At 35.7% G+C, this 279,719-nt stretch overlaps 14 protein-coding genes and 8 long non-coding RNA genes across 40 annotated transcripts; 10 read left to right on the top strand and 12 right to left on the bottom strand.

The window, feature by feature from the left end:
* The first annotated feature begins 13,117 nt into the window (after window positions 1-13,117).
* Window positions 13,118-14,777, top strand: LOC138131775 (uncharacterized). Its single transcript, XR_011159896.1, has 2 exons — window positions 13,118-14,184; window positions 14,237-14,777. It is a non-coding gene; the product is annotated as an uncharacterized lncRNA (long non-coding RNA).
* Window positions 14,778-18,338: 3,561 nt separating this feature from the next.
* On the bottom strand, window positions 18,339-19,715 carry LOC138131099 (uncharacterized). Its single transcript, XM_069047871.1, has 6 exons — window positions 19,561-19,715; window positions 19,285-19,510; window positions 19,016-19,134; window positions 18,707-18,964; window positions 18,614-18,652; window positions 18,339-18,559 (listed from the first exon to the last, which is right to left on the bottom strand). Exons 1-6 carry the CDS (start codon window positions 19,610-19,612, stop codon window positions 18,414-18,416), a joined length of 840 nt encoding a protein of 279 aa, XP_068903972.1. The 5' UTR covers window positions 19,613-19,715; the 3' UTR covers window positions 18,339-18,413.
* Window positions 19,716-21,163: 1,448 nt separating this feature from the next.
* On the bottom strand, window positions 21,164-25,690 carry nan (transient receptor potential cation channel subfamily V member nanchung). 2 transcript variants are annotated; one of them, XM_069048991.1, is made up of 15 exons: window positions 25,096-25,690; window positions 24,360-24,442; window positions 24,209-24,304; window positions 24,072-24,159; window positions 23,848-24,024; window positions 23,611-23,800; window positions 23,403-23,556; window positions 23,039-23,189; window positions 22,887-22,990; window positions 22,333-22,836; window positions 22,021-22,282; window positions 21,792-21,973; window positions 21,628-21,744; window positions 21,449-21,574; window positions 21,164-21,395 (listed from the first exon to the last, which is right to left on the bottom strand). In XM_069048991.1, the coding sequence occupies exons 1-15, from the start codon at window positions 25,184-25,186 to the stop codon at window positions 21,288-21,290; spliced, it is 2,433 nt and encodes an 810-aa protein (XP_068905092.1). In that variant the 5' UTR covers window positions 25,187-25,690; the 3' UTR covers window positions 21,164-21,287. The 2 variants fall into 2 exon arrangements, with proteins under 2 accessions (XP_068905092.1, XP_068905090.1); XM_069048989.1 differs by having other exon boundaries at window positions 22,887-23,189.
* Window positions 25,691-30,798: 5,108 nt separating this feature from the next.
* LOC138131426 (uncharacterized) lies at window positions 30,799-31,802 on the bottom strand. The gene is made up of 2 exons (XR_011159811.1): window positions 31,175-31,802; window positions 30,799-31,116 (listed from the first exon to the last, which is right to left on the bottom strand). It is a non-coding gene; the product is annotated as an uncharacterized lncRNA (long non-coding RNA).
* Window positions 31,803-36,848: 5,046 nt separating this feature from the next.
* On the bottom strand, window positions 36,849-37,365 carry LOC138132268 (uncharacterized). The gene is made up of 2 exons (XR_011160041.1): window positions 37,000-37,365; window positions 36,849-36,941 (listed from the first exon to the last, which is right to left on the bottom strand). It is a non-coding gene; the product is annotated as an uncharacterized lncRNA (long non-coding RNA).
* A 25,782-nt stretch (window positions 37,366-63,147) lies between these two features.
* LOC138131049 (uncharacterized) lies at window positions 63,148-65,393 on the top strand. The gene is made up of 2 exons (XR_011159703.1): window positions 63,148-63,383; window positions 63,530-65,393. It is a non-coding gene; the product is annotated as an uncharacterized lncRNA (long non-coding RNA).
* A 3,372-nt stretch (window positions 65,394-68,765) lies between these two features.
* On the bottom strand, window positions 68,766-73,155 carry Gnf1 (germ line transcription factor 1). The gene is made up of 11 exons (XM_069049134.1): window positions 73,017-73,155; window positions 72,343-72,964; window positions 72,135-72,289; window positions 71,957-72,080; window positions 70,992-71,825; window positions 70,274-70,497; window positions 69,875-70,221; window positions 69,567-69,821; window positions 69,299-69,512; window positions 69,067-69,246; window positions 68,766-69,016 (listed from the first exon to the last, which is right to left on the bottom strand). The coding sequence occupies exons 1-11, from the start codon at window positions 73,023-73,025 to the stop codon at window positions 68,915-68,917; spliced, it is 3,066 nt and encodes a 1,021-aa protein (XP_068905235.1). The 5' UTR covers window positions 73,026-73,155; the 3' UTR covers window positions 68,766-68,914.
* A 78-nt stretch (window positions 73,156-73,233) lies between these two features.
* mRF1 (mitochondrial translation release factor 1) lies at window positions 73,234-74,622 on the top strand. Its single transcript, XM_069049162.1, has 2 exons — window positions 73,234-73,891; window positions 73,945-74,622. Exons 1-2 carry the CDS (start codon window positions 73,363-73,365, stop codon window positions 74,616-74,618), a joined length of 1,203 nt encoding a protein of 400 aa, XP_068905263.1. The 5' UTR covers window positions 73,234-73,362; the 3' UTR covers window positions 74,619-74,622.
* A 92-nt stretch (window positions 74,623-74,714) lies between these two features.
* Window positions 74,715-128,446, top strand: cnn (centrosomin). Of its 5 annotated transcripts, none has more exons than XM_069049131.1 (10): window positions 74,715-74,858; window positions 105,866-105,921; window positions 115,704-115,894; window positions 115,957-116,127; window positions 121,136-121,282; window positions 121,406-122,251; window positions 125,002-125,079; window positions 125,135-127,282; window positions 127,334-127,841; window positions 127,896-128,446. In XM_069049131.1, the coding sequence occupies exons 1-10, from the start codon at window positions 74,806-74,808 to the stop codon at window positions 128,135-128,137; spliced, it is 4,440 nt and encodes a 1,479-aa protein (XP_068905232.1). In that variant the 5' UTR covers window positions 74,715-74,805; the 3' UTR covers window positions 128,138-128,446. The 5 variants fall into 5 exon arrangements, with proteins under 5 accessions (XP_068905232.1, XP_068905229.1, XP_068905233.1 ...); XM_069049128.1 differs by lacking the exon at window positions 74,715-74,858 and adding an exon at window positions 80,336-80,654; XM_069049132.1 differs by lacking the exons at window positions 74,715-74,858; window positions 121,136-121,282 and adding an exon at window positions 80,336-80,654.
* LOC138131898 (uncharacterized) lies at window positions 80,663-82,613 on the top strand. Its single transcript, XR_011159940.1, has 2 exons — window positions 80,663-81,762; window positions 81,828-82,613. It is a non-coding gene; the product is annotated as an uncharacterized lncRNA (long non-coding RNA).
* Window positions 123,336-129,258, bottom strand: LOC138131893 (microtubule nucleation factor SSNA1-like). 2 transcript variants are annotated; one of them, XM_069049166.1, is made up of 3 exons: window positions 129,086-129,258; window positions 128,807-129,006; window positions 123,336-123,581 (listed from the first exon to the last, which is right to left on the bottom strand). In XM_069049166.1, the coding sequence occupies exons 1-3, from the start codon at window positions 129,147-129,149 to the stop codon at window positions 123,573-123,575; spliced, it is 273 nt and encodes a 90-aa protein (XP_068905267.1). In that variant the 5' UTR covers window positions 129,150-129,258; the 3' UTR covers window positions 123,336-123,572. The 2 variants fall into 2 exon arrangements, with proteins under 2 accessions (XP_068905267.1, XP_068905266.1); XM_069049165.1 differs by lacking the exon at window positions 123,336-123,581 and adding an exon at window positions 128,506-128,753.
* A 5-nt stretch (window positions 129,259-129,263) lies between these two features.
* LOC138131891 (uncharacterized) lies at window positions 129,264-130,732 on the top strand. The gene is made up of 3 exons (XM_069049163.1): window positions 129,264-129,796; window positions 129,846-130,055; window positions 130,112-130,732. Exons 1-3 carry the CDS (start codon window positions 129,520-129,522, stop codon window positions 130,606-130,608), a joined length of 984 nt encoding a protein of 327 aa, XP_068905264.1. The 5' UTR covers window positions 129,264-129,519; the 3' UTR covers window positions 130,609-130,732.
* A 24-nt stretch (window positions 130,733-130,756) lies between these two features.
* On the bottom strand, window positions 130,757-136,081 carry LOC138131887 (folate transporter 1-like). Its single transcript, XM_069049158.1, has 3 exons — window positions 135,491-136,081; window positions 135,186-135,390; window positions 130,757-131,521 (listed from the first exon to the last, which is right to left on the bottom strand). The coding sequence occupies exons 1-3, from the start codon at window positions 135,818-135,820 to the stop codon at window positions 130,809-130,811; spliced, it is 1,248 nt and encodes a 415-aa protein (XP_068905259.1). The 5' UTR covers window positions 135,821-136,081; the 3' UTR covers window positions 130,757-130,808.
* Window positions 136,082-140,945: 4,864 nt separating this feature from the next.
* On the top strand, window positions 140,946-142,392 carry LOC138131889 (folate-like transporter 3). The gene is made up of 3 exons (XM_069049161.1): window positions 140,946-141,330; window positions 141,381-141,588; window positions 141,647-142,392. The coding sequence occupies exons 1-3, from the start codon at window positions 141,007-141,009 to the stop codon at window positions 142,327-142,329; spliced, it is 1,215 nt and encodes a 404-aa protein (XP_068905262.1). The 5' UTR covers window positions 140,946-141,006; the 3' UTR covers window positions 142,330-142,392.
* A 3,503-nt stretch (window positions 142,393-145,895) lies between these two features.
* Window positions 145,896-151,323, bottom strand: LOC138131899 (uncharacterized). Of its 2 annotated transcripts, XR_011159942.1 has the most exons (4): window positions 151,178-151,323; window positions 150,269-151,126; window positions 147,236-150,216; window positions 145,896-147,184 (listed from the first exon to the last, which is right to left on the bottom strand). It is a non-coding gene; the product is annotated as an uncharacterized lncRNA (long non-coding RNA). The 2 variants fall into 2 exon arrangements; XR_011159941.1 differs by having other exon boundaries at window positions 145,896-150,216; window positions 151,178-151,320.
* Window positions 151,324-154,182: 2,859 nt separating this feature from the next.
* LOC138131881 (vesicular glutamate transporter 2-like) lies at window positions 154,183-156,479 on the bottom strand. Its single transcript, XM_069049150.1, has 4 exons — window positions 156,009-156,479; window positions 155,835-155,954; window positions 154,926-155,783; window positions 154,183-154,874 (listed from the first exon to the last, which is right to left on the bottom strand). The coding sequence occupies exons 2-4, from the start codon at window positions 155,920-155,922 to the stop codon at window positions 154,369-154,371; spliced, it is 1,452 nt and encodes a 483-aa protein (XP_068905251.1). The 5' UTR covers window positions 155,923-155,954; window positions 156,009-156,479; the 3' UTR covers window positions 154,183-154,368.
* Window positions 156,480-157,422: 943 nt separating this feature from the next.
* Window positions 157,423-158,939, top strand: LOC138131888 (folate transporter 1-like). Its single transcript, XM_069049159.1, has 3 exons — window positions 157,423-157,845; window positions 157,891-158,095; window positions 158,143-158,939. The coding sequence occupies exons 1-3, from the start codon at window positions 157,546-157,548 to the stop codon at window positions 158,883-158,885; spliced, it is 1,248 nt and encodes a 415-aa protein (XP_068905260.1). The 5' UTR covers window positions 157,423-157,545; the 3' UTR covers window positions 158,886-158,939.
* Window positions 158,940-159,103: 164 nt separating this feature from the next.
* LOC138131884 (sialin-like) lies at window positions 159,104-162,248 on the bottom strand. 2 transcript variants are annotated; one of them, XM_069049154.1, is made up of 3 exons: window positions 161,031-162,248; window positions 160,124-160,975; window positions 159,104-160,077 (listed from the first exon to the last, which is right to left on the bottom strand). In XM_069049154.1, the coding sequence occupies exons 2-3, from the start codon at window positions 160,941-160,943 to the stop codon at window positions 159,569-159,571; spliced, it is 1,329 nt and encodes a 442-aa protein (XP_068905255.1). In that variant the 5' UTR covers window positions 160,944-160,975; window positions 161,031-162,248; the 3' UTR covers window positions 159,104-159,568. The 2 variants fall into 2 exon arrangements, with proteins under 2 accessions (XP_068905255.1, XP_068905254.1); XM_069049153.1 differs by having other exon boundaries at window positions 160,124-162,248.
* Window positions 162,249-162,507: 259 nt separating this feature from the next.
* On the bottom strand, window positions 162,508-270,222 carry LOC138131878 (zinc finger protein 43-like). 9 transcript variants are annotated; one of them, XR_011159931.1, is made up of 3 exons: window positions 267,805-268,693; window positions 245,865-246,199; window positions 244,599-245,804 (listed from the first exon to the last, which is right to left on the bottom strand). XR_011159931.1 is itself a non-coding variant. In XM_069049142.1 (2 exons), exons 1-2 carry the CDS (start codon window positions 210,615-210,617, stop codon window positions 165,048-165,050), a joined length of 1,242 nt encoding a protein of 413 aa, XP_068905243.1. In that variant the 5' UTR covers window positions 210,618-210,813; the 3' UTR covers window positions 162,508-165,047. The 9 variants fall into 9 exon arrangements, 6 of the variants coding, with proteins under 6 accessions (XP_068905243.1, XP_068905238.1, XP_068905237.1 ...); XR_011159932.1 differs by lacking the exons at window positions 244,599-245,804; window positions 245,865-246,199 and adding exons at window positions 253,389-253,733; window positions 253,789-258,127 and having other exon boundaries at window positions 267,805-270,222; XM_069049142.1 differs by lacking the exons at window positions 244,599-245,804; window positions 245,865-246,199; window positions 267,805-268,693 and adding exons at window positions 162,508-166,286; window positions 210,615-210,813.
* On the top strand, window positions 171,899-174,305 carry LOC138131901 (uncharacterized). The gene is made up of 3 exons (XR_011159944.1): window positions 171,899-172,086; window positions 172,138-172,206; window positions 172,258-174,305. It is a non-coding gene; the product is annotated as an uncharacterized lncRNA (long non-coding RNA).
* On the bottom strand, window positions 211,169-225,765 carry LOC138131876 (zinc finger protein 43-like). Of its 3 annotated transcripts, XR_011159929.1 has the most exons (4): window positions 225,461-225,765; window positions 212,413-218,994; window positions 212,259-212,356; window positions 211,169-212,212 (listed from the first exon to the last, which is right to left on the bottom strand). XR_011159929.1 is itself a non-coding variant. In XM_069049135.1 (2 exons), the coding sequence occupies exons 1-2, from the start codon at window positions 225,555-225,557 to the stop codon at window positions 217,352-217,354; spliced, it is 1,740 nt and encodes a 579-aa protein (XP_068905236.1). In that variant the 5' UTR covers window positions 225,558-225,765; the 3' UTR covers window positions 211,169-217,351. The 3 variants fall into 3 exon arrangements, 1 of the variants encoding a protein (XP_068905236.1); XR_011159928.1 differs by having other exon boundaries at window positions 211,169-212,356; XM_069049135.1 differs by having other exon boundaries at window positions 211,169-218,994.
* LOC138131900 (uncharacterized) lies at window positions 227,609-230,628 on the top strand. The gene is made up of 2 exons (XR_011159943.1): window positions 227,609-229,716; window positions 229,782-230,628. It is a non-coding gene; the product is annotated as an uncharacterized lncRNA (long non-coding RNA).
* Window positions 270,223-279,719: the final 9,497 nt, after the last annotated feature.

Genomic DNA, 279,719 nt, shown 5'->3' with positions numbered 1-279,719 from the left:
CTAACCAAAAATTTTACTGTTTTTATTAAATTCTGGAGGTTTAATTCGTTTTTCGGTGAAGCCTTTACTGTGACGTCACGATCAAAAACAATTGCTGCCTTAAGGCTTTGTGTTCTAGATGGCAATGCTATAGCATAGGCTCCAAAGCAAACTCGATTTATTTTTTAAATGATCGCTCGGTATAATAGCGCATTATACAACGTTGTTGTTCTTGTACCTGACAAGCATTCAGTTAATTCTGGTATATTAAAGTCAACGACTGTAATGTTCTTTAATTATCATTTGAGGTCCAGGTCTGATGAATAAGTTAAGACAGGTTCTGGTCGTGAACGATTTATTACTAAGAACTTTACTCAGTCGAGTCGAACCTATAACTGGCGTCCGCCTCTAACAGGCCCTTACAAGAAGGGTCGTCGTTACTTAAAACTACCCACTCTACATCTTCCCCCTTTAAATAAAATAACAAATGATGACTACATTATGTGTATAATATTTTAATACTATCCCACCTCCACCCGGCGGCACGGCAATTTTGCCGGAGTACATACACTATTACGGATATTACTATCAAGTAATAGTGCAGTGCTTATCAACATAATTACCGGCGTCTCGCCTCCGCATTTTGACTTTGTTGTGTATTATGTTCTGTGTCAATGTTAAGGAACTTCCTCACGATGTGACATGAGTATAATAATATACCTTTTTGAATTTCAACTACCAATGTGTTATCTAAATCCAGAACTTTTAAATTTTTAAAAAGAGATTGCGGTACTATTCCTGTTGCTGAAATTACAAGTGGTAAAATCGAAATTTCTCATAGCAACGGAGAGCTCTAAATATTTATTAATTTTTGTATTATATGTCTGTATTATATTGTGTGAATTTGGAACAGCTATATCTAAAAGATATGCTTGCTTTTGTTGTTTATTTAAAATAATAATGTCTGGTCTGTTATGCTGAATGTGAATGTCAGTTAAAACTGTCCGATCAAAATATAATTTGTAATTGTCATTTTCTAAACAACTTTCTGGTTTATAAATGTAATGTGGTTGTGTATCCTTTAATAAATTGAATTTAACTGCTAAATTCATGTGTATAATTTTTGCGAATATATCGTGACGTTTTTTATATTCGCTTTGAGCCAAAACGGTGCAAGAAGAAATGATATGTTCAATGGTTTCCCCTTCAGTTCCGCAAATCCTACATTTATCAATGATCGATTGTAAACCGCATATGTGTTTTTTTATAATTTCTTGTATTTATAACACGATCTTGTATTGCAAATATAAAACCCTCAGTCTCAGGATGAATATTTGATTTCTTAAGCCATGCATGAGAAGCTTGAATATTAATTTCTGGCTGTTCTAGCTCTTTAAAATATCTCCCATGTAAAGACTTTTGTTTTATATTTGCTATAGTGTCAGGTATATTTGGCTCAACAATATCTGAAATTATATTATCACTTAAATTTAAAGGTGTGTAACCTTTATCCGCTGAAACCAAAGCATTAAAAAAAGTGTTATCACGAGCTCTATTGAGAAAATAATTTTTTAGTGAAGCAATTTGATTATGTTGTAGAATTTCTAGATTTGAAAAACCCCTACCACCATTTTCGCGTGGTAAATTAAATCTTTCAATAGCAGATTTGGGGTGATGTTTACAAAATTTTGTAAAGAGAACTCTAGTTTGAATGTTTATATTCTGTAAATTAGTTTTGGACCATTTTATAATACCAAAAGAATAGGTCAACAATGGAACAGCATATGTATTAACTGCTTTAATTAAATTATTACCGTTTAATTTTTATTCTAAAATAGATTTAATTCTTAAATAAAATTGTTTTTCTAAATTTTCTTTTATAATTGAATGTTGAATATGATTTGATTGATTAATACCTAAATATTTATAAAATTCTCCTTTATTTAAATTTTTAATGATTTCTCCTTCTTTAGTTATATATTCTAAATTTTCGTAATGACCGCGATATATTGATTGCGTTTTACACTTATCAATACCAAAACTCATGTCAATATCATTTGAGAAATTTTCAGTTATTGTTAAGGGGAAGAATACGCCAGTGGTGAGAGCCAAATTCTAATTTTCACATTTAGCGCTCTTCACGAAATGCTGTGTTCGGTATAAAATTTTTCTACGTCGTGTTGGCTTCGCTGGTACCTTCTCATAATTGGTTTACAACAGGGCAACGACAGTTTTGTCACCAGTAAATTTACGACACTTGAAAGGACAAGTGGTGCCCAACTGCCAGACAACTTATTCTATTTTTGCGGATATATGGCATAATAATAAGTAATAGTGTAACGTTTTCACACTCCGTGGATCGACGATTTAAAAAAACACAATTCACTTATTTAATGGTTTATTTTAACACCTCTAATTTACATTAGTTCGCTCTGGATCTCAAGTGTCGCTGTTCAATTACCTTTTAAAAAATTCTGAAAATATTTTTCAATAATTAAAATAAATTAGGTCAAAACTATAACCTTTCAGCCTGTATGACTTGAAATTAAAAATTCAAATTTTTGAAGGAACTCTGAAGTTTCAATGCAGTGACCATGTTGCTACGTAACTAATAAAAAACAGTGCGTGAAATGAAAAACAGAAATAGTCGTATGCGTGAAATTGCATTTCACACACTGTTTTGTATGGTTTCTATGGTTTCGATCTTACTAACAATGTAAAAAAAAAGACACGTAAGAAAATGACCCACTTCATGCACAGATAACTATGCGTGAATTTCAATTTTTTGAATCAATTATAGAAAAAAGTTATTTGGTAAAATTTTAAATAAGCATAAATATAATTTTTTTATCACTGTTCAATCTTTACCTCTCTCTACCCCAACTTAGTGGTGCCGGACCCCTCAGGCTACTCCGGCTACCTGTAACTATATACGAGCCCCGTACGGCTAATTGTTTTTAAAAATACATTCACCTTTGTCTAATTCATATTTTCTATTTTCACTTACAATACCCCGAGTGTGTTGATTGTTTCCGGAAATTTTGTTCTCGTGAAATTACCGGAAATTTTCGATCTCATTATACGAATATTTGTTTCGACGACAAATTGTCTAAGAAACAAATACGAGTAAAATGTGGAGAAAAATTTCCCGCAATGTCGTACCATCGAGTTGTATTCGGCATGACAATTCCACGAAAGAAAATTTCATTTTCAACTTTTACACAATTTTTTTAATTTATACGTAGTCTATGATTCTCAAAGCGTTAGTTAATTTAGTTGAAAACAACAAAAATTTTACTGTGGATCAAAAATGAGTTTAGCAAAATTCGAGGAAGGAGGAGAAAATGACAGTGATAATTCAAGGAAAAATTTCTGAAGTGTTATTATTACGCTTTATTACGAATATCAACTGTTCAGTCAATGTTCTATCAAATCAAGCTAAAAGTAAATGCAGAACGTAGATGCAGAAACTTTCTTTTTGTAAATTTCATTACGGTCCTAGTTTTACTACTCTACCTGAACGCAAATTCCAGGATGCAATAAACATTCGAGTGCAACCCCGTCCAACACAGTCGAAGTCGAGGCGCCAGGCCTTCGACGGAGACAACACACGAAGGATAGAATGCTGATAGCTGCATTTTCACTCCGTTGTACAATCAAATTTTGTCAAGGAGTTACAACGATTGTAATTACTCAACAAATTTGAAATTTCACAAACACTTCAACAACACATCAATCGATAGATCTTGATTATTCTTGTTCTCATCTGAATAAAGTCCTGTTCAGAAAAATATTCTAAAGTAAGGCAAATTATTAGGCGTTTTCTTATTTTTTTTTGGGAAAACTAAGGCCGTCTTGAACATTTTGAATATCAAGAGCCTTCAATCTACACTAGTTTTATGGCATATATTTTTTTCAGGAAAATTTATTGATTAGTTTGGCCACAATTTATCGACAAAAATCGCCTTAATTTGGCTCTCACCACTGGCGTATTCTTCCCCTTAATAAAGATAAAATGTGATTCTTTTTAGATGCATAAAGTTTTATGTCATCCATATAAAGAAGGTGATTTAATTTTGATAGTGTGGTATTATTATGTCTAATATTAAAACCGTATCCAGTGCTATTTAATAGATTTGTCAAAGGATTAATGGCTAGACAAAACCATAAAGGACTTAAAGAATCTCCTTGATAAATTCCCCGTTTAATTTGAATAGGCTCCAATTTTAATTTAGTATTGTTTATTGATAAATTTAAAGTTAGTTCTCCAAAATGTCATTACATGTGATAAAAAGTTAATCAAATCCAAATTAATTTTATAAATTTTAAGAATTTTAATTAACCATGAATGTGGTACTGAATCATAGGCTTTTTTGTAGTCTATGAATGCGGTATAAATATTTCTATTATTTTTTCTAGCTTGTTCCATTATTACCGTATCTATTGTAAGTTGTTCTTTACAACCAAAACACTCCTTAACACAACCTTTTTGTTCTTCATTAAGTATATTTAATTTTTGACAATAGTCGTAAATTATTACTTTAATGCAAGATGTCATAATTTTATAAATTGTAGGCAGACATGTGATTGGCCTATATTTTGATGGATTTTTAGTATCGGAATCTTTTGGTTTCAGATATGTTATACCATGGGCCAAAAACTCTGGAAATGTGTTAGGTTCCCTAATAAATCCGTTAAAGTGATCAAGTAAGCATTTATGAATACAAGTAAATTTTTTTAACCAAAAGTTATGAATTTGGTCACCTCCAGGGGATTTCCAATTATGTGAACTATTAATATTTTTAACTAAAATTTCAAGGCTAATTTGAATATGATGTGGATTATTACTATCTGGTATCTCATTTTCTAAATTAGGAATCCATTCTGCCTGATTATTAAATTGAACTTCATTTGACCATATGTTTGACCAGAATTCTTTAATTTCATTTATATTTGGTATACCATTATTATTTTGAATTTTATTATCTGCTAAATTTTTGTAAAACAACTTCTCATTATTTCTAAATAGTTTGTTTTCAAATTTCCGTTGTTTATTATTTTTATATCTTTTGAGTCGTTTATTAGAATAAATATTCAATTTTTGTAATAAAGTGTCTTTAATTTCTATTAATGTTTCATTATATTCGTTATATTTTAAACAATGTATTCTGTTTTTATTTAAAATCGATTGAATACATTATTAACCTATTCGTATCTAGTGGGCTTGCGCCCCGCTACGAGTTTGTGCCGTGTTGTTTTCACGCACTGGTCCCGCCACTGACACTTTTGTCTTTGGTTCTTCTGTCACTTGTCGAGCACTATCTTCTGTGAGACTGTTCTTCACAACACTTTTTCCTACACTATTATTACAATTAGTTTTATTACAAATTATTGTTAATCCTAAGGGGGAAAAACATTCTGGATCTAAACTAGCACTAATTGTAGGTATATTCATCTCCTTTTCCTCCCCTCCGAGAACCAAATACAAACAAACAAGTTTACCGACAGTTTTCAAAAACTCACAATCATTTAATTGAACATAGTGACAGTGACAAGGTGACAAGTAAAAAAAACACAACCTATCTTTTTGTAAATCAATTGTCAAGTCAAATCAAGTTGTAATCTGAGACACATACTATCGAATTCATGAAAAACTAGGACAGCAAAACGTCGTAGTTATGTCAAAAATGCTGTAGTGTAACATTTCTACGTACTTTATTTTAACTGGTTAGTATGTTACTAATGTCCAACATGTCAAGTAGATAACCTAAATACGTTTGACGTTGGAATTGAGCATTGCTAAATTCGAACTGTCATAATGAGAGATGTTGATATTTGACATTTTCATGTAGCCCAGTTTATTCCAACAAAATTTTGCTGTACTAGTTTTTCATGAATTCGATAGTACTATGGCGGACAATAAATTTAGGCCGGCCTGTCATTGGCTTGACATCAAAATGTGAAGCTGGCATTATGTTCAACTAACCCCATTTTCGATTTTTGTCATTCTTGTCATCGTGACAGCGATAATCAAAATTACAATTGGGAAAAGAAGCGTGCTCCAGAGAGAAGTGTTACTACAAAACAGTTATGCTAGTGCGTCATGATCTGTAAGTTACGAAAGGGGCGAAGGAAACGCCAAACAGCTTGAAAACCTTCAGTTTGACAAACTGACACATCAGTCATAATGACAATAAATGGTCGCTTGCATTGACTTTTTTGAAATGTCAGAAATTTGCCGGCCTAAATTTATTGTCCGCCATAGTACGTCCCAGTTACGCTAGACAAATGTTTGAATTGTGAAACTGTCTAAGGTAAGGTAACACTTCGTCCTATTTTATTTTGATCAACGATTGTACTATCGGTGGACATTAAAAACTGGAACATCCAAAATTTACTCATCGTGTATCAGACTTTTGAATTGTCACTCAAAATAAAAATTGTCAATTTTTAAAATGAACTCTTTGAACTTAAGAGATGCTAGATCAGTTGTGTGATATACAAAATCCTTGTAAATGTAAACAACATTAAAGAACCCAACTTTAATTTGATGTTTCTGATAATATGTTATTAGCATGTCATAATTTTGATTTTTGACTTTATACCTATAATTGTGACGTTTGTCCCAGTTTTTTATGTCCACCAATAGTACATATGAGTTACAAAATTGGCTTAAGTATCTAGTTGTTTAGTAAAAGTGTGATTAAAAATGTTTTATCTGTTTGAACATCACGCAAAAACACGAATAGTATACCGGGACATTTTTTTAACATTGAACATAGCCCATACTTATTCCCTATGTTCAGTTTTAAAAAACACACGTCAATGCATGTATGTAATCACGTAACCAAGGTAACGAAAATAAGTAGGTATTTGACAGTTTAACAAAATGGTCAAGTTGTTTGAAGAAGAAATACACATAATGCAGTTATTCTATGCCAACCAGAGCATTAGAATGTGCGTGACATTTTCAATGCAACACATGATAAACCAATTCCATCAATCGGAACAATTTTTAACATTATTTCAAAATCTCTGGTGTTCGGTATAGTTGGTTGCATAGCAACTCATAATGTATTGATGTGTGTTTTTTAAAATTGAACATAGGGAATAAGTATGGACTATGTTCAGAGTTAAAAAAATGTCCCGGTATGAAATAGTAGGATCGAGTGTTTTTTTTTATTTCACGAGAGTCGATTGTGAACGCACTAAGGATCACAGATCAACTGAAATTGGATAGCTTCGCCGCTTCGCCACTGCTGTAAGTCGATCCTCAGATATTGTATTTCTCAAATAAGACTTAATAATCTTCAATGTTGAGAAACACCTTTCTGCTTCAGACGTGATAATGGGAGTAGTAGGGTGGTACTATGGCGGACAATAAATTTAGGCCGGCCTGTCATTGGTTTGACATCAAAATGTGAAGCTGGCATTATGTTCAACTAACCCCATTTTCGATTTTTGTCATTCTTGTCATCGTGACAGCGATAATCAAAATTAAAATTGGGAAAAGAAGCGTGCACCAGATGATCGCTTGCATTGACTTTTTTGAAACGTCAGAAATTTGCCGGCCTAAATTTATTGTCCGCCATAGTAGTAGGTAACTAAAATCGATTCAGAATGCCTCTGTTACCACAAATTTCCTGAGCGGTGTTTTGAACGTAATGAGGCGGAGGTAAAACATAGGGACCTAACTTACGAGGTGATTTTCAACAATCTCAACCCACATGATGATTAAAATGACTGCTGGAAGTGACGCTCTTAGATTTAATGAGGAATGTCTTCTTCTGTAAATAATGTGACCTTCTCGTTGGCGGCCAAGATCATGCTCATTCAATTCGAAACGTCCGAAATCGCGAAGATGCTGAACAACGTTTACAAAGGTTCGTGCATTGGGAAATATCCGTTTGAGGCAACTTTTCACCGTAGATTTACCGTGCTAGCTTTGAATGTTCACGAGCTTCGCCATAAATCAAAAACCATATCGGTTTTCTTCAGGTTGGTAAAAGACATTTGTGATTTAAATTGAGGTTAAGATGGATGTTCTTGTCAAAGCGGCTTAATTTTGAATTAAATGACAACAAAAAAAGTCTATTATGATGTTTTTTGACCCATTTTTTCATAAATTCAGTGGCTCCTAAACATTTTGTGTATTCAAATCTTTCGCGAAACTGGATCGGTTGATCGGAAAAAGGGTAGTGATCGCTCTACAAAACGAACAAAGGAAGCAATTGCGAATGTGAGACAAGTTATGGAAGAAGTCCTACGAACTTCTGTCCGTCGGCTCTCACAACAAGTTCAATTGTCAACCAGCACTTGTCACAACATTTTGAAAAAGGATATCCACTTGTACCCCTATCGTCTGCAGGCGGTACAGCAACTTCTTGAAGTTGATTATCCTGTACGTGTGGAATACTGCCATTGGTTTGTTAACACTATGAACGAGAATTTGCTGAACTGGAGTTTCTTCTTGGACGAATGTTCTACTTGGACGGTTATGTCAACTCACAAAACATGCGATGGTGGAGTTCAGAAAAACCTAATTTCTTTGAAGAGGTTCCTTTACACCCCCAAAAGGTGCGAGTCTGGGCGGCTATTTCACGACGCAGGACTATTGGACCAATTTTTTGACGGTACAAATGCCATAAAAATGTTCTTCTCAAAAAAGTTGACGAAACCAATTTTTTTAGGAACCTTGACGGCTGTAAGGTATCGGGAAATCATACAGCAATTTCTTGAACAGCTTCATGATGATGAAATTGTAAACCGGTATTTCCAACAAAACGGGGCCCCTGGACACACAACATTCGAGACCTTGAATATGATACAAGAATTTTTTGATCGACGAGTCATCAGCCTAAATACAGCCATAACTTAGCCTTCAAGATCCTGCGACCTCACTGTGTGTGACTTCTTTTTGTGGCCCTATTTAAAGAACTCGGTTTTCCAGCATCGGTTAAATAACCTCGATGAGTTACGTGAGGTAATAGTTGCGAAAATTGATAAGATTAATAATAATCCTCACCGGAATTGTTCGAAGAGTTCGTAAATGCCTTGAAGTTGCTGGAGCACATTTTGATTATTTATTGTAAACGTCATTTCCTCATTAAAGTTTATTTTTTCGTTCGTTATAACAGTCAACTGCTTTTTATTATACCTGAATCATAATCCCTGTTTTTGACACTAAAATGCGTGTCAAAAAAAAAGTAGGATATTAAAGAACGAGTTTTATAAGGGTTGATTTGCGGCACGAGTCCCAGGTGTAGAAAACGAACCGTAGGGAAGTTTTCTATGGGACGAGTGCGCCAATGCCCTTATAAAACGAGTTTTTTATGTTATTTTTTAGAATTTGCACCCTTGTTTAATTATTGCATAACATTTTTAATTTACAATACGAAAATTTCCGATAATAATGCGGAATTTGGAAAAGTGCCCCGAATGCTTGCAGCGTTTCCGCGTTGGATGGCAAGGGAAATCCTCTCAAAAAGGAATTTCTTAGATTTTGAATCCCCTGATTCTGCGATAAGTCGGTCTCCGATGACATTAATGAAATCTATTGTTTCTTTGTTTTAATTTTTAAATAAAAAAATTAAATTTTCAAATTTTAGGGAATTTTATATTAATTGGTAATTCAAGGTAACGGATGCAACTACATCTGCAACATATGTTAAAAAGTAGAGTTTGAACGTTAATATTGGAAGTTTTTTTGTGTAAATGACAATAATACACTCAAATATTTTTTTAGAGATTTATAGACCTTTACAAATAAGGATCTTCTTTGTCGCACAGTAACGTCACTGTGAGACAGGCCCGGACTGGGACCTGAAACCGGCCCGGGTATTTTATAGACGGTCGGCCCTCTGAATCTCCATAAGAAAGTAACAAAGGAACTACAAAAAATTTTGTATCATATTTACTGTCATTTTTAACAATTCAAGTTAGTTAGTCAACGACTTCTGAAGAAGTTCACTGCTTTCAGCTACTTTATCAATAATTTCGTCGCAATCTAAATTCATCAACAGATCCTTTTCTACCGCCATTAACATGAAAGAATTTAAGTAATCGGAAGATAAGGTGCTTCTCATGCGATTTTTTATATTTTTTAGGGTAGAAAAGGATCTTTCACAAGCAACTTGACTCAACTCAATGATAACGTAAGCAGAAATTTGAATGCTAGTCCGATTAAAGTGTAGGCATTGGTCAATAAAATTTTCATTTTACCTTCAATCAGAACGGTGCAGAGGACTCTGGGAGATATCAACATAAAAGCAGGCATACATCACTATAATGTCAAAAATGACGTTTGAAACAAATCCATTAAGAAAATATTGCAATTTAGTTTTCGATGAAATGGCAATTAAACCACATTTGGATATGACGACAACCAAAGATGAGATCAAAATAATTGGATTAGAACAATTTGAAAATGTTAACCCATATATTGCCGACAGGGCATTTGTATTTATGCTCACAGGCATAAACTGTTTTTGGTCTCAACCAATTGCCTGTTTTTTTCCAAATCGGGAGTTAAAACTCATCAGTTGGCAGACTTAAGGGCCGATTTCATAAATTTGATGCAAATGGAACATTAGTTAATGTCGACATTAATTTAATGGGAGCATTAAAACTTTCTTTAAAACAAAATGATTTCATAATGCAGTTTTTAACGTACAGTTGCGGCCGTTGAAAACTCAGACAGGAAAGATTTAAACACTCCGTATAAATTCCGAAATTTGATTAGCGTAAACAGGATTTTCATCAAGGATTATAAAGTCAGTGTCAGTATTTGACATTTTAGGTCAGAATCGCGCGTAGCTTTTGAAATGCCACAATTATCTGATTTGCAAAAATGTGTTTGACTAAAGGACGGTGTGAGTATAAGAGCCATTGCGAGAGAAATTAATGTGGATAATGTTTGAGAAACGTCACTTTCAATACCATTTACAAAGCTAAAAGTTTGGCGTTGTCAAAGTGTCTGAGTTTTCAACGGCCGCAACTGTACATACATTAACTAATGGACAATTAGATGAAAATAATGCTAGGTTGGGTATTCCTAGTTTTGACGTCTCGTACATTTGACATTCAAAAAGTAAAGTATTGGAGCGTATACAGGGTATTTCGCGAGTGGTAATGAGCCTGACGGAATTAAAAATGCAACCCACATTACATTACCGAAAAAGCTGGGTACTGAAATTAAAAATGTCCGGCATTTTTGTATTTTTTATTTTAACAGGCTCACTCGTAAAATACCCTGTCTATTCAATAAAATGGAGGACAAAAGTAAGAAAACAAAACGTAGCCGTGGAAATAATTTCTGGAAAGACGAAGAACTGTTGCTTCTGTCTGAGATAGAAGATTTTTATTATAGATTTATATTTTTTTCAGTAAAGTACAATCTATTGCACACGTGCACACGTGGAACTCTTGCTATTTGGTACATCTTTTCCTTTTCAGCACTTCTGTGCATTTCTTCAATATTCTCATACATGTTAACGTAATTTGGACGTAGAGAAGCAATAGCTTCAGATACTGTTTTAATTATCCGACATGCAGAAGATGTTGAGACACCGGCAAAATCGGAAACCGATCATTGCATACATCCACTTGCATAAAATCTAAGGGCCAAGAGCAATTGAGGTAACTGATTTTTGGCTTCCTCCTCTATAATACGTATAGGTACTCGTATAAAGTAAAACTTAGTTTCTCTGAACAAAAATAAACAGGATCTGTAATTTACCTATTTGTAGCAGGTCTAATTCGATCCTGAATCTGCCCAAGTAGAATATAAAAAGTATCTTTATTAATTCGAAACCGTTGAAAAAAAAATTAATTCGTCGAAAATTTCTAGGTATGTAGTTTTTTCTAGTGTTGTGAGGTCCGGTAATTGACTTAGTCAATGACCCATTTGACCGGTCAATAATTGTCAATGACTTGACGTATTTGACCAGTCATTTTTAAAATTTAAATTTCCCGCTTATAATGTTGAAGATTATATGATATGACGACTGTTTGACTGATGAGATGAGGTTATGTTGGGTTGTCTAATTTCATTTACGTAGCTGCTGACAATGAAGAAATCGATTATGACAATAAATAAGTAAATTATGACAATGAAACATCTAAAACTTTAATAAACATTAAGCGATTTATCTATTAGGAAGAATTGGTTTTTGTTTTTCAATCGTTTTTGTGTCTTCTTAACATGGCATACAACATATTTTTACTTTCATAAAATACTTATTATACCTACTTTTTTAAATTCTAAACGAATGTTGAAGTAAGTATTTTAAAAGAAACTAAAAACACATACACACTACACAGTTGTGTTGAACGTTTTAAAGTGTTTTAAATTAACAAAAAGTTCAAATTCAAGCAAATACAGGGTGTTTCTGAAATACGTGTGTTTAACCAGTGAAATAACTCGCCAATTTATGAAACTTTTCTCTATAACATTTTGTAAAATTCGTAAAAGCATTCCAAGATTTTTTGCCCCACAATTTTTACCAAACGAGTCGTTTTGTCTGATTAACTATTCTATTTTTTGTAACCATGAGAATCTAAATTTTGATTATTTATTTTTTGCTGTAACAATGGAAGTTTTTAACAAAGCTCTGTTTCTATCACAACAGAAAATTTTCGCTCTTACCCATAGGCGGGTATACACTTTGATGGTTAATTTATTCCAAATTTTAAATCAATTTGTATTGCTTTTTCGTAAAAATGTTATAGAGAAAAGTTCCATGATTTGGCGCGTTCTTCCCCTGGTTAAAATTAACACACGTATTTCAGAAACACCCTGCTGTATGTTAAAGAAAAAACAAATATAACTTCTATAACTTCAAACAATTCAAACTTAACCTCACTTACACAATTTTAAAACAATAATTTATCGATCAATAAATCTTATAAAAAATGGAATTAAGAACCATTATTTGGTATTAAAATAATTTGTAATTGTCATTTTCCAAACAACTTTCTGGTTTATAACTAAAGAGCGATCAAATTAATTCGTAATCGAATTATCCATGAATCCGAAATCATATGTCGTTACTTGAACTCCACCATCCAATTAACACAGCTTCAGTGGCGGCTGGTCAGGGGCGGCAGTGCCGACCCAGAAATTTATTCAAAAAGTTCATTTATACTTTTTTTTTTTTTTAAACAAGTTTCCTCATTTACATCTCTCTAATATGCATATATTTTTCTAATTTTATGACATTAGCCATTACTGGAGATTCAAAGTTCCATTAATTCGTAGTCCAAGTATCCCGTAAAAGTGAACGCATTTCAATATATCGTGCCTTCAAAAATAACTATATTTAGAGTAGGCGTTGACAACGTTTTAATTTTGGGAACAGTGTAGATAATTTCGTAGACAACCAATTATTCTCCGGAGTTACACAGATTACATAGTAAGTTTTGTCCCAATTTCATATTAAAATTTTGACATTTGACATTCGTTCTCTTTCCCGTTTTCAGATTGAGCTGTTTGTGATTTTACTCGTTTTATTCCTCGTCTTGCGTACAAAAAATCAGTTCTTGTCGGAACTAAAACGAAATCTGCGTCAGTGTTTTACTGTTTTCCGACATTTTTGTGAACAATGGCACAACATGAAGTCTTCATGTTAATGTCTTATTTCGAAATTGTGTGAAAATCGATGGAGTTTGGCAGTATTCCCTTGCGTTATGTATGGAAGAGTTTGGAGAATTCCCAGACATTGCAGTGGAATATACGCAGTTTCGACAAACTTTAAACATTTCCTTAAAGAATTTCCAAGAAAATGGATCTGTGGGACGAAAACCTGGAAGCGAGACAAGCAATGGAAGAAGCCCCAGGCACTTCAATTGAACATTTATCACAACAATTTGGTGTGTCTGTTGGTATCTGTCATTCAATTGTGAAAAATGATCTTCACCTATTTCCATACCGTCTCACATCTGTTCAAGAATTACATCCAGCTGATCTCCCCTAAAGATTAGAATATTGTCAATGGTTTCTGAATACTTTAGATGTTCATCTTGATAAAACCTTTTACACTGATGAAGCCTACTTCCATCTTAGTGGATATGTCAACTCTCAAAAAACAAGAATGTGGAGTTCAGAAAATCCACATTTTTTCATTGAAACACCCCAGTACCCCCAGAAAGTAAGCGTTTGGGCTGCTATTAGCCAACACAGAATTATTGGTCCAAACTTTCTTGAAGGTAACAATTGTAATAATGTTTTAGTAATTAAATAATAATCAATGTTTTTTAGGAAATATCAATGCTGCAAGATACAGAAATGAAATTTTGACTCCATTTTGAAATCAGCTACATGATGATTAGTTAGTTTATGGCTACTTTCAGCAGGATGGTGCCACAATAGATTTTTTGGTCGAATTTTACGACAATAGAATTATAAGCCGTAATACACCAAACAACTGGCCTCCTAGATCATGTGATCTCACTCCTTGTGATTTCTTCTTGTGGCCACACAACAAAAATTCAATTTACACAACACCCATAAATGATTTGGCAGAACTACGAAATAGAATAACACAGAAAATTAATGAATTTAATAATAATCCTATTGTTTTAGAAAATGTAACTAATGCAATTAGATGAAGGACTAGGTTGTGTTTACAAGAACAGGGTGCACATTTTCAACACTTACTCTAAATTATTTATAAAATTGTTATCTCCTATTGTGTGAGGTTATGTGCAATACTTAATTTACAATTCTTATTAGTGTTCACAAGCAATGTTAATGTTATGTTCTCTTTTATGGTTTAAAGAAATAAATGAATTGATACGACTATTTGTCAATTTCCTTGAAGTGGGTACTTTCAGACTGTCTGTTTGGTTCCATGTTCAGTTTCAGTTTTCATTCAATATAAATACTGAAACCGAATGGAGAATATGAACTAACCGTGTAACATCCCATTTACTTGTTCTCTTTATGTTAACAGTTACTTGACTCTAGAGCTTTTGAAATTTTGCGATCTTATTCGACTTTCCATCCGAATTTGGGGTGTTTTTCTTCCGAAGATTAATTAAAATTTGCGGCAATGCCTCACAAAGATTTCGAAAGCTGAAACATCATCTTCCGTATATTGGTGAAAAGCCATTAGTTAGCAAATAATTTGTGATTGGAATAATGTTTGGATTATTTATTAATGTGAATTTCAATAATCTGAGATGAATGCACTACAAAAATTAAAAATATTTTCTAACCTAATTTTATTTCGTTAAATGTCAGACCAGACGATTCTTGTGTCATTTTCTACGCTGTAAAAATGTTGCAAACAATTGAACTTCCATAGGTTGCTCTAAATATAAATTTATTTGAAGGCACGTTACGTTTATACGCATGAGCATGTCCGATGAGTTGCACGCTGTTTGGGTTTTTGGGAGTTTGGATCGGCAAATCCAAATAGTACAGTTGTGTTAAATGCACCGATGCTTGTATTTACAATCTCCTCTTAGCCAATAAGCTTGTACAGAGTTGCCAGATGCGCAGAACGTCGAGATTATTGCATCGCTGTACGCTGTTCCCCAGTTGGCACCTACTGCATGCCGTACCTCACCGCTTTTCAGTCTTTAAGTAGCTTCGAATGTTTTTTTTTAACGAATCACTTAATTGTCATTGACCTTATTAATTAAAAAGTAACATTTTTAGTTGTTAATAAAATAATAGAAATTTATATTTATTGAGAGAACAGCTTTGGGTTTTTGTGAACATTTTCAATAAAGCACTGATTAATACCTCTCCTAGGTCCTATTTTTTTTATACATTTAAATATCAATTTAGTATTTACAAACCATAAGAAGCTTTAATATTATGTTGAAGTTTTATTTGAAATATATATACATGCATATAATGCATATAACTTCACTAACTTCGATGAAGAAGAAATATGTATTTAATATTATTAAATTTTACACTTAGAAATAATTAAAAAAAACAGAATGTGTCGTAAAGACGCACGATAGAAGTGAAACTTTTGTATTACAGGGAAACATTGAAATTCAAAAAGGTATACATATTATTATACTCATGTGTCATGTCATATCGTGAGGAAGTTCCTTAACATTGACACAGAACATAATAAAACACAACAAAGTCAAAATGTGGAGGCGAGACGCTGGTAATTATGTTGATAGGCACTGCACTATTACTTGATAGTAATATCCGTAATAGTGTACGTACTCCGGCAAAATTGCCGTGCCGCCGGGTGGTGCAGGGTTAACTTACGTAGGTTAAATAAGGACAAACTTGTTTGAAACCACAGCTAGTTTCGAATGTGCCATTTTATAATAGTATATTAAAAGACAAGTTTCATAAGACCAGTCTTGAAGCACGAATTCAAGATTAAAAAACGAGTGGCATAGCCACGAGTTATTTTAAAGAATGAGTGCTTCAAGGTCTTATGAAACGAGTTTTTTATACTATTTTTTGTAATTTGCCCTTTTTAAGCCGTTTTTAAACAAAAATGTTTACTTTCCTCGATTTAGGGATTTTTGTGGCGGTTGGTAATGTCTAGGGCCCGGATTTTAGGCAAAATGGACTATTTTTATTTTTTAAGGCACGTGTATGAAACTTGTCTATAAATGATTTCTGGCTTAATTTGAGTAATTAGAGCTATATTTGATTCTGCCTATTCGGCCTAAAATGCCCTTTAAATACCTATTTTACTTTATAACTGCCTGAACATGCCTAAAATGACCAAAAATAAATTTCATTTTCGCGATTTTTTCTCAATATTCGAATTCTGGGAAGTTTACGGTATTAAAAATGTAAAAGTGGTACCTCAATAAAATTTACAATTCTTTATGATTTTGAAATTTAAGGAGATGTAATTATTGAAATGTACAAAGTGCAGTACAATAGAGGAATTACTTTTTCGCTTTTACGGTTGGGACCATGGTGTCAGCGGTAAATACTCCGACAATACCTAAGTACCAGGAACCATTAGACTGGTCTGGCATAAATTTCAGAGTTTATCTGTTTGCCTCTGTTCGAAGGGGTGCAGGTATACACAGTCTAATGGTTTGTGACACTTAGGTATTGTTAGAAACTTTAACGTTTATACAATGGTCCCTACTATAAAAACGAAGTTTCTCAAAATATAAGTCCACTTTGGTGGATAACAGACAATGTTTTAAAATAGAAAATTCAGAGCAATATATTGTATGCCATGTAAATACGAGTATATAACTAACAAACTTGTAGGTAGATATATTAATTAAATTACTCGTAATAAAGAATAATTGGTAATTGTTCACTTTAACTACTTCGCGTTTTTTCTGTCTAGACAGCCTCAGGACGTCCTCCTACATCGTTTCCCACCAGTCAAACCTTGTGCAAATGAAAATTTTCCTTACACTTTAGTTATACTAAGACTTGGCGCGACCTTGACACGACCTTGACACACAACAAGAGAGAAAAAAAAGGCATTTGCACAAGGTTTGAATGGTAGGACACGATCTAGGAGGACGCCCTGAGGCTCTCTAGCCAGAAAAAAGGCGAAAATTCCCCAGAAGTAGTTAAAGTAAACAATTACCCAATAATTAGTAAATATCTTGTTGGGTATACTTAAAACTTTAAAAACCCATTTTTAAATTTAATTAACCACAATTTTAAGGACCTATTGTGGCTTATTTTCAGTTTTTAAGGGACTATTTGCAGTAATTTAAGGGACTATTTTAGGCACCTATTTCCGACTTTTTAATTGCCTAAAATCCGAGCCCTAGTAATGTCTTAATTTTAAAAGTGAAAATTTGCTCAAGTCTTCAAAGTCGCCTTTTGTTTTATCCAAATTCTGTCACAAAACACGAATATGGAAGATGATCTTTCATGTACGCCCGCTGAAATACGTGAAACTCCCAAAAATACGGTCGCGAATTTGTTGCCTGATAAATCCTGATAAATAATTCTTTGCACATTTTGTAATTTAAACTGACACGCATGACGGATCAAGCTTTGCCAACCTAAAAATTTTCGTAAAATGTTCCGTGAAATAATGGTTATAAGGACATCCCAGATGATGACGTCGCGTTCGTTAATATGTCTATTAGAGAATCAAAATGGAGGCAAATTACAAAAACATCTGTTAGAATATTCAAATAATTTTTAATCCAATGAACATTTAGAACAGAATCACCAAAAAAGAGTAGGGGTAGCTATTGAAAATAAATCTTTTGAAAACGTGAGGCGTAGCTTCATTGGTTTCAATCATACTAACAGCAATGATAAAGAAAAGTTATGCTGAAACTAACAAAGTTGTATATGGTAAGCCCGTTCACTATTTTCTTCGTTCCCATTTCGAAAATAGGATTCTGTTGTAAATGTTTTCTTTTCTTAAGTGAAAACCACGTTTTAAATAAAATTCATATTTTTATTTAACCATATTTTGTACCTATCCACTAAGATCTACCAACTTTTAACATGTTTACCCTTTGGTACACTTCATCAAAGGTGGAATTACGCATTCACATTTCACCTTCGCAATTTTCCTGCCATAATCGTATGTAAAATCATACTTTTCAAATGCTTCACCCACTTTAAATGTCTTCTCGCCAAATTTGCAAGTCTCTTCTAAAAAACAATTTTTAAATTAACTTGCCGCACTAGTTCTGCCATTATGTTTACCTGATTTAGCTTTACCTTTACCGCTTTCACTCCCATCGGCTAAAATAACAAATTAACTGAATTCACGATTTGGACCAAATTCAAAATTCTTACAACAAATCCAAGTGTCGGGACAACAAAGAACGGGACTCTCTAAATCTACTTCATAGAACGGTGCACAGTGTTTTTGAATTTTTTCTCCATCACGGAGTTGGCCCCCGCATTTTCTTCTCCTACAAAACGGTTCTTCAAATTTACCCTTGAATCCTTTCTGGCAAACACAGTCCAAGCAAGAATTTTCAAAGGAGAATTTTTCACCTTCTTGGTACTCTGTCCCATCCACCACACATTTTTCGATCCCATCGAAAGGATCTAAAATACATTATTTGTTATGTTGAAATTGGCAGTTTTCTTAATCATTACAGCATATTTGTCCAAGGGAACAACACTCTCCTAGACTGTACTTTCTGTAACAACGGTCTTGTAGTGGTTCTAGCAACCAGTCCGAACAGCCCAAATTTACACAATTAAATCCTGTGTTACTAAAATTTGTTGTTGCTATTGCCGTTAATTATTAATGGTGGTTTCATGTGACTCTGACGTTTCGATTTAAAAAATTTGAAATTTTATTTTTTATAGTGTTACAGCTCGAGCCGTCAGAGTCAAATGAGAATCCTGTAGCTAGGACATACTTTCCGTCTACTCTACAATGACATCCAGCATTACAAGAAAGACTCGCCAAGCTGCTGTCGACGGCTTCGTTATGTTTGTACGCTTTACCTCGAAAGTAACAGTTTGTACTGGATGGTTCTAGTCCCTCACAGGAATATTTGCTTGGACAGTCTTTACCATCTTCGTAGTGAGGAGTACATCCAAAATCTTCGTATATCAAAATACCATTCTTGTAGCATCCTTTACCTAAAATATTGTTCTCAATTACGTAATTGGCGGTAATTAAATGGTTTTACCTAAAATTGATGTAATCACTGTTACGAAAATAAGACACTCCAAGTGTAACATCTTGACACGTCAACGATTGAATACACAACAAACAATGATTCGAGATTACCAGTTTGTTATATTAATACCGGTTCTATCAATAACAGTGGAAGATAAAGAAAAGTTCTTTCTAAAAGGTCGGTCATTCGCTGTACTCTGTAATTGTATTGACAAAACCATAAACAAATAGATTGAAGATCTATTTTTAAACCAACAGCTTTAAATAATTTTTGGATAATTTACCGAGTGTATCAAATTTTCATTTCTAAATCAAGTGATGCATCTAGAACGTTAAACCTTAATCCTGAGAGGACAAATGGTAACATTTTTGCTAGTCTTTTTCCAAATACCATGGACTTGAAATCAAATATGCAATTAAGAGAATCCACATTCTAATAAATTAGTAATAAACTGGTCCCATATTACACGTTACTCTAATTCAATTCAAATTTAAAAACAAAATCGTATTGAATTAAATTTCTACTGATGAATTTTAAATTTTGTGTCCTAGATTTTTTCATCGTGACAGTTAAAACAAAATTTTGTTTTACTCCTCCTTTAAGAAATATCTTTTAATGCATTTTTAACATATACAGGATCATTATAAATGAGAAATGACTGTCCCATCGCAGTTGGCGTTGAAAACCCACACAAATTTTGGATGTGCCGCCAGTCTCGCAACGTTAAGCAAACTATAGGGCATTCATTTTAAACGTTGGGTAAAGTTGTAAACTGAAAACACCATAAATTACGAAAGCGGCAAATTTTCATTGTATCGGTACGGTAAAGTAGGAATCCCTCTGTTCATATAAAACTGGTACCACGTCGTACTTTCACCATCTTATCGACGAGCAAAAGAAAGAGACGTTAAAATATCCACAAGTAAAAAAAATTAAAACACATTTTGTGATCAGTGACCAAAAAAATGTAAACAGATTGTTGATTTTAAATAATGTATTTGACAAATAAGATTACTTAATAAAGAAATAACAGTAATTAGTAAAGTATCCATTACATGTATCTTTTACAGCAAGTAAAAAATAAATACGTAAACAGATAAAAAATTAATCGTCATCTGAATCAAATTCACTAGATGATTCACCAGTATTGGCAACAAATGTTAATGGTTTCACTTAGTCTTCTAAAAGTTGATCTCGAACCCACCATTCTTTAATTTTGGACCCGAATATATTGAACACAGTTTTAGATTCACTGAGTTTCGGACAAGTGTCAAAGCAGGCAAGTTTTATTACAAAACCCAACATTTAAAATGAATGCTCTATAGTAGACAGATTTCCACTACCGCCAGTAGCGCCACCTATCGGCGATACTAGTCTCACTCATGTTATGACACTTGCGGCACATTCGACTACGTCACCAACGCCTACTGCGATGGGACAATCATTTATAATGACTCTGTACTTGAAGGACTAGTTTACTTTCGGAACCAAAAAAAAAAATCGAACCCATTTGGGAATGTTCAAAATCTTTCAGAAGAATATGAAATCTTCAATTTTCAGTTTTTGACATGTTGTTATCAGGACTTATCAGGACAAAAGACTAAGATAGAAAGTGGTTTCTTACATATTCAATTTATTTGAGAAAATTTATCCACAGCACAATTCTAATCTATCACAAACAAAACGTTTTTAAATTAAATATTCTACAAGTAGATAAGACAGCATACGTGACCCAATCAATTTGGTTTGGAGGTTTCTTTCAATTTTTCCTTTCTCTTTTTAATATGCCTCTCGTGTCTTCGTCTCATTTCTAATATTTCTTTCATTTCTTCTTTGTCTTCATCCTGAAATACAAATTATGTTACCATCACATTTTCAATGCCTCGACATCCATTACAGATTGATTCAGTCTCAAAACTAGTGCTCTTCGCCCATCAGACATAGGTTGAGAATACACCATCAGTTGCTTCCAGCGCTCAGCAGGACTGACTCCTCTTTCAACCACCAAAACAATTCGAGCCCACTAGAATGTTAGTACGTTTAGCTTTCACCGTAACAACAACAATCCAGATTTACTTGTCTTTGCCATTCATTTCTGGTCTCGGCAATTTTTTGATAAGTGTTACCCATCATGGCAATCAACATGTTGATGAGCAATATAGAGACGATCACCATGAAAACAACAAACAAGATCTAAACAACTATTGTGTATTAAGTGTTAATAATGTGAAGAAAGGTACCTTGGCTTCGTACTCGTGATCTGTGCGCTCAAAGGCTGTGTAATAGTCTCCAAAATTAGTCATTGACATTAAGAACATCGCCATAATAGATTCGATGGGAGTCGATATGGGGTTAGTCGCAGAATCATCAACATCTTCGGGTGTCAGAGGATTGTCAAATGACAAGAATATAATATAGAAAGCTGCAAGTGGGATTTAGTTTCATGTTGAAACATTTTCCAGAAGTTACCTTGAGAAAATCCCATGACGAAGACAAGGTAAATTGATGCAAATCTGATCAAGTCTCCCATCACCATTCTGTAGATCATCACTACGAAAGGACCGACAGTTTTGAAGCCTCTACAGAAGAACAAGAAGTATGGTGCAGTGGTCAACATTATCGCCACGGCAACTGTGTCTTCAATCTCGTCAAAACAACCCAGCCTCAAGCACGGTACTGTTAACATCAATATGCACGAAAACAAGAACATGACTCTTGACGGTGCGGTCATCTGAAAATTATTCGTTGGCAATAGTTCGAGTTTTGAAAAGTAGTAAATACGAGATTTTCGAAAAACATGCGACCTCCTAGAAAGCGAGCTTCACGGACGGCTGCTGCCAAATAGATGAAAGCTCCGATCACCATCAGTACTTCAGCAGTGAAACGAATCTTAGCTTCGGCCGAGTCGAGTTGCATCAATCTGCACTCTTCTTGTAAGTTGTCCCACCATTCTTCGACGTCATTGTCGTCGTCGTCCCCCTGACCTTTCATGAGAGGAATGGCTGTGATATTTTCCCATTTGACACTGACGTTGAGCAGTGCAGTAGCATTTTCTATTTCTGTGGAGTTGTGCGGGTGTGGAATAGTAGCGTTGGTGACGTTTGACGGTTTCACATCTTTGTGTGGAGGTCCTGGACGTAAAGTAAAACCCACTAACGATATTAAGAAGTAAAACGTGAAAGTAAAGAATTGTTTGTAAAATTTGAACTTGACGAAAGTATTCCATTTTGCGTTAAGGAGATCTATAAGAAGTCCGTCCATCAGTTCTAAATGTTCGTCTTTATCCTAAAACAAAATGTTTACGAAGAAATTGCAATTGTCGATTTTTTATTTACCCCAAATACAACCAGGTTGAGGGCTGAAGTTTTGCTGATTTGACCAGTTTCAATATCTATTGTGTCAATTTGGGATAAAGGATAAGCTGCGCATGTGATGCTTCCTAGAATTGAAGAACTGAAGAAAAAGAATGACTCACTGTTGAAATTACCTATTTGCCAATATATCTCTCGTTCTAGGTTTAAGATATGGAAGAACATGTCAACTCTGGCGAGTTTGGCAGCCAGTGTTAATGGAGTTAGATGCAAAACGTTCCTGATGGCCAATCTGGCCCCGACTTCATAGGCCATATCAAAAGCTTCCTGTTGAAAAGTTCAATCAATTATCATCCTTTCACTGCTAAATGACTGCCATCATATGGTTTAGGAATTGCTAAAGAAGGCTTAATTTACTTGCAAAAGTTTTAAAAAATTCACAAGTTAAATTTTCCAAATTGTTTGATACATTCCAAAGAGAAAGAATGGTGGAGGCGCCGGGACAATTTTGATACTTATTTTTAAAAATAATGTAATTACCAGTTTTTCCAGAATTACAAGTAAATGCAAAACGGTATTTCCATTGGTGTCTTGAGCATCAGGATCTGCGCCTCTAACCAACATCAATCGAAAACTCTCCTCTTGTCCTAGACATGCAGCAAATGTAAGAGGGTACTCCCCCCAGTACACATAGCTGTAATAACAATCGTTTTAGATTAAAAGTAGGTACCTACAAAAAGTTACAAACCCTTGGTAATTAGTTTCTGCACAGACGTTGACCCATTCGTGGTCAAGCGAATCCGAACGCGACGATTTCTGATCCTCTGGACACATGAAATTGCCAAAACAGCGCTCTTGAATGTTAACTCCTGAATCCAAAAGAAACTTTACCATGGAAGGGTCCTCATTCACTATAGCTATGTGCAACACATTTTCGCCTAGAACAAGTCGATATAAGAGCGGAACGAGAATGAATAATTTGTACCATAATATTCGTCCGACATGTAAATGTCATTGATGAGTTTCGGATAGAATCGTAAAAGTCTTTTTGCGATATCGGCATGCAGAGACGTGGCGTTTAAGAGACACAGGTGCATTATGCTTTCTCCGACGGCGCCTCTTTCTTTGATTTTCCAACACACGTGGCGGTACAAATGAGGATCTGGAATGAGTGGTAAGTTTATGTTGTTGGTGGTTTGTAACCTTTACTTCTCTGATATTCTTCTTCTGTGATTTCAGGTCCTTCGTCGTCGATTTCGAATTCGTCTGGATTTTCCATTGCTCTTAAAGGTGGTAACTAAAAATTTACAATACAGCATCCGTAATTAATAAATTGTTTTACCAACCAATTTGTGGCGAGCTCTCTCTTTGTTTCTTAGCAAAACTAGATCCGATATGGCAAAATATCTTCCTGCTCCTTTGTTGTACAAGAAATGTTCTACCTGATGGTTCGCGATTAAGACACATTTTATTTTTACTTATGTAATAGTCAAATACCTTAGTTTTAATTGCGTGGTCAAGTTCTGCATATTGCTTGTTTTGTGTTGCTCGTTTCATTAATTCTACAAGTAAGCCTCCCCCTGCAGAAAATATCGTGATTACTTTTTCAAGAAAACGTGGAAAGAGAAGGAATGAAGGAAGTTACAAATTATATTGAAACCCTGTGCTTCACCAAACTTTTTAAAAGATTTATGCTAACCGAAGGAGATGACAGTGCTTTGAAAAATGTTAACTGCTTAGAAATATGTCTAGAAGAAAATACTTCAGAAGTTTGTTTCAAACTAAGCAAAATCACAAACTTTTTTTGACAATCTACTACAAATCAAAATATTTTTTTTTTTCTTCCTGGAAGAAAAATCTCTACCACGAACACTTCCTTATTACGAACAAAGCCTCCTACGTCCATAACATTAGGTAAGAGGTGTTGGATTCTCTCATGGGCTGTGACCTCGAAAATATCTGCGCGAAGGCGGAGCGATAAACCAGTAAAATCTGTAGGTATATGAAAACTGAAAACGTCGACTACTTTACATGCAAATAGATGAGAGAGATTTGTAGCGCCCACATGAGACTGATATTCGTCGTCTGCGCAGATATGACTCATAGCCCATGAGAAAATCCAACTCCTCTAATACAATATTCTTTTGTTTAAGTATAAATATCAGCAACGACTCTGAGAGTTCACCAGTCTTAACTAGTCTAAGAGAAACAAGATATTACTGTAGAATCTTACCTTTTAAGTCACATAGCTTATAAATCGGTTGCACAGAAGCTCCAGCTTGCTTCTTGACACCGCTAGTGACGTTGCTCTCAGTATTACCCATATTTTACGTCCTCCTGAGTTTGCTTCCAACTTATAAACGATAAGTGGTATTACTTTTGTTTGGTTTTAACATTTTGTAGATCGTTTTTTTAACAAGTTTTTTCCACACAAATATCACTTTTTGATAAAAGATCATTTTGTTATTTGACGATTAAACTGCACAACTCATCATTTCATGAACACTTAGTTAAGGTTTGAAGGAGTCGAATGGTATTGATCAAACAATTTCTATAGGTAGCTATAAATATCCTTATTTTTATCATTTCTGTTATAAAATTGTTGGCACTTGTACGGCTGAATAGACTTTTCGTAAACATTTACAATAGTTTAGGTAGTTAAATTTAAAAACATCGAACATTGAAGTGTAAATTAAAATCAAAGTTGAAATTATGTCGAAGGTGGTAGGATATTTAAATGAGTGAAATTAACTAATCAGCTGAAGCTTTCTTCAGCCTTTCCGAATGCATATTAACTAATCCGACTAGTTGCTAGGAAAGAAATTATATTTACATTTTTCAAAATTCTTATAAATTTAGCTTAACAGAAATCTGTTAAGTGTCAATGTGATATTATTGAAACAGCAAAACCTGCGGTTATGCAAGTTACTTTAGGATGAATTCGGTAAATGTTGAGCTGACAAATCTTCGGAAAAAAATCAAAGAAACAATTGAGAATCACAAAGTAGACCCAGTTCATGTCTAACTGGAATAAGACATGAGAAACTTCATTTTCGCAATATAACTTTATTTGTTATTTTTTTCTTTTATTTTACCTCAACATAAGCTAGATTTTAAACAGCGTAAAACTAAAAAACAATGTTATTTTGCTTTCTCAAAAAAAATCAATACACAAAAAAACTGCTCAAAATGATTTCAGTACAAAGGCGAGCTCGTCTTATTAAACTTGCTTCGGCGCAAATCCCACAAAAAGTACCTAGTCTAAAGGTGTGAGGTTGGGTGATCTCGCTGGCCAGTTTATTGATCCATCACGTGCTATCGAATCTTTCGTCGAGTACTTGTTGTAATGGTATTGTTTTTTCTACATCATCTAGAAGATCAGACAAATCTTCGTTAAGAAACTGCGCATAAATTTCGTGGAGGAGACTCAAAGAGGGAAAAAATTAGAGATATATGTAGCTTTTCTTCTTCCCAAACATGATAATTATGGATGTTTAATATTCCTTGTCTCGAGAACAAACAATCATCCGTAAATAAAATACATCTTATAAAATTAGGATTTGCTTCATGTTACAATTATTACCGTTCACAAAACTGCAATGCAGGAGGAAGGTCTTCAGGCAAGAGATTTTGTACATGTGTATAAAGACAAGCATGCCTTGGATTATTTCATATAATTCGCTGTGTTGTGCTTTTTGAAATATTAAGGCCCGGTTGGATAAAGCTTAGTTAACATCGTGTCAGCTAAAAACGCGTCAAGTCGGAAATCCGCCCATTTGATTGGCTGATTCAAATAAAATGTTAAATATCCTCCAATCAGATCGCTTGACATTATGTTAACTTTAACAACGACTTGACATCGCTTGATGCAACCGGGCCTAAACATATTAGTGATGTCTCTAATGCTTAACGTTCCGTCTTCCTCAAAAGACTGCAGAACAGCCACTTCATTTTATGCAATGAGAGTCTTTCGTGGAACAGCAGCAACTCCTATAGTGTCGGGAATTAAATTTCTAACCCGATGCGGCAAACGTAAAATAGTATATTATATCATTAATAGTAGAAGTGTCTCTTTTTGTGCTGAGCCCAGAGATTGAAGATCGAAACTTAGTTGAAGTCGACAACTGGGCGAAGCACAAAAAACCTTCTACTCTGAATGATATATAGTACTAAGTACAGTGTGGAATAAAATGATTTACATCTAGTTACCTTTGGAATTTTTGCACATGTAAATTTTCCTGTACCGCTCTACTTTTTTTTTGAAGTGCCGAACTATTAGTTCTGTCAATAAATGTCATCAATCGAATTGACAATTGTTACAATTTACTAAATTGAATTAACAAACGTTGGTGGCCACTTTCAACACTAGCTGTGACTTGCTTTTGTTAGCTCCTTTTTAATTTCAATCTCTGCATTCATATCATCCTTTCGCAATAAATCACATTTGGAATTTTGGAATATTTTGAGGTTAGGCTTTCTTTTTTTTGTAGAGCGGCATTTCGTATTTTTACAAGGGTAATGCAAAGGTAACTAGAAGTAAATCATTTTATTCCACACTGTATTTTATCTTCAAGCGGATCACAAAAAAAATCGAACATGAACTCACTTATTTATTTTTCTTTTCCTGCAGTTACAATCTTCAAATTTTAAGACACTATAGTAATTTCTACTGCCCTTGTTATTGGTACTTGAAGTTTCAATAATAGTAGTAAAGTCTACAATGCTATCCAATCCGATGTACTTTCTGCAAATTTCCACCTAAAACTTTCCCAAACGGTGAATCATCACGATTTCTAATTTTTAGTATCCTGAACTTTTACTACGATAGCAGAGCCCAAATCTTCGACATCTCTCATTGTCAAATTGGTGAATTCATCGCATCACAAGCGCCGGTCAGACATAAGCTACAATAATAATTTGTAATTCTTCCTTTAGGAAACAATCGACTCTTCAACGCCTACTTCGAGGTGAAATTTAAAAAAACACCCGATACACAAATAATGGAAAAATGGAGGGAAATGTATGCTTTTGTTTCAGCAGGTGCCCAATTCTTGAATCGATGGAATTAATTCTCATTGGAAAAATAGTCAGATTTTCTCATGAGAAATGCAAAAGTGTATTCTGGACTTATGTCAGACGGATTGTTCCACTAGTAATCCGGAGAATTATTTCACCTAGTGTTTATCATGGAAAAATATTTTTTTCGCGAGAAATTCGACTGTCAAATGTGACACTTTTGTTAATACATAATTGTGTTTGTAAAAGAATTCATTGCAATCCAAATAATGGTTGCCCAAGCACAAAGACTTTATCCGAAATTAGACCCGTTTGATCCAAATTGTCAACATATTGCATTTTTAAATTCTCATGTGAAATCATTTTCCAAACAGTTCAAGAATACAGATATGAGAACATTTTAAATTCCACTGGGGATTCATTTATATACAGGGTGGTCCCGATATAACCTGCCAAAAAAATTCTGGGTCATTAGAAGGATCTAACAAGTCCAAAAAACCCCTTTTCATTAGGTCCAAAATAATGGGGATAAATTAACCCCTATCCACACCCATTCGACGCTTCTGACTACAAAAATACGTACCTACTCAGGAATTAATTGTTGGTGTTTGTAAGGATGACAGTATCTAAGCAACATAGGTGCCTGAATCGTTTATGACAAATCTCAAATCTGACAAACTAACTCAAATTAATGACATTTATTGAAAACGCTGTACACCGTGTGCGTTAATTCACCAGCTTATTTAGGTACAAAAGCTGATTTTGTAGACTGAGATGAATGAGTAATAAATAAAGTGGTGTTCTTCAATGTGTAAATAAATGTAGAGGTAGTGTGTGCAAAATTGTGGAAGAACTGTGTAATAAGAGTATCGTCTTAATTGTGGTTAAATAGCCAAAACAATGTATTGAATAAATTTATGTACACTTTACATATTCGTACTTTCAACTCTTAATTAAGAATATCTACTAACTAATGAAAGGTAAACTAGACTAGAAAAATTATTTTATAATAAATGTTCTATGTGCCTTCCATTGGCATTTAAGCACATTTGAGTACGCCGGTACCAATTTTCATAAACAGAATTCAGCATTTCTGGGTTTTTACGAATCTGGTTCGCAGCATCTGTTACGGGTTTCTGGAGTTGGCCTTTTGTATTTATTTCAACTTCGTATACCAAATCTTTCGTGTGGTTCCAAAAATTAAAATCCAGAGGGATTAAATGGAGAATCGGGGACGCCATCGTATTGGAATCAGTCAGAACCAACCTCACATAAATGCAGATGTAGCTCCACAAAAGTACAACGGGACGGAAGGACTCCTCCAGGAAAACGCTCGCCGTATGGTCGTCTTGCCGGTCTTGAATTACCACGTGTTTCGCTATAGAGTAAATGCAAATCGGCGTATTCTTGTTTTGTGAATTTCATAACTTTTTGAAGGATTCGCAAATTTAAAATTAAACTTGACAAATGTCATAGGTGTTACAGGTACCGTTGCTAAAGAAATTGCAGCCAAGTAACCAGAATTACCTTTTTAAAACCGATTAACTCATTAGCGTACAGCAAATTTTGACCAAATTTTCAATTATTTTTATCTCGAAAACGAAAAGACTTTTATTAGAAACATTTTTTGTGTATGAGTTCTGCCCATCGTCACCTATTACTGGATTTCTTCTGGCAGGTTATATCGGGACCACCCTGTATATTCTCAAACGAATATTTTCCAGTGATTTCAAGAATTGGGCTCCTGGGGACGGCGGGCGGTGGGTTGTTTAAAAATAGAGATTTTTTCTTTATACAGGACCTTTCACAACTCGCGCTCTAGGGAAAATAAGGAAACGCGAGAAGGCATTAGGATGAATAATATTAAAGAAAATAAAATTTAGCTTGAAAGGTATTGGAGAAAAGACAACTTAAAGTTAAGCAATCAGAAGCCCGCGCCCTCCAGGTGTGTGTGCCATATTTTTACTACCGGGTGATCAAAAAGGATTGTTTAAATTGGCAATACAATTAAGAGCATTTTGTTGTTCGGCTGTTTGCAATACTGCAACCGTCTTTCTGTCTTTCGACAGATATTTTACGTAAAATCAACAGCGACAATTAGAAAGGCAAATCTTTTTAAAAAATAGGTTGGCGGCCGGAGCTTTTGAAAAAATGTCAGTGTCAAATTAAATTTGACAAGTCAATGCGTAATTTGCCCATAATCATCATGGTATTCAGCCACTGATTATTTATGATTATAATTTTTGGGGAATGTGGATATAACGCCAGGAACGCAGCGAGGGTCTTTTCCGAACAGAAATCACCCTGATCACAAGGTATACCGGGTGATTCAGATTGGTATTCGCGCCCCTACATCTTTTTTGTTTAAAAAAAAAAGTATAGCAACCCATATACTTACAGGGTGTCCCAGAACTCGCGGATCAAATTTACAGTGCGTTTTCCTTGGTGATAACTGAAAGCAATAGCGTTTAAAAAAAAGGACAGGGTATAATCGATTTTTTGTCATAATTTATGGAGAGTGCCGGCGCAATGCACGTGAGGATGCAAGGGAATATACAATACGTTTTCCACGACGTTTGCCATATCCAAATTATAACGTATTTCTATGGTTGGTGTACCGTGCTCGAGACACTGGGTCCTTGGTGCCTACCTGACAAGAAATTGGTGGTCCACCGCGAGAAGTTAGAACGCCAGAGACTGAAGATGCTGTTCTTCAGTCCTTTGATGACGACGGTAGAAGAAGTATATTTGAAAAAACTATATTTACCGCGAACCTATCAATATTTTAGAAGAACTAAATAACCAAATTCACGAAACACTGGCTACTGTTATTCCTAATGTGCTTAGACTGGCAAGGGAAAATTTAATGAAACGAGCTCGCCTATTCCTTCAGATGAAAGGTGGTCAATTTGAACACATGTTATAAATTATTCTTTTTATTTTGCATGTTTCTTATTTCATTTGTTGCATTCTACATCGTTTAGTTATAAAATTTGATCTTAAATTTTTACTAATAATGATGCTAAAATAAATAGGTTAGTTCAATCCAGTTTTGTCTTCTTTCTTTCAGAACTGCCACTATGCTTGATTTGTTGCTCAAAACCTACGTGTAACTCCAGCTTTTTTAGCAATGTCAAGAATGTTCCTAAAAGTGTAGCTGCGCTAATACGTTGCAGATGCAGTGTGATGCACAGGAGTCAGGATAAATTTCTTGTGATTCCGATTCACTTCACAGGCCCTGCATATTTCACTTTTTACTAAGATTTTTAAGGTAGTACTTAATATGTATTACTCACTTGACGCTACGTCGCCATTTTACCTTCCATCAACAAAGGTTCAATTCATCAAATCCCTCCCGTCAATTTCCCATACCCCTCAAAGTTACAATTGCTCTGGAAATTTTCGCTCATAACAAACCATATTTCATTCGTTGTCGGAAGAAGAAACTTCTTGCGTTCCCTGATTTAGATTCTATACAATTATTCACCTGCCTTTGGCGCAATTATCCCATTTTTGGTTATTTCAAAAGTAGATGTCACTTTTGACGTCTGTTTCGACAAGTTGACCAGATAAATATTGAAAATAATTTTATTATTCATCGAATTATACGTTGCTTGGCAATTGAGGGAAGGTACTCAATTTTCTCATAAAGGGAAAATTAGATCGAGCTCTATTGGTCAATTTGATTAATTCATAACTAAAAAGCTGTTGCACCCTGAATATTTTTCTAAACGTTTTTTACCTTCATTACCATCAAGGAATATACAGTTTCAATTTGATCCGCGAGTTCTGGGACACCTGTATATTTGTAAATCGCCTGTGAAACTACAATAGATGATGTTGTCAAATCTTCTCTACGATGACATATGTCAAAGTTTAAGACAGTCAACTTTTTTTTTTAAATAGTATACTATACATTTCTTAGCCTATTCTTGTAAAACATTTTTTTTCTACATTTGAATGTGTAAAAAAAGTTGACACTTACATGGGAAAAAAAATAAAATATGATTTAATTTATTCGAAAGCGTTATATTCTAAAAAGAGCTAGTTAGCCAAACATTTGTAAATTCGCATTATGTTGGTTCCTTGAATGTCACTATTTAGTATTTACAAAACTACCACGTAGCTAAAAAATAAAATTATTTGACCTTGTTTGTTTTCAGCCTCGGGTGCGCCTCGGCCAGAAAACTGAGACTCGAACGAAATACCAAATCCATACTGAATTTACTATGCTAAATTCGCGTTGTGTTGGTTCCCTGCATCTCACTATTTTAAGAATTACATAGTTAAAAAATAAAATTATTTGACCGTGAAATACCCAATCCATCCTGAATTTATTTGATTCGAATATTAGAATTTACACTTATTTGAATTTTAATAGTCAGCTATTCAAATATTCGAATAATTCGAATACGATTCCCAAGACTCATCATGTCATTCATGCACTATCAAAATTCAACTACATATTTTCATCGTGTATGCATTCAAAGCGGTATAGTCAGGAAGCAGTTAGGTTTCGAAGCCAATGTTATCATCGTTATTTATTTAAATGTAGGTTATAACATAGCTATTTATTTAAATGTAGGTATGTACGGTCGGTGGACAAATAAAACTGGGACACTTAAAATTTAATCTATGTAAATCAAACCATTGAATTGTCAATATATTTTTCAGTGTCTATATAATATGTCAAGCCAAAGTTAACCTATTTTTGATAAAGCCGTAATTAAACGATGCAAATTTGTAAATTTTGACTTATGTGATTGTCATTTTTGTCCCAGTTTTATTTGTCCATCGACTGTACTTTAATAATTGACGCTATTAATGTCAAAATAATTCGAACATAGAGTGCCATGCGTCTGTCAACATCATTTGATAATTCTCTTGAAGAAAGTAATAGTTATCTTGAGTTTAAATATCCTCAAGACACAAGATTTCGTCTACGAACAACAGATTGGAAAATAAGTGATCAAGATTTAACTGATGCAGGTCCTTCGAACGCTAATCTTGAACATAAATTCGGAAACGTCAAAAAGTGTCATAAAATTTCTGGAGAAAAATTAGTTTTTCGATGTGAAGACTGACTGTAACAGAGATTTCAAAAAGGACAAGGGCCTTAAAATTCATAGATCAAGGATTCATGGACTAATGAGCCAATCGTTTTCGTCAAAATCATTTTCTTCAGAAATTAATAAAACAAGAAGGAAAACTGAAGAAATTAATAACACTTCATTTAATTGCACGGATTATGAGAAGCAATTCGGATCTCAAGATAATCATTCTAGTGGACAACAAAGATTAAATTGTAATTTGTGTCCTGGAAAATCTTTTAAGGATAATACCAGATTGAAAATTCACATAGATAAGTATCATACAAATAGTAACCTACCAACTCCTTCTAATTTCTCTTCAACGGTTTCTATCACAAAATTGCTTATTAATTTAAAACAGCAGCTACCAACTATTAGAAGATTGCCTAAAGCTTGTAGACATTTAGCTGCTGATAAATTAAGTTCAATTATTAATAATTGTCTTTCGACCAAATCAATCTCTTCATTTGAGGATCTTTTGCTATTCTCTTATAGAGCTTTTAATGTAGCCGAGAAATCTGATAAATCATTGAATAAGCATATAAAAGAAAATCTTTCTAATTTTGAAGTACCTCAAATACGAACATCTTCTAAGAGACGAACACATTTATCACTAGCTAAGAAAGTGGAAGCAAAAGTAGCCGATTTTGATATCAAAGGAGCTGTTAAATTATTGTCCTCGGATGACTCATTAGCTTCATTCAATGAAGATGTTGCTGAAGAATTAAAAAAAAAGCATCCTTCACCATCTCGCGAACTTTTTTTTTTCCAGACGCTTTCAAAACGGGAGACTTTTCTTTAATAGTTAATGAGCAAAACGTTCGAGAAGCTATCAATTCCTTTCCTGCCGGTTCTTCACCAGGTTTAGATGGCATGAGACCACAATATTTAGAAGATATTATATCTTTATCAGCGGGCGAAGCAGGTCAGCGGGCACTAAGAGCTTTAACAAAACTGTGCAATTTTTTATTGTCTGGTCAACTTCCTTCAGAAATTTGTCATTTATTATATGGTGCGTCTTTATGCGCCCTTCATAAGAAAGATGGAGGAATTAGACCGATCGCTATAGGAAACTGTTTACGAAGATTGACTTCAAAGCTTGCTTGTTTTCAAAGTCGTAATATTGTAAATTCGTATTTATCTCCACACCAACTTGGAGTGGCAACTAAGCTAGGATGTGAAGCAGCAATTCATACTACACGTACCTTTGTGAATAACGACCTAAACCGTAGCAAAGTTGTTCTTAAATTAGATTTCAAAAACGCATTTAACTCAGTCGAACGAGATTGTATTCTAAAAGAAGTCCAATGTCATACCCCACTTCTTTACCCTTATCTTTGTCAATGCTATAGGAATCCTTCAACTTTATTTTTTGGTGATCATTTAATTTCTTCTTCTGTTGGAGCTCAACAAGGAGATCCTTGTGGTCCTATGATTTTTAGTCTTGCCATTCAACCAATTATTTTATCTTTGAATTCTGAACTGAATATTTGGTATTTAGATGATGGAACCCTAGCTGATTACCCAGAAGTAGTTTTGTCCGACTTTAAGAAAGTTATCAATTTATCCAGAAAAATTGGTCTTGAATTAAACTTTAACAAATGCGAGATCTTTAGCTGTTCTGGAGACACAGATTTAAAAGTCATAAAGGAATTTCAAAATTTAGCACCAGGTATTAAAATTTGTGACCGAGGAAGTTTATCTCTTTTAGGCTCTCCAATCTTTGACCAAGGTTTCAAAAACACTGTCGAAAAAACTATTATTACAGTTGAAAATCTTTTAAATAAAGCTGAATTTCTTAGCAGACACGTGGCTTATACCTTAATCAAGAACTGTCTTTTCATACCAAAATTTAATTTTTTATAAGAACAACTCCTTTTTGGAAATTTTCTAATTACGTTAATTCCATTGATTCTTTTTTAAAGTCTTCTTTAGAAAAAATACTTAATTTAGGTTTAACTGATTTACAATGGTGTCAGTCCACTTTACCGATTAGATTTGGTGGACTGGGAATTCGCCGCATTTCCGATATTTGCCTCCCTGCTTTCCTATCTTCAGTTCATGGTGTTAAAAAGCTTGTTTCTCAATTACTAAATTCAAAAGATAATGAGCTTATTATTCACCATTATGATTGATGAAGCTTTAGCAGTCTGGGATGTAGAAAATGAGAACGAAAGACCAATAATTCCACAATTTCAGAAGAATTGGGATAATATCAATATCAAAAGAATAATTGACAATGACTTAATCTTTAATTCATCTAGGGACTTGGCTAGTTTTAAGGCTTTGCAGAGAATCAGGATCTTGGTTACATGCAATACCTTCTCCTAATATTGGTACTCTTTTAGATAACACTTCCTTCCAAGTTTGTATTGGTTTAAGATTGGGTTGTAATCTTTGTACACCTCATATTTGCAAATGCAATGCGAAAGTTGATGAAATTGGTATTCACGGTCTAAGTTGTTCCAAAAGCAGTGGTAGATTTTCAAGACACACTGAAATTAATTCTATTATCAACCGGTCTTTGACTTCTATTCATGTTAATTCAACTTTAGAACCAAACGGACTATCTCGTGATGACGGAAAACGCCCTGATGGGATGACTTTAGTACCGTGGAATAAAGGTCAACCTTTGGTTTGGGACGTTACTGTCGTAGATACACTTGCAGACAGTTACGTATTGAAAACATCTGAAGTCTCAGGTTTTGCCGCTGAAATGGCTTGCAAACGCAAAAATAACAAATATCGTTCAACTATTTCGTCAAACTACATATTTAAAGGTTTAGCCTTTGAAACCTTAGGCCCTTGGTGCAAAGAAACAATAGATTTCATTAATGTCATCGGAGACCGACTTATCGCGGAATCAGGGGATTCAAAATCTAAGAAATTCCTTTTTGAGAGGATTTCCCTTGTCATTCAACGTGGAAACGCTGCAAGCATTCGGGGCACTTTTCCAGATTCCGCATTATTATCGGAAATTTTCGCATTGTAAATTAAAAATGTTATTTTATGTTAAATTTTAATAAATAATTATTTTTATTAATTATTAAAAAAATAATTCGAATAAATTAAATCATATTTTATTTTTTTTCTCGATTTTTTTCTGATGTAAGTGTCAACTTTTTTTACACATTCAAATGTAGAAAAAATAGTATATTTCAAACCAAGGTAAGAAAGTGGTTTCTTGCAGACCGCAGGCAAAGATTATAAACCGAGTCGTAGACGAGGTTTGTAAGTGCCTAAGGTCTGCAAGGACACTTTCTTAACAAGGTTTGAATACAATTTTTTTCCCTACCGGCAAAACTTTGTTGAAAAAAGTCAAAAAAGATGGTTATATTCGTGATTAAAACGAAAATTTTGAGAATTGAATAGTAGGCTGTGTTATTTGTTTAATTAACTTGTCATCGCATTTGAAGATTGAGGTTTGTTCGAAAATTTGATATAAACAGGGTAAAGTAATCTACCTACCTAGCTTATCTGTTTATTTTCCAGATTATATGATTGACCTACCAACTTACTTCATTGAATTGGCTTTCATTTATCAATAACTTATTTCACTTTTGACACTTTTGACATTTGTATTTTGGTACAGTTTTACCATAAACATTTCATGATTAACTTTCTTACCTTAGCGAGAAAGTTGAATTTTCTCACCTCAAATGAGGTATCCACAGCCTACATTTCTAACCGGTAGGGAGAAAAAGCTTTTTTAGTATAGTGTGCTGGTAGTAGGTGTCTACCTGCTTGACGACGAGTCCGGTAGACACATGTTTATGGTCTAGTCCGTTTTACTTTCCACGGCGGCCGGTAGCAAATGTCAAATAATTTGTCAGATTTATTGGTTTTTATTTATATAAAAATTAAATGTACAATTACTTACATCATTGAGATGGTTTTCTAAAGCCAAGCATTACCCTTTGATCAATCCAAACAACTTTATTTCGTATTCTCCAATTGTAGAACAACTTGTACTCTGTGAAATATCTTCCCGATGATTTTTGGAGCAATAAGTTTGATCGCGCACTATCTACCTTCTCCAAAAGGTGGTCTGGGAAGAAAACTTGACTTCTGCTTCGGTTCGGTTGTGAGAATTTATTTTATTAAAGGAAGTTAGCGCAAATGAAAGAAATCACACGAAAAACTTCGACAGACTGAATTGTGATGAATCGTTTGTTATCATAGTAACAAGGCATAGCAATCTTTTTCAGAGCCAAATTTTTTTATTTAAATTTATTTTCTTTTAAATAATTGTCTCAGTATACTAAAAAATCTTGTACGTCACACGACCGGTAGACGCATTATGGCCTCGCTAGTTTACAAGTCTCGCCCTATCGGGCTCGACCTGTAATTCACTAGCTCGTCCATAAAAACGTTACTACCGGTCTTGTAACGTAAATAGCTATACAAGAATAGGCTAAGAAATGTATAGTGTCAAGGCGGTCTCTATTTTAACAGGCCAGGACACTGGCTGTGTTGCCAAATTTCTTAGTGGGCCATTCCATAGCATCCTGAGTTTCAAAAATATTGGCACTTCCATAGAAAGGCGGTTCATTCAAAAATCATTTTGACAAGACAATTAATTGTGCAATTAATTTCAGTTATTGAAAAATAAACATGCCACACTAATGTTGTGTTCTCGTAGATACCCAATTGCAAGTCAAATTATGCTTCAAGCAAGTCTTCCTACGTTAGCGTTTTCAAATTCCCATCGAAGAAGATTAGAATGCAAGAATGGATGCAGATTTTGGAACTAGAAAACTGGCGCGTGAGGTCTTTGTTGCTCGTTCCATTAGGTCTAAAATCCATTTTAAATTATAAACCTGTATTGATGGTAGGTCCATACACCCGAGTGGGTAGCTTTTGCAGTTCTTATTTATTTTCAACAATTCATACTGAGCCTTTATTGGTCTTTAATGGTCTCTGTGTACGACTTTAGAAAAAAATTCTTGTCCTGAGCTGTACACTGTACAGGTGGCATGTGTTGGAATTTGCACTCGAGCTAATGCAATCAAGGTGAACTAAAAAGACTTTTATCTTCATTTTGAATAGGATACTTGTTCAGAATACAGGACTATGAAATTTTACTAACAATAGCTATCTTATAAAACAGGATACACATAATTACCTTGACTTGGTCACCTGATATATTTTGACTGAAGTAAAGTTGCAATACGAGAATTAGAAAAATCTTTCAGTGATGATTAACTGACAGCTAACAATGACAAAATAGTGAGTGACAGTGAGTGATCACAAAACTTCAAAACTAGTAACTTTTTTTCACGGCCTCCTAGATTCATAAGAGACTCGTCTCTTATCCGGCCTGTCGCATTCGATAAATGTCTGTTTTTGAAAATTCCCCGTATAGTATGTCCATCTAGCGACTTTAATGTGATCCATATATTAGTATATGCAACTAAAAATACGTATGAATAATGATATTTTATATAATAAATTGTCAATTTGAAAAACTAAGTGCAGTTGAAACTTTAAAAAATGCCACAAACAAAGAAAAAATGTTGTATTAGTTCACGACACAAAGTTAACACTTCTTATCATAATCTACCCAATGATATCACTTTAAATGCGGCATGGAAGACACTCGAAGACAGGACTGAGAGATCAACAGGACTGAGAGATCATATCATGAGTGCCGCAGAATATGCAAGTAGTAAAATTTTACCAAGATTCCAAAATTTAAGGACCAATGTAAATATTTCAGTCACCTTGCAAGATAGTTCTCTGGAAAAACTAGAAAAATTGTGTTCTTTTAGTTATCTGCCAAGTACCAATTTTCAAATTGAGACGGCGGCAACAGCTTTTTTATGCGGCTACTTAATTATGAAAATAACGAAGGCAATCCATGGATGTGATTCTTGCTTGTCACATTTACAAGATTCAAATTCGAAAAAGAAAATCCCGTTACTGGAATTAATTTATTACTAAGATAGAGGAAGGCTAAGTTACCCCAATGATCAATTTGTGGGTCTAGTATAGTTTGGGAATGAGAAATTGGAATTTTAGTTTCTTCACTTGCATCTTGCAATGGGTTTTGGGTAGGTTAAACATTATAGATAATAATGAAGATTTACGACTATGAGCAGTTCATTTCAGGAGGGACAAACAATCTGCATTTTGCCGATATTCGGCATTCCTTTTTAGTAACTAGCAATATTATAATCTTTACAATCTACCCTAAACCCATTGCAAGTGAAGAAACTTAAATTCCAATTTCTCGTTCGCAAACTATACAATTTACAATAATTTCAATAATAGTAGAAATTCTACCAAGCATTCCAAAGGAAAATATAAATTTTGTTTTGAAGAATATCTTGGCCTCATATCTTTCGGGAAATCCACTAATTGTCCTGTTCATGGTAAAATGTGAGTGAGACACTTACACTTATTTAAAAATTAGAATTTCCTGTCATTGTAAATTTTTGTAACTTGCACTCACAGACAAATAACAAAAAATAATAAAAAAGAAATTTGTTGAAATTAAATTTACCGTTCATAAAAAATGTTTTTGATTTGAGATTTTGAAAAAATGTCAGATGTATGTGTGTGTTAAAACTGTTGAAAAATGTTGAAAACACCTCTATAAAACAATAATTTCCTGCAAGGCAGGCAACCACTACAACACATAAGCCCCGTATTGTGGCGCACCCTATAAAACAAAAATAATGCTTAGAACTACGAATGCGGCAGGCCGGATAAGAGACGAGTCTCTTATGAATCTAGGAGGCCGTGCTTTTTTTAAAGGTTGGCGAAGCAACGTTGTGAGACGTTAGTGGGCCATTTCACAGACCACTTTCTGAAGTCAGTGTCACGGCCTGTTAAAATAGAGACCGCCTTGATAGTGTACTATTTAGAAAAAAAAGTTGACTGTCTTAACTTTGACATATGTCATCGTAAAGAAGATTTGACAATGTCATCTATTGTAGTTTTATAAGCGATTTACAAATATATATGGTTTGCTATACTTTTTTCTTAAAATAAAAAAGATATAGGGGCGCGAATACCAATCTGAATCACCCGGTATAATACTGAGAGCGATGGCAAGGACGCAAGAGACAGGTAAGTTCTACCAAATCGAAAGGAGTGTAGTGAGTTCGGCGTCTTAGTTGTTTTGCTTGTCTTTATCAAAACTAAAACGTTTTTCCGCATAAGTGTGAACTGTGAATACTAAAAACAAGTTACGAAGTAGGAAAGTACGACATTTATTTTCGTACGTTTACAGTAAGTAATAAGCAATCTTTTCAGTAAACCACAATGGTTTTATCGCTAGAGCAAAACACCTTCATGTCGTATTACCGAAATGGTACTCTGCAGAATGGAGAGTGGGTTTATTCTAATAAACGCTTGCAAGGAAGAATTTTTACGGAAATTTTCCAAATAATAACATATGGAAGCAAATTTAATTCCACATGTTAGAAGGATTGTGGATAGATTTGTGGCAACTAGAAGTATTGAAAAAGGTAAAACTGTAGGAAGACCGCCAGTAAAAGACGAAATTGTTGAAGATTTACGCCAACGAATGGAACAAAACTAAAAAAAAAATCCCTTAGGAAGTTATCACTTCAGACTGATGTACCACTCTCCACTTGTTAGAAAATTGTTAGGAAAAAAACCCGACGGCATCCTATAAAGGTTGGAGTATGGATTGCTGCCTCACGAAGGAGTTTAATTGCTTTTATTGTAAAAATCAAAGAACCTGTCATTAATGAAGTTACATAACCTCTGTTTTTCTATTTGGTACCACAATATACGACAAAGCGGCAAAAATCAAATATATTCGAGTTCCACAGGACTCTTGATATACTCGTATGTTCTTTTATAGACATTCTGTACCATTAATTTTTACGTAACTTATGAGACGTGACCTCAGTGAACATTATTGTTGTGTACAAAAAGGCATGAAGAATCATATTCGAGGTATATGGACACATAAATTATTTTCCAATTGCCCAAATTTACAAATTATTCTTAGGTACCTCTTATGTATTTCTTATGTCTTATGTCCATTGTGAATAAGCACTAACTCAAGATGCAAATGGCGGACCTACAAGCTGGACAAACTTCGAAATAAAAATGCATAAGTCAGTGAGAGGACGCCTGTGGCTAGGGCCAGAGAGATAAATACAGGGTGATTCTGAAATAAGTTTGGAAAAAAAATCCGGTAATTGGTGATAATGAGAAGAAGTCATAGAGAAAAAAATTTTCTTATAAGTTTTTTCGTTTTCGAGATACAAAATTTGGTCAAAATTGCTCGTACGCTGCTGAGTTAAAGGTGATTACCTGATTATCTTGGTAGTTTAGCAACAATAATAATCAAAGTTGCTCGTCAGTCACAAACATTATTTCTTTCGATCATTTCCATAGAAACATTTACAAAGCAGTGTGCTCTCTATCAGAATTAGTAAAAAAAGTATGTGTCCGTATTTGAAAAAATTATTTTGACAGTTTAACCTTGAAGCACTTTGGGTTTTACGTAAATTTAGTACACCATTTTATAGCTTATTCACAACCATTTAATTTGGTGTATAGATAATTAAAATCCTCCGATAAATAAGGGAGCTATGGATTTGTCTCTTTTTTTGGGGACGCCCTGTATATTATACATAAATGTTATCTTTCTGCACTCCTTCTCCACATAAACTTTAACTATGCCAAATCTCACAACCCTCCGTGCGCGCAATTTGCTTAAAAAGGGGTACAAAGGTTTTTCTTCACGTATACAGATATAGATATACAGAGTGATCAACAAGAATCCAAATCAGAGCAAGCGTTGCAAATTATCGGTCACGTCGTAGCAAAATCATATGCACATAAGCGGTGAAAACATGGGCGTAGACAATTTATGGTCTCAAACGCTATTTAATAAAAAATGATACCTTATGAATTTTAGACGTTGGAATTATAATTGTGCATTTTATTATTATTATAAGATAAGGGAAACAATTTATAAGATTAACAAGGGCAACATTTTACATTTGTAAGAGTAAGTAAATGATCATCTTTATTGCCAAACGCGACGCCACTGGTACGGAGATGCTTCGTTGAAATGTCACATTTCAAAATCCAAGGTTGTTGTTGTTGACAATTTAAGTGATTTAACCTAGAAAACAAATCTTCGATTTCGGCAAAGTTTACAGACGTTTATTGAAGTTGTAAGCAATAATTATCCCAGAATAAGTTGTAAAATGGGTTTTACCATTAAAGAGAAGGCATTTTTATTAGATTATTTTCGAAAGAGGGTGAAACAAGAAAATGAAGACTGGCCTTACTTTGTACCCCCTTACACCGAAGAATTTCAAGCCAGATGTCCGAACCTGATGGTATTGGTTATCAACAAGTTTATCAATGTCTTAAAATTATAGTGCCTAATTTTAGCACATCATAATTCATCATTAAGAAGAAGTCAGGTCAGTCCTTAGTTCAAATTTTAGAAATGGTGCAAAATGTTCGACAAATTATCAAGGAACATCCCTCAACTTTCATAAGGCATTTAAGACAGCAAGTTAAATTGTGTTATGGCACTTATCAGAAAATTTTTAAGAAGGATATTAATTTGTTTCCCTTTGTGTGTTGCAAGAAATAAAACCCACACATTACCCTAAACAAATTGACAGATTCATAAGGGTTTTTGAAATTATGAGAGGCGAGTTTGATTCTGTCTGGACCACAATGGAGAACATTTTGAGCAGTTTTTGTGAAAACTTATTTTTTGACCTTAGAGTAATTTAAATGTTTTAAACATTGCTAGAAAAATACGAGTAAGTTCTCAATTACCCAAAAATGAGAGAATAATAACTTTTACACTTACAGAAAATAACAAAACAAAGAATTGTGAAAAATAATAATTTTTAAAATTTTGTAACTCAAGATTGTGCCTTATGAAGGAATTTTGTGTAACTGTATGTTTTTTCCCTAATCAATAATAAATAATAATTAATTATAACTTGCTTTTAAATTCATGAATTACAAAAAATGTATAAAGGCAATTAATAATAGATTTTTGAGAGGTAGGCAACCAACAAAACGAGTGTTTACAGCAAGTAAATAAAAGCGGCTGATCTATGATAGAAATACGTTTCGATAAAACAAAAGATGAGGTAGCACTCTTGATTTGGTTTCTTGTTGATCACTCTGTAGATATAATATAAGGAACTAACACCAATACAATTCACGACGCTGCGTCAACCGCTATTTACAGAAATCCAATTTGCTACTAATTTTAACAAAAATTTAAACAAAACCCCAACTGCTTATATAGAAACAGAGAATAAGTCTATTGGAACACAACACCTCATCTATACCACAGAACCAGGTTCAATCAGCAGTTCTTCAAGCTCAGAAGATTACTAGAAGATGATGATCCTGAATTGAGTTCATACGGCTCTAGTTCCAAAGAGAAAAGAACCGGCGAAAGAACTGGGAACTTTGAGCTCCTGTCAGGACATATGCTTAATTCACGCTTTAATAATGACGTAAAATGTCATGTAGAAATTCTCATATTGATTGAAAATAAGGCGCAGTGTAAGACCTTGGCCAAGCACTTGGGTCTTATTTTTTTCGAAGATCTGCTGGAAGGCGAAGCACAGATTGAACGCCGTTTGCTAAGAGCAGAAAATAAAATTTATAGACTCGCTCATACCGAAATAATAAAAAAAATGATGAAAAGGTATAGCAGTATTTACGTAACTGCTTTAGAATCTGTTTGGCGGTATTCTTCAGCAAATGTTAAAGGAGTTATTTACACAACAAATTCTAAATTTCATATTGAGAGTTTTGAGGAAGTAGTAAATTATTGTATCCTTGTGGAGAATGATATTCTGTGTTATATAGACGCTTTTAGTAAAATAATGCAAAAATATTTGTTATGCAATGTTTCGGTGGGGATAAAATATGAACTGCCTGAAAAACCTTGTACCAAAATTTACTTGCCCATCACTGTCTTTATACCCCTTTATATCGTAAAATATTTTTTGTGCTGCCGTAGTTGCAATTGGCATTTTAAGTGGACGATTAGCGTGCGGCAATGGAAATGAGAAAACTCTAGTGCTGCAAAATGGACAAACAAGAAATCTAAGGCAAGAAAAAATAAACTAATTGTGGCAAATCAAGTATTAGGTACTGAAAGACAATTATGTCTCTAATGTTATAAAACAAAAGGTGCTTCGTAAATATTTAAAAATTCCTAAAATGTGTTAATTTTAGATTTGAGGGTTTATTTATAAAAATGTCGGTTGATGACCTTGCAAGCTGTAAAGTTGCGTTTGAATTTGAAATTCGAGCACTGACAGATTGACATTTGACATATTTAGTGCTAAATTGATTACCAACATAATTTTATTTATTATGTTAATGATTCAAAAATATGTTTTATTACAAAAGGCAGCACAAAAAATATTGCATGGTACTCTTGTGAAAACTCCATTGCTTTACTCACTCACATACAACGCTCGACTGCGTCTCGCGCCATATTACCGTTCGTAAAACAATGGATAGTTTTCAACACTTGTAACATAAATAACTATTGCCCAGAGCTTCATTGTTACACGGAAACATTGTCAAAATTCTGAAGTTGTAGATATATTTCAGAGTACCTAAACCTGACCCAGTCGGTCCGCAATTCCATCCTCGATGGTTCATCTCATTTCACATACACTGTACACCCGTGCGAAGCCGGGGCGGGTGGCTAGTTAAATATAAACTACAACGAATTGAAATTTTTAGAACCTTGTCATTTATTAAGTAAGAATAATTCTTTATAGTGTAACAATTTAAGATTTTGGAACACTTTCAAGGCCCAATTCATTATTTTTCTAATGGTTTACAAAATTGTTACCTAGGATTTTTTATGTTTAGTTATGTAACCTTTGCTGAATAAAAATAATCGCCTAATAAAAATATAATCTGTTTCAGAATCAAAAATCCACCAACACTGCATTTTATCTCGAAAATACAACCGACAACGTCGCCAATTTTTGCTTTTACTCTCGTGTCAAAAATAAATCCCTAGGATTTAGGGATATTCGTTACTAGGTTGCCATAAATTTGGTTAGGTTGGAGGCTATGTGGTTTCTGGTGACAAACAAAAGATATCCCAAAAATGTAAGACAGCAAATTAATTGTAACAGTTGCAAATGACTAACTTCTCGTTAAGTGATAGATGATTTTTCGTTTCACAATCAATTTTGGTTACTGGCGGCATATTTATTTGGATTTAATCTCTCAATTCAAAGTAACCAACCTTAGGCATTCAAAATAACTTTTGAAAATTCTAGTTACACACAACATGAAAAACGTTATTTCCCTAAAAGTTATTCACCGTGTTTTTTTATTTTCATTTTATTATATCACTCAAAAGTTATGATATGGTAGCTACATAATAATTATTTTGTGTTACGTAAAAAACTCAACAGTTCAATGTCAAATTTTGGCGGGAGCTTGGGCCAACCCAAAAAAATTAAACTTATTCTAGCGATTTCTTTTTTTCTGCCAACTTAATTCAACAGGTGGTGGATTTTTGATTTTGAAACAGATTATATGTTTTTTTGTTCGACACTGTCAGAATTTGAGAATTTTCTCCTGTATGAACGGATGTTGATAAATGTCACATCTTGTCAAAACGAAACGTCAAGCTAATTTTAAAGATTTTAAGCGATTTGGAGCCTTTAAGGGGGTCGTCGGACAAAAAAACGTTGTATTCAACTCGTTCTTGTGTAAATTGGACTTTTTTTGCATGAGTGGGCCAGTTTAAAACGCGAGTGAAACGAGCGTTTTAAAGGTCCACGAGTCCACGAGGTCCACGAGCTCAATTTACACACGAACTCATTAAATAAATAACTTCTATTATTTTGAAATTTGTTCATATTAAGAACTATAATATCTTAATGAGGATGATTAATTATACAAAGTTTTAAAGTTACAAGATGAAAAAAACTGATGTAAAGGCAGACCCAAAATACATTAATAAACAAAGTTTTTATACATATTTACAGACTGTCACGTGAAATTGTTACAAGACAAGATTACGATAAAATGAAATGAAACCTAGAAATGTACAGTTCTTATCTAGCACAACTTAACGAAATGATACAATCTGCAAAAAAAAAGAAAACAAGAAAATTCCACGATCTGTAAAAAAGTAACCTGACACAATGCTGTCTAATTTTCTTCTACCTTACCCCGGACAAAATATAAAACTAATTATACCACGAGCTTCCCTGTCTGACGTGAACCCAACGAGCCAATCTTCCGACACCGTTGACAGCAAGTCGCGAAATTAGAGGGGGGAGGAAGGCCGACCCTTTTTCTGGAGCTAGAACGATTACACCGCCCTCCGGTGAGGGTAGGATTTCGAGCTCTTCCTCCTTCCCTTCAGCGAGCTCCGGATTTACTGCCGGTTGACAACTGGGGTCGTTGAACTTTATTAGCCCGATGAAGAAACGTCCCAAAAAATTTTGGTGCTCGCCGATAGCTCGATGCTGACGAGGTCACTCCCAGCTGATACGGTGAAGCCGTGTATAAAAAGTGTCCGTCCTTGACGAAAAATTAAAATTTGATTCAAAAATGGATTATATACAACTGCCAATGAGACAATGACGAAATGAGTCATTGAATATAAATGAAATGAAATGCAATAAAAAATGAGAGATGATAGAAAACGTGGAAAGATAATCTATCCTTTAAATAATGAATAAAATGTGGAAGCCACGGCCTGGAAGAAAAGGAGGTGTCACCACTGTTCCGGACTTCGCTGGTGGGTAGATCCAGGACCTTCCGGTGAGTCCGGGGACGACCTGGACTAGCAGGACCTGACGAGATCTTGATCCGCAAGGCGTTCGGTCCGGAGACCTTCCGTAGTGAAGTCCTTGATCCGCTTGGCGATTTGGGGCGGTGGTACTTGGACGAATCCTCTCCAACGACCCTCGTGAACTTCACTACGACGCGACGTCTCGTCAGCCCTGGAAATTCACTGGATCACTGTCCCCTTGATTCTCTTCAGGCACTAACAACACTGTGAACAGCCGTGAACTTCCTCTTTTTGTCCCTGGTTCCCAGCGCAGATTTTTCGGCGGAAGCCCGTGTACGTTTTTGTTCTAGAACAACGGTGACCAACCTTTTTGTTCTCGAGTGCCACTTTATTTGACTAAAAATATTTGACGTGCCCCTTTTTCATTTCTTTTTCATTCTTCTGAAAGATAATGCATATGTACCTGCCCTACTAGGTCATCTGAATCGAATAATAGGAAAAAAGTTTTTACTAATGACCGGGTGCCAATAGTGGCACGCGTGCCGCGGGTTCGCCACCGTTGTTCTAGAACATTCTAGAGAAATCGCGAAGATTTACAAGCGCGGGGCGATTTAAATCGTAACAGCACCTATATTTTATTAATCCAACTATGGTTTTAGCTGTAACCAATCCACTTGTTAGATATGTGTAGGGCACGTCAATAGTTAATCATAATTTCCTTGTTAATTGTTTGATGAGACAGTCGTATTGTATACGAAACAATAGTGGAAATATATTCACTTTGGTAAGATTTGAAAAGCGTTAGTCTAACTCGTACTGGTGTTAAGGACCGGACCAGTCCTGTTAATTCGCCAAAGGCTCATGAGTCGAAGACGAATTCCGGATTGATGGTCGTGCCGATGATTCTCCTCGATAGACACATACCTATAAACGGTACAAGCTGTCGTGAAAGAGGAGATGCTGTAAGAATAAATCGGATTGTAGGCGGAACGAAAACGGGGAACGTTTTGCACTTGGGTTGTTTTACTAGGTTTTTAAAGTGCCTAATTGTCCTGGTCTAGAACTAATATTTTGTCTTGAAAACTAATAGTAGATATTGGATCTTCTGATTTTGTAGCGGTTCCATCTGGAACCGATGAAATATTCAGTCGACAAGACACAATTTTTTTATTTTACCAATTATTAACCTAGTCCATCAATGAAAAGCCATTTTGGGGCAGGTATCGAAAAATGAGTAACCATTTTTTCAATAATTTTAATTACTTTTAGGCCTAATTTCCATGATTTCTTTGACTATTTCCTTCGAAAAATTTAAGCCAATCAAAAAGCTCGAATATTTGAATTTTAGCAAATAGCCATAATACTGCACTAGTGCAATTATTGATAATTTGCACTAGTGCAAATGTGATGACCGTCAACGACAACATAAAAATTTAAGGAATAACTAATTTTTAAACACAGAATTACGTTTATTTGTATTTACTTATCATGTAAATTTTTCTCAGGAAATAGTCTGCCAAAATATCCTCTCGTGCATGTCAAATTGTCGATAATTTGACATGCACTCGGGATATTACTAGTGGTAATTTAGCATGGTCCTAAAATTATCTAAAAATTATCATATATAATCTATTAAGAGCCGTTTTCCGATTTCCGGAAATTATTTCGACCTGTCGAGTTTTTTTTGCGTATTAATCACCACAAACGCCAGTGAGTGGTGATTACGCTAAAAGAACGAGACAGGGAGAAATAATAATTTCTGGAAATCAAAACGGCTCGAAATAGATTCAGCTAGAAAATAAAATTATTTATAAGTGTGTATTGATGAATGAATGGCCGCGTGATATGATTTTCGAAAATCTCTCTATAGTGTGTTTTTTTTAAGAACGAAGTAGTTGGCAGCACCATCGACCGCCCCATTTACACAATACAATTCTTAGAATTGTGTAAAATTGGTTGCCTATAGTAGAGGGGTAATTTTAAAAACGAAGAAAATTTCAATGTTATTTGTTTTTTGGCATTTTATTATAAATTATTGTCTACAAATTCAATTAAGAACAAGAACAACATTCGATAAATCTTACGTTTACTTGAAAATAAAACAAGAACATAAAAAAGGACTCTTAAATTTTCTTTTAGAATACAAACATAGTAAACTAAACAACAACCTAATCCTTTGTTACAAATGCAGTGAAAACTTGCATTCATTAGAAGTGGTCGAAGATAATAATCCACAACTTATTCAGTGGAAAAATACACCATCAAGTTGAATTACCTACGTAATCAGTAAGGACATCGTTCTCGGTCGAAACATCTCCTGTTTCTAATTCCCACTCAAGATCATCTGATTCGTCACTCGAGCCTGTGTTGACGGTGAATTCCAATTCCATTTCGCCTGCAATATTATCTAATTGATACATGTCCTCTTCTTGACGAAGTATCTATATGACCTATTATGACCTATGCAATTTTGCCACTTTTGGGCTGTTACCTACCTTTGCCAGACCTTCATCAAATAGTATATTAAGTATAAAGAACGGTAATGACAATGTACGGATCGAAGACAATTGTTTGGAGGAGGAGCTTGCGACGACTCCAATATTGTCTGAGATCCGTACATTGTCATTAACGTTCGTCATGCTTATGAGATTTTTTGCGCGATTGAATATTTATTACAAAACATTCCTAACTAGAATGCAATGCGATACGACGCCCTTCACATCGTGTTGCCACAATGTCCATTTTTGTATCGCGTTTCTAAGGCAATCTGCAAACAACTACCGCCATTGCAGTTTTTGTGCGCAAATATCGCAAGTTGTGTTGAAAAACAAGCAGTAAAATGAGTAATATTAGTGATTCCGAAAACCAAGTGGATATTGTAGAAGAAACTTTGAATGTGGGGTGCGTCACAAATAAAGAATTTTTGAAACTAACGACCTCAACGTGTAATTAAGAAGACAAGGAAAATTTGTGGTATGAAAATTTTGATAATACTAATGTCGCGGCAAGTTCGCTAATATTATTTCATTGCAGCGGCAAGGAATGCCGACCACAAGAGCCGTGTGAGTTTCCAGAAAGTGCTAACATCTTGTCTTCAACTTCTGTCTACATAAATCAAGAATTTTCGAAACCAGCGAACTCAATATGAATTCAAGAAGACAAGGAAAATCCGGGGTATGAACATTTTGACAATTCTAATGTCGCGGCAAGTCTGTTACTAAAATTGTTTCATTGCAGCGGCAAGGTAGGCCGACTACAAGAGCCGTGTGAGTTTCCAGAAAGTGCTAACATCTTGTCTTCAACTTCTGTCTACATAAATGAAGAATTATTTTCGAAACCAACAACCTCAATGTGTACCTAATCAAGAAGACAAGGAAAATGCGGGGTATGAAAATTTTGACAATGCCAATGTCGCGGCAAGTTTGCTAATGCTATTTTATTGCAGCGCCAAGGAAATCCGACTACAAGAGCTTTATGAGTTTCCAGAAAGTGCCCCCACATCTTGTCTTCAACTTCTGTCTACATAAAAATTATTATAATAATCGATTAATTTTGAATAAACTTTACTTACCGTTCTAGAACACCAAAAATTACTTACCATCGAGTTTATCGTTAGCAACGAGTAAACAGAGCTTACCATCTTGGAAACAGACGTGGTAAACAACCAAATAGAGTACAATCGCGCAAAAAAGTATTTTGCGATTCCTTTTCCTTGGTGGCGATTTCACTGCATGAGTTTCTTCCATTTCCTTAATGGTTTGCCAAACTAATGTCAGACCAATTGCCGCTGCTTCAGACACCCTTTTTACCATTTCTGTTTTGGAGAGCGCTTCATTCTGCTCTCTAAATTTCGCGTAGATATTATGTATCATTATTTTCTGACCACTACTAATTGGCTTTCCCCTCGATTTTTTTTACAACAGAACCAGGTTGTTGTTCTGCCATTATGCTACACCAAAATGCTGAAATCGTGCACCAACAAACGACACTTTAACTTTGTGCACGAGAATTTGACGGTGACGCAAAAATTATGACATATTTCAAAAATAATGTCAAAGATTAGATATTTTTTAAAATAATTTGATAATTATAGTTCAATGTAAATAAGGCTTGTCACGTGGTGCAAAATAGAGTAATCTGATTTGTCAATTTTAGTCCCTATCTCCCGCAACGCTTCGTTCTTAAAAAAAAATAAACTATAGAGTGATTTCCGGAAATCAGTGTGTTGTGTGATGTCCATGGTGATTTCCACTAAATCATCGTCTTATTGGTTGCTAAAGTAAAAATTACAAAATTTGATTGGTTATAATTTTATGCATGCGATTTTCGCTGTAATCATCTCCACCTTCCTAAAATTATCATTAGTAATACAACGAGAAGGTACGAAATTGCCGGAAATTTTCGATCTCATTATACGAGTATTTGTTTCGACGACAATTTCCACAAGTGAGCGTAGCGAACGAGTGGAAATTGTCTAAGAAACAAATACGAGTAAAATGAGGAGAAAAAATTCCCGCAATTTCGTACCATCGAGTTGTATTCGGCATGACAATTCCACGAAAGAAAATTTCATTTTCAAATTTTACACAATTTTTTTAATTTATACGTATTCTTATGACTCTCAAAGCGTTAGTTAACGTAGTTGAAAGCAACAGAAATTTTGCTGTGGACCAAAAATGAGTTTATCAAAATTCGCGCCATCGTGGCCGAAACCAGTTGTCGCGCCGGAAAATTCACCTCCCGTACTCTAATGTAAATCACTGTTGGTTATAGTAAAACAATCGTGAGCGGCTAATACTCTTCTGAATTTTGAAACAAAAGGTTTTAGGGAAAAAGGACTATAATGTAAATATTACAAACACAATAATTGTTTCGGTAGGTCTTGGGGAACGGCCGAGCGCAGGGAACCAAGCGGTGTGGGAGGGTGATCGTAGTTTACGTTTCTAATGGCTTAGAGATTTTGTTGGAACGTTAGTTTTTTAATCATAATGAGATACCCGCTTTTGAATTTAAACTAACCGCCAATAAAAGTTATAGAAGTACCGGTGTCGGTACCGTCGGCGACCGCTTGGGAGCGGGGGTGAAAAGTCGACAGGGGATGCACGGCCATGTTTTTTTTTTGAGACACTTTTGTCTGGACTGCAGAGGAGTGCAGAAGTACTGTGTATTTTTCTGTGTTCTAATTGTGCGATTTTAGTTGTTTTTTTACTGAACTGTGCTAAATGTTGCTGTCCAGCTTCTGTTTTTGAACTAGGTATGTGTTTGGGGTACTAAAATTATTTCTGGTTCGCGCGAAATGTAGTTTAACAATAATAAGAAACAAATGGATCGCACGTGGGTTTGTGATGTTTCCACCATGTTTTACAAAATCCACAATTATCTCGACCATCCCCATGTATTACGTTTTTAAGATTTATAAGATTATCAGCTTGCGAAGGAGCGTAAGGCAGCTTGGTTCTAGCTTTGCAAATTTTATAAAATCGTACGGATCACGGTTTTTTTTTTGTAAACTCAGGTGTAACAATTCACTAACGCTCCTAAAAGAAAAAGGGCACCAAGTTTTAGCGTAGGTCTGTGACTTTCACTTTTTATAAGCGCACTCCCTCATTTTTGATCCCCTTTTAATTATTCCGAGTGACGCTTTTGGTGTGATAAGTACCTACAGCGTGATCAACAATGACTAAGTCTGTTGGCAATGAAACAATTGAAAATACTAGTGATTTTTGTCTAGTAATTGGCACTGACCACGCACTGACCGGATTTTTTAACTTGAGATGACATTAAAAACATTCTTGGTTATGCAGGTTATGTTTATACTATTACAAAAATTAACCTTCGTTGGTAAATTTTAAATTTGCCAAATTTCATTGTTACCAACAGACTCAGTCATTCTTGATCACTCCGTATAAGGCATTCACGATCTTTTTGGGACCGAGTTGGCTATGACCATCTATCTAGTGATTTTGTTGGCAGTACCTCGGTGATAACTACATTCCCTAAAGGAAATTGACACTTTTTGTGTTAGGTTAGGTTGTTTTCAGTTTAGGGTTATATTTTCTGAATAGGTACATTGTTGCCGGATCTCTTAAATCTGGTCTGTCCTTTTTTAATTAAATTAAGGGCCAGTTTACAGAAGCGAAATTAAGTTAATCGTAATCAAATGCGAGATTAATTGAACACGTGATCAGATTGAACCAATTGAAGTTTCGGATTCATGGGTTAATCGCGCATTAAAATTAAATATTTAATTCTCTTTCTATAAACTGGCCCTTAATCTTTTAATAGAAATTTTTTATTGTAATAAAATTAATTTGGCAATTTTGTTGACTGTTCCTTTGACGGAAATTTAAATTATTTTTACACACTAATAGTTTTTTAGTTTCTTACGAATATTACAATAATAAATCTGGCAATGCGGTGGCAAGAAAATGTCGAACAGACACTGACAGGAAAAAAAGTTGTATCCGTTGCATCACTGAGTCAGTTAGTCCAACATGAAAAGAAAAAATCATAGCCAACTCGGTCCCAAAAAGATCGTGAATGCCTAATAGTTATTGTTCAACACTTTAATCAAAGTTTCCACTTTCCATCCCGGTAGCAACCAAATGTGTTTATATTTCAGGTGTCTCCGTGGGTTTTTCCTTAGCTAGGGATCTACTACATTTAGTTATTTCCACCGCTTAGTCCCGGGGCGCCCTCCATATTATTCAGGGCGCCCCCATTGTCGATGAACCGACTCTAATAAGCTAGGGTCGACCGGAATATGGTTTTAAATTTTTAATGTATGTGTTATTGGTTGTTACAACTTTTCCATCCCAATTTGAAAGTGTTCTTAGATAGCTCTGTCAACAAATATTTGTCGCGTTTCTTTTTTTTGTTTACTTTTTCCAGTTTGCTGTAAATGTAAATTCTTGACCTTACCGCGAGGGTCTCTCTATGTTTGAGACGAGCGTCTAGCTGCAGGGATAAACCCTCCAATAGAAACGTGGGATGGTTGGAGCATTTAAAATTTGCCGCCAATTGACTGTGATAGGGTGCGTTTGCAGTAGTGTGGTACAGATACAGGGTGTATGAAGAATTGAAGAGTGATGTAGGGTGAAGGCTGCATGCATTTCGGTAGCTGGTGGTAGGCCGCTTTCCCTCTTCCGTTGAGTTTGTGATATTTATTGCGTCTGTGAATACAGGGTGTTAGGTAAATGTCCGGCCAAACTTTAACCGCGAGCTACTGGCTTCATGTAGAACTCGGAAAAAATATTTAAAAAATTCTATGTGAAAAAATAAATTGACATTTAATTTTTGAGGTACAATTTTTTTTAACTGCTTTTAGTCTTCTACGTTGTCGCACAACCTCGTAGGCAAAATTTCGGCACATTTTTAAAATACACCTTGTATATCATATTTTATAAAACGTACACCAATGCGGTTTTCTTGTTTTAAAGCATATTTCCTAGAGGTTACTTCGCATTGGCGTACGTTTTATAAAATATGGTATACAGGTGTATTTTAAAAATATGCCTAAATTTTACCTACGAGGTTGTGGGACAACGTAGAAGACTAAAAGCAGTTAAAAAAAATTTACCTCAAAAATTAAATGTCAATTTATTTTTTGACATAGATTTTTTTAAATATTTTTTCCGAATTCTACATGAAGCCAGTAGCTCGCGGTTAAAGTTTGGCCGGACATTTACCTGACACCCTGTATAGTGCGGTACTGTTTAATGATTCTTAGCTCTGCTGCCTAAACGTAACAATACCAGCAGGGCAATACGTACAGGGTTATTTATTATTGTTATAAACGATTGTAATCCAAGTAGGCTTAAAAACTGGATAAAATTTATGGTTGCCGCTCCATATGTGTAAAAAACATCAAAATGATGTAAATATTTAAGTGAGTACACACCGTTCATACTCAGGAGTTAAATTAGGTGAAAAACAACTCAATATTTTTGGATTCAATCGGTAATTAAAAAAAAAATAAAATACACATCACCGTACTTTTCACCTAAAAATGACACTGACAGCGACAAAAATTGACAGTTCACATGAAAGCGGCAAAAATTTGATAACATGGGCATGGTCTGCTTCGACTACAATCATTTATAATAATTACTCACCCTGTAGAAACGTTGCTAAAACTTTGTTCATTGGAGTTGAAGTTAGTTATCCCGTAAAATTTGTACTCGCGCATGCGCATTTTGTTCTAGATTTTCATTGGAGGGTTTATCCCTGCAGCTCGTCTGTTTGAGGGGTTTTGTTTCCTCTAACCTCCAAGCGTTGAACACGACCTCGCGACCCTCATAAAATTTGCACCCCAAGGGAGACCCAAAAACCTAACGCTTGGCAGGACTTGTTGAATGCTCAGTTATACCCGAGCTCCATGGCACACCGGAAATGTGATCACCAGAGACCGGCGGAAAAAGGTTTTCGCCTCCCACCACTCTAGTGCAGTGGCTTGGTAGCTTTGAGTTCGCCAAATGAATTGTTTGCTTGTCAATTGCGAATTCGAAAATTATATCTCGGACGAGTAAAACCAATTTTTGATTTTGTCAACACAGAATTGAACAATGTTTCTTGTTTATATAAGAATGAGGATGACGAAGAAAGCATTTAAAATAGGTAAATTTTAGCAAAAATACAAAGTTCCGGGTTATTTCTGCTCGTCGAATAAAAAAATTATTTTCTCAAAAAGTACACGGGCTATCGACTTAATTCTTTTTTTAAAAACTTTTCCAATATCTTAGTTACATTTGACTCGCTGCATGTGTATGGAAATTTTCAATATTTCACATAGGTCCCAGCAGAGTGAAGTTTACGATGCGCTTTTTTGATTAATCGAAATTCATTAATTATTTTTTTCAAAACTATCGATATTTGCGAAATTTTCGATTCACTGTTGGAAGCGCTCTACTTTTTAGTATAAATATACAGAAAATCAAAATTATAGCTTCAGTAGTTGAATTAACACAGCGTTAAATGTTACGAGAAACGTAGTTTTTCGGACTACACCTCAACTACGTAGTTATAAAAGCCGTTTTCAAAGTTCGGTCCTGTTGCGTCTCGTCTTTCTCTCTGGACTCGTGTCAGGTGGTTCTGGAGAAGCTCAAAGGGGGTCGTCAGCAAACAAATACTGAAGTAATTGAATATGTGTATTTCACAATAAGGGTAGATAAAGATAACAGAAATCGAACTGGTCTCGTTGAGCGCTGCTTGAGGAAGAGGCCGCGGTCAGATCTTGCCCCGTCCAGCTGCGGTTCTCCCTCCTACAAGGGTAGGGGGTGGTTCGCCCTGTGCCGCAAACACATACCACCCGCAGTACTCCTACTAGCTAACAGAGTTGCCTAACCTACGTTCTTAAAGCTAACACTCGACCATCCTGATGACAAGATGCGTCCCGCATCGACAAACTCACATTTTCTCCTTAAACCTAGTTTCCTAACATTACATTTCTACATCTAAGTCCCTAACATATTAATTCACTAAACTGCTTTCCTAATCTAGTCGGTCACACAGTCAGATAACTTGGCCGGAGGTCTCCGGACGCGCTGAGGTCTTCCGGTGGCCTCTGGTGCTTGTGTGGGTACCGCATCACTCGCACTCGGGTACTCTGCTTTGTTCTGCACTCCCGCACTAGCACTGTCACTCTCTTCTTCTTCTGAACTGAGAACATCGTCCGCTTCTTCTGGCTCCGACTCCACGGGGTTGTAATAGCCCTTCATCTGAGAGACGTGAGCGGTGGTGGTTCGTCCCTGTTTTCCCGGTTGGGCTCCCAATTTCTCGATTCGATAGGTGTCCGCTGGAAGTCGTTCCACCACCACGTACGGCCCTTTGTACTTGAGTTGTAGTTTGGTACTTTGGCCCGTTGGTTCGACCGCCGCCTTCACCACGACCACTTCGCCCACCTCGTAGTGAACCCCTACGAACTTCTTTCTGTCATGCTGCGCCTTATACTTCTGTTGCTCCGTCAGTATCCTTGCTCGCACGGCAGGGTACCGTTCTTCAGGTGGCTGCCACTGGCTGGTGGTTACTGCGGCTGTCACCTGGGCGTGATCTAAACTGGGGTTGTACCCGTACAGTACTTCGAACGGGGTTTTCCGGGTGGTCTTGTTCAGGGAGGAATTCAGGTCATACTGCACCTTCTTCAAACACAGGTCCCACGTACTCTCTCTCCGTGTCTCCGCCTGGATGATCGGGATTATCGTGCGGTTGACTCTCTCCACCATACCGTTTCCTCGTGGGTGGCGAGGGGAGTTGAATGTTACCTTGATGCCTCTTGCCTGGCACTCGCCCTTGAACTTCCTAGACGTGAAGCATGTCCCTCTATCTGCAATTATCTGGTCCGGGACGCCAAAGTGTAAGATCACGTCTTGCAGGCATCGAACCATGGCATTGGCTTTGCAGCTTTTTATTGGGTATACGCTGACGTGTCTGGAGAACGAATCTATGAATAGGCATATGTGGGTATTACCTCTGGTCGTCTTCACAAATGGGCCCAGGTTATCAACGTGCAATCGCTGGAAGGGTCTTGTTGTAGGCGGAATGGGATGTAGCTCTCCGGGTTGTTTTCCTCCAGGTGTCTTCGTGTAGAGGCAAACGGGGCACCCAGCAATGTGTCGCCGAACATAGCGACGCATGCCCCTGAACCAGCACTGCCTCTTGATTCGGCCCACGGTACGGTCTACACTCCCATGTCCCACTAGGTCGTGGTTCTGCACCACCACACTCTTGCGCATTGAGTTTGGCACCACGTAGAGTTTTGCAATGTCACCATTCACTGTCTCGCTCACATACAGCTTGTTGTTGATGAGTTCGTAATTCTTGACTGACTCACGTTGGGTCTTGTTCAGTTCCGCTTTGGGTTGGCGCAGTAGGTCTATCATGGTACGGAGTCGTTCATCAGCCCACTGGACCATGGCCATATGGTCGCCCTCAAGCGACCGGATCATCAGCACTGAACATCTTCTGTCGAAGATGAAATCTTCCGCATCTTCGGCTTGCTCCACTGGTCCCCTGCTCAGCGAGTCGACATGAGCCATCCTATCTCCCTTTCGGTACTCCACTGTGTAGTCGTATTCCTGGAGTGTGGCAAACCATCGGGCCACTTGGGGGTTGATTGATCTCTTCCCATTCAGGTACACTATGGCCTGGCAATCCGTGACTACCTTGAATGGAATGCCGATGAGAAGACTCCGCAGTCTCTCCACGCTCCAGACGACAGCCAGAAGTTCCAGGCGTGCCGAGTGGTAACGGCTCTCCGCCTCAGTTGTTTTCTTTGACACGCAATACACCAGTCGCAGGTTATTGCCCTGATCTCGTTGTAGCAGGATCCCTGCAATCCCTACTGCACTAGCATCTGTGTGTAGCTCTGTCGGGGCAAGGGGGTTGAACAGTTGTAACACTGGTGCCTGCATTAGTGCCTCCTTGAGAGTGTTGAACGCTCTGACGCATTCGTCACAGAACACAAAGCGTCTATCCTTTTGCAGCGTATCTGATAGTGGCCGGGCTATAACTGCATAGTCTTTAATGAACCTCCGGAAGAAGCCCGTTAGTCCCAGAAATCTGCGTACCTCGGTGGGGTTTCTGGGCGCTGGAAATTGCTTGATCGCCTTCAGTTTCTCGGGTCCCGGCTTTAGTCCCTCAGATGTAATCTGTAGCCCGAGGTAGCACACTTGCGACACCCCAAATTGACATTTTTGGATGTTCAATGTTAGTTTTGCCCTCCTCAACGCCTCGAAAACTAAAACTAACCTAGCAATTAGCTCGTCGATGTCAGTCGCGGGGATTATGATGTCATCTAAGATGATGTCGTCGAGGTAGCAGCAACAAATTTGGTTCCGCAATGGTCCCAAAACAACGTTCATAAGACGCACAAATTCGAAGGGCGCTCCTGCCAACCCAAACACCATCCGGTTAAATTCCCCTGTCGTGTCTGGTGTGATGAACGCTGTCTTCGCCTTCGCCTTTGAGGTTAGGGGCACCTGCATGTAGCCGTTCGCCAAATCGAGGGTCGCGAACATCTTGGCACCGCACAAATGTTTGAATTGTTCATCCACTTCCGGCATTGGATAATTTATGTGGACCGTTTGTCGGTTTAGCTTGCGGTAGTCCACCACTAACCTCGGATCACCGTTCTTTTTCCGCACAAGAAGCACTGGCGACGCGTAAGGACTGTTCGTTTCCGACACTATACCGCATCTTTTTAGGTCCGCCACGATCTCTGCGATTGTCTGTCTATCCTTCGCCGAACACTTGTATGGTAACGATCTCACTGGTACATCATTGTCTGTTATGTCCATCTGCACCATGTCGGTACATCCCAGCTCTTCGAGACGTAACGCGAAACAGTCTCTAAAGGTGTCCACTAATTGGTATATCCTTGTTCGCTGCTCTGGGGGTATTTCCGACCCACACTGAATGGACATCTCTGGGATCTTGTCTACTGGTAGACAAAGCTCCTCCTTCGTCGTAGTTGCTTCCACGGGTTGGTCCGGTTCACAGGTGATCGGTTGGTTGCAAGCATTGTAGATTCGCATCACTTTATTCTGACCGTAGCTGGATGTTGTTATAGTTTCCACCACTGACAGCGGAGGCACTGTCACAGACTCCGTCATGCGTGCTCCACTGCTGCCTACGATCGCTTCAACATCCCAGTCACTGAATGGGGCTTCTCTGGCGTACCCAAACATCAGGTCACCTCCTTTCTTAATGTACGCTACTCGATCATCATCGCAAAAGGGACGTCCGATGATCAGTTCGGTGTCTTGTGCTTCATCCGGGACTGTGATCAATTCCAGGGGTCCCACTTTTACACCGTCTATGGCTATCGATGCCAGGACTTTGCTCTTGGCGTGCATCACCGGCTTAGTCGTGTCTCCGAACGCGTAGAGTGCTTGTGCTTCAGGCACCTCTTTCATCCGGAACTTCTTGACCGCGCTCTTCTGAATGCTGCAGATGGCGCTGCCCGTGTCGACGAATCCTTGCACCACGTACCTGCCGTCGAGTACGACGTCTTTGCAATATCTCTTGCCTGTCGCCTCTGCAACTATCACGTTCACTGTCGCTCCCGCTTGGTCTTCTCGGGGTCTTTTCTGTGTTGCGGTGTGCTCTCTCTGCTGTGGGGCTCCGCAGTGTCTCGCCACGTGTCCATATTCTTTGCACGAATAGCACAGGGGTCGACCTTGTTGGTCTCTCGATGGTAAACGCTTATTTTGGTCGCCTGAATCGGTACCCGGTTTGTCGTTGGCCTTGGTGGATCGGGTTTCTTGTGGGGACCTTGTTTGCTGGACAATCGCACGCTCGCCCTTGTGACGGTCTCTCCTCTCGGCCGTTATCCTCTCGAACGCCACGACGTCCCTAAAGAGGTCGTCCTCGTCATAGTGTCCCTTCGACATTAGCATTGCCGCCAGCTCTCGGGAGTGCATCCCGACAACAATCTGTTCCTTTTGCTCGTGGAAAGGCAGATGTAACTGCCGGCATAGCTTGGCTTTTTCCAGGAAATATGCGTGGACGGACTCCTTTGCGCCCTGTATTCGTGCAGTCATCGCCTTCCATCGCTGAGTGTGCGTGGTTTCATGCACGAATGTCCTTCGAAAAGCATCCTCGAAGTCCGCCCACGTTCGGATTGTGTCTATCCTGCCCTCGTACCATTCTCTGGCCGGTCCCCTCAGGCTGGTTCGGGCTGCTTCCAGTTTGTACTCGTCCGGCCAGTGGTGCAACGCGGCGGTCGCACTCAGTCCCTTCAGCCACGTTTGGCTGTCGCTTAGGTTTTCGCCGGAGAAAGCTCTGATGGACTTGGAGAAGTCCGGGACCACGTGGTAACTTCTGGTGGCCTCGGCCTCGGACTCTCGCGAGCTCTGACTCCGGGTGCTCCTCTCTGTCCTCTCCAACACGTCCAGGACGAGCCTTCTGGTTTGCTCGGCCTGTTCCTGGAGTATCCGTTCCCACTTGGTTCGGTCGTTACCATTACCGTCCACACCTAGTTCGCCGCTCGGCGTCCTCCGGGGGTTCTCACCTTCATCGCCTTCGCTCCGCTCGTCCCGGTTCATGGCGGCTGCGAACTCCTCAAACTTGTCGAGCGGTACTTGGGGCATCTCCACGTGCTCGGGTGTCCTTTCTGTTGTCTCGGGGATCTCGTGGTCTCGGGGGCCTCTGACGCTCAAACTCACGTGTTGGGGTCTCTTTTGCTGCTTCCTCGTTGTCGCAGCGCTCTTGTGGGTCTCGGGGATCTCGTGGTCTCGGGGTGGTCTCGTGGTCTCAGGGTGGTCTCTTGGTCTCTCGGCGTCCAAATCCCACTTCTGAGGTGTTGCGTCTCGTCTTTCTCTCTGGACTCGTGTCAGGTGGTTCTGGAGAAGCTCAAAGGGGGTCGTCAGCAAACAAATACTGAAGTAATTGAATATGTGTATTTCACAATAAGGGTAGATAAAGATAACAGAAATCGAACTGGTCTCGTTGAGCGCTGCTTGAGGAAGAGGCCGCGGTCAGATCTTGCCCCGTCCAGCTGCGGTTCTCCCTCCTACAAGGGTAGGGGGTGGTTCGCCCTGTGCCGCAAACACATACCACCCGCAGTACTCCTACTAGCTAACAGAGTTGCCTAACCTACGTTCTTAAAGCTAACAGTCCTATTAAAAAAAGTTGTAGATGACCATCCCTTATGCCCCAAAATGTCCTCTACAAGATAGGATATGTCTCATTTAGTTATACCTTTGAATCACTAATTCATAATTGCAGTCCGATTTTACTCCACTAATAGACCGCGCCGACACTGAGGGTATTGTGGTGGGAGTTATTCGCTAGCCTTTGACCATTTTTCGCCGGTCTCTGGACTCTGGTGATCAGTGATCACTGATCAGGTCTATTTTCCCTGAGTCTGTAGCCTGACAAGCGCGTTTTGTTTTTCTTTTGCTTTGGAAAAGTCATGTTCACTTCAACCGATGAACTTAGAGTACCTCAATTTGTTGACTTAACGTAAAGCAGTTAGGACCGAGGTTAGGACTTTTCCTTTAGCACTAAATCACGGGTAGGCGGGAAATGTTAAAGTCGTAAGGATAGGTGCCACAGACCACCGGACCACACAAAGCCACTCGCTCCTTCTATAGCGTATCTGCCGCCCATTGTAAATTACCTTGAAAAAAAAACATGCTAAAGTTCTCGCCTAGTGCCCGCTCCCGCTCGAACGGTCCGAAGTAACTGTTTTGTTTGTAATGTACATGACCCTTCTGTTTTTTTTTCTGAATTTTGAATTGTGTTGTTTATGAAATCAGGTTTGCTCAACTTACAATAACTGTCCCGTTCACCTGGTCACTTCGGATTTGTTCGTATTTTCAGGAGAGGTTTTTTAGCGGAGTCTCATTCGGTTGTCTAGGCTCTAGGGGAATGGCCAGAGCTCACCAATTTCCTAGAGTTCTAAATGAGTAGTCTTCTCACATTTGGGGAGACTTGGGTGCCCTCTCCCGAGACGTTTATTATTCATTAATCCCGGCGTTAACAAAAATCATAACTTTGAATAAATAGCTGGTCTTAATTATTGTGTTGTTTTATTTGCACTCTTCTGTGTGGTTCACAAACCCTGTTGGAACGAATCTGATAATGTTTAATTTGTATTAAAAAAAACACAACGTAGGGAAATTAACGAGGTACGATCACGCGCTCTTGGGCATTTTTGAATTTCGCGGGTTTTGTTTTCATTGCGTATGTTGGTAGAAAAAAAAAATGAGATGGCCGCTTGGTGGGAATTTTGAATTACCCACTTGGTTCATCACAATAACTTGATTAATATTCCCTCAAAATTATAATAATACACACCATCGTAATCAGAGAATATCTGTCTTTAGTTCTTAAAGAATACATTTTTTCGATTTGAGGCTTAGTTTTCGAGCAATGGAGTGACAAACGTAAAAACACGGCAAAATTAACGATTTTTTGGCGAGCGTCGAACAGAGATACAGGCATTTGAATTTTATTCTTTCCATAAGACCCAATACTTTTTTGAAAATTGTTTATTTTTTTACAAGCAAACAGCTACAGAAAATATTACAAAGTTTCTACCAAAAAAATACTTGAACACCGGCTATCCGATAAGCTACGTAACTCGAAACTTTTGAGTAACGCCCTTTTGCACACGACAATTTTTGAACTTTTTTTTTTGGAAGTTCACCAATACATAATCCATCGATTTAGCAAGGTGTCAGCTTTTGCCATTAACTGCCCACACGATGAACTTTTTAAGTCTCCGAAAAAAGCCCAAATTATACGATGTAAAAGAAGTGTACGTTTTTTATTGTCCGCAACTGTATAATCTGTTTCAAAATCAAAAATCCACCACCTGTTGAATTATGTTGGCAAAAAAAAAGAAATCCCTAGAAAAAGTTTAATTTTTTTGGGTTGGCTCAACCTCCCCGCCAAAATTTGACATTGAACTGTTGAGTTTATTTACGAAACAAAATAATGATTATGTACAAAAAGGTTTTAGCTACCATATCATACTTTTTGAGTGAAATAATAAAATGAGAATAAAAAACACAATGAACTACGACCAAAACGACTGCCCAACAGTTTTCTTTCATAACCCCACTTTTTTCTGACACTTGCAGATTGCAGACACACTAAAAACAAAAGTTGGCGACGTTGTCGGTTGTATTTTCGACGTAGAATGCACTGTTGGTGGGTTTTTGATTTTGAAACAGATTTATAGTACAGTAGATTGAACAAATCAAAATTTACAAGTAGAATAAGACAGGACTGGCATATTTTGCAATTATTTTGAGTAAGTAATTTTTTTTGTATTGACCTGAAATGAAAATTTTCAGATTATAACATCAAAATGCCAAATTTGGAATACAGCGAGAGTATGCCGAAAGGCTTCGGAAAGATTCACAATTGCAAGGTGAATCACGCCAAATGTCACCGGTTGCCACTCATCCAATCATCCAGATGCGAAAAAAACGATGTGGGAAAATACTACTGCAAGGACTGCAATTTTGAAACCGATCTTGTGGTAATTTTAAAGCAACATTTCAGGGAATATCACAGAAAGGACACTGATTGCGTGCAAGATCAACCAAAAAACGACACGGTAGTGAAAAGCTACATTTGTCAGAAGTGCTCGTTTGAAACATATTCGGTTTTACTGTGGATCAAACACTTGGAAAGTTCATGTTTTGACACAGAGGAAGAATGTGAGAACGTAAGTACAGTCTCTTGTAGTGATGAAGAGTGGTATCGATGCAAGTATTGTGCCTTTAAGACCAAGAAGGCAACAGTTTTGGAAAGACACCTTACCGTAAAGCTGTCACTTCACCAGAAGGAAAGATTTCATTGTTTTCATTGCAATTACAAAGGAAAAACCAAAAGTCATCTAAGGGAACACGTAAACTATAACCATGCCACTCTCGAAGCAGTTCACTGGTTTCATTGTAACGAATGTCAGTTTAAATCTAAAAGGTATTCTGATCTGGAAGTTCATAAGAAACTTCAACACTCCTCAGATGCCATTCAGTGGTATAATTGTGATAAATGCGTATATAAAACGAAATATAACCGCTGCCTTAAGCAACATAAGAAAATTCATGTCTCAGCAGATGCTGTGCAATGGTATAATTGTGATAAATGCCAATTTAAAACGAAATGGAATGGCTACCTAAAACAGCATAAGAAAATTCATCTGTCAGCAGATGCCATCAAGTGGTATAATTGCGATAAATGCGAATTTAAAACGAAATTGAACGAGACCCTAAAACGACATAAGAAAATTCATCTCTCAGCTGATGCAATCCAGTGGTATAATTGTGATAAATGCCAATTTAAAACGAAATGGAACGGCTACCTAAAACAGCATAAGAAAATTCATCTCTCAGCAGATGCCATCCAGTGGTATAATTGTGATAAATGCGAATACAAAACGAAATGGAACGACTCCCTAAGGCAACATACGAAAAAGCATCTCTCAGCAGACGCGCTCCAATGGTATAGCTGTGATAAATGCAAATACAAAACGAAATGGAACGGCACCCTAAAACGACATAAGGCAATTCATCACTCAGCAGATGCCATCCAGTGGTATAATTGTGATAAATGTAAATTTAAAACGAAACGGAACGACTCCGTAAAACGACATAAGAAAATGCATCTCTCAGCAGATGCTGTTCAGTGGTATAGCTGTGACAAATGCGAATACAAAACGAATTGTAACGGCCGCCTTAAAAAACATAAGAGAATTCATCTCTCAGCAGATGCCATGCAATGGTATAATTGTGATAAATGTGAATTTAAATCGAAATGGAACCACTGCCTAAAACGACATAAGAAAACTCATCTCTCAGCAGATGCTAAAATTCATCGCAGCAGATGCTAAAATTCATCTCAGCAGATGCTGTCCAGTGGTATAGCTATGTAAGACAACATACGAAAAGTCATTTGTCAGCATATCTTGTACAATAATAAAATGAAAAAATATTCAAACAATACAGACTCGTGTTCGGTGGTTTCAGTGTGAGAAATGTAATTTTAAAACATAATTTGGACGCAGCTTAAAAAGGCACAAGAAAACATTGTCACACGCTCAAGGTAAATCTGACGAAGAAATAGAATTATTTTACATTTTCAATTGTAATATAAATTGATGAAAAAATGGGATTTATAACGTGTTATCTAAATATACCTTTGCTGAACCTATACAGTAGTTTACTTTTGACCATAAATGTCATCACAAATCTAAAATCAAATACCAATTTAAAACCGACTGGAGGAAAACGTCACATGACAGAAACCAATGGAGACAAATCGTTAAGAGGAGTTGCAGAAGGGGACAGCGTTGTATAAAATATTGAGACTAAGTCATGGGCCTAAATGGCCTGTAGTGCTACATTATACAGGGTTGCGATTATGTATGGAACCGCACCCCTCCTGCTAAAATGGTTTAAGCTAGAACCCTGAAATTTTAAATAGACTTAGGACTCATTGAAAGCTACTTTTCAAATGTTTTAAAATATTTTTGTATCCATAAGTAAAAGCTTATTTTTTTTAGAATTAAATGATGTACAGTAGAGTCGCGATAAGGTGAACTAATTCAGGCAGGCCCTTTTCACCTTATCGAGTTTGTTCACCTTATCAAGGTCAAAAAAATAAGGCAAAATATGATCGTGTAACTCTTTATTTAACACTTTAGATTTATTGGTCTTCAAAGTAATGCGTTAATTTAGTTTTAGTTCGGGTAGACTGCAAATTTTTGCGACCATAGGTATAGACCAATTTTTTTTTGAAGTTGTGAAGCCATCCTTGGCTGTTATTAAAATTTCTGTTTTCCTTTAAAATACCATTGAAATATTTTGGCTTTTTTTTATCATTGCACCGGAACTGGCAAATGCCTACGTCGCATTTTCAAAAACCATGCCTATAATGCTGCCTCCATTTTCGAAAGTTCTTTTTTTACTCGTTTTTCATTATTTATACCCGAGAATTTATTTTTGAGAGCCACAAACTGTAGAATTAGTAACACCTTAATAGCGAAAAAGTGCAGTCACGCTAGACCCTTTATCAAATTTTAAAAACACTACAAGACTACGTCTAATGCCACAAAAATCTGAATTGAAATGAACATATGCAGACTTGCAGAAACGTAAAATCTAAGAAGGTGAGGCGCAGTAACTTAAAATTACAAAAAACGGTACAAGAAGCATTTGGAAAATATAAAAATACAATTGCATTATGTGTAATAAAAAAGTGTTTGTTTTGTTCACCTTATCGAGGTTTCAGTTGTTCACCTTATAGAATTCTCTGTAGAAAATTTTGAGTGTTCACCTTATAGGGTGTTCACATTATCGCGACTCTACTGTAATAGGTTTGGTGATTTCTTCGACAGATTCTTAGAAAATTTTTTTTTAACAAATGTGACATACCTATTGTTCAAATATTAATTGAAATATTTTATTAATTTTCGTTGCTTCGTTTAGTTTTGTTATTTTAGTTTCATTGAAAGCATTTATAGCAAGGTGTGTGAAACTATCAAATTTTAAGAGTACAAAACAATTACTGTATACCTAACTGAATGATAAAGTTTTAAATATCAAACTTATGTTAATATTCTCTATTGCCATAGGTTTGGTTTTCTCTAATTTTTGATTTACGTGTTTTCATTTTGTTTTAATTAAGTTTTAATTTTTTTCTCAGATTCTGTCGAACAAACCACAACCTATTTTACCATTTAATTCTAAAAAAAAGAGCTTTTTAATGATGCCCCATTTAACCTATGTTCCCATTTAAAAAAAAATCAAGTTGGCTTTCTATTTTGCAAACTTATGGATATATTTCTTTTATCGACTACCATAGCGAAAATACAATTTTGGCGTACTGATTCAATGAGAGAAAGTGTCACTTTGTCTGTCTAGGCAGGTAAAGTACTTTACCTGACTCTGACTAGGCCTACTTACAAATATTTTGAAGCGTACATAATAAATAATTAATCGTACGTGGAAGAGTCGGTTTTGAATAAAACAAAAATTGCAAAAACAATTCTTGGCGGTATTCACCAACAGCCAGCACAGTCAGAAACTTTCGCCGATATAGAAATTTTACAAAAATCTGAAATGGAGAAAAATCCAAATACTTGTTTAATTGGCGAAGATGTGGAAAAGAAAAGTAGTCATATTAACAACATAGTAACAAATACTTCCAAACCTTTTTCAATAGCTGCTCCTTCAACGTCTGGTATCAATTTTAATAATCCATCTGGTTGTACATTCACATTTAATATAATAATGTTCTAATATTGAAATAGTTATTTACTTTCTAAAATATAAATCTACAGTTGAAGTAAGCAAATAGATTGACTTCCGTAAGTAGCAGTGAGGTGGTAGTCGATAAAATCTTGTATGCAACACGGCAGTAAAGTGTCTTTATCGAACTTGTTTGCTTGCTCGACTCGGCTTCGCCTCGTCTCACAATCTGCAAACTCGTTCGATAAAGTGTCACTTTACTGCTTTGTTACATAAATAGCTATTAATTTGATAAGTAGCTGTTAATGAGTCCTAAGTGCATTTAAAATTGCAGGGTTCTAGCGTAAATCATTTTAGCAGGACGGAGCGGGTTCCATACATAATCGCAACCCTGTATAATTTAAAAGGAAAAAATCCAAAGAAGATGAATTGTGTATTGGTAATATCGAGATTCAATCTACTCTACTAGTGTTTACTACACTAAGTACAAATAAACTTTAAAATGTCACAAATTCTGTACACATACAGCATAAAAATTAAAATGGTTTTTGTAGTTTGTGATTATAGCACCAATTGACCAATAAAAAAAATGTTATTGTGATCTCAACTTATGAACATGACATTAGTACGGTAATTATCTCAAAATAATTGTGCTCAAGCAAATAGCGGTATTCGTATGAAATCATTCAGAATCACCATACCAGTTGTACATATTTGATTATGACCATCATCATCAAAATCAATTATGTATTGGAATAGGTAAGACTCAACACAACACCAACAGAAACGGGCAAAAGTGTCTAATATTTCGTTGTCACAATTGAGAAAGTAATTACAAAGTTTTTTCTCCAGAATTCGTCTTGTCATCAGAAAACGGTAATCTTGCATTTTAGGGACCTAAATGACTGCGCATCTGCCAAACTCGTGGCCCTCACTGTTCAAGCATATGAACATGTCTACTTTAAATCATGTTTAAATTTAATAAGGGTGTCGTGATACGGCCCAACGTATGTGAAGAATAAAAACAAGAGAAACGTCATAACAGTGTACCTATTTTGTGATTTTTGTGCTCGGTTCTCGCCCATGCGCAGTACGCACTTATTCAGGTCCCTAAAATGCAAGATTACCCAGAAAACATTTTCATTTTGAAATTTCAGTTATTCATCAGGAATAAAAAAAAAATACGTTGCGTTAAAAATGTTCTTTATGTTGAGTGGAGAAAATAAATACATACAATAAAAATGGAACCTAAGTAAACATTTTTTTTTGTTTTTGATTACATTAGAGAACTCAGTCGGGATGAAAAATGATTACATAAATAAAACATAGAATGTAAAATCTTGGATGTTTTGTCTTTAATGATTTTTATTATTAATGAGACAATTTCACTGAAAATAAAGATGATACAATGCTGATAAAAAATTCGGAAATTCTTGAAAGTGTAAAATAAAATAAAACTGTACAATGTTTAAAGCAATCCAATTATTTCTTTTTTCCTCCTCTTGGTTTTTTAGTCTGATTCTTTTTACTTGTACCAGCAGAATCTTCGGTCTTCTTCCCTTTACCGACTGGTTTCTTTTTAACCTGCGCAACATTACTAAAGTCGAACTATCACAAAACACCACCAAACCCACCTTAATCATCGCGTTATTGGTGACATCATCTTCGTCTTCATTATCCGATTCTACGACTTCCTCATTACCTAATACGTCGTTTTCTAAAGCGACAGCTCTTTTCTTTGATACCACAGACGCAGGGGCGTATGGTAATAAAGTAACCTGTTTGTTGTAAGCTCGAGTGAAAGCACTTTTCACCTATAACAACAATAAAATAATAACAACGAACGGATCTATTTGAAAAGCTCGCCTTAGTTTCTACGCTATTCATCGGATTTTCTCCACCGGTCCATTGACAAAGTTCTAATAAACTGTCAACATCTTCCCTCAGAAGATTGTAATTCTTCATTACGGCAACTGCTTGGTCTATACCCTCCAAACCTTGTTTCTTCAGTGGTGACAATATGGCATTCCTCAGAGGCACCAAGTAGTCTAATTTGACAGCCATTTTGCTAGCAGACGCGCTAAAATTTGCAAATAAATGCAAATAAAAATTTAGGATCGTCGTGAAACGGTACCTGGTGCGTGTGTGAGCTTGTAACTCGCTGATCAGTCTCTTGAATTTATTTTTCTTGGAATTTTTGCCGAGCCAGCCTGGGAAGTTGATCTGACCGACAAAATTACCCGACATGTAGTGTCCCGGTAGCACCGAAGAATAAAAAGCTTGGGACTCCAACAGCGACCAATTGTTAGTTCTACGAATCTTTGAATCGATAATGTCGCCCATGCTGATAGAGTCTGCACTGAACGCAGCCCTCAACAACACTTGCTTCCTGCAAGTGCACTTTGCAACAAGACTGTTGTTAAATTTTGTAGATTATATTACTTGTTTCCTTCAGGCTGAACTTTGAGGTAGTTTTCTTGAACGAAAAGCGGCCCCAAACTGTAATCAAAGAAGAACAATCTAGCTTTGTCGACGGTGCTCATGTCTTTGTGTTCGCTCTTGGTGAAAACGGTCCGGCAGACCTCCCAGGGACCCATGACGGAGTCCTTCTTCGAAGCCTTGGCCTCCTTTGCGGCGACTTCCTCTGTAATTTCCTCTTTCGTCGACGCCAAAATCGCCAGATGGTTGAGAGTCTGTCTGACGTCGCAGCCCGTTCCGGCAATGATTTCTGTCAGAGCTTTCGTCGAGATTTGAATGTTTTCTTTGCAGCAGATCGTCAGCATCGCCCCCTACAAAAGTCAGACAACAGGTTGGAAAAACATCTGTTATTGATGCGGCTACTCTGATCTGTTCCAGTCTGGGCTTGGTGAACTTCAGATCGAAGCAGTAATTGACGAGCGATCTCATTTTTTGGTGGTTCCTGTCATTGCACATGCACACGATTGGAATGCTGGAGTTTTTGATCAGCTGAATGAGCTCTTGGATGCCGCCTCGATCTTCGTTTCCTGCCATTCCGTCCACTTCGTCCATCAGCAGGACGCGATTTCTGCTCACGTTAGATTGGCCTATTCGGAAAAAAATCAAGAGTAAAAGTATTAAATTTGGTCATTACTTTTTTTTTGAAATGTGATTTGAGTCGATTTATCTATCAGTTTGTAGAAATAAACTTGCGTAGAACCGACAAAGAAAAATTTACTCGGATGATTCCACCACTCGCCTACGGCTCGTGTTGGAATTTTCATCCTCTTGAATAATAGCCACATTGAAGAATGTACTATTTTATTTTTAACATTATTTAGGCCCGGTTTCTGGAACGGTCCGATAACCTAACGGCCGGTTAAATCAAGCGTTACTATAGAAACGCTAGAAAGTGACCAATCACATTACATGATTTTTGTGTTTATCGGAGTTAACTAACTGGTCAAATAAAATGTTTCCAGAAACCGGACCTTAATGTCGTTCTCGCGTGTGTATTACTGGTTGCATATTCGAAGACGATTAATAAAAACTCTAATTCGCCAATAACATTATAATTTTCAAAAAATATTCATTTTCTTACCGGTGGCATACCCAGCAATGGTCTTGCTACTCAACAGCTGTGACACTTCTTCATGTAACAACTTCTTGCTTCTGGTATCAGAAGCATTGAATTCAACAATGTCCAATCCCAACTCCTTGGCCACAAGAGTCGCGGATGTCGTTTTTCCGACTCCTGGAGGTCCACTCAAGAGTGCGCATTTGAAGTATGCGCCGTCATCCTTCTTGGCCCAAGGACTGGGGCGAATTAGCGTTTTTTTCACTTTAGGATCTTGATTCTTTTGCCAATTTTCCAGCCAGAGCTTCAGTTTGTACAAATTACTCATCTCACCTTGCTGTCCTATGACAGCCCTGAGTGTCTGAGGCTTGTATTTTTCAGTAAGAGGCAACATTGAAGGATCAGGTACAGGTTTACAGTGTACAATAGATTTTTGAGGAACTGATTTAGTAGGAGTTTTAACAGCCTTGCTGGTACTTGGTTTACTAAGAACAGTATCAGGTGAACTCCCTTCACTCTTCTTACTAGACTCTCCTCCTTCTAATTTTACCTTAACTGGTTCTTTGACTTTCTTATCATTTTCTTCAACTTTCTTTGACTTCACTTCAGGTTGTTTATTTGTTTCCTTATCAACCATTTTTTCTTTTGCAGCTGGTTTAATTTCATTGTCATTCTCAAACCCTAGATCTTCACTGCTAGCAGAAGTATTTTTCTTACAGTATTTAGGTTCCATGCCAGACTTTTCTAAAATCAGGTCCAAGAGTTCATCTTCTGAAATACTGGGGATGTTGTAAGTTTCAGCCTTGGCCAATTTGGCTGGTCCTGGGTCTTCTCCAATGACAACATAATTCACTTTTTCTGAAACAAATTTAATACTGAGCACCAACCTACCATAAAATATTTTATATTTTCTATAAAAACATTAAAGTTAGTTTAAACTAAACACAAGCATAAGTTTTCCAAGCACAAGCTTACATAACAACACTTACTTGATATACCATGTACCACACGACCCCCATGTTGCTTTATTAAATTCTCAAATTCTTCAGATTCAAGAGAATCCAAGACTCCAGTTTTTAAAAAGCATAAATTATTCAGGCAATTTGGTTTTCCCTAACAAAACATAACTATTAAAATAATCACAAACTTTAATTGTACTGTCTTTACCTTAGGATATTCCTTCATTCCATGATTTTTAGGACCACTTCTGTTTAGGTATTTCTGATACAGCATTGCTGAGTACCTTTTCTTTTCATGAGCTTCTTGGCCAGGGTCAATTCCTGAGTCAAAATGTTCCAGCTTCTTCTTCTTTGGTGTGTGATCTACAATTAAATAAAATTATTATGAAATATTAAATTGCATCTCAAAACACAACTGTCACTTGATGAATCATTTCTAGACCTCTTCTTTACAGTTTTTTCTGGCTTGTTTTCTGTATCACTTACACTTTCTTTCTTCTCTTCCTCTAAATGAAGTAATGCTTCTGTCACAGTTTTATCCAACATATCTATGTTCTTTTCAAACACATCATCATCATCCAACTCATTAAGTGTTTTTTCAAAATGTTCATTGTTGTGGACAGTCTTTTCAGGATCATTACCTTTTTTCTTTCTTGACTTAGTTTTCTTTGATCCTTTTTCTTCAATTTTCACCTCACTTACTGGTTTAGGCTCGACCTTGCTCTGTTTTATGGGGGTGTTCTTAAATATATCTGCTACATTAACTGGTTTAAGATTTGATGTATTACTTGTTTCAGGTTTCTTAGGAGTCGTTTTCTTTGGTGATTCACTCTCTGAATCTGAACTTACAACTTCAATTTTTTGTTTCTTTTCTGGCTTCTTCGTTTTAGTCTTTTTTTGTTCAGGTGTACTCGATATAACATCCTCATCATCAGAATCAATTAATCGTTTAGGTTTTTTCTTACTGGAAGGTGGAACATTTTTTGGTGGCTCTCTACCGGGTTTTTTCGAAAGAACTGTAAAGAATGAACGAATATCCTACAAATTTGAGGTTAAATTCGCAACACGTAGAAACAACAAACAAACTTACTCTCGACATGATAATGTTTATTTCAATGTAAATTAGAAATTTTTAAGAAAAGTTCAAAACTTATTACGTAAATTAGAAACTTTTGACGCTTTTTATAAACAACAACTTAACTCAACATCAACAATCATGAATTTGTTAGTTATTTTCGCGCCATATCCCAGAATTTGACAGTTTGACGTTATACTGTGGTTTGACAGACTGACTCTACTGACAGCTAATTGTGCTCCTAGATATTGTGCTTCTGACAGCTGACAGCCTAACCCTGTGGCCTAACCTAACCTAAACGTGCCATGAATCAGATTTTATTTTGTAAATGTTTAAATAAAATTATAATAACATACCTAGAATGTGTTTGTTGCGTAGGCTACCTACAACGTGTATAAATAGAATTTTTTATAAAAAAAACATTTATAATCAGTTGCATAAAATTCCTTATTGTACTTCATCAAAATATGATCTAGATTTGACTATCAAAGGCGTTTCGCTTCGGAATTACGTTATGCACCTGCAGCAGGAATACAAAAATTTATCTCAGGAAAATAATTTATCTGCAAAGACCAGAATTCTTGAACTGCAACCTGTGACTGATTTTTTAAATGAAAGAAAGAGTGTTGTTGATAACATACAAAATCTAGCAGAGTTACTAAATGAAAAGGATGATGACATTAAGAAATTGGCAAAAGAAGAGAAAGAAACATTTGAAAATACAATTAAAACAATTGATCGAAATCTGTTGGAAGCACTCTTACCAACAGATGATGATGATGAATGTAATGCAATAGTTTTAGAGATAAATGCAGGGGTTGGAGGCCAAGAGGCAATGCTTTTTGCAAATGAATTGTTTGAAATGTATAGTCAGTTTGCAGAATATCAAGGTCTTGACATTTTGATGTTTTTATTATAGTCAGTTTCATTTGAGATTTTTCAGGTTGGGAGACTCAGGTGGCAGACTTTGCAACAACTGACATAGGAGGAATAAGACATGGAAGTCTCTTGGTTAATGGAAGTCAAGTTTTTCGGTATTTTAAACATGAAGCCGGAGTCCACAGAGTGCAGAGAATTCCAGCAACAGAAAAAGCTGGTCGCATCCATACTAGCACAGTTTCAGTTTTAGCACTGCCTCAACCCACTGAGATTCAGGTCAATATTGACAACAAAGATTTGAAAATAGAAACTAAGAGAGCAAGTGGGGCTGGTGGTCAGCATGTCAACACTACAGAGAGTGCTGTTAGAATAACACATTTGCCCACGGGTGTGAATGTAGAGTGTCAGGTAGACAGGTCCCAGATTAAAAACAAGCAAATTGCTATGACCAAGTTGCGAGCGCTGCTTTATCAGAAAGAGATTGATGATCAAATTCTGAAGAACCAGGCGACGAGGAAGAACCAAGTCAGGTCTAATTTTAGAAATGAGAAAATAAGGACTTATAATTTTCCACAAGACAGAATAACAGATCATAGGTTACAAAGTTGCAATGTACATAACCTCAAAGGGTTTCTTCAAGGAAATGCGGCTTTAGGAGAATTGATTAATAAATTGGATCAACAGTTAAGAATTGAATCGTTGTTAAATATTGTAAATGATTTGAATAAAAAAGTTTAACGAGTTGGTAACATGTTTGGGATTTTGTCGTATCGCGGTTGGTCTCGCTGCGGTGGCAGGGCAACCACCAATCAAAACAAATCAACTTGAAATAAAAATATTTAAATGTCAACATTAACGGTTTTACTTGTATGACTGTGAGGTGATTGTTGTTTTGTGTTTTTATAGCGTTAATTTAAGTGAAAAAATGGAAGTTACGGCCCCTGACAGTACGGATTATTCTTTGACTTTGGGCGACATGTAAGTAAAAGACTCAGAATGTTTTTATTTTTAACCTTTTTCTTCTGCGGTCAAGTCGTGGTTTTTCATTTTCTGCTTTTTGTATTGGCGCCTGGAAAAGATATTTTTAACGCGATAATTATGCAATTAGGGGCCCCATTCCTTATTTAGAACTGTGGTTTTAATTAATTCGACCGACGGACGAACATTTCTTGTTTCAGTTTTGGAAACTGTATAATTATTGTTGCTAATTTAGTAATTTTTCATTAATTGATATAAATGTGCAAAAATTCTGTCTATTATTTATCCACCAAATAATGAATAATCATACAACAGCACCGATTGTAAAATTTTTGTACCTAATTTCAAAAATAACTGTCATCAGTATTGGAAACGGTTGTTCTTACTATTTGCCATTTTTTATTCTTTTTTTACAAACAAGCTGCACAACAAAACTAAAAAAAAAAATCGTTTAAAAAATGCACTAAATGTGGCTTTGGATTATCTTACGACACAAAATAGAAAATACGTATGCAAGTGGACCAAAATGTCATTCTGTTTCCTGAATTGAGGTTAGATTAAGATAATTTTTTATCGCTTGTTTTGTCTTTTAACTCCCGGAAGTTTGGTCGAAATTTACGCGCGTGTGTCATCTCATCTGCTTTGGTTGAAAAGGAAATGAGGTCAATCAGAAAACACCAAAATATCCAAAAATTGGATGAAAACAATATACAATAAAGTCCATAAAATCACTATATTTCTGGTCTTACTTTAAATCCAGAGACAATTGCACATACAGGGTGAATCAAATTTATTTCGTCTTATTGTTGAAAACTACGGAGTCATTATAAATGATTGTAGTCGAAGCAAGCCATCCCCATGAAATTTTCGTCGGTTCCCACAAACATTTGTAGGGTGACATTTTTCATGTGAACTGTCAATTTTTGTCACTGTCACTGTCACTGTTATTTTTTTAGGTGAAAAGTGCGGTGCTGGGAATTTTGTTTTATTTATTTTTTTTTAAATTTACGATTGAATCTAAAAACATTGAGTTGTTTTGCAACCAATTTAACTCCTGTGCATGAACGATGTGTATTCACTTATTCACATCATTTTAGATTCCAGTCGCTTCATGAAGGGACATTAGGTAGGGATGTGCAGCAACGCTATGTTGCTCGACTGTTCTGTGATTCGACCAGGTCCATTTAAGTATTAATAAATAAGAATGGTTGCTATTGGTTGGATATTTGGACCGCGCAAGTTTCCCCCACCAAATGTCCCTTCAGCCGTGAACAGAACTTCTAATCATTTTTATATGGAGCGGCAACCATAAATTTTACGTTCATTTGGAATATGTACTATTCCGGACACCAAATCTTGGCCAACAATTTTTAGACATTTCTAAAAAAAATTATGTAACCCAAGCATTATTGTTATTAATAAATGACAATTATTAAAAATCACTTTGAAGTTTTTCTTGTGACATTAAAAAAGCAGGGAAATGGCACTATCGAGTCAAAAGTTGGGTTATATTCAATAAGGCTAGTTCACACCTATGTATTTGTCAGTTAAATATCATTTGTGGCCAAGATTCCGTGTCCGGAATAGTACAATCATTTAGAATGACCTGTAGAAAAAATGTATTTTACTAACAGAGTCGACCAGATTTATTTCATTGTATGTACTTATTTTAAAAGATTATAAAAAAAGGTTGTCAGAAGAGTAAAACGTGTTTATCATGTTTTTTTTTTCTTTTAATTTGTCCGTTAGTCAACGAACACGATGATGTTTTAACGTACCTACTCTGTAAAAGTAAAATTTCTGTTATAAATTAAAAAAAATGAGTTTCATTGTAGAATACATTTTTTTTTCAGCGAAGACTGTATAGATCAACGGTATTTATAACTTCAAAAGAAATTAAACAAATCGCAACGCAATACGATACCTTTGTGATATCTGTCACAATGATTTTTGGCGCTTTGACAGTAAGGAAGTTTCATAAATAGACAAAATGGTCAAAGTGATTCAACCGATCTGGTGGAGTCTGGGTCAGTGGCTTCTCATGTTTTTCAAAAAATTCTTGTCAAAAGCCAAATGTATCAACGCTTAAATAAATTTGTATCTGCATTTTTTTCGATATAATTTCATGTGATTTTTTCCAAGGTATTATTTTAAAAACTGAAAACGTTTTCGTTTATCAACATTCTTATGTTTAGTGACAATTTTTGAGAAATTTTGGTCCATTTTAGGTGCTAGTCTAATCAAATTTTTATTTTCATATTCTAAACCCACCAGTTATCTGTCCTTATAGGGTGATTACGAAAATTATTATCTCCATTTTTTGTAACTACAGTGCGTTCGTAAAGTTCGGAATAAATTCGATAAAATTGTAAGTACTATCGGTGGACATAAAAACCTGGGACAAACGTCACAATTGTATAAAGTCAAAAATCAGAAATATACATTGGGTAAATTTGGCTTTTTACAAACAAGGTTATAAAAATTATGACATATTGTCAGAAACACCAAGTTAAAGTTCAGTTCTTTAACGTTCTTTTCATTGACAATGATTTTATATAATAACACAATTGATCTAGCATCTCTTACGTTCAAAGAGTTAATTTTAAATACTGACAATTTTTATTTTGAGTGACAATTCAAAAGTCTGATATACAATGAGCAAATTTTGGATGTCCCAGGTTTTAATGTCCACCGATAGTACATACATAAAGTCTGTCTCAATTCTAAATTTCCACCAACACTGCATTCTACGTTGGAAATACAACCGGCAACACTGTTTGGTGAAAAATGCGTCAAATTATATTTGTTAGGTTATCTGTCAATCTCCGTTTTTACAACTCAAAATTTTAGAATAAAGGAAAAGAATGAAAACCTGTTTTTAAAATGCAGCAAGTAAGTAGGTATAAAATCAAATTCTAAAAGCAAAATAAACTTATGATCTAATTTTAATGTTTTTGAATCATGTTTATAAAATAATTATATTGCCAACTTTGGTTATCACTTATAAGAATCCTCAATTTAGAAATATTTTTATTTTGCCAACAGAATTCAACAGGTGGTGGAAATTTAGAATTGAGACAGACTATGTATATGCATTAATTTCTGAGAAAAATCCTCTCGAAGAGGTCAACTTTCAAAATTTATTGAAAATACTCTAAAAATAGACTGCAGCGGCAGAAATTTCAATATTGTTGAAAAAGAAAAAAATGTTGCCTATGGAGAGTGTCGTAAGAACTTCAATGACGCAGTTCGTTTTCTCGTGGAACACGTAGGCTTTACAAAATGTAAGGTTAAGAGAGTCGTCAATTTATTTGAAGACACAGGAAGCATACGTGAACTAAATTACCTTGCTAAAATATCACGATCGTGTTTTAGTCCTTTATGGAAGAATTAAAGCATCCAGTATAATAAATTACGTCCAAATGTTGTCTTTAACTTTGTAAGTGTTTGTAAGGTTAGCAAGATAAACGTCAAATATGTCACCTGCGCTTCTGCGAAAAGGGATGACCAAAATTCTGCAAAATTGCGCGTTTGTTTCATACGCGTCTACGTTTTTGCATTTGCAGCCACGTTTAACACAGTTTTTTACTTTTTTCTTGCAAACCAGACGTCTTTCAAGGACGAGTTTTTCCCTACAGCATTTTTTATTCACGATCAATTTTTTATGTAAATCTTAATTGATTCAACATTTTAAAAAGGCATGTAAAAATTACGTTTTTAAGACTTGGGTGATTGCATTAATGGGATTTTATTCTTCACCGCCTAAAATATCTGCAATTTCACAAAAATCTGCTGGAAAATAACTGAGTTATTAGGCTCGAAAGTCTTAGCTGAGACACCCTGTATTTATTTTTCATTAAATCCATGTCCGCCTAAGTTCTTTATTGAATTGTTTTTATTCTTCACAACGGACCAACTTGATTTTTCTGATCGATAAAAATATTAAATTTTTTAAATTTCAAACTCAAGTGTCAATTTTCCTTTGTAATCTTTTTGCATAGATATACTAAAACTATTGTTCTCTTCCACAATTTGTTATTGAAAGTGTAGGGTGTCACTTAATATTTAGAAGTGTAGGTGGTTGGAGGCAGAATGATGACATAACAACAATTACGTCCCTTTAAAAACATTCTTAAATTTCAAATTTGTAATGTGAAAGAAATAAACCCATCCGAATTTTGTGCGCGGACTTCAGGTATAAATGCAATCTGCTTAAATAATTCTCAAAAACCTAATTTACCTGATAGGATCTAGAATCAGTAGAATCTGATATTTATGTAAAATCTATAAAAATCTGTTTGTTCCCAATTTTTTAAGTTAAGTGATTTTTTAAATATGTAATTTCCCCGTTTAATTGTAAGATAGTCATAGTACCCATTAAGCGTTGTTTAGTAAATTTTGTGATTCATTAAGCGAATTTCTGCGTATAGATCGGAACCTGATTGTAAAAAAAATCAGTTTTAAGAAAAAGAAAAGTTTGCTGCTTCAAGGAAATTGCGGAAAAATCAGATGAAGTTAAATAAATTACAAATAACATGAAAACGATCTTTCTTTTGCGTTTTTTCTACTACATAGGTACCTGAAGTTGATCGCCTTTTCATATTTTTTAACGGGCTTTTTGAGTAACTTTGAATAAGGAATTATGCATGTATGCACCTACAAGGTTCGTGAAGTTGACATTTTTGATTATTTATTTCAGGTTGGTTATTTCTTTTCTTCAAATTAGTAGAAGTGGAAGTTAGTATCACCGTCTACAAAATGGTAATTGCCGTCAATAATTAAACGTGGAGAAATTTTAATAAACCAAAAAAAATACATATAACAAATTTGAGTCTTGGAATTCAGGTAAAACAGGCGTAATGGTCGATTTACGCTAACAAATGGCAGCAAACTGCATCGTTTACGTCTCGTAATGTCTGATCTTTATTATTATTAGACCAACGACTTCGTTATGTATTTATGGACGACAAATTTTAGATATATTACGCAACGATAAAAACCAGGAAAATCGTCAAAATATTAACAACCTGCGTCCCTAGTTCCCAATGAAATTTAATTCCAAGAAAAATATCCGTTTCCTGGAAGATAAATCTGGATCGCCGTGGACCGGTTCATAGAGGAACTATTCAATTTCGCTTTTGACGTCGCCGATTGATTAGCGTTAATTTTCTGTCATTCGCTAACAATTAACGTTCATTAAAACGCTTTTTTGGTTCCGTCCTACGTCCAAGAGTGACAGCTGAAATGCAACAAAGTGCAGATGGTTTTTTTTTTCACCCTTCGAATCGCCCACGTGTTCTCTCCACGAAATCGATACACACCGTAAACCACATCTTTAAAAAAGAAAAACACTCTTCCTCCGACCGTCCGTCCTTGTCTGGGGCGTCGGGAGAACGCTAAAGGTTGCTCTAGGTCTGTCGTGGATGAGCAGCGCACGCACGGTCCATCCACGACCTGAGGCTGCGTCGAGCCAATCCAAAACACTTTAGTAGAGAAGCGAATTGCAGCAGGAGAGGTGGCGAAGTGCTTTGGTCTGTTGTGACTACGAACGATTTTGAAAACGTGCTTCGCACGAGATTCGAACAATACATTTTTTTGTCTGTTGGTTGTGAAAAGGGGAAGATGCCCCCTTGAAAGAATGATGTTTTGTGGACGCTAATAGCAGTGGTATTTTTTTTTTGTCTGAGTAGTTTTTAATTGTGGTTGTAATTGAAGAATGTCGATATTTAATCTCGGTGGATTTAACAGCCCTCCGTCGAGGCCTTTGATCCTTCCGTCCCCCACGAGTCCTTTTTGGTGAGTTTTTTTAGGACACAATTTCTAGTTAGTCGGAAATGCCTGTTACGCAATTTACACCTTCTGAGGGGATGCCTTATTGGGCTTAGTCATCACGCTTGATGGTTGAAGGGCGAGGGGTTTCAGAGTACTTTTCCAGTCTCGACCCTGAGCCGAGTGGGAACGTTCAAAATTTTAAAACTCAAGCGAAGTTAAAAAAACTTCATATAATTAATTATGTGGTGAGACAGTAAAGCTGTCGTTACTTTTGCGAGCTTGACGAAAATGTCTTTTATGTTGTCGCATTTTTATTAAAAATTAATTTTGGCGGGATAAACGGAGGAAATATGTAAATCACTTGTGAAGTTTACCAATTTAGAATTTAATTTTACAACTTAATTTTTAAGCAAGTGTTGCCTAAACAACTGCACTTTCAATCCTATCTTTGAAGTAGATTTAGAAGTTGCAGGTTTATAATTATTTAACAGGATTTTTTTCAAAATTTGATTCTGGATGACATCTATTAAGCAAGTTTTTAGTTAGATTTTCTCTTACATACTAAACAAATATGGGAAAATAATTTTTTCGGCCTCCCAATCTGGGAAATATAGCGTTACCTTACACTTTAGGTCAAGGGAGGTGCGATTTCCCGTACAATGTCAAAAATTTCTAGTGGAATGTGGGAAAAATCTGGTGGAGTACGGGAAAAATGTGCGGACACCGTTGATTTATTCTTTTCACAGTTAATTTAAAATTAAAGTGTCCATACGTTACTTTAATTTGGTGTAAAAAAACACGTTTCCCTGAATAATTTTTCCGATAAATGTGTTTGTTTAATTTATATTGATCGAAAAAGAAAATAATCGTAACAGGGAAAATGCAACCTATTGGGTTGGCAGCTGTATATGTCAAAAAGTTTGACAATTGTCAGGTATTTCATAAATATCTGCAAAATAGCACAATAAAACAAAACCACAGAAGTTGATATATGGTTTTGTGTACCTACTTTATCCAGTACTAGCTGTTAGTGCTAAAGTGCAACTGGAAAATAAAAATTTACAAAACATTCTAACCCCAAAATCTTGTATTCACCTGAAGAAAGATGATTCGTTTTCACCAGGAAGTAGTGGTTAAGTACAAGACATTTTAATAATTTGCAACATTATTAACATAATTTATTTTGTAAAATTACAGTTGTAAACATTATTGTTACAATTCTCCCCTTTAGAGAACAATGCAGAAACAATTTGGTAACTGTCAGTTTTATTACTTCTGGGTTGAATGTCAATATGTTGTACTGGTGCTTCTCTTACGGTACTGGTGATGGAATTGTCTGCTGGTACATAGTTATATTGGAAGCGAGTGCTAAAAATTCAAGTAGATTAAAGCACTGTATCGAAGTTTCGTGACACAACTCACCATTGTTTGAGCTATAGCTGCAACACAGTACATTTTGTTTTTGATGTTGAAGGAAGGTCATCAGTCATCACGAATCATTTTAGGAACTTCAATCTTGTGTCCATAGGGCAATCAAGGTTCAAATATTTGTCAATTTTATTAATACCAATTTAACCTGACTTCCATATATTTCTTCACAGTTTCAACCCAGTTTGGATTGGTAATGGCAAATGATCTACAAATATTGGTTTTTGTGTCAGTTATCAATATAATATCTTCTCTTGACATTTTACATTTTCAGAGTATATAACTCCTTTCGGAGACAGGCACCACAAACACCTATTAAAGAATAGTTATTACATACTTTCGTGAGAAGAAATTGTCCTATGTAACGTTGTTTCGATTTTTGTGGTAATTCAGAATTTAGTCCTGCCACTAGTTGTACTGCCTCTGGTGTCACATTTAACTCACTCTATATTATATACTAGACATTTTTTTCACTCGATTAATACACCAAAATCAAATTTTGAAGCACGACCGTGAAAATTTAGCCGGCAAATAATTTGTTAGGAAAAAAACAAATGAGCGATCACGGTCGTCAAGGAATTGATTCCACAGCATTCGATTCTTTATTGACGATGTCAAATTCTACAATAAAATTAGTCTTGATTTTTAAAAGATTTAATATTTTGGTCAGCCGAAAAGTCTAATACAAATGTCGTACGGGACGTATTTTCCGGCCCTCCAACTAATCAGGCACTCGGCTGCGCCATCGTGCCCGAAACCAATTGTCGTGCCGGAAAATTCACATCCCGTACTCTAATGTAAATAACTATTCCCCCGATATTGGGGGCAGTTTCACATTTTGCTTAGCCAAATCCATTCGTAATCGACTAATTAAGTATGAAAACTCGTTGGTTGTTTTTACGTAAACCAAATTGTTTTGTTGTGTATGAAAGGATATATTTTACAATTCGTTTTGATTCCTTGTGTTTTAAAAATAATCGATGAAAAACAAACAGTACCGCGACAAAAGGAACATAGTTGCAGGTTAATTAGCATAATGAAAACACGATTGTGTGAATAATTTGCATAATTCCTCTTGAGATAGAATTTTTATGCAATTAGCTTTGCAAATATTGATCTTAGAACGAAGGTTTCAAAGGATAATTAAATGTACTGTTTTGGTTGCGTTGACATAATAAGTCAATGTAACGAAAAGATGCACTTTAGTCTCTTGTCATTATACAGTCAAACTTCGATAACTCGAACTGTCATCTGCCACTAAAAATAGTTCGAGATATCAAGAATTCGAGTTATCGAACTGACATAAAAAAAAAAATTATATTTTATTTATATAGAAATATTTTCTCTTAAACGACCCGCAAGTTCTAAAACGTTTTCGTTAATTAATGCTCTCGATACAAGTATGTTTTGGCTTCTTGTAGCTTTGAACCAGTCAACAACGACTCTATCCACGTTTTTAAATGTTCCTTTTTTCAGTCTTTTACAATTTTGGCTAACAGTACCCTCTTCGATTGCCTTAATAACTTTTTCTTTGTTCTTTAAAATCGTTGAAACCGTACTCTTTGGTATAGTGCTTGTAACTTCCTAAGGAATTCTGACTTAAACCCTAAATAAACCCAACAAAGACCCTACTTAAAGAAATTTATTGTCATATTGTGCCTGTCAATTACTAGACGGTCTCCGACAAATATTTTGAGTACTACCCCAGGTAGTTTTTTTCTCCGAGGCCGGCTAGTGATTGACAGGTACAATATCACAATAAATTTCTTTAAGTAGGGTCTTTGTTCGGTTTATTTATGACTTAAGCCAAAATTCCTTAGGAAGATAAAAATACTATACACCGTACTTTATTGCAATGTCCTTTTTCTTAAAACCACTGTCCACGTCTTTAATTAAATTGAATTTGTCCTGAATTGACAATGTTTTTATTACTCGCTCTTAGGAGGCATATCTTGCTGAATTGAAACACTAACCACACTAAACCAAGATTATTCAAATAATCTGTATGTATGTATTAGCACAGTTTTACTTGATATACACTTTTGACTTTTACTGATGTAAAATCAAATGCAAACTGCTCGTTCTTTGATACCTTTGTTTTGTCTTGGTGGCGCGAACCTAAACTGTAAAAAATTCTGCGAAATAAGACACAAATTTCCAGGAAAAGTTCGACTTATCGAGTAAGAAGTACGTCTTATGCTGTCGAGTTATCGAGAAATTCGAGTAATCGAAGTTCGAGTTATCGAGTTAAAATTACGTATAAAATACTGTCTTTCCGCTATTGCCAACAAATTTGTTCGAGTTATCGAAACATTCGAATTACCGAAGGTTCGAGTTATGGAAGTTCGACTGTAATATACTACATATTTCCACCCAAAGTAAATAATATACAGACTGTCTTAAAAAAGGGCCCACGCTCCAACTTTGCTATTGATGACCCAAATGAAAAAAATATGCAGGAAATTATTAAATTATTATAGCTTGGGCCGTTTTTTTCAAGACAGCCTGTATAATAAATAAGTATGTAAGAGATTTTTGCGGGAGTTGGTACTGCTAACATTTTGACACAATCGATTTAAAATTGTTAACTGTACCCAATACAAGGCAAGAATTAGTACATAAATAAAAAAGCTATTTGCGTAGAGGTGTCGTTTATTTTTATTTTTATTAAATTGAATTAAATGGATTATTATCATTATTAATAGTTATTTAATAAACTAGTTTGTTAATGAAGGCGATTAATAATCGAAACTGTTTAAAGCACGAACGAGTGTAGCGAGTGAGTGCCTTTAATAGTTGAGATTATTAATCGCCCATTAACAAATGAGGTGATTACAAAATTTTTTCGTTGACTGCAAACTTTTTTTGTGACAAAATTTCAAATTAAAGCCAAATCAAAACCAATTTCATCTTTTTCGATAAAGATGAGACCTTATAAAATACCTTCATCCTTTTTTTGTCCTCAGGGTAGGCCATTTTAAAATTTTTCAACACTTTCTATTCACTTTTCCACAAAGAATGTCAGAAGACGTCAACTCCATTTACATTCAATTTCACGTAAAAAATCACGGTTGCTAAGAAAACCTAGTTACCTTTGAAAAATATGACATGCGAATTATAACCAAAAAGGTCGGCTTTTGAAAAAGTGAATTCGTAATTGTGCAGTTATGGAGCTATAAAATATAGAAAACCCTGCTGCACTACCTCCTGCAGTGTTGGTAAGTGCAAACAATGCATGTTCGAGGTTGTTTATTCATCAAAATATCATCAAAACGTCAAAATCGCAAGAATCGTTGATTAATGAAAAATAGTGTATTAATGAGGTCCATTAATACACTATATTTTAGACAAAATAATTCATTAATATTGAAATTAACAAGCGGTTAACGGAAAATGTATTTATTACATTTCGTTTTAAGTGTTAAAATTTGAGGCTATGTTTGAATCTTTATGTTAGTTAATCTGACAATTCAAACCAATTGACAATCTTACACTGTCAAATGTTGCGTACCAAAAACAAAACCATTGTGAACGCAAAATTTAAAAAAAAATGAATTTTTATTGTGAAAATGAAGAAATTGTATATCGTAGAAAAAGTAACGTATTCTACTCGCGAGTAATGCCTGTCATCGCCATTATAGGTACGTTCGTTGAATAGTACATATATGTACTATTAGTTTGACTGGTACATATACATATGTAGTGGAATTTTTTTAATAAACAATTGTCAAAACGTTGTCTTGTTGGTATGAGCCAAACTGCGATTTTCATGATACATAATACGATTGGTCACATTGAGTGTCAACATTTTTTTATGTATCTGAGCCTGCGCCCTAACGAGCGAGAGTTTATTTCAAATTCGAAAAGATTTCTCCTGATTTCTCATTAAATTTGTTTTGAAAATGAATTCACGGAAGAAAGGTACGGGAAGTGAAGTGAACATAACCTTAACCATGATTTGGTGTCAAATTGTTGTACAGCTGGTCCATATGTCCAAATTTTAGGGTGGTACAGTATGGTTTTTTACTTCATTTTGACACTGACAATTGTTTATTAAAAAAATTTCACTAAGTATATGTATTTATTTAATTACGTACAGTCATGACAGATAAACCTAGGACGATTTTATTTTTCGAGGGTAATGTGGGCTGAACATTGAACAATATTTCCATGGATTTTTTTCTGCCTAAAAAAATAGCAGATTTCATTTATTTGTCAAAGTTGACATGTGATTATACATACTTTTCAATGCAATTTTACCGCAAAATGCCCAATGATAATAAAATAACAACCATTGAATTGTTAACTTTGGCCAAAACTTTTTTTTAATAAAATGTTAATTAATTAACTGCTTGAAGACACATTTAAAACCCAGATTTATATGAACAAGTGAAATTGAAAGTTATTACAAGAGTTGTTCCAGATTTATTTGAACATGACTGTAGATGTAATTATGTAGTTGTATAAGTGAAAAGTCTTGTCGTATAGGTTCAATTATGTAATATGTATGTGATCTTTAAATATTTTTTGATCATTCAGGATATATTTAGGTATGTTTTAAACAAATATTTTGGAATTATGTGTTTATAATCTCATTATCAAAAATATGATAATACATATTTGCAAGTCAAACAACAGGTAGCAAGTAAAGTTGTGAAATGGTCTTTGGTAATATGTAGTAACCTCACTTTTAACATTTGACACGCCTGTCAATACCTTTTGAAATACCCAGCATTTCCAAAGTAGGTCCATAAGAGTTACTATTTTGGAAAAGATTTATTATTTTAACTTGATTAAAGTTAAAATTGGAGGCGTTCTGACAATTTTGATAGATTAGAAAACAAGCTTCAAAATTCAACTCAAAACATCAGTCATGATGACAATAAAGCATGAATTACATCGTTTTTTCTTTGTGAAGTGACAGTAATTTGATGGCCGCATTGTACTTGTAGAGTGAGATTAAAATAATAAAAACAATTTTTTCGGTCTCTGTCTAGAAAAACTGATTTTCCATTCGTCTAAATTGTCTGGAAAAGATGGTTTCCCTACCTAGGCAAGAAAATCGAAACAGGAATTTTTAATGAAAGATTCTAGGTTGCCAGCACAAAATGTCAATGTCATGTGGGATTTTTGTACAATTTTTAAAGTGTGAAATATTGATGATGGGCAAATTTGTATCGTTCATCACAAGCTGTACATTGTGTATAGCAGTAGAAGCCGAGGGGGGTTATCAAGCTACAGTGAAAGTCGCTTATAACGACGACCAAGGGACCGGCTAATCCCGTCGTTATAAACGGACGTCGCTACATAGAACCAATATTTTTTAGTGAAAAAATTAAATATAAGTATGCGTCTTATTACAAGAAATATAATTACAAAAAAAGTATAAAAGCATATAAGTAAGCTTCAAATGTTGATAGTGGCTCAAATTCTATCCCACTCGAGTAAAAGAATATTGTTATTGTCGCATTTTTATATCCGTAATTTTGAGAATCACATAAATGACAATACGACGGACCAATTGGAACACGTCACACGCGACAGCATGATTTTTCTTATCCACACGTCGTTATATCCGGCCTGACCTAGAGCTCAGCAGGACGTTAAAAGCGACTTCGTCGTTATAGCCGACGTTCGACGGACGTTATACACGACTTTTAAAGCATTGTCGGACATAGGAATCCAACCAATTCTCTAAGATTCGGTCGTTATAAGCGACGTCGCTATAAACGACTTCGACTGTACCACTTAGGAATAACAGAGAGGACGACGACGGTTTTGAATATTTGAGGAATTGGTTAACTTTTGTCGTGACAATCGCTTCTTGAATCCTTTATGTTGCCTATTGAAGAAAGATAAATTCCCTATCTGGTAATTTTTTAACAAAAATTATTATATTTTGCTTTAAATAAATTGTCAGCCGAAACGCCTCGGCTAACGCCTCTGCCCCACAAATCGTGCTTGCACTTGCAAAATGGCATTTTCTAGCCATGTGATACAAATAACTATCAAATACTCATGCATGTTTTACTGGATTTTCTAATTTTAATAAGATTTAAAAAAATGTCATCAATATTACATACGAAAAACAAAACTAGCCTCTTAGCTTAATTCATGCAATTTTCATGTAAAAACCCGCTATTTGAAAAGTAGTCTCTCACAAAGTAGGATCCAGGATTAGTTTTTTTTATTGTTTAAGGTAAAAAACCATCTTGTGAAAATTTTATTTCTCGTAGGTAACTTGGCTTGGCTTTTTTCGTCATACACTGTCAGAATTTGAGAATTTTCTCCTGTGTGAACGGATTTTGATAAATGTCACAACTTGTCAAAACTAAACGTCAAGCTAATTTTAAATATTTTAAGCGATTTGGAGCCTTGTCGAACAAAAAAACCTTGTATTCAATTAAATAAACTACATACTATTATTTAATGAGTTCGTGTGTAAATTGGGCTCTTTACGGCATGAGTGGGCCAGTTTATAACGCGAATGAAACAAGCGTTTTAAACGTTCACGGGTGCCATAAAGAGTCCAATTTACACACGAACGAGTTGGTTGAATACAACGGTTTTTTGTTCGACCAGCCCCTTAAAGGCTCCAAATCGCTTAAAATTCTGACAGTGTCGAACACAAAAATTAAATACATATTTATCATTATATTGTGGTGCGGAAAATTTTGAAAATAATCGTCATTTTATAAAGTACAATTATTGCATAATAAATGAGGTGTGACATTTTTTTAAATATGGTTTTTCTGATAGTGTCACAGTGTTTTATGCGACAGTAAAATTAGTGAGTCAGCGCGAAATGTTAACGTTCTTATTTTCGTTCCTGCCAAACGTTTGCCGGTGTTCGTTGTGCACATTTCTGGCACGCCACGACCCAGCGATTGATTGATTATTCACGAACAGTTTTACCCTCATCTTGCACCGTTGACCCACAACGATAATGCTATCTGCCGACCGAATGTGCTTTTCCCTTTCGGGAGCAAAACTGATCGCCCACATGACGACCATCCCGACCTAGATTTAACAACGAGATTTGAAAAAGTGCGTCCCACATGTGGAAGTTTCCACCCCGTTTCGTACTCGACCCAGAAAAATTACGGTCAACTTTTTTCCGCCTCCTAATTATTAACGGAGTCAATGGAAATGCCCTTGCGTTCATTGTCGATCCTCGTGCATTCACGACCCGTACCACCAGGACATTCGCGGATTTCTTCGTTAGAAAAAGTTGACGTAATAACGAGGCCGTGGAGCAGATGGCACGTTTTTCTTGACGCAAAAAGGAATCGTTCGATGTGGAAGGAAATGCGACTTTTATCTGGAGCGATGAGATAATGTATGTGACTTGACTGTTCTTGGAAATTAAAAACGTCGACCATGACGCGATATGAGCCTTTTATTGGTGATTAAAGCGTTGTGTACATTTAGAACTGCACAGTTTGTATGAATGAAACTTGCCAGGATACCATATACGGCTGCTTTATCACTTTTTCTACCAAAGAGTTGATTAGTGGAAAAGGATGCAGACGTACAAGCAAACATTGCACAAGAAGATGATAATGGTAATCGAATACTTCACTGATTTATGTAGTGAAGATAACAAATGACTCATTCGGAATAAATAAATAAATTAAAAGAATAAAAGTTTACTTCGATTATGGATATACAGTCTGAAAGTTGAGTGAAGAAAAAAAAATAACTATTGAAAAATTAAATATTTAGAATATGACACTTGTCTATTTGTGGATCTACTTAATTAGCAAAGAAAAAAAAAATTAAATGGAATAACTGTGTAGATATATCGATTTTCCTGCCAAGTGAAAACATTTTCTATTAAACATTTTGTACTAGAAATTTTCTCTTGATAATTTTAGGTCATTATTTGCTTCATTATTGCACAAATATTCATTCAACCTTAAAATGATATGTATCTGTATTTTAACATATGAACAATTTTCAACAAAGTATATCTTGTTTATTTTGTTTTATAGAAAATTGTTTAATTATCGTAATTAACATTGTTCACAAGGTTTGACAAAAGAGGTTAATTCGAAGGATGGAAAAACTGAAAAAATCTACCGAAAAGTGTCATTAAAGAGAAGTATGTATCACAATTTCTTTGCTTTCGTGTGTGTTAACTTCCTACTTGTACAAAATTAAAGTTTATTCACATGTTGAATTACTAATTACATATTTTTAAAACACAACTCTATGTACATATTAATTTCCAGTTTTTTTTTTTACCTTTATTTTAGGACAAGTTTGAAAGAAATTATTTCGAAATAAATTCCCAAGAGAAATTAATAAAATACATTCACATTGTTTTGGCATAATGGGAGGCCATGGAAATTTTGCATTTTTGGTGGTAATGCTGTCTGTTGAAATAGGTTAGGTTTTTCTAAGTTTGAGGTTATAAATAGTGTCAATGTCCAGTGGATTGTTGTCAGTTTTGCTAGTTTGCAATAGAAGAATATGTACTCGGACATCGTGGGAAAATCAGCAACATGTTATGTTCATTTTGAAAGGTCCGCATGTCAGACAGTTTAGTAACGGAAATCAAGCAGTGTGTCCAACGTAAAAAAAATAAACCATGGCCTCTCATCATGCCAAAACAACGTGAACGGTGTTTAGATGGTGATTTGGTGATTACCTAAAGGTAGACGTCCACTAGCCAGTATTATACGCATCGGATTATTCCCTCTTTTTGTAACTTGTTCACAGCGTCCCCACCTACCCTTTATAGCCATATGGTTCGAAGTTATTCGAAAATCACAAGAAATAACGGAATCCAAAAAGAAAATGAATATAATGATCAATTAGTTTATTTTGCTTCTTGGTACAAGTACGAGATGTAAAAATGTAGTCCCAGACTTTTGTTGTGAAAACCCGACCCCCCAAATGCGCGTTCGAAGCTCTGGGGTCCTATTTATAGGAAGATTCATCCGTTATCCCTAGAAGTGCAGGTGCAAACATGCCACTATTATTTTAATTGGCGAGCGTTCGGAGTTCAATCGGGAGAAACTACAGAATGGAGCGAGCAGACGATCTGGCCAACTTCTCTCAACGACCAATTTAAATCATTCATGTGACATTTATTTCGAACGAGTGACAGCAAGTCGACCATTAACCGGTGATGTTAGTGTGTATTCAATACATTTTTGTCTTACTGACTTTTTCTGTCGGCACGTGTCAGTTCAGCTCGTCCGAGACTCGTTACTGTTACTTTTTTCTTCTGCTTGTTTTGAAGCATCACTATTATTAGGCTTCAGGTTTTTTTGTGCACGTTGGACAGGGAGGAAAATGAATTATGCTCCGTTGCATCAAGATAAAGACAGTGGAATGTGCAGCAGCAGCTGAGGTATGTTGCAGGGCAACTACTTCTAAAAGTATGAGGTTGGTTCTTCTAAAAGGAGTTTGAGAAAAATGTCGATTTATACAAGCATTCCATTTTTTTGAAGAAAAATAAAGTTTATTTTATTTCAGAATACAGAGCAGAATCGAGATGTTTTAAGATTATTTCACCACAAATTGATACTTCTTTAACCTTTTTCAATTTCGAATGAGACAGCGTAGTTAAAAGAAACTTGGAGTCATTAGTCAATGAAGTTTTGTTTCATTTTGTGAACTCGTAAAATTAATTATGTAGTTCAAGAATACAAAATTTTATGTGTTTCGACGAATATTTTTTAAATTTTTTTGAAGGATGTCAGTGCTCATTATTAAAGAAGCCTTTATTTCTTGCGCTTGCCAATTCAAAGGTTTTTAATTATTCGCTTCCACCGTATTAAAGAAATGATTGCTCCATTTAGAGTTTATATTTTGCAATGATTTGAGAGGACCGGAAATCTAGAATTTACAAGATATTATAAAACGCAGGTGCTATGCTAAGGACAACGTAACATTTTATCTGCCCCGCCCATTTCATTTTCTTAGTTACCAATCAAATAGGTTGTTAAGACGATCTGATTTACACCGTAAAAATTTCTGACATTCGAATTGTCTTAATGACATTTTATTTTTAGAACCTAAAACAATAATTGTGGACTTGACAGCAAAATTCTAACCTTAACTTTTTTACGTGGCAAATGTGATGAAAAGTTGTACAGATTGAATCTGGCTTTGATTCTGATTGGTCAATTTTAGTGGGCGGAGCAGATAAAAAGTTATAACGGCAATACTATAATTAGTTATGTTTTAATATTGTCGAATTAATTACTATGATTAATTTGATATGAAGTGTAATTAACTAATTAATTAGAAATAACTGTACAGTTGTACAGAAGTTCTTATATCTCCGGAAACTCTTCGAAAAAATTCTAGTAAATTGACGTACAGATTACTTTTTCTTATTACTGTTCCAGAAAGCGTTCAAGAGTTGCATCAAATAGATGTAATGGTGTGTCGAACATATTTAGGAAAATATGACTTTTGGAAGGTTCGTTCATTTTAAAGAATACCGCCCTGAAATTTTTATCCCCCTCAGTTTCACCCTGTTTCCGTTTGCAGTTGTGGTTCTTTGAAAAAAGCGGAAGTTAACGTCAAGAGTCGAATAACAGATGTTAGGGCTGAAATGTGCTTTTAGGAATATTTGTTGTTGTGATGTTGTTAGAAATAAATAATACTTGGAGTTAAATGTTTAAATAAATAATATTTGTCATAGTGTAGTCCAGCTCAACAGTCTTATGAAAAACTCGTAATGAACGTTTTTTTCCAAGAGAACAAGATCAGTTTTTAATTGGATCTGTAACTTTTTTCTTTTCATACTTACTTTTTAATGCCAATACTACTGATAATAAGTTTTCTTGGTAAACTTCGTCCAGCGAGAGATTGGGAGATTTTAAATTTTATTAAATTAACCCGACACTACAAAATGCATTAGAATGCATTAATTAGAGCATCATTTGAAGGCAAAAATGTTACTGTTGGAATGATATATTTCAAATTTTACATGCGTTAGGTACTATCGCGTCTTCAAATGAAATCCTGGGCTGGGAAGGCGTTGGAAACCGTCAATTATTGTGCTTTTTTTAAAGCGTAGATTAATTGGAGCATGTTGACAGCTAACCTAAAATTTAGAGCCAAAAATTTTTACTTTTTTCTTGCTTTGCAATGTTTTACATTAAAAATAGAATAACGTAACGATTCCTATTCTCGAACCAAATATCTAAGGGCACCCTTTGCTGAAAACAAACATGTTCAATTATGTCCCGATTAAACATGAACAAATATCATTCGTGTCAAACGGCGCGAAATTCAAACTTTACACTGTTCTAAACGGTTTAATTTTTCCAAAGCCTACTCAGCCCAGGATTTCATTTGATCGCCCGATACATTCTCTACGTAGAATTTAGTAATTTTTATGTTAACCAATCTCTCGCTGGACAAACTATATGTAATTGTATAATTAAAAATAAATTTTTCGTATGTCGGAGCTTAATTCATACTCAAAAGTTTAGACATTATGAAGATAACTTCAAGAAGAAATCTACCCAAAATTTTTGAAAGCGTGGCTTGACTTGAATAATCTTGTCATAAATGTCATTACATACTACGACAGTTGTCGTGAACGAAAATCGAACATGCTTTTAGTTCGATTCCTATATGAATGAGTCACCGTTATCACAACATTTGACCAAACTGCCCTCCCTTAGCTGCGATCCAATAGCACTGTAAATTCTCATATGGAAAGTTAGATCATGTGAGTTTTGGTCTGTGGTTATGGCAGCAATACCTATACTCGTACAGCTGCGCCACACGTTTTAGATAATAAAATTTGTAGGGCCAATTAAAAAATTCTTAAAGAGTCAAGGCGCAAGGTTGCTAAGGCCAAACTTTTGGTCAGTTTCTTGCAAAAGCAATTTTTGTCAACACACTTTTACTTTTGACTTTGAATTTGTCATTTAACAATTGCGCTTCAATCAAAGACACGAAAAATATTTCAATGACCTACTCTGACAACAAAAAAAGTTTTAAGGCCCACGTTATGTTATCCATTGAGTTGTTGAGGTCTCGATTTTTAGAAAAAAAAAATTCAAAATGCCTACACTTCTGATTCTTGTTTTTCTGCTGTCTACATCTGTTTTTGTAATATCCAGTTAATCGTTGTTATAGATTGATTTCTTGAGTCAGTATCTACCGTAAACATAATATTTATCTAGTGTTCTCTTATCGCCCATCCTTCCTCGTTCTGTTTGTGTTCCTGTATCACAGTTTATTACTCGCGACGCAAAAAACTTGTGACGTCATTCGGTCGCGTGCTTTCCCAAAAATTTCAACACTCGAAAAAATTCATTCATCTCTGGAAGCTAGACCCACGACATGCAAGCAAAAAACAAACACATTGCTTAACCAAATAGTGGGTTCGATGCTGCTTCAAGTTAAATATAATTTAATTTATCAATTTCGCCTCAGTCAACAGAGCCTTGTACACAACAGTAAATACAAGTAAATGTTTACGTTACAGGATAACGTAATCCAAACTGCCCCAAAGAGTGACGTTTGTTTGTGTGTAGTTTATTGTCTTCATTATCGTCTTCCTGTTGTGGAAAAGAGTTCTTCAAACGTGAGTGAAGACACTCGACCGGATATCACGAGTGTCCACTAGAAAATCGAGTGGTGTAATTACCGATCCTCCAGGAAATGACTGCTGCTCGCCGTAAAATATGACCTTGTGCCGAAAATTGAAAAACTAATTTACAAAATTTAATTATGGGAGTAATTAAACCATTAAAAGCGGTATAAATTTGGGTAATTGTTCACTTTAACTACTTCTGGAATTTTCGCGTTTTTTCTGGCTAGACAGCCTCAGGACGTCCTCCTACATCGTTTCCCACCAGTCAAACCTTGTGCAAATGAAAATTTTCCTTACCCTTTAGTTATACTAAGACTTGGCGCGACCTTGACGCGACCTTGAAACACAACAAGTCTTAGTATAACTAAAGGGTAAGGAAAATTTTCATTTGCACAAGGTTTGAATGGTGGGACACGATTTAGGAGGATGCCCTGAGGCTGTCTAGCCAGAAAAAACGCGAAAATTCCAGAAGTAGTTAAAGTGAACAATTACCTAAATTTGTACAAAATCACAAATATTGAACCAAGATAAGTTTAACTGTCGTTGGTGTATTGTGGAATCTGTAGTGGGAAAACTGCATTGGGCTGCACTTCCTCGAATCAATATTTCCTATCAAATTCAGAGTTCACTTTATTTATTTGTCAATTAATTTATTTTTGTGTTGCCATAGCAAACCTAAGAAAGACTCTAAGCATTGACATCTGCATTTAAAAATCTCATGAGGTTAGTACACTGGGCGACCTATAACCTGGCCCTCTCCGCTATTATCCGCACTCTGTCTGATGTTGCTAAATTAATTTATTTGTGTTGTGCAGGCGGTGGCCTTGTTAAATCACCCACATGTTCTTGAAAGGAATCCACAACTCCAGCTTGACATAATGGGATTGATGCTAATTGCATTTTTTTTTTCGGGATGTTCTCGAGGATATCGAAGAGTTCTCAGAATTGTTTTTTATCAAGCAACGTACAATTATTCTAATCGGCTTTGTTCGCTGTGTTCATTTTAATAGTGGTTTTTATCTGCATTTTAGGTCAAAGATTAATTGTGTAATTAGATGGTGGAGCAGCTTTGAACTTTTGTTTTTTTGTGTTAATTACTGTTAACAAAGTAGTAAATAATGATGCGTTTGTCAATTGTATAAAGCATCACTTCCGGTTTTGCTAATTTGACTAATGTGGTCTATGTTTCTCTGTATTTATCACTTGGTCTACTTACAGTTGTTTTTTCCGTTGCGATTTTTTTAATAAATTAATGCAATAGGTCGCAGTCTATTAATGTTTAATTTGGTGGATGTACTCGTACTGCGAAAATAATTACAGATTGATTGATTGGGTTTTTATCAGGTTGAACATTATGCAACGAATGCAGTGACCGATAATAACACAGTTCAAATGTTGTCAATGTCCTTGAATATGTTTCCACAATTTTTATGTTGACAGATTGCAAATGCAAATGTTTCTTAAAATATATTTCTTCTAAAAATTTAATGATTTTTGCTTTTCAAAACAAAAACATACTCGATTAAAACTGTTGGTACAGTAATGGGAAGATACCGCCGCCATGACAATTTCTTAATAAACGTGCTTTGTTTATACATTGTAAATATACCGGGTGGAGCATTGTATACGCGCACGCGAGAAATCGCGACTTCTAATTAAATAAAATTGTCGAAATTTTTCAGACTTACCTGGCTAGTGGTAAGGTACATTTCAAAATTTTTTGATAATTTTTCACTTACAAACAAAGCCTAAAAAAATTAAAATGTAAATTTCAACCAAAAAGTCAAGTTCTGATTTTTGTACTAACCTACACAGATTCACTTCCTATTATTATTTACGAAATCTACGGAAAAAAATACCAATTAGATTTTGAATTAAACGCAGTTTTACATTTCAAGTTTCAAAATCATTTTTATTTATGACCTGCTACTTGTGCTATTGTAAATTTAGGTGACAATGGAAACTGTCAATTTTATGGCAAAAAGGTTTAAAACGGTCGGCTATACTGTAGTTTCAATTTGGTTGTAGGTCGTAAAATTCTATGGTACTTTAAGTTAAAGATCTTGCGGGGCTTATAAATCCTAGTTTACCACTAGCAGGTAATATTTTAAGCAGGGTTGTATTGTACATTTGGTATATTTGCATTGTACGGCAAACGGCACGCGCCGCTTCCCAACCTTTTCAAACCCAACCATTGTGCCCGTTAATCGCTCATAATTTCCAATAATATTTTACGACCTACAACTAAATTGAAACTACAGTACCTTTGTTGGGAAATTATACCATTGTGCGGTAAATCACCCGTCTGGTTTACGTTTAAATAAAAAAGCGAATTATTTAGCTAACCAAGTCAAAATTTGTAATTGTGCCACCAGGGTTTGATGGGCTAGCAGATACAGATTCATTTAGTGTAAAAACTTTATAGGTAAATTAACAGTTAATTTCAGAAAACTAATAAAACTGTTACGGCCTTATTTATTAACAAAAAAAATTTTAAAAATTCTCAAATAAACCTTATCAATAATTAGTCAGGTATATAAAATTTGGCCAATTTTATTTAATTAGAAGTCGCGATTTCTCGCGTGCGCGTATACGATGCCCCACCCGGTATGTATGAAAGTAGGGCTCAAGAGAACGCGAGACAATATCTTCATTTGAGGTACATACTCGTATAATATGTATAAATATTGCATTCACTATAAATTAGTGAATGACAAAAAAAAAACGGTAATTGTTCACTTTAACTACTTCTGGAATTTTCGCGTTTTTTCTGGCTAGACAGCCTCAGGGTGTCCTCCTAGATCGCGTCCCACCATTCAAATCTTGTGCAAATGCCTTTTTTTCTCTCTGGTTGTGTTTCAAGGTCGCGTCAAGGTCGCGCCAAGTCTTAGTATAACTAAAGGGTAAGGAACATTTTCATTTGCACAAGGTTTGACTGGTGAGAAACGATGTAGGAGGACGTCCTGAGGCTGTCTAGCCAGAAAAAAACGCGAAAATTCCAGAAGTAGTTAAAGTGAACAATTACCAAAAAACCTTAAGTACATACTCGTAGTTAGAAGCAACATTTAGCAGCCAGAAACGTCAAGCAAGTAACAAAAATAGCCCTTTTAAATTATCATCCTGGAGCATATTTTTTTAAGAACCCATATTGTTAGATAGGTATTTTTTTAACGCAGATTTTTTCCGTTCCTAAAGTCCACCCATTTTCATTAAATTTTAAGCAAAATAGCTGCTTTTAGGGTTAATTTTTTTTTTCTGTGGAGGATTTTCAGCTTTCAAAAACAGGCGATTTCAAATTACATAATTTAAAAAATGTCCACGTCTCATGAGACTTATCAGCTATCTTAGTACATACATACTATGGCGGACAATAAATTTAGGCCGGCCTGACATTGGTTTGACATCAAAATGTGAAGCTGGCCTTATGTTCAACTAACCCCATTTTCGATTTTTGTCATTCTTGTCATCGTGACAGCGATAATCAAAATTAAAATTGGGAAAAGAAGCGTGCACAAAAGAGAAGTGCTACTACAAATCAGTTATGCTAGTGCATCATTATCTGTAAGTTACGAAAAAGGCGAAGGAAACGCCAAACAGCTTGAAAACCTTCAGTTTGACAAACTGACAAATCAGTCATAATGACAATAAATGGTCGCTTGCATTGACTTTTTTGAAATGTCAGAAATTTGCCGGCCTAAATTTATTGTCCGCCACAGTACCTACTTTTTTTACCGCACTAGTTCTCCAAAATGTCATTGTACCACACTAGTGCGGTAATTGAATGTCGTAAAGTTTGATGTTGTGTATTGATAGTTGATAAAAGTTAATAAAGCAAACAACAAAAACAACCAAATTATGTAAGGCCATAAGAAATTACGTAATGAAGACGAGAGGGATGTATGTACATATTTTTAAACCTGAAACTCTTCCATGGAGGTTTTTTGAACGATAAGCTACTGAAATAAATCCCAGCGGCTGGCACTGATAACAGGATGGAGCACGCCCACACCTTGCATTCATCACTCGTTATTTATTATATCTAATTAAACATAATTGTGGACCGTAAATAATTGTCGTAAGTACCAAATCTAAGCAGTACGAATAGTAGGTCATGTACATAACTCAATGTGCGACAAAGTCTGGTTTATTTGACGATAGGTGACCTAAAATTGTTTAACTATTTTAAGTTTAAGCAATGATTCACGACGTGCGTACGTTTAGAATAATACACTTGTTGGAACTCATGTCATCCCACATGCGAACGGTTTCCATTAAGGATTACGCTACTTGTCCCACAGGGAACCACCACTTCTCGCTTATTTATTTACCAAGAGCAAGTAGTGTTTATAAATAGCGTCAAGCTGTCATAATTCATTAGATTTTTTTTACGACGGCATTGTTTACTTTCCGGTTATGTTAGCGCCATGTGCATAACAAGTCGTAAAGTCCGACCATCCCCTACCATTCCGATAATTTGCGTATCGTGTGTCGAGGTGGTATTTATAAATTCCACGCGGTACTACTTCTACTATCGATGCAACCTGCAAGCCTGCACCGCGACGTCTGTGCTAGTCCACCACGTCGATTCACGCACATTTCTCTCCATGGAGATGGCGCAGTTCGTTGAACCTGCGGGAGGCCGAAAATTCGTCCCGCACCTAGGATGTTTCCTGTTGATCGTCCTGGAAGCGTCGCGACGTCGTCGTCGTCGTCGGTGGTACATACCGCGGTGATGTTTACAAATTATTGTGGCCATTAAGTACTCACGGTGCGTAATTAAGAATAATTGAGAAGAGCGGCGGAGGTTTTTGAGATAACGGAAGTTTTTTCACGAGGGGTCTATTAGCGCATCGGAGAAGCGTTTAATAAAATAAAACAGGCGGAGGGAAATATTTTGGGAGAGGTTCCAGCTGGCAAGGGGACAATGGAGAGTGGCGGAAGATATAAAAGTTTTCACTGGTTCTTAAAGCACACATTGATGATGAGAGCCTGAGAGATCGTCTTAAGCACCATGTTGTTTGAATTGCATTTGATCAGAAGAGTTTTCCAAAGTTAATCTATTAGAAAGAACAAATTGAAATTATTCTAGAAAAAAAAATCCTGCTTAAGTATTTTCAGTTCAGATTTAATTTCATTGAGGCTCACACAGTTATTTGTGTTTTTAATAAATACACATGAAATAGATTTTAACAAAATATTATTAGGTCTAAAAAAAAGAATCCAAGAGGTCATTGGCATTGATGAGCTAAGAAATTGGCAAAAGGAATTGCTTTTTCAAAAACGATAGTGTGTGAATTTTACATTAACTACATACATATGTATTAAATAAGCTGCAAAATTTGTCGAAGTTTCTTTTAATTGCTTAGAAGCAACAGTGCAGTGAAGATTTATCTTCAAGCGGTCGAAAATCACGCCTTTGTGTATCTCTATAGAAACGGTTGAAGTGGCTTTTTTTGTAACCGGACTTGAAACAGTTCAAATCCTAGGAATCGAAATGTCTACAGGAGGCTCGACCGATGTAAGGTCATTTGAAGCATTTCTCACGATTTAGTTATCAATAATTACACTAAATATTTAATAATACATAATTAAATTATCCCTGTTAAAAAAAGTTTCTAAAAAAGTGAAATAACGAAATTATTACCGAATATTTAACCGGTGTCACTGTGGTGCAACACGAGTCGCCCATGTCGACGGATACCAGATGTAAAAATCAAAAATAGCAAGATGACCGTTCAACGTTAAATAAAAAGCAAACTTTAGACTTGGGTAGACTTTACTAATATTATTGAACCTTCAAGTACTTACTAATAATATCGCAACATTGTAAGTTTGAAAATTGTCATTTTACTGTAACTGCAGCAAAGAAAATAAACGAGTTCATGTCCGATTTTTTTTTTGTGATCCGCTTGAAGATAAAATAGTAGGTATGTCTCATTCAGTGAGTCTTTTTGTGCTTCGCCCAGTTGCGACCTCGACTTACTCTCGGTCTTCAATCTCTGGGCTTAACACAAAAAGACTTATTTCTACTCTTATTGATACGATTTACTATTTTGGTCCAAAGCTATTGGGAATGGAACCTCATGTTTTTTTTTACCATGATGCCGTGGTCAAAGAGAGAACCAACAAGATTGTGTTACATGGGTTCATTATTTTCTAATAAAGCAAAGATGCCATATTTAGAATTTTTTGATTGTCCAATGGGAATTTTTTTAATTTTTTTAATCGATAAAAAATGTAACACGATCGGGATTATTGTTGTTTTTTAAATGGATTGTTTGAAGGATGTTTTTAAAGAATCACAGTGGTATGAATTTATTTAGAAGCAATTTTACTATACTCGTATTACATTATACAAAAATTTTCAACATCTTTAGTTAGTTGAAGAATGCTACGAGTATGTAAAAAGGACCTGGTAAGATAATTGGATCTTCCACCTCACAGTCCTGATCCTGAGAATTTGCTGTTGTGATAGAAACGGACCCTTGTCTTAAAAGTTACATTGTTATAGAAAAAATAGATAATGGTTACAAAAAAATATATGTATAATAGAGGCTAGTCTGTGCCAAAATTATAAAACCACCACCTGTTGAATTAAGTTGGCAATAAAAAAAACCCTAATGGTTAGTTTCACGTTGTTAGGTGTTTTTGGTTATACATATTGTAAACTAATGTACCTAGTATAAAATTTCGTCTCTTTCAATCGCAAAGAAAAGCACCCAGCCAAATCTACCATTTTATTTTCCTCATTTCAAACGTCGAATGTGCTTATATACAACGTTGCTAGTTGTATTTTCCAGGTAAATTGTGGTGTTGGTGGTTTTATAATTCTGGCGAAGATTTAGTTAATTACACAGAACAACTCGTTTGATAAAAATTGGGAGGCAAAAAAAATCTTGGAAAACTTTTGCGCATTTTGCAAAACGTTATAGAGAAAAGTTTCATAAATTGGCAAGTTCTTCCACTGGTTAAAATTAACACACGTATTTCAGATACACCCTGTATATTTTTAATTCACATTATGTGTATCTTTTTGTAAATGTTTTGTATGGTAACAACTGTTACGATACAAATGATGTCCCTTATTTTCTGAAAGGCGGAACCTGTTGCGGTTATGGTAATAATTTAAATAAATTTGTGTATTCATTTTATTGCTGAAGACACTCTGAACAGAAGTGACGAGAATAGCTTTCCGTTTTTGTTTGAATAATTCATTTCTTAAAGAAATAAGAACCAACCAGATCTTTGATTCATAAATTTGGTTGTTGGGACGTAAATCGAATTGCCAAATATGTAATAACTTTCGCAACCTGTTGAATTCATTCATGAATAATATTATGATACAGCTTTCAGACATGAGTCGTGATTATTTGTATCAAAGACCACGTATGTCGCAGATTATTACATATATCAATGGCCGTTTGCACCGACGTTCCTTATTTTTAAACCAAGCTTCAAAACAATTGTTGCTACGATTTTAACAATTGTAACCAAGGTTTTAAGCTCTTCATAATTTTAAACTACGACGGTGAAAAAGGCTACAACTGCTTTATTTTTTAAAAAGTGACTTTCACAAATTGCTGAACTATTCAATTAAGACATTCTTCCCATTAATTCCAAATAGATTGAATGAACAATAACTTATTGAAGACCCAGTGTTGTCAAACAGTTGGACTCCCGATTGTCTCGATCAATATCGAGCACAATACACCCGTTGTAAATATGACAAATGGGGTTAAAATGGATCATTAATCTTTATTAAACCGACGGAAGTTTTACACAAACGAGAAACGAATATGTCTTGCTCACTGCAGGAAATGATTTACTAGTTGAGTGATGTTTCAATGTATTGGAACTTATGCCACTGCACAAGGACACGTTGTATGTAGAGCCGAATGATTATGTAAACAAGTAACTTAATAAATACGACACACTGAAAAGGAGGTTGAAAATTCGTGAGCGGAAAAGATCACGCAAAATTTGCATGTCAGAGAAGATCTAAGAGTATTTTCTTTGACAGTTTAATAATAATATAATGATTGCAATATTCTAGGAATGGTCTTTGTTAAATAAATATGAAATCATCTATTGACTGATTTAAATAGGCCTAATCTTTGGCCTTTATTGTGTGTTGAAAAATTTAATCGTCGCTTTTAATAAGAGCTTCTTAAAATGACTCGCACGTACTTCGGTATAATGGCAGCAAGTGGTGACCAGATCACTTAATCATTGTCAAGCTATTCTTGATCACAATTGTATAGACATATGGACGCCTTTAGGAAATCGTCCTAAGTTTATTTATGCTGCTATCTCTGTTTATTTTGAACATACTTCTATAATTCTTTCAAAACAGTCCTTTTGATTTACCAAAAGAAAGATAAAATCCAACTTGGACAAATTGTGCACCAATCTTGGTGCCTCTAATAGTGGTTAATTAATTTATATTCTAGCTTTTTTTTTAAACACAAGATGTTTGCATTTCAAAACCGAGAATATTTTTGTTCAACATTTTGGAATTCATCCCGCACTATTTCTGCTTTACAAATCTAACATTGACATCATAAATCTTCATGTTTTTATTTCGGAAATTTTCTTCTCTCTACTTTCCAAAAAATTTATAGCGCGTACGTACGCAGCATTTGTTTTGGCAAGTTAAGGCGAGCATCCAATTTCGTTATCAAGGAATTTCAAATGGACATAAACATATTGCCCACACAAATTCCTCCGGAAGAATTTTATTAATAACGTTAAACCTTGACTGTCTTTTCGTATCAAACAAAATCTTGGTTTCGAGTACGATTTTTTTCCCGAAAGGGGAAAAATGGTATTAACATCTGTTCGTGTTAACACATGGGAGTAGGTACTATATAACGTGCAAGTTATATTTCATCCTGTTCCCTTGTTGCACGGTACAAGATGTTTTCCGTTTCAATTAAAACGTAAAAGTGTCCCAGAACCTAAAGACTTCACAGACGATGACACACGGCATACACAAGAGGAAGCAAAAAGAACAAGGCGCTTCGTCCAAATTTAAACAACTCTCTGTCTTCATCCTGCACGTTAGATCTTGAGATGAGGTAATTATTGATAGAGGAACTGTTAGACCGTTGCACGTTTGTAGAAAGATTTCCAAGATTTAACACAACTGTCAACTATTTAATTTGTTGGTTTTCAAGAGTTGAATAATATTTCTTGATTGTGATTTTGTAAGATTTCATTAAAATTTGAGAGATTTGATGTAATTTTAACACATCGGACAAACAAAGAATCCGAAAGAAACCAGGACTTAATTGTAGCTAAATTCGACCCCTTTGAGTTACTTTGGGATCTTAGAAGATGCTAATAGGAATAGGTAAGATGGTGTTAATCGTACGGTATATACAGATAGAAAGAGCAATTAATAATGTTAGTTGGAAATAAGCTAGCTCAGAATAACATTGAAGGATTTAGAAAAATTCTTAAAAGAAAATGTGTTTCTGGTCAATGAACATTTGTTTTGTCAGGGGCAAAAATCTGGCTTCTCTACTGAAGAGTACGCAAAGATAGGCAACAAGCCAAATAAAAGAACAACGTTTAGGAAAACATATATTTTTAAATTTTTGTTTGGAGCGTGTGTTTAAAAAACAAACATTCCGATAAAGTTCTTATAAAAAATAATGTTTTGAATTCCTGCAGCTAGTTTGGTTAATGCTTGGTCTGTTAGTGAGCGTTGTAATTTAGAAAGGTCTTCTTAGTTTGCATTTAAGCAAGAAGTAGATGTTAATATTGCTGTTGAAATGTTATTAGAAATTGCGTTCGATAACTTGTAAATGAAGTACGATTCGTTTTAGTCCACAGGCTATGTAAAATTTATGAGTTCTTGGAACAGTGGAAAGTGTGTGCCAAACATACAGCACCTGTAAATTTCAATTTACCTTTTTTTTAATTAGCCATGATCGTCTCGTCACTGCTCATTAATTTTTAGCTAGAAAATAAAATTTTATGTCTGTCTTTAAAAATACATTCGTGTGATGATGATCTTCAAAGTTTTTGGTACCTCGATTTCATTAAAAAAAAACGTTTTGACGTTAATAGTCGAGGTGTACAAGTAGTGAAAGATGATCATAAAAACATACTATGTACATACTCTTATTTTATCGTTTTTTTTAATGAGTACAAATTAATGTTTACCCAAGTAATTCTAAGTATATGCCACTGCGTTTTGTTACTGTCGTATTTGAATGAAGCTTCTTTCAGAAAATATTCTGAAAAAGCAATTTATACATTTTAGGCTGGATTTTGTAGTTTTAAGAAGTGTCCCTGAATCGAACCAATGACAACGAGTAGCGTGTTTATCTTAGGTACTTTTATATTATTACACCCTCATAGTTGCGCCACTACTACATAGTGAAAATATTCTCCGCAGATTTTGATGACTTGTGGATATTCTTTCTTTGGGCGATACAGAAAATTAACCAAAGAAAAAAAAATGAAGGATAATTCCATCAGATAATTTTCTGACAACAAAAAAAAAACATTACAATACATATTTATTTATTTAATCAGTTGTTGAAATAAATATTTATATTACTTATTATTTTCTCGTTTTCTTGAAAATCGCCTTGAAGTGGAAAATCAATGCGAGAAAATGTCCCTCTTGCGTGTAAATCTTTATCAACTTTCCAAACAATTAAACATTTGCGGTCGATTATTAAATTCAGTAATCTGCTCACTGTTCAATAATAATAAGCACTCAAGATTCGTGCATTTGACGTGTGGGCTTCCGTGAAGGTTCGTTATGTAACAACAATGTTGTATTTCCAATTATGTATGTGCATGTTGGGCGTTTCTCGAAAATGTAAATAAACAATCCACAGTGCATTAGCTTCAGTTTAATCGATTCGGATTCAGCCTAGGTACGATTTGAAAAGCATTCGAAAGCAATTAAACTGGGAATTGTTTTTGTTTGAATTGCGCCCGATTTGTGAAGCTACTCGAACATTGACAGATCCATTAATAAATACCCTCGTGTTTGTTTTAAAGTTGATTCTTTTGTCTTTATTGATCGCAAGTGCTGTTGTTTTGATTCATTCTGAACATCTGTCCAAGTTCTATTTTTGTGAAGACTTCCAGGACTCTTTGATGAAGGCAGACGCTTTCGCAACTGACCCATTTCGGCCATCGTCAGATATTTCACCTCCCACACACCTGTGCACAATAAAATGTTAATTAGTTTGTTGTTCTTCTGTTTCAGTACGAGCCCTAGTCAGTTGCAAGAGGTCACTTTAGATCAAGATAATACATTCTCAAGTAAGTAAACATATGTTCGCTGTACGCTCATTATGTGTAGGGTGTCTAATAAACATTGCAAAGCTATTGTAGATATATCTATAATGAACGAACGGACGTTATGTAGTTTGCATATACATTTCATCTAGATTTCGATAACACTTTTTAATAAAAGGGTGAATTCCGTACCTACAGAAATATCGTTTATTTAGAATGCCACAACTGTTAAAATGCACTTTTTTTTTAATTGAAGACGCTTTTAAATTACATATTCAAATTTCAATTTGGTACAATATTTAGAGCTTATAAAAAGTATAAAATTTCAATGTGGTACAATACCTAGGTAGACCTTATAAAAAGTATGATGTAATCAGTTTAGTCATAGCAACATTGTAGAAAACAAATCAAAATGTTCCAGCTACGAGGGCAGTTGATCAATTATTATTGTCCTTAACAGAGAAGCGCACAAGTGAGAAATTTGAAATTATTTTATTTTTCAACGTCCTCTGAAAGGTTCATACCGTGCGATTGAGAATTATGTATGTATGTATTTAGATCAAAGAAGGCTTTGAGATCTTGGACGTATTTCCACAGATGCTCTGGAAAGCATTGAAGTATTTCTGGTTGCATAGATGTACCTGTTCCAATTTAAATTTGGAAATTTTTGCCGAAATTCATTCAAACGGGCAACAGCACTGAATGTCAATTCTCCGTTATTGGAAAAACCATTACGAAAGTAAAATGAATCTGAAATAAAAACCATTTTTGCGTAAAAATTTGATTCATAGTGACAGTTGTTTGACGTTTATTAACTGAGTTAGAGGGTAAAGTCAAAACGAAACATGACATCACGTGGTTGGCGCAGAAGACGAATGTGGGATTTGTAGATCAGTTGAATCCATCCACGTATAAGACAGTGGCGGAGTCAAAAATTAAAAAAACATTTTTCTTTTGTTTACGCTATACACGGTGATAGGGGAATGTTGTGAAGATGAAGATGGTTTTCATTATTCTATTAGTGGTTGTACAACAAAAATACATAACCTCGATGTAAAATTTCTTTCATCAGATGAAGAAAATTGAGTTTTCGTTAAGTTTTTATTTAAAAAATAGTAGTTTATTTAACGAACAAGTTGAATACAACGTTTTTTTGTTCGATGAGCCCCTTAAAGGCTCCAAATCGCTTAAAATCTTTAAATTAGCTTGACGTTTCGTTTTGACAAGTTCTCGCATTTATCAAAATCCGTTCACACAGGAGAAAATTCTCAAATTATGACAGTGTCGAACAGGAAAAAATCATTTTGTTTATGAATAAAATTCATAATTATGCTTGCTAATGTACCCAAAGTCATAGCCGCCCCTTATCTCGGTAAAATGTTGATCGCACCATATAACGGGTGACTATTAAAATTTGCACTTGAACGCGTTTTTATTTTTTCTGTTAATTTAGACACGCGCAAGAATGAACGACAAATGTCAGTCAGTACAATTGAAACATAACCTATAGTTGAATTTTTTTAATAAACAATTGTCAAGACGTTGTCTTGTTTGGTATGAGCCAAACTGTTATTTTCATGATAATACGATTGGTCACATTGAGTGTCAACATTTTTTTATGTAACTGAGCCTGCGCCCTAACGAGCGAGAATTTATTTCAATATTCGAAAAGGTTTCTCCTAATTTCTCATTAAATTTGTTTTGAAAATGAATTCACGGAAGAAAGGTACGGGAAGTGAAGTGAACATAACCTTAACCATGATTTGGTGTCAAATTGTTATACAGCTGGTCCATATGTCCAAATTTTAGGGTGGTACAGTATGGTTTTTTACTTCATTTTGACACTGACAATTGTTTATTAAAAAAATTTCACTATATAACTTTTGCGCGGCATCAGCATAACATGAAACGCCAAATAAATAAAAAAAAACATTTATTGAATTGTCAAACTTGTCAGTATCTAAGGTGCAACGGAAAACAAAGAGTGATCCATAACCAACCCTAAGTGAAAATTTGAATAGTCACCCGTTATTTAAATGGGTTCCTCGAAGACGTTCTTTTCATTTTGAGAATGGGAAGTAGTCACAAGGGGCTAAATCAGGAGAATATGAGGGCTGTTGGAAAATTTGAAAAGCTGCGTTGTGAATAACAGCCATCGAAATACAGCTTTTGTGTGCGAGACCGTTGTCTTGATGGAACAGGACGCCGCGTCTCCAATTTTCCTCGTCTTTTGGTATTAATTTTGCATAATATTCTCCAGTCATGTAGTAAATAATCAACAAGAAGTATCTTCTACTCTTTCAAAATCCCAAAAGACTGTTGGCATGATCTTGCTGGCTGAGGTGGGGACGCGAAATTTTCGAGGGGGCAGTGAGCCTTCGTGCCTCCATTCAATACTTTGGCGTTTTGACTCTGAATCATAGTACTGAACCCAAATTTCATCTACCGTTAAAAATTTCAACAATTCATCTGGGTCTGTATTAATTAACGCCAAATTGGTCTCAGCGCTGACATGTCTGACGTGGTATCCAACGTGCCGAGAGTCCTAATTTATCGTGCAACATTTTTTCCACAGTACCTACCTATGCAAAAGCCACATCTTTCCGCTATAAATCTGACAGTAACACTTCGATCATGGACTAAATCAATATTTTCTTTCGTAACGCCTGTTTTCGACGCACCAGCACCTGGAGCATGTTCGGAAGACTCTCTTCCCAACTTGAAATCTCGAGACCAGTAATTTCTTTCCATTATCATTAATAATTTTCGGTGGTCTTTTCAATTTATGCTAACAGTCGAGAATAAGCAGCATTTAAAGTGGTAATTTTGTTTTAGCCCCAGTCGCTAAGGTGAAAATTGAAACTATTATTCCACCATAAATTAAAACCTTCATCTGTCTCGTTAAACCCGGTTTTACTGCTAAAAATGTTGAAAATGTTGCTTCAAAACATGGAAAGTGTTTTTGCTCGTTAATGTATCAACAAGAGTGTCGATTAACTTTTTTTTTTATAAATTAGAAGTAAAGTGTTTTTGTTTTATACATATAATTCTTCAACGTTTTGCGTGGATACTGGATGGCTACAATAGAAAATATAAGTTCCATTCAATTTTGTCAACTTCGAAATTTTAAAAATGAAACAACTCAGTAGATGAGTAGGAAATAAGGTATAATTTCCTGGTGTAGACAGAATTGTTGCTAAATGTATACATAACTTCTGCTGTTTTTCTTTGACTTTTTTTTAAACTGGCACCCCGGCCAAAATTCAGACGTTAAAGATGACCTTGAAAATGAAAAATAAAAAGATCAAAATATTACATCAGAACAGCAGTTTTTTTTATTACCACCACAACGTACAAGTTGAAGTTATGAACAAACCGCCAAACGGATCCATTAATTCGTGACGACAGCGCACATGTACACCATCAAAGCATAAACAGATTTTGGAAGACATTCCAAATAATAACTTGGCACAAATATTTCACTTGCGCGTCGGGATAAGTTTTGTCTAGTAGCGAAATAATGTTTTTCTCTTATTGTTGTTGTTGGATGTTGGTCCCGTCTCGCGACCCGAAGGATGAGCCATCACCGTCGCTTTGTAAACGTTGCGGACGATGTCGCCGCCCCCGTCTAGCTTCCGGCAGGTCGGAATTAATCAGTTCGGATCCATCCACCTATGAATTATTTAATAATGTAGATGGTCGCGGCCGACTGGAGATTATAGAGCGACGGCGAGTGCTGCTAATTGTCCTGAAGACGATGTTTTTATTAATTAGGCGCTTTGTGCGCCACAGTTCTGGCACCTTTCCACGCTGGAATGACAAACAACAGTTTTGGAACGTTCAAAAATAACGGTTTCAAGGGCGAAAATTCAATAGACGCGCATCAGTCTTGCACTCGATTATGTAACCAAATTTATGTGGTAAGTTAACGGCGAACTTTATTTTTGGAACTCGGGAAACATGAATTATTAAAAAGGAAGAAACGTTACAGAGACGAATGTAGAAGGTGAATTTTTTGGACTGCGGTTTTTTGAAGTGGCGGTCTATAAATGAAATGGAAATGTGTTAAGCAACGCTCTATTGTGAAAATTTATCGCTTTGTAATCTAAATGTTCCGAGGTGGGGATTGGTACTGCTTCCATTTTTAAACCACGATTAATGTAAGTGTGTGTATTTTTGAAGTGTTGTTTTTTCGGGCTTTGACAAATTTACAGATTAAAAATTAAAAAAGTGGTGATTTACGGAGAAGCGCGTTGAGCAAAATGCACCAACCTTATTTTGGCTTTTCTTGACCTATATTACTGTTATTTTTAAACTTGTAGATTTACAATGTATATTTAACACGAACATTAGAAAATTGTTCTGGATTTTATGCCACAGTAATTACACTAATCGATCGATATTAAAGCAATTTCTCTAAATGATTTACCTGTTAAACCATCCATTTCAGTTGATACTTAACTGATCAGAATTTAATAAAATTGGATCAAAAGCTTCCCTTTTTTGACTGAGCTTTTGAATAATTTTAGGGCAAAAATGTTACTGCTTGAAGGATATAAACTAGGCAAAAATGAATATGGAATTCCACAATTTTTCTTGAAAAGCAAAATAATTAACCCCCACCCCTCCCTACCACGTGTTCTTAAACTCTAGATAAATTTAAAACCTTACAAGTACTTGAAACGTTACTTTTAATGTGTATAGATACATATTTCTAACATATTTCATTACAAATTTTAACCTGTATTTATAAAAAATTCCAAAATGGAAAAATTCCCTATTCATTTTTGGCTAGTTTATTTCAAATTATACATAACATGCTAGGTACTACTTTCGCTACGTAGAATTTAGCGATTTTTATGTCAACCAATCTCTCGCTGGACAAACTATACATTTTGCATTTTGCATTTTGTTATGCTTTTCTGAAATGTATTATTCCCCATCGATTCAAAATGTTTGCTATTTCGAGCAGTTTTTTGTTACTGTATTGTATCACTCAAAGTCGTTCCCCAGGGAAGCCACATTGGACCGATCTTGTTTCTACTATTCATAAATGACATTGCTTTGTGCCTACCAATGTTGCCGATCATTTAAAATTTCTTGTATTACCAAAATTGAAGGTGTTGATGATATTTTATTATTAATAATTAGTACATATTATCATTTCTTTTCAGTTATGTGACAGAAGGTTTTACAAAAGCAATTTCCATTCAGAACTAACATAAAAGTAAAGTGGGTATTTAACCCGCTAATGTGAATTAATTTATGGAGCCGCGTGATGGAGGGTTGAAATATTATTGGCTGGTAGACATTACTTTTTTTCACAGACACATTTTTATTGACCATTCCAGTTGTGAATTTTTTAAAAGAAAGTCGATAGTTGTTTGACGTCTATAACAAGGTAAGTAAGTAAGGTAGAAAATAATGTGATCAAATTTACCACTTTAACATTGTTTTGAAATAAGATGTTTACCAACAATAATTTCACTCCTTCAGGAATCTAAAAAAGAGTATCTCTTTTAAATTTGTTGTTAGTGTCGAAAGTGAAAATAGAGGAGCGGAATAAATACAAATAAACACCCACAATTTGGTGCCTTGTGTGTAATTATTGCAAAATACGACATAATCATGTCACTGTGTAATATTTTATCTTTGATGTGTTTACGTTTTGAAACAACAATTTATTGCTATTGGTTACTTACCCCAAAAAAGAAGCAGAAAAGGAACGATTCATAAAAAAATTGGAAAAACTGTCGACATAAATTCAATTTATTGTTTGTCCAAGTTATCTGTAAAGATAGTTTACAATTTTTTTCGATTTTTTCCTGTTCCTATTTTATAACATTCATATACTTACGTCTATCTGTACCTACAACAAAGAAAAACGTGTTTGAATGACCAAGTGGGTGTACGATAACAATGAGGATTTTAGGTGTAGCTACATGTAAATTGCACATATTTAACAATTATATAATTGTGCAATAGCAGTATTTGTGTTGCTAATACAATATTATGTAAGTTTGCTGATCCCTGCGTTGTTCACTTTTGTGACCAGTTTTTTTGACATTTATCTTTTCAATTGTGCACGGTAATTGACATAAATTAATTTTGTTAATTGATTTTGACGACTGCTATTTTAAATTTTATGTTTTATGCAACCAACTGTGCAATCATTTATGTATAAACATAAAAGAAATCGGACTTGGAAGAGTGGTGCTATGCCGGCCAAAAAATTTTGGCCGTCATTGTCTGTCAATTCAAAAAAAAAAAAATTGTAATCCGTACTTTATTGTCATCATGATTACCGTCTTGATTACGAACGTTATTTTTTGGGTGGTAAATTTCAAAACTCAAAATTATTTTGTCATTTCTACTACACAGAACGTTTACCTCAGGTTATCTATGTACGATTGCTCTAATTTTGTTTATTCATGTCGGATTTTTGGAATATCTGAGCTTCAAACAGTTTAAATTGATTGTCAAAATGACAAGAATCGAAAGTGGGGTTACGATTCCTAAAGGTTTATTTACACTTTACTTGAATGTCAAGAAAGTGACGGCCAAAATTTTTTGGCCGCCATAGTACATGTTCTGTACAAAATAGAAATAGATTAAATTAAGCCAAAAATTTGTATACCAAAGGTTTTTTCTACTAGAGTTTGGAAAACTTCAACATTGTAATACTAATTTGAGTTAGGAAAAGTGAAAAATTTCCTACTATGGGCGGAAATAATATTTCAACACTAAAAGTTCAATTTTGGTCGTCTCCTGGGATACGTAACGTAAAAACTGGTATTTAATTGAGACAAAAGCTTAAACGCCTTCACAATTTTTCATTAATAAATTGTTTCTCTATGGTAACGAAAGCAGAACAATTTTGATTTCGCTTTTTAATTTAGAAATAATTAATAGTATATTAAAAATATCCAAATTTTATGTATTTTCCAAACTCCAGTAGAAAAAATCATGTGTGCAATTCGTAGGAAAAGTGTTTTTTCCGTACTCGACGCGTTTTTAATCTCGACTTCGTCTCGATTAAAAATCCCGCATCTCGTAAGGAAAAAAATCACTTTTCCTAACTTATTGCACAAATAGCTATTTCCACTTGAGTGGAAAGTGTTTCCAATAAAAAAAAAATCGTCTTCAATTTTACCATTTTTATATTCATGTTCTGTTTATGTTTTTCGTCTCTTTATTTTCAATAACTATTGAACCTGTTGTGCCTTAACAAATTCAAATTAACTTATTAATCAAATCACAATCCATCCACATTAACAGAATCATTTCAATATGACGTTTTGTGGAAATTTTAATTTTTTTGATGTAAGGTTCTACTCTAAAATCCAGAATACTTTGTATATCGTCGGCGACACACACGACATCTTCACACGTTTGCTCTTTTTCTCTAGTGCTTCTCTTACATTATCTTTTATAAAATAAACGTGTTTAATAACAGTTACTTTCATCCGATTATTAATAATAGACATATCAATGACAAAAAGTTGTATCCTGCAAAAATTAGCGCACGGGAGTTACGAGGTTTTCTTGTGTCGCCGACGATATTCCAATTCTATGCATGTATATCTATAATAGCTATTTATGCAACGAGTTGAAAATGAGCGTCTTTTTTGTCGTGTGCAAAAAAATAGCCATTTTGCTACGAGTTTCATACAAGATTTTTTCTAATTTAGTTACGAAAAGCACACATTCTGATTAAAATCCTGTTTAAATCTGCTATTTAAATAATTTTTCGTGATAATACTACTAATATCACTAATGTCACTTTTTAAAACTAGTGATAAAATAATGTAACTTTTTAACACTAGTGATAATATAATGTCACTTTTCCCACTAGTCCGATAAAAGGACTTCCGTTTGACTGAATTTCCGCATAAAATTTTGAAAATGTTTTCCACAATAAAATTAAGTAAATAAAAATAAATCTGTATAAACTGTTTTAATACACCGACAATATTTAACTCCACAAATCCATCGTTAGTAAACTGCGGACTTCTTTTACGATTTAATTATTTAAGCAATGAATAAATGCCGCATAAAACATGTAAAGATGCAAACAAAACTGAATAGTGAAACGGATCTGATATCTGACGGTTTATAAATAAATTTGGCACAAAATTGATGGTTAATTCAAATCAGTTTATTATTTGAAATTTCAGGCGTTTGTATATACAAGATACAGTTACGCCATCCATTGGATAAATTTAACCGTCAACGTAAAAATAAGCCGTGGCGATTTCCATCTGCAAAATATCTACATTGGATCTAGTTTTGCCGTTTTAAAGACGCCCAGAGCATCGACATTTTTTTAGATCTTCGTCTCTTCGTTTTTTGTTTTTTTAAAGAAAACCGTTATTAATTTCACTTCTTTGTAAGAGTGGAATTATCTTAAGGTATTTTTCTTACTTATTACTTTGATCCGGAAGTCATCTTTTGTCTCAAGTTTGTCGACCATGGTAATAATGGACCATTGAGGGTTCTTCAGGCTTGCCCCGGAAATTGAACCACAATTCTTTCCGTTCTTTGCACTTGACAGACTCCATCCCAGCAGTCATTAATAACCGTTCGCCTTAAAATAAACTCCTTCATTTCATAATAGACGGGACACACCCCTCGAAGAACCTAATTGCCCCTTCTTCATTGTATTCAAACGCGAAGACACTCATGCTCTATTTATAATCATGAATGCAGTTGCACCCTTCTTCCTTCCTCCTTTCATTCTTCGATAGAAGTAAGACAAAAGAAAAAACCGAAGGTAAACACGGATTTAGACGTGGATTAATTTTGCACCGTTCGGTTCTGAGAAGACAAGTTGGCACATCACACGTGCGTGTCTTACCAATCGTAAAAATGTGTATTTGTGCGCGAGGACCTGCCTGAAACTGTGCCAAATGCGAGTAGGACGTCTTGGACCTTTTCTCTGGGATCAAAAAGCAATATGAGATAATTTTAGGGATTAGGAGTTGGTCAAAGTTATCAAGGAAAACTGTTCTATTTTCAGACAGACCCAATAAATACTCGTATGTAGAGATTTTAAGCATTACACGTGTTTATTATTAGAGCAAATAGGTCAATTAATTGTTCACTAGAATTCCAATGAATAAACTGATAGCGAAAAAAAAAATAATTAAAAAGTTATACTGATTGTACAGTATCGGTATTTAGTGTGGTGTAATATTTCATCGTAATATTTTAAAAATAAGAGTTGTCTTGCCTAACCCTTGCAAATGACCAGAAGTTCTTTAGAAAAAACACACTAGGGAGGTATAAGTGGTAGAGGAAAAATATTCTATCAACTGCAAAAATGAATGCAGTTATTGAAACATTTTTTGCTTCTGTTTTTCTGAGTTTTACGCACGACTCCCCTTTATTTTATGGAGTTGCGTTCTGATCGCCGTGGTCGGGATGGGTGGATTTTGTTTTTCGCACCGACGTCAGTTTTGACACATTACCGATTTTTTCGATGTCGCCATTGTAAATTGTCCGTAAATTGTCCACCACAAGTTCTCATGGGTCCTTATTAAATTAACCAACGCCTCATTTCTCCGATGAAAATTACTTTGTCCGTGCACCATCAACAGTAAAAGGGAGTGTTCGTGGAGGCCGAAATGGCGCGTGAATACCTCAAAGCCGTCATTGAAAACACCATAATGGAAGAGAAATCTGAACTAGACGTGACGGAGTCGTGCGAAGACCTAGACATAGAAACTGCTAGCGAGAGCAATCGTGATTTTTCCTAATGTCAAAAGGTGAGATTTTCCTTTGACTGTGTTGATTTTTTTTTATAGATTCTATGAGTCTGCGGTCGCCGGGTGGGCCGATGCGAGGCAGGTCCGTCAAAGAGTTCGAAGAGCAACTGGCCAATCTCAAAAAAGAAAATTTCAATTTGAAGCTCAGGATTTATTTTTTAGAAGAACGGATGGGTTGCAATTTTAATTTAGATAAAGAAAACGTAGTTAAGAAGAATGTGGAACTGATGGTGAGTATTGGAATGTTGCGGTAGTTTACGAAAGAAAACCTTTCTTTTTTGTGTGTGTAAAGGTTGAAGTCGAAAGTTTGAGGAAGGAGATTCAAGAGAAACATGATTTGTTGTGTCAAGCTGTTAAAGCGATGGAATTGGAAGATGAGGAACACAAGAAAACGGTGTCCGAGAAAGATGAAGTGCTAACAGAGTGCCACCAAGAAATTGAAAGCTTGAAGACCCAATTGCTTGTAAGTAAAGGGTGTATTTTTAAATTTGGCGTCGAAGTAGGCGTTGGAGAGTCGATTGAGATCGCACCACTCGTGTAAAAGCGTAAGATTTAAACAGCTGATCCGTGATCCGTAACCTGTATAGTGCATTCACAATCGACGGTTCAGCGCCTACTTCGACGCCAAATTTAAAAAAACACCCGTTATATGAAGACACAGTGTTACGAATTTGTGATTGCAAAAAACGTTTTGCTTATTGTGTGAATTTGTCGAGCGCAATGGCGGATCACAAAGTATGTAAAACAAAAACGTATTTCATAGGTTGATGAGAAAATTTTTCATTTATTAACATGAATTGTTATTTTAATAAATTTACTGTTCTTTGGATCACATACAATGCGATCCAGAAAAATTAGCAAAGTGGGCTGTGAAAAAAAACGTATGTCTTAACTTATTTGTTTATTTGCCTTCGGATGGGTGTGGATGCAGTTCCCTCCTTATGGAGGAAATTATGCGAACTAACCTATAGGAAATATTCTTTAAAACAAGGAAACCGCATTGGTGTACGTTTTATAAAATATAATATACAGGGTGTAATTTTAAAATGTGCCGAAATTTTACCTACCAGGTTGTTTGACAACGTAGAAGACTAAAAGCAATTAAAAAAAATTGTAGCTCAAAAAATAAATGTCATTTTATTTTTTGACAGAATTTTTTAGATAATTTTTCCGAGTTCTACATGAAGCCAGTAGTTCGTGGTTAAAATATCTGTACAACTTTCAATAACACCCAGTATAGAAAATATTAATATGTATATCTATTATAAAAACTTCAATTATCCTGAACAACACTTTCGACGTCTATTTTGAATAGAAGTCGGTTTTGCTGCTGTTTAACATTACCTACTCAATGTATACAAAAATATTTCATTACAATAATGGCTGAATTAGGTAAAATTCTAAAAGTAGAGAAAAAAAAAAGAGCTGCAGAAGTATCATCAACAAGTCCGTTATCAATGAGAAGGTTATTTATTATAAAAGTTAACAAAAGAACAGACTTTAGATTGCTCCCCTGTGAAATTCCACAATCAACATTTACCGTCTTTGAAATGAAATATGAATTGTTACACTTTGAGTCATCTTTGTTAGATAAAACGCGATCGAATACTGTGCTCAGATAACTGTCGCCCTCTGATACTTTGGAGCAGAATTTTTTGATGTTTGAAATTGGTGCGCAAAAAAACTGTCGACATGGTAAACAGACGATGCTCCGAACGCATGATGCGTAACTTTTAGTTTTGTTTTGTTAAACGTGACTTTAAATTCAAGTTTTACCCCAATTCGTTTACCGATAACGACGAAATTTAACTGAAAGAGAGAACTCCGCCATACTTCTTTCGGAATCTGAAACGTGCCTTGAATTGTTTCTGAAAATCGAGAGAAAGTTGTCTCATTTTAAGAAGAAAAGCTCGTAGCGGTTGCTTTCCAAATATGCACTACCGTAAAAAAGTTTGCGTGCACCATTGTATTACAAACTAATTTACCGACTTTTCTAAAGATTTTAACTTCAACACCATGTGCATTTAAATCAATAGAGAGATATTGCATTCAAACTTTATTTAAGTAATATGTACGTTAATAAATGCATGCGCTATGAAATAACGCTACGCTTTAACGGCATAGTGATTTAAAGTTATTGCAATTTATCAAGGCGTTAACGTTATTAAAAGACATTGCAAAGTTGACAAGTGTGTCAAAAATGGACGAAATGTTAGAAGCTGCAATTTTAGGTGGTGCAAATGACGATGATATTCAAGAAGCAGTTCATCACTTTATTTCAAACTTATTTCGGTCAAATCGCACTCAAACTGTTGACATATGAGAAATGTCAAAAATAACGTTAACGTCTTGCGGTATACGTTCGCAATTTACGTAAAGCGCAATCGTTATTACCGTCTACGTGCTAAAAATTGACACTTAGATGTCAAAATAACGTCTTTCTAAATACTGCTAACCGTTATATGACACTGCAATATCTCTCTAATATGTGCACCACTAGCAAAGACCTACTTAACCATTTTTTCTTAAGCAAGATCTTTTGAGAACCTTTTGAAATGAAAACTTCTTTAGGCGCACCACACGGGCAGTGAATTAGTTTCATGCGACACGCTAAAATCGTCACGCGACACGCTAAAGTCGTCACGCTCAAATCAGGCGCACAACACCAGGCAATGAATTCAGACTCATTCGACGGAGTCGAGTTTAACCGAGCGAGCGAACTGGTATTTAGTAATTTGCAATAATATGGCTTCAATCAAAATGTGAAGCAGAAAATGGACAAATTATCGTAATAATTGCTATTTATATCTTACCTAGTCAAAGTGTAAATATAACCATCGAAGTAGGAAGGTCAATCAGAAAGAGAAGAAAAAAATGGGGGTTGTCATTAAAAAAAAATAGATGATGTCATTTAAACAAATTGCATGACACAGGATGGATTTCGAAGTAAAATCGACCTGTCCTTAAAAACTTCGCAGAACGCTATTATGAATTTTGTTCCAAACTGTATATGTATACCACGTTCAAAGAGAAAAGTACACATCACGTGGTATCCAACCTGACTGGTTATCACGTAAACCATACGATCAGTCATGTATTTCTCGATGTGAAGGTTCTCTACCTCATTTACAAAAGCCGGTTTCTGCGTAAAGAGTCTACAAAAAACTGAGACCACAATTACGCAACTCAACACGTTCTAACCATTTTTTATGCAAATTAACATGCACCAACTACAGCGGGATTTAATTTTTAAGAGTTAGGAGTATTACGAAAAATAGTTATTTAAACATTAAGGGAGGTAACTAATATTTACCTGTCGAGGACAAGTTTGCCCCCGAGCGATAGCGAGGGGTAGCAATAGAGTTCGAGACTGGTTAAATTAGTTACCTCCCGAATTGTTTATAATATTTTTTCCACTCTCAAAGTTATTTTGAACTGCATACTTTCTTTTTGATGAATTTATTTTAAATATTTGAATAAAATATTAGTATGTCTGTTGCCGGTTGCTACGACTTTCATCACACAAAACGTCAATATTAAAAGCGTCGTGTCAAAAGTTTGTAAAATGAATTTGAACAAAATTAAAAGAGAAATGGAAGTTGCTGAGGCTGCAAACGCTTCATGTTCCTTCCCCCTGCCACAGAAATCGAATAAACGTTACCATAAGGCATATTAGTGTTTTGTTTGGTTTAATTTTTGTCACTTATTTCCCCGAGGGAGGTAAGTGGTTACTTACATCCCGTCGTTAATAGTAACCAACGGTAGGTCAAAAAAGTTGTACCTACATCCACCAAATCAATGTCATAACAACGTACTTACCATGTAGAGAGTGGAAATAGTTATTTAAACATTAAGGGAGGTAACTAATATTTACCTGTCGAGGACAAGTTTGCCCCCGAGCGATAGCGAGGGGTAGCAATAGAGTCCGAGACTGGTTAAATTAGTTACCTCCCGAATTGTTTATAATATTTATCCAACATTCAATAGTAATATCGTGTTTTACTAGTTAGTTTTAATTGAGTAAACTGGGCTATAACTAGTCTGTTGTTTTAACCCACGTTGCCATTTGCACCGTGGGTTATAACATACATAACCCACGTTGCCATTAGCACCGTGGGTTATTAACGTTCATAACCCATCGGGAGCAGAATTTCATCAATAATGTCATTATCTAAAAATTGTGGAATATTGGATAAAACGTTGTATGGCATACGTGGGTTATTAAGTACTACCCACTCGAGGTAATAACCTACTCGGGCAAGCCCTCGTAGGTTACAAATACCTCTCGTGGGTAATATCTTAAATAACCCACTTATACCATAAATAACTATTTTTCCACTCTCAAAGTTATTTTGAACTGCATACTTTCTTTTTGATGAATTTATTTGAAATATTTGAATAAAATATTAGTATGTCTGTTGCCGGTTGCTACGACTTTCATCACACAAAACGTCAATATTAAAAGCGTCGTGTCAAAAGTTTGTAAAATGAATTTGAACAAAATTAAAAGAGAAATGGAAGTTGCTGAGGCTGCAAACGCTTCATGTTCCTTCCCCCTGCCACAGAAATCGAATAAACGTTACCATAAGGCATATTAGTGTTTTGTTTGGTTTAATTTTTGTCACTTATTTCCCCGAGGGAGGTAAGTGGTTACTTACATCCCGTCGTTAATAGTAACCAACGGTAGGTCAAAAAAGTTGTACCTACATCCACCAAATCAATGTCATAACAACGTACTTACCATGTAGAGAGTGGAAAAAAAGATATTACAGATGTAGTTGCTTTATTAAAAAATTCGGAATATTGCTGTGTTGTTGCTTTAATAGTCCCATCGTCTTGAGCGTTTTATGAAGCCGTTACAAATTTGTTTTACTTTTTTTCCTGTCCTCTTTCAATGATGATCTTCTGTTTCCGCTGCGCGATCGTTGTTTTGCCGCAGACATCATTTCAGATAACTGAAATTATATTGAAATGTCATTTACAACACTCTTTTATCATTAATTTTATATTAAATACTACTGGAGTACTGGATCCTATTAGAATACAAATTGAACCCAGAAATTTTGTCTAAATTATGGACAACGAGGAATTATATAAAAGCGTCTGTGTTTTTGATAGTCACCCCAATATTATTTGTTCTTATTATTAAACTATAATACAAGTGTAGTTAGAAAAACCCCTTCCTTCATATTACAAGAGCCAGTATTAGAAGATTTTAATAAATATCGTCTTTAAAAAAATTGCCAAGTTATTTTGACGATTTTTTTTATTCCGAAAATGCTTTACGAGTGGCCAACATTTTTTAATGGCATTTTATGAACTATAAATCAGGCGCTTAAGAATTTTAATGAGCTGTTAAATTTTGCAGTGAACGTTTTTTTGGCTTGCGTGTCAGTACTTTGCACTAATAACGGCGACGGTTGCAGTTACACATTTTGCGCAAATAGATTATTTCGATTTCTTTCTTCAAGGACATAAAAGCCGAAAGCGAGATATTATCGGCCAAGAGTTATCAGTCGGGCCCTGCTGAGTTGTTTTCGTCTCAACCATTCAGTACCCAAGACTGTTCCAGTGCATTCAAAGAACTCCAAGAGAAAGTTAAATCACTGGAAGAAGAGGTACACTTTTTCGAATCTAATAGGTTTTTTGTGGTGGCGGTTTTTTGCTTGTTTGTTTTTCTGTACGAGTTTTGTGTCAGTGCGGTGTCGAGTTTTCAATTAAAGTGTTGGTTCTGTTTTCAGCTGGGCCAAGAGAAACAAAACAATGCCGCAATTCAAATAGTCCTCGATCAGAACGATTCTAGGATAAAAAGTCTGACGTCTCAGTTGGAAGACGCCAACAGTAAGCTCGCGTATCGCGAGGAGGAATTGCACGACATGACTTTCCGATTGGACGAAGCCAAGGGCAAATGCCAAGGTCTGCACAAGATGCTAGTAGAGAAAGCGCAGGCTTTGGACGAGATGTCCTCCGAGAACGAAGAGTTGCGCAAACGACATGCATTGGTCGTTGCCGACCTAGAGAAAGAGCGTAAACGCTACGAAAAACTGAAAGCGAGCAGCGAACAAAAGACCTCCGATCTCCAGAACAAGCTGGAGACGTCCCTCCAAGAACTGAAGAAGAGTCAGGAACTTGTGGTGTCTAAGAGTCCTGGCCGACGCCCCGGAAATACTGATGCCGATTCATTTTCAGTTCAGAAACCAGCAACACCTCCTGGATCTCCGCAAAAAGACACATTCCTTTTTCCAACAGTCCCTTCGCCGGTAATCACCCCCACCTCCTCCCCATCTCCCTCCATCAATTTTAACGAGGGGAACGGCGTCGACCTCAAGCACATCATCGAACAGCTGAAAACCGAACGCGACCTCCAGAACCAGAAAATCGTAAAGCTGAAGGCCGAACAGATGAAAGCGTGTAAGATCATCAAGAGCATGATCGACTCGCGGAACAAAACCAACGAGGAAATCGCCGTACTGAAGGAGAAGAACGAGGAACTCGAACGGGAACTGGAGGAGGTGGCCTCGAAAGTAAAGCCGGGAAGCGACAAAGGGTCGGATGTGTCTTGCAGCAGCGGCAGCACGTCAAACGAGGTACTTAGTCGTAAACGCTTCTTTAAAGGGGGATGGTAGACACCTCATTTTCGATTTTCCATTCGTTGTTGCTTCTTTTTGCATGACTGTGATACATAATACATCGCTTCGTTCTGTAGTCTAAACGCTTCTTCACTTTCCGCTGATAATGAATAAGAATATTTGCGCAGGTCGAGTTCAAGATGTTTTCTACACGTTGGTTTAAGTATTTAGAAACTCTAAATTTGGTGAACGTTAAAATTCACAATTGTCAAGTCACTAATGGGGAAAACTGCGACAGCAAAATTTAACCAAAACTTGCTATTCTATGTACGTGATATAAAAAGTTGACCGGATTTTTTTATCGAAAGCGTCGTCGTGCAAGAAGATTTGTCGAGCGGACACCTGTCTTGTTTTGTAAACGGACTGAAATTGTGTTTTGATTGTTTTATTAATAAAGTATTCTGATGATTTTAACTGATGACTTCGGAATTTTTAATTATAAACGATGTAAAACGTCCAAAAGCAACACAAACAAGAAAATTCAACACTTGATTATACGAGATTTTAAAATACGGTACAGTCGTACTTTTTTGGTTTTTGCCAGAAACGACCGCAACATATTTTATAAATCTTGTAGAAAATCTATTCCCACAAAAACTTCAATAAAATTTGAATAATTATTTTTGTCTACTTGGAAAAAATTAAAACAATAACAAAATACAATTGCTTTTCTTGTACTATCGGCGCCAACGAAATGTGAACGAATTTCTGGTGCCATAGAAACGTCTTCTGTTTTGTTCTACATTAAATAAAACTTTGTTCAGTGGCGTACTATATGTATGAAAGTTAAGAAAAGATTTCTACATATTACCTATAACTTTCTATTACAATTTTACAATTTTCCTCGAGTTTGGCAACAGCCCTCGCTTTTCCCATATCGGTCAAGTGTCGTGGCATGTATATTGTTTAAAAATAAATTAAATCTGTTGACAAATTATGTTTGTGAAAATTGTCACAAATCTGACACATTAACGCACGCCTATGATTGATGCTACAACACACACTAGGAAAATTTGGCGTTCACATTTCGATGGCGCCGATAGTACATTTTTTAAAATCAGTATTACAGTATTGTAATCATTAACGATTTCTTAATTGTTGGAATGAAACTTTGAATTCTTAAAAAACACTCGCCATTGACAAATCTCCACACAAATAAACACCAATAATTATTACAATTAGCACATTATTATTTATTTGCATACAAAAATTTTCCAGCTATAGTTTTCGATAATTTTGACAATGCATCTCAGCAAAAATTCACAAGTTGCAAATACTTTCAAGCAACCTAGAAGGAAAAGAAATTAGTGTTGTTTGAAGAGTTAAAAATTAGAATCCTGGAAAATCATTAAATTAAAAGACGGTTTTGCAAATTGTGTTCGACAAGAACACCAATTATTTTTAGAGATAGAGTTTTTTAGAAACCATTTTACATCCCTTGTTGATTTATTTTTTTCTTTAAATGAGTGTTAAATAAACAATAGAACCTAGAGAAAAAACATGTTGAAATTGAAACATTTTAATAGGGACACTGTGGCCTTGACTACCATGAAGATACCTGTTTTATCCGCATAGTTAAACTAAATGCAGTTCCTACCGAGTTAAATTTATATGAACCAGCAAGTGTAAATTTTGAATGCCCATTAGCTTTACGAAAACGACTGTTTGCAAATGTCATGTTCAAAACACTAATAACTTCTTGACTTGAAGAATCGAAACGGAAATTGTTATTTCGTGATGAGCGGAATATTGGTTAGTGCATGATTTCATTGGAATGGTCCATCAAATGTATAAATAACCCGACGAAATATCCTCCATAAACACCATTTCTAGATGATGTTATGAACATAAAAACCACCATATGGCTTAATCATGAAACTTCCTCGCGCCTAACTTCACTCTAGATCAAACGAGCACCACCATTTTCCAAGTCCATGTAAATTTAAACATTTAGAATAATATGAAGTAATGTAAGAGTCAAAAATGTGATAATTGCTTTAATACTTTAATAATAGGTGTAGAATTAAAATAATTGCTGCTCCATGACCAAACCGAATCGTAGTACTGACTGAGCTTTTCAGCGCTGAGCTTATTAGAAGCAGTCACCGCGCATGCTCTTAACAACCAAAGCGTCTGCATACGAGTAGCATGAATTAGCCTTAACGCCCGAGAGTTCAGCCAATGTTTACAACACGCCTAAGCTATTTATAAGTCTACCCAAATAGAATCGAGTTCATTCCGTAACTTCCATGTTTCTCAACCCTAGTCACCATTTCCCTTGCTGTTAGAATTACCGTAGTCTGATTTAAATGATGACACAAAACAGCTTTGTTAATCCTAGTATTATTGTAGTAATGTGATAATAGTAAAGTGATGTTTTCTTGCGTATGTCGTTCCAAAAAGGTACTGTAATTTATTGTAGTTTTTGTACTGTGGCAGCTAGTTAAGTTAGTTTTCTTTGTGGAATCAATTTGTGCTTGATTAGCTTGCTTTTTAGGCATGGTGGTGACGCGACACTCAAAGACAATGAGAATACTGTTAGTACAAAATTTGTAGTGCACCACGGTCTTGTAATTACTGTTTCTCCTTTTGTGTAATTAAGTTGATACAATAAAAGCATGCAAGTTTTGGTTTTTCGTTTTATTTTGTTTGTCTTTGTGTTGTGATTCTTTCTCTGTTTGTGTTCACTAAATCTATGTTTTCGTTAGAATTCAATGGCAGTACAAAGCGGGGAGCTAGTAGAGCACTATAAAGCTCTGACAGACGAGTTGGAAGAGAAGAACAGGGTCAGTAAAACAAAAACGACTCGATCCGTCGATATTCTTAATGTTAAATTTCCAGATCTTGATGGCAACTATGACGGAAAAAGACAATCAAATGAAGAGCTTGCAAGAACAGTACGAGGAGATGTTCAAGAACAACAAAGAGAAAGAGGAGCACATCGTCGATCTCGAATTCGAACTGTTGACCGTGACCCAAGACAAAAACGTCAAATTGGTCGAGACGGAAGACCAGAAGACCGTCGACTACTACGCCCAACAGCTGAAAGAGAAGGAGAAAGAGATCGAGATCTTGTGCGAGAAATTGCAGAGACGCAACTGCGATTTGCAGGGATTAGTTAACAACGAATTGTGGGAAAAGAATCGTCAGATCGAGAAGTTGCAGAAGAAGCAAACCGCCAGCAAAGAGCAAGAGATCGAGAAATTGCAAAACGATCTGAAGACGAAAGAAGAACAGTTAGATCTGATCAAAGAGAAGATCTCGGAGTTGGGGATCGAGATAGATCTGGAAGGTGGCGGTGTCAGCGTCGAGAGAAACTTGCAGATCGAGCTGGAAAAGTCGGAAAAATTGCGATTGGAAGCGAACGAAGTTTGCGGCGTCCTCAGTAGGAGGCTCGAAGAGTTGGCGATATTTTTGGACTCGCTGCTCAAGCAGAAGTCAGTGTTGGGCTTCTTGGGCAACAAGGAGAACAAACGGTTGCGCCAGATCATCGACCAGAGTCTGGATCTGTCCAGGTCGTTCACGATGAGCATGCTCGTCAATCCAGAACAAAGCCTGATGCAGCTCACCAACATTTCCAGCTTATTGAACAACACCGAACAGAAATTCGACGAGGAGGAGGAGGAGGAGGACGATTTGGAAAACACCGCCAGCAGGTTGAGCATATTACCGTCCGCCATCAGTCTGACCTACAGAAGCCACCTCTTCCGCAAAGACAGCGATGACAACTCGCCGATTGTCCAAACTCTTCGACAACAAATCGTCAATCTCAAATACGAATTGCAGCTGAGAGATGCGGAGTTGGGCAAGATGGACGGTGGAAACAACTTCACCGAGATCTCGTCAGAGAAAGACGAAAACAACATGGCCAGGTCCACTCTGAATACAACGTCCACGACTCTGAAGTACAAGAGCGACAACCAATCAGAGTCGGAGGCGTGGTCGGAACCTGACCGTACAGTTTCCAGAGCCAGAATTGGTCTTCTGGATGGAAGTTTGAGGTCGAATTCGAGCAAGAAAACGATTTCGAATACTTCGACGGACTCGACTGAAGAGGAGGATGTCAACAGAAGTTCAAGGACGTCGAGTAAAAAGTGTGTTTTGAACGATAGTCGAAATACTATCTTGGATTTGCACAAGCAAGTGTGCGAACTAGACCAGAAGCTCACCGATAAAGAAATTGCCTATTACGAGGCAACGAAAACTAACAACAAGTTGAAACAAGAAGTGTCCAATTTGGAAATTAAGTTGAGCGACAAAGAGACGAAACTGCGAGACGCGGAAAATAAAAAAGTCGAAGCCGAGAGTCGAGTTGCAGGCTTGAAAAAAGAAAAGGACGATTTGCTCGAGACTCTTGACATGAAAGACAAAGAGTTGCAGAATAAGATCAATACGATAGAGCTCGAGAAAATAAAAGCTTTGGACGTTGCCAAAGAGGCGGAAGAGACGGCGCGAATCGCCAAGAATGAGATGCAAACGGCGGAGATAGCGTTGAGAGCGATACAGAAGGAGATGAGCGATCTGGAGGAGAGTCTCAGGAACGAATATGAAAATCAACTGACGGAGAGAGTCCATGAAGTGGAGGAGGAATCTTTGAAGAAAATCAGTCAAATCCAGAGCGCAGCCGAATTGGAAATCAAATCGCTGCACAACACGCTCAAGCAGTTGCAATTCGAATATTCGGTGAATTACGTGAAGAAGTGCGAACTGGAAGAGGCGGTCGAAGAGGTGGAGAGACTCAAGAGCGAAATCGAATCGCTGGAAGTCCGCATGGAAGAGCTGAAAGACGAAGAGCAGCGCGCGAAGGACAAACTGGCAGACTGCGAAGAAAAGATCAACCTCCTGCGCAACGACTTGGACAACGCCACCTTGCAATATTCCGAAGCAGTTTTGGACAAGACGAAAATAGCGAACGAGAAGGCGTTGATCGAACAGGAACTGAACAGGAGCGTGTTGAGAGAGGTCGACAGCAAGAAACGACTAGACGAGGTTCGTATCATTCCGAAAGCTCTAAAAGAATTTCAGAGTGTGCATTTTAAGGTCGAAAACGAGCTGTACGAGCTGAGACAGAGCCACATGAAGCAGTTGTCTTCGTTGCAAATGCACAAATCCAAGCTGGAAGTGCGCGTCAGCGAGTTGGAATCGTCCAACGCCGAGCTGCACAACAGACTGATCAAGATCCAGGCCGGGTGCGGGGACCACGTGTCGTCGTCGTCGCTACCCAACACGCCGAACTTCGTCAACCAGATCGTGTCGTTCAGACGGCAGCACTCCGAGAACTCGGGGTACACGTCGGAGGATCACCTGTTGGCGGACGACGTCCGGGGCAGCAGCAGGAGCTTCAACAGGTCCAACCAGAACTTCGACATCGAGAGGAACGAGGCCAACTCCTCGCCGGACCTGGGGATCGAGAGCGACCACGGCAGATTTTCCAGCTTGGAGACGCACCTGAACGTGCAGAGGCCGCTGCTGCAGACGCTCGAGTTGACGGAGTCGATGAACAACTTGCTGGACGCCGAGACCAACCGCACCCAAGAGGTCGACTGTGGTGAGTAAAGAGAGCGCGACGGCGAGACGATTGTTTTCGCGTGATCTTTTGCAGACAGCGCCCATTGCTGCCAAAAAACCTTGGAGATGGCTCACGAGAACTCCGATTTGAAACGGAAGTTACTCAGGACGAGGAGAGCGTTGGAAGAAACTGTGACCCAACTGACTTTGGCGAATCAACGGAAGAAGCAAGTCGAGAAAACAATTTGCAAGCAGATTCACAAGACGAGTCAAGTGCTGAGGAAGGCGAAAGCAAATTTGGATTCAGGTTCAGAGACTGATGTATACAAAAAATAATCGTATTTTCACTTAATTCATTTTAATTTTTTGTATGTCGTTTTTAAGTTGTAGTAAAGGACTATTTTCTTTTTTTCTTTTCGTTTGTATTTTTATTTTGTAATTAAGGACGTAAATGACTGGAATGTGATATTTCCTGTGTCTTCTTGTGCCAAGAGTGTACAAAATGTGTAGTTATTGTTAACCTGTTAGTATATTTGTTAACTTTAAGAAATTCGTTTGAATTTTAAACAGTATTGTGATATAAGTGTATATTTTAACAGTCTGTACATATGAACTTAATTAATAAAGTTTTTGATTTTTCTAGAATGTACAGTGTGATTTGTCCCTAAAATTGGAAATGTGGAGGTTCATAAGAACTATAAGAATGTTGTAAAAAAAAATCTATATTAAAATGTCACAAATGATTCACTACATTCAATTGCAACATTACTTAATTTGTAGATAAACTCAGTGTCAGTGTGAATGTTGTTTGCCCCAGAAATTAATCATCATATTTGTTATTACATTTTGGCTCGTTTAGCAAATTACTGCAAGATGTATTTTTGTTGAAAGTATCGAGTTTGTTGGCCTCCTGCTGGGCTAGGTTTAACAACATGTGACTGCTCTCTAAAATCTGGACGTAAACCTAATATCGTAAAAATCCAAAGAAGCGGACAATTGATTTACCTTTTTAAATCCTGACTCTGTATCTTGTATTGTCTTCTCATAACTATCGCATAGCGCCTTGTGCTTTTCCAAATTGTTGTTCACATTGTTGAGCTTCTCCTGCAGTGACTTAATATCCTTTTCTAGCGCGCATTTCTCGTACTCTTCCTCCTTAACCACTCGCAATATCTCCTTTTTCTTCACTTTTAAATCTTCCAAACCTGCAATTTTAGGTTAGAGTTTTTAATCAAGGACGCCACCTTTGATGCCAGCAATTAGCAGGTTTCTCACTTCACTTACATTTTACCAGCTCTTGGTTGTACGTCTGTAATGTGGCACCATGATGGGACATTTTATTCTTCATAGAAATTGAAATTGAATTTCGTTACCCTTAAATTTTGAATTTACAACTTTACTGCAGGAATTTGTTTTGATTTCAAATTAGACCAATCGAGGTTGTCGTGACATAGCAACCAATCAAATGCGCATATTCACAAAATGGCGCCAGATTCAAACTGAGACAACTTGAAAAACATTTATTTATTTAAATAAATATTCAGTCCTTATTGTCCTTCGCTTTTCTGTTTATGGACAGAAAATTTATTGCCAAAGTCGAATTGTTCTCGAAGGTTGTGGCGCGTCGTTCCTTTACTTTTGCGTATGTACTTTTGATCGTTTTTTGAGCGAGTTTTTTGAGTTTCAAACGCGATAAGTCAGTGGCGATTAACGCGAGCATGCAGGAGGAGCATCTCAAGATGACTTCAAACGAGGAATATATAAGAAGGAACAAAGTGGTGATAATTGACGACGACAAGAATACAAGACTTCATTACGCCGCTGCTTTGGACAATGTGGCAGAAATCGAAAAAATTGTGGCAACGAAACAAAAACTGGACCCAGAGAATTACCTAGGATGGACTCCTCTGATGATGGCGGTCAGAAACGCGAATCCTGATGCGATAAACCTACTGTTGAAGCATGGAGCTGACGCCACCAAGAAGAACAAATTTGGTGAGACCGCCGACGAAACTAGTTAAAAAATCTAGCGCACCCATTTCAGGTATGAACGTGTTTTTAATAAGTGTGACGTGCGGCCATCTTGAAATTGTGGACCAAATCCTGAACCATCTCCTTTGTGGAGGCATATCCAGGCGAAGCTTGCAGAAGACTTTTTCTCCCGTGGCTTTGGCCATCTTGTTCGGGCAAGCGCACATTTTCAAGTACTTGCTGGAGCGCTCTTTTGACCCCAACGCTACGACTCCTCTTACAGGTTGCGTCCCCTCGGGGGTCATAACTCGTAAGGTTTCTGATGTTTTGTTCTTGCAGGTATTACCCCTGCGATGTTCGCCGCAGCTGTGGGACATAACAAGGCCATTAAGAAATTGTTGCAGCACAACGCCGACATTAAGATGAAGAACCACTTGGGCAAGACGGCTTCGGATATTTTACAGTCGCGACAAAACAGAATCGACATTGAGGCCGCCCCCAATAAACAGAAGCCGCGTCATTTGCCTGTCATTATCATAAGTCCCAACACCCCCAACAGTCCGCACTTGCAGCTCACGCCCTACCCAGGGACCAATTTTGAACACAGTAGGAAGTCGTCCAATGTGCGGACCCCCAACATGTGCTGCACCCCAAATCTCACCCCCATCACTCCACACTTGATGCCGCAAAGTTTCTTCGGTCCCAATTTTAACCCAAACCAGTATCTCAGCCCTGCCTTCCTGTCCAACACTTTTCTCAACACCACCATCAGTCCATCCTCGGCCTTCTTGTCGCCTGTGTTTCCTCAAATGATGTGTCATCCCAACTATGTTTAACTTTGTGTTTTTATTGCAAAATTTACTGTGTACCTACCTATGATTTTAATATTTTACATTTGATGTGGATTTTATTATTTTAAATCAAAATTAACTGACTCAATAAAAAAATTTACATGACAAATCACAGGGTTTTTGATTGAAACACTTTTAAAAAATTAACTTATTTATTAAACAATAAATAACAAGTACAAAGAAAGTTATTGGTAGGTGTGCTTAGCAAACCAGTAGGTGAGTCCGACGATTATGAAGAGAACAGAGATGCTTAGGTGATAAAAACCGTACACCATAAACAAATCTTGTGGTTCGAAGTCAAATCCGATTTTATCATTAAGCATACACACCATCCCCGAATGCAAAATCGCCGCTATCAGCGCAATAAGACCAAACACCAACCCAAAAGAGCCTTTGTTTAAAAACTTTGCGATTTCCCCACTTAATACTGTCATAACGAAGTGGTACATGAAGCCTAAAACGATGTAAAAGAAACAATTTAGTGGGACGTTCTCGATCTGCGACATGAAGAGAAGCATGAAGGCCTGTACTAGGGAAGTCATGGACAGGATCAAGTCTCCCTTAAACTTCCAGTCGAACTTGGCAAATCCTCCGAGGATGGTCCCGATGAGGGCAAACACGGCGTACATCCCTTCCAGTACACCGTTATAAGTAGACAATCCCTTAATATCTTGTAGAGTTTTCAACAAGGGTTGCACATACATGGTGATTTGGTTGTAACCGCATACCGTGAAAATGCTCCATAATGTCCATTTGACGACGTATTTGTTTGGGAAGGAGCGAGTGAGATTCGAAAAAATCGACTTAAAATTCGACGGAAGAGGTTCTTCAGATTTTTCACTCTGTTCTTGTGGGGGCGTCGGTATGAAGATGGTCACAATAGTGGCCAAGATGAAAGCTGAAACGATTAAAAATTCTGGATTATCAAGAAATTAGTTGGTGATTTTGAAAGGAAAGGTCAAGGCAAGGCTGTGTATACGATTTTTTTCTTTGATAAGAATAAGTGAAATAATGTGTCTTGAAATGTAAAAAAAATAGTACCAGCAGTATGACACAATACTGCTAGAGCTTTTGAACACAAATATAACTTTCCCGCAAAAGAATCAAATCCCCCAAATGACTGAGAAGCATGTTGAAACGCAACTTTTTTAACTATTTTTTAAAAATCTGCAGCTAGCTAAAAACAACTTAAAAAGCTTGTTTCGTGTTGTCCAAAATATGGATGAAAATTCTAACGAAACGAAAAAAATTGAATAAGTTTTTGCAGTGTTAATGCATTAAAATATCTGTTCGTTAAGTTCTGTTCTCTTTTTGATTTTTGTGTGTTTATTAAAATATTCTTTATTTTAAACCCACCACTGTAAACATGGTCCATATTACGATTTGCTGCACTTTCACAAAAAATCGACATTTGCTGAAGATAATGTTGTTTACATAACATGTTTTATCAGTTGTAGACTTTATAACAAAGAATCGTATTGTTCGTTGTGAGCAAATATTCTAAAGATTACAAGATTAATATGTACCGAATATATTTGCCTATGGAGGAATTTAATTGCAGGTAACATGATGATCAAAAAATAAAATTGACATTAATGGTATCAGGAGGACTACATGAAGGAGGTCATCAGCTCTCTCTCGTGTCAGTTGAAAATGTTACAAAATATATCTTTTCCCTACTAACCCTACCCTATACCTAGCGCGGCGACTCATTATAGTAATGAACTGGCGTGATCTTCACGTGATTTTCGGGGGATGGTTTCCTATTGGGTAAAGGACGCGAAGTATGGTGCAGCTCAATGCACGCAGCCATTTAATTTCCCGCACAAAACTCAAATTTGACGGGGCATTGTAAATCAGGCTTTTCATGACGTCACTAGGAACTATCACGTGAACATCTCGTGATTACTTCAGTGGTTCGCCGCGCCAACTATAGTAATTGCAGCATCCTACACATTTTTTTTACTCTGGTGCAACGGGTGGGTTATCAAAACTTATACGTATAAACACCGAAAATACCGCAAACCAATCTTTTGTTGAAAATTAAAATTATTACAAAGTAGAGAAAAAAGTGATTGTTACCTGCACAATTTTTTTAGAAGGAAACAGTCGGAGCAATTCTTATTTGTTCCTTTAATCCAAACAATATCCTAGAATAAATATTATATTCCAATTTTATCTCATGTGTTAGGTACTTCTGAGAAAATTTTAGTTATTTTGTCATGAGCATTTAGGTTATCCGAGAAAGTTAAACCTTGATGAAAGGAGAATAATATCGATAGAACGCATTGTGGAGGTGACGTAGGTAATAGTATTTCCGAATACAATAAGGAGATATAGTTCTCCCCACAGAAGTTCTCCCAGAGCTGCAGCGGTTTTATGGCAGGGCAATAGTAATTATTACGCCTGTTGAGATGCCGATACGCGACATAAACAGACCCCTGTCAATCATCATTTTCGTTCTATACCTGTCAGTTTAGAGGGTAGTACTTGGACGAATTTACGATTAGGGGTTGTACTTGCGGTTTAAACCTATTGTCGGTGTTGTTAACGTTTATACAATGGTACCCTGCCATAAAACCGCTGCAGCTCTGGGAGAACTATAAAAAATGCCTTTGATTTTTCGTAGAAGTTTGACTCTAATAGGATTGTCTAAAACATGGATAAGATTGTTTTTTAGGCATAAAGATATGAGATACTTCATAGGTAATATCGTCAGATCAAGTGAGAATTTATTAGGAGTACTTAAAAAATCATTATCTATAGTAACTATGACGTTAAAGAGCTAATCACAACTCTATTTCAGTCGAAAAGACGCAAATAACAAACCTGATTGGATTGTGGTTGTGAAAGATTTTGTCGATAACAATTATTTTTAAGTATTATGATTTATCTTTAATTTACTCATATGATAGGTAGGTACCTACCCTGTTTGAGTTCCTAATATTTAAACAATTAAATAATGTAACGATTTAAAATTCAAAACATAACGATGACTGCAATGGTATATTATTTAATGAGGGGATAATGATGGCTATTACTCGTGAGGATGATTTTGTGTCACGAGCCGCAGGCGAGTAGCGTAATTCAACCAACCGTGAGTTTTAAAATTATTATTCAACGGCCCGTGAGTAATGAATCCTGTTATTCAAGGAAAAGCACTTTAATAATCACAGTATATTGTTGAGCCAAATATACCTGACACTATAGCAAATATAAAACAAAAGTCTTTACATGGGAGATATTTTAAAGAGCTAGAACAGCCAGAAATTAATATTCAAGCTTCTCATGCATGGCTTAAAAAATCAAATATTCATCCTGAGACTGAGGGTTTTATATTTGCAATACAAGATCGTGTTATAAACACAAGAAATTATAAAAAACACATATGCGGTTTACAATCGATCATTGATAAATGTAGGATTTGCGGAACTGAAGGGGAAACCATTGAACATATCATTTCTTCTTGCACCGTTTTGGCTCAAAGCGAATATAAAAAACGTCATGATATATTCGCAAAAATTATACACATGAATTTAGCAGTTAAATTCAATTTATTAAAGGATACACAACCACATTACATTTATAAACCAGAAAGTTGTTTAGAAAATGACAATTACAAATTATATTTTGATCGGACAGTTTTAACTGACATTCACATTCAGCATAACAGACCAGACATTATTATTTTAAATAAACAACAAAAGCAAGCATATCTTTTAGATATAGCTGCTCCAAATTCACACAATATAACACAGACATATAATACAAAAATTAATAAATATTTAGAACTCTCCGTTGCTATGAGAAATCTTTGGTGTTTAGAAAAAATTTCGATTTTACCATTTATAATTTCAGCAACAGGAACAGTACCCCAATCTCTTTTTAAAAATTTAAAAATTTTGGACTTAGAGAACACATTGGTGGTTGAAATTCAAAAAGGTATATTATTATACTCATGTCACATCGTGAGGAAATTCCTTAACATTGACACAGAACACAAAACACAAAAAAGTCAAAATGCGGAGGCGAGACGCCGGTAATTATGTTGTTAAGCACTGCACTATTACTTGATAGTATTATCCGTAATAGTGTATGTACTCCGGCAAAATTGCCGTGCCGCCGGGTGGAGGTGGGATACGAGAGTATTATCCAATAGGAGTACATAGAAAAATAGTTTTTTTTTGTGTTTTCCATTTAGTTCACTTTGACCATCAAGTACCTAAATAAGCAGAATTACTACTCATACAGTAATTAATTTATTATTATTTATTTATTTGTTAAACAAAAATCGTAATTTATGTGAATACAGCACTTGGAAATAATTTCTCCAATGAAGATTGGAACTTTCTCGCTTTTGTTAATATAGTACGTACACATATTATGTTGTTATTAGAAGTAAATCAATTCTCAACATCTAACAGTTATGAAAATTAAATTTTGAAATAAATATAATTTTTAATCTCAAAAAAAGAAAATGTCGGGTTTGAAAGCGTTTCCGTGTTCAAATTATCTTTGTAATGTTTTCTTTGATAGGCGTGGTCACAGTGTCTATTCCTTACCTGCTAAATTGAAATAGTGCAATTCTTTATAGCTCAACAAGTTCTGCGAAACGAAAAGTTGTCCCAAAAAAGCTGCAACAAGTTTTCCCACTAAAGGTCCTGCTCTCACGTACGCCGTCAGTCTTTGATAATTTTTTACATCACCATGAGCATAAATCGACACATAATAGGCGACTTCAGCCGATGTCATGCTCCCACAAAAAGCCTGAAAACTGAAAACAATAACAGACGATGTATGAATCTATTCTCTTCCTCCTTTCTGCACACTCGTTGCTTCTTGGTGCAAACATTGAAAAACCACCCACCTGTGCAATCTGTATTTGTGTCAAGGAGTCGGTCCAGATGTACAGGCATGTTGAAATTATTCCAGTTAAGGTGCAGATTATGAGAAAGGGGTTGAATTTCACAAATTCCATTAAGAGGAACACTGGGAGGAGTTGCACGGCGGTGCTGTAATACAACAGTGGGACGACTTCTTGGTTGACTTCATCGTCAGAAAAGTTTTTGTTGGTCGTTAAAAATTCGTAAAAGAAAGGAGCCGAAGGTCTGAAGCTTAAGATGGTGCCGAAAATGTACAGTATGTACAGGCGCTTGAACCACTTGAACTGGATTATTTCCTTCCATTTGATTTCCATCTCGTGTTCAGTGGTCGAGAAAGAGTGGGCTGAATCACATTTCACATTCACATCTTTGTCTAGAAAACAACCGCGCACTTACACTGCAGAATTTTGTTAAGGACATTATTTAATCCAGAGAGTTTAGGAGAAGGCTCTTATCTTCGCTTATCTTCCCCTCGTGACTACAATAAATTGATATCTGGGAGTGGTGATTAATTTTCATTATTTTGGGTCGAAAATGGTGGCTTATGCGATGTCGACGGTTTGTCAGACAAATTTGGAATTTAAAAAAAATATATCTAATACATTGTACAATAAGTATTGAAAATTATAAGCAAGAAAATTTTGGACAGTAGCTACTTGTCGCATAATAACAATTCAAATAAAACAGTATAATCTTCAAGATAAAAATTTTGCGATGATATCTTTTGAGCAAACAATTTTATTGCAAAGACAGTAAACGCAGGTGATTAATTTATCAACGCATTTAATCGGTTTACAGTAATCATGTACCAATGCCAATGCATAACTTTGTGAACACCAAAGTTTGTAATTTTAATTTCGAAAATGGACAAGTAAAAAAATATTCCGCTAAAAGGCAAAAATAAAATTGGACGTTGACGTTATCACCATCACTTTACTACTGTTAGTGTTTGAACAAAATTGCTACGCTTATCTTGAATTTTTATCATTACAGTTACTATAAATGCGGTTTTTGGTGCCATTTCCATTTTTATGGTGACAGTCTAAGAAAATATGTTCCGATACTCGATTATTAACAAACGCCATTTTAGTCCTTGCTTTCTAAAAAGCGGAAATGTACCTCTCTTAAAAATGCGTTATCTGTATTTATCATGAGATGCTTGAGAGGAAATAGGGCAACAGAGAAAATATTTATTGACAACGACCTCACAAAGAAGGAAAGGGAAATACAGAAAAAAATACGAGCCATCGCCAGAGAAGAAAGGAGACAAGGGAAAGATCTAAAAGTTGGGTACATGAAAATAACCATAGAGGGGGTGCAGATGAGATGGAAGGGGAGACTGGAGGTTTTTCAGTAGATGTAGGAAGAGGAGATGGAGGAAAGGGAGACAACGGAAATGGACAAAGGATAAAGAAAAGGGTAGATGGACAAAAAAAAGGGAAAACGGAAGGAAAGCACAAAGGGGAACAAGAGAAACAAGGTACGAAAGGGAGGAAAGGAGCAAAAGTATTATATTGGAACGTAGCGGGATTAAGAAAAAGAGGGGATGAATTTTGGGACTATGTACGACAATTCGAGGTAGTGGGACTGGTGGAGACGTGGGTGGAGAAACAGAGCTGGGAAAAAGTAGAAAAGAACCTACCGAAAGAATATAAATGGGAAGGACAATGGGCAAAAAGAGAAAGAAAAAGAGGAAGAGCTGCAGGGGGAATAATAACAGGGGTGAAGTTGGGAATTGAAGAGAAACAAAAAGAAAAGGGGGAAGAAGAGGGATACATGGAAAGAAACGTTCATATAGATAACGAATGGTGGAAAATAGCAACAGTATATAGCAAGGAGATGAGGAAAACAACAAGACGGGTCGAGAACACAATGAAGATGGACAGGGAAGAATGCATGCTGTTAGGGGGTGATTTTAACGGGAGAATTGGAGAGAGAGGAGCCAGAAATTGGGAAGAAGAGAAAGGGGATGGGAGAAGAAAAACGAAAGACAAAGTGGAAAATGCAGAGGGGAAGAGGCTGATAGAGTGGATAGAAGAAAATGGATGGGAAGTGCTGAACGGGAATAAACGAGGGGATGAGGAAGGGGAAGTGACATACGTAGGCAGCAGGGGGGAAACAGTCATAGACTACGCAATAGTAAATGAGGCAGCATGGGAGAGAGTGAAAGAGTTCAAAGTGGGAGAAAGAGTGGACTCCTACCATCTCCCTCTAGAAATTACCATAGAGGGAACGAACCAAGAAGAAAAGGAAAAGGGAGAAATGAGAGAGGAGGAGAAGAAGGTGATAGTAAAAGTGTGGAGTGAACATGGAGTGAGAGAGTACAGGAGGAGACTGGAGGAAGCAACATTCAAGGAGCAGGAAATAGAGAAGATGGTGACAGAGCTAAAGGAAGTGATCGAGAAAGCGACGAAGAAAAAGAAGGTGATAGTAAGGGGAGCGAAAGGGGCAGGAAAGAAAAATGGATGGTGGGACAGAGAATGTGAGCAAGCAAAGAGGGAAGTGGTAAAGGCGCTGAGAGGATGGAGGAGGAACGAAATTGACAGAAGCAGATTCCTAGAAGCGAAAAGAAGATACAGAGAGAGATGTAGAGAGAAGAAGAAGCAGAAGAGGGAAAGGGAGGAGAAAGAGATAAAAGAAATAAGAACAGAGAGGGAGGTGTGGAAATACATAAACAGAGAGAGGAAGAAAAAGGAACCTGTGAGCGAGAAAATATCAATACAAGAATGGAAGGAAGGAAGGGAGGAAAGAAGAAGGAAAGGTGGGAACACAAAGGAAAGAGAAGCAGACGGTGATGGAGGAAACAGAAATCACAGCGGAGGAGGTGGGAAGACACATAAGATACTTGAAAAAGAGAAAGGCACCGGGATGGGACGGGGTGCAAAATGAAGCGTGGATGTATGGGACTGAAAGAATGGTAGAGAGAATGGTGGAACTGATGAATGGGGTATGGAGAGGAGAGGGATTCCCGGAGGACTGGAGAGAAGGCGTAATCTGCCCAATTTTTAAAAAAGGCGAGAAAAATAGAGCGGAAAACTACCGAGGAATAACTCTCCTGAACACGGGGTATAAGTTGTATGCGTCTGTTTTGAGCGAAAGGATGAAGAGGGAAATCGAGGAAAAGGGAGTGTTGCCGGATAGTCAGGCAGGGTTCAGAAAGGGAAAGGGTACTGTGGACAATGTGTACATCCTGGACCATTTAGCAAGGAACGAATTGAGGAAGAAAGGGGGGAGGATGTGCGCATTGTTCATAGACTTCAAGGCGGCGTTCGACAAGGTTGACAGAGTGAAAATGTTTGAATGTATGAGAGAAAGAGGAATAAGTGAATGGCTGGTGCGGAAGGTCGAGGAGATATATGCGAGAACGAGGAACAAGGTGAAGGTGGGAGAGAAAGAGGGCGAATGGTTTGAGACAACAAAGGGAGTGAGACAGGGCTGCCCGCTCAGTCCCCTGCTGTTCACGATATACGTAGCGGATGTGGACGAAATGTTGAAGAAAGCGCAAGCGGGGGGGGGGGGGTTGTAGTGGGTAGGGAGAAAGTATGGAGCCTGGCGTTTGCGGACGACATGGTGATTGTGGCAAAGAGTGAGAGAGAGATGAAAGAAATGATGAGGAACCTGGAAAAGTATGTGAGAAAGAAAAAGCTGGAAGTGAATGTAGAGAAGACAAAAATGATGGTGTTCAGCAAGAGAAAGAGGAAGAATGAGGAGAGCGAGTGGAAGTGGGAAGAAAGCAAGATAGAAAGAGTGAGCGAGTTTAAGTACCTGGGCTACACCTTCAACGAGAGAGCCACAGTCAGGGCGCAAGTGAGAGAGGTAGTGAGGAAGGCGAACAAGATAGTTGGATGTGTGTGGGGAATAGGAGAGAGAATGTGGGGAGGCGAGTTCGGGAGGAGAATGATGATGTTCGAGAGCATGGTGGAGAGCGTGCTGATGTACGGAGCAGAGATATGGGGATGGAAGGAACGGGAGGAGGTGGAGAGGGTGCAAGAGAAATATTTGAGATGGGTGCTAGGAGTGGACAGAGAAACACCAGGGTACATAGTGAGGGAAGAGTGCAAGAGGAGCAAGCTGAGAGTAAAAGCGGGAAAGAGAGCGGCAAAGTTCGAGGACAGAATGGGCGGAAGGGAAGAATGCAGGATACTGACTGAGTGCTATAGAGAAAAGAAAAAGAACGCGGATGAGAAGGAGAGAGAGAAGTACTGTAGGAGGAACGGGTATGCCAGAGAGGAAGTGGAAAGAATGAGAGCGGAAGGAAGATGGATGTGTGCGGAGCTGAGCGAGAGGGACAGAGATACGGACAAGCAGGAGAGAAGGGAGAGAATCAGAGAAGCGAGGTACAACAGGGAGTATGAAAGGTGCGTGACAGAGGATGTTCCGGTGTATCTGGGGAGAGAGAGCACGAAAGAAAGGAAAATGATGGCGAGATTTAGATGTGGGAACGAAGAGAGAGAAAATAAGTACTGGATGGAGGAGGAGGAAAGAATGTGCAGGATGTGCCGTGAGGAGAGAGAGACGATCGAGCACATGTGGAGAGGATGCGGTGAAATGAGAGAAAGGGAGGAAAAGGAACGGGGAGAAATACTGAACGAAGACGGAAGAGAGATAGGATGGATGAAAGAGGTATGGAAGAGGAGGGAAAGGATAGAGAAGGAGAGGGGTGGGGAATAAAAGAAAATGTAGGTTAATTTAAAAAAGAAAAAAGAATGATTTTGGAATTGTAAGTTTATTTAGAACTGTAAAGTATAGGAATCCTTTAAAGCCCGTAGGGTAAAATAAAGTAAAGTAGTAGTATCAGAGGTGCAGTTTGTAGCCCGAGGGTTCTACAAAGCACTGTGGGTAAAAATCATACACTCCCGAGGTGCATATACTATTTTTTCCACAACCCAACGATTTTAATTGAAAAACGATAATAAAACTAACACGTGAGTTATGACTTAGAACACACGCGTGACTCATAGACCACTATACTGGTCTGAAATGAGAACAATTATGACTCACTCTATAAGTGGCAGGTGTTGGACAAAATAATCTTTATGTTTTTGTTATTTTCTGTAACTACAATTTTTATTTTCAGTCCGAAAATGTTTTTAAACAAGCCTGCGAGCGTACATGTTTGGATTGGAGTATCGAAAACAGACAAATATTGTTGATTTTTTGAGTAAATTGCAAATACCCATTGCCATGGGCCATTCAGATATACTAACTTTTGATTACCTGTTCCTGCTAAAAGTAACAATTTTGCTATTTATGTAACAATAATTTTATAAGTATCAACTTCGATTTGATAAAAAATATTTAATTGTTTTGAACGACGTTTTCTTATCAAGAATGTGTTTCGCCGTATCAATTCTAATTCCGAATCAAGATAACTTATCACGTAATCATTAAAAACTTCAAAAGATTAGATGGAATTGTTGTCCCCACATCCTGCATCGCGATTAATTTAATTGTATTTAAAAACAGTGAATGTTATTGAGTGTTAGAAAAGTTATTTAAAATGATCGAATTAGGCTACAACTTCCTCCACTGGTTCAAACGCCACTATTTTCTCTACATCTTTGGACTGTTGGAGTGTTTCAAACCTCTAAATCCCTTTCTTTACGAAATGATGGTTACTACAAAAAACATCACTGAACAGCAATACAACGAAGACATCCGTCCCATCTCAGCTTACACCACAGCAATAACAGCGCTATTAATATTCTTAGTAATAAATTTTTGCATGTTTAATTACATATATGTGATTAGTTTTGTCGGAGGGCTAGTGGTTTCTGTGTTTGTCTGGCAAAGTGACACTCTTCCTCAATTGCAAGTAGCTGAGGTTTGTACAAATGATTTAATTTCAATTAATTTTTTCCACACCATTTTTAGGGTTTTCTAGGTTGTGTTATTGCAACTGAAATTATTTATTATGCGTCGATTTACGTTTGCGAAAATACAAACGGAGACTTTGCAAGCTTGACAGCGTACATTAGGGCGGTACCATTGGGAGCCAGAGTACTTGGAAGTATTCTAGCTCAGATTTTAGTTACAAATAAAACTTTAAGTTTGCACGAACTGGCCTTTCTGTCTGTACCAGGTAGATAACGTCAATTTCTTAATAGTTAATTAGGAAGAATAATTTTGTTATTTGTTAGCAACCGGCCAGGCTATTTGCCTCGTTTTCCATCTTCCTGTAATGGTGGAGTTGGACGAACCTCCGGAACCCTTCCTTCCAAAAATGTCTTGGTTCAAATCCAAGTTCAAAGAAACCTTCTCGAACAAACACGTTTTGAAGTGGTCTCTGTGGAGTGCCTTCACCATGTGCGGCCACGCTCGAGTCTCAGCTATGATGCAGCCCATGTGGAGAGAAGCACAACAGGAAGATGGCGAAATGCTCTACAACGGAGCCGTGGACGGAATTGCAGCGTTCTTGGCTTTTCTTGGTGTACTTCTGTGTGGAATGATGAAGGGAAATTGGAGGTACAGCAACGCTTTGTTACTGGTAACCTCGCTTGTTCAGACTTGTCTTTTGATGGCTCTCGCAAGCGTTGAAAGTGTTTGGGACAGCAACATTTGTTACATAGTTCTCGAGATTGTTTATCATTTTGTTATGACATCTATAAGTGCGATGATTGCTGAAAGTATACACCGAAAGGGAAGTTTTGGGATTGTTTTCAGTTTTATAGGTCTGGTTTCTGCAATTTTTAATGTGATATTTACTTGCGTTCTCAATGAACGAGTTATTAGCCTAACATTTCAAGAACATTTCGTAGTATACGGTGGATATCATTTGGTGATAGCCATGTTAGTTATATCTTGCTGGTTTTCCAAACTCTAAGCAAGTGACTACTCTTCTTGTAAATAAAATGTATATAGTTGGATAAATTAAGAATTTTCCTGATTTAAAGTTGTCTAACTAAACCTTTTGCTTTTGTGCTTAGTTTTTAAAAGTTCATACGTTGATCACTCTGGTATACACATTTTTTTTGCAATCTGTTGCAAGAGTAAAATAAGTACACTAGAATCAACATCTCATGGTTTGAGCAAAGTAAGGATAACTAAACATACTCGTAAAACAACTGTTGCAAGTATTAGATGGGTGGGTAGGCAGGTAGGTACCTAGTAGTACTATAATTTTAAAACCTTTCTACACTGACCGGCAAAAAAAGTGGGACACCAAGAAAAATAATATTATACTAAAATCATTATTACAAAATTAAGTAAAAATGATGTCATTATTTATATTCTGTTCTTAAAAATATACCACCTAACAAAGATGTCATTTGAAAGGCTTCAATTAACACATTAACAACAGAAAAGAAAAATACAATTATAAAAAATAAATAAACAAGGAACATGAACGCCTCTACTTAATTCAATATTTGGTATTCCCGCCTCTTGCCCTTATTACAGCTTCTAGCCTTTGTGGCAATGACTCGATTAAGTGCTGAATTTCTTCTTGAGGCGTATTATCCCATTCTTCTTGCACGACTCTTCGAAGCTCTTGAAGAGACACCAGCTCACCACGCCGCGCTCTAACCTGTTTACCGACAACGTCCCCCATAGATGCTCAATGGGGTTTAAGTCGGGACTACGTGCTGGCCAGTTCATTGTATCAATTCCTACATCATGAAGATAATCGGTTACAATTCGAGCAGTTGTGGGCGAGCATTGTCGTGCATGAAAATGAAACCATCGCCTGCTAACTGGGCAAAACCCACGACATGGTCTTGTAGGACCTCCTCTATATATCTATGGGCTGTTAATGTGCCTCTTTCAATAAAAACCAACTGTGTACGGGCTTCCCAAGAAAAACCTACCCATACCATAATTGATTTTCCATTAAAACTGAGCCTTTCAGAAAAATTGCAAGGTGCATAGCGTTCTCCTGGTCTTCTCCAAACTCTCGCCCGTCCATCTAGAGATCGGACTCATCGCTAAAGAGTACCGACTTCCATTGCTCTAAATTCCAATTTAAGTGTTCCTGTGCAAAAAGTAATCTGGAAACCCGATGACCTCTGAGAAGTTCTGGTCCAGTTGCTGGTCGATAGGCCCCTAAATTTGCTTCGCCAAGTCTTCTTCTTACAGTCCTTTCATTCACGTTGACCTCTCGTACCCTTTCCAGTTGATTTCTTATTTTAACTGCCGTCATATGCCGATTTCTCAAACTAAGCATCGTAATGTATCGATTATCACGAGCGCTTGTACTTCTTCTACGTCCTGATCCAGGTCTTCTGGTGTACCCTCCAGTCTGACGAAAACGAAGTACGGCTCTATGGACACTGGATCGTGCAAAACCAAGAGAATTCGCAGCTTCGCGAATGCTGAAGCCCACGTGGACTAGAGCTATAGCTCTTGCAGAATCTTCTTGCGATAATGGCATTTCAATGTCAAAATGACAACTTGAATAACAAATTTGTGAAAATTCCATGACAACAATGTCAGAAATGCTTTTTTTTAGGACGAAAGAAAATAAACGCCATCTGAGATTTTAATAGATTTAAGAAAAACTCAACAATTGAAAGGTAAAACCCAGTAAATCAAAAAAAAATTGTGGAGAATAGGAAATAAAACAAAAATAAACTTTTGGGATAAAAAAATAACGTACTATTCCGGACACGGAATCTTGGCCAACATTTGTTTGACATTTCTAAAAAAAAATTATGTAAACCAATCATTAGTGTCATTAATAACTGACAGTTATTAAAAATCACTTTGAAGTTTTTCTTGTGATATCAAAAAAGCAGGGAAATGGCATTATCGGGTCAAAAGTTGAGTTATATTCAATAAAGGCCAGTTCACACATATTTGTCAGTTAAATGTCAGTTGTGGCCAAGATTCCATGTCCGGAATATAATTGATTTCATATAAATGTTCATCAAGTGAGCTGTGCATTTGTAAAAGCACCTTTAATTTAGTTACATTACAAAAGTCACATTTATGAAGGTCATGTCCAATAAATCTTTACTTGATAAAAATACAAAGACAAAAACAAATAAGAATTACTTTAATTTAATCAGTAAAAAGACGTAACATTGCTTTTGAAATCAGCAATGTTAAAATGGACAAAAACTGAAAAATTAGTTGATAAAATCAGAGTCAGCGTCGAAAGAGTTAACAGTTTATTTTGAACAACAACAAAGGTAGAGTTACGAGTATAATCGGTACATGTTACCACTTTGATGGTCGAAACGGCAAGAGAGAATCTTGTCTTACATTAGTTACATTTTAAGAGGAAAGTGAAAGCGGCGCTTTCTCCTTGTGCGCACTTAGAAGTTAAAAAGTCCCTAACTCCAATGTTTACAAGTTCAAATTGTGGCGCCAACGTCCACTTCTTAACATTAGTCAAATCGGGTTCGCGCAGAGCAAGCAACTTTGAAAGTCAAAGTCACTAGCTTTAGCTTTACTACCAACATAAAATCAGATTTTCATGGCTTGCTTAGATGCACATTTATATGAAATTGAGTATAGTACATACTTAAATATAAATGATTTTTTTTAATGTCCCACTTTTTTTGCCGGTCAGTGTACTTATGGGTTTATTGGCAATTGATTTTCTTTTTATAGAATCAGTTTTTTGTGAACAACTATTACTTAAAAGTGGTTTCATCGATAATTCAATAATAACTTTACAAATTTTGTCTTTATGTGTAGGTATTACAGATACTTAAAGAGGGAATTACGAATTAAATGTGGATGTGAGTTGTTGTTTGCAAATATTTTATTGGGCCAAATATGGTAACATTTCTGTAGCAATATCTGCCAATTCTTTTAAAAGACTGACAAACTGATAATTTGGATAAGTCAAATCGCCACGATTTTGAAGATTATTAAACGTAAAAGAGGCCCAGGGGTTGAAGAAGATAATATAGGAGAGACACAACAGTCGCAATAAAAATGTTCATTTAATTTTTTTACAATATACCCTGCTATGAAAGCAACAGAAGCTGCATAATATGGTGTTATCACAGTGTTACTGCGTATGCCGCCTGCTTCGCAACGTTAGGCAAACTAGTAGACAGATTTCCACTACCGCCAGTAGAGCCACCTATCAGCGATGTTTGTCTCACTCATGTTATCAAGCTTGCGGCAGTGCACATTCAATTTAGCCACCAACGCCTACTACGATGGTACAATCATTCATTTATAATGACCCTGTATAACTAGTGTTATGATTATCATCGGTGATAGCACGAGTTGAAACCTCTGAAAATTGACCGAGTGCGTAGCACGAGTTCAATTTTCTGTAGGTTTTAACGAGTGGTATCACCGATGATTAATCACAACACGTGTTATATTTGGTGAGAGAATATAATGAACGCTGACAGAAAATAAATTTTTAAAAATGTCAAAAATTTTAAACGATCTGTCAGTCTGACAGTAAATAATTACAGTCTCAGGATATTCAATATAATACTTATTTATTTATTTATTACAATACATATTTTGAACAATAAAAGTACAGTTTTGATACACAACTTGTGGATTACCGCATTCGGTATTGGAAACTGAGACACTATTAGATGTTCCAATCCCTCTCATCTTATTTCAGAATGTCGTGTGGATTGCATGTTTAAATAAGACTTTAAGGATTTTGAGTTATTGTGACTAGTTATCTTCATGACTTGTTGCTCTGGTACATTTGCGTTCGCCAAATGGGTTACAGATGTTGATCTATAAGAATGATTCGTCACTTTCTTGATGGTATCAATCCCCACTTTTTGAGCGGTTTCTTTTGTCCATTTGGAGAGAGAGTATTAACACCTACAGGAAGGTTTTTATACCATGCTGTAGGACTTCCTAATCTCCAATTTTTGTTTGGTGTCAGGAAAAACCTATCGGTCTTTACATTATTTGATTGTTTTCCCATTAGTTTTAGAAACAATCGAACTGGGCACACATCAGGATCTACTGCATTAGGTATTAACCATTTGCTATTACAGCAAGTTTTGTCCCCTTCTTAATTCGTTTTGTTAAATACTGGATTGTATTCAATTCGATTAGTGAAGTTTCCAGAATTGTCAGTTTCTTTCTTGAAGTGATAAATAGATGCAGACGCACCTTCGTTACCACACCATGCCAATTCTTTAGCGACAATTAGTCTAGTCAATAGAGACATAAAAATTGCTCCACCTTGCAAAAGGTACAGAAAAGTTTATACTTGGCAGGTATTTTCTGTTAGGCATATTATTAATATTGCCGAGTTTGCGACCTTGGGGGGTTGCCGCTCGCCCCGCCATACTGGAGAATAGGGGTGGAAAATCACATTTCTGCGATTATTTCATTATCCGTATATGCCATTCACGATGTTTTGGCATAAGGGGAGGCCATGGAAAAAGTGCATTTAAGTTGGCAGTAAAGCTGTCTGTTGAATTAGGTTATGTTTTTCTAAGTTTGAGGTTATAAATTCCAATCAAATTCCGAGTCAGATTCTCCTAATGAAATTTTTAAAGGAAAAACGTTTTCAAATGAAAGATTTCACATTAATTTTGCCCAATCTTCCGAAATAAGTTCTTCACAATATCTACAAAAATATTGGCAAATTTCAGGAGTACATTTCAAAATAGACTGAAGCCATAAATTCACAACTATATCGCGAAGTTATAATAGGTCTTACAAAACCCCTGTGCCATTTCATTTGGGTCGTTGTTTCTTCCTTCACTATCCGTGTTACATTTTTTTCTTGTACTCACCTACGATTCAATTTATACACAAAAAAAAAACTTGACTTCATTGTAACTTACTGAAAATATGTTCTGCAGTCTAATACAAACACCATCAATACGTCTTAAAGTCGCTTAATTATGATTACGGTAAATTCGGCAACATGTTACGTTCATTTTGATAGGTCCGCATGTCAGGCACTTTAGTGACAGCAGAGATGACAGAAATCAAACATGTATCCAACGTTAAAAAATGAAACCATAGCCTCGCCTTATGCCAAAACATCGTGAATGGTATATACAAGATATGTCTATCTAAGTTATTATAGAAAATGTAGAGCGTACAATTCTCTACATTTTTTGTTGTTTATGTTTTTTTGTCAGATCAATAGTTTCGTAGTTACAGCGTGTAGAAATCGAGAATTTCTTTTATTTTTGTACTTTTTATTCTTTTCCACACCACCACAGAGATAGAGCAATAGGGTGCGTTTCTTTTTACTTAGTGTCCCCGGTGGACATAGTCCACAATGCAGTAGAAGTTTACTGTTTTACTCTTTTTGATCTCTTTGTAACGTAGACGGATCCAAATGATCTGGATCGATCGGTATAGATGAGCTGAATTCATCAGAGTTTATGAATTCGGGAATCCCTCTTGAGAATTTTCCTCTTGTTCCTCGGGGTCATCTGACTACGAGAGCTCTAAGGAAAGAATACTGAATGAAACATCTTTTTTTTAAATTATTTTGGGAAAGCTCGTCTTGGCGAGAACGCGTTTCCTCAGTCTTTAAATGTAAAAAAAATCACATACAAAGCATTTTTACTTTAGTGCAAGAAAAGAACTAATGACATTTTTTAATTTATAATTAAATTCCGTTTGTGGTTAGCTTTCGAAAGTTCATATTTTGACTACTCTGGTATACTTATACATATACTGTTGCAAGGGTAAAATAAAAACACCAGAACCAGCATCTCATAGTCAGAGCAACATTTGATGGTAGTGTCTTCGCGGATTTAAAGTTCTAAAGAACAACTAAACTTAAACATTAAAAAAAAAACTGTTGCTTGTACAACAACTGAAGTGATAGCAATAGTCTCATGTTCTGCTGGTTCTCATATGGGAAATAATAGCTGATCAGTGATTACTGATCAAGTGATCACGGATAATGTATTTTGCAAGAAATGTTTTTGTCCCAAGACAACACTGGTTCGTACGTGGCAAGGTTCGAGACTCGTCTACAGACATTCAGGCAGGATATCTTTGCAGATCCACCGTACCCTCCTGATCAGAACTAAGTGATTTCACAGGCTTAAACGTCAGTTTTACTTAGCAGCAATTTTTACATTGAATAACAAGATATGGTTAATTCATAAATATTATTACTGCTTTTATTTATATCTAATTAGAAGTTTTCAAGGTTAAAAAATAAACAAAAAAGGAAATACAATCTGATTATCATTTGCTTGGTGTTTAATCTTTTGTCCAATCATTAAACATCAATGATTGCAAGACATGGAAATATTATGCAATACATATTTATTTATGATTAATAATTTGTAATAAGACATAAAAGACGATAAAACATTGGGATTTAAATCTTTAAATGTAGGCAAATTGTAAAATAGTATACAGGGTGTCTCAAAATTCGCGAGTTCCGAACTCAGAGCGTTGAAGGGGATCACCTCAGTAGTCCAAATATGGAAATAAAAAAAAATCTGGACTCCCCCCACAAAGATACATTGGTCTGAAGGTGCACTCTTTGAACTGCGTTTTCTTCAAATATAGGCTGAAAAGTTCAATGTTTATTGTTATTTATGGTGTAGAAAATAATAATGTAAAACAATTTTTTGAAGAATAGCTTTACTTTGGAGTAAAAAAGTCTTAAATTTTTGTAATTTTTCTTAAAAATGGAAGGGCAACGTATACTAGATACTACTATATACTAGATACTAGAATAGTATTTTGTCACGGTGGATCTGAAGGCTGCTATGTATTGAACAAAATTAAAGTGCTTTATCTTCTTCAGGAAGAGCGATTTTTTTTTCTAAGTATTTTTCGAGTTCCACTGGGTCCTTCCCTACCACGCTCTGAATTCGGAATTCGCGAATTTTGAGACACCCTGTATTAAAACATGAGGTGTATAAAACTTAATATTAACACACGAGTCAAATTTGCAACACGACTGCCGCAAGACACGTTTTATAAAACGAATGTTTTATGGTATTTTTTTTCCAGTTTGCAAATTAAATGCATGTCTTTTACAAATAAAATCAATTTTGGTTATTTAGGGAATTTTGTGACAGTTGGTGACACTTTTATTTCAAAGTTGATATTTAAAGTAAAATTTTAAACTTGAATCTCGACTAAACATTTTTCGCAAATGAAATTACTGACGAATTATCCAGAAAATACCAGAGAATACCACAGTCAATTTGCAGTCAACAATGTGCGTTACCAACTGAAAAAAGTTTCTAGATTTCGGATGTGTTAATAGGTTTTGTTAAAACAGCAAATTAGAAACAACAAATTTGTAGATGTAGCCTGTGCCAAACTGTTAATTATTCGGTTTGTGACTTTTTTAGTTTTTCCATTTCAGATGCTTCTGGTTTCGGATTCCAACTCTGTTCTTCTGAAGTTGCAAAGGCAAGGTAAATTATAGAAGCAGTCAGCTTGAGTCCTATAAAAATCAAAAATATATACCGCCACTGTTCAAAAGAGTGAGGATCTTTCACGATTAATGAAATTAATTCTGCCATTAGAAAGCCAGTTGCACTCAGAGGAACCTGACTAATACCAAAAATAGTACCGGAGTAGGCTGGAGATATGTCTATGCAGTTAGAAAAAAAACCAGGAATACTAAAACCAACGAAAGCTAAACAGATGGTAAAGGCTACAACGGACACTGTATGGTTGTCACCCCAAACCACTACAATTACAAGCATCAGACATTGTCCCCAAAACATTGTTGCACTGCAAAATCTTCTAATCGCAATTTTTGAGACCTTCTGCAGTTTTAGCAGTTTCTCAACTGCAAATGATGCCAGAACTGTAGTCAAATATCTCGCTAAAATACTAACAAGTTGAAACATGTCGATAAATGTTTAACGGGTACTTACCTAGGTGAGGTAAGCTGGATATCCACCCATTTTGTTTAATATTGAAATGAAGCACTTGATCCAAATACGTGGGTAAATGTTGTAAAACAAAAAATGTTCCAAGTAATCCACAAGGGTTACTTACGACAATTGCCCACACTGGTGCAGAAGTAAAAATTTGTCTCCAAGGCGTTTTCTGCTTTCTTACCAAATGACTCTTATTCTGTATTTTATTCTCTAATTTTTCCTTTTCGACTATGCTTATTCTTGGATGTTGTCCTGGACTATCGTAAACTAAATAAAACCAGGCTAGTGCCCACAGTAAGCCCAGAGTTCCAGTCACATAAAATACACTCGGCCATCCGAAATATACTATTAAGTATCCACAAAGAACCACAGTGGCTCCAGCTCCTAAAGCACTAGCAAACATGTGAGACATAAATTTTGATATGTCGTTGGGCGGCGACCACTTTACTGCCATCGGTGGTATGGAGGGCCAATGTACTCCCATGGTTAACCCTAGACAGACTCTTATCAGAAGCACAAGGTAATAATGGATATTAGAAGCAGCGGGAATGAGCAATGTCAGAACACTTGCTGACAGTATTCCAACACCCACAACGATTTTTGATCCAAACCTTTCTGCAAGGCGACCACCTGGGATTTGGGTGATAATGTAGCCCCAAAAGTAGGAACCCAAAATGTAGTTCTTTTCAATTGCAGACCAATCATATCGCGGTCCATAGTTTTCAGAACGGTTAGAGACATTTTTGACTGCCATTTCGACAATTGCAATTGATATGTTAACTCGTAGCATGTGATGGACCATGAAGCTTAATATAACCATGAATGAGAGGACTCCACCGCAGGTCGTAAATTCTAATGACAATAAAATATCTAGAAAATTATATTCTACATTTGGTGCACTACCTGTCATCTTTAACGTGAAAAAGAGAAAGTAATCTTTCAGTGAAGTTATTTCGGTAAATTCTACTGAATTCTTGTCGAATTCCGACAAGAACAACTGCAGTTTTCGCATTAGGTTATGGCAGATTTTTAACTTAGCCAGTACTTAAATGTTATCATCAGCAATAAAATACACCGGGTAATAAAAAAATGTACAATTCAAATTTACAAGGATTTGTGATAACAAGAAGGCTGGGATAGGTGACTTAGGATATTAAGAAGTTTTATGTGATGATAATTTTGACAGGTGTATCCGCTACTTGATAACGTTATGACGTCATAAAATATTTTTTTAAAGGGAATCGTACATTTTTTTACATACAGGTGTCTCAGAACTCGCTCCCCAGAGAAAAGAGCAGAAATCTTCATAAAAAGACAAATAAATAATTCCAAAGAATTTTTTTTCTAGCTTGCACGGTATTCGAGAAAATAGCATTTTAATTCGACCAATCAAAGCGTTTTAAGCCATCCGGGTGTATTTCGTAAATGTTGCTAGGTTGCATATTTTATTACGTTTTCAATAAACTGACCGGCTATGAAACTTTTAAGAAACGGATTATGTGGAAATGTTGATAATTTACGGAAAATGTGGACGGAGTGCTAGAGAGGCAGCAAGGGTTTATGCCCAACGTTTTCCTAACAGGAATAATCCCGGTCACAAAACTATTCTCAGTGTTATCGCACGAACAGTCGAGACAGGTTAAATTTTACCAAACAGCAAGGAGATTGGTGATGCTACCAGGAAAACAGTACGCACCGTTGAGAACGAGGAGGCTATGTCTTTGAAGAAGGTATCGAAAGCATTAGAGAAGTTGCTTGGGAACTGAATATTTCGAAAACTTCTGTATATCGAGTGATGAAGCCTGAACGACGACATCCACACCATTTATACGCGTGTGTAGTATTTGCAGCCAGAAGATTACCCTGCCAGACGAGGATTCTGTACATGCCTTTTAAATCTAGCAGAAAACAATCGTAATTTTACATAAAAGGATGCTACAATGCGCATAACTGGGACATCTGGGTGGAAGAAAATCCACATGCTCTATTTTCAAGAGCATTTCAAGAACGATTTTCTATAAATTTGTGAGCTGCTCTCTTAGGCAATCGTGTGGTATGTCTTCAATAGAAATTAGTTTACATGCTATCGTCATCTAACTTTCCCTCCTTAGGTTTGAATTTCCTGCGCGGTGAACGGGAGACATTTACGCAGAATTTTTGAACGCAGAACTACTTCCCAATTTGCTTCAAGACATTCCACTTTTTTTTCTGGTTTTAACACACTGGCGCACTACCACACTACAGTCGACAAGTTCGAGAAATTTTGCATCAACAGTATCCTCATCGATGGATAGGTCGTGGCGGTCCACGACACTGCCCTGCGTGATCCCCCGAATTAAATCATCTAGGTTTCTTTCTTTGGGGCCATGTTAAAAATATTGCTACAAAAGGGATCGCGTTCAGGAAACTTTTGCTACAATTACTCCTGAAATGGTTACGAATTCTCTAATTGAGTCTTTTGCGACAGGCACGGTTATGCTTGCAAATGAATTGGGGCCACTTTGACCACTTGCTCTGATTGTATTTATTTTTCGTTTCATGAACCCTTTTGGATTATGTTATACCTTTTCTCCTGTTCAGGTGCATTAGAATAAACAAGGTTCTTTTCAAAACCGTCATTTGTTATTTTATTTAAAAAATTAAAATAGATTAATATGATTGATACCGAGTGTGATATCTTGAATGACATCGGCCTTAACCTAACATGTTGATGTTGACACTTTGGCAGGAATGTCATCCTGACAGTGTGATTATATACGCTTAGCAACCCATTCTATTCACATTAACACCTGGAGTTCCCTTTCTGTAATTGGTGGATCTTAAACGTCTCATAACTCTGTTATGCAAGTTATTAATTTGTCTTCGTTTGCATTCTTGAGATCTAAATTGTCGTCGGCATTGGTCAGTTTTCTCTGGGGAGCGAGACCTGTATACCGCAACGTTTAATAATCATCTAGGATTACGACAATATGTTACTTTTTGTAAAAAAATTCAAATTCATAATACTAATTTTGTTTCTTAATACCCTGAAATATTACCAAAAAGGTGGAAGGATTAAAACTTTTAGAATTGTTTAACAAAGTCTGCTGTTATGATAGTATGTTGACTACGGAGACCGTCAATGATAACGGTGTTTTTTCAAATTGTTCTACCAGCTTGAATATCAAAATGAAAATGGCACATTTAAAGGGAAACAGAAAGATATTAAAAATGTTTTGAATTGTCTTCCCAGTTGAATGGCCCCTCGCGAATACTCATGGAAGGATAAACAGGAAAGGTGTCAACAGACTTGTCAGAAACTTTTTTCATGTGTTATCTGTTTGTCAATGATCCATTTCCCATTAAGGGTGGCGTGGTTGCATTTTGTGCTCTGCGGCGGATCACAGATACTCTGGTGCGATGGACCTTGACGGAGTCTCGCCGACTTCGAGAGCTATAAGGAACGAATACGGAATGAAACATCCTTTTTTAAGTTATTTTGGAAAAGCTCGTCTTGGCGACAACGCGTTTCCCCAGTCGTTAAATGCAAAAAGATCACATACAAGGCATTTTTTTATAATTGAATTCTCAAATGATAATAATTTACTTTAGTGCAACAAAAGAACTAGTAATTTTTTTTATTTGTTGTTAAAGTTCTTCAACCACGCTGGTTCGTACATGGCACGGTTCAAGGCACGTCTAAGACATTCAGGCAGGATATCTTTGCAGATCCACCGTACTCTCCTGATCCCGAACTAAGTGATTTCATATACTTAAACGTCAGTTTTACTTAGCAGCAATTTTCCCCTTGAATAACAAGATATCGATTAATTAATAAATACTGTTACTGCTTTTATTGATATTTAATTAGAAGTTGTCAAGGTTAAAAAAATAAACAAAAAAGGAAAAACAGGATTGTCATTTGTTTGGTGTTTAATCTTTTGTCCAATGTAGGTACAATTAAACATGAATGATTGCAAGACATGGGTAGATTTTATTATGATTAACAATTTTAATAAGACCTAATAGACCATAAAACATTGGAATTTAAATCTAAGAATGTGGACAAATTGTAAACAACGAATTTGTAGATATACCCTGTACCAAACGGTTAATTATTCGGTTTGTGAATTTTTTAGTCCTTCCATTTCAGCTGGTTCCGGTTTTGGATTCCAACTCTGTTCTTCTGAAGTTGCAAAAGCAAGGTAAATTATAGAAGCGGTCAGCTTGAATCCTATAAAAGTCAAAAAAATATACCGCCACTGTTCAAAAGAGTGAGGATCGTCCACGATTAATGAAATTAATTCTGCCATTAGAAAGCCAGTTACACTCAGAGGAACTTGACTAATACCAAAAATAGTGCCGGAGTAGGCTGGAGATATGTCTACACAGTTCGAATAAAATCCTGGAATGTTGAAACCAGCGAAAGCTAAACAGATGGTAAATGCTACAACGGACACTGTACGGTTTTCACCCCAAACCACTTGAATTGCAAGCATCAAACATTGCCCCCAAAATGATGCTGCGCTGCAAAATCTTCTGATCGTAATTTTTGAGACCTTCTGCTGTTTTAATAGTTTCTCAACTACATATGATGCCAGAACTGTAGTGAAATATCTCACTAAAATACAAACAAGTTGTAACAATATGTCGATAAATTTTTAACGGGTACCTATCTGAGGTAAGCTGGATAGCCACCCATTTTGTTTAATATTGAAATGAAGCACTTGATCCAAGTACGTGGGTAAATGGTGAAAAACAAAAAATGCTGCAAGTGTTCCACAAGGGTTACTTACAACAATTGCCCAAACTGGTGCAGAAGTAAAAATTTTTGACCAAGGTGTTTTCTGTTTCTTTACCAAATGAATCTTATTCTGTATTTTATTCTCTAATTTTTCCTTTTCGACTATGCTTATTCTTGGATGTTGTCTTGGACTATCGTAAACTAAATAAAACCATGATATTGTCCACAGTATGCCCAGAGTTCCAGTCACATAAAATACACTCGGCCATCCTAAATAAACTATTAAGTATCCGCAAAGAACCACAGTGGCTGCACCTCCTAAAGCACTTGCAAACATGTGGGACATAAATTTTGATATGTCGTTGGGCGGTGCCCACTTTACCGCCATCGGTGGTATGGAGGGCCAATGCACTCCCATGGTTAATCCGATACAAGCTCTTACCAAAAGTACGAGGTAATAATGGGTATTAGAAGCAGCAGGAATAAGCAATGTCAGAACACTTGCTGACAATAGTCCAACACCCACAACGATTTTTGATCCAAACCTTTCTGCAAGACGACCACCGGGGATTTGGGTAATAATGTAGCCCCAAAAGTAGGAACCCAAAATGTAGTTCCTTTCAATTGTAGACCAATTATATCGCGGTCCATAGTTTTCAGAACTGTTAGAGACATTTTTGACTGCCATTTCGACAATTGCAATTGATATGTTAACTCGTAACATGTGATGGACCATGAAGCTTAATACAACCATGAATGACAAGACTCCGCCGCAGGTCATAAATTCTAATGACAATAAAATATCCAGAAAACTATATTCTACATTTCTTACAGTACCTGTCATCTTTGAAGTGGAAAAGAGAAAGAAATCTTCCAGTGAAGTTATTTCGGTAGAGTTTGACAAGAACAACTGTAGTTTTCGCATCAAGTTACGGTAAATTTTTAACTTAGCCAGTGCTTAAATGTTATCATCATCAATAAGTGTTAAAAAAAATTACAATTCAAATTTACAAGGTTTACCGCTTGAAGGATATATTTCAAATTTTACGTGCGCTAGGTATTACCTTCTCTACGTAGAATTTAGTGATTTTTGTCAACCAATCTCTCGCTGGACAAACTCTACCAATTTTGTTTCTTAATATCTTGAAATATCACCAAAACGTTCGAAGGATCGAAGGAATTAGGATTTTTTAACAAAATCTGTTGACTCCAGAGAACTTCAATGATAATGGTGTTTTCTCTAATTGTTCTACTAGTTTGAATGTCAAAATAGAAATGGCACATTTACCTCTAGCTATTTAGAAGTTCTCACCCCGAATTCCCTGTAGTAGGTTGTTACCAAAATTTGTAATTTTAATTTCGAAAAAAGCAAAATGAAACTGGACATTGACGTTATCACCATTAGTTTACTACTGTTAACGTTTGCACAAAATTGCTCCGCTTTTCTACTATTTTAATCATTACAGTTACAATGTATGTAGATATAAGTATGGCTTTTAGTGTAATTTTCTTTTTTGTGGTGACAGTCTTTAAAAATATACATTCCGATACTCGATAATTGGCAAACGCCATTTTAGTCCTTGTTTTCTTTAAAAGCGGCAATCTACATCTCATTAAAATCCGTTATCTCTATTTAGGATGAGATGCTTTGCTGAGGCAGAAATCGTTGTGTAATATTTCCTATAACAGTTATAACTTGCCAATGACCCATTTCCTATTGAGGGTGGCGTGGTTTCATTTTGTGCAATGCGCCGTTCCGCAGCTACTGGAGAAAGATTGACACTAGTGGAGCTTCCCCGACTACGAGATCTCCAAGGAACGAATTATGAATGAAAATTTTTATTAAATTAAATTTGATTAAAAAATTACTACTGTCGGTATAGAACGTAGGTACCTCCAGCTACTCCGAAGTTCTCGTTCCGAGTTCCCCGTAGTGGTCCGCTTTTTGAATTCGTGAAATTTGATTATTATTTTGTTAGGAGCACACCGAAATTACACAATTTGTTGTTGGATTAGGTACAAACCTGAAAATTAGGTATTGTAAATTTCTGGCTTGAAACGCTTTTACGTAAGTGCTAACAGTTGGACCTTTTGTTTGATCTGCTACTTCGAAGAATTGTTCTACATTTGTTTAAATTTCCAAAACCTTCCGAATTAACTTGAAACCTTCATTCTCTCTCTTACATTTTGTTTCTACGAAACTAAATCATTTTACTACTGCTTCTTTGTGTTTTTTACCAATTTTCATCCTTCGAAATCCCAGTTGTGACCATCGCTGCAAAATTTCTGATAAAACTCGTTGATCAAAGAGACTTAAACTTTGTTGTCCCAATTAACATAAAATCGTTTCTTATCGGAATTTAACCAGTCCCGAACAAATATCTGATAGGTAACTGGATTACTTAATTGCTAGCTGTATTAAATGTTAACAGAAGATAAGACAATTTACAAGACTTTGTGCGACCTAAACATAATTAAATTATGCTCAGTTTTCCGATAATCGGAAAAATTGCACATACACCTTTACTAAATCTCAGTCGATTCCAAAATGAAGTGGTTCAAACGCATACATTTGCTTTATTTGTTCGGGTTCTTCTCAAATTTTCGACCAGCCGATCCTTATCTGTACGAGTTCTTCGTTGAACGGAAAAAATTTCCAGTCGAGGAAGTCCAACAAGATATCCTCCCAGTGCTGAGCTACAGTACTGCCATTCATCTAGTGTTTGTATTCTTCTTTTGCGATCTCTGCGGATACAAAGCCTTGATCATCATGTCCGCAGTAGCAACCGTAGTGGCAACAAGTATTAGAATCTTGACGGATTCGATTTTTGTAATGGAAATATCTGAGGTTAGTCTCAAAATTTTCAAACTTGTTTCTAATACCAATTATTAGGTATTTAGAGGAACTGCAGCGGCTGCAGAACTTGCCTACTACATCTACATTTACGGCTATTATGACGTCATGAATTATCAACGCACGACAGCTTACGTCAGAACTGCAGCTTTGGTGGGCAAAATCACATCTTCTGCACTATCACAACTTATCATATTTATGGAGTGGCTGAACTATAATGAACTCCAAATTTTAAATTTATCAGGTACATTATTACCATTTCTTTCTTTGGTGTAAAACGTGTCTTTTTAGCAAACTCACTAGCTGGAGTGTTTGCTGTTTTCTTACCAACAGCCGGAGAAAACGCTTATTATCTGTCCACTTCAACGAACCCCCCAGAAAAATTTTCGAGCAAGCTCAAGCAGAAGATTTTAGCTTTTAAGTCGACTTTCATCGAATCCTTCCACCAGAAACACATAATTCGTTGGTCCATTTGGTGCGCTTGCTCTATCTGCAGCTACGTTCAGGTCTCTACATTCGTACAACCATTGTGGAAAGTGTTGGAGACAGAAAGATACAACGGGGCTGCTGAAGCAAGCCTGGGGCTTGTAGCTCTCCTGGCTGTCTCGTTAGCTGGGTTTAAAAAAATCGACTGGAAACTGAGCACTGTGGTAGTAATGTATAGTTTGTCAGGCTTGCAATACGTTGTCCTCTTGAGCAGTATGGCACTGTGGAACGGTTACTTCGTCATTTTTCATTACGTCGATTACGTTCTCTTTGGCGCAATATATTATTTTGTGATAACGGCGATAAGTCCAGAAATTGCGCAACTTTTGCACAAGAACTGTTTCGGTTTAGTTTTTGGTTTTATCTATTTGCTTGCGGCCATTTTAAATACGATAATGGTTTGCGTCATAAATGACAACGCAGGTTTCAAACTCGAACCGAAACAACAATTTTATGTCTATTTTGTCGTTCACTTATCAATCTACGTTATATTTGTCGTGGCATCCGCAATTAAGAAAAAGGTAGATACGGTAATGACACGACATTAAGAGGAAATTATGTTTTTATAGGTTGCACTACAAGTATACAAAATAATTCCAATGTAAATGATAATCAATAAATAAATATTTCTTTTGTTCTATAATTTGTTTTTAGAATACCTAGTGAAAAATATTTAATAAAATTAAATACATATTGAAGGATCATTAGAACAAGTAGGTACTAATTCTTAGATTTAAATATTGCAAGAATATCTCATTGTTTTTAACAATTTAGCCACTAGTTTTTTAATAAACAGAAGAAATTGTTCGAAAGAATGATCAACTTTTACCATTAGAGAAGTCAGTTCTGGTAGAAACAAATCCTGATACCTAGGCAATACTGCGAATTGTTCCAGAGTAAAAAGGAGAAAGATCAGCACAATGAGCACATGGAACCCCCAAACTAGCTAAAAGAAAGCAACTTGTGAAGACTAGAACAGAAACGAGACGTCTGTAGCCCTAAATAGTTTGAACTACACGGAGTCACATTATAGATAAAGATTACAAATGTGTCGTAAAGAGTGTTCCCCATGAGAGCAAAAACGAACAGCCACATTGTGAAAGGTTATCCCACAGTGTAGTTATGGACCTGGTGCATTCGCTTTACACGAAAAAATTGTCAGACAGGTAGGTAGAAAAAAGTATTATGTAAAGTTCTATACATTTTACAAATTTTATTGTGTAGTCTATTTTTACAGTATAGGCTGAATTTCTTTATTATCCATTTCATCGATTTCCTTCTTATCATCCGATTTTAATATTTCCACATCAGTTCCTCCTCGTTTTGGATTCCAACTTTGCTCGTTACTAGACGCACACGTTAGATAAATTATACAAGCAAACAATTGGAAGCTGGCCAAAATCCAAAAAACTTTGCCCCATTGCTCGAAAGATCGACTGTCCTTCACAATCAGTGAAATAAGTTTTGCTAAAACAATAGTTCCAGAATAAGAAGGAGAGAGATCTACGGAATTGGAAAAATATCCAGGAATTCCCAAACCAGCCAGACATAAACAACTTGTGAAAACTAAAATAGATACGAGGCGATTGTCACCCCAAATAGCTTGACCTGTCAGGAGTGGTGATGTTCCTCCGAACATTAACGTAGTGCAACTTTTCCTGATTGTAATTTTTGAAACTTTCTTCATCTTCAGAAGTCGCTCAGCTACATAAGATGCAACGACGGCCATGATGTATTTTGCTAAAATGCACCAATTGTGAAATGTTTGTAAAAAGAATCAAATCACCTATGTTTGGCAAGGACGAGAGCCATCCATTTTGTTTAATATTAAAATGAAGTATTTGGTCTAGATAAGTGGGTAGATGGTTTAAAACAAAGTAAGTGACGATTGATGCAGAAGTATTACATCCAACATATGCCCACATTGGCGCGGAAGTTAAAATTTGCTTCCATGGTGTTTCATAATTTTTAACCATGTTAAACGTATTTCTTCTTTCCAGATTTTCCCTTTCTTCAACGTTTATCCTCGGATGTTGTGCAGGAGTGTCATAAATTAGATAAAACCATGCTGTTGTCCAGATTAGTCCTATACTACCGGTCGCATAAAAAACAATCGGCCATCCTAGATTATCTATCAAATATCCGCACACTGGTAAAGTCAATGCTGCTCCCAAAGCACTTGCAAACATGTGCGACATGAACATTGATGTGCCTGTAGACGACGACCACTTCGTCGCCATCGGTGGTATTGATGGCCACAGTACTCCTAAAGACATGCCTGTGCAAAATCGAAACACGGCAATTAGATAATAATGCAAATTACATGCCATGGGAACCAGCACGGTTAAAAGACTTGCTATCAATACTCCGGTACCTACGACAATTTTTGTCCCGAATATTTCCGAAAATCGGCCGGCAGGAATTTGTGTTATGATATAGCCCCAAAAGAAAATTCCCAAAATGTCGTTCTTCTGGTTTTCGTTCCAGTCGTACCGTGGTCCGTGTGTCTTGGTACTATTGGAATCATTTTTAGAAAGCATTTCAACAATTGCGATTGAGATGTTAACTCTCAACATGTATTGGATCATGAAGCTGAGTATCACCATAACTGATAAAATCCTACTGCATTTGAGACAGTCTGAAATAGTAAATATTCTATAGTACTCGACATTTCTTGTATTGACAATGTTTACTAAAATGTTCTTTATATTAAAATTGCTTGCTCACATTTAGCAGTCGGAACAGTACTAGATGGTGTAGGTAGTTGTTAAAACATTTTAAATGACCTTTTAAATTATGTTAAATATGCAGTAAGTATTTACATACCTACTTGTAGTATGTAATGAGTAGTGTAAAGATAAGCATGGGTTTTGCTATTTTATTGCAAAATTGTATATTTTATGCACGATTATATTATAATTTGACAATTATGCACATGGATTGTTGGGTAGCTGACGTTTCAATAGCCACAATGCTATCTTCTTCGGAGTGAACAGTTACAAGTTTCTATTTACAAGATTTTAGAAAAAAAAAATACGTCATTCACTAGGAGCTGAATAACTTGATTTTTTTAAATGGAACACTGTATCTTACGGCCTAAAAAATATCAAATTTAATAAGTCTTCAGTCAATAAACAAAAATTTTTTTAACAAAGGATGTTTAAAATTTATTTTTGATTAATCTTCTACGGTAATTTTTGATACTCTGAACAAAATTGATTAATGATTAATTATATTGTGTAATTTGGATCGATTGCATCGGCTTGCTTGATATACACTTAATTTCAAAAAAATTGCGTACAAGTGCTGAGAGCGATTTTTGTAATATTTTCCTAATGTAAATGATGATTCGGGCTTTTGTCACTTTAATGTAACCATGAAAACAAAGCTAACATTACATGGGGAAATATTAGGTGTACGCTATTTTTTTGGAATCAAGTGTACATTAGACATGGTTTTTATTCAGTGTTATCTCCCGACATGGGAGAGCAGTAATAACTGTAGCTGACTGTTGCTGAATTCTGTTATGTTTTTTTTTTCCTGTTTTAGTCAACTTTTATTTGGACAGTAGTCTGTTAGTTGACTTATTCAATAATAATAATAATAATAATAATTTTTTTTTTTTTTTTTTTTTTTTAAATATACCTAAAAGGCTGATATACGTCAAACAGTTTTCTTTTTGTCTCATGCTTACAATTCGAGTTTATTCTAAATTAAATATAACCTAATTACGGACACGTTTACACATTTTTACATACATTTGTGGACAAAATAAAGTGGGACAAGTCTTGATGCAAATTTTCGCTAAATTTTAGTTGATTGCAAACGGCTCTAAATCTGAAGTTTTAAATTTGACTTGTCAAAAAAAAATCAAAAAGGATCATGCTCCGCATTTAGCAATTTAGTCAAATTGGGAATAATTTCTAAAGCTGAGGACGGTTGGTCCATAAGGCGGATTGCTCTCAGGTACAATATTACTAAAAATTCTGTCTTTAATATTAAAGAAAAATAGTTTATCCCACTTCTGATAAATTATTAAAGAAAAATAGTTTATCCCACTTCTGATAAATTAATATTGAGCTCTTCACTTCTCTGTCAGGATCCAGTGAAACTCAAACTTCAAATAAAGTGTAAGGCGTATCGGAGAAAATGCAATCAAAGACTTGTTTCCTTAACAAACTTTAATTCTGAACTGTTTTTCATACACAAAAATCTCCCCCTTTATAGGCGGGCTATTACAAAACTTGAGACCCTTCGTTGGGGTCGATATTATGCAAAAAACCAATTAAGACAGCTGCAGTTACCTAATCCTAAGAATGCACCAAAGTCCGCAACATCTGGACAATAATTCATAATCTACCAACTAGCATAAAATAAAGTTCGGTTCCTTTACACCCTCAATGTGGTGTAAATAAAGCAGAACGACACATACAGAAAAAAGCGGGGTAGCTAATTCGGGGTCAAACGCCGGGGTCATGCAGCTGTGTTATTTTCTTCTTAATTCTAATAAATATTGTAACATTAATATTTAAAAAAAGTGGAGATAAGGAACTGTTAATTATTTGGGGTTCGACAAATAATTAAATGGGGATAAATGTAAATAAAGTTTTATTTCAAACATGCAGAGCTAGCTGCTACAGTAACAATCCATCCATTTCCCTCAAGTGCCGGAAATATATATGCATATAAAGATGTAGGTATACAAGTATATAGGTTATAAGTATATATGTATGGATTACGTAAAATACTATGAGTGCAGTGCTAACTGCCCACACTCCCGTCCTTTGCCCTCTGGGCCACGTGTAGTCTTGTATTCGGGGCAGTCCCGCTCCAAATAGCAATGATGAGGTCACGGGGAGCACGTGTCATTCGATACGCCGAAATCCTAACAGAACAATAAATAGAAATCCTGGGGCGGGACGAAGAAAGGTTTCTAATCAAGAGGAAGACGCTTTATTAATCCAGACAGTAAGAGAATATCCTTTTTATTGCGTTGTGGACGCTGTGGGAGAAGCCAACATCCCAGGATCGACTCGTACTGCTTGAAGACGGGTAAAAGAAACAGACGTCCAGCGGCGAATTTGAAAACCAATTAAATTTCAGATTTATTCAATATAATTATTCTTAATTTCACAATCATGTGAATATAAATGATCTCTTAGATTATTTATATTTATATTACGACCGAGATAAACGTGTCCCACTTTATTTTGTCTACAACTGTAAAGTTGCACTAAGTGAGGGCTAAGGGCCAACACTAAGAAGAAAAAACGGAATTAATATAATAATAATATACAACACAAAATACATAATAAACTATAAATATTTTAATAGTAACCATAGAAAGAGTAAAATTTCAGACAGACTTACATTAGCGATTGGGTCTAGTTTAAACTTTATTGTCATTATGATTGACGTTTACTATCTATTCACTAAATTGGGAACTATTGGGTAATAATTTAAAAGTGCTAATGGCACGTTCGTTTCAAAAAATATTGTACGCGAAGACGTTTCGGCACATTCGCGCAAATGAAGCACTCATTCCTTGGTCGCTTGTGCGTCAAATAATGTGCTCATGTGCAAAAAATTTTTCTCGCATTCGGTTCATAAATATGTAACTATTTCAGAATGCTCAAAAAGGCGAAATCGACGATAGTGCGAGAAATCGACGTTCGCGCACTAGTGCTTCAAAATCGTCCAAAAAGCATTCGCACTAGTGCGCGAACGTCGATTTCGTGCAATACTATGCGGTCGCAAAAGTCATTTTGAAGGTAGTGAGTTCAAAAAATTTTGTTCTTAACTATTCTTATGTTTGCTAGAGACGAAAAAAAAACACAATCGGTTTGTGGGTTCGAAGAATTTGTGCCGTCAATATCCTGACGTACTATTTCGGACACGGAATCTTGGCCAACATTTTTTAGACATTTCTAAAAAAAGGATGTAAACCAATCATTAGTGTCATTAATAAATGATAGTTATTAAAAATCACTTTGAAGTTTTTTTATTGTGACATCAAAAGCAGGGAAATGGCATTATCAAATCAAAAGTTGGGTTATATTCAATAAAGGCCAGTTCACACATATTTGTCAGTTAAATGTCAGTTGTGGCCAAGATTTCGTGTCCGCAATAGTACGGTCGGTGGACAAATAAAACTGGGACACTTAAAATTTAATCTATGTAAATCAGACCATTGAATTGTCAATATATTTGTCAGTGTCTATATAATATGTCATACCAAAGTTAACCTATTTGTGATAAAGCCATAATTAAACGATGCAAATTTATAAATTTTGACTTATGTGATTGTCATTTTTGTCCCAGTTTTATTTGTCCACCGACTGTACGTCTGAATTAAAGTAAGTATTCAAAAAAAAACAAAAACAAAATAGGAAATAATTTCTTAAGCTACCTGTGTAAAGCGCGCTAAACCACCGTCATGCTGAAAACAAACAGATATATTACATTTCAGAATAAGTGGCATCGCGGCAGGCATTGGAAATTCAAATTTACGTTTGCCGCGAGACCCTTGCTTTATGTTCATTTTGATAGGTCCGCATGTCAGGCACTTTAGTGACGGAAATCAAACAATGTATCCAACGTTAAAAAAATAAATCATGGCCTCCCGTTACGCCAAAACAACGTGAACGGTGTTTAATCCTCTCCAAATCCTCTCGTTTCGCCCGAAATTCACATTTATCACAGCACAGCTTTCATTGGACAACATCTGCTGAGTGGTAAATTTTCTTATGTCGTTTTAAGCAGTGGTTCCATTTCGTTTTAAATTCGCATTTATCACAGTTATACCACTGGACGGCATCTGGTGAGAGATGATTTTTCTGATGTCGTTTTAAGTGGGAGGTTCGTTTCGTCTTAAATTTGCATGTATCACAACTATACCATTTAAGAGCATCTGCTGGCAGATGAGTCTTCTTATGACCTCTTAGGTAGCGGTTTTGTTTCGTTTTAAATTCGCACTTATCACAATTATACCACTGGATGGAATCTGCTGAGAGATGCGTTGCCTGATGGTTTTTAAGGTTGCTGTTATATTTCGATTTATATTCGCATTTATCACAGCTATACCAGTGGACAGCCTCTGCTGAGAGATGAATTTTCTTATGTCGATTTAGGGCGACGTCCCATTTGGTTTTAAATTCGCATTTATCACAATTATACCATTTGATAACATCTGCTGAGAGATGAATTGCCTTATGTTTTTTAAGGCTGCTGTTATATTTCGTTTTGTATTCACATTTATTACAGCTAAACCGCTGCACAGTATCTGCTGAGGGATGATTTTTCTTATGCCGTTTTATGGTGTCGTTCCATTTCGTCTTAAATTCGCACTTATCACAGCTATACCATTTAATAGCATCTGCTGAGAGATGAATTGCTTTATGTTGTTTAATATAGCTCTTATATTTCGTTTTGTATTTGCATTTATCACAGCTATAAAACTGGACTGCTGACAAATGATGTTTCTTAATGCAATGTTGTTTTAGGCAGCCGTTTCGATTCGTTTTAAATTCGCATTTATCACAATTATACCAGTGTACGGCATCTTCTGTATCAAAACATGAACTTTCCAAGTGTTTGATCCACAGTAAAACCGAATATGTTTCAAACGAGCACATTTGACAAATGTAGCTTTTCACTACAGTATCATTTTTTGATTCATTTTGCACACAATCAATGTCCTTTCTATGATATTCCTTGAAATGTTGCTTTAAGATGACAAAAAGATCGGTTTCAAAATTGCAGTCCTTGCAGTGATACTTTTCCAAATCCTTTCTTTCGCATCTGGATGATTCGAGTGGCAACCGGTGAAGTTTCGCGTGATTCACCATGTAGAAAGGTACTTTGGTCAGGTAAGAACATTTCTTGTAATTGTGAATCTTTCCGAAACCTTTCGGAATACTCTCGCTATATTCCAAATTTGGCATTTTGATCTGAAAAATTTAATTTCATGTCAATACAAAAAACTACTCAAACTAATTGCAAAATATACGGCTTGTATTATCCACTTGTAAATTTAGATTTCCTCAAATTATTGTACTATCGGTCGATCAAATTAATTTGTAATCGAGTCAACCATTAATCCGAAATCGTATGTCTTTACTTGAACTCCGCTTTCCAATTAATACAGAGTGAAACACAGATTAAGTCTTGACAGTTGGCATTTCAAGTAAACTAGTGATGTGCCACGCCATCAACCGGGTGAATACACCTGGTGCAATTGGAAATCTCAACATCTGCGAAAAGTTTTTCGAAAGAAGATTAAGCTAACGTGTTGAAATTTTTCTTTGACAGAAAGAAGTTCATTGAAACTGATATTCAATTAGTTGCAATTTTCCTGAATCTTAAGTCACACTGAAATTGTAGTTTATTTAACGAGTTTGTGTGTAAATTGGCCCACTCATGCCAAAAAAGGCCCAATTTACACACAAATGAGTTTAATACAAGGTTTTTTTGTTCGACGAGCCCCTTAAAGGCTCCAAATCGCTTAAAATCTTTAAAATTAACTTGACGTTTCGTTTTGACCAGTGGTGACATTTATCAAAATTCTCAAATTGTGACAGTGTCGAACAAAAAAAAAACTGTTTCTACCATGAGAGTGGTCAATCATAAAGGACTTATTCCTTTCCAAAAAGGAGTAGGTATATAGTAACAACGCGACTCAATCAAGATGTTGTTAAGAATTTTTTTTCGTATATTAAAGGCATGGGAGGCGCAAACGATCATCCTAGTCCGTTGGAGTTTCAGTACAGGTTGAGGTGGTTTATCCTTGGGAAACATTCGGCAGCAGTGTTTAGACAAAACAAAAATACAGAAGAAAACCACGAACCTTGTTTGCTTCAGCCGCTCGAAATGCCCAGAGAATTTCAGTCCATCAATGGGAATGGTCTTCCAAATGAGAGATTTATATTTAGGAAGTTATCTGAGAAAACAATCGCTCATTATGAAGTGATAGCCTGTTTAAGCAGAACACAGACGTATATTCGATTAAGGTCCGGTTTCTGGAAACATTTTATTTGGCCAGTTAGTTAACTCTCCGATAAATACAAAAATCTTGTAATGTGATTGGTCACTTTCTAGCGTTTCTATAGCAACGCTTGATTTAACCGGCCGTTAAGTTATCGGACCGTTCCAGAAACCGGTCCTATGAGAGTTAAATCGAAAAATCAGTTTCGAAAACTGCCGACGAAAGTTGAACACTAAAATGGCAAAAAATCACAAACAAAAAACTTTGAATTGCAGATTTTATTAGTTAACTTATTATAAATTGTTATTTCTACAAAGAAAATAAACTGTTTTTTACAGTTGTACCTTTAATTATTATCGTCCTCGAAATAGCTATTTACGTTACAAGACCGGTATAGTGCATTCATTTTAAATGTTGGGTTTTGTAATAAAACTTCCCTGCTTTGACACTTGTCCGAAACTCAGTGAATCTAAAACTGTGTTCAATATATTCGGGTCCAAAATTAAAGAACGGTGGGATCGAGATCAACTTTTGAAGACCAAGTGAAACCATTAACATTTGTTGCCAATACTGGTGAATCAACTAGTGAATTTGATTCAGATGACGATTAATTTTTTATTTGTTTACGTACCTATTTTATTATTTATTTTTTACTTTAAAAGATACATGTAATGGATACTTTACTAATTACTCTTATTTCTTTATTAAGTAATCTTATTTGTCAAATACATTATTTAAAATCAACAATCTCTTTACATTTTTTTGGTCACTGATCACAAAATGTGTTTTATTTTTTTTTTACTTGTGGATATTTTAACGTCTCTTTCTTTTGCTCGTCGATAAGATGGTGAAAGTATGACGTGGTACCAGTTTTATATAAACAGAGGGATTCCTACTTTACGGTACCGATACAATGAAAATTTGCCGCTTTCGTAATTTATGGTGTTTTGAGTTTACAACTTTACCCAACGTTTAAAATGAATGCCCTATAGTAACGTTTTTATGGACGAGCTAGTGAATTACGGGTCGAGCCCGATAGGGCGAGACTCGTAAACTAGCGAGGCCATAATGGGTCTACCGGTCGTGTGACGTACAATATTTTTTAGTATACTGTACTGAGACAATTATTTAAAAGAAAATAAATTTAAATAACAAAATTTGGATTTGAAAAAGATTGCTATGCCTTGTTACTATGATAACAAACGATTCATCAAAATTCAGTCTGTCGAAGTTTTTCATGTGATTTCTTTCATTTGCGCTAACTTCCTTTAATAAAATGAATTCTCACAATCGAACCGAAGCAGAAGTCAAGTTTTCTTCCCAGACCACCTTTTGGAGAAGGTAGATTGTGCTCGATCAAACTTATTGCTCCAAAAATCATCGGGAAGATAACGGGTGACTATTAAAATTTTCACTTGGAGTTGGCTTTGAACGAGTTTTTATTTTTTCTGTTACTTTAGACACACGGAAGAACGAACGACAAATGTCATTCAGTACAATTGAAACATAACCAAATTAAGAGAAAAAACATTTATTGAAATGTCAAACTTGTCAGTGTCTAAGGGGCAACGGAAAACAAAGAATGATCCATAGCCAACCCTAAGTGAAAATTTTAATAGTCACCCGTTATTTGACAGAGTACAAGTTGTTCTACAATTGGCGAATACGAAATAAAGTTGTTTGGATCGATCAAAGGGTAATGCTTGCCTTTAGTTAGAAAGCCATTTCAATGATATAAGTAATTATTGTACATTTAATTTTTATATAAATAAAAACCAATAAATCTGACAAATTATTTGACATTTCCTACCGGCCGTCGTGGAAAGTAAAACGGACTAGACCATAAACATGTGTCAACCGGACTCGTTGTCAAGGCACTAGACACCTGCTACCAGCACAGTATACTAAAAAATTAATAAAAAAATGTTGTTTCACAGTCTACGACTGGTTTACAAATCTATGAGGGGCACGATGACCAACTCAATACACCGGGACCAATGACTTCCGAATCACGAGATAGAATATAGCTTCTTTTTTTTTTAAATTTCGCCCTGGGTCGGAATCGAACCCACGACCCTCGCGTCCCTGAACCGAAACGGACTCCCTTAGGCTAAAATAAAATTTATTTTTCGTGTTTGTTTCCTGGGATATATAACCGGGAAAGGGGTATATAATTAAATATAAACTTTCCCGGTTATATACCTAACTTAACATCTGTCAAAGATAACCTCAAAATTTACAATAAATTAATGATTTTTAAGACTTTGCCTAAACGAACACGAAAAATGTTATTCAATATTCGTGCCCTGTCAGTTTTCAGGTATTCGGCCTGCTTTGCAGCACTTGGCTGACGCCTCGTGCTTCAAAATTCGGTCTCATACCTGAAAAGTGCTCTGACAGCGCACTTATATCGAAAATATCAATTGAATAAGGTAAAAATTTGAATGAGATTCGCTATTTGCAATAGTTGGGTGAACGCTGTGCATCTAACCTGACGTCATGTAGTGCTAGACAAGGACAGGTTATATGAGCGTTGACCACAGATATATAAAGTAAATAGAGGCGTAATACATATGGAGCTGCGCAAACAAAATTGAGGACTTCATGGAGGTATATGGGATGGAACGACGCATGCGCTTTATTTATATACGATACCACCATCTAACCACAAAGTGGCGGCAATTTGAGAATGTCAAAGAAAACGGCCGCTTGAACATCTGAACGTCCGCGTCTTTATATTTTCAACCTATTCTTAAAAGTAGACTTACGAAACAGAAATCCATGAAAATGTGTTTGCAACAGCAATAGCTCAAATATAATATAAATATATTTAAGAATGAAGGCCCTTGTCAGGGTTTTTAAAAATAATAAAACACGAGCGGTTTGATGATGTGTGCCTTCTAAAAACTCCACTCTTTATTGTTATGCAGAGACCCGATAATAAATTATTATCACCCAACTGGGGACTCGACACTTCAGTCATCACTCAACTCCTTCTCTGGACTGCGTCGGGGGTTAAAATAATCAAATGACATTATCCGGCGACGTTGATGGAAACTGTTCACATATAATTTTAGAATAATAATTATATTTTAAATGAAATAAAACTATACACTTAAAAATGCGCTCTTTATTTGCTCGGCTGTGTGTTGCAGAATAATCTTAAAACTGTCGAATTAATTTTTTAATTTTATTATATTTTAAGTGAAATAAAACTATACACTTCAAAATCCGCTCTTTATTTGCTCGGCTGTGTGTTGCAGAATAATCTTAAAACTGTCGAAGCTTATTTAGGGACACGATAATAATTATTATCACCTAGCTGGGAACTCGACACTTAATCACTCAACTCCTGGTCTGGACCTCATCGGGGGTTGAAATAAACAAATTCCACGCATTAAATCAAGTCCACAAAATGTTGACAATAACTTATAGTAGGTACATACTTAAGTCTAATATTTAACTAGATAAACATTGACTAAAAGGTCCCTGTTGCCTCGGCTGACAACGTTATCCCACGATGTTGATGGAAATGAAAAATGCTCACACACATATACATACTGTTAAAAACTGCAATTTTAAGTTAGTCTTTCTGCTGATCTGACTGCCTCCACGTGAGTGTTTGTGCTACGCGTATTGTGGTGTAACATTTTAACGTTGAAGTGTTTTCATTTTTGTGCCGTGTATGAAATTTTTGTAGCCTATTTAAAATAAAAACATTGAAAATGCCCAGAAGCTGTTTTGTTCTTTTTTGCAAGAACCGGGGCCAAATAAGTGGGATACGGTTTTTCAAGTAAGTACCTAGACAAAATATACGTCAAGTAATTTTGTATAATTGTATATTAATATGCAGTATGTCCCCGGATTGAGTTTACAAGAGGAAAAAAAAATTTTTTTGATTTTTCCTAAAAACTTCAGAGGAATAACGTTTTTTGCTTGATCTGAAACCCCATTTCCTTTATTAAAATCTCAGTACATATTGATAAACTGTATTCTTAAATTAACATTTTTTGTTAAAACGTGGAATTAATTTTTATGTTATAAATTTTATTACAATTGGCCTGGTTTTTTGACAACTTATTACTGTTTCAAAATGATGTCTTTAGAACAAAGAATTTATTTAATCCAATGTTGGACCGGTTTTTGTCACATAATTACAAAATGTAATGAAATTTTTCCCAACAGTTCTGTATGAGGCATGGGTGTTCAGAAGCTTAAACTTCGATACAGGGTTGAATTATGTACAGAAAACGGCGCATAGTTAATAGAATAGTTTTATATTCAATTATCATTTGATTTAAAAAAAAGGAAAATATTTTACTGCATTTTCTTTGATTTTAATGTTAAATCTTTCTCTGTTTTGAAAAAGACTTTTTAATAACAGAAATGGGGGTTTCAGATGAAGAAAAAAATGTTATTCCTCTGAAGTTTTTGCGTAAAATAAAACATATTTTTTTCCCTCTTGTAAACTCAATCCGGGGACATACTGTATAAAACCCTACTCATTGAAGTAGTTTTGTCATTTCTATAATTATTTTTATTATTTATCTGAATGCTTTTAGATTGTCTGATAAAAGACGAGAGTCGTGGTTGCGAGCATTAGGAAGGAACCCTGAAGAACAAGTTTCTAAACATAATGTTATTTGCTCTGAACATTTCACAAACGAAGATTTTTTAGAAACAGGGAAGTTAAAAGATGAAGCTGTGCCTTCTTTAAAATTAAAACCAGAGAGACCATCGTTTTTGCGAACTCCTTTACATGCAAGGTTTGAAAACTCTTAATAATGTGTAAATATGTGTTAATAATTTCATTATAGATTTTCTGAACCTTCTACCAGCGTGGCACCTGTTGTTGAGGATTTGGGAATTATTTCTATCATAAATGAGTCAGTCTGGCAAAATTGTTGTCCATCCATAACCATAATTGTTTTTTTCAGACCATCAACATCCAATCCCCTTGCTGCTATCACAAGCACTGTTACTTTAGAGGAAAGTCCAAAACTACAGAGAGCCTCTGCAAAAAGAGGTCGGGAAGATCGACAAACATCTTCCAGTGATTCGGTCGGATTACAAGGAAGTCCAAAGAAAAGGAGAAGATTGTTCAGAGTAGAACATTCTTATAAGTAATTTCCAATGTTTTAATGCGTTTATACTTAGTTCACTTCACTATTTGTTATATTTAGTTTTAGACCTCGGAAAGCTTTGATTAAAACAAAAGGTGAAACTTTTGCTTTAAGAAAAAAAATGAGAGTTGCAAATCAAAGGATTGGACGTCTGCAAAATAAAATCCGAAGTCTTGGTGGCCTTGTTCGACATTTGAGAAACAAAAAGTTTATCAATGATGAAGCTATGGCAACAATAGAAAAATCCTGTTCTGGGATACCTGCAGCAATAATAAACAGACTACTTTTCAATAAGCGTAAGATTTCCAGGAAAAGTTATAGCCCAGAGTTGCGAAGCTTTGCTATGACGTTAAGTTTTTATTCAACCAAGGCCTATGAGTACGTGAGAAGTACTTTTAAAATGGCGTTGCCATCACTTTCATCCATAAGGAATTGGATGAGCAATGTGGAGTGTTTGCCTGGATTTTCACAAACCTCATTTAATTTGATTACCAGCAAAGTAAATGAAAATCGAGAGGCAAATAAAAATACTATATGCTCATTAATGCTGGATGAAATTGCCATAAAAAAAGAAATAGATTTTATTGCTGGAAAAAGCTGGGGATATGTTGACTTTGGGAGTGGCATTACAGATGACAATATTGATTGTGCTACAGAAGCTCTTGTGTTAATGATTGTTGCTGTGGATGGCAGTTGGAAATTACCGATTGGTTATGTCCTAATTAAGTCATTAACAGGGGCTACTAAAGCAAACATAGTGAAAGAGGCTTTAGTAAAACTGCACGAAGTTGGTGTGACAATCACATCTGTCACATGTGATGGACCAAATGCCAACTTCACTATGATGACTAATTTAGGTGCAGAAGTAAATGATATTAATCATTTAAGGCCATATTTCAAGCACCCAGTAACAGATGAGAATGTTTATGTAATTTTGGATGCGTGTCATATGTTGAAACTTATAAGAAATTGTTGGGCAACTTGTAATGATTTGAATACATTACTTTTTCCGCCAAATATTTGAACCTGCGCAAAACGGTAACAAATGTGGTCGTGATCGTCATCGAATCGGAGGAGCCCTACGTTGTGATTTTCTTTTGGCGGAAAAGGTTCGGAATGCAAACGGTGAGGGTTCCAGTTGGAAGAGTGCCGCAAATAACAAAACACACATGTGAGGGACGCAAAATACCTTTTATTAAAAATGTCTGTAATAACTTTGATGAAAAAGAAATTGGAACGAATACAAAGGACAGAAATTAAGTTTAACGAAGTACAAGAAATTAACTAGTTGAGTACATCACAAAGATAAACGGCAAGATGAATGCAACAATATTTAAAATAACAGAAAAACGGGTACATGACAGACAAAATGACTGTTTAAAGCTTGCAAAACAAGTAAACAAATTATAAGGCAGTTATTACAGACAGGGACGGATGAAAAACCCTCTTCAAAAACCGTATCCCAGGTATTACTCATATTTTACAATTCGATTAATGACAAACAATGTTAAATTTGGAACTACGCGGTCAAGGTACGCCTTCGGGAGCTTAGAGCTGGAGGCAACAAACTTTCGGCCGCGAGGGGACTCAGAAGAATAATCTGAATCGGCTTGAGACCAGCGACGTTTCTAGATACTCAGGTTAGTAATGAACGTCGGGCTATTTCACCGACCAAGAAATAGTGACAAAGCGCCTCGGGGTTGTACGATGAGCTTCCCAAGCCGCTTCGAGCAGAGCTTGCTCCACCTTCCCCAACCAACCGGTTACCGACAAAAACCTAAGATCCCTAGAACCGCGACGGAGGTTTCACGTCAGCATCCCAAAGCCGCATCGAGCAGGACTTAGGTCCGCCTCCGCTAACGGCCGTAACCTAACCGTGGCCTCCCCAGGAATTTACTAGACAACCCCACGACTTCCTGATTGAAACCTAACTCCCATTGTGGCGCTCTTATAACATTTTACTTTAACTCTTCCGAAACCTAGCGGTGCTTAACAACAACATAAAGAAAAACCCGAGTTTAATTCAATCGAACAACGCGTAACATTAAACGATGCGAAAATTCAACACAAAAAAAGCGCAACACTAAACAATGATCAAATAAACAAAACAAAACGCAACATTAAACAAGGATAACATAAGCAAAAACAACAAACCACAACATTAAACAATGAGGAAATAAAAGAGAACAAAACGTGAAGTTAAATAACGATAAAATAGAACCACATTAAATAGCTCAAATATCAGTAAACAACATAAATCACGAATACCATAATCGCTGATAATGTTAAACAAAAAGATGGCGGGTCGAGTGCCGTTAAAATAAAATGTTAGTGAAAGAAACAAAATGGACGCTCGCGGTACGGACGACGGCTCCGAATTTCCGAAATTACAAGATTACAAAAAATGAACCTCCCGGGAAAAAAACTTAGGGATAACGCTTAAAATTAACAAATGGGCGCTTCTTAAAGAAACAGCATGCAACAAAATGAAATCTACAACATACCCTTACCACGTGGTCCTGGTGCCAAAACAAAACACAAAAAAAAAGGCAACGAAAGTGGGATAAATTACCCAGGTGAATTAAAAACGTTGAATTCTTTACGGGGACACAAAATATCTACCCGGAACGGTAGTGGAATTGTTCAGGTTTAACTTACAAATTTGAGAAACTTGGATCGCTCTTCGCAAGGTGTGTTCGTTTCGAAAAACTAAACAAAAGTGAGCTACCCCCGTCAACCACCCGCGCGAGCCCGTTTCACCCCCCGCTATATTTCCGCTCGTAGTGCCTAGTCTAGCCGCTAGTACCTTCACATTTGGCGCGCTGTTGTGGCGGTACCGGAAATTTAAATTTAAATTTTAAACTGGGTCACTACAAACTCTTGAAACAATTTATGATGAGGATGGAGGGCTAATCGAGTTTCATTTCCTAAAAAAACTGCATGAAGTGCAAGAGCAAGAAATGCTTCACTTTGGCAACAAACTAAGGAAAGTACACTTACAGTGGCAACGCCAGAAGATGAAAGTAAGTATGTGCTAGATATATCACTGCAGGTCGTTATATGTCCATTTACATGTTCCAGGTGAATTTAGCTGCTATTACATTCAATAGCATACTTAAAAGGGCTTAGAAATAAACAAAGTGTGCCCCTGTATCAAACACAATATAAAACTCCAATTAAAGGCTTAATAATTACTATTGAGTCTCTATTAGGTATATACGACAAATTTGTCAATACAGAAAATGCTTCTTTAAAATATCTCCTGACATACAAATTTTCTCAGGATCACTTGGAATTGTTTTTCTGTAGCATTCGGTGAGTTCTTAATTGTTTTTTAATGTTTATTTACCATAACACCAAAATTCGTGTTCCAGAGCAAGAAACGGCTGGAATAATAATCCCACTGCGTTTCAATTCTACCACACGTATAAAAGATTATTAGTCCGACATGACCTTAGAGCCTTAAAAGGCAACTGCACAATGCAAGATGAAACATCTATGTTAACACAAACAATCACCAGCTCTTTGAATCGTGAAGTTCAAAATATATCGTTAGATGATATTCACATAATCAAAAAGTATGGGCTGGATGTGCGAGATTTAGAAATTGGGGAACATGATTATGCAATTCCTCAATTGCCCGAGTTGTCACTTCTCACCCAAAATGTTGTGGGATATATAGCGGGATTTGTAGTCAGGATGATTAAGCGACATATTAAATGTGACGAATGTGTCATTGCTTTGCATTCTGTTGCTTCATCATCGTCAACTATGGATGATGCTTTATTGCTATTTGAGCAAAAGGATCGTGGAGGACTCATAAAACCGTCTGATGACCTTCTTTCAGCTCTTTTAACAACCGAAAAGTTTATTAAAAAATTCCTTATCATCTCCGATCAAAAACTACCAAATGATAATAATTTTTATAACACATTTAGCCATTTAATGGCCATGAAAATATTTGGCGAAAACAAATTATTTTTCTCCTTAGCAGAGCATGTTGATAATTGTTCTATTTTAGAAGAAAACCACATAATGAGGTTACTAAAAGTTGCGGTTTTATGCTATACAAAAATACGACTCTTTCATGTGGCAAAAAAACAACACAAAAAATCAGGGGAGAATTGATTAGAAAACAACTATCAAAACTAATTTTATTCTCCCATCAATAATAACTTTTTTTAACTATTAAAAGAATCAATAACATATAATCAGACGATTCAAAATCAAAGAAATTTCTTTTTGAGAGGATTTCCCTTGTTATTCAACGTGGGAACGCTGGAAGCATTCGGGGCACTTTTCCAGATTCCGCATTATTATCGGAAATTTTTGTATGTAAAACAAAATTTTATGTATGTACTTGCTTAAGTTTATTAATCAATAATATTTATTCTTTTCTTTGTTAATTATTATAATAAATTCTTATAAGTACCTTGTTGTTTATGCTAAATAAAAAATATTTTCGAATGGGACTTGATTATTTCATATTAATATCGTGGCCTCCTACGTATTTAAAACAATCGTGAACGGCTTATCATTAATATCGTGGAACCCGGTCCTAGCTGAACTTGTCAAATTCTCACATTTTTATAATTTCATTATTTGGTGAATTTATTTATAAAAAAAAAAAAAAAATAGAAGGGCCAAAAATTGTGGGTTCGGACCTGTTCAAAGTATAAAATTTGAAGAAGTCGGTCCTGTCTTGCATCATTGCGCAAACTCTGTGTCCTCCTGCGCACTTGCTATTAATCACAAATTTCATGCATGGCTTTGATCTTTGATCCTCTATTTACTTTATATATCTCTGTGGCGTTGACATACCTACCGGTGTAAGTGTATCTGGTGTTAGGTTAGATTGTTTTCAGATTATGATTATATTTTCTGAATAGGTACAGTCGCGAGCAATAAATTTTGGTCGTCAAGGTCATTCTTTGATGCAATGGAAAATGCTCCATTGTAAAACAGTCGTAAATATCATAACCTATCATAATGTTGTATGACATTAATTGTCATTTTTTTTCAAATTTTTTTGACATGGGCATAATCAAGCAGGGAATTTTTTTAAATTTGTGACAGTAACCAAATTTTGAAATGACATTGACGACCAAAATTTATTGCTCGCGACAGTACATTGTTGTCGGATCTCTTTAATCCTGGTCCTTTTTAAATTCGAGGTTAGCATCGTTTAATGGAAATTTTTTTTTCGTAACAAAATTATTTTGGAAATTTTGACTTTTCCTTTGACGGAAATTAAAATTATTTTTTTGTTCTACGCTGTCAGAATTTGAGAATTTTCTCCTGTGTGAACGGATTTTGATAAATGTCACATCTTGTGTCTCGTCGAACAAAAAAACGTTGTATTCAACTCGTTCTTGTTTAAATTGGACTTTTTTTGGCAATCGTGGACCTTTAAAACGCTCGTTTCACTCGCGTTTTAAACTGGCCCACTCATGCAAAAAAAGCCCAATTTACACACGAACTCATTAAATAAATAACTATTTAGACACTTAATTAATCATTTAGTTTCTTGTGGATATTAAAAATAATAAATCTGGTAATGCGGTGGTAAGAAAATGTCGAACAGACACTGACAAGAAAAAAAAAGTTGAATCCGTTGCATCACTGAATCAGTTAGTCCAACATGAAAAGAAAAAATCATGGCCATAACTTTCCGACTCTAACGAAATTTAAATGCAACCAGTAATACATTATTCAGTGATAACTTGATACATTTATTTACTATTAAATCTGGACGCTACTGACAATCACTTGACAGTTCTTTTCTGTATAATTTTGAAATGTTTTTTGTTAATTAAAATGTGCTCCAATGACGAAAGGACTGATATATGAGTCAGTTCCTTAAATAAAAAAAAATGTTGATCACTGCCATTTTAAAATTTTTATAATTGAGACTTTTGTGAGGGGTGTCCCAACCATAGGAAAATGTAAAATTATTCGTGTTTTTGAATTAAGTTATGAATAGGAAACGTATTACTGGCTGTATTCAAAATTTGTTAGGGTCGGAAAGTTATGTCAATCAGTCTGTACAGTCGAATGCAAAACTTATTCATTTCTGTCAGAATTTTGTAATTTACATTGTGTAATCAAGGCTTATTGTCATCAAAAAGTGAAAAATAATTTAAACGTCAATTAGTAGCATCATCGCCGTGCCAATGTCACAATTAACGTCAAATAAATAATGTAAAAGTTAGGATCGGTTTACAATTGAGTATTTCAAAGTTTGTCAAAAAATGACATTGACGACCAAAACGTTTTGCATTTGACTGTATATTAAAATAATAATAATTATAAAAACAGAAATTTATTCACCACACATTAATATAAGTATATAAAACAAAAAAGAAAGAAACAGGGTTGGTGTACAATTCCATTGATAACGCAGAAGTCCGTTTTTCTACACCAAGCCTGCTAACAAAAATTAAATAGGACAACACGTACTACCTATTGGGAGCACGGAATTTCGGGCAGACTTGAAATTTGACTGACATAAAATGTGAAATAGGCTTTAGGTGCTAGACGTATTAATAACCTCATTTTAATATCAACTATTGTCTCATATCATTTTGCAAATTGCATTCATCAATTCTGAAAAGCTGCAAGTGCTTAGATGTGATTTTCTGAGAACTAAACTGTTTTTTTTATTAAACTTTGGAAATCAATAACTAAAATGTAAAATAATTGTGCATAATTGTGACAGTTTATTTTGAAGTTCCGTCAAAATTAATTATTATGACATTTATGACAATAAAGCTTAGACTACATTGGGTTTTTTTAAATGACATGTAAATTGTTGCCCGAAATTCCATGCTCGCCATAGTACAGTTACGATCACGGAATTTCGTCAGTTATTCTGTCAATACGAAAAAAATTGTGTAGCCTAAGCTTTATTGTCATTATGACTGACAGCTACTGTCAGTTGAATGACAACGACTGACGAAATTCCGTGATCGTGACTGTACCTATTGTTTTAGATAATCTTTTCTCCTCGACATACATATTCACTAAAATAATTTATTTCTTTATTAGATTTATGTTGGATATTTTGTACCATTTTAAATTGTTTCTGTACTTTGTTTTGAAATTACATTCGTCACACTGAAACCACCTGACACTGATCTATATTGTTTGGAAATACTACGAACAGTTCTTATTTGAATCTTTGTTCAACGATGTTTTAGGTAGTTTTCTTGGTTTTTGACAAACCAAACGTTTATGTCGTTTTAAGTTGGGGTTCCATTTCGTCTTAAAATCGCACTTGTCACAGCTATACCATTGAACAACTGAGGGATGAACAATTGTCTTATGGCGTTTTAAGTGGCACTTCAGTCTTGATTTAAATTTGCACTCATCACAGCTATACCACTGGATGGCATCTGCTGAGATATGGTTAATTACGTTATGTTCTTTAATGCTTCCCCTACATTTCGCTTTGTATTCGCATTTATCACAGCCATACCACTTGACCGCATCTGCTGAGAGATGAATTTTCTTATGTTGTTTTAGATAGCTGTTTGCTTTCGTTTTATATTCGCACTTATCACAACTAACAGTATCTGCTGACAGATGAGTTATCTGATGTTTTTTTAGGTTGGTCTTTGTCTTCGTCTTAAATTCGCACTTATCACAGCTATACCACTGAACAGCATCTGCTGAGAGATGAACTAACTTATGTCGTTTTAAGGCGTAATTTTGTTTTGTCTTAAATTCGCACTTATCACAACTATACCATTTAAAAGCATCTGCTGAGAGATGAATTAACTTATGTCGTTTTAAGTCGTAATTTCGTTTTGTCTTAAATTCGCACTTATCACAACTATACCATTTAACAGCATCTGCTGACAGATGATTTTTCTTATGGTCTGTTAGGTAGCGGTTTTGTTTCGTTTTAAATTCGCACTTATCACAATTATACCACTGGATGGCATCTGCTGACAGATGAATTGCGTTATGTTTTTTAAGGTTGCCGTTATATTTCGTTTTGTATTTGCATTTATCACAGCTATAACACTGGACAGCAACTGCTGACAGATGATGTTTTTTATGTTGTTTTAGGCAACCGTTTCGTTTCGTTTTAATTTCGCATTTATCACAATCATACCAGTGGATTGCATCTTCTATATCAAAACATGAACTTTCCAAGTGTTTGATCCACAGTAAAACAGAATATGTTTCAAACGGGCACTTTTGACAAATGTAGCTTTTCACTACAGTGTCACTTTTTGGTTGATCTTGCACACAATTACTATCCTTTCTATGATATTCTTTGAGATGTTGCTTTAAGATTACAACAAGATCGGTTTCAAAATTGCAGTCCTTGCAGTAGTACTTTTCCAAATCGTTTGTTTCGCATCTGGATGATTCGAGTGGCAACCGGAGACGTTTCGCGTGATTCACCATGTCGAAAAGTGATTTGGTCACGTAAGGACATGTCTTGGAATTGTGAATCTTTCCGTGGCCACATTTCGGGATACTCTCGCTATATTCAAAATTTGACATTTTGATCTGAAAAATTTAATTTCATTTCAATGCAGGAAACTACTCTCGTGTCAAAAAGGAATTACTCCCTAGGATTTAGGGATATTCGTTACTAGGTTGCCATAAATTTGGTTAGGTTGGGGGCTATGTGGTTTCTGGTGACAAACAAAAGATATCCCAAAAATGTAAGGCAGCAAATTAATTGTAACAGTTGCAAATGACTAATTTCCCGCTAAGTGCTTTCGTTTCACAATTAATTTCAGTTACTGGCGGCATATTTATTTGGATTTAATCTCTCAATTCAAAGTAACCAACCTTAGCCATTCAAAATAACTTTTGATAATTCTAGTTACACACAACATGAAAAACGTTATTTCCCTAAAAGTTCGAATTCTAGGGAGTAATTCATTTTTGACACGAGAGTAGTCAAAATACTTGCAAAATACACAAGTTCTTGTCTTATCGACTTGTAAATTTTGATTTGCTTAATCTATTGCACTATCGGATGATCAAATTAATTTGTAATCGAGTCATCCATGAATCCGAAATCGTATGTTGTTACTTGAACTCCACGCTTCAATAAACATAGGGGTGCGTTCATAAACGAAAAAGCGTATGAAGCACAGACAATTAAACTATAGTAAGACGTCGCATTGCTACCCAATTTTTGGAAACGCGATTCCAGCGCGGCTCGAGCATTTGGCCGAACTAATTTTATAGACATGTTTGATGGAGTTGTTAAATTTTTCCTCTTTTTTTTTAATTTCAAATGTAAAATGTCTTTAAAATATACGTTTTATTAATTATGTAATAAAAAAAAAAGAGTGTGTGCTTAAGACCGCACGACAGAAGTGAAATAGTATATTAAGTATTAAGAACGGTAATGACAATGTACCGATCGAAGACAATCACAACTCTTCTGTTTATATTTTAGTTTAAATTTTGACTTGTCATGCTCCTTGTAAAGAGTAAAAATATGTTGAATATCCGTATTTTGGGCAAATAAGCATTTTTGACATTCACCACAATCATTTTTAAATTTAGAAATTAAGAAACCCCCTACATATGACACTGGCTGCAAGTCAAATTTATCGTTAAAAGTGATATTGTTTTCCACCACAGAAACATTGCAAGATAATTCGTTTCATTTTCTTGTACTTCAGATTCCACTTTTAATTTACCGACAGATAAAAATGCCTCAAATTATCCAAATGATTAGTTGCATCGTCTTCACAATTTTCTCCATAGTATCCAAATATTTGTACTCTTTTTGTTACCGGGGGCACACACTATTGTTTGGTTTCTTTTTGTTTTGAAACTAAAAGTATAACTTTATTAAGGAGTCAGTTTCACTATCAAATTTTTACCTTTCTAAATTACGTAGCACATTTACAAACTGCCCAAAAAGTTGAAATTTTTTTATTTTTTCCCTTTCTTTACTGTTTTCTTATTGACAACTTTTCAATACTGAAAACGTTGGATATGTATTATAATTACTTAATTTTTTTATTTTATTATAATTACTTAGATAATAATTTAATAAATGCAACTAATTCCTACCTTTTTATTCATAGAAAGTCTCATATCTTTGATATATTTTTATTTTTTCAGAAAAGTGTCGTAGGTATTTGACAAATATTTTTGACTGTTTTAAGTACAACGGTCATAATCGAAATTTTAGTAATAAATACGATAGAGTGGTTTGACCAAATGCGTGCGGAGCAGCACTGTCGAAGCTATTCCAACATTATTATATGGGATTGAAGTGTCTTACTATAGTTTAATTGTCTGTGGTATGGAGTGCGCCCAGAGTGAGCCCACAGGTGCGCATGGCCGCGACATACAACGTGAGCAAAAAGGACTGTTTAAAAGTTGGCAGTACATATTGATTTTTACTTTCAAATGGTATATTTTACCGAGATATCAAAAATTATCTTGATCATGAATTTTCAAATAATTGTCGAAGGTAGATCGTGCATTTGTGTCAATCATTTTTTGAATGTCAAAATCTGTCAAACAGTTTTTGAATGATAGGTTTCAGTTGGTACTATTGCGGGCAAAAAAAGTGGGACATCAAATTTCTGTCAGTTTTGAAAAATTCGATGTACCTAGTTCAAGCTTTATTGTAATTTTTTTTGACACTATTCTAGCTGACAGTTTAAAAATTTATTTTATACTCCTATTTTCCTTTTCCAAATGCCCTCTTCTTTTGATAAAGGTAGATTTTGATTGGGACTTTGCATTAAATAAATATTCACTACGTGCTTACTTACAATCATTCCCTACGACCTACAATACGTAATGACAACGTCAATCAATTCAAAGTAGCACAGCCATCGAGCCATCTCTACTTACAAGCCGTGAAGTTAAAATTGGCAACACCGCTTAGTCGCCTTCAAGTGGGTCTACGCGCCAGGCCGCTCAAAGCGCATTATCTAGTTAATTAGTTTTTTGGTTGGTAATTTTTTTTAAATTTCATATAGTAATGTAATTAATAAAGGATGGATAAAAGGGAAACGTATAAAAAATAGTAGTTTATTTAACGAGTTTGCGTGTAAATTGGTCCTTTTTTGGCATGAGTGGGCCAGTTTAAAACGCGAGTGAAACGCGTTTTAAAGGGCCACGAGTGCCAAAAAAGGACAAATTTACACACGAACGAGTTGAATACAACGTTTTTTTGTTCGACTAGCCTCTTAAAGGCTCAAAATTCGCTTAAAATCTCTAAAATTAAATTGACGTTTCGTTTTGACAAGTTGTGACATTTATCGAAATCCGTTCACACAAGAGAAAATTCTCAAATTCTGACAGTGTCGAACAAAAAACATTATTAAGATTTCAACGATTTTAATACTTAGTACACTTCTGTTCACTGAAAAAGCATACACGAATATTCTGCTTGTGTAAATCAGATTTACCTTTTACCTGATGTCACTGTCGTTGTCAGTGGCAGATAATTGAAATAATTCGATTTCAGTCAGTAAAGCCCCTCTAATGTTACTGTAATCAACATTACAAGTATTATTCTTTATTTTCAAGGTTTATTGTGGGTTCTTTTAAGTCTCGTAAAATCAAAATTCATTTGTAAATTCTTACCTGATACCTCTTAATATGGGTAAACATGGAAACAAACTCAAGTAAATTTACACTGCTAAAAAATTTCTAAAATCTCTCTCAAGACTTGTATGCTTTTTCCGTGAACAGAAGTGTACATATTCGCTAATTATTCAAAGTGGTAAGTTTTTTCTTTGTAGGTACTACGTTTTTCATGTTGACGTATATTTTTTCACATGGTGTTCCACATTCGCATTCAACACTAAAATCAACATAAAGTTTATCTGATTTTATACTTTTAATTGCTAATGTGGTTAATACTCGTACTTTTTGATGATTCTTTTTGCTCAAGAATTGTTAAATACTTCTTCAGCACCAATTTATCTCACTGTTTTTGATTCAAACTCACAAAAACACTATCCGGTTGTTGCCGGATCTCTTTTAATCCTGGTTCTTTTTAAATTGCAGGTTAGGATCGTTTAGTAGAAATTTTTTTCGTAACAAAATTATTTTGGGAATTATGACTTTTCCTTTGACGGAAATTAAAATTATTTTTACACACTTAATTAATCATTTAGTTTCTTGCGGATATTGAAAATAATAAATCTGGCAATGCGGTGGCAAGAAAATGTCGAACAGACACCGACAAGAAAAAAAAGTTGAATCCGTTGCATCACTGAATCAGTTAGTCCAACATGAAAAGAAAAAATCATAGCCAACTCGGTCCCAAAATGATCGTGAATGCCAAATACAGACTGATTCACATAACTTTCCGACCCTAACGAAATTTAAATGCAACCAGTAATACGATATTCAGTGAAAACTTGACATCTTTATTTACTTATTTACTATTAAATCTGGACACTCCTGGCATTAGTGACACTTGACAGTTCTTTTCTGTATAATTTTGAAATGTTTTTTTGTTAATTAAAATGTGCTCCAATGACGAAAGGACTGATATGAGTCAGTTCATTAAATAAAAAAAAATGTTGATCACTGGCATTTTTAAATTTTTATAATTGAGACTTTTGTGAGGGGTGTCCCAACCATACAAAAATGTAAAATTATCCGTCTTTTTGAATCAAGTTATGAATGGAAAACGTATTACTGGCTGTTAGGGTCGGAAAGTTATGTGAATCAGTCTGCACAGACGAATGCAAAACGTTTTGGTCGTCAATGTCACTAAAAAATTATTCGTTTCTGTCAGAATTTTGTAATTTACACTCTGTAATCAAGGCTTATTGTCATCAAAAAGTGAAAAATAATTTAAGCGTCAATTAGTAGCATCATCGCCGTGCCAATGTCACAATTAACGTCAAATAAATAATGTAAAAGTTAAGATCGATTTACAATTGAGTATTTCAGTTTGTCAAAAAATGATATTGACGACCAAAACGTTTTGCATTTGACTGTATATTAAAATAATAATAATTATAAAAACAGAAATTTATTCACCACACATTAATATAAGTATACAAAACAAAAAAGAAAGAAACAGGGTTAGTGTACAATTCCATTAATAACGCAGAAGTTCGTTTTTCTACACCAAGCCTGCTAACAAAAATTAAATAGGACAACACGTACTATTGGGGACAAAATACTTTAGTCGTCATTCTTCTGTCACTTCAAAACAAATTAATGTAAACCAAGCATTAACGTCAAGTCAATAGTGATGACACTTTCAAATTATTGACTTTTCTCTTGTCAAAAATATGGCACCTTCCACCATTCAAAAATTTAGAATCATCTCCCTTGTTTCTGGGGGATTGTCCATGGGCCAAATTGCCTTTTGGAAACCTTTTCAATTTTTCCTCCTAGGAATATCTCCTTCAGTTGTCCATTTTTCGGTATTTAACATTTTGCAATGATGAGTTTGACAGTGACAGTGGTTGACAGTAGTAAAAAATAAGGTTAACCGTCCTAATGCTTGCTTTACAACTTTATGTCAGTCAACTGACTTTGACGACCAAAGTAATTTGTCCCCAATAGTACAGTTACGACCACGGAATTTCGTCCGTTATTTTACTGTCAATTCGAAAAAAAATGTGTAGCCTAAGCTTCATTGTCATTATGACTGACATTTCAAATTTTTGTTACAGAAATTCTGTCACGTACAATAAAAATGATTGACAAATTGACATCCATGTCAAAAATTCTAAAGTGGGGTTAAAAATATATAAAACCTGGTTTACCGCTATTGTCAGTTGAATGACAACATCTGACGAAATTCCGTGATCGTGACTGTACCTATTGTTTTAGATAATCTTTTCTCCTCGACATACATATTCACTAAAATAATTTTATTTCTTTATTAGATTTATGTTGGATATTGTGTACAATTTTAAATTGTCTCTGTCCTTTGTTTTGAAATTACATTCGTCACACTGAAACCACCTGACACTATATTGGTTGGAAATACTACGAACAGTTCTTATTTGAATCTTTGTTCAACGATGTTTTAGGTAGTTCTCTTGGTTTTTGACAAACCAGACGTTTATGTCGTTTTAAGTGGGCGTTCCGTTTCGTCTTAAAATCGCACTTGTCACAGCTATAGCATTGAACAGCATCAGCTGAGGGATGAACAACTGTCTTATGGCGTTTTAAGCTGTAGCTCCGTATCGTCTTAAATTCGCACTCATCACAGGTATACCACTGGATGGCATCTGTTGAGAGATGGTTAACTATGTTATGTCCTTTTATGTTTCCCCTATATTTCGTTTTGTATTCGCACTTATCGCAGCTATACCACTTGACCGCATCTGGTGAGAGATGAATTTTCTTATGTTGTTTTAGATGGCTGTTTGTTTTCGTTTTAAATTCGCACTTATCACAACTAACAGTATCTGCTGACAGATGAGTTATCTGATGTTGTTTTAGGTTGGTCTTTGTTTTCGTCTTATAATCGCACTTATTACAGCTATACCACTGAACAGCATCTGCTGAGAGATGAACTAACTTATGTTGTCTTAAGTGGTGGCTCCGTATCGTCTTAAATTCGCACTTATCACACCTGAACCTTTTAACAATATCTGCTGACAGATGAGTTATCTGATGTTGTTTTAGGTTGCTCTTTATCTTCGTCTTATATTCGCACTTATCACAGATATACCACTGAATAGCATCTGCTGAGAGATGAATTAACTCATGTTGTTTTAAGTTTTCCCTCCGTTTCGTCTTAAATTCGCACTTATCACAGCTGAACCTTTTAACAATATCTGCTGACAGATGAATTTTCTGATGTTTTTTTAGGTAGTCCTTTAGTTTCGCTTTAAATTCACATTTATCACAGCTATACCACTGGACAGCATCTGCTGAGAGATGAAGTTTCTTATGTTGTTTAAGGTGGCTGTTATATTTCGCTTTGTATTCGCATTTATCACAGCTATACCACTGGACAGCATCTGCTGAAAGATGAATTTTCTTATGTCGATTTAGGACGTCCTTCCATTTCGTTTTAAATTTGCAATTATCACAATTATACCACTGAACAGCATCTGCTGAGAGATGAATTATCTTATGTTGTTTTAAGTCGTAATTTCGTTTTGTCTTAAATTCGCACTTACCACAACTATACCATTTAACAGCATCTGCTGACAGATGATTTTTCTTATGCTCTGTTAGGTAGCGGTTTCGTTTCGTTTTAAATTCGCATTTATCACAATTATACCAGTGTACGGCATCTTCTGTATCAAAACATGAACTTTCCAAGTGTTTGATCCACAGTAAAACAGAATATGTTTCAAACGGGCACTTTTGACAAATGTAGCTTTTCACTACAGTGTCACTTTTTGGTTGATCTTGCACACAATTACTATCCTTTCTATGATATTCTTTGAGATGTTGCTTTAAGATTACAACAAGATCGGTTTCAAAATTGCAGTCCTTGCAGTAGTACTTTTCCAAATCGTTTGTTTCGCATCTGGATGATTCGAGTGGCAACCGGAGACGTTTCGCGTGATTCACCACGTCGAAAAGTGATTTGGTCAGGTAAGGACATCTCTTGGAATTGTGAATCTTTCCGTGGCCACATTTCGGGATACTCTCGCTATATTCCAAATTTGACATTTTTCTCTGAAAAATTTAATTTCATTTCAATGCAAGAAACTACTTAAAATACTTGCAAAATACACAAGTTCTTGTCTTATCTACTTGTACATTTTGATTTGCTTAATCTATAGCACTATCGGATGATCAAATTAATTTCTAATCGAGTCATCCATGAATCCGAAATCTTATGTCGTTATTTGAACTCCACGCTTCAATAAACACAGGGGTGCGTTCATAAACGAAAAAGCGGTATGAAGCACAGACAATTAAACTATAGTATAGTCCTCCAAAATTGCTTAGAGCTCATAAAATTTTAGGGGTATAACGAACCATTATAAAAATATCAACTTATCTCAAATGGTTTGTTACGGGATTAACAAACCGCCCAAGTGAACAGCTGCAGACCCTTTGCGTTAGAGAGAGAGGAACCGTTGTTCTTTTCAGAAAAATAAAATTATTCTTGTAGTTTGAGGGTTGAGCCACAATAGTCGGTTTAAAATAAGTTAATATTTTTATCTACGATCACGTAAAAAGTAGGCACTTTTAGCACTAAAAATCGTTGTCAAAGTTGACGTTTAGAGAAACCAACGGAATCGTTCTCTAAAAGTTTTAGAGCACCATTTTTCGCTTTTATGGCACAGAACTGTCAGAATACAACAATCGAATTTGTTGGAAACATTGTTCAGGTTGCTAAACGACGTGGTTCTCAAACGACTTTGGTTATTCATGAAATATTGAACCAATGAATTATTTTATACAAATTTATGTTGAAACCGGTGTGATGATCTCACGATCGTAGATAAAATGTTGTAAGACATACCTACGTGTAAAAAGTTCCTTTGTTGCACTCACATCTTTTAAAATACTCCCTCGTACCTCGGTCGTATTTTAAACCCGTTCGTGCAATAAAGGATAACGTTTTACACTTATATCTTAAATAACTATTATAATAGCTCAGTACACCCCTAAAATTTTATGAGCTCTTAGCTACTTTGGAGGACTATAAGACGTCGCATTGCTACCCAATTTTTGGAAACGCGATTCCAGCGCGGCTCGAGCATTTGGCCGAACTAATTTTATATGCATGCTTGATGGAGTTGTTAAATTTTTCCTCTTTTTTTTATTTCAAATGTAAAATATACGTTTTATTAATTGTATAATAAAAAAAAACAGTGTGCTTAAGACCGCACGACAGAAGTGAAATAGTATATTAAGTATTAAGAACGGTAATGACAATGTACCGATCCAAGACAATCACAACTCTTCTGTTTATATTTTAGTTTCAATTTTGACTTGTCATGCTCCTTATAAAGAGTAAAAATATGTTGAATATCCGTATTTTGGGCAAATAAGCATTTTTGACATTCACCACAATCATTTTTAAATTTAGAAATTAAGAAACCCCCTACATATGACACCGGCTGCAAGTCAAATTTATCGTTAAAAGTGATATTGTTTTCCACCACAGAAACATTGCAAGATAATTCGTTTTCATTTTCTTGTACTTTAGATTCCACTCTTAATTTACCGACAGATAAAAAATGCCTCAAATTGTCCAAATGATTAGTTGCATCGTCTTCACAATTTTCTCCATAGTATTTGTACTCTTTTTGTTACCGGGGGCACACACTATTGTTTGGTTTATTTTTGTCTTGAAACTAAAAGTATAACTTTATTAAGAAGTCAGTTTCACTATCAAATTTTTACCTTTCTAAATTACGTAGCACATTTACAAACTGCCCAAAAAGTTGATTTTTTTTATTTTTTCCCTTTCTTTACTGTTTTCTTATTGACAACTTTTCAATACTGAAAACGTTGGATATGTATTATAATTACTTAATTTTTTAATTTTATTATAATTACTTAGATAAAAAAAATATTCAGCAGCTTCTCAGCGGACAGCTTCTAGCAGGCGGTAAAAACTTTTTTTGTTCGACACTGTCAGAATTTCAGAATTTTCTTCTGTGTGACGGATTTTGATAAATGTCACCACTTGTCAAAACGAAACGTCAAGCTAATTTTAAAGATTTTAAGCGATTTGGAGCCTTTAAGGGGCTCGTCGAACAAAAAAAAAAAAAAACGTTGTATTCAACTGGTTCTTGTGTAAATTGGGCTTTTTTGGCCCACACAAGAACTCGTCAAATAAACTACTATTACAGCCCTAGAGCTATAATATACTGATTTACGAACTAAAAACTAGTCCATAAGTAGGTAAAAATCGCCCGACCGGACATAAAAATTGAAAACAAAATTACACTAAGTGTATAATGACAATTTTGATATTACACTATGATGCTAGACAGTGAATGGCCCACTAAGAAATTTGGCAACACAGCCAGTGTCCTGGCCTGTTAAAATAGAGACCGCCTTGCTAGAATCCGAACTTATCATGTTGTGTGTAAGTACAGTGTGGGATAAAATGATTTACATCTAGTTACCTTTGGAATTTTTGCACATGTAAATTTTCCTGTACCGCTCTACTTTTTTTTCGAAATGCCGAACTATTAGTTCTGTCAATAAATGTCATCAATCGAATTGACAATTGTTGCAATTTACACACTAGTTGTGACTTGCTTTTGTTAGCTCCTTTTTAATTTCAATCTCAACTTTGTATTCATATCATCCCTTCGCAATAAATCACCTTTGGAATTTGGATATATATTTTGAGATTAGGCTCCCTTTTTTTTGTAGAGCGCCATTTCCTATTTTTACAAGGGTAATGCAAAGGTAACTAGATAAGTCATTTTATTCCATACTGTAGAATTTTTAAAAGTAAAATTCAACGCTGAATCTTTTATGTTCTGAAATAATAGTTATTTGTGTACAAGGCCCAAAAAGTGCATCTTTTTGGCTCTTCGCGATGTTATAGTCCTGGGCTACCCTCCGGATCGACCACCCTTCTTCTAATTTGGAAAGAATGAGCACTTTTGCGTTTTCGGTTGGATTAGGCATTTTGTTTGTCAAAATTGACATTGATCATTGACAAAAAAATGTAAATGCATTTCACACTGTAGAAAATTAGGTGTAATGTATTTTCAATTTGGTTGTAGGTCGTAAAATTTTATGGTACTTTAAGTTAAAGATCTTGCGGGGCTTATAAATCCTAGTTTACCACTAGCAGGTAATATTTTAAGCAGGGTTGTATCGTACATTTTGAATATTTGCATTGTACGGCAAACGGCACGCGCCGCTTCCCAACCTTTTCAAACCCAACCATTGTGCCCGTTAATCGCTCATAATATGCAATAAAATTTTACGACCTACAACCAAATTGAGAATACAATACTCTATAATTTTGAAATTAACTGACTTTCGCGGCCAAAATACATTAGTCGTCAATGCGACATTAATGATATTCAATTGTAAAGCAAGCTTTAGGATGGTTAACCTTATTTTTTACTGTTGTCCAAATCATTTTAATCTGTCAGTGAAGTTCTACTAAGTAAACCCGTTCTTCGTCCCTTGTTAACTACATACTTTTTGCTATACCCATTACTTCGGCAATTTGCCCCATAGACAACCCTTCAGAAGCAAGTAAGACAATTCTATATTTATCAAAAACTGAAGGTGCCATATTTTTGACAAGAATAGTTTGAAGTGTCAAAAAGTGACGACCAATGTATTTTGGTCGCGACAGTAAAGTTTTCCTACATATTTATAATTTGGTTTTATGGCAGTCCAATTGTAACTATTAGGGGCTGGGGTTGTGGTTTTGGCAATAGACGTGAAGATATTATAGCCTGGTCAGACAACAGATAACAGACCTTCTTTTACAGTCCTAGGATTTATGGCGGCAGTTGCCTATTGTCGGGGTATTGAACTCCCTGACAACAGGGTTGGTAGTAAAACCAAATTAGAAATGGGAACACTATACTATACATTATCCTTAAGAATTTTAGCCTAAATCTTCTTAGTAAAATGTTTGTATTAACGTAAATAATTGTTTGTATCTTTTTATTGTTTTCTAAAATTTTGAGTCCGGTCCTGTCTATTTCTCCGCTGTACTATAGTGAAATTTTTTTAATAAACAATTGTCAGTGTCAAAATGAAGTAAAAAACCATACTGTACCACCCTAAAATTTGGACATATGGACCAGCTGTATAACAATTTGACACCAAATCATGGTTAAGGTTATGTTCACTTCACTTCCCGTACCTTTCTTCCGTGAATTCATTTTCAAAACAAATTTAATGAGAAATCAAGAGAAACCTTTTCGAATTTGAAATAAACTCTCGCTCGTTGGGGCGCAGGCTCAGTTACATAAAAAAATGTTGACACTCAATGTGACCAACCGTATTATCATGAAAATCACAGTTTGGCTCATACCAACAAGACAACGTTTTGACAATTGTTTATTAAAAAAATTCAACTATAGATTAATAACTGACGTGACCCAGGATGGTCTTCCCGAAAATCAACTTAACAACAACAACAGAAAATTAACTTATCGTTCCTTCATTGCCGTACACATTTTACTAAGGTGATTTTTAATAAAACTCTTTAGAACAACGCAACTATCACATATTAAAAGGAACGCCTCAACTTCGAAGTCGCGATTTCTCGCGTGCGCGTAACGATGCCCGGCCTGTAGAAAATTTCAGGAAATAGATATTTTGGCCCGAGGAATTATAAGTCAACCGAGGGGAAAAACATGAATATCTCCCGTGGTGCATACAATATTTTATTTTTTAGTCTCTGTACTTAAAAATTAAAATTTCATTAAAAATATTTAGCAGGGAAGATTGCGTGAATATGTGGTTGCTATAGTTTCGTTCTCATTAGTTTGTTGTCATGTTGTCAACAATGTGGAGGGCGAAAAAATTTGACAAATCCCAAGGGAGTTATGAGGTGTTTTTCATGTGTATCTATGTCGAAAAGAAACAATATCGTATTACTAAAAAATAAAATAACTAAAACACACTTTGAAGTACTGTTTTTATACTTTTAATTGACGTAATTACATAACTTCTACATCTGTATGTACAGCCCTGAGCATTAAATCTTGGTCGTCAAGGTCATTTTGAAATTTCCCGCTACTGTCACAAATTAAAAATTTTGCTTGCTTAATTAGAACCAATGTCAATAAAACGTCAATCAAGTTTTATTTTAAACATTCAAAGTTATGGACCCAATATTCTATTTTAAAAGAGTAAAAATTATTTAGCTGATAGAGACGAATGTGTCAGAAGTTAGGGTGGCAACTCAAAAAGTTGACAAGATCTTGACAAGACAAGACAAATAGAATTTATTAAGTGTATGTCCGTTTCACATTAGAGCACTTTCTATTGTGTCAAAGAATGACCTTGACGACTAAAATTTATTGCTCGCGACTGTATACAGTGTTTTTGTTGTTGCCATAGCAAATTGCATGGTAAAACTTATACCGCCTGTTGCAGATTTGGTGCTAATTTTTATTTTAGTAATAAATCATTAATAAGACTACGTAATGCATACTGTTTGAACAACGCCAAGCAGTTTTATTTGACTCATTTTACTCTTCAAAGTTGAAATTAATGAACGTAAATAATTTGACAAAAAACGTAGTAGGCGAAACGGGAAAAAAAATTTGGTTTTATATTTTAGTCTATTATTTATTTTAATCATAGCCTCGAGCAGGTCTCGCTATTTATTTTTTAAGTGAAAGTGACAAAAGTCAAATAACATTTCAGCCTGCTAAAAATGATAGTGGCAAGAAAACACTTTTACTAAAATATATTTTTTTGTTCGACACTGTCAGAATTTGAGAATTTTCTCCTGTGTGAACGGATTTCGATACATGTCACAACTTGTCAAAATAAAACGTTGTATTCAACTCGTGGGCCTTTAAAACGCTCGGCCTACTCATGCCAAAAAAGCCCAATTTACACACGAACTCGTTAAATAAACTACTATTTTTTGCATATCGTAATGAAAGTAGCACTTTTTTACACACAAAATCGTAGTGAAAATAGCACTTTTTTACATAAAAATTCGTAGTGAAAGTAGTACTTTTTTGCTTCATTTTATTCCATCTCCTTGGAGATGATTGTCAAAGCGTAACTATTTTTTTTTGTAATTTTTCATAAATCCTTTCAGACCAAGTCTCAACTTTCGTCGATATGCAAAAAATAGTGTGTACAACACGTTAAGAAAGTCTCTTTTTTTCACTTACAGTCGGTTGCAAAAAATCGAGTACATCATGAAAATCAAGGGCACTGAATTTTCCTATTTTTAACACATGTCACAATCAGGCTTTTCTGACTTTTAACGGCACGCTTTTTTAATTAGGTTATGTGTGACACAAGGAATGAAAAGTTTTGACATTTTGCTTGTCTCGGTAACATCAAAATTGACAACAAGAAAGATGAATTAAACTATAGAAAATTTGATGTACCTACTCGATTTTTTTTGCAATCGACTGTATTTACTTAACTGCAAATTCATGAAAAAAAGTATGACTTTCATAACTAGTTGTACAAATAACTACTTCACAACTTTTTCGACAGCAGGATATTGAATTGTAATCTATCCGATAGTTTAAAAAATCTACCAACTTTGTTCCAAAAATGTTTTAAATATTTTCATGAGAATAAAAAATAACAGGGGGTACAAGTTTAATCATGCAATTCCCTATGGCAACAGTTACAAAAAATGCACTGTATGTACATTTATAATTTTATTTGTAGGTACTTGAATTTCGATGATATTACCAATAAACATTAACATAAAATATTGACCAACAATCAATCTGACGAATTATTAAATTTATTTGAATTCAACACAATCTGCGCGGCCACCGACTTCAGAAAATACAAAAATTTAAGTCAAGTGTCAGAAGCCACTTCCTTCCAAATCGGGTTTTTAGCGACTGGAATGCCCTAAGTGACGAAATTGTAAACGCATCTAACCCGAACATTTCAACAACAAATTTGATGCACATAACTGCGAAAAAAAATTTTTTTCTTTTACAATCTGGGAGCTAAACAAATTTCGATCTCAGCTGCGATTCTCCGTAATAATAATAATAAACAATTGTGACATCTGAACTTAACAACAACAACTTAAGTAGGTACATAACATTTTTGGTTTACAATACAAAAATTTCCGATAATAATGCGGAATCTGGAAAAGTGCCCCGAATGCTTGCAGCGTTTCCACGTTGAATAGCAAGGGAAATCCTCTCGAAAAGGAATTTCTTTGATTTTGAATCGCCTGATTCCGCAATAAGTCGCTCTCCGATGACATTAATGAAATCGATGGCTTCTTTGCACCAAGGGCCTAAGGTTTCAAAGGCTAAACCTTTAAATATGTAATTTGACGAAATAATTGAACTATATTTGCTATGTTTGCGTTTGCAAGCTATTTCAGCGGCAAAACCGGAAACTTCAGAAGTTTTCAAAACGTAACTGTCTGCAAGTGTATCTACAATATTAACGTCCCTAACTAAAGGCTGACCTTTAATCCACGGTACTAAAGTCATCCCATCTGGGCGTTTTCCATCATCCCGAGACAGTTCGTTTGGTTATTTTAAATTAGTATTTGATTTTAGATTTATGATGACATTTATGGTTACAAGTAATGGTATGTTTAAATAACACGTGATGTTATAAATCCCATTTTCTCATCAATTTATATTCACAATAACTGAAACAGTAAACGGTGAAATTTCTGATTTACATTGAACGTGTGACAATCTTCTCTTGTGCTTTTTTAAGCTGCGTCCAAATTTTGTTTGAAAATTACATTTCTCCCACTGAAACCACCGAACACGAGTCTGTATTGTTTGGGTATTGTATTGACGTTTGTTGAACGTTGGATGTTTAGCGATTTTGTACGAGTACAAGATATGCTGACAAATGACTTTTCTTATGTTGCCTTACGTAGTCCTTTCGTTTCGCCTGCTGAGAGATGAATTTTCTTATTATGTCGTTTTAAGGAGTAGTTTCGTTTCGTTTTAAATTCGCATTTTTCGCAATTATACCACTGGATGGCGCCTGCTGTGAGATGAGTTGCCTTATGTCGTTTAAGACGGTTGCCATACTTCGTTTTGTATTCGCATTTATCACAGCTGCACCACTTAAGGTCATTTGGCAGATGCTTTTTCTTATGTCGCCGTAGGTAGTCCTTTAGTTTCGCCTTAAATTCACATTTATCACAGCTATACCACTGGATAGCATCTGCTGAGAGATGAATTTTCTTATGTAGTTTCAGCTTGTCGTTCCGTATCGTCTTAAATTTGCACTTATCACACCTATACCACTTACGGTCATTTGCTGGCAGATGCTTTTTCTTATGTCGCCTTAGGTAGTCCTTTAGTTTCGCTTTAAATTCACATTTATCACAGCTATACCACTGGACAGCATCTGCTGAGAGATGAAGTTTCTTATGTTGTTTAAGGCCGCTGTTATATTTCGCTTTGTATTCGCATTTATCACAGCTATACCACTGGACAGCATCTGCTGAAAGATGAATTTTCTTATGTCGATTTAGGGCAACGTTCCATTTCGTTTTAAATTTGCAATTATCACAATTATACCACTGAACAGCATCTGCTGAGAGATGGTTTTTCTTATGTACATTTAAGGTGTCTTTCCGTTTTGTCTTAAATTCGCACTTATCACAGCGATACCAATTAACAGCAACTGCTGATAGATGATTCTTCTGATGTCGCCTTAGGCAGTCCTTTCGTTTCGCCTTATAATTGCATTTATCACAGCTATACCAGTGGATAGCATCTGCTGAGAGATGAATTTTCTTATGTTGTTTTAAGTAGCCGTTTCGTTTCGTTTTAAATTCGCATTTATCACAATTATACCAGTGGATTGGATTTTCCGTATAAAAACATGAACTTTCCAGGTGTTTGATCCACAGTAAAACAGAATATGTTTCAAACGAGCACTTTTGACAAATGTAGCTTTTCACTACCATGTCATTTTTTGGTTGATCTTGCACACGATCAGTTTCTTTTCTGTGATATTCCCTGAAATGTTGCTTTAAAATTACCACAAGATCGGTTTCAAAATTACAGTCCTTGCAGAAGTATTTTTCCAAATCGTCGCAATTCGTTTCGAGTGGCAACCGGTGGCGTTGCGCATGGTTCACCATATCGAAAAATGATTTGGTCATGAAAGGACATCTCTTGCAATTGTGAATATTTCCGTAGCCACATTTGGGGATAATCTCGCTATATTCCAAATTTGGCATTTTGATCTTATAATCTGAAAAATTTCATTTCATGTCAATACAAAAAACTACTTAAAATAATTGCAAAATACAGGATTATTCACATAAGATGACGAGCCTGACCTGGTAAAAATGCAACCCAAAATACATTTTACAAAGCACACGTTGTGTTTTGGCATTTGAAAATTAAATCAGAAACCCAAGTAGGTATTAGTTTGAACGGTACCGAGATATCAAAAATTACCTTGGTCATGAATTTTCAAATAATTGTCGAAGCTAGATCGTGCATTTTTTGAATGTCAAAATCTGTCAAACAGTTTTTGAATTATAGTTTTCAGTACAAACACAAAATTTATGATTGAAGCCTATTTTCGAACTGGTGTGCAAATTAATGGAATTTGAGAATACAGTCAGCGTTTATGCTTGGACAATTTTTATGCATGCCTCACAAATTGTCTTAGGGTGTTTAGCAAAACTTGCTCTGTGACTCATAAAAAAGGTGCTATCCCGGTAGATCTGTCATTGCATTTTTCGTTCATATTTAGTATTTGAAAATGTTTTCGAACAATGACAGAACCGACATGATCCTACTTACTCATTACTTTTGTGATTTTAATTGCTTATTATTGTTATTAAATCATACTTGTTGAGAGAGGTATTTAAAGTGTCAGAACTTGACATTCTTTAGGATGACGTTAAAAGCTATCTATGTTTTATATGCATTATGATAATGTAATAGGAATCGAGAGAGCTTTATTATGAATTGCATCTTGGGTTGCATTTTTACCTGGTCAGGCTCGTCATCTTACGTGAATAATCCTGAATACAAGTCTTGTGTTATCTACTTGTAAATCTTGATTTGTTCAATCTACTGTACTATTTCCAACGATAGATTCAACCTTTTCAAATAACATGAAAACAAAAAAGTTCCCGAGACAACATCATAATAAGTACTGGGGACTTTGGGGTAAAACACTTCAACATTGGCGATGTTCGTTTGCAGAGTCTACTCAATATTGAACCGACCCGTCCACAAGTTTGTTAACCTCTATAACTCTGTCAACAATCTGTCATTGGATATATCGGGTAATCAAGAAAATTGTAATCGAATCTGTGTCGGTCGTATTCCATGTCTTCTCCGATTGATATGTTTAATTGTGGAATCTAAAGCTGTATTATTTGCAGACTGATACAATTAATTATAATTTTGAATTATAAGATTGAATTTCCGTTTGACACGAATGACATTTGTTTATGTTTAATCGGTGCCCTTAGATATTTTCTTCGAGAATAAGAATCGTTAAGTTATTCTATTTTTAATGGAAAACATTGCAAAGAAAGAAAAAAAAAAGAAATATTTTTGGCTCTAAATTTTAATATGCCCCAATTAACCTACCCTTTAAAAAGCACAACAATTATCCCTCTATGACAACAATCGACAGTTTCCAACGCCTTCCCAGCCCAGGATTTTATTTGAACGCGCGATAGCTACAACGTGATCAACAATGACTGAGTCTTTTGGTAATGAAACAACAGAAAAATACTGGTGTTTTTTGTCTCGTAATTGGCACTGACCGGATTTTTTACTTGAGACGACATCAAAAACATTTTTGGTTATGGCAGTTATGTTTATATTATTACAAAAATGAACCTTTGATGGTAAATTTCAAATTTGCCAAATTTCATTGTTACCAACACATTCAGTCATTCTTAATCATACCGTATTAACAAATTACATTCATTCTGAGACCATGAACTGCGCAGACGACTTTGAAAAGATGTTGTTAAGTATTTCCACTTTTAAAGCAACAAGCAACATTATGTTGGCATCTGACGTTGGGCAAGATGGACTGATGGAACGGAAAACATATGTTGTCGAAAACTGCGGTTACCATGAAAAAACATTTCCTGAAGTAAACGCTTTCATTAAGTTTCAAATTTGTTGACAATTGCTTCGAAAGGTTATGTTTGTAATCAATGTAATAAGTGGAAGACATTAAAAATTGTCAAATTGACAGGAGCATAAAATAACCACAAAGTAACCTATAATAAATAAACGTATCGCTTTTTTTGTTTTTGTTTTTTTTTGTTGTTTCAATATTCAAGATTCAAATTGCAAGAAAAATTCTTCATGGCGTTGCAAATAAAGAATTTTCGAAACCAACGTACTCAATGTGAAATCAAGAAGACAAGGAAAATTCGGGGTATGAACATTTTAACAATGCTAATGTCGCGGCAAGTCGGCTAATGTAAGTTCCCAGAAAGTGCCAACATCTTGTCTTCAACTTCTGTCTTATGGCATTCACGATCTTTTTGGAACCGAGTTGGCTATGACCATCTGGTGTTTTTGTTGGCAGTACTTCGTATAACTAAATTCCCCAAAGGAAATTGACACTTTTTGTGTTAGGTTAGGTTGTTTTCAGCTTAAAAAGTTATATTTTCTGAATCTCTTAAATCCGGTCTGTCCTTTTTAAATTGGAAGTAGTATCGTTTGATGTAAATTTTTTGTCGTCACAATAGCTATTTGTGCAATAAGTTAGGAAATTCAATTTTTTTCCGTATTAGGCATGGGATTTTTGATCGAGACAAAAATCGACATCAAAAACATTCCGTGTACGGAAAAATTGGACTTCCTACGTATTGCACACAAGATTTTTTCTACTGGAGTTTGGAAAATACCGAAAAAAAGAATCGGTAATTGAAATTTTAATCATGTATTTCGCATGCGTACTTGCTAACAACAAAGAACCTCTTATTCGTGAGAATTAAAAAACAACAATTAATTGTTACTTTTTACACAATAAATAAATAGTTGACGCATAACACAGTTAATTTCAATTGCATTAATAATTTACATGATTAATGTAGTGCGTTAAATATACTGGATAAAGTACTTGAAGTAAAACCATTGAATGTTAGGAATTATTGTCCTCAAAACATTTTTATTTCGTTGTATCTTAATATGAATTAGGAGAATAGACAAAAAATCACAATTTTGTGCATGAAATTGCTCTTTGGCAATGAGAATGTTCCAAATAAATACTGTTAAAATCGCGCTAGTTCCTCTTTAAATACCTATGGGCCGTACGTATGATTTCCCATTCGTTAAGCCTTTCATTAGCTAAATAATTGATTAGACAAAGTGAGAGTATATGCCAAGCACTATGTTAGACAGAGACAATAGTATATTTCAAACCAAGGTAAGAAAGTGGTTTCTTGCAGACCGCAGGCAAAGATTATAAACCGAGTCGTAGACGAGGTTTGTAAGTGCCTAAGGTCTGCAAGGACACTTTCTTAACAAGGTTTGAATACAATTTTTTTCCCTACCGGCACAACTTTGTTGAAAAAAGTCAAAAAAGATGGTTATATTCGTGATTAAAACGAAAATTTTGAGAATTGAATAGTAGGCTGTGTTAATTGTTTAATTAACTTGTCATCGCATTTGAAGATTTGAGGTTTGTTCGAAAATTTGATATAAACAGGGTAAAGTAATCTACCTACCTAGCTTATCTGTTTATTTTCCAGATTATATGATTGACCTACCAACTTACTTCATTGAATTGGCTTTCATTTATCAATAACTTATTTCACTTTTGACATTTGTATTTTGGTATAGTTTTACCATAAACATTTCATGATTAACTTTCTTACCTTAGCGAGAAAGTTGAATTTTCTCACCTCAAATGAGGTATCCACAGCCTACATTTCTAACCGGTAGGGAGAAAAACAATTTAACGACGTTCTTTAACTTTAATGAAAGGGAAATCATGCGGCCCAAAGTTTTTAATCACCAAATCTCAAAAATTACACTAAAAACGTTCCCAATCGAAATTTTATCGTTGAACTTACTCATTTGTATTTAAAATATAGCAACAATTTATAGAGATTGGTGTTTTGAGGCGCCAATATTTCTCTAAATTCCGAATCGAAAATTTTACCTTTAGACAAGTTTTTTTCCGTGAACAGCTCGAATCAATCGACTGAAAGCCGCAAGTTATTATTTGCATGATTTATTGTACAATTGAATGCGAAAATTTCAAAAACTCCTGTGTTCTAATGAGTGATATTACACATCAAGACAGGCGGAATTTTGAAAACACTAACTGAAAGCTGCGCGCTGCCTCCGCGAGGCGTCAGAAAACGATATCGGGCAACCGTATAATTAAAATTGTTATCTTGAGAAGGGTATTGCTTTTATGAAATATTATTTCCGCCCTTAGTAGGAAATTTTCACTTTTCCTAACTCAAATTAGTATTACAATGTTAAAGTTTTCCAAACACCAGTAGAAAAAATTATTTTGGCAATTTTGACTTTTTCTTTGACGGAAATTAAAATTATTTTTACACACTTAATATATCATTTACTTTCCTACGAATATTAAAATAATAAATCTGGCAATGCGGTAGTAATAAAATGTCGAACGACAGTGACAGAAAAAAAAAGTTACATCCGTTGCATCACTGAATCGGTTAGTCCAACATGAAAAGAAAAAATCATAGCCAACTCGGTCCCAAAAAGATCGTGAATGCCTAATACATAAAAATTGTTGTAATAATTGGTTAATTTTGAATAAATTTACTTACTGTTCTAGAACACCAAAATTACGAGTACTTACCGTCGAGTTTATCGTTAGCAACGAATAAACACAACTTACCGTCTTGGAAACAGACTTGGTAAACAAGCAGAGTACAATCGCGCAAAAAAAATACATAATTATGTGGCAGGAAATCGACAAATACCGCACAGAAGAACGTGTTTTGGCGATGGTAAATTTGGATCCAACATACAGTTTAAGGCAAATTTCTTTTGAAGTAGGTTTATGTAAATCGTGGATATGGAATATCTTCAGGAAGTACAAATATCATCCGTACAAGGCACAGTGTCATCAAAAGATTTTTGCTGTTGGCGAAGAAAGTAGGAGTGCATTGTGTTATGAAATGCAAGAGCTTTCTGTTGGCAATTTGCTTCACAGACGAACGCACTTTTACACTAAATAACGAACCGAATGTTCAAAACACGCGATATTGGGCTCAGGAAAATCCTCGAGTTAATATTCCTACTAGAACTCAATATCCTCAAAAAATTCATATCCGCACTGGGATTTTTAATACATAACAGGATTATTGGTTCATTTCAAACAGAGGGCAATTTAAATTCAGCAACTTGTTAAGATTTATTAGTAACTAAAGTAGGACCTGCATGGGAGAAGTTGCGAGAGAAAATCAGGAAATCTGGTTCCAAGATGGCTGTCACGCGCATTTCGGCTTACATGTTAGGATTTTTTTAGATGATTCGTTTCCAAATTGTTGGATTGGTAGAGGTGGTGCTATAAATTGACCAGCAAGATCTCCCGATTTAGCACCTTGCGACTTTTTCTTGTTGGGTCACTTTAAAAACAAAATTTGCAAAAGACGCCACCCAGATATTAATTCTTTCAGAGAAGCAATAACTGCCGACTGCGTGTTAATTACTGAGAGGCAGTTGGCCAGTGTAGGAAATGCTTTTTACAACAGATTGCGGTATTGTTTATTTCAAAACTGGGGGTTATTTGAACGTTTATTGTAGTTTTATCTTTTTTTGGTATTGTTTTTTTTTTAAGAATTTATAATAAAAACTGTTCATTACTTTAATATTTTTATGTTCGACTGTGACAAATATAGATGGTTTATGACGTTATTTTGAGGCCATAAACTACCACTTTATCGGACTAGTTCGATAAACAAGACGGTAAGGTAAATTTCTAGTTAATCGCCAACTAGATTTAAATTTTTGGTTGATCGCGTTTAGAATTTGTGCTGTTAGATGTCGCTATGCAAAAATACGTAGCGACACGGCTTATTGTTGGTTCATGAGTATAAATAAAATTGTAAAATGGAAAAATGTGGTTTCTTTTGTGCAAATTTTAAAAATAGGTAACTTTTAATAAATAATAAATATGTACTACTATAATAAATAAAGTCGCAAACCTGCTGCCATTCTACATTTACCTCATGTCACTGTTATTTTTTTGTAATTTGAACAAATAATGCGGTCGAATCTAAAATATTGTATGCAACTCGTCCATAATGATGCTTTATTGGACTCTTCTATTTACAGCCTCGCTCGCTGTGCTCGCTCGTCCAATAAAGCATTACATTATGGACTTGTTACATAAATAGCTATTATTATTAATTCTTTAATACCGTGCCTACAAATAAATTCGGAATTAGAGTAGGCATTGATTTTATCATGAAATTGGTAACATGGAATTTTTATAGGCATCGCAGTGACCTTAGACTACACAATAGGCGTGTTTCATAGTATGTACATAGTTTATTTAATGAGTTCGTGCGTAAAGGCCCATGAGTGCGTTTGATTTTGATTTTATATTACTAGATTGGCCACCTAAATGGAAAACCGTATGCAAGAAATTTTACTTTTGGATGCCACTGATAGAGAGCGTAGCAATCAACGAATCAAATTTTTACAGTCGACCGAATGAATTTGTGAGCACTAATTAGAGTTGATGAATATTCAGGCGAGCGGTTCTTTCTTTGCCACTTTTCACCGAATCACAGACAGCGTACGCTATCAAGGGCCGAGCCAAGCCAAGTAGTGGAGCAAAATCGGACTGAAATTATGACTTCTAGTGATTCCAAGGTATAACTAAATGAGACAGATACTATCTTGTAGAGGACATTTTGGGACATACGGAATGGTCATCTACAACTTTTTTTAATAAGACCGAACTTTGAAAACGGCCTTTATACGTAGTTGAGGCGTAATCCGAAACACTACGTTTCTCGTAGCATTTAACGCTGTGTTAATTCAACTATTGAAGCTCTAATTTTGATTTTTTGTATATTTATACTAAAAAGCACAGCGCTTCCAGTAGTGAGTTGGAAATTTCGCAAATATTGAGAGTTTTGAAAAAAAATAAATAATAAATTTAGATGAATCAAAAATGCGCATTGTAAACTTCACTCTGCTGGGACCTATGTGAAATGTTGAAAATTTCGATACACATGCAGCGAGTCAAATGTAACTAAGATATTGGTAAAGTTTTTTAAAAAAGAATTAATTCGGTGGCCTGTATACTTTTTGAGAAAATAATTATTTTTTATTCGACGAGCGAACGCGCGGCAGCTTCTGGCAGGCAGAAATAACCCGGCACGCGTATTTTATATCGATATAGATAGAGGGTTTATATGAGGATGAGGATAACGAAGAAGAAAGCATTTAAAATAGGTACATTTTAGCAAAAATAGAAAAAAGTTACCTACTCAAAATTTTACAATTACATATTGTTTTTAGACGGCTACACTCTCTATCTACATATATCGATATAGACCACTAAATACAGAGTGATCAACAAGAATCCAAATCAGAGCAAGCGTTGCAAATTATCGGTCACGTCACGTGTGCCGGGTTATTTTTGCCTTCCAGGAGTCATTCGCTCGTCGAATAAAAACATTATTTTCTCAAAAAGTATACGGGCTATCGACTTAATTGTTTTTTTCAAAACTTTTCCAATATCTTAGTCATATTTGACTCGCTGCATGTGTATCGAAATATTCAACATTTCACATACATAGGTCTCAGCAGAGTGAAGTTTACGATGCGCATTTTTGATTAATCTAAATTTATTAATTATTTTTTTCAAAATTATCGATACATATTTGCGAAATTTCCAATTGACTGTTGGGAGCGCTGTACTTTTTAGTATAAATATACAGAAAATCAAAGTTATAGCTTCAATAGTTGAATTAACACAGCGTTAAATGTTACGAGAAACGTAGTTTTTAGTACACATCAACTACGTATAAAGGCCGTTTTCAAAGTTCGGCCCTATTAAAAAAAGTTGTAGATGACCATTCCTTATGCCCCAAAATATCCTCTATGTTATACAAGATAGTATAGGTCTCATTTAGTTATACGTATACCTCAGTATCACCTAGCCTCAGAATGAAAACCTTCCTTCATTTCGCTGTTATCAATCTTTAACAGTTGCCTCTATTTGCGGCCATTTTTCCATAAGCAACCGTATTCCATCGTGTAGAGAAAAAGTTTGCTTTTGATATAATTTGTTATGTTATGATATGAACGGATAAATTAAACAGAGACGTACCTGTTTACACCCGGTTGCCAAAGGGTTGGGGCCAAGTGAGAAATGGCAACCCGAACTTTTCAAGTTCTTTACACATCTCTATTTGAAATGAATTATAATTTATCTCAAAAACGAGTGAACGAAATTGTTTGGAAAAAATTAATTAATTTAATTTTAATTAAAAATACTTGCGGCTATATTTTCATAGGCAACTCGGCAGAAACATATTTCTTTTATTGTGAATAATTAGTTTCTGATTTTAATAAAGTATTACATTGATTTGCTCCAAATAAAATAATATGTACATTAGTACCTACAGTTGACTCAAGTTGCAAAAAACCACTTGTCATTTGTAACAGCATTTTTTTCATATTTTTGAACCAAATAAAGGCACAAAGGGATCAGAAAATCATAGTTTGGGTTGAATATTTTCCATATAAATACAGTTTAAAAGTAATTTCAAATGACTAATGCCATAAAAGTGCTGTTGTAAATGCAAAGTGGTTTTTTGCAACTTGAGTCAACTTTAGACATAGTTGGGATTGTAGAAAAAATGTTGTGTGTTGCGAGCGCAAGTGTTTTATTGGGAGTCTTTTATTAAACTTTGGAAATTACAGTCGCGGACAAAAAAATAGGACAATATTTTTTCGCTAATGTAAGGCTCTTTACTATTTCTATGGTTACTATTAAAATATTTATGTATTTATTAGAGTAAGCCAGGTTTACTTAACTCAATTTTAGTTAAATTTTGTAATAAGACTTGTCCCACTTTTTTCTGTCCGTGACTGTAATAACTAAAATGTAAAATAATTGTGCATAACTGTGACAGTTTATTTTGTCAAAATTAATTGTTATGACATTTATGACAATAAAGCTTAGACTTCATTGGGTTTTTTTAAATGACATATAAATAGCTGCCCGAAATTCCATGCTCCCAATAGTACATTGTCAGTCTCTCAATCAACAATGTATCACTTTGCGTTCTTAATACACAAAGAATAGCATATTTCGTGTTAGTTTCCTGAGATACATAACGTGAAAAGGCAACAAACAAACAGTTACCATTGATACTCGGGAATTAATTTTATAATAATTTTTAAACTCAAACAATGATTTAGTGATTACAGTATGAAATAAAACGCATTGCGTTATACGTCCAGTAATATTTTAAACAGTAACTCGTCGCCTCGTCTGTTCCTGTCGTGTTCTGGAAACATTTCGAATTTCGACTCGATAGTGCGATACTCCGAACTCCGCGCTTTATTCAAGTTACGACAAGCTTACTCTGGCGACAGAAACGTAACGTATGTCTAACCGAATTCTTACAGCGGCAATAGGCGCTCCCTCTGGTACCCGCATCCAAAAGTTTGCAGAAAACTGGTTCCATTGGTGGCCAATCTAGTAATATAAAATCAAAGGCAATATTAATTGCCTATGTTCGACTTTGAGAGTGGATACTATGGGGAATTAATTATATTTTAATTTACACTCCAAAATCAGCTCTTTATTGTTCGGCTGTGTGTTACAGAATGAATCCAAAAACTTAAACTATTACAGTTTAACCTGCAGAAGCTCGATAATTATCACATTTATCACCCAACTGAGACTCGATAATTAATCACCCTAGCTGCGTGCTCCTTGATTTCGTTGGGGTTAAAATAAAATCCCACGCATTAACTCAAGTCGATAAAATGTTGACGGTAAAATATACAAAATTTAATAATCAATCCGAATACATGAAATTTTGACAATACTACCCGGTACAGTTGGTTGCAAAAAAACGGGAAATGTAAATCTGGTTTTGTCCATTTGACAATTAATTGTCTACTTGAAAATTTTTTCCCCCAAAATTTACTTATTTTAAATGATATACCGGGTGACTGATGAAAAATCTTTGACGTTACATCTTGTTTATTTTTTATCTGATTTGAATCAAATGAAATATGTAGTTCGAAAATACTTCAACATTTGATATTGTTTTCGACATCTATTTTTCGACAGCCGATTGTGAACTTTTTTCAAATTACACTGTATATATTTTTTTATTCATTCTTATAGAGATTTTTCTTCTGAATATCTGTACACAAAAAGAAAAAAACAACAAAAATGTACCTATATAAAATTGGTACCATGTCGTCCTTTCACCATCTTATCGACGAGCAAAAGAGAGAGACGTTAATATGTATGTAAGTATATCCATAAATTTAAAAAAATATTAACACATTTTGTAATCAGTGACAAAAAAAAATGTAAAGAGATTGCTGATATTAAGTATGTATTGTATTTGAGAAATAAAATTACTAATTAAAGAAATGACTTATTCATTATATCATATTTTAATTTCAATAGCCAGCTTTTTTCGGAAATGTAGTGTGGGTTGCATTTTCAATTCCGTCGGGCTCATTGTTACTCGTGAATTACCCTGTATACAGGTTTATTCACATAAGGTAAAATAGGTAAAAATGCAACCCAAGATACAATTTATAAAGCTATCTTGTCCCTATTACGAGTACATTTTTAACATCAGCCTAATGAAATGAGTAATGAACGCCAAATTTTGACAAATACCCCTCTCAACAAAGTAAGATTTAAATTTTATTCATAATCGGTTAGTAACATACAGCTTTTCTAACCTCTTAAAGGTTAGAAAGTCGGCGATTACTCGTGTACACATCAACCGGTCAGTAATGATGAAAAGAGTTAGTGATGAGGCGTAAGCGGTCAGTAATGAACGTCGCCTGCGTTGATTATTATAATCAACGCAGGCGACGGTAATGAAACCCATAACTGACCTGTGGGGGCGCTACTGTAGCACCGATCGCGAAAATCTCTGTACGTTTTTCTGATAACGTAATTTGCTTTTCTCAGGTAAGAGATTGAGTGTTAATTTGCGTGCGGATTCCCGCAATTCTGGGGAGGGTACACTCTATTTCACTATCGCACATTTTATTTGTTAAAAAATGTGAGCAAATGCCAATTTGGTTTGACTTTTGTGAACTAAAATTTAATACAATCTCAATCGTGCGCGCCCACTAAGTTTTAATATTTTGCCAAAATAAAAGATAATATACGGAGGTTGGCTTTTATTTATTTTATCTTACAGGTGGAGTTTTTGAACTACCTTAGACCATTGTTTTCGGTGACAGAAGTCAAATTTTAATCACAAGTGAGATAAAGTATTATCTATTCATTTTGATTGTGACCACAACGAAAAAAATAGTAGGCGCTGTTTAGCTGTGTGCTGCATACGTTTTCCACTAAATTTTTGTGTGGTGTGAACGTGATGTGAAAATGTCAAAATTGTCAAAACTTAACAATGGTGGTGAAGCAATGATCTCAATGTATTTATCGCTATAAATGAAGAAACAAGGAAATGGTCATTTGACAGTAAGAAAAACGCGAAAAATACTTGGGGATTCCTAATTTTTAGATAAAAACTAATCATACACCAAGGAACATAAAGTTCATAAAAATGTTTTATAGGCAAAGCCGAGGGCCCAAAGGTCTCCGAGGCGAAGAAAAGGGCTTACGCATCGTGCATTGTATTACATTTTTCCTTCTCCCCGCTCCTTAGGAATATTTATTTGATAATAATGAAAATTAAAACTAAAATCGCGGCGCAAAATTACGTGGTGGCTGATTGTGAGAACCTTGGTAACCACCTAGCGGACCCATCAAAATTTTCAAACAACAAATTTCTCTGCCGAATTTTGTCAAGAAAAAATGGGTTCAATTGAAGAGGCTGCTAAAGCTGCGTCTTGTTCGTTGTTGCCGACTAAATCCCAAGAAAGATACAAGCAGACCTATGAAAATTTTATAAAATGGTGTGCGACCAAGGATGCAGAAGAAATAAGTGAAAACGTTTTACTGGCGTATTTTTTGGAAAAATCGAACGTACTGAAATCTCCTGCTAGCCTGTGGCCGGAAAATTCAATGCTCAAATTAACAATTTCCGTAAATAAGAATCTTGATATTTTCAAGTTTGAACGTTTAAAAATCAAAATCAATCGTTTATCAAGAGAAAAAATGATGGATATCAAGCCAGAAAATCGCAGCTATTTTCGAGAGACGCGTTTGTGAAATTTCTGTTAAGCGCTCCTAATAAAATTTTTTTAATGAAGTGGTAGCGATTTTTGGGGTCGCTGGAGGAGAATAATTTCATAGTGGTTCAAATCATTTCCACAAAAAGCAATGTGCCAAGAACATTCGTAATAACAAATGGAGATCAAAAGGATTGGACAACGTTAGTTAACCGTTATATGCAACTTCGACCTAAAAATGCACAGGATCCACGCTTCTTCTATCGGTATGAACGTGGCAGATGCGTAAATCAAGTAGTTGGCAAGCACACAATCTCCAAGATTCCTTACGAAATGGCAAAATTTCTACAACTTCCAAACCCAATCTAATACACTAGTCATTCGTTTCGACGAACATCATCAACATTATTGGCAAATGCACCAGGCATGGACATACTGGACTTGAAGAGACATGGGGGCTGGAAATCGTCTACTGTAGCAGAAGGGTAGGTACCTAACAGAGTCTCCAACGAATAAAATCGAAGTGACCAATTAAATCCTACATGAAAATTCCGTCCATGATGCAGAAAACGAGAACAATCCAAGAAACTGGCGTTATAAGAGGGAGAAGGAAAAACATTTTCAGATACTAAATATGTATCAACGAAAAATGCAATGACAGATATAATTTTCAAAGTAATAGAATACCAACTTGGATTCCTGTATTTTGGGTTGCATTTTTACCTGGTCAGGCTCATCATCTTATTACGTGAATAACCACAGTTTTGGTTTCAATGAGTTTCGGACAAGTGTCAAAGCAGAAAAGTTTTATTGCTAAACCCAACATTTAAAATGGATGCTCTATAGTGGCTCAAAATTGTCTCCATGCTGTTTTAGACACCATTGACACCATTGACACCTTCTAGAACTACCAGACATTGCATTCAGTAAAAAATTTGGGGGTATTTCCTGACAGACTTCCATTATCCTACTTCTTAACTCTTCTCAGGGTAGCAGGTGGGGGTGTTTTCAAAATTATTTGATTTGACGAGTCATTTATTCAAATAGCATAAAAAATAAGCAAGATACAGCATCAAAGGTTTTTCATCAGTCACCTGGGACCGGTATAACCTTACCTATTTTAAAGTTTTGTTATGTCGTTTCACTTGGAATCACGGACATTTCCAAGGCTGGCTCGATTACAAATTTTCTTGACTACACGATGTTACAGCGACTTTCGGTAATCTCTAATTGTTTTATTTTTCGAAATCATGTGATATTTTATGTAAAATGCAAGTACGTACTTACCATTAATTCTATCAGAACAGGAACAGAGTATTTAAATCTTTCACAGTTGGTTTGTATTCGATGTTCGTATTTCTATGTGGTTATCTATCAGGTGGACACAACCGAAACGAGAGCCCCATGAGCCCCCTCGCAAAACAGACAACCAGAGACAGTTAACAGTATCAGTAACACCACAACACATAACAAACATAAACCAGAGAGTATAGGAGAGAGCATAGATTAAGAGGGGAATAGATAGCCGACTCTCAGGTTGAACGGATAACAAGTTTCAGCGCCATCTATAGTTGCCGCAAAAAAGTTAAATCGAGAGTCGGTACAAAGTTGATTAGAGACCTGTAATCGTGCTAAGCCGGCAAAATCGAAACCTGTACTACGCACAGGTTCACAGACAATTAAACTATAGTAAGACGTCGCATTGCTACCCAATTTTTGGAAACACGATTCCAGCGCGGCGCGAGCAGTTGGCCGAACTAATTTTATAAAGCATGCTTGATGGAGTTGTTTAAATTAATAATTTTGTCCTCATTTAATATTAATTTCAAATGTAAAATGTCTTTAAAATGCACAACGTTTTATTAATTATAAGAAAAATTAACAATAAATGAATTAAATTAAAAACTAGAACCAAAACTAAAATTAAATATTCAGAAAATCCCCATTTTCTTCGTAAGTAACATGTCTTTGACGATTTTTTTTTTAAATTCTCTTCTTACGTCCTGCAAAAATTCTCTCAATTATAAGTTTTACAGATATGGTTCAATATGCTCCCCATTTTTATTAGCTACCATTTGCAATCGTCTTCACTAGTGATAGATGGAGCAACATCAAAATCGCACCGAGCGGCAGAAACAATCATATATAGTGGAACCAGAAATATAGTGTTTTTATGGACTCTGGTCGATAATTTCTTTTACAATTTTGGGGTCACTTTTATTACCAATTTGAAGTGAGTTATAAATCTTCTATGACAGATGTTTTTGAGCCGTCTGAAAATGGACCATCGGCGACAAAGGTAGGTAGAGCCCAGTCGCGCGACGAATGCCAGAAGTTTATTGCCCTGCCATAACTGACCCTCTCAAGTTAATGCACTCCATCCCTCATAAAAACACTATATTTCTGGTTCCACTATACCTTGAGCTGAAGGCTCCTGAACGATTAACGGAATGCTGGAATCAGCTACCTCAGAGACAAATATGCATATAGCTTCTGCAATTGGGGACGGACAAAGACGATTACAAATGATAGCTAATAAAAATGGAGGGCATATTGAACCATATCTGGAAACTCATAATTGAGATAGGTAATCTTCAAAACCAGAATTTTTGCATGTCTTCATGTTATGACGCACAACTTTTGAGTTAGGACTATCTCTGCACAGCAAGAGGCCTTCATCTTTTCTATAAATATTGGGTTTTTCACTGGTATATTAATCATTTAAAAAACTTAATAACTCAGGAAGATATGAACGAACAAAATTTGTACCGTTTTTTTCGGCCCACTGTGTATTTTAGTTTCAATTTTAACTTGTCATGCTCCTTAAAAGAATAGGTACCGGGGGCACACACTATTGTTTGGTTTCTTTTTGTCTTGAATTGAAACTGAAAGTATAACTTTATTAAGAAGTTTCATCACTTAAGTTTTTACCTTTATAAATTACGTAGCAGATTCACAAATTGCCCAAAAAGTAGAAAATGTTATTTTTTTCCTTTCTTTATTGTTTTCCTATTGACAATTTCTCAATACTGAAAACGTTGGCTATTGTAATTACTTTCATTTAATAAATGGCACTAATTCCTACCTTTTTATTCACAGAAAGTCTTATATCTTTAAAAAGTACATTTTTATTTTTCTCAGAAAAGTGTAACATTTGACAAATATTTTTTGACTGTTTTAAATACAACGGTAATAGTCGAAATTTTACGAATAAATACGACGGAGTGTTTTGGCCAACTGCGTGCGGAGCAGCACTGTCGAAGCTATTCCAACATTATTATATGGGATTGAAGTGTCTTACTATAGTTTAATTGTCTGTGCACAGGTTCTTTTTGCAAAAAAAAATATTAAGGGCGATAATTAAAAACAAGGTTAAAAAAATGTTACAATATTTATTATAAAACAACCATTGGTCCCGGTCTACTGAGTTGGTCATCATGCCCCTCATAGATTTGTAAACCAGTCCTAGACTGTGTAACAAATTTTATTTTATTTTATAATCAAAGGTGCCCGTCAGTCACAAACGTAACCTTGCTCCTCTCGATCATTTCCATAGAAACATTTACAAAGCAGTGTGCTTGCACCTACGACTTTATTGTGGAGTTGATGTAACAATGGTTCCTAATGAAGTGAACAAATTCGGACAAATTTTCCCCATTCATAGGCGTTGGAAATACAAGGATGTAGGATAATTTCCATCCTTTTGATTTCACCTCCAAAAGCCATTTACGCAGAATTATTTTGTGTCAAGGATACTTCACTTTTTTTTACAAACTTATTTCAGAATCACGCTGTATACTATTAAAATCTGGCCCACCCCAGCGAAAAATCATTGCTATTCCCTTGGCGCTAATCTCTCACGGAACTCATTTAAACATAAATGAGGCGGGTAATTGTTCACTTTAACTACTTCTGGAATTTTCGCGTTTTTTCTGGCTAGACAGCCTCAGGACGTCCTCCTACATCGTTTCCCACCAGTCAAACCTTGTGCAAATGAAAATTTTCCTTACCCTTTAGTTATACCTACTAAGACTTGGCGCGACCTTGAAACACAACAAGAGAAAAAAAGGCATTTGCACAAGGTTTGAATGGTAGGACACGATCTAGGAGGACGCTCTGAGGCTGTCTAACCAGAAAAAATGCGAAAATTCCATAAGTAGTTAAAGTGAACAATTACCATGAGGCGAATAAACCCAATTACCATTTTCACCATTTTCCGGTGTAAAATAAAAACCAAATCCCAGTAAAATGACTGAACACCGACGCCTATGAAGCATCTTGTGCCCAACGACCCTCGGCACGAAATTTCACGAAGTACTAGCGGTCGCTTTAAAAGGCGTCATAAAAGGTCTCTGCACAGGTCTCACGAGAGCCTAAATAACCCAGGACGATCCTTATCAATACGCATGCGTTAGTAACTTGGGTCCTTGGGTGCTTTGTTGTTACATGTACCGCGTGCTGCGCGTAAGGCAAAGAACAGTAGATGAGTAGAACACAAACTAAAGATATAATTATGTTTTTAGAATCTTTTAATAGGTCTATTATTGTATTCAATTTGGAGTCGTTTATGACTATCTTTTAAAGCACTCGTAGTTTAATGGATCTCTAAGAAAATTTTTATCAATATTTCAGTGTATTATTGTCATTTACACCAAAAAACTTCCAATATTAATGTTCAAACTAAACTTTTTAACATAGGTATGTAGTTGCATCCGTCACCTTGAATTACCAATTACATAATACAAAATTCCCTAGAATTTGAAAATTTAATTTTTTTTATTTAAAAATTAAAAAAAAATCTAAAAAATAACAAAAAAAACTCGCCTAGGGGTCGTTTTCTAGACCTGGGATTCGTGCGCCAAATCAACCCTTATAAAACTCGTTGTCCAAACATTTCATCACAGTTTTTTTAGCAGCAACATCTAAAATCGTTTCCTCGGAAACGCATATATTTAGTAGAGTTACCTTCAGGAAGGCGTGTGTGATTGGTTATCTTAAAATCGTTTTCATTTCAAAACTAATATACTTTTCACGTTTGTTGTAGAATCCTTGTTGGATTAAATATAAAATTCACAGTTAACAGCTGACGCGCGAGTTCTGGGACACTCTGTATAAATGAGTTTACTACATAAAAAATGTCTTTTATTGTATTGTTTCTTATTATATACGAAAGTGTTGTTCTAATTTTTAAACAATAAATTTGCGATATTTTCTAAGTCCGTGAACGTCAAATTTAAATAACGCGCAAAATTATAGGACTTGCGCACAAGTACGGAATGGCCTGGGTCATTTAGCCTCTCGTCAGGTCTCGCGACGTATAGTGCTTTTATCTTCGTAAGGCATTTTGGCTTAAGTCATAAATAAACCGAACAAAGACTAACCCCTCGAAATAATGGCGATATGGCGATTTTTTAAAACTAACTTTCTTATTTTATTTAAATAAGAAATGTGATTTTTAATTTTAAAAACAATTATAATATGTAAATTAAACATGGAAAATTGTATCAATAGCTATTTATGCACCAAGGGCGTTACACCGATGATTACGCCCGGAGAACGATGAATCCAACTCGAGGGCTTTAGCCCGAGAGATGGATATCGTTCGATGGGCGTAATCATTCGGTGACGCCGTGGTGCATACAAGATTTTATTTTTCAGTATACGTGTTCTTTAAAAAAAAAATGGCATCTTTGCAATTATGAATTGATGAGGGCGTTATGAATTCATTACGCCCGCTTATTCTTATTACGCCCTGTTATTATTCCCCGGTTGTTATGGACATGTTTACGTATTTCGTATCCTAGGAGTTATCATGCAATTATACTAAAGTGGAAAATAAAAATATTAACCTAATTAAAATATTTGACATATGTATTAAGTCTTCAAATTTTTCTAACAATCTTAACACTATACCTATTCTACAATTAATACTTCATGAATCTACATATACAATGGCCGGCAAAAAAAATTAGCCATCATTTAAATGTCAGTGTCAAAAAAGCATTAATTACACATTTGGATTTTGGCGTAACACAAAAGTGATGGCTAATTTTTTTTGCCGGCCATTGTACCTACATTTAGATGTACTATGGGCGCTATCGAAATGTGAACGGCAAATTTTCCTAGTGTGTGTTGAAACATCAATCATAGGCGTGCGTTAATGTGTCAGATTTGTGACATATTTTCACAAACATAATTTGTCAGCAGATTTAATTTATTTTTAAACGATATATATGACACGACACTTGACTGATGCGGAAAAAGCGAGGGCGGTAGCCAAACTCGGGGAAACTTGTAATAATTGTAATAGAAAGTTATAGATAGGTAATTGAAATCTTTTCTTATCTCCCATACATATAGTACGCCACTGAAAAAAGTTTTATTTAATCCAGACCAAAACACCAGAAATTCGTTCACATTTCGATGGCGCCGATGGTACCGTGAAATCATTTAAATTTATAATTAAAGTAGGCTATGACTCAAATTAAATTGGCAACGCTGTTGACAACTTGATTTGAATTTTCAAAATGACGCTTCAAAATTCAATACAAAATATGAAACGGCGAGTTAACAGTTGTATCGAAACAGACGGAGAACACTTTGAACATTTTCTATGACTGTCAATAAAACTGTATTAGGTATTTTCAAGAGTTTCATTTCTTTTAAATTAAAACAACACAGCAGTGTTGCCAATCTAATTTAAAAGTTAGAGCATGCTTTAATTATAAATTTAAATGATCTCAAGTTATTTCAAAAATTATATCACCAAGGTTAAGTTCCAAAACCATACTCCAATGCTCTGAGTTTACTTCACTTCATTCCAAAATAAAGAGTACCTACTGAACTCTACAAGAAAACTATCCTGAATGAAACGTCAAATGGAAAATCTGTAGAGGTTGCTATTTCGTACTCTACTAAATTAGGAGGGTAGCTAATACTCTGACAACTCAAAATTTTGACAATTGGTTTCGGAACTTAACCCATGTCCTCTTACCTTTTTAAGGCTTTCATTAATTAAAATAATAATAAAATCTACTATTTTCTAACGCAGTCGCAGCTGTTATTTTTCTGTTATCTGCCATTTATTTAAATTTCTTTTTCAAAAACAAATAGACAAAAATGACACATAAAAAAACTAAAACATCTAGACTACATACTATCGCGGCCAAAATACTTTGGTCGGTACTCTTTGACACTTCAAATGTAAATGAAGTACTAATGTCAATATACATGACAATTTCAAATTATTCTGGTCAAAAATATGGCATCTTCAGTTTTGATAAATATAGAATCGTCTTACTTGCTTCTGAAGGTTGTCTAAACCGCGACCATGTTGATCTTTTGCTTTTGAACCCTGCCTCCGCAGCTGGGATTTACCCCACCCGTATGACACTGAAGGATTAAAATAATTTTGACAACAGTAAAAAATAAGGTTAAACATCCTAAAGCTTGCTTTACAATTGAATATCATTTATGTCACATTGACGACCAAAGTATTTTGGCCGCGATAGTACTTAATGTGTCGTTCCAAGTATATATTTACTTTACCCTTACACCCTTTCTTATTTCATTATACTCTACTATACTTTTACTTTTACTCTGTAGTAGGTTTTGTTACTAAGGCCCAAGGGGAACAAACTATGAAAAACAGAACATTTGGAAACGTATGGTTTAACTTGAATAATCCAGCAGTAAATGTCATTATTAGCGTAAATGTCATGAACAAAGATCAAGAATGGTTTTAGAACAGCACTGCCATTGGCAAATTCAAAATTGTGACAGCTGAATTATTAAACATCTTCTTTGGATTTTTTTTCCCTTTTAAATTGCTATTTGAATATGTGATTGTAGATTTGTGATGACATTTAAGGTGATGTTATAAATCTCATTTTCTCGGCAATTTATATTCACAACTGAACTTGTAAAATAATTCTATTTCTTCGTCAAATTTACGTTGAACGTGTGACAATGTTTTCTTGTGTCTTTTTAAGTTGCGTGCAAATTTTGTTTTTAAATTACATTTCTCACACTAAAACTACCGAACACGAGTCTGTATTATTTGGATATTGTATGGACAGTTCTTCATCACAGCTATAACATTGGATGGCATCTGCTGGGAGATGAATTTTCTTATGTCGTTTAAGGGAGTTATTCCATTTCGATTTAAATTCGCATTTATCACAATTATACCACTGGATGGCATCCGCTGACAGATGATTTTTTTTATGTCGTTTTAAGTGGCGGTTCCACTTCGTCTCAAATTCACATTTATCACATTTATACCACTGGACGGCATCTGCTGAGAGATGAATTTTCTTATGTTGTTTAAGGCGGCAGTTATATTTCGTTTTGTATTCGCAATTATCACAGCTATGCCACTGGACAGCATTTGCTGAAAGATGAAATTTCTCATGTAGTTGTAGGTTGTCATTCTGTTTCGTCTTAAATTTGCACTTTTCACATCTATACCATTTAACAGCATCTCTTAACAGATGATTTTTCGTATGTCGCCTTATGGAGTCGTTCCATTTCGTTTTAAATTCGCACTTATCACAATTATACCACTGGATAGCATCTACTGAGTGATGAATTGCCTTATGTTGTTTAAGGCGGCTGTTATATTTCGTTTTGTATTCGCATTTATTACAGCTATACCACTGGACACAATCTGCTGACAGATGATTTTTCTTATGTTGCCTTAGGTAGTACTTTTGTTTCGTCTTAAATTCACATTTATCACAGCTATACCATTGAACAGTATCTGCTGAAAGATAATTTTTCCTATCCTGATTTAGGTAGCCGTTTTGTTTCGTTTTCAATTCGCACTTATCACAATTATACCACTGGATGGTATCTGCTGAGTGATGAAATGCCTTATGTTGTTTAAGGCGGCTGTTATATTTCGCTTTGTATTCGCATTTATCACAGCTAGACCACTGGACACCATCTGCTGAGAGATGAATTTTCTTATGTACTACTAGATTGTTGTTCCATTTCGTCTTGAATTCGCACTTATCACAGCTATACCATTTAACAGCATCTACTGACATATGAATTTTCATATGTCGCCTTAGGTTGTCCTTTCGTTTCGCCTTATATTCACAATTATCACAGCTATAACACTGGATGGCACCTGCGAAATGTTGAAGTTTCTTATGATCTCGCAGATTGGAATTCCTTTTAGATGTATACTGACATCTTTCCTTCTGGTGAAGTGACTGCTTTGCGATCTGATGTCTTTCCAAAACTGTTACCTCCTTTGTCTTAAAGGAACAACACTCGCATCGGTACCACTCTTCATCACTACAAGACATTGTACGTACGTTCCCACATTCTCCTCCTGTATCAGAACATGAGCTTTCCAAGTGTTTGATCCACGGTAAAACCGAATATGATTCAAACGAGCACTTTTGACAAATGTAGCTTTTCACTACCGTGTCATTTTTTGGTTGATCTTGCACACAATCAGTTTCCTTTCTGTGATATTCCCTGAGATGTTGCTTTAAGATTACAACAAGATCGGTTTCAAAATTGCAGTCCTTGCAGTAGTATTTTTCCAAATTGTTTCTTTCGCATCTGGATGATTCGAATGGCAACCGGTGACGTTTCCCGTAGCCTTTCGGGATACTCTCGCTATATTCCAAATTTGACATTTTGATCTTATAATCTGAAAAATTTCATCTCATGTCAATACAAAAAAACTACTCAAAATAATTACAAAATATACAAGTCTTGTGTTATCTACCGTGCGATCAACAATTACTCAGATAAGGGGCAGCTATGACTTTGACAGTGTCAGATTTTTCATATCTTTGTTATAGAATAACTCAGATAATTTGGAAGTCGTTAACGAAACGCCAAATACAATGCGTCAACAATATCAGTTGTCATGGTTTTGAATTTGCAATGTCTTATCGAGCCTTACAGGGTTTGGTGAATGACCCCCTCAGCTAATAAACGTCAAAATACTGTCATTATGAATCAAATTTTAATGCAAAAATGGTTTTCACTTCAAAATATTAAAGATTCATCATGGGATCGTAATTGGACAAGTTTCGTTAAAAATTTTCTAATTTAAATTGAAACAGGTATATGCAACCGAAAATTCAATTGAAATGTTCATCAAGTTGGCTTTGACTTTATTTTTTAAAAGACAACAACATCGTAAATTGAGTTGGTTAGACAAAGATAGCGACAAAGATCAAAGCCAATTTGATGAATTTTTTCAATTGAACACGTGTTACTTCCGTGCATCCAGAGCATATAGTTGTCTAAATTCGGACATACGTTTCTATTTCCAACGCATTTTCTGATCAAAATAATTGTTGATCGCACGGTACTTGTAAATTTTGATTTACTTAATCTACTGTACAGTGGGGAGCACGGAATTTCGGGGAACAATTTATGTCATTTAAAAAAAAACAATGTATTTTACTGTCGCGAGCAAAAAAAAGTGTTCGTCAAGATCATGTTTTACGCAATAGAAAATGCTCCATTGTAAAAGGATCGTAAATATTATAACATATACTCTATTCTTTATCTTGGTGAGTGGTCTTTGGGAAATTTTCAGCCAAGTTGAATTTAGGGATTTTTGAAAATTCCCATGGAAAAGTGCGTTGGTAGTTGTTAAAAAATATTAAAATATTATATAACAATAATGTACCATCGTGATCATTAAAAACGACTACACTAGAAATTTGGCTGTGTAAATTTGAATGAATGTCATTGTGACAATTGAAAAATTCCGCAATTAAGATATTTTCAAAAAAAACATTCTGCAAACCCGAATACATGATGGTGGTACCATTAGAAACATTGCTGCCGAACTGGGTATTTTCACGGATTTGAAAATTTTAAATATTGAGGTTGACAAACTTTGACCTATCTCGGTCCGTTCACTCAGCCTAAATTTTCAAAAATCTCAGTGACGTCCCAAGTTAACTGTAGTCGTTTTTTATGATCACGATGGTACTTACAGAGACGCCGGAAAGTCTTTCTATTTAGTATTTTCCAAGTTAAATTGTTCATGATTCACATGCACCGAGACATAACCTCAAACGTGTCATCTTCACATCACATCGTTTTCTAAAATTTTTATAACTTACTTGGGAATTTCAAAATGTTCTACACCGGCCACACACTTTCCGGTCAAATTAGGTCCGGTTTATAGTTTAAGAATCCGGTTAATTTTTCAAACCCAAACTTCTTTGCAATATTAGACACGACACGGGCATAATTTTCGGTCGGATTGACCATTGACCGATGACGGACGCCGATGATTTTCAGACCGGGAATGGTTAAATTTAAGAATCGATGTGTACGGCTTATACAGGGTGTCCCAAAAATGGTGTACTAACGGTGCACTACGGTGTAGAAGAGATTACCGTAAACGTCAGAGAAATGTTAAAAACATTCTATTATTTGCCGATTTGGCGGTCTTTGAAAGTGGCACTTTTAGGTGAATTATTTCGAAATATATGTATTATATTGTCATGACAGCTACCTCTAATCGTACATATTATCACTCACTACCAATATCTAATTCTGCATAATAGAGAATTTAGATGTTTTGGAAATCGAAAAAACTTATTTAAATCCACTACGGTAACATTGCAATGTAATGATGTGCGAGTATATCTTTGTTTACGTTGTATTACCGTTAATAATAATAATAACAATAATTTATTTTTTTGTCTGAAAAATGTTTTTCATATTTTTTTCATGTACCTACATTTAAACATCCAATAAGGTAGTAAGTAAGTTGTACGCCAATTTTGGGACACCTGTATATTTACATTTCGCGACACAAGATCGCGAGATTTGGACATGAATGCTTGACGAAGATTCTGAATCTGAATGACAGCGATTACAGTTAATATTTGATTTACACCACACAAAAATTTGGTGGAAATAGTAAAAGTTACAAAGCTACCCATGGATTGCTTGATCGCATCGACCACTCACCTAGATAAAGAATGGTATATCATAATGTTGTATGACTTTAATTGACGTTAATTATTTAATTCTTTGACACTTTGTTGACGTGGGCATAATCAGGCAGGGAAAAATTTTTAATTTTTGACAATCTAACCAAATTTTGAAATGACATTGGCGACCACAATTATTTTACATTTTAGTTATTGATTTTCAAAGTTTAATAAAAGACTGTTCAGTTTTCGGAAAATCACATCTAAGCACTTGCAACTTTTCAGGATTATTGAATGCGATTTGTCATCAGCACCTAAAGCCTATTTCACATCTTATATCAACCAAATTTTAAGTCTGTCCGAAATTCCGTGCTCGCAATAGTACTTTTTTCCAACGATATATTCAACTTTTTCAAATACATGAAAACGAAAAAGTCATCAAGACAACATCATAATAAGTACTGGGGACTTTGATGTAAAACACTTCAACATTGGCAACGTTCGTTGGTTCGTTCCCAGAGTCCCTACATTGAACCAACCCATCCACAAGTTTGTTAACCTCTATAACTCTGACACCAATACAATCTGTCTTTGGATATATCGGGTGAACAAGAAAATTGTAATCGAATCTGTCTCGGATATGAAACACGTTTTCTCCGATTGATATGTTTTATTGTGATAACTAAAGCTGCATTATTTGAAGACTGATACAATTAATTATAATTATTACTAAACATTTTATATTCTCAATGGTTGAAATTTGTTCAAATACATAAACTGTAACATTGACAACAAATTGTTTTAACGTTATTTTAAATTTTTGTTACAATGTATTGTAATTTTTTGTTCGACATTGTCAGATTTTGATAAATGTCACAACTTGTCAAAACGAAACGTCAAGCTAATTTTAAAGATTTTAAGCGATTTGGAGCCTTTAAGGGGCTCGTCAAACAAAAAAAAACCCTTGTATTCTACTCGTTCTTGTGTAAATTGGGCCTTTTTTGGCACTCGTGGGCCTTTAAAACGCTCGTTTCGCTCGCGTTTTAAACTTGCCCACTTATGCAAAAAAAAAGCCCAATTTACACACGAACTCAAATAAACTACTATTGCACCACGGCTGCACATGACTACGTGAAATGTCGAAAAACAATTTCCGTCCCGCATTCATGTTTTCTGGCCCTCGTTTATGCAACAAAGATTGCTACAATGTGACAAACAGAATGTCCTGATTTTTTTTTCCCGAAAATTTACTTGGGCAAGTCATATAAGTGTTATTTCCGAATTTATTTTGCACGCAACCAAAAATACTAATGATGCTGACTACTTGATACCATTTATAATGTGATTTAATTTAGTAATCAACGTAGGTATGTAATTTGGCTAAAAATGTCACAATGACGTTTTCCTGTTCTGATTAATGAAATCAAAAATTAAATTCATCAACTGTCATTTTGACATTTTTAGCCAAATTACATACCTATAGTGAAATTTTTTTAATAAACAATTGTCAGTGTCAAAATGAAGTAAAAGACTATACTGTACCACCCTAAAATTTGGACATATGGACCAGCTGTATAACAATTTGACACCAAATCATGGTTAAGGTTATGTTCACTTCACTTCCCGTACCTTTCTTCCGTGAATTCATTTTCAAAACAAATTTAATGAGAAATCAGGAGAAACCTTTTCGAATTTGAAATAAACTCTCGCTCGTTAGGGCGCAGGCTCAGTTACATAAAAAAATGTTGACACTCAATGTGACCAATCGTATTATCATGAAAATCACAGTTTGGCTCATACCAACAAGACAACGTTTTGACAATTGTTTATTAAAAAAATTCAACTATACGTGGATTACTAAAATAAAATCACATTATAAATGGTATCAAGTGGTCAGCGTAATTAGTATTCTTGGTTGCGTACAAAATAAATTCAGAAATAAACCTTATGTGACTTTTTTATCTGTTTTGAATAAATGACATATCAAATGAAATAAAGTTCATTCAAGTTGGATTTTCCATGTCAACTTGTAGTCATGATGTCATGTTGCAAACCTACCCCTTCTTTCAGAGTAATTTTTACATTATCGTGTTAGAACGATTTGACGTCTTTAATTTGGAATGTTAGTTTGACGTGTAAAATAAAATCACAGATTTTTTCATAAAATTCTATTCTGATCCTATTCCGGGTTAATTTTACCATGGCGGAAAGAAAAAAGAAGGTTTTATTAACAGCTAATTTGAAATTACGTTATTTAAATGTAGCCAAAAACTGAAAAATGCCTATCCCGACCTAACCTCTGCAGTCTACTCATAATGGTTGCTTTATCAGCCCGTATTGGCAACATACACAGCTAAAATATTGTTGAAGTAAAAATCGCACTTCCAAAAAATTAAATAATTTGACCTTGACGAGGAAAATCCAACGGAAATGAACTTTATGTAGTTCGAAAAACATTTCAACATTATCTGATTCGATATTGCTTTCGCCATCTATTTTTGGACAGACGATAGTGAACTTTTTTTTAATTCTTATAGAGAATTTTCTTCTGAATATCCGTACATAGAAAGAAAAAAAAATTGATTAAAAAAAAATTGAAATATCAAAAATGAAGTATGTAACCAAATGTATAAACAATATAAAATCTATTCTAATTGCTCAAAATTGTGGCCACACTGTTCAAGACACTGTCAACACCTTCTGCCCGTCGTTGCATTCTGTAAAAAATTTGGGGGTATTTCGATTTCCTGACAGAGTTCCACTATCCTTCTTCTTAACTCTTCTCGGGTACCCGATGCGGGGTTTTCAAAATTATTTCTGTTGATTTATTTAAATCGCGTAAAACATAAGCAAGATTCAGCATCAAAGCTTTTTCGTCATAACCTTACCTACCTACTTAAAAGTTTTGTTGTTTCATTTCATTTCAATTATACTCTATTCTTTATCTTGGTGAGTGGTCTTAGGGAAATTTTCAGCCGTCAAGTTGAATTTAGGGATTTTTGAATGTTCCCATGGAAAAGTGCGTTGGTAGTTGTTAAAAAATATTCAAATATTACAATAATGTACTTACAGAGACGCCACAAAGTATTCTATTTATTATTTTCCAGGTTAAATTGCTCATGATTCACATGCACCGAGACATAACCTCAAACGTGTCATCTTCACATCGCATCGTTTTCTAAAATTTTTATAACTTACTTGGGAATTTCAAAATGTTCTAGACCAGCCACACACTTTCCGTTTCCGGTCAAATTAGGTCCGGTTTACGGTTTAAGAATCCGGTTAATTTTTCAAACCCAAACTTCTTTGCAATCAATATTGCCCGGCAGGTCAGATTGACCGACGACGGACGCGGATAATTTTCAGAGCGGAAAGGGTTAAAAATTTACACATTTCGCGACGTAAGTTTGCGAGATTTGGACATGAATGCTTGACGAAGATGCGGAATCTGAATGACAGCGATTACAGTTAATACTTGATTTACACCACACAAAAATTTGGTGGAAAAAGTAAAAGTTACAAAGCTACTTGATCGCATCGACCACTCACCAAGGCTGACTCGATTACAAATTTTTTTGGGTAATTGTAATAGTATGTACGAGATCCCACTGCAAGATTTCTACGTTCATCTGTTTTTTAATCAAAATAAAAATTTTATAGATAATTATGAATAGAGAAATATGTTTCTGCCGGGTTGCCTATCAAAATATGGCCGCAAGTATTTTTTAATTAAAATTAAATTAATTATTTTTTTCCAAACAGTTTCGTTGACTTGTTGGTAATTGTTCACTTTAACTACTTCTGGAATTTTCGCGTTTTTTCTGGATAAACAGCCTCATGGCGTCCTCCTAGATCGTGTCCCACCATTCAAACCTTGTGCAAATGAATTTTCCTTACCCTTTAGTTATACTAAGACATTGGCGCGACCTTGAAACACAACAAGAAAGAAAAAAAGGCATTTGCACAAGGTTTGAATGGTGGGAAACGATCTAGGAGGACGCCCTGAGGGTGTCTAGCCAGAAAAAACGCCAAAATTCCAGAAGTAGTTAAAGTGAAAAATTACCTTTTCTTGATCACACAATATATGTTTCAGCGGAGCGGCACAGACACGACTTTCGGTAATTATAACGTGCTCTATTTGTTTCATTTTTCGAAATCATGTGATACTTTATAATACACAAAGCAAGTTTATACGTACTTACTTACCATTAATTTTATCAGAACAGGTAAGGAGTCTTAACTCTTTCACAGTCGCAGTGTATAGTGTATTCAGTTTTCGTATTTCTGTTTGGTTATCTATCATGTGGACGCGACCGTGAGCCCCATCACAAAACACTCGAAAAGTCAAAACACCTCCAAACAAATAGGGTTAGGCCGGTTGGGGTGTTAGGAATGCGCAGAATCGATTCTATTATGACAGAATCGATTATTTTTGGGAGAAAAAAAATCGATTTATGACCGATTTTTTGCTTGGACGATTCTTTGATTCTTTTTAATTTACGATCTACGTAAATTTTGTTATTGCAGTTTTCTGTTGTACCTAACGATTTCCACGCCATCATTCGGCGATTTCTAAAAAAACAAATGTTCTTAGCCAAACTCACAACCACACTGTCAGTGTACTGTGTTGCGTCTGTGAGCTGTACTGTGACCATAGACACAATCAGTGTTGCCAGAATGCCAGGTCCAATCAGTAGAGCGGGTTGGGACTTTTCGGTATATTACGTCGGAATTCGGTAGATTAAAATTTTTCTATCGCATTTTTAATTATTAAAACAACATGTAAAAAAATGTTTTATTTTTAAAACAAAACAAAAATAATAAATTATAAAACAATACAAAATATAAAGTTGACTCAAGTTGCAGAAACCACTTTGCATTTGCAACAGCACTTTTATGGCATTAGTCATTTGAAATTACTTTTAAACTGTACTTATATGGAAAATATTCAACCCCTTTGTGCCTTTATTTGGTTCAAAAATATGAAAAAATTGCTGTTGCAAATGACAAGTGGTTTTTTGCAACTTGAGTCAACTTTACAATTTTTTTGCCTATTTATTTATTCAGCGTAAATGTTAATTTCAGTGTTTCTTAAAAAGTAGACAATTTGGACTTACCGTAGTCTACGGGACTTACACTTGTCTCGCTCTCAGGTACAGATTTGTTCATTGATGTCATTGATCAATTTTATATTTACCAAAATTCGATCGAATTCCAGTCATTTACGGCGTGGCCTTTTGTCTTTTTGATTTCAGATAGAGACAATTGACAGCCCCCCAATTTAATCTCTCCGAATATTGAATAATGGACCTTTACAAATAACGATGCTCTTTGTCGCACAGTGACGTCACTGCGCAAAAGAATTCTGCGACCTGAGAAACACACTAAAGAATCAAAGATGTTGACAGCTATAAGTGATGTTAACAATCATAATCATATCGGATCATACAGGGTGCGTCTACTAAAACTTTATATCCGAATATCTTTTTTAATTATCAATTAAGGTAAACAATATTTAGCAATATTTTATATCTCAATGACCTCTTGACATGTGCTTAACAAAAGTTAACGAAACCTGCAAGGATACAGAGTTATTTGAAAAATAACCGCAGTAAAAATTTTTTTTTTTTTACTTTTTCTCAGATTACGGAGTAGGTATAACATATTCAGCTGTGGCCTCTGTATCTCCCTGTAGTGTTTTTATTGCACTTTCACTGATGACTACGCAATAAATTAGTGTTAAAAAGAACTAATTTTCCAGCTATGTTCAAAACAGAGTTTATGTTCGATTGTATTATAATTCATGATTTATGATATCGTTTAGTGTCCACAAACTATTTGCTTATGGACTAGTCCATAAAGATAGTAAAACGGCCGCTTGTCAATTTTGGGTATTACTTCAAAATAAACGTCAAAATTTTCCTGATTTTATTTAAATCAGGAATGAATATGTAGAATTAATAGAAAACTTTCCAGTCAAGATTCTTTAGCTTTTGCCGCAATTTCACTTACTTTGCTCATTATTACAACTAGAAATAAAGACGATTTCAGTTCGTATTTCAAACACAAACACTGTTCGCTTTCAAATAAATAGTAATAAATAATTTCGTAACCACAGAAACAAAAACAAAACACTTCGAAATTATCGTAATTTTTAGAATCTATTAATTTTGTATCTAAAAGAAACTTAACTTCACAATCGAACATAAAGCTTTGTATGTAATTCGTACATAATTAGGCTTTGTGATCTTGCCCTATTTATTAGTCTCGCTCGCAAGCTCGCTCTGCCATAAACTATAGGGCTCGTCCACAAAGACCTATATTATGTACTTATTACATAAATAGCTATTATGCGTAAAAAGTTGTTACGAATTTGTTTCACAGATTACTTATTTTTCAGCAAATATTTTAGATACGTCAATTTGACGGGGCATTGTTATCTTATTAAAAATTCTTTTATTACTGAACTATTCGGTAAAATACAATAAAAATTCAAATAGGTATGTATGTACAAACCCCGGTGTAGGTACGTCTGCATCCTAGGGATCAGTCTTCTCTGGAAAAATTTACTAAACTATTTTAAAGTAAGTTTTCAATAAAACGAATTTAAATGTTATTAATTTTATTTTTTAAACAATGAATCATGGGGTACCCGGTACCCTCCTAATTTTTTTGTTTTTATTTATAAAAGTGGTTATTATGGAGGTGGGTGCGTCAAGCTTAAAGAGGGGGTGAAGGTGAATAAATAATTTAAGCACATACTAAATAATAACAATTAAAATATCTGCAATAAATTTGTTTGGGGCCTAATGGGGGCTCCAGGAATTGTTCGGAACCAAATGGGGCTCCTGGGTTTGCTCAGCCTAATGGAGGCTTCACTGGTTTGATTGTAGGCGCGCGTGAACTGACACACCGTATCGTTTTGTGTAAAACGTTTATTTACATTTATGTACAATTGTTTGGACCGTACGACCGTACTCGAGATGTTGGATAAATGACTTAGTGACTTCTGACTGTGACTGTTCTACCCTGAGACCATCTCGGTACTGTCGTCTCAAATCTCTGTCATTCACCCACGCAGGGGTGGTTCTCGTTCTGAAAGGAGGGGGGTGGCTCTACGCCCCGACAAAATTCAACAATGTAACACAATTAGCAGCAAAGAAAATTTTAAAAATGTACTCAAAATAATTATAACTAAATAAGATGCTCAAAATTTATTTCGACCATTAACTTCCACACACCTTTCAATTCTGGAATAAAAACTCCGTGAAGTTCTTGTTGCAGGATCATTTCATATGGATGAAATTTCAAAGACTTTAAAGTTCTAATAATCGTGCTTTGTGAGACATTCAGTGTAGCCGCTACTACTCTTGTGCTTGTGTGTGGATTTTCAGTTACCTAATCAACAACGGCATTTTGAAAGTTAATATTTTTGGGGAGTGCATCCCTTACTTGTGGAAATTCTTTAACACTGCCTGTATCTTCAAACAGCTTTACAATTCATCTGATATTCATTTCGGAAAATTTATCATTTTCTTGACGGGCCTGAAGAATTCTTGCTGCGGCTCGATAGCACCGGTGACACTCTCCATACGTAAAAATAATATTAATTTCCTCTTGCTGTAAGAACAACATCTTGTATAAAAGATTATTTCAAAGATTGCACGAACTTTTTTACTTTGACGTCAAATAATAAATTAATTATGTTTTTTTTTTGTAAATCAGTAAGCCGTGAAGTACTTTTTTACGTAAATACACACTGGTGAATGAAGTCTGAAAATTGTCTTTATTTAACATTAATTTATTGGTCAATAATAAGCACTAGGATGATTATTAGGCAGAAAATCTACACAGAAACATTTGATATGCATGTTAAAAGTTATAATGTTAGGAAATGCTGAAAATAATTTTTTCGGCCTCCCAATCTGGGAAATATAGCGTTACCTTACACTTTAGGTCAAGGGAGGTGCGATTTCCCGTACAATGTCAAAAATTTCTAGTGGAATGTGGGAAAAATCTAGTGGAGTACGGGAAAAATGTGCGGACACCGTTGATTTATTCTTTTCACAGTTACTTTAAAATTAAAGTGTCCATACGTTACTTTAATTTAGTGTAAAAAAACACATTTCCCTGTATAATTTTTCCGATAAATGTGTTTGTTTAATTTATATCGATCGAAAAAGAAAATAATCGTAACAGGGAAAATACAACCTGAACCTATTGGGTTGGCAGCTTTATATGTCAAAAAGTTTGACAATTGTCAGGTATTTCATAAATATCTGCAAAATAGCACAATAAAACAAAACCACAGAAGTTGATATATGGTTTTGTGTACCTACTTTATCCAGTACTAGCTGTTAGTGCTAAAGTGCAACTGGAAAATAAAAATCTACAAAACATTCTAACCCCAAAATCTTGTATTCACCTGAAGAAAGATGATTCGTTTTCACCAGGAAGTTGTGGTTAAGTACAAGACATTTTAATAATTTACAACATTATTAACATAATTTATTTTGTAAAATTACAGTTGTAAACATTATTGCTACAATTCTCCACTTTAGAGAACAATGCAGAAACAATTTGGTAACTGTCAGCTTTATTACTTCTGGGTTGAATGTCAATATGTTGTACTGGTGCTTCTCTTACGGTACTGATGATGGAATTCTCAATGTTGGATGGTTACATTGGAAGCAACTGCTAAAAATTCAAGTAGATTAAAGCACGGTATCGAAGTTTGTGACCTAACTCACCATTGTTTGAGCTGTAGCTGCAACACAGTACATTTTGTTTTTGATGTTGAAGGAAGTCCATCAGTCATCACGAATCATTTTAGCAACTTCAATCTTGTGTCCATAGGGCAATCAAGGTTCAAATATTTGTCAATTTTATTTGAAATTGTTTTAATACCAATTTAACCTGACTTCCATATATTTCTTCACAGTTTCAACCCACTTTGGATTGGTAATGGCAAACGATCTACAAATATTGGTTTTTGTGTCAGTTATCAATATAATATCTTCTCTTGACATTTTCCATTTTCAGAGTATATAACTCCTTTCGGAGACAGGCACCACAAACACCTATTAATAAAACTGTCTGTAAAAAAATATGGTTTATTAAAAATTTGTGAATTAAAGAATAGTTATTACATACTTTCGTGAGAAAAAATTCTCCTATGTAACGTTGTTTCGATTTTTGTGGTAATAATTCAGAATTTAGTCCTGCCACTAGTTGTACTGCCTCTGGTGTCACATTTAACTCACTCTATATTATATACTAGACATTTTTTTCACTCGATTAATACACCAAAATCAAATTTTGAAGCACGACCGTGAAAATTTAGCCGGCAAATAATTTGTTAGGAAAAAAACAAATGAGCGGTCACGGTCGTCAAGGAATTGATTCCACAGCATTCGATTCTTTATTGACGATGTCAAATTCTACAATAAAATTAGTCTTGATTTTTAAAAGATTTAATATTTTGGTCAGCCGAAAAGTCTAATACAAATGTCGTACGGGACGTATTTTCCGGCCCTCCAACTAATCAGGCACTCGGCTGCGCCATCGTGCCCGAAACCAGTTGTCGTGCCGGAAAATTTACATCCCGTACTCTAATGTAAATAACTATTTTTCATTAATTTTTTTCTTGAATATTCCTCTTCTGTCCAGATCCTTGTTAATTTTTGTAGTGCCTATGTAAAGAGGGAAATGCAGCCTTTATTAAGACTAAATATCGTTGAGCAGTCATTTAAAATAACGAAGATATTCAAATATAAAGTTTAAGCAGACGCACCCTGTATACAGGGTGTCCCAGAACTGGCTCCCCAGAGAAAACAGGCATGTGCCGACAACAAAAGAGACTCTAAATTGAGTAAAATAAATTTTCTGCTAGCTCAAATTACCGAGTTATAAAGTTTTTAATTTCATCAATCCCGGAAGCTCGTCCTCAGGTATTACTAAAAAATCCGATCGGTTGCTAAACAACAACAAAAAATCTATGATATCCCACAAATCAATAAAATGTTTGGGCAACTGGAATTTTGACGTTTTCCGATATAAAAATTCGTTGACGTTTATCTGTCATCAACATCAAGACTTGACAATTGCAAAAGATAATAACTTCAAAATAAAACAATAAAAATGGCGATTCTAAAAAGAACCATTTATTTAAGTAGGTAATAATGTTAAAGCAGATGTTCGAAATGACCACCATTCATTTGTATGCACAATTGTGCTCTACGTAACAAACTTCTTGTAGTAGCGTTAGTTATCATTTCTTCAGTAACTGAAACAAAAGCCTCCTGAATTCGAACTCTCAGATCAGCCTCTGAATTTATGGGCCGCCGATAAATGATTCAGATCTGGAGACCTGGCAGGCCAATGATGCGGTCCTCTTCGACCGATCCAGCGCTGTGGATATTGGTTATCCAAAATTTCCCGAACGTTTCTGCTAAAATGTGGTGGAACACCATCATGTTGGAACCAGTCATTTATGCGATAAGCAAGAGGTAAAATTTCAAGTGAATTAGGTAGCTCCGTGCAAATGAACTGAGCATATCTTGCCCCCGTTAATCTTGCGGGGAATTCAAACAGTCCAATCTAGAGCAGGTGATTCGGAATTTTAACAAATGGAAGGATCCACCACAATTATACTTGCCAAACGATCGCCCAATAGCCCAGTCCACAAATTAACAGAAAACCTATGTTGAAAACGTCTGGGAAATAATTCTCTTGGATTTTCGTCTGCCCAGATATGAAGGTTGTGATAATTGGAACAACCTTACCGGCAAAATAGCAACTCATCAGAAAACAGTATCCCTGACAAGAAGTGTGGAGCATCGTTTTGGTTTCTTAACCATAGACAAAACTCTCGCCTAATTGGATAATCCTCTGGCAGAAGATGTTGTACTCGTGTATAGTGGTACGGATGCCTCCTATTATCAGCTAGAACTCTCTGCACCGAACTCTTGGATAAACCCATTTCACGAGAAACTGTTCGAATACTCCGGGTGTAGGGATGGGACATCGAACACAAACATCGATGTTCAATATCGGTGTTGACATCGGTAGCGACCATCGATGGGTAGGAAACATCGAACAAAAAACATCGATATTTTGAAACATCGATGGTATTAAAAATTGGGGTGAAAATAGTCATTTATTACATTAATAAGTTGATAAAAAACATGTTTATTCACTGTTTAAAGTACAAAACTAAAATATCAAAAAATTAAAATTAGGTAGCTAGGTATCCAACTAGAATTACGAAAATTATAGGTTCCAAAAACTTTTATCAATAGATTGCAAAAATAATAAAATTGACAACAAGAAGTCTTTCACTTCTGTTCTGTTCACTTTCAACCCTTTCAACTCAGACTCAGAATGAAACGCAAAAGTAAATGTGATGGCAGCGCCACAGCGGAAACCGATCAACCGATCCCGATCTGCGAAGTCAGGGCCAAATATACACGTGCACTTCCCAGAAGGGCCGTTCCCGTCATCTCTTGGAAACTATATTCCTGTTTGTTTTTTTTTTTTTGTCGATGTTCGATGTTTTATTACGAACATCGATAAAATATTGACGTTTGAAAAAGAATACCATCGATGTCAAAATATCGAAGATTGAAATCAAAACATCGATGTTCGGCTAACATCGATGTATATCGCCCATCCCTATCCGGGTGCCGTCTTCCTCAAAGACATTCAATACGGCTTCCTCGTGTTCGACAGTCCTTACATTTCTTGAAGCACCCCCAACTTCTTCGAACTGGCTGCATCTGACCCGAGCGATTAATTTCAGGATTGTTTTATGATCCGGATGACTTTGTCTTTGTGGAAATTGTTCACGGTACAACCTTACTGCTTCACGTCCATTATTCCCACATCGTGCAAAAGTAAGAATCATATCTACGTACTCAGAGGAAGAATACATGTTAAATGATACACTTGAATTAAATATCGCAGCGAAATTGTATAACAAATGTCAAACTGACGTAAACAATCATTCTAATAAATGTAGTGGACCAAATCTAATGGACAGAATTATAGAGGTTTATGGATAAAAAGGAAACCCAGGCAACGCAAAATTGCGATTATTCCACCTTAATGATGCTCAACTTCAGAATGTCTTTTCTCGGTTATCATTTGAGATAGGACCTTTTTTCTTCAAAATACACGTTAATATATTCGCCCTAAGGCTCCCTTTTTTCTCTGGGGAGCCAGTTCTGGGACACCCTGTATTTGCTTCTATTCAGAGCTTAAGTTTTTGCAAATGGTTACATACACAGTTAATTGGTGCGATTCTGTTTTAAAATTTACCAATATTGCTATATAACAATGTTGTAGTTGCTATGATATGAAGCTGTTGATTGGTTGCATCTATGCAAAATCAATGTTGTTCAATAACAATATTGCTAAATTTTGAGACTAAAGGCTAATTAATTACCTACGTAATGCTTGTTGTGCGTTTGTTTAATATGATACATTATTATTATTGTTGTGTTCCAACCTGTGGTTCACATTCCAAAACGATTGGGATTTCCATGGACAGGGTCACGAAATATATAAAATTGCAAAAAAGATGGATTCATAAAATGCATTTTAAATTCACGGCCTTGTTCGTTTCTTCTACGTTCGTCCACAGATCGTGGTATAAACCTTCCCCGAAAAATGTATATCCCTTGGGTTCGTCACTTGGGACAAAGCCCTTTCGTTCAAAAAACGAAGTTAGTGTTTGCAGTGAGATATTCTGGAAAGTTTCCTAACTTTACATCCTCATGATTGCTTGTAATTTTAAAATAACTTCGACGAGTAAACCAACACAAAGCAACGGGAATACGCTTTGGCGGGCAACTGTTGTTTCACAATGCGCATATCTATTGCGCATATTTTCCATCTCTTATAAATGTAAAGAAAAGATCTTTACAAATAAGGACGCTCTTTGTCGCACAGTGACGTCACTGCGCAAAGGAATTCTGCTTCCTGTGAGACAACAAAGATGTTGACCATCAGGTTAGGTAACTTCGACGAGTTAAACCACACAAAAACCAATGGAAATAAGTGTAGCGGTTAACTGTTCTCTCACAATGTGCAGATCTCTTGCGCATATTTTCCATCTCTAATAAATGTAAAGGTCCATTACTTTAGAAAAATCCTGTTTGTCTTATTTCATTCCCTGTTGATTAATAGGTAATTTCTTCCAGCCCAAATGATACTGACCTAATAGGTAGCAATGCCTTTCCGTACTAACTAAACTCCATTCAAAAATCAAAAAACCACCACCTGTTGCTTTAGGTTGGTAAAATTTAAAAAACCCTGGGTAGTTATTTTTTCATACTATGTTGGTAACTGTAAATTATGACATTTATTTTATTTAAAATAAAATTTCATTGCTCAGCATGTTTCATTTATTAATCCTTATTATTTTTATTTAAACATGCCCAGAAAAACAAGACACTTAATAAACACTTAACCTCAAAATTGCAATTCTCACCAAATTTTACACCAGACACAGTTGCCGATAGTAATTATCTAGGAAAATGCGACGTTGATGGTTTTGTTGATTTTTGAATGGACTTTAGTTAATAAATTAATCATTAATAAAGAAAATAATAAATAAAATAATTCTCTCGGTTCATCAAAATACGATTTCGCAGCCTAGATATACAAATAACTATTTTTTATCTTACAGGTGGAGTTTTTGAGCTAGGTACCTTAGACCATTGTTTTCGGTGACAGAAGTCAAATTTTAATCACAAGTGAGTTAAAGTACTTACTAGTGAGTAAATTTGACAGCTGCCATTTAACTTGATGTAAAGTACTCACAAGTGACCAAATTTGACAATTGGATTTTTTTGTAATAGTTGCATCTGTAAGATAAAATGTCGTATATCACACGTGATCGTGCGCAACCGCACTCGTTGGTCAAAATTCTCACTCTTGTATAATGATGCATTTCTATCACTTATAATACGGTGTGATCAAGAATGACTGAGTCTGTTGGTAACAATGAAATTTCGCAAATTTGGAATTTACCATTAAAGATTTTTGTAATAGTATAAACATAACCGGCATAACCAAAAAAGTTTTTAATGTCGTCTCAAGTTAAAAAATTCAGTCAGCGCAAATTACGAGACAAAAAACACCAGCACTTTTCAACTGTTTCATTCATTCAACAGTCATTGTTGATCACGCCGTATAATATACTATCGTATAATCAAAAGGTCTTTGGATCGCGGTAGCAATGAAATATAAAAACCATCTATAGAATTATTTTCTTCTACTGCCCGTAGTTTTTATTGTACCATGGCCTACTAAATCTGAACTGCGCTGCGCTTATTACGTCCGTAACAAATTAGCTGAATGATTGATTCGGCTAACCTCAAAAAATCTACCCTTAACTAGCGCCATCTCTTTAAAGATATTAAACTACAAATCAACTAAATTGCCACAATAATTTAAATTTCCTTGCATTTCATCAAGGTTGAAGTACTAACATGGGAAAATAGTGCGTTGCATGTAGAGAAAATAACAACAGTTATTTTCAAATTCCCAGCAACCTCCAAACCAAATCCAAAATTGATAAAATTATAAAAAAAAAACTAAATGAAACATTTCACTGTAATACATGTTTCTTCTTTATTATCTACAGCAACTCCAGGACCCTTGTTACGATTAGTTTGGCTTCAAGACCGTGGAGTCGGTAAATTCGTGGGGCTTTTAAAAGACTTGGCTAATATTGCCACACAAGTTTTATCATATTTAATTCCAAAAAATCCTTGTCAACCACTGGTTACTACTTTGCATCCACATTTAATATAGAATTCCATATTTACCTGTGATAAACACAAAGATAAAATTTGTAAAGTTATTATCCAATTAGTAATGAAACCAATTTTAAACATTTGTTTATAAAAAAAAACAGATTACATAAAAACGAAATCCATTCAGAATAAACTCACAAGTAGGAAGGTTCTAAAATTATAAACTTACGAGAAAGGTATTGTCTTCCTGCAGATAGATAGTTTTACTTTTAATTTTTCTACTGTGCTCTATCCATTTTCAGATTTTGCAATTCCATTTTATATATAAATATTATGTTTCATAATTTGATCATTGTAATTATTAAGTATTCTTACGTTCATGAAACGTATTCGTGAAAATTTATTTCGCGTCAAAATGACAAAATAGAAAGTGTTAACCTAACAAAATAAACACGTTACGTGATTGTGATTGGATAATTTCAATTCAAATTACATTTTTCTTTTCTATTTCGCTAACAGATGGAGTTGGTTAAGGGTGAATTTTTTGAGGTTAGCGGAATCAATTGCTCCATTGAAAATCCGAGCTTTGTTACGGCCGTAATAAGCGCAGCGCAGTTCAGATTTAGTAGGCCATGATTGTACTTACTTCAAAGTAGCGCTAATCTCTAACGGAACTCATTACCATTTTCACCATTTTCAGGTGTAAAATAAAATGATCTCAAGTTATTTCAAAAATTATATCACCAAGGTTAAGTTCCAAAACCATACTCCAATGCTCTGAGCACGACCTGCTGTATTATAACCGGCCTGTTCATTCTAGTCCAATCAATAGGGAGTTTTACCTTGCAAAAGGTACAGAAAAGTTTATACTTGGCACTTATATCAACCGATTGTTGATTATAAGCCTACCTAAGCGAAGAGCTATGTTACGGGATTCGCGATTCAATAAATTCAAAAACGACTTACCGTTGGGGCTGGACGTTTGAATTTCGTTCGTGTCTCTGTGCGCGGTGGAACTCACTTCGCGTTCGAGATGTTTGAGTTTTGTAGTTACCGACGAACTCTCTGAGACTAACTAACAAGTTCTTCTTTTTCGGCTTCCCCGAGAGGGAGGGTTTTATGGTCGTTTTCGAACAGACGAATCGTGAATCGAAAAACGCGCCAATGACACACGATGGTAGAGTGCAACCACTTTCAATGAAACTAAATGTTAAGATCTAATAGATAAAGAACTAAACTAACTAGAAGGTAATGAAACAACAAAAGCAAAAAGTAAAGAGAGAAAAGGAAAAAAGATCGACTATGTACAAATTCAAACACTGAGTTTGCGACCTTGGGGGGTTGCCGCTCGCCCCGCCATACTGGAGAATAGGGGTGCAAAATCACATTTTTGCGATTATTTCATTATCTGTGCAAGATACCTCTATCTAAGTTATAGAAAATGTACAGCATGCAATTCTCTACATTTTTCGTTCTTTATGTTTTTTTGACAGATCAATAGTTTCGTAGTTACAGCGTGTAGAAATCTAGAATTTCTTTTATTTTTGTACTTTTTATTCTTTTCCACACCACCACAGAGGTAGAGCAATAGGGTGCGTTTTTTTTGACGTGGTGTCCCCAGCGGGCATAGTCTACGATGCAGTAGAAGTTTACTGTTTTACTCTTTTTGATCTCTTTGTAACGTAGACGGACCCGAATGATCTGGATCGAACGGTATAGATGAGCTGAATTCATCAGAGTTTATGAATTCGGGAATTCCTCTTGAGAATTTTCCTCTTGTTCCTCAGGGTCATCATCATTACCACCAAGATCATCTGGCGTTTGCCAAAATAGAAATTCATTGATTTCAGGTATTTGTTCGTCTTGATCTTTAGATTCTGGAACCTCTGTGATTATTTCATTATCCGTGCGAGATACGTATATCTAACTAATAACAAAAAATGTAGAACATACAATTCTCTACAATTTTTGTTTTATACGTTTTTTTGTCAGATCAATAGTTTCGTAGTTACAGCCTGTAGAAATCGAGCATTTATTGTTTGACCGTCTACGGGAATATCGGACTCCAACGTGTATACTAATGAAACAGGTAAACGCCAAATGATCCTGATGATGATGATGATGACCCTGAGGAACAAGAGGAAAATTCTCAAGAGGAATTCCCGAATTCATAAACTCTGATGAATTCAGCTCATCTATACCGATCGATCCAGATTATTAGGATCCGTCTACGTTACAAAGAGATCAAAAAGAGTAAAACAGTAAACTTCTACTGCATCGTGGACTATGCCCACCGGGGACACTACGTAAAAAAAAACGCACCCTATTGCTCTACCTCTGTGATGGTGTGGAAAAGAATAAAAAGTACAAAAATAATAGAAATTCTAGATTTCTACACGCTGTAACTACGAAACTATTGATCTGACAAAAAACCATAAACAACAAAAAATGTAGAGAATCCCCCAAAGTCGCAAACTCGGCAATATTAATATCATGCCTAATACGGGGTGATCAAGAATGACTGAGTCTGTTGAAATTTGGCAAATTTAAAATTTACCAAGGAAGGTTCATTTTTGTAATAGTATAAACTAGTGAAGGATAAAAGTTGACCGGTGCTTGATCGGTCAATGACCAGTCATTATTGGTCAAAAAGTAGGAACTAGTTAAACATCACAAAATAATTCTTTCAATGTCAAGGATTATTTTAATACCAAATAATGGTTCCTAATTCCATTTTTTATAAGATTTATTGATCGATAAATTATTGTTCTAAAATTGTGTAAGTGAGGTTAAGTTTGAATTGTTTGAAGTTATACTTTGTTTTTTCTTTAACATATTTGCTTGAATTTGAACTTTTTGTTCATTTAAAACTCTTTAAAACTTTCAACACAACTGTGTGTGTGTATTTTCAGTTTTTTAATTTCTTTTAAAATACTTAAACATTCGTTTAGAATTTAAAAAAGTAGGTAAGTATTTTATGAAAATAAAAATATATTGTATGTCATGTTAAGAAGACACAAAACGAATGAAAAACAAAAACCACTTCTTCCTAATAGATAAAAAGCTTAATAATCGTTTTCCACAATTATCGTTATTAAAGTTTTAGATGTTTCATTCTCATAATTTACATATTTATTGTCATAATCCATGTCTTCATTGTCAGCAGCTACGTAAATGAAATCAGACAACCCAACATAACCTCATCTCATCCGTCAAACAGTCATCATATCCTATAATCTTGAACATTATAAGCGGGAAATTTAAATTTAAAAAATGACTGGTCAAATTCGTCAAGTCATTGACAATTATTGACCGGTGAAATGGGTCATTGACTAAGTCAATTACCGGACCTCACAACACTAGTATAAACATAACTTGCATACTCAAGAATGTTTTTAATGTCATCTCAAGTTAAAAAATCCGGCCAGTGCGTGGTCAGTGCCAATTACTAGACAAAAATCACCAGTATTTTCAATTGTTTCATTGCCAACAGACTCAGTCATTGTTGATCACGTTGTAGAAGATACCTGCCAAGTATAAACTTTTCTGTACCTTTTGCAAGGTGGAGCCATTTTTATGTCTCTATTGACTGGACTATCCATTAAATATGCATTATGAAAATGTTTCCCAGAAAGAGGCAATTTCCACCGATGAGGGCGCCACAAACTGGGCGCTTCCAAAGCCAGTAGATACATATAAAGTACCGACACGGGTGACAGCTTCGGATGACAGCACCACTAACGATTAGAATTCCGCTCGAGGCGCTACGATCGCGAATTTAAAAAGTCCATTTGAAAATTATTCAGCAATAATGCCGTCTTGTTGTGTCCTTAATTGCCGAAGCTTTTCTGGAGTAAGCTTTTACCGTTTGCCTATATCGAATAAAAGCCGATATAAGGCTTGGATTCTAAATATTGGACGAAGAAAATTATCCGAAAATGTTCGACTTTGCGAAGTTAGTATTTTTATACAAGAGCATTCATATCTTTAAATTTCGTACATACATAGTTTAATACATTTCGCCTATTTTTAGAAACATTTTACACCTGATCAGTTTGAAGGGAGGTCTGACAAAAAGGTGCTGAGATGGAATGCGATTCCAACATATGTATTTTTTTAATATGTGAATCTATCTTTTTCAATCATGGTTCCGTTTTGCAACAAAAAGACATTAAAATACTCCGTGAAAGTCAGAGGCAAATTTTAAAAATATAAAAATAGCTTAAATAGCGACATCTGTTGACGGACCCATCGCTACTGGTGCTGTCAGTGTCACTAAATGTCACCCGTGTCGGTACTTTATATGTATCTACTGGCTTTGGGCGCTTCTAAAGAATAAAAATGTGGAAAACAGGTTTAGACATGATTTTGAGTTAAGATTGAGTACAGTAAGTTCATATCTTCTTTCTGATACAATACTGAATACAATTGTATTTTTGTATTTTTGATTTTAAATTCGAATGTCATTTGAACGAGAAAAACTCTCGGTGACAAAAACTTAATTAACCCATGTCCTCTTACCCTTTTAAGACTCATTAATTAAAATAATAATAAAATCTACTATTTTATAACGCAGTCGCAGCTATTATTTTTCTGTTATCTGCCATTTATTTAAATTTCTTTTTCAAAAACAAATAGACAAAAATGACACATAAAAAAACAAAAACATCTAGACTACATACTATCGCGGCCAAAATACTTTGGTCGGTACTCTTTGACACTTCAAATGTAAATGAAGTATTAATGTCAATATACATGACAATTTCAAATTATTCTTGTCAAAAATATGGCATCTTCAGATTTTGATAAATATAGAATCGTCTTACTTGCTTCTGAAGATTGTCTAAACCGCGACCATGTTGATCTTTTGCTTTTGAACCCTGCCTCTGCAGCTGGGATTTACCCCACTCGTATGACACCGATGGATTAAAATAATTTTGACAGCAGTAGAAAATAAGGTTAAACATCCTGTTTGTTCATCGTCCTGAACCTGATGATGCCAACTTGGTTGGATGAAACGCGTCGACAAAATTCGACAAATTTTTGGTGTGTGGGAATTTTTTCAATTTTTCGTGTAAGTTTTCGTAAGATTGAAAAATGTATTCGATAAAAAAATTTAGTTTTGTTATTTTACCTTCGATTGAATCCTTTTTACAATATCTTTTTTAACCATTTGATTTCAGTGAAGTGCGCACACGTTACGCCACTGGTAAGATTCTACTTGTCAGATTCGCATGACTCAGTGTGCTACTCTTAGAACGGGCGGACTCTAACCCCATTTTCGATTTTTGTCATTCTTGTCATCGTGACAGCGATAATCAAAATTAAAATTGGGAAAAGAAGCGTGCATCAGAGAGAAGTGCTACTACAAATCAGTTATGCTAGTGCGTCATGATCTGTAAGATACGAAAAGGGAGAAGGAAACGCCAAACAGCTTAAAAATCTTCAGTTTGACAAACTGACACATCAGTCATAATGACAATAAATGGTCGCTTGCATTGACTTTTTTGAAATGTCAGAAATTTGCCGGCCTAAATGTATTGTCCGCCATAGCACTTTAAGTTAAAGCTCTTGCGGGGCTTATAAATCCTAATTTACCACTAGCAGGTAATATTGTAAGCAGGGATGTATTGTACATTTGGTATATTTGCATTGTACGGCAAACGGCACGCGCCGCTTCCCAACCTGTTCAAACCCAACCATTGTGCCCGTTAATCGCTCATAATATCCAATAAAATTTTACAACCTACAACCAAATTGAAACTACAGTAGTTTACGATGGTGATGCTATAGAAGCCGTCGGCAGGCCAGATTTAGGTCTTTTTACCGTTAGATTTGCATTGAATGTTGTCGGGGAATATTAGGTGAACGGTCAGCGCTCAGCGGAGCCAAATTGGCGCCCTCTCTGGATTGACGCCCGCCTGCAATGTAGGCCTTATTTGTATAATCATTATATCTATTATCCTGTTGTACCTATCAGTAAAAAAAAAGGTTATTAAAGCTGTTAACGGAAACGCTGTTTAGTTTTTCTCTTTATGAATCGCCGATTGTCGATTGCTGCCAAGACCGACAATTCCGACAAAGTGACAATTTACCACTTTTTTTCATCTGGAGAAAGGGCGAAACTTGAGCGAGGATTTAATAGACCGAGATTTTTAAATTATAAAACACGTGTTATCTTCAACATTTTTTCTAATATTAACATCTTATCACAAATTTTAATAAATTCAGAAATTATTCTAAAATGTCATAAATTATTCGAGGCGCGTCACAATACACAAAATGCGAAGATTGCCGTGGGCACTATGGTAATAATATCAACAAATTTTGAAAAATAGTATACATATTATGTACTATGGCGGCCAAAAAATTTTGGCCGTCACTTTCTTGACATTCAAGTAAAGTGTAAATAAACCTTTAGAAACCGTAACCCCACTTTCGATTCTTGTCATTTTGACAATCAATTTAAACTGTTTAAAGCTCAGATATTTGAAAAATCCGACATGAATGAACAAAATTAGAGCAATCGTACATAGATAACCTGAGGTAAACGTTCTGTGTAGTAGAAATGACAAAACAATTTTGAGTTTTGAAATTTACCATCCAAAAAATAACGTTCATAATCAAGACGGTAATCATGATGACAATAAAGTACGGATTACATTTTTTTTTTTGAATTGACAGACAATGACGGCCAAAATTTTTTGGCCGGCATAGTACCGAGGGAGTGAAGTGGATGATTTTTACCCGAGGTGCAGTTTGTAGCCCGAGGGCTACAAAGCACTGAGGGTAAAAATCGTTGACTCCCGAGGTCCATACACTATTTTTTGCACGACTCACCGATTTTAATAGAAAAAAGCCGAAAATTTGTAAATTATCACTAACTGTCAAGCTAAATTTAAATGTCATGTTGACAGTTAAAAATATCTATTTAACCTTTCGGCTTTTTTCAATTAAAATTTTTGGATCGTGCAAACAATAGTATCTGCACCTCGGGATTGCATGATTGTTACCTTCGGTGCTTTGTAGGACCCTCGGGCTTCGCCTTCGGGCTACAAACTGCATCTCGAGTGAAAAAATAAATTAATTCGAAATAAATATGTACAGTCGATGGACAAATAAAACTGGGACAAAAATGACAATCACATAAGTCAAAATTTACAAATTTTCATCGTTTAATTACGGCTTTATCACAAATAGGTTAACTTACGTATGACATATTATATTATAGACACTGACAAATATTGACAATTCAATGGTCTGATTTACATAGATTAAATTTTAAGTGTCCCAGTTTTATTTGTCCACCGACCGTACCATAAAAGGTTGAATAGGCTATGGTTTTTTGCCCAAGGGGAAAAAAGGATGACTAAAAGCTTGAGTTGGCTGCGATTTTTTGCCCAAGGGGAAAAAAGAGCCACTTCACTCCATACAATCAGGGAGTAAAGTTGCTCATTATATACAGGTCGTGCAAAAAACAATTTTCATCGTTGAAATGTGCCAAAACGTTCCAGAAGAAATAAGAATAAGGAAAAAGAATTTCGTATGAAAGGCTGGAAGAATAAAAAAGGCATCAAGGAGGTAACCGAAGATGTCATTTTGGTTTTTCTTGATATGAAGGTAAGTGTGCAGAACTTTATTGAAAAGTTAATTCACATTACAAGAATCCTTTGAAGAGAAACTAAAGATTGCCAGAAAAGTCTTGGGTGGTGGGACGCTTGCATTGGATGAAACAGCAGAAGTTAAAGAAGTAGATGTTATAAACAAGAGCACCAAGCTAAGCAATAGGGAGGAATGTGGCAGTTCTAGCTCAAGTACAGGCCTGAGTTTTCAATCCAATAATTGTGCTTTTCATTTTGAAATAATTACTGTAAAAATGATGAATAAAATATTACTTTTACAATCTTATAATTATAAAATAAGTTACCATTGACGGCGTGTTTTATAATTTCATAAAAAACGTTACTACTGACGACGTGTTTTATAAAGAAAACGTATTTTATAGGTAACATAACGTGTGAGCTCAAATGCACTATAATAGTAGTTTATTTGGCGAGTTTGTATGTAAATTGGGCCTTTTTTGGCACGCGTGGGCCATTTTAAAACGCGAGTGAAACGGGCGTTTTAAAGGCCCACGAGTGCCAAAAAAGGCCCAATTTACACACGAACGAGTTGAATACAACGTTTTTTTGTTCGACGAACCCCTTAAAGGCTCCAAATCGCTTAAAACCTTTAAAATTAGCTTGACGTTTCGTTTTGACAAGTTGTGACATTTATCAAAATCCGTTCACATAGGAGAAAATTCTCAAATTCTGACAGTGTCGAACAAAAAAAGGCCAATTTATGCCCTCATTTGGGGGCGTATAAAGACGATTATTGACTAAAATAGAATAAAATCAATAACGAATTTTGTGACAACCACCTTATCAGTTTAAACATGCCACATGAGCGGCCAACCCAGATCGTGTGATCTGACCCCGTGTGACTTCTTTTTGTGGCTATACATTAATATTCTATTTTCAGTGCACCTGTGGTTGGCATGGATGATCTTCGGCAAAGAATAACTAACAAATTTGAAGAAATTGGACGTTGGAAAATTTTATTAACTCCATTAAAAGAAGAGTTAGGTTATGCATGCATGAAGGTGGTGGTCACATAACACATCTTCTTTGCGTTTTATTTATTGACGATGTTAATAATCACTTTTAAATCAATCAAGTACATTTGTTTCATTAAAAACTTATCCGATTGATAGTTCAGTTTCAATCAGACTTCAAATGGCTGAGTAGTTCAAGAATACGTTCGTAGTTCTAGGGTTCCTATTAAAGTGACCATGTTTTCTTGTGCCTTTTTAAGCTGCGTCCAATTTTGTTTTAAAATTACATTTCTCACACTGAAACCACCGAACACGAGTCTGTATTGTTTAGATATTGTATGCGAAATTCTTTTTAGATTGTTTGTTGAGCGTTGAATGATTAGCGATTTCATGATTTTACACGATACTTTTGACTTTTCATATGTTGTCTTAGGTGGTCCTTTCGTTTCGTTTTATATTTACATTTATCACAGCTATACCACTGGACAGCATCTGCTGAGAGATGAATTATCTTATGTTGGTTAAGGCAGCTCTTATATATCGTTTTGTAATTGCATTTATCACATTTATACCACTGAACAGCATCTGCCGACATATGATGTGTCTTATGTCGTTTTAGGGACTCTTTCCATTTCGTTTTAAATTCGCATTTGTCACAATTATACCACTGGATGGCATCTGCTGAGAGATGAATTTTCTTATGTTTTTTAACGAGGCTGTTAGATTTCGTTTTGTGTTCGCATTTGTCACAATTATACCATTGGATGGCGTCTGCTGATAGATGATTCTTCTGATGTCGCCTTAGGCAGTCCTTTCGTTTCCCTTTAAAATTGCATTTATCACAGGGATACCATTTGACAACATCCTTTGGCAGATGAGTCTTCTTGTGTCGTTTTAAGTGATCGGTCCGTTTCGTTTTAAATTCGCATTTATCGCAATTATATACGACATCTGCTGAGTGTTGACGTTTCTTATGATTGAGAAGATTGCCATAACTTTTAGTTGTAAACTGACATTCCTTACAATGAAACAACTGTACAGCTTCGCGAGTGGCATGCTTATAGTTTACGTGTTCCCTTAGATGATTTTTGGTTTTTCCTTTGTACTTGCAATGAAAACAAGGAAATCTCTCTTTCTGGCGAATTGACTGCTTTGCGGTATGGTGGCTTTCCAAAACTGTTGCTCCCTTTGTCTTAAAAGAACAATACTTGAATCGGTACCACTTTTCATCAGTACAAGACACTGTACGTACGTTCTCACATTCTTCTTCTGCATCAAAACATGAATTTTCCAAGTGTTTGATCCACAGTAAAAACGAATATGTTTCAAACGAGCACTTTCGACAAATGTAGCTTTTCATTACAGCGTCATTTCTTGGTTCATCTTGAACACAATCAGCGTCGTTTTCATGATATTCTTTGAGATGTTGCTTTAAGATTACAAAAAGATCAGTTTCAAAATTGCAGTCCTTGCAGTAGTACTTTTCCAAATCGTTTCTTTCGCATCTACATGATTCGAGTGGCAACCGGTGACGTTTCGGGATACTTTCGCTATATTCCAAATTCCGCATCATTTTGATCTTATAATCTGAAAATTTTCATTTCTTGTCAATACAAAAAAAAACTACTCAAAATAATTGCAAAATATACCATTCTTATCTACTTGTAAATTTATCAAATTGCAGATTAAAAATACAAACAACACAAAAACCTGATTCGTGATCTGTAATCCGTAACCTAGACCATACACAGACCGTGATGTGAATGTGGGTTGTGGGTAACCTTGCTCCTTGCATTTTATGGTGGCAAATCTGCGCATGCGTGTAAATGTCTACTATTTATAAAGCGAAAATGTGGTGCAGGAATTGCAGGATTAGAGATGGGTTAATACCGATATTTGACGATATCGCCCGATACGAATATATTTATCATCAAGCATATTATGCTGGGTAAGTTTAGTTAATACACTCTGGTGTAATGTTGGATCATTTGGGATTTTATTTTCATAAATATTAGTCAGTGTCCTATTAAAAACAATTACAAAACTACCCGTTAAATAACGTTCTCCGCTTATTTGGCGTGTAACTTCTTCCAAAGGCTTGAAAACTGTACAGAGGTCTTCGCATAATTTCCAATCGTCTGCGGAAATAGGTTCAAGAGAGCTACTGCTGCTGCTCTCCAAAAGCGCTAATGTAGTAGTTACAGCCTCCCTTAGTAAGAGCGCTCTTTCGCACATATAAAAGGTGGAATTCCACCTCGTAGGCACATCGATTAATAATTTTTTTGGTTTTGCTACGACTACTTGAACTTGGTATTTGTTGAGTTTTTCAGTAGCCGTAGTACTGCGCTTAAAATGATTAACAATCGTTTTTAATTTAGAAATTAAGCGATCCACTTCTGGCAGCGGAATAGCATTTTTGGCTATTAAATTTAACGTATGCGCAAAACAACCAAAATTTTTCAAATTTATCTCCTTGATGGAGTTTTGAACATTCTCAGCATTATCTGCTACCACTAAACGAACTTTTTTAATTAAGATTCCATTGAGATATCAATCGCTATAAATCTTGGCTAATATTTGCACTTGTGTGTGGTTCTGGCAAAACACTACATTGTAAGAGAGCAGACTTAGACTCAAAATTATCATCGATATAATGTGCTGTTATGGCAAAATAGCCCTCCTATGCCCTGGACGTCCAGATGGACGTCCAGGGCGATCCACGGTGAGACATGCTGCTTTTACTGCGTTAAACCGTTCTTTAACGTCATTTTCTCAATTCTGATATTCTGCAGTCAGCATTGTGTTTGAAATATGTTTTCGGCTAGGAAGTTGGTAACCAGGGTTTAATTTTGAGACAAATTTTCTGAAGCCCTTATCTTCCACTATTGAAAAAGTTTGGAAATATTTTATGAACAACAGCATAAGTGCATCATCTATTTCTTTTCGTTGTACTGCCGTATTTTTTTTTTTTTGTTGTAGCATATCCTGCTATTGAGGGCTGAAATATAATTTATTTTTCACTTTAGTATAATTGCATGATAACTCCTAGGATACGAAATCCGTAAACATGTCCATAACAACCGGGGAATAAAACAGGGCGTAATAAGAATAAGCGGGCGTAATGAATTCATAACGCCCTCATTAATTCATAATTGCAAAGATGCCATTTGTTTTTTTTTAAGAACACGTATAGTGAAAAATAAAATCTTGTATGCACCACGGCGTCACCGAATGATTACGCCCATCGAACGATATCCATCTCTCGGGCTAAAGCCCTCGAGCTGGATTCATCGTTCTCCGGGCGTAATCATCGTTGTAACGTCATTGGTGCATAAACAGCTATTATTTTTCACTTTAGTATAATTGCATGATAACTCCTAGGATACGAAATACGTAAACATGTCCATAACAACCGGGGAATAAAACAGGGCGTAATAAGAATAAGCGGGCGTAATGAATTCATAACGCCCTCATCAATTCATAATTGCAAAGATGCCAATTTTTTTTTTTTTAAAGAACACGTATAGTGGAAAATAAAATCTTGTATGCACCACGGCGTCATTGAACGATATCCATCTCTCGGGCTAAAGCCCTCGAGCTTGATTCATCGTTCTCCGGGCGTAATCATCGTTGTAACGCCCTTGGTGCATAAATAGCTATTTCGAACTACTTGTAGATGGTTGTTCTATAGGTGCAGAACTGGATGAGACGTTGCCATCATCATGTTTTTCCTCACTTCGCGATGAACTTGCTTCAGATGCCGATGCTGTTACAGATGAAGACACATTTTGGCTCACTTGGCTCGATTGTGTTGGTTGCAACGTAATAAGATGCTTATTTTTTAGATGTTTGTTTAAATTGGAAACCGTTCCCTTAAAACTTAATTTCAAATGACAAATATTACATTTTGCCGTTTTATTTTGTTCAGAATCAACTGTGAAATGATTCCACAATTCACTAATTTTTGCAATTCATTGACAGCATTTTAATTGATTTTCATTGATACTGTGGCGACCTCTATCCGCGCACCTACCAAAAGAACAAGAAACCGACCTTACCGACGAGCCACGACACCTAACAACCAAGAAGGGAAACGTCGCGCGTCGGCGCTATGAGGGAACACCCGTCGAGACGCTTTCGAAGGGTATAAAAGACGTCGCGCCCCTAAACTCGCTCTCTCGTCGACCAACCAGCACAGCAACCGCTTCGACTACGTTTCGCTAACTTCGTTTTGTTATTTGTTATTCATTTGTTACTTGTTGGTTATTCATCGTTATTTGTTATTGTCGTTATATTAAACTCAAATCACGCATCGGATCGTCTCATTCATTCCGGACCAACTAAAGTACTCCACAATTGGTGACCCCGACGATCCGGAAGACCACGAGGCAACAACTTCCGATCCCCGACGTCCGAAACAACAAGAACACGTGGCAATTTGGTGAGTGCAACTAGTAGCAAGCAGACCATGGCACCAACCGGCGACGAGCAAGCAAAAAGCGTAGAGCAGAAAATCGCAGAGCTCCAGCAACAGCTCAGCGAAGCCCAGAGCAAACTGAGGGAGAGAAGCGAACCCGCCGAAACCAGCGTCCCAAACAGGGAGATTGAAGAAGTCCGAACCGCAAGCATGAAGTTGCCAGCGTTCTGGCGCAGGGACCCCAAACTATGGTTCTCACAAATCGAGGCCCAATTTCACAGTCACCTCGTGAGATCGGATACGTCCAAGTATTACGCCGTCATCGCCGCCTTGGACTGTTCCACCCTGCAGCCCGTCTCGAACATCATCGCCAACCCGCCAGCGACCGGGAAATACGACGCCGTGAAGAAAACGCTCATCGACAGCTATTCGGACTCTAGAGAGCAACAAATCCGCAAACTCCTGAAAGAGCTCGACCTAGGCGACCGGAAACCTTCCGAGCTCCTGCGGGAGATGAAAACGCTCGCAAGTGACCACGTGGACGACCAAATGCTGCAGACGCTGTGGCTACATCGGCTACCTCTCAACGTCCAACTCCTCGTGTCAGCCAGCGATGGAGTTCCCCTAGAGAAGATGGCCAGCATCGCCGACAAACTTGTCGAAATCGTGTCCAACCGCGGGTCGCCATCTATCGCCGCCATAGCGAACGAGCCAGCACCACCAGCTGCGGCACCCCAAACCACGATCGCAGAGACTCTGAAAAGCCTACAAGAACAGATCACTGCGCTAACGACAACAGTCAAACAACTCGCGAACAGAGGGCGCTACCACTCACAACAACGTCAACGGTCACAGTCAAGAAACCGAAACGACAACAATGAGGCTGACAAACAAAACCAGGTAGACAATGACATATGCTTCTACCACCGACGCCATGGGAACCAAGCAAGAAAATGCACTACCCCTTGCAAGTTCGTCCCGAGCTCGGGAAACTAAGCTCGCCGTCGTTGGAGGAGGCATCCTGCGACGGGCCCAAACCACAACACCGCCTCTTCGTGACTGACGCCAGCACAGGTACTCAGTATCTCGTGGACACCGGAGCAGAAATTTCGGTACTTCCGAAACATTTCTTAGGGAAATCATGCCAGCCGATCGAGGGCAACATACTTTTTGCAGCGAACAACACATCCATCCAGGTCTATGGGTCGAAGCTGCTAATTGTAGACCTCAAACTGCGAAGAACTTTCAAATGGGTTTTCACAGTGGCCGACGTCCGCAAGCCCATCCTCGGTGCAGATTTTCTCTCACATTACCACCTGCTCCCGGACCTGAGAACGCGGAAACTCATCGACGCGGAAACACACCTCTTCGCAACTGGTAAGGTACTGCCCTGCACTGTACCGTCCATCACAACGGTGCTCAGAGACAGCCCATTCCACGAGATACTGAGGCGCTTCAGTGACATCACCCGACAACCACCCCCAGGCACACCAAGCAAAGCCACGGTTAGACACCACATCTACACCAAAGGACCACCTGTAGCGGAAACTCCCAGACGTCTGTCCCCAGAAAAACTGAAGATCGCACAGGCTGAATTTCAATTCATGGCCGAACAAGGTTGGTGTCGACCTTCCAGCAGTCCATGGGCAAGCCCGCTTCACCTGGTACCGAAGAAGACACCTGGTGAGTGGCGTCCTTGCGGCGATTACCGAAGGTTAAACAGTGTGACAGTGCCAGACAGTTACCCCATTCCCCACATTCAAGACTTTGCGAACAGGTTACACAACAAAACAATCTTCTCAAAAATAGACCTCGTGCGCGCATACAACCAGATCCCAGTGGCCGAAGAAGACATTCCAAAAACGGCAGTGTGCACCCCGTTCGGTCTCTTTGAGTTCACCGTAATGACATTCGGACTACGTAACGCCGCGCAGACTTTCCAAAGACATTTACACACAGTGCTTGGTGATCTAGACTTTTGTTTCAGTTACCTAGATGACATTCTAGTGGCTTCAGCGACAGCAGAGGAACACGCGCAACAGTTGGAGACAGTCTTCACCCGACTACGAGCCAACCACATCGTGGTAAATCCTGCCAAATGCGTCTTCGGTGAGCCAGAAGTGGAGTACTTGGGTCATCAAATCTCATCGGCAGGGTGCAAACCCCTCCCAGACAAAGTCGCCGCCATCACTGGATACCCCAAGCCAGCCACCATGAAGGACCTACGCAGGTTCCTGGGAATGCTAAATTTTTACAGACGTTTCGTGAAGAAAGCTGCCGAAATTCAGAGCCCGCTACATAACCTCCTCACGAACGCCAGGAAAAACGACAAGAGACCCGTGGCATGGAACCCTGAAGCCGAAGCAGCCTTCGAACAATGCAAGGAAGAGCTCGCCAATGCAGCCCTCCTGGCACACCCCATGGAGCATGGCGACCTAACCCTCACCACCGACGCCTCGGACGTAGCAATTGGGGGAGTGTTGCAGCAGAGAGTGCAAGACTCGTGGCAACCTCTCGGGTTTTTTTCCAAGAAGCTGACCTCCACGCAGAAGAACTACAGCACCTACGACCGAGAGCTACTGGGTGTTTATGAGTCAGTTAAACACTTTCGCCACATGCTAGAAGCCAGAGTCTTCACGATACAAACGGACCACAAGCCGCTCACCTTCGCCTTCCAACAAAGATCGGACAAGGCATCCCCACGGCAACTACGACAGCTGGACTTTATTGGGCAGTTTTCGACCCAGATAGTCCACCTGCCAGGCGACTCAAACACGGTAGCTGACGCGTTGTCAAGGGTCGAAGAGATAACCGCAGCTACCATCTTCAACAACGAGGAGCTCGCCGTCGCACAGGAAGCAGACCTGGAGCTGAAACAGTTGCTGGACTCAGAGTCGACAGGACTCCAGCTCAAGCAGCTCACACCAGCCGGAGCAGACAGACCGTTCTACTGCAACACCTCCACCGACAACGTCCGTCCATACGTGCCGAAAGAATTGCGGAAAAAAATTTTCCACCTCTTCCACGACCCCGCACACACAGGCTTCAGGCCCACAAGTCGAGCCATCAAAAACAAATTCGTGTGGCCTCGCATGGACGCCGACGTCAAGTTGTGGTCGAGAACCTGCTTGCCATGCCAACGCAGCAAGGTAAGCAAGCACACCCGATCCCCACTCACCACCTTTCAAATTCCAGACAGCCGCTTCGAGCACGTCCACATGGACATTGTAGGCCCATTGCCGGAATCCGACGGATATCGTTACTGCCTGACCATGACCGACCGCTTCACCAGGTGGCCAGAAGTAACGCCCATGGTCGACATGACCGCAGAAACCGTCGCCAAGGCATTCTACAGCACGTGGGTCTCAAGATTCGGTTGCCCGCGGAAGATCACCACAGACCAAGGACGACAGTTCGAAGCCGGTGTAACCACAGCGTTGACCAGGCTCATGGGAATCCAAAGGTTCCGCACAACGGCCTATCGACCCCAGAGCAACGGCATCATCGAGCGCTGGCACAGAACCATCAAAGCTGCAATTATGTGCCAAGAGAACCCCAACTGGACAGCAGTCCTACCGTCAGTCCTGCTTGGCCTGAGAGCAGCAATCAAGGAAGACATCCAGTGTTCACCAGCCGAGCTCACACTGGGCACCGAGCTGCGCTTGCCGGGAGAATTTTTCCTGGACAGCACAAGCGACACAACAGACCCAACCTCCTTCGTGGAAATGCTCAAAGCCCAAATCCAAAGCCTACGCCCAACCCCAACTTCCCGTCTCGACACAAAGAGAGTTTTCGTACACCCAAAACTCGAAGATTGCTCCCATGTATTTCTCCGAGACGACACGGTGAGAAGACCACTCCAGCAGCCATACACAGGACCACACAAGGTACTACGACGAAACGGCACCAAGGTCACCCTCGTCGCAAACGGCAAAACGCTGACGGTACACCAGGACAGGCTCAAACCAGCTTTTCTTCCACACCAACCAACCACAGAGGCACAGCAAGACGAACCAAGCGTCAACCACTCAACAGCACCCGAACAGGCGCCCCGGCCTGACGACGAGAACACGGGAAGAAGCAGACGTTCAACAAAGCCACCAGTTCGCTTTCGTGACTACGTCCCCGCATGACGTAACCGACACGAGACCCAATTTCAAATTTAAAGGGAACGTAGCCACTGAGGGGGGCATAGACAACACAGTAAACCTATAGAACGCAAACTCCCATAGTTTTTTGTGCCCCGACGCCATCTACTGGCTTGTGGTAGGTGCAAAATAAGACACAGCCAGCTGGATATCCTGGCTTTTTTATTTATTTTAATTTAAAGTAAATTATTTATGAAACTAAAAGACTACATTTATTTTGAAGTTTTTATTTTTAATCTTTTTCGATACATTTCCGTTGTATTTTTATAAATTTTGGTTTGGTATTTCTTGCATCCTCACCCAAAATTTTGCTGTTTATTTTCATCGAATTTTGCATGAAGTTTTATACGTTTTCGGTTCATTACAGTCCGAATTTTGGATCGACATTTTGCCTTTTTAAAATGTTGAATATGCTGAGCTTTTCTTATTTTCTTTTTGAAACTTTTACATCATAAAAATGTATATCTTCAACTTCATTACTATACATAAAACAGGAGTTACACAATTATAGTGTCTTCAGTATAAACGTCGTAGATCAGTAGATCGGATGAAAATTCTATAAAAAGTAGTTTTTAGTTAAAATATAATTATCAATATTTTTTTACAATTACTGGAAGTAAATCTGGACTGGAAAAGGAGGGAAGTTGTATCGAGCGTACGGCCACATTCGTTCGTGCTGAAGTCTTTGCTGGTAAAATGAAGTCCACACACAGTGTAGTTGTTATACCAACACTTTCATAGGCTCCAAAGATGATAACTGCTTGTTACCAGTCTTTTTAATACATTCCATAAAACGCCCAGGATATTTAATTGGATTTGGAAATCTATGGCGAGTTCTACATGGTTTATAATACCTTTGCACGGTGCAAAGTCTCACAATAGTAAACTTATTACTTATGACCCTTATGACTTGATATGTCAAAATATATTTTTTTTAAATTTTGGCATAAGTTTCCGCGATTTTTATTTTTATAAAACCGCAGCGTCCCCTGGCGGCTTGTGGTGGGTGCGTTTCCAAAAAAACAGGGAAAATGCATAGGAGTTTGCGTTCTATAGGTTTACTGTGTTGTCTATGGAGGGGGGAGTACTGTGGCGACCTCTATCCGCGCACCTACCAAAAGAACAAGAAACCGACCTTACCGACGAGCCACGACACCTAACAACCAAGAAGGGAAACGTCGCGCGTCGGCGCTATGAGGGAACACCCGTCGAGACGCTTTCGAAGGGTATAAAAGACGTCGCGCCCCTAAACTCGCTCTCTCGTCGACCAACCAGCACAGCAACCGCTTCGACTACGTTTCGCTAACTTCGTTTTGTTATTTGTTATTCATTTGTTACTTGTTGGTTATTCATCGTTATTTGTTATTGTCGTTATATTAAACTCAAATCACGCATCGAACCGTCTCATTCATTCCGGACCAACTAAAGTACTCCACAATACAGAGAAAAGAGTTTAGAATTCTGTGAATTCGATAATGGCCCGCCAGCAGGTGAACAAATTGCACTGTCTTACAAAAAAAGTACGGTATGAATTAATCCATTTATAGTAAATATTATTTTATTAAAGTGAAATAAATTTTAAAAAATAGTATATTATGTTATGAGGAGCAAAAATGAAGTTTTATGTGCTGCGGCTGGTAGATTGGCTGCCGAACGCAGTGAGGGTTGTGCGGGAGGGACAAAGTTTCGGCGCCGCGTTTTTTGAAAATATCTCGGTCAGTGGGCGAGTGCAAATTCATAGAATAATAATTTGTCCAAAATTATATAATTACATATAAGTATTCAAAACTGTACAAAATATCCTTTCCACTCATTTCCACCAAGAATGGCACGGATTAATTAAGCAAATATAATTGTTTTGTTGTGGACCCATCTTTATCTGAAATGACCCGCTTAGGAAATAACGTAGGTACTGGAAATCCAAGAATGAGATTATAATTTTAAGATTAATCTAGAAACAGGTTTACAACCCCTCTACGTTTACAACTAACGGAATTTGTTGTTGCTGCATTTACCGCAGTATCAGTTCTAATATGATAAAAAAGTCAGTTCATAAACACTAACAGCAAAATACTAAAAACCAGAAACACCACACAGAACTACCATCAACAAAATTAATAACATTTTTGTTATTAAAGTTACTTTTAAACTGTGACACTCTTTGACACTGCATTTTGACAACTTCACTGAATTCATTACATTTGTTTATGAGGTTATGATTATTTAGTGATATAACCCCCTAAAGTGGCGCCGTGGAGATCACAGGCACTAAAGCTTCGCCCAGGCAGATGTATAGTGAAATATGTCAATCATCAAGACGGCGGTGGTACAGACTATTAAGTAAAATTAAATAATGTTTATCTTTATGTACACTATATTGAATGAGGCGAGTCGAGACTGCAAATAAAACTGGTTTGGAAGCACTGGAGACCTGTAACTGCTAGTCACCGCTGTAAAAGTTTTACGCCAAACCGGCAAATTTATTTGGGATACCCTATAAGATGAGACAATTTAATTATTTATGTTGCATTGCGATATAATGAAAATTCCTTAAAAAAATTGCCAGAAAAAAGTTAAAGGAACGCCACTGGAAAGATAAGTTGTCTATATGTTTACTTCGGTTTCGCTCGGCTCATCCGGAGACGTTTTATGAGGTCGCAACCACTTTTTTAAACGATGCTCCCTTCATCACCCTCTTCGATCTGTTCTAATATTTACTTTTGTATTTGTACCGACATAGTCACAAACCACCAGTCCACAGCTACAAAGGTATATTGAAATAATAATAATCATAAAAAAGTATACAAAACAAAAAAGAAAGAACCAGGGTTGGTGTACAATTCCATTGATAACGCAGAAGTCCGTTTTTCTAGACCAACCCTGCTACCAAAAATTAAATACGACAACACGTATTACTTTAGAAGATAATCTTTTCACCTCGACATTTATACATATTCACAACTGAAACACTAAAATGATTTTATTTCTTTATTAGATTTATGTTGGATATTGTGTACCATTTTAAATTGTTTCTGTATTTTGTTTTGAAATTACATTCGTCACACTGAAACCACCTGACACCGAACTATATTGTCTGAAAATACTACGAACAGTTCTTATTTGAATCTTTGTTCAATGATGTTATAGGTAGTCCTCTTGGTTTTTGACAAACCAGACGTTTATGTCGTTTTAAGTGGGCGTTCCGTTTCGTCTTAAAATCGCACTTGTCACAGCTATACCATTGAACAGCATCAGCTGAGGGATGAACAACTGTCTTATGGCGTTTTAAGTGGTACTTCCGTCTCGATTTAAATTCGCACTCATCACAGCTATACCACTGGATGGCATCTGCTGAGAGATGGTTAATTATCTTATGTTCTTTAATGTCTCCCCTATATTTCGTTTTGTATTCGCATTTATCACAGCTATACCACTTGACCGCATCTGGTGAGAGATGAATTTTCTTATGTTGTTTTAGATAGCTGTTTGCTTTCGTTTTAAATTCGCACTTATCACAACTAACAGTATCTGCTGACAGATGAGTTATCTGATGTTGTTTTAGGTTGGTCTTGGTCTTCGTCTTATAATCGCACTTATCACAGCTATACCACTGAACAGCATCTGCTGACAGATGAACTAACTTATGTCGTTTTAAGTGGTTGCTCCGTATCGTCTTAAATTCGCACTTATCACACCTGAACCTTTTAACAGTATCTGCTGACAGATGAGTTCTGTGATGTTTTTTTAGGTTGTCCTTTGCATTCGTCTTAAATGCGCACTTATCACAGCGATACTGCATCACAGCATCTACTGAGAGATGAATCCTCTTATTATGTTGCCTTATCGAGCCGATCCATTTCGTTTTAAATTCGCATTTATCACAATTATACCAGTGTATGGCATCTGCTGAGAGATGATTTTTCTTATGTTGTTTTAAGTAGTCGTTTCGTTTAGTCTTATATTCGCACTTATCGCAGCTATACCACTGGATGGCATCTGCTGGGAGATGAATTGTCTTATGTTGTTTAAGGCCGCTGTTATGTTTCGTTTTGTATTCGCATTCGTCACAACTATACCACTGGACCTCATCTGCTGAGAGATGAGTTTTCTTATGTTTTTTTAGGCAGAAATTCCGTTTCGTCTTATATTCGCACTTATCGCAACTATACCACTGGATGACACCTGTTGAGTGATGCATTGTCTTATGTTCTCTAATGTTTCTGGTAAATTTCGTTTTGTATTCGCATTTATCACATCTATACCACTGGACAGCATCTGCTGAGAGATGAATTATCTCATGTTGTTTTAAGTGGTAATTTCGTTTCGTCTTAAATTCGCACTTATCACAAGTATACCACTTAACAGCATCTGCTGAGAGATGAATTATTTTATGTTGTTTTAAGTGGTAATTTCGTTTCGTCTTAAATTCGCACTTATCACAAGTATACCACTTAACAGCATCTGCTGACAGATGATCTTTCTTATGCTCTGTTAGGTAGCGGTTTCGTTTTGTTTTAAATTCGCATTTATCACAATTATACCAGTGAATTGCATCTTCTGTTTCAAAACATGAACTTTCCAAGTGTTTGATCCACAGTAAAACAGAATATGTTTCAAACGAGCACTTTTGACAAATGTAGCTTTTCACTATAATGTCCTTTGTTGGTTGGTCTTGCACACAATCAGTGTCCTTTCTGTGATATTCCCTGAAATGTTGCTTTAAAATTACAACAAGATCGGTTTCAAAATTGCAGTCCTTGCAGTAGTACTTTTCCAAATCGTTTCTTTCGCAACGGGATGATTCGAGTGGCAATCGGTGATGTTTCGCGTGATTCACCATGTAGAAAGGTACTTTGGTCAGAGAAGGACATCTCTTGTAATTGTGAATATAGCCGAAAACTTTCGGGATACTCTCGCTATATCCCAAATTTGACATTGTGATCTTATAATCTGAAAATTTCATTTCATTTCAATGCAATAAATTACTCAAAGTACTTGCAAAATACATATACAAGTTCTTGTCTTACCTACTAGTAAATTTTAGTTTGCTCAATCTATTGTATCGTGTGTTCAAATGAAATCCTGGACTGAGTAGGCGTTGGAAAAATTAAACCGTTTAGAACAGTGTAAAGTTTGAATTTCCCGCCGTTTGATACGAGTGATATTTGTTTATGTTTAATCGGGACATAATTGAACATGTTTGTTTTCAGCAAAGGGTGCTCTTAGATATTTGCTTCGAGAATAAGAATCGTTAGGCTATTCTATTTTTAATGTAAAGCATTGCAAAGAAAGAAAAAAAAGAAATTTTTTTGACTCTAAATTTTAGGTTAGCTGTCAACATGCTCCAATCAATCTACGCTTTAAAAAAGCACAACAATTGACGGTTTCCAACGCCCTCCCAGCCCAGAATTTCATTTGCACGCGCGATACTATCGGATGATCAAATTAATTTGTAATCGAGTCATCCATGAATCCGAAATCGTATGTCGTTACTTTAACTCCACGCTCCATGAAACACAACGTGAAGACAGGTCTTGACAGTTGCCACAGTTGGTATTTCAGATAAACTAGTGATTTGACACGCCATGAACCGGGAGCATATAAAAGCGCCGCACAGTGAGAAATAATACCAAAAAGCTGGCCAAAAGTCGAAAAATCGAAGTCTGAATTAGGGACTTTTTCGCACATAAATTATTCCTAGAGGATCTCTGATATAAAATAAACCGATTAATAAGTCACAGTTGTCCTTTATACCTTAGTGGCATCGCTTAACAAGTGAGCATTGAAATGAATAAATGGTCGTTGTTTCTGAGCGTCAAACGTGCTGTTAATTGTTTCGGTTCTTATTTCGTCAAAAATTATGTTAATAAAGTGCAACAAAATGGATCATCTTCACCAAGGAATGTAGAATGAAATGTACCACAAAATATTTATTAATTGCAAACCGGTAATTATTATTAGTGTAATGATGAATGCAGCTGTATTTTTCGCAAATCTCATTCAAAAATTAAAAGTGACATACAAACAAAATTCCCACATATGCCCACTCTCTTATCACTCCTATATTGTTTATTAAACCTTCCTGTACAATATTATGCAAAAATTAGCTGCGCCGACCTGTGCTTTTTCTTTTTTTTTAATTTTTCTTCGGAAATGGTGATGAAATGCAAAAAACGAAAATGTTTACAGATGCATGTGATCATGTATTTTGTTCATAATTAAAATTTCTTTGTTACGGTTGTGGACGGCATCAAAGCTGTTTATGTCACGAGATTGCAATTTTTCAGGTTCATTAAACCAAGTTTAACTGAAACTCTGAACGTTATATTATAATCACCATTTTGGATCCGCTATTTTTTTTTTTTTTTGAAAGACTAATACCAAATTTGTAATCAGTGACCTAAAAACAGCCCCATTACTAAATTTCATTAAAATTGATAAACTTGGTAATATTTCCAATCGCCATTTTGGATCCGCCATTTTGTTTTTGGAAAAACTAAGAACAAATTCGTAATCAGCGATCTCGAAAACCCCTATTTCTCAATGTTCAATAAATTATTTTGATTCGTTCGACTTTTGGTCAGCTTTTCGGTAATTTTTCCCACTGTGCGCCGGCATGTTTAACTGGAAAAGAAGAAAATCTTACTCCTTAAAGGTGGCAAAAAGTGAATTGTTTTGCAGAATTCATTGTACGCCAATGCGACGTAACCTCTAGGAAATATGCTTTAAAACAAGGAAACCGCATTGGTGTACATTTTATAAAACATGATATACAAGGGTGTATTTTAAAAATGTGCTGAAATTGTACCTACGTGGTTGTGGGTCAACGTAGAAGACTAAAAGCAACTATAAAAAATTGTACCTCAAAAATTAAATGTCAATTTATTTTTGACATGGAATTTTTTAAATATTTTTTCCGAGTTCTACATGAAGCCAGTAGCTCGTGGTTAAAATTATTCCGTGTATTTCGATTACACCCTGGATTATCACAAAACACAAGATCACTCTGCCAATATCTGATCCTGCATATTAGAGAATCTAGAAGTTTAGGAAATCGTAAAAATTATCTTAAATCCACTACGGCAACACTGCAAGGTAATGATGTAAGAGTATATCTTTGTTTACATTGTATGTAGGTATTTTTTGTAACAATAGTTTTTTGTTAGAAATTTTTTTTTCATGTGCATTTAAACATCCTCGATAAGGTACTAAGTAGTTAGTGCGCCATTTTGACTTGTAAAAGGTGTTTTTTTTTTAATTTGGCGTCGAATTAAGCGTTGGAGAGTCGATTGAGATCGCACCACTCATGTAAAAGCGTAAGATTTAAACAGCTGATCCGTGTACAGTGCGTTCACAATCGACAGTTCAACGTCTACGTCGACGCCAAATTTAAAAAATTGGGATGGAGCCGAGTCGAAGACTCGGCCTAGTAACTTAGCCGACATCAATTTAAGCCAATCTGAATTGACCCGAGATACCTACCTTGTCCGTGTTAACCCACATAAGTAGTCTTCTAATTCTCGCAAATAGTAAATATCATTTCCAACATAAAAACACATGCCCTTTCAACTGGTAATGTCAAATTTCCATGTCACCTCATTATTTTTTCGAGCAACCCCCACCCTCTTCCACCCCTCGTAGTCGGATTGACACCAAACTCTATTCGAGATTATTTTGTTAAAAGTTTCAGCAGTTATCGCCGTCGATCTATGAAGACGTAAATAACTTTATAAGTCCGCCATATTGGAAAAATCCGCAAATGGTAAACATCGTTTCCGACATAAAAACATATGACCTTTCAAACGGTAAAAATTTCCATGTTCCCTTATTATTTTTTCGACCTACCCCCACCCTCTTCCACCCCCCGTGGTCCGATTGACTCCAAAAGCTTTTCAACTCGAAAGACCACGGGTAAGTTTGTGTTGGTCAAATTTGAAAGCAATCGGTCAAAGCGTTTTTGAGTAATCGTGGGAAAACGAAAAGTGGGACAGACAGACGCACAGACAGACATCATTCTAAAAACTTCATAAACGTGTTCAGGGGACCTCAAAACCTAAAGATCTGATGAAATTGGCAATTCGAAATTTTGGACCGATCACAATAACTTACCCACCTTTGGTCGGGTAAGTTAAAAAACACCCGTTATGCTTTTTCCGTGAACAGAAGTGTACAAAGTGATCAAAAAGAATCCAAATCAGAGCAAGCTTGCAAATTATCGGTCACGTCGTAGCAAAATCATATGCAAAAAAGCGGTCAAAACATGGGCGTAGACAATTTATGGTTTCAAACGCTACTTAATAAAAAATGATTAGACGTTGGAATTATAATTGTGCATTTTATTATTATTATAACATAACGGAAACAATTTATAAGATAAACAAGAGCAACATTTTACATTTGTAAGAGTAGGTAAATTATCAGCTTTATTGCCAAACGCGACGCCACTGGTACAGAGATGTTTCGTTGAAATGTCACATTTAGAATCAAGGATTTGTTGTTGTTGACAATTTAACTTAGAAAACAAGTCTTATATTTCGCCAAAGTTTACAGACATTTATTGAAATTATAAGCAATAATTATCCCAGAATAAGTTGTAAAATGGTTTTACTAAAATTAGGTTTTACCATTGAAGAGCAGGCATTTTCATTAGATTATTTTCGAAACAGGGTGAAACAAGAAAATGAAGACTGGCCTTACTTTGTACCCCCTTACACTGAAGAATTTCAAGCTAGATATCTGAGCCTGATGGTATTGGTTATCTTATCAACAAGTCCATCAATGTCTTAAAATTATAGTGCCTAATTTTAGGGAATCATAATCCATCATTAAAAAAAAGTCAGGTCAGTCCTTTGTAGTTTAAATTCTACAAATGGTGCAAAATGTTCGACAAATTATCAAGGAACATCCCTCAACTTCCATAAGGCGTTTAGGACGGGAAGTTAAATTGAGTTATGGCACTTATCGCAAAAATTTTGAAGGAGGATATTAATACCTAGTCGTTAAAGGTGGCTTTCCGGATTGTTTGTCACCATGTAAACAACCTCATAACGGCCGGAGTCCGTTAAGGGTGTCCGTTATGAGCGGGAGCGGCCGTTAGGAATGACTAAATAACTATAGCAACGTCGATCTAAACTTTATTTTTCAACTTTTTTACAATTGGTACAATAATTAATGTTTAATGTTATGGGACACACCTTGAATTAATCGAAATCCGTATGCCACTAGCAGATTTAGACGAGATCGAAGATTATGCTTCAGAATTTTAACACCAACACAAGTGCAATTTTGCAGGGAATAACGATGACTCACTTGCTCTGCGGCCATCCGGACATCGGGAATATCTTGATCGCGGTTTTTTATTGATTTCAGTCGTTTATTTTCAACGGAAAGTTAAGTGTTGAACAAATCTGACAAACAGCAGCAAATGTAGACAAGATCGACGATGATGCTTCACAATTTTAAGACTAATACAAACGCAATTTTGCAGGCAATAACGATACCTCACTTCCGGACATCGGGCATATCTTGATTGCGATTTTTTATTGATTTCATTCATTTATTTTCAACGGAAAGTTAAGCGTTGAACAAATCTGACAAACAACATTGAAACAATTTTTTTTTCAGAAACAACGGTTGACATGACGACGTCCTCTGCACACTTATTAATCATTGGGTTTTTTCGATTAATGAAATTATTGACATTATAATAAATAAAAATGATCCAATAATATGGATTCCCAAAATTGATGCCTATAAACTCACGTTTTTGGGGCCATTGTGTGTGTGTCGTTGCAAACACAAATATGCGCCACACGCTCGGCCTCACCTCACCCAGACTTCACGAGCCGCCACATGGCCGCCACTGTTCTGTGTAAATTATATTCACATTGGCGCGCTTTTGCCCTTACGCGTAAGACAAGTTGCCTAACTTACGATGCCAACAGATTCAGTCGCGCTGGAGTGCGTTCATAAATTGGACGTGTGCTGCCCGATGACGTCACTGAAAGCGTTCATAAAATTAAAGTCACTAGATATACTATATTATATAGCATATCTAGTGACTTTACATAAAATAGCTGAAGGGCGCACCCAGGGCACAGATTACTCATATAAGCAGATAGTGCACTTGACCAGCAATGCATTGATTGTAGCGGTCCAAGATTCTTGCCGCGGTAGCTTTCGTTTGGTTCGCGCGAATTTAAAATGTGAACCGATCAACGCGGAATTCTAAAATTGTAAATAAAGCAAATAAAACCAATATATGAGTTCTAATCAATTCTATTGATGTTATGTCCATAAAAATGATACAGAAAATAAAACCAGAATAAAATATTAACGTAATATATCTTTCAGAAAGAAAAAATAATAAAAAAAAAAGGAATACAATTCAAACAAATCAATTATTCTAAATAAAACAGTCAAAATGAAAACGGGCTAACCCATACAGACTTAATTGTGGCATGAAATAAATAAGTTTAAATTTTGTTGTAGTGAATTTAAACCACAGTTTTATTTATACCAATTAATTGTAAGTTATTATTAGGCTTTGGTTCTAAAGATATTATGTTATAGTCAATTATAACTATTATATTAAGTATTTTCTGACATTCACATTCAGCATAACAGACCAGACATTATTATTTTAAATAAACAACAAAAGCAAGCATATCTTTTAGATATAGCTGTTCCAAATTCACACAATATAACACAAACATATAATACAAAAATTAATAAATATTTAGAACTATCCGTTGCTATGAGAAATCTTTGGTGTTTAGAAAAAATTTCGATTTTACCATTTATAATTTCAGCAACAGGAATAGTACCGCAATCTCTTTTTAAAAATTTAAAAATTTTGGACTTAGAGAACACATTGGTGGTTGAAATTCAAAAAGGTATATTATTATACTCATGTCACATCGTGAGGAAATTCCTTAACATTGACACAGAACATAAAACACAAAAAAGTCAAAATGTGGAGGCGAGACGCCGGTAATTATGTTGATAAGCACTGCACTATTACTTGATAGTATTATCCGTAATAGTGTATGTACTCCGGCAAAATTGCCGTGCCGCCGGGTGGAGGTGGGATACGTTAGTATAATATAATACAAAAATTAATAAATATTTAGGACTATCCGTTGCTATGAGAAATCTTTGGTGTTTAGAAAAAATTTCGATTTTACCATTTATAATTTCAGCAACAGGAATAGTACCGCAATCTCTTTTTAAAAATTTAAAAATTTTGGACTTAGAGAACACATTGGTGGTTGAAATTCAAAAAGGTATATTATTATACTCATGTCACATCGTGAGGAAATTCCTTAACATTGACACAGAACATAAAACACAAAAAAGTTAAAATGTGGAGGCGAGACGCCGGTAATTATGTTGATAAGCACTGCACTATTACTTGATAGTATTATCCGTAATAGTGTATGTACTCCGACAAAATTGCCGTGCCGCCGGGTGGAGGTGGGATACGAAAAAGTATATATTTCTCTATTTTCTGGGTTAGGCCGTTTTATCTTTTACACTACCTCAAATAAATGCTTCACAAAGTCACAAATGCGATACATTCAATAACTTTCTGTTTTTAAGTGTTGGGCAATTTATGTTGCGGTTGTAATATTTTAATGCATAATAAATTCTCATGTGGACTTACAGTTTTAGAGAATAATCTAAGAGAATATTCTTCTTTATCGTATTTATTAACAAAACCAACTAAACAGGTTTTTAAATTTGTGCGAACCAAAACAGAGACTTGCGCACTGAAACTGGAAACAATTCGAGGTCCGAGTGCACAATCTGTTTATATGAGTAATCTGTGCCCAGGGTGCGCCCGATGCGACCATCTCTTTGGCCAGGTAAAGATTACTTGACATGCGCAGTGGTAGTTTATGACGCAACACCACTTATCCATGCATTTACAAATTACAAACACATACAGGGTTATTATAAATTATTGTAGTCGAAGCAGGCGGTGTCCATGTTGTGAAATGTTTACCCCTTTCATGTGAAGTGTCAATTTTTGTCGGTGTCAATGTCATTTTTAGGTGAACAGAGCGATGATAAAAATTGTATTTCTTTTTTTTTTAATTGACGATTCAATTAAAAAATATTGATTTGTTTTGCAACCAATTCTAAAAATACCTATTAAGTTGTTTTGCACCCAATTTACCTCCTGTGTGTTTTCATAAATGCATAAACATTACTATTACAACAATCTAGGGTAATGTTTATTATACCGTGTGATCGAAAATTAAAAAAAATCGAGCTTGCCATGATTAATACACTTCAGCTGGCAGCACGTAACAATTTAATTCAAATGTTATTACAATGGTAATTGTCATTATTCATTATTGACTATTAAAATTTGCTATTACAATATGTTCACTTTACAGCAACAAATTTTCGTTGTCCAGTGTTTCTTCACCAATAGAGAAAAGGGTGAACATAGAATTATTGCAGAGATTAACCCAAGAGACTAACCTATCATTTGGTACAGTTCAGCTTATCCTTGAAAAAGATTTGCACTTTTCACCAATAGAGAAAGGCTTGGTCCTACTTCGACACCTCGAGTTTTTGAGGAATTTTAACAAAAGTTTCCGGACTTTCAAGGCACTTAGAGGCCGATTTCAAGTTGAGTTGCAACTTGTATTGTCATGGTAACGGCACAAAATTGCAAGTTTGAGAAAGATGACGCATATTAGTAATTAATGTGTAGGACAAAGATAGCTACACATTTGCGCTGCATCACATATTTGTCACCCTGACTTGAAATCCGGCTCTTACCCAACAACTTGCCCAAAAAGTCTATAAATGCGTAAACATGTTTTTGGAAACAGGTAGTGTTCTGCGCAAAAAGGCAGTAGACGGCCGACAAAAAGATCAGCTGAAAATATTGAAAAGGGTGAACATAGAATTATTGCAGAGATTAACCCAAGAGACTAACCTATCATTTGGTACAGTTCAGCTTATCCTTGAAAAAGATTTGCACTTTTTTCTCTATCGTGTGTCTGTTGTGCATGAAATTACTCCTTGACAATTAGAGCCCCCACAACTGACAACAACCTCTCTGGATAATATTGATTGATCGATGGTCGTTGGATCTTGATCTTGGATTGGATCGATTTATAAACAAACAAGCGGCGTACGCGTGCTCCGTGCTCACCGTTGACGTTAATTAAAGGTGCGGGAGTTTTAAATCACATTGTTTCATTGCACTAGCTGAGGACAGGTCACACAAAATTCTTTATGAAAATCAAGATCACAGAATCAAGATTTCAACATTATCAAAATCACTAACCTAACTTTTAAGACTGACATCTGTTAATTGAAATCTCACGAATTGCCAACTGAAATGTTTGGTAAGCGCCTACTCTATTTTTTTTTTATTTCCACCTTCTAAGTAAATGACACTTTATAGGCATTTGTGGTAACTAAGTAAATGGGTAGTTACAGGCAGAGCCCTGTAATATTTAACAGGCACGTAGAAGAGACCTGTAAAGACTCATCAAAAAATAATAATTAATCAAAACTAATTAAATGATTTTTGAAAAAGTTTATTATAAACACAAATAAATTTAACTGTCAATTGTTGCAATTACATACGTTAATAATGCATTTTGATCCGTTTCGAAAGCCATTTTCATATCGCTCCTGGGATCGAATCAGTAGAGAACCGCACTTGCAGCGTTGGTAATTCCGTGGTTATTTTCTTGCATTTCAAGGTTTTCATCGGGCATTAAAGCCATTCTTTTTTTTCATTCTTTTTGCAACAAATTTCACAAAACTTCTGACAGTATTTTTGTTGTTTATCTCAACACCATGACGACGTAGATGTAATTGCCCCACCTCCTTTCATTACAAAATTTTTATAAACATAAATAACAATTAAAAAACGAAATTTAAAGGCTGAAGGTGGAAATAAAAGTTTGTATGCAACTCGCTTAGCAATTAATCTTTACTGGGCTTACTGGCTTATGGAGACTCGTTCCTTATGCCACTCGTCCCACAAGTGCCTGAGCGCCCGTCACATAAATAACTATTACGGCCCCAATATACCCTTAGTGAAAACGGACAAGTACTGGTAAAATTACGAAGTTAGGTTACCTTAGCTAACCAACAAAACTAAACGCACTCTGTAACGCCGCAAAACCGTTCATAAATGTGTCACGCCCAAGCGCACCTTTGGGTTCACTCTGGGCGCACGACGCACTCCACATCGCTTTTTCGTTTATGAACGCACTCCAGTTCGCAACGCTCGTTCGGTAAGGTTATTTCTATTTCTATGGCTGTTTATTAAATCTAACCTCAGTTTTTGCGTTGTTTGTGTTTTTTATCTGCAATTTGAACAATCAGCGTTTTGAAGACGAATAATTGTTCAATCACAATCGACTCTTAAACGCCAACTTCGACGCCAAATTTTAAAAAACACATTAAATTATTATCGGTGCGGTTAAATCACGGATATTTCCAAGGCAGACTCGATTACAAATGTTTTTGATCACACGATGCTACAGCGGCACAGACACAATTTTCGGTATTATAACGTGCTCTATTTATGTTTTAGGTACTTTTCGAAATCATGTGATATTTTATATACAAAGCAAATACGTACTTACCATTAATTCTATTAGAACAGGAACGGAGTATTTAAACCTTTCACAGCTGGTATGTAATACGTATTCAGTTTCAGTGTTCGCATTTCTGTTTGCGTTTGGTTATCTATCACGTGTTCACACTTCACGTTAACGCAACCCAGAGCCAGAGAGAAATAATAATAGAGAGCTTCATTTCATAGAGAGTGCGAGAGTGGACACTCAATACAAATAATGTGAGGTTAAACGCCACCACACGTCGGGAATTAGTACTTTCATTATAGCGCGGAAATTTTAAATTTACAAATAAAACCAATTTTACTATTTGTTCATTATTTTATTTTACAATCTTTAGCACCGGAAAAGCGGCAAACGGTCCAGCAGGAATGTTTTCCGCTTTTCCGGCGAGATTATATTGTTTAGTCTGTATTGGGGAAAAACAAATAAAACACGTACACAATAATAAGTACATAAAGTAACGCTTAAGGTATAAGATTATATGGCCCTTTAAAAGTATTTGACCGGAGATAAACGTCCCTTTTGTCGCAATTGCAGTAGGCGGTCAGCCCAACCATAAATCATGCTTCAAGCAATTCTCTGTTGTGAATTCCAGAGCCGGCCTCAAAACAAATGCGTACCCATGAAATTATATTTATTTATTAAATATACAATACTATTACAAATCATCTTTACTGTTTTCAAGACACAAAGTACTAAAGGGCATTTCGTTTCAATCACAAAATTTACAATAAACATCAAAAACATGTTCTATCACAAATTTTTAATCCCTGCCCTGAACCAAGGAAAAGGGATGCAGCTGCACGAGCCGAGACAACCATCTCAACGGCAATATTGGTTTCCATTATTGGGATAATTTTAGTGCTGCCATATAATCTTATACCTTAAGCGTTACTTTACATAGGTACAGTCGGAACGTTATGGATGTGGATTGGGGACTTGTCGTTAAGTTGGCACTACCAGCAAAAGTAACTACGCGCGCCAATAAGATTATTGGAATTTATGACAGATCTCACTAATGTACAGTTCATCATAAGTTTTAAGCGACCTTGAGTTTGACAATCCATATCCAAAACATTTCGAGTATATGTATATTAAACTAAAAATACAGGGTCTATCAGAACTGGCGGACCAAAATTATACGTTGAATTCATCATCTTCTGGGAATAATTGGAAAAATGTTCAAAAAACCTATCTTAAACAGTGATTAGGAAAGAAGCAATTTAAACTGACCAATCCTGTTGTTGATGTTAAGTTACCTATAAATTAGTTTTCCTCCTTTATTTGTAACTATGAATGCATTTCAAATGATGCATATGCATTGTTGGGTATCTGCATTGTTTGTGCAAGGACGGACGTTTTTTTTTAGGTTATAGTATTTCTGCTAGGATGTTCCCTATTGGGAAAACGAACTGCGTACTCCTGAGCAGCAACTGTGGCACTCTCATCACACTGTTCATATAAGACAAGCATATCAAAATATTATGAAGAAGTAAACATTAAGCGTTTTTAATGACTTTTGTAATTGTCAGAAATAATTTATTATGACATAATATTCAATTATTATGTCTTTGCAACAATCAAATTTGTTTCGATAATTACTAATATAATTTTTTAAGGTAATTTTATATCTACACGCGATTGGTCAATTAAAAACGTTCTTATTTTAAAATTCAATGAGGATGGATTTTTTAAAATATTTTTCCTATTATTCCCCGAAGATAATGATTTCACCGCATTATTTTGGTCCGCCAGTTCTGATAGACCCTGTACCGGGTGGGGCATCGTATACGCGCACGCGAGAATTCGCGACTTCTAATTAAATAAAATTGTAGAAATTTTTCAGACTTACCTGGCTATTGGTAAGGTACATTTCGTAATTTTTTGATAATTTTTCACTTACAAACAAAGCCAAAAAAAAGTAAAATGTAAATCTCAACCAAAAAGTCAAATTCTGATTTTTATACTAACCTACCCAGATTCACTTCCTATAATTATTTACGAAATCTACGGAAAGAAATACCAATTAGATTTTGAATTAAACGCAGTTTTACATTTCAACTTTCAAAATCATTTTTATTTATGACCTGCTACTTGTGCTGTCGTAAATTTAGGTGACAATGGAAACTGTCAATTTTATGGCAAAAAGGTTTAAAACGGTCGGCTATACCTTTGTTGGGAAATTATACCATTGTGCCGTAAATCATCCGTCTGGTTTACGTTTAAATAAAAAAGCGAATTATTTAGCTAACCAAGTCAAAATTTGTAATTGTGCCACCAGGGTTTGATGCGCTAGAAGATACAGATTCATTTAGTGTAAAAACTTTATAGGTAAATTAACAGTTAATTTCAGAAAACTAATAAAACTGTTACGGCCTTATTTATTAACAAAAAAAAAATTAAAAAATTCTCAAATATACCTTATCAATAATTAATCAGGTATATAAAATTTCGCCAATTTTATTTAATTAGTCGCGATTCTGGCGTGCGCGTATACGATGCCCCACCCGGTATAAAAACAATGTTTAATAATATAAATATAAAAACGTCATGATATATTCGCTAACATTATAGACATAAATTTAGCTGTTAAATTCAATTTATTAAAGGATTCACTACCACATTATATCGAGTGATCAAATTAATTTGTAATCGAGTCATCCATGGATTTGAATCCGTATGTCTTTTGCGATTGATATGTCGAGATCTAACCTGTGTTTCAAGCTGTGTTAATTGGATGGTGGAGTTCAAGTAACGACACTAAGGTACTATATCATTAGAAGGTAGCGCCATTCCGCTCCACAATTTTTCGCCTCGAAATTAAAAGAGATGGAATTATCGATAAATCCTGTGAGTGTGACAAAGATAGAATCTGTTTGACTCGATACAAACATCCCGTAAAATTGTGTATACTTCTATCTTTGTCACACTCACGGAATTTATCGATAATGCCATCTCTTTTAATTTCGAGGCGAAAAATTGTGGAGCGGAATGGCGCTACCTTCGAAAGATATAGTACCTTAAACGACACACGATTTCGGATTCATGGATAACTCGATTACAAATTAATTTGATCGCTCTTTAGTTATAAACCCGAAAGTTGTTTGGAAAATGACAATTTTAACTGACATTCATATTAAGCATAACAGACCAGACATTATTATTTTAAATAAACAACAAAAATGCCTTTAACTCAGTCGAACGGGATTGTATTCTGAAAGAAGTCCAATGTCATACCCCACTTCTGTACCCTTATCTTTATCAATGCTATAGAAATCCTTCAACTTTATTTTTCGGTAATCATTTAATTTCTTCTTCTGTTGGAGCCCAGCAAGGAGATCCCTGCGGTCCCATGATTTTTAGTCTTGCCATTCAACCAATTATTTTATCTTTGGATTCTCAAATGAATATATGGTATTTAGATGATGGAACCTTAGCTGATTACCCAGAAGTAGTTTTATCCGACTTTAAGAAAGTTATAAATTTATCTCAGGAAATTGGCCTTGAATTAAACTTTAACAAATGCGAGATCTTTTGCTGTTCTAGAGACACAGATTTAAAAGTCATAAAGGAATTTCAAAATTTAGCACCAGGCATTAAAATCTGTGACCGGGAAAGTATATCTCTTTTAGGCTCTCCAATCTTTGACCAAGGTTTCAAAAACACCGTCGAAAAAACTATAATTACAGTTGAAAATCTTTTAAACAAAGCTGAACTCCTTAACAGACACGTGGCTTATACTTTAATCAAAAACTGTCTTTTCATACCAAAATTTAATTTTTTATTAAGAACAACTCCATTTTGGAAATTTTCTAATTATGTTAATTCAATTGATTCTTCTTTAAAGTCTTGTTTAGAGAGAATACTTAATTTACGTTTAACTGATTTACAATGGCGTCAGTCCACTTTACCGATTAGATTTGGTGGTCTGGGAATTCGTCGCATTTCCGATATTTGCCTCCCTGCTTTCCTATCTTCAATTAATGGGGTTAAAAAGCTTGTTTCTTTATTACTAAACTCAAAGGATAATGAGCTTAATATTCACCATTATGATGAAGCTTTTGCAGCCTGGGGTGTAGCAAATGAGAACGAAATACCAACAATTCCACAATTTCAGAAGAATTGGGATAATATTAATATCAAAGGAATAATTGCCAATGACTTAATCTTTAATTCACCTAGAGACTTGGCTCGTTTTAAAGCTTTGCAATGCAGAGAATCAGGATCTTGGTTACATGCAATACCTTCTCCTAATATTGGTACTCTTTTAGATAACACTTCCTTCCAAGTTTGTATTGGTTTAAGATTGGGTTGTAATCTTTGTACACCTCATATTTGCAAATGCAATGCGAAAGTTGACGAAATTGGCACCCACGGTCTAAGTTGTTTCAAAAGCAGTGGTAGATTTTCAAGACACACTGAAATTAATTCCATTATCAATCGGTCTTTAACTTCAATTCATGTGAATTCAACTTTAGAACCAAACGGACTGTCTCGGGATGACGGAAAACGCCCAGATGGGATGACTTTAGTACCGTGGATTAAAGGTCAACCTTTGGTTTGGGACGTTACTGTTGTAGATACACTTGCAGACAGTTACGTATTGAAATCATCTGAAGTCTCAGGTTTTGCCGCTGAAATGGCTTGCAAACGCAAACATAGCAAATATAGTTCAATCATTTCGTCAAACTACGTGTTTAAAGGTTTAGCATTTGAAACATTAGGCCCTTGGTGCAAAGAAGCCATCGATTTCATTAATGTCATCGGAGACCGACTTATCGCGGAATCAGGCGATTCAAAATCAAAGAAATTCCTTTTCGAGAGGATTTCCCTTGCCATTCAACGTGGAAACGCTGCAAGCATTCGGGGCACTTTTCCAGATTCCGCAATATTATCGGAAATTTTTGTATTATAAAACAAAAATGTTTATGTAATTATGCTATAATATAACAAAAGCAAGCATATCTTTTAGATTTAGCTGTTCCAGATTCACACAATATAACACAGACATATAACACAAAAATTAATAAATATTTAGATCTCTCCGTTGCAATGAGAAATCTTTGGTGTTTAGAAAAAAATTCGATTTTACCACTTATAATTTCAGTAACGGGAATAGTACCGCAATCTCTTTTTAAAAATTTAAAAATTCTGGATTTAGGTAACACATTGGCATTTGAAATTCAAAAAAGTATGTACACATATTATTATACTCATGTCATATCGTGAGGAAGTTCCTTAATATTGACACAGAACATAATATAAAAACACAACAAAGTCAAAATGTGGAGGCAACACGTCAGTAATTATATTGATTAGCACTGCACTATTACTTGATAGTAATATATTCGTAAAAGTGTGCCGCCGGGTGGTGGAGGGAAGTAAAATGAAAAAAAAAAAAAAAAACCTAAAGTTAACTAGGATTATAATAGTTATTTAGACAATGAGTGTTAGAAGTGCAACTTTTTTTCATAAGTGTGGAAGTTTATTAAACGAGTCGCAGACGAGTTAAATAATCCACACGCATGAAAAAAAAAAAACACGCTAACACGAGTTGTCTATAAAAAAAAATTTAATTTCATAAATCAAAACCTATTTTAACTGTAATTTGTGCTTCCATTTTGGTCAAGTGCGGTGGCCGGTTGTGGTAACTAAGGAAACATTATATGTTTATTGTTGTAAAATTAATTTGTCAGTTTTATGTCAGTCTCAATAAAAGTCAAAATGAGTGATTCAGATGAAGATCCTGAAATTACTAGTGGACTAAAGAAAGGTGGGTTTAATGTTACTAATTGTTCTAATCGTTATTTCAATTGATAAATCACTTCTCTGTAGAATACGTAGGTATATCGTTCATTCATGGATTAAAACCAAGCAGTTAAAAAAAGTTGCTGACATCATAACTTTTTTTCACTAAGTGAAAAAAGTGATACTTCTAACACTAAAAATCAATGAAAAATAGTCAACTTTCTTAAATGTAATTTTAAAAAGAAATATTGCATAGTTGTTCTATACGGTCTATTCAAGGATTTCATGGCTCTAAATTTGCTATTCAGCGAATCAAACAACGTATCGCAAAATTTAATGAAATCAGCCGTACCTTACGAATCAACATATCCAAACTGTTGAACAAGCGTCATAGCAGCGTAAACGCTTGTACTGAAGACCTGTGTAGCCAGACACACTTTCATGTTTAATTTACCTTCCGGTTGGTTTTCGGTTAATTTTGTGATCTTCGAGTCCACACTTTGATCGTCCTTTTCGTATAACATAACTACATCAGCTCACTTTGCTACACCACCGTTATGTTCTATATCTTTTTCCAACATAGCATTCCTTAAACAATATCAGATGGCACACATCAAAATTATGCAAAATCAAATTTTCTTTTACTCTAAATCTACAATCTGCAGAACGGAAATTAGATTTTAATGTTAAATAATTAATTGCGGCTCTATTAAGTCCGCCTTGATCCGAAGTGGTTAAAAAAATTCTAAACGAGGTTTCGGAATACACTACATGTATCTATAATTTTAACGATTAAGGCCCGGTATTTCAGTTATGGGTTAAACCAAAAAAAATGGTTAACTGTTAAATTCCCTGGTTAGGGGTATTTCAGTGTCGGGTTGATTCAAATCAAGGTTAAATTTAACTGGAAAGTTAACCCAGGGGATAGGGGTGGGTTAACCTGCTTTTTCTTGGTTAGACATGCGCATTATGAGTTTTAACTCCCGACTTGGAAAAAAACAGGCAATTGGTTGAGACCAAAAATAGTTTACGCCTGTGAGCATAAATACTAATGCCCTGTCGGCATGGTTTAACATTTTCAAATTGTTCTAATCCAATTATTTTGATCTCATCTTTGGTTGTCGTCATATCCAAATGTGGTTTAATTGCCATTTTATGGAAATATTTTCTTAATGGATTTGTTTCAAACGTCATTTTTGACATATAGTCCAATCAATAGAGAGTTTTACCTTGCGAAAGGTACAGAAAAGTTTATACTTGGCAAGTATCTTCTATTAGGCATATTATTAATATTGCCGAGTTTGCGACCTTGGGGGTTGCCGCTCGCCCCGCCAAATGATCCTGATGATGATGATGATGACCCTGAGGAACAAGAGGAAAATTCTTAAGAGGAATTCCCGAATTCATAAACTCTGATGAATTCAGCTCATCTATACCGATCGATCCAGATCATTTGAATCCGTCTACGTTACAAAGAGATCAAAAAGAGTAAAACAGTAAACTTCTACTGCATCGTGGACTATGCCCACCGGGGACACTACGTAAAAAAACGCAGCCTATTGCTCTACCTCTGTGGTGGTGTGGAAAAGAATAAAAAGTACAAAAATAATAGAAATTCTCGATTTCTACACGCTGTAACTACGAAACTATTGATCTGACAAAAAAACATAAACAAAAAATGTAGACAATTGTACGCTCTACATTTTCTATAATAACTTTGATAGACGTATCTCGCACGGATAATGAATAATCGCAGAAATGTGATTTTCCACCCCTATTCTCCAGTATGGCGGGGCGAGCGGCAACCCCCCCAAGGTCGCAAACTCGGCAATATTAATAATATGCCTAATAGAAGATACCTGCCAAGTATAAACTTTTCTGTACGTTTTGCAAGGTGGAGCCATTTTTATGTCTCTATTGACTGGAATTATATTGTTATGTATGCCTGCTTTTATGTTGATATCTCCCAGAGTCCTCTGCACCGTTCTGATTGAAGGTAAAATGAAAATTTGATTAAGGAAACGATAGGTGCGTGGACCTTTCTTATATAATGTTAAATAAAAACATTTTTCTTCTTTTGTCCATTTTTGGCCCTTACATTTCCTTCCTGCATTTCTAAATTGAGATAAAATAGCTATTTGTGTATTAGGAGCACAAAGTGATACATTGTCGATTGAGAAATCGACAAGATTTTTCATACAATCGCAACTATGACTACTACATATTATTTTATTTGGACCAAATCAATGTAATACCTTCTTCAAATCAGAAACTAATTATTCACAATATTGATATTAAAAGTACAATAATTACGGTTTTTGAAAAGTAATCCATGCTCTGGAAGTGTGCATTCTGGTTCTTTTGCTGCACTTACAATTTCGGGAGGTGTACACGAAAACGCTTCCTCAACAGTTCCCCTTCTTTCTACAGGCTTTTGAGCAATGTTTTTTGTAAAAACACAAAGAACACTGACACAACAATTCTTTCTGTTTACTCGTTGTCACTAGTTACAATAATCACTGAACATCTGATTTTAACAAAAAATTCGAAGAGCGAGCGTTTTGTACATTTTTTCGCGCGTGAGCGACAAAATGACAGTCCTCGGAAAACGTCAACTTTGCGTTGTCAAATGCAAGCGCAAAGACCTACTTTCTACATCGATTGTAGGAAAAAAATATTTCAGCAGTCTTGGACAGATTTCTACAATAATCCAGGCGTTTGTCCTTAATTAATTCGATCAAATTATTCTTTTTCGGCCTCCGTCTAGAAACAGTGATGTTTCATTCGTCTAAACTCTAAATCAACGGTGGCCAACCCGCGGCACGCGTGCCACTATTTGCCCGCGGTGACAATACTCGCGCGAAGTAAAAACTTTTTTCTTGTTATTCGATTCAGATGAAACAGTAGGGCAGGGGTACTATCGCGGCCAAAATACTTTGGTCGTCAATGTGACATAAATGACATTCAATTGTAAAGCAAACTTTAGGATGTTTAACCTTATTTTTTACTACTGTCAAAATTATTTTAATCTATCAGTGTCATACGGGTGGGGTAGGTAAATTCCAGCTGCGGAGGCAGGGTTCAAAAGCAAAAAATCAACATGGTCGCGGTTTAGACAACCTTCAGAAGCAAGTAAGACGTTTCTATATTTATCAAAAACTGAAGGTGCCATATTTTTGACAAGAATAATTTGAAATTGTCATGTAGGTATATTGACATTAATACTTGATTTACATTTGAAGTGTCAAAAAGTGACGACCAAAGTACCGAGCGATCATTTAAAAAATAAATCGAGTTTGCTTTGGAGCCTATGCTATAGCATGGGTTGCCATAGGTAACACGCCAACTCGATTTATTTTTTAATTGATCGCACCGTATTTTGGCCGCGATAGTACATAATGCATTATCATTCAGAAGAATGAAACAGAAATGAAAAAGTGGCACGTCAAATATTTTTAATAAAATAAAGTGGCACTCGAGAACAAAAAGGTTGGCCACCGTTGGTCTAAATCGTCTGGAAACTAGCATTTCCCTGCCTAGGCAAGAAAATCGAAACAGGAATTTTTAATGAGATTTTAGTTTGGCAGCACAAAATGTCAATGTCATGTGGAATTTTTGTACAATTTTTTAAGTGTAAAATATTGATGTCGTGCAAATTTGTATCCTTTATCGCAAGCTATACATTGTGTATAGCAGCAGAGGCCGAGGGGGTACCAAGCGACGTCTTAGTAATAACAGAGAGGACGACGACAGTTTTGAATATTTGAGGAACTGATTGACTTGGGTCGTGACTGTCGCTTCTTGGATCCTTTATGTTGCCAATTTATTTGGCGAGAAGCCGACAAGTCCTTAGATAATGTCGGACATTCTAATCCAAATCCTTGAACAGTGTAAAATGCCGCTACCCTGAAAATTTGAACTAAACGACCGACGTTTTTACGTTTCACTTATCAAAATTGGGCTCCGCCTTCGCGCAGCTTTTGTCAAGGTCATCGATGGTCATCGATCATGACAGTTGGCACAAGCTCTAACTAAGCCTTAGTGAACCATTGGAAACACTTTATTTGTTGTTTTGAGTACCTATCTGTTCTAATATTTACTTTTGCATTTGTACCAACATTAGTCACAAATAAACCAGTCCACAGCTTCAAAGGTGGTATATTGAAATAATAATAATAATCATAAAAACAGAAATTTATTCACCACACATTAATAAAGAGCGATCAAATTAATGTGTAATCGAGTTATCCATGAATCCGAAATCGTATGCGTTACTTGAACTCCACGCTCCAATAAACACAGCTTGAAACACAGGTTAGATCTCGATATATCAATCGCAAAAGACGTACGGATTCAAATCCATGGATGACTCGATTACAAATTAATTTGATCGCTCGATATAAGTATGCAAAACAAAAAAGAAAGAGACAGGGTTGGTGTACAATTCCATTGATAACGCTGAAGTTCGTTTTTCTACACCAAGCCTGCTAACAAAAATTAAATAGGACAACACGTAGGTAGGTACGTAGGCTGGGACACTCAAAATAAAAACTGTCATTAAAGAACTGAACTTTAACTTGATGTTTCCGACAGCGTGTCATTGATGGCATAATTTTTATAACCTTTCTTTGTAAAAAGTCAAATTTACACGATGTACCTACAGTCTGTTTGATGAAAAACGCCTCAACCCATAACTTTTTTATTTATTACCCGATTTCAATGAACGAAAAAATCAAAGATATGGTTTTTCAAGCGCTACAAAACAGCTACAAAATATATTTTTTTTTTTTTTGGCGTTATCTTCAATAGCTAACTATAGTCAACTTTTTTTTTTTTAATGGACATATGTAGTTTTTTAGGCTTGGTCTGGTAAGGTATTTTTTTCTGAATCTAATGATGTATTGAAAGTTATCATTTGGTTCATAGCTAACTGAAAAAAATTTAAAAAAAAATTGTGGTTCAGCTTATTATAAAATTTTTAAGAGTGCCGTGAAAAACAATCGGAATACAAAGTACGATAAATGTCATCTAAACGTCAACTTAGGAATTTTCATTTGCCTTTTTAAACTTTTTTTTATTTAAGTATAAAATAACAACATTGTCGGTCATGCAGAATAGCAGTCATTTGACTATTATTTTATGTTCGAGTATAATAAAAGTCGTAATTAGTCAAAAACAAAAATTTAATAGAAAAAATAATAATTATTATTATTATAGAGAGTGCCGTGACAACTGTCTAAATGTCAATAAATTCGCTCTCTAATAAAAACGCGCCAAATGTTGTTGCAAGTGCTTCACTGCAATCCAATGGTGCTACAGAAGTTAGAAAACGCAAAAAATGGACTATGGAAATGAATATTTTCATTATACGGGAATATTTTCGGATCACGAAACTACAGGATGTTGTGAGTACTTACAGGCTTGATTTATTTAAAGCGTTCCAAAGTAAGTACCCCCAGTTTCCTGTTACTATTCAAAATTTAGCTGACCAGAGGAGAGCCATTATGAAGAAAAACTATATCCCTTCGGCAATTTTAGAAAAGATAAAAAATGATGTAAAGTTAGAATTGTCAATTAATTATTCTGACAATAATGAAGTTTCTAATAATTTACTCCAAAATTATGTTGAACCGCAAAGTTTAAAAAGTTTATCTAATCATAATGACTCTTTCTGTCCAATTATCGATTCACCAAACACCATACAAACAGAGATACATAATTTAGACTTGAGTTATAATGATATACATGTTATTAATAAAAATTTTTACTACCATCAAAATTTTAAAGAACAAATTGAAGATGAATTAATTTCAGCAACGGGAATAGTACCGCAATCTCTTTTTAAAAATTTAAAAATTCTGGATTTAGATAACACATTGGTAGTTGAAATTCAAAAAGGTATATTATTATACTCATGTCACATCGTGAGGAAGTTCCTTAACATTGACACAGAACATAATACACAACAAAGTCAAAATGCGGAGGCAAGACGCCGGTAATTATGTTGATAAGCACTGCACTATTACTTGATAGTGATATCCGTAATAGTGTATGTACTCCGGCAAAATTGCCGTGTCGCCGGGTGGAGGTGGGATAGTTATTATTCATGTTTTCCAAGAAAATAATAATAAAACTCTTCAAGATTGCACCTGAAAATTTTCAAACTCACACTT

Source organism: Tenebrio molitor, chromosome 5, assembly GCF_963966145.1.
Source record: "Tenebrio molitor chromosome 5, icTenMoli1.1, whole genome shotgun sequence".
Classification (NCBI taxonomy): domain Eukaryota; kingdom Metazoa; phylum Arthropoda; class Insecta; order Coleoptera; family Tenebrionidae; genus Tenebrio; species Tenebrio molitor.
Note: the sequence above shows the minus strand (reverse complement) of the source record. Positions and strands in the feature narration are given on the sequence as shown.

Excerpts from the sequence above, each read along its gene's own strand:
- LOC138131889 (XM_069049161.1), top strand. The coding sequence starts at position 141,007 with ATGATCGAATTAGGCTACAACTTCCTCCACTGGTTCAAACGCCACTAT. Across the intron at positions 141,331-141,380 it reads CTCAATTGCAAGTAGCTGAG|GGTTTTCTAGGTTGTGTTAT; the intron begins GTTTGTACAAAT and ends CACCATTTTTAG. Across the intron at positions 141,589-141,646 it reads GGCCTTTCTGTCTGTACCAG|CAACCGGCCAGGCTATTTGC; the intron begins GTAGATAACGTC and ends GTTATTTGTTAG.
- LOC138131884 (XM_069049153.1), bottom strand. The coding sequence starts at position 160,943 with ATGGTGATACTCAGCTTCATGATCCAATACATGTTGAGAGTTAACATC. Across the intron at positions 160,078-160,123 it reads CTCGTCCTTGCCAAACATAG|CAAAATACATCATGGCCGTC; the intron begins GTGATTTGATTC and ends GGTGCATTTTAG.
- cnn (XM_069049128.1), top strand. The coding sequence starts at position 80,575 with ATGTCGATATTTAATCTCGGTGGATTTAACAGCCCTCCGTCGAGGCCT. Across the intron at positions 116,128-121,135 it reads GCTTGAAGACCCAATTGCTT|GACATAAAAGCCGAAAGCGA; the intron begins GTAAGTAAAGGG and ends TCTTTCTTCAAG. Across the intron at positions 122,252-125,001 it reads GCGGCAGCACGTCAAACGAG|AATTCAATGGCAGTACAAAG; the intron begins GTACTTAGTCGT and ends TGTTTTCGTTAG.
- nan (XM_069048989.1), bottom strand. The coding sequence starts at position 25,186 with ATGGGTAATACTGAGAGCAACGTCACTAGCGGTGTCAAGAAGCAAGCT. Across the intron at positions 23,190-23,402 it reads TTGTAATTCTGGAAAAACTG|GAAGCTTTTGATATGGCCTA; the intron begins GTAATTACATTA and ends ACTTTTCAACAG. Across the intron at positions 22,837-22,886 it reads TCAACCTGGTTGTATTTGGG|GATAAAGACGAACATTTAGA; the intron begins GTAAATAAAAAA and ends ATTTTGTTTTAG.
- LOC138131876 (XM_069049135.1), bottom strand. The coding sequence starts at position 225,557 with ATGATAGATAACCAAACAGAAATACGAAAACTGAATACACTATACACT. Across the intron at positions 218,995-225,460 it reads CTGTTCTGATAAAATTAATG|ATTATAAGATCAAAATGTCA; the intron begins GTAAGTAAGTAC and ends GAAATTTTTCAG.
- LOC138131888 (XM_069049159.1), top strand. The coding sequence starts at position 157,546 with ATGAAGTGGTTCAAACGCATACATTTGCTTTATTTGTTCGGGTTCTTC. Across the intron at positions 157,846-157,890 it reads TTGTAATGGAAATATCTGAG|GTATTTAGAGGAACTGCAGC; the intron begins GTTAGTCTCAAA and ends ACCAATTATTAG. Across the intron at positions 158,096-158,142 it reads CCAAATTTTAAATTTATCAG|CAAACTCACTAGCTGGAGTG; the intron begins GTACATTATTAC and ends GTGTCTTTTTAG.
- LOC138131099 (XM_069047871.1), bottom strand. The coding sequence starts at position 19,612 with ATGTTACACTTGGAGTGTCTTATTTTCGTAACAGTGATTACATCAATT. Across the intron at positions 19,511-19,560 it reads AGTGATTACATCAATTTTAG|GTAAAGGATGCTACAAGAAT; the intron begins GTAAAACCATTT and ends ACAATATTTTAG. Across the intron at positions 19,135-19,284 it reads CATTGTAGAGTAGACGGAAA|TAACACAGGATTTAATTGTG; the intron begins GTATGTCCTAGC and ends AACAAATTTTAG.
- LOC138131881 (XM_069049150.1), bottom strand. The coding sequence starts at position 155,922 with ATGCGAAAACTACAGTTGTTCTTGTCAAACTCTACCGAAATAACTTCA. Across the intron at positions 155,784-155,834 it reads TTCCACTTCAAAGATGACAG|AATTTATGACCTGCGGCGGA; the intron begins GTACTGTAAGAA and ends TATTGTCATTAG. Across the intron at positions 154,875-154,925 it reads ATCCAGCTTACCTCAGATAG|TGAGATATTTCACTACAGTT; the intron begins GTACCCGTTAAA and ends TTTGTATTTTAG.
- Gnf1 (XM_069049134.1), bottom strand. Across the intron at positions 70,222-70,273 it reads CCAGACTGGAACAGATCAGA|GGGGCGATGCTGACGATCTG; the intron begins GTAGCCGCATCA and ends TGACTTTTGTAG. Across the intron at positions 69,017-69,066 it reads CCAATAACGCGATGATTAAG|GTTAAAAAGAAACCAGTCGG; the intron begins GTGGGTTTGGTG and ends AATGTTGCGCAG.
- mRF1 (XM_069049162.1), top strand. The coding sequence starts at position 73,363 with ATGTGTTTGTTGCGTAGGCTACCTACAACGTGTATAAATAGAATTTTT. Across the intron at positions 73,892-73,944 it reads TCAGTTTGCAGAATATCAAG|GTTGGGAGACTCAGGTGGCA; the intron begins GTCTTGACATTT and ends GAGATTTTTCAG.
- LOC138131891 (XM_069049163.1), top strand. The coding sequence starts at position 129,520 with ATGCAGGAGGAGCATCTCAAGATGACTTCAAACGAGGAATATATAAGA. Across the intron at positions 129,797-129,845 it reads CACCAAGAAGAACAAATTTG|GTATGAACGTGTTTTTAATA; the intron begins GTGAGACCGCCG and ends CACCCATTTCAG. Across the intron at positions 130,056-130,111 it reads CGCTACGACTCCTCTTACAG|GTATTACCCCTGCGATGTTC; the intron begins GTTGCGTCCCCT and ends TTGTTCTTGCAG.
- LOC138131893 (XM_069049165.1), bottom strand. The coding sequence starts at position 129,149 with ATGAAGAATAAAATGTCCCATCATGGTGCCACATTACAGACGTACAAC. Across the intron at positions 129,007-129,085 it reads CAACCAAGAGCTGGTAAAAT|GTTTGGAAGATTTAAAAGTG; the intron begins GTAAGTGAAGTG and ends CTAAAATTGCAG. Across the intron at positions 128,754-128,806 it reads CAGAGTCAGGATTTAAAAAG|ATTTTAGAGAGCAGTCACAT; the intron begins GTAAATCAATTG and ends GTTTACGTCCAG.
- LOC138131887 (XM_069049158.1), bottom strand. The coding sequence starts at position 135,820 with ATGGAAATCAAATGGAAGGAAATAATCCAGTTCAAGTGGTTCAAGCGC. Across the intron at positions 135,391-135,490 it reads CACAAATACAGATTGCACAG|GCTTTTTGTGGGAGCATGAC; the intron begins GTGGGTGGTTTT and ends TTCAGTTTTCAG. Across the intron at positions 131,522-135,185 it reads GCACTATTTCAATTTAGCAG|CTTTCATCTTGGCCACTATT; the intron begins GTAAGGAATAGA and ends TAATCGTTTCAG.